Source organism: Festucalex cinctus, chromosome 9 (genome assembly GCF_051991245.1).
Source record: "Festucalex cinctus isolate MCC-2025b chromosome 9, RoL_Fcin_1.0, whole genome shotgun sequence".
Lineage (NCBI taxonomy): Eukaryota > Metazoa > Chordata > Actinopteri > Syngnathiformes > Syngnathidae > Festucalex > Festucalex cinctus.
In genome coordinates this window covers 20650380-20938737 of record NC_135419.1, presented here as the reverse complement: position 1 = coordinate 20938737, position 288358 = coordinate 20650380, and the positions used below count along the sequence as shown (strand labels likewise).

Here is a 288358-nt window from a genome sequence, read left to right as displayed (position 1 = left end):
CCGACTCACGCATGACAATGGAACACTCCTGAACTTCCCAGTGACCACCACGCCCCCCCCCCCCCCCCCCCCCCCCCCCCACGACACACACATGACCGAAAGGTGTTTGTCGGAGGCCGGCGAGCGTGCCACAGAAGAAGACGACGAGGCGCTCGAAAAGGAAAATAGAGTTGTGTATTGCTTTTTCTTTCTTTGTTCGGGGGGGTGTTGAATGACTGTGAAGTGATGTGAGTCACTCTCACCATCGGGGCCTGGAGCTTTTCCAGCCGCTAGATGAAGCGAGTCACAACAATAAAATGTAACCCCCCAGTAGCCCCCCCCCCCCCAATCCCCACCATTACACGCCGCCCACACCGGCACAGATCGAGCGAGGAGAAGAAGACAAGAGAAGCCGAGTGGTGTTGATGCCGCAACAACAAGCAAGAAACCATGCTTGGATTTCACGCCCAATTTATTCCGCCGGACATTTGCGCGCACCTTTTTGCCGTGTAAAAACGCAAATGTTGTTTTTCAGGGATGGCTCCAAAACAGACACCGACGATTAGTAGCCAAGGAGGCCGATAACCGATATTTATTTGGAGCCGATATTCAATTGCAGTAACAAGGAAAATGTTGGAATTGACATTTTGAATCCCAACACGTACGTTTGTTAAAATACCTTGAAAGGTATTTTCTTCCTCTTGGACAATTGTCATCTTTGTTTGAAACGAAACGATGATTGCATGTTTCAATTACCAGCGCCAATAACCAGCCTGGCTGAGAATTAGCGTCATTATCTGTCATGTGCTGGAGGTTGGATCCCAAAGCGCAGACACAAATCAGGTTCAAACTATTTATACACATCTAGAGGCGTAGAACAAACTTGACTAAACGAGAAACAAAGAGAGTTGCACAGAGGGAAAGAAAGCAATAATCCGGCAAACACACACACTTCTCAGACTGCTACTACTGATAGTGAATCGATCTGATTGGTTGTGGCTAAGTAAAGGACTAAAGATCGACATCACATAGGTCCTACATCACCAAATTGTCACATGGCAAAAAAACAGTTGAAACTTGATGCTGTTACATCAGTTCAAAACAGACACTTGACCTCACGGTCATGAACCCAACTTAACAGGTCATGAACTCAAACTTAACCCTGGCGTGACCCCAGACATGACATTATCGGATTGATTAAAATCAATTTACCTAACATTACGCATATCATATTTGTATTTTACGGAAAATGTCTCAATCTGCCTTCAGTGCCAAAATCATCCAAGATGGCACAAAACCTCTCGAGTTGTGTTCGCAAGGTGGTGCATGTTGACATTTTCGTGAATGTTTCAGGCTAAATCGCTTCAAAATGATCGCTAATTAATTAGCATGCCAATGGCTTTTTCCATATGAAATAGCATCATGCTAATTGTGACAGATTTTTAGACAGAACTAGAATGCAGTGGCAATTATTTGAACTATGTCGTCATTTCCTAATCTGTGGATCATCCATTCAATTAAAAAAATAAAATAAAATTTAATACAAAAAATGAATGTATTTTTTTTTTTTCAATTAAACAGTCCTGTTTAATATTGAATTAGTGTTATTATTAAATATTAAACTCAAACATAGTCTGTGGTCTATTTTTAATTTATTTTTATTTTAGTTCCAATTTTAATAATGAGAATTTGTGTTAGCAAAATAGTCTGTCAATTTTTCATTGTCAGTTGCCAATTACAAACACAAAAAAATGAACAATTTGTCATATTTGCCTGAACATTTTCGATTCATTTTTTTCAGCTAACAACTTCAATTAGCTACATGTGGAAAATGGAACCTTGACCTAATGAAACCTTTTTATGTTGAGCAGAAAAAAAAAGACAGTTGATGGGATTCCTCAAGAATGTATTGTAACCGTGGAAACCACGGTGCCTTTTCTTCTCTGTCAAAAGTAATTTTTTTTTTTTTACAGGAAAGTATGCTTTTTAATTCATTCAGCAGGATTAATAGGTTGGTAACTGAAGTCTGCTGACTCGGCACTTTTTTTTTTTTTTTTTTACTAGGTTGTTAAAATGTATGATAGCCCTTTAAGGCAGCTTGGTTCTTCTTCATGTCCTATTTGTCCATTGCATAAATTTTGACATCAGAGATTATTTTTTTACATTTATTTTCACATTATCCACATTTCTTACCTTGTTTTCTTGATATTTACAATACACCAATTGCTGTTATTTGTGTTTTGGGTGGGGGTGGTTAAGCCTGTGATATTTACGAAAAAGCCTTGCCTGATATAGAAGTAATGCTTTGGCGCTAGCATGGAGCATCATGGTGCCAAGGAGCTACTTAAAACTAAAATTTTGGTTTTTGGGGTGGGGCAGCAAAAAATATTTCTGTGGAAATTGATGCAATTCAACTCACTCAAATCAAAGGTCCCCGTAATGCCGGCATCTTTCAAACATTTGGACTGATCATTCCAGACCAACAAACATGCAAAAAAAGTAGACTCTATTCATTCAGCAGAACAAAAAAGTTTGACTCAAGCTTTTCCATTTTTTCTTTAGCTCTTTGAAGACCTTTAACGGGAATTCCCGCAAACAAAAATTCGAGTACGTTACCATTTCTTAGTAATCTGCCCGAGTTAGATTTGATTTCACCAAAAACACGCGTTTTGGACACTACTAATTTTAATTTTGGGACACCTCAAAATAGGCAAATTAGGCAAATTAGACTTCATCAATGACAGATTGCGAAACACTTTTTTTTTCAACCTTCCGTGACATTTAATGTTCATGCCGCTCATATACATCCTGTGTTGTAGTGTAAGGCTCCTAAACTTGTAGACTGTCCCCGTGTTGGCATTTCTCTTTCTCATAATTCCCGGAACCACTCAAGAGTCAGCGTCGAGTACAACACTGCCATCTACAGGGATCCGTTTGTCATTAGAGGTGGAAACCTGTGGGTACCTCACGATAGGATATGTAATAAATCCATGATAATCTATGAAATAACTAATCATAAAATAATAATAATAATCAATACATAAAAATACAATAAACAACAACAACAATAATAATAATAATAATAATAATAATAATAAATAGATACAAATTAAAAAAAAATAATTTAAAAAACAGAACATATTAAAAATAATAAGAATATAATATATATAAAAATATATTAAATACATATATTATATATAATTATAAATAAAATAATAAAAATAAATATAATAATAATACTAAATAATAAACAAAAATAAAAATAAATACTAATAAAAATAATAATAAAAATACAAAAATAATTTTAAAAATCATCATATAATATATATATATATATATATATTTAATACATATATAATTATAAATAAAATAATAATAATAATAATAATAATAATAATAATTGCCTGAAGACTTCCATCCATTTCCCCGCCACACTTATGAGCTCCCCCTAATGGTCCACCAAGTAATAGCTTAATAAGTAATGAACGATGGAGCCGTTATAGTGGCTGTATAGTAAAGGTGTGTTCAAGGATCTTTTGTTGCTGCGTCTTCCGGGTGCATCATCATAACAATTGGTTCTCGATTCTGTCAATCAATCTGCCTGAACGACGTCGTGCATACTCGTTCCTAGTTGCGCATGCCCACTTGGAGTGTTTTTGTAGCATGTAGCCGACGTATACCATCTGACGAGCAGGAGAGCTGGTAAGATAGTCCTTTAAGTGGTAATCGGACGTTTGGCTTCAACTTTTCAAGAAGATCCTTGAATACACCTTTAATGACAAATATTGAGATACTTGCGTAGGCCTCTTGATAACCTATAGGGAGACAAAGATTCACGATTTATCGCAATATCGATATAATTCGCACACTCCTATTAGTCAGTTAGTGCAGTGCTTCACAAAACTATATTTCACAGACATAGAAACATCAGTGAATGAAAGATTGCCGGAGGGGGTAAAAAAAAAAAAAAAAAAAAGCTTTGAAGGAAACTAAAGCAAAGCCAAAAAAGAGGAAAACAAATTTATTTTGAATAATGTCAATGTAATTTAAAGACCACATTGCCCAGGCCGACTTGGGTACAATTTTCAACTCAAGTATATGCAGCGGATGACACGATCCATCATCAAGTGTGTCATCGTTTCACAATAACATTCACTCATTGATTGGCGATCGTCGGGCGTCGCCATGGCGTGATGTCATCCGTCTTCGACGCTCGGGCCGCCGCACTCGCCCTCGCCGGGATCTTTTTTTATTCCACCGGATTCATCAAAAGTCGGAATGATTTAGCTCTTTGGTGCTTTTAATTAAATAAGTGTGTCACAAAGTGTTTTATAGCGCAATAAAGGACAAAAAGCGCCGCCATTAAGGAGAAAGTGTGAGCGTGTGCGTGTGTGTATTTTGCGATTGTAAAGATGTCCCGTCTTCTCGTGCTACTTAAAAGATTCTTAGTCATTTTTTTCCTGTCACTGCCGGACAGATTTATTAATTTCCTCGAAAGAAGCGGCGAGGGGAGGGAAAAAAAAAAGCAAATCTTCTCAGTGCTTCGAATGCACTCCAGGCCATAAGCAGTTTTTTTTCCTTTTCCACTTTTGCTACCTTGCGGGACCTTTGATAATCTAATCTAGTGTGATTTATCTTCATGTCTTCTTGTTAATGTGTATTAAAAATATATTTCTTGCAATGGCAAAGTATTGAGTAAGTCAAGTTTTTTCCCCCGTTTTGGCCATCACACAGTACACACTTTAGCGACGATACAGATGATTTTCACCTTGAGTAACTGTAAAAAAAAAAAAAAAAACTTGTACAACTAAAATACACTACTCATTAAACTGATGATGCCATTCCAAAAAAAAAAAAAAAAAAAAACCTTGAGCAACTTTATAGGGAATATTTTAAGTAGGGTGTCAAAGTTAGTGCGTAAATTACGAGTTAATTTAAAGTTCCTTTAATGCCACTAATGTTTTTAACGCGGGATTAATGGCCGCCCCTTACTGGGAAAGCCTTTCATGGGGGAGTTTCGCAACGCACCAGATATGTCCATGTCAAAATTTAGCAGTAATACATTTAATAATGATGCACATATTTGTGTAGACTAGAGTCAAATTGTATTTTACAATTTTAAACAATGTGCAGGCAAAGAAAAACGCACTGAGCTGTCACCAACGTCTTTCAAATGCAATGATGTCATCTAGTGGCAGAAAAATGCCCAACACAAATCAATATCACACTAATTTTTTTGACAGTACAGTCCATCTTTTTCATTTTAACTCAGTTTTATGAATTATTATGAAATTACTGCATCCATGACTAAAAGATGCAGCAATATTTCTATTAGTCTAAAATTTTTTTCCCCACTTTTATGTTTACAAGAGTATGAAAACCATTATATTATTATATATTATTATAAAATATTGATAAGATATTATTATTATTATTATTATTATTAATAATAATAATAATAATAATAACAATATTTGATTTTACATTTAGGACTGATATAAAAATTTGTGATTAATCGTGAGTTAACTATTGCAGTCATGTGAATCATTATGATTAAAAATTTTAATCCCCTGACACACCTAGTTTTAAGCCATTTTTGCCCAGGTGGATTGGCCACACCCATCCTCCGCTGCACAGCAGTAGCAGGTACAGAAGACATGTATTAAGCTTTAAATCAGAGAAGGTGCCAGGAAAGACCTGTTACAAACAGAAGCCAGGTCGCAACTGAAAACGAGCATTTTCAACGTACCCATGACCAGGACTGGACCGGCCATCTGGCATAGAGGGCAGATGTCCGGTGGGCCGGCCTCTTTTAATCATAATTTGATTTGATTATTTTGTGCTAGTCCAGCCCCGCCTGGGTCACCTCCAGGAGCGCCGACGCTGCGCTTTGCCCCCGCTCATCCGTCTTGCCGCCGCGCACGATGGAAGCCACACATCTCACATGTCCGCCGGTTGAGCACGCCGAGGCGTCACGACCTCCCATCATCACCAGCGGCGGGTTTTTACGCCTGGTCACAAATAAGAGGCCCAACCCTGACAAGGACGAACATGTTTATTTTTACATACGCAGCATGTATGTTCCGCATCTCATTAATTAAAAGTACTGCCAAGGACGTGGCTCCGAGTGCTACTCAACTTCTCGCCGGTAATTAAGTGATGATTACGTTTCTGCCTTCAAGCAGAAACGGCAAACCACCTTCATAGTTCCTTGACTTAAAAGTTTATTAATGAATTCCTTCCATGAGCACTTTATTTGTTTATCAAGTCAATGCACTCCATTAAAATGAATGGAAAGGCCATGAATCCATTTATGACCCCAAAATATTTTGCCCACATAATTTTGTGCCCCCCCCAAAAAAAACAAATGTTATTTTTTTTTGCATTTTTATTGAAGGAAAGTAGCACTTTCTTTCATTCAAACATAATCACAGCGAAAATCCACAGGTAACAGATGCCCCCCTTCAAAAGGATTGGAATTACCTGCTACAAGATTGCGGCAAAGCACTACTTTCAGTGAATAATGACGAATGAATACAATCCCATTCAAAATCTGCAAATTTGTGAATGCCCAATTATGAGGTTAAAAAAGAATGTAAAGAGAAAAAATATTTCATAAAGTGCATTTAGAGTATGCACTGTAGTAGCTGTGTGTTTGAATGTATGCCTTCAAGGGGCGTGGCCTAGTAGGTGACGTCAGGAGCGGGAGTCCGGTTGGCTGGTTAGTTCAGTGTTGTCATTTCGTATTTGTTGGTCCCGTTGAATAAACGGCGACCGTGGCTCTCCTTGCCCACATGCCGAGTCTATGTAGCACTGTACGCACAAAAACGTTGAGTTGAAGTTAGCAGCAACTTGTTAAAAGTGGGCGGAAATCACTGCTGCTGTCTTTCCAGGAGACGGAGCCAGTGCAGTAATAATTACCTTCGCCCAGGTCGCCTCACCTGCATCATTGGCGTGCTCGTGTGACTGTCAGCAGCATAATGGAAACTTCAAGGCAAGCATGCGTAGCAGCCTGACAAACAACTGCTTTGAAAACTCAGCCCCGGAAGCCACTTTGAATTGCCCAGATGAAATTTGGGAGGCACGTCTATCAAGACCACAAAAAAACAACAACAACAACAACAACAAAAAGTCTCAAAAAGTTGTGTGAATATTCACGGGATTGCCGGTGTAATGGTTTGTAGCAAACGTTTTTGGGCTCATTTGGTCATTTATATTAGCAAACTTTGAAAATTCATTCCAGGTCTACTGACAACTTGAAATATGGTAGGCATGTCACTCACAGTGGTGAGCACATCCGTCTCCCAGTACTGACGAGGCAAGATCGAGTCCAGGCTTCGGCCTTCCTGGGTGGAGTTTGCATGTTCTCCCCGTGCCCGCGTGGGTCTTCTCCGGGTACTCCGGTCTCCTCCCACATCCCAAAGACATGCATGGCAGGTTAATTGGGCGCTCCGCATTGTCCCTAGGTGAGCTTGTGAGTGTGGATGGTTGTTCGTCTCTGTGTGCCCTGCGATTGGCTGGCAACCAGTTCAGGGTCTACCCCGCCTACTGCCCAAAGCCAGCTGGGATAGGCTCCAGCACCCCTGCAACCTTTGTGAGGAAGAAGCGGTTAAGAAAATGGATGGATGGATGTCACTCAAAAAAAAAAAAAAAGTCTCAAGGAATCATGGCCAAAAAGAAACAGACACCATTTTGGTTTCAGCCGTTTGAGCTCATTCTTTCCAAAACACAAATACGTCTGTTGAAGAATTTTCAAACTTCACACCCCAAAGCCAGTTTCACTTGGCAACATGAAATTTGGTAACCTGGCAATAGCCAGATGGACATGCGCTTCACTTAAGTGAGTTCTCCGCAATATCCATCTGGTACTTCTCCACGGTAATTTGGTCGGGAAAGGTGGGACATTCTGTACAATAATTTGAGCTGATTGGACAATGCGGCATTCTACATGTTTGTTTTAACCATTTATGGCCACGGGTGAAAAGTTCATGTTCGTTCTTGCCGAAAGGGGGAAAAGCACGAACAACTTACTAATGCACGAAGCGCCTCTCGCTGTTCAACATTCAACAAGGAAACAGTGAGTAAATCTGCGAGTACAGAATTCATTGCAGCGTCCATTCGTCCATGTTAGGTTTATTTGTTAGGCCCGGAGTCTGCGCTGGCTTCCTGGTTTCATCACAGTTGCATATCCCGCCCCCAAACACAATGTCGCTCTGTGATTGGTCCAAACCACCAGTGATTCGGCTCTGCGGAAATCAACGGGAGCGGTACAAGATGTATTCTCCAGAGTTTGTGAATTTGAAAATACCGCGAGAATTCATCTTGCAAGAGCAAAGTTAGAAATTTGGCAGGCATGACTAAAAATGAGTAGACTCACGAGAAAGTCTAAGAACCAAAAAAAGATACCGAAAAAGACACAGTCATCCGTTTTGGTCTGAAGTAGCCATTTTACGGAAAAGTTGGTCATTTCATGAGCAAACTTTGAAATTTGGACTATCGTCACTCGATGCACAAAAAGTCTCAAGAAGCACACCCAAAATGACACAGTAAGTCAGACATTTTTGTTTGAAGCCTCATTTTGTCCAAAAACCTGAAAAAGCTGCGGAAGTCGGTTTCATTTCACAACATGAAAGCTGGTGGGTAAGTTTTCCATGAGTAGACAGACCCACAACAAAAGTCTCAAGAGGTCAAATGCTACCATGTTGGTTTGAAGTTACCATTTTCAGTGGTCCTTCAAAGGCCAACTCCTTGTCTCAGAGATTTGATCAGATTTCTAGCAAATTTGAACCACTTTTATTGGGACTGGACAGATGGGTGATGCTGAAAATCAAATACGTATATAATAGCTGTATGGAGGGGACGTTTGATGACTCTTCGCAAAACAGCAGTAGGCCTTACGAGATTCTGTGCGTCGACTGGCGGAGATGCAAAAGCTCCCATCCTGGTGCTTTGATTTCCTTCAAACTCTTTTCTTGCATCGAGTCCTCCCAAAGGGCCCAATCATCGGCGCTCGCCGCTTTAATTTAGTTTTGTATTAGCTTCACTGTGTTGTTTCTAAACACCAGTGTTGTGTTTTGCTGGGATAAGCCTTTGCATCCAGACACACTCTGTAATTCCTCAACTTTCCACAAGCTTTGTGAAATTACTTGTCCTTAATCTTGCTCAAGCATCAAAAAGAAAAAAAAAAAAAAAGGGAAAACATACAAGTTCCCCCGGGGAGGATGCAAACGGGGTGGGGGTGGGGGTGTAAGGAGGTGGTGGTGGTGGTGATGATATGTGGGTTAGAGTTCTGTTCTGCTGTAGTCAGCATTGGCCTGAATTCCAACAATATCCTCCTGAAGGATGAAACACACCAGCTGGTGGAGCAAGTACCCCCTTCCCCACCCACCCCCCTCACTATAAAGCTCAAGACCCCCTCCTTCAATGTATGATAATGCACATCAGGAGACAAGTCATCAGGCTCAACCCACCCCAAAGTGCACCTGTACTCCATTTCTCATGCGGACCCAGCGGAGCGCTGTAAGCCTTGTTTGCTCTGCTGCTAATCCTCGCTAGGAAACAGCTTTCACAGGATTAGCATCCACCAGTGTGTGTGTGTTTGCGTGTGTGTTTTGAGTCTCCGTGGAGGGCTAGTTCTAGTAGATGTGGGGGAGTTAAAGCAGTTGACTGAGGAAGCTTCTCTTCTACATCCTCTTCGGGATGTTTGGATTTGACTTTGACCCTCATTCTTGACGGCGTGCCCCCTGGTGGTGTCCATGATAGTGGAGCTCCCCGCTGACGTTGGGCTAAATGTCCTCCACCGTGCTTAGCGTCCTTCTTCATGGTGTAATCACATTACAAACTGAGCACTGAAGGTCAGAAGAAAACATAAGTGTCCCGAGTTTCTGTTTTAGGGTTCAAGTAAATCTCAAGTCTTTATGCTTGAGCTCAAATCATGTGGTTAGTTGTTTTGATTCAGTCAAAGCTGAGTCTTTATGCTTGAATTCAAGTACAGTTCCAACTGTTCTTCCCTGAGTTTGAAGTCTTGTCTCAAAGTATCTGTTCTTGAGCCTAACGCAAGACTCAAGTCGTTTTGCTTGAGTCAGAGTTAACCCTTAGATTAATCTTAGAAGTAAATTGACTCTTGTAGGTGTCTGGAGAAGTTTCACCTTTATTCCAAAAGGATCCTTTAGCTTCTCTTTTAGGTATGGAATTTTTTTGGACTTTAGAATTGAAGTCTATCCTGAAGTCACTCTTTTCGAGTCCAACTCCAGTCTTAAGTTTGTGTGCTTGAGCTCTAGGCACATCCTCAGTTGCTATGCTTTGAGTGGCATGTCTAGTCTGAAATGTTTGTTCTCGAGTTCAACTCAAGTCTCAAGTGTTTGTATTTGAATTAAGTTAGTTGTCTTAATGTTTGAATTCAATTGCAAGTTGGATCTTAGAGTTGAGGCTCATCTCTGTAGTCTAAGGTCCTTGAGTGTGCAATTGTGCATCTAAATCAAGTGTCGGAATCAAAACCTAGACTCAAGTGAGTGTGCTTGAAACCTAGTCAAGTCTCAAGTCTTTGTAGCTGGGCTAAGACTAAGTCTGGTCTACAGCATATGAGTTTGAGTCCACATCATCATGGCCAAGGCTCAATTCTTTACTGAAATCTCAGTCAAGTCCGAAGTGTTTGTTCTTGTCTTCAAGTCTTGTCTAAAGTATTTTTGCATGAGACTGACTCTTCTCTCGAGTCGTTCTTTGAATTCAACTCAAAGTTCTAGTTTGTGTTTGTCTGTCACCTGTTGCGTCTGTAAAATACGTCCATGTCTGGTCTTTGGGGCAGAGTCCAAGTCTAGTGTTTGAACCAGAATTAAATCGTAAGGCTTTGCATTTTCATGCCCTGCGATTGGCTGGCAACCAGTCCAGGGTGTCCCCCGCCTACTGCCCAGAGCCAGCTGAGATGGGTGCCAGCACCCCCCGCGACCCTTGTGAGGAATAAGCGGTCAAGAAAATGGATGGCTGGATGGCTTTGCACTTTCATCCAAATCTATCCTTTCAATGTCGTTTCACAGATGACGCCAGTTCATCACCAGACTAAGATGCTCTTTTAAGCGTGTTCAACTCAAAGGGACTTTCACAAACATCTTTAAACAAATGTTTGAATTGAAGCGCTTTCTCAGGTTTTGCCTTTCTAGACTAGTCTCAGTTGTTTTTTTCCTTCTTGAGTCTGAGGCTACATTCATACGAGAACAGCGCATTGAAATTGTTGAGTACCTTTCAAAAATGCCTGAAGACACTCTTATTTGCATACCAACTCATGCTCTCTTTTCCGAAAGCACATTTGTAATATTCTACTCAACATAATATTTGTGTTGAGAATGTGAGTTATGAGAGTTATACTTTTCTGCTGGTCACAATCAATCGTTTTGAAGGTTGAATTTCCCTACCTCAAAACGACGCAATTTGTATCAATTATGAACAAATTAATCTCCTATTTGGGAGCGGTGTGATTTGCGGGGCTACATTACATTAATGCATTCACACATTTTTGATGTTAACTTTATCCTGGGGTGAATTTGTGTAATCCCCGCCAAAACACATTCAGTAACACCTCTTAGAGTAAATTACCTCAACACCAGCTTCACTGGAAATTGGACAAGTCTATCATGACAGGATTCATTAAAAGGCCCCAAGAACCCCATGGCTAAAACTAGTCAGGAAGTCAGTCATGTTAGTTTGAAACAGACATTTTGTGCAAATTCAGTTCGAAATTGTGGGAATTTTTGGTCTGTACTATACTGTATATATATATATATATATATATATATATATATATATATATATATATATATATATATATATATATATATTGTCTATACTCCATCCATCCATTTTCTTAATCGCTTTTCCTCACTAGGGTCATGGGGGTGCTGGAGCCTATCCCAGCTGACTTCGGGCAGTAGGCGGGGTACACCCGGAACTGGTTGCCAGCCAATTGCAGGGCACACAGAGACAAACAACCACACACACTCACAAGCACACCTATGGACAATTCGGAGCGCCCAATTAACCTGCCATTCATGTCTTTGGAATGTGGGAGGAGACCGGAGTACCCGGAGAAGACCCACGCGGGCACGGGGAGAACATGCAAACTCTACCCGGGAAGGCCGGACCCTGGACTCGATCTTGCGTCCTCAGTACTGGGAGGCGGATGTGCTAACCAGTCATCCACCTTGCCGCCTACTGTCTATACTGTTTTTAAAATTCAGAAAAAAACATCAGCCCCTGAACAATTTCACCAATTGACGGGAAAGTGAGATGGACGTGTATCATAACAGGACACAGGGGAAAGTCTCAGGGACCTATGCCTAAAATGGAAATCCATTTTGTATTTTTGTAACTCCAAAGCAGCATGTACAGTTAGTGATGTGGTGGTTGTCTTGTCAGTAAATGTGCAATCATGTGCCCGGTCACCACAAGGCTGTAGCTTCAAACATCAAACTTTGTCAAACTTTTTCTCGCTCGCATAGTTTTCGCCATTCACCATCGTCTAATCGCCGTCTTTGATTCGTCTTCTCGCTCCACAAACAGCGGCGGGTCGTCGTGTTAACAGCGCCGACGGAGATGAAAGCCTCCGAGCAGAGATCCGGGAAAAAGAAAACCGGTAATTCCCCTCAGCTTCCAAATTTCGCGTGCTTGTAAATAGCCGAGATAAAAGCAGCCGCCGCCTGCTTGTACTTAATATTCCCATTAGACTTCTAACAATGGCGGCTTTTGTACGCCCGCATGTAGCGAGGTGAATACAAACTCCTTTTGCCTCCAGTACTTTGCCGAGCACAGTTCAATCAGAGAATTTCGCTCCACAAAAGTGCGAGAAGAAAACATGGCAGGAACAAAAGGGGAGGCGCAGTTGGGGAATTTGTGGCAGGTGAGTGCTGGAGGAGGATGAATGGCGCTGAGATGGCGGGAACTGCAGGAGCCTTATTAGAGTCAACAAGCGGCATTGGATACTGCTGACAGTTGCTCACGTGACTGTCACACGGACGATCGGACAGAGACGCACAAAAATAACATCCAAACTTCTAGGTGCTTTGTGCACAATCATTTGAAATGTCATAGTTGCTTTTTTTTCTTGTTTCCAACCAACCATGTTGGTGCTTTAGTTTCACACTTCCTATCAAAGCCACAGAAAGGGATGGATGAAGTTGAACTGCAAATTTCTAGACTTCAGGTGCAACACAGGGTATGTCGAACTCGAAAACCAACAAAATAATCAACCCACCAACTTACACAATGACTGACCAACTAAATGACAAATTAATTGACTGATTGCCTGTCTCACTAACTAACTAACTAACTAACTAACTAACTAACTAACTAACTAACCGGTAAATCGCAACCAACTAACCAACAAACTAACTTACTAACAAAGCAACCAACTCACCGGTCAACCGCAACCAACCCCCTAACTTACACAATGACTAACTAACTAACTAACTAACTAACTAACTAACTAACTAACTAACTAACTAACCGGTCAACCGCAACCAACCAAACCACCAACTTACACAATGACTGACCAACTAAATGACAAATTAATTGACTGATTGCCTCTCTCTCTCACTAACTAACTAACTAACTAACTAACTAACTGGTAAATCGCAACCAACTAACCAACTAACTAACTAACTTACTAACAAAGCAACCAACTCACCGGTCAACCGCAACCAACCAACCAACCAACCAACCAATCCCCCAACTTACACATGACTAACTAACTAACCAACCAGTCAACCTCAACCAACTAACTAACTAACTTACTAACAAAGCAACGAACTCACCGGTCAACCGCAACCAACCAACTTACACAATGACTAACTAACTAACTAACTAACTAACTAACTAACTAACTAACTAACTAACTAACTAACTAGTAAACCAACAAAGCAACCAACTCACCGGTCAACCGCAAGCAAGCAAGCAACCAACCAACTAACACAATGACCATCTAACTAACTAACTCACTAACTAACTAACTAAAAAATTAGCAAATTAGTAAACCAACAAAGCAACCAACTCGCCGGTCAACTGCAATCAACCAACTGACCGATTACTTACTAATGTCTATCTATCTATCTATCTATCTATCTATCTATCTATTGATGAACCTTCAAGTTTTTGTCCAGATTGGTCCTTGCAACCAGAAGGTGACATGAACATGAGCTCTTACTTGACCCGGGGGCTCAATGAGCATTTGCGACATCATGTCATCATCAATCCTTTTTTTTATCCAGCTTGAGGCATCACTGTGGCAACAACACTTACAATCCTTGGAAAGCTGTTCAGGAACAGAAGTCCAGACCAGGACCAAAACCAGAGCATCACCTTCACTCGATCTGCTATGTCCAAAGCGAGGACCGGAACGTCACCTGAAACATTTGGGTTGCTGTTAGGGACACTTTTATTTTGGTGGAGGATCAATCAGCCTTCCTGCTTCCCTGGAGGAGGATGGATGACGGCCTTGTGTGCCAAATACATTTTTCATTAACAGGATTACTGTCCAGCAGTACAAACACACTCCAGAATGTGTGTGTGTGTGGGTGTGTGTGTGTGTGTGTGTGTGTGTTCAGGCTGCCAATGGATTTAATCACTTATCATTTCCGCCTCTTTTCTCCCGCTGCGCCGCCAACCAGCCAGAGCCAATCAGCCTACACCAATCCCAACAACATGCCGGCTTCCAGGACCACTGACAACCTCAACGGATCAGCCCGGCAGCCTCAGCGGACAAACCCAGATTCTTCTTCTTCTTTTTTTTTTTTTAGCCAACAGAGAAGCATCAGATTTGTTCATTTCGTTGATTTTCCACAGTCCAGGAACATAACGGGCCAGAAAACGGACAGAATTTGAGGCCCACAACGACAAACTTTTTCAGAAAAGTTCTCATGGTGTGGATATTTTTATTTTAATTACATATTAGCTGGTACTGACGGAACCAGATAGGATTTTGACTTGGATCCACATAAGACTGAAGCCATATACATTTTGGACTGAAACCGGATGGGATTTGAAACTGCATAGTGTTTGAGCCGAGAACTACATAGGATTTGGACCTGGAACCAGAGACAACAAGGACCTTGTATCACGTTAAATCTGGAGCGTACATCACCTACAGTACTATCTGGACCTGCAGCCACGTAGCATTTGAACCTGACAACTACAGTACATACAATTCAGATCCTGAACCACATAGGATTTGGGCCTGGAACCAATCCAGCGTTTTGACTTGGAACTGCATCCAGTTTGAATCTGGAAACAATTTTGACCCAGAACCCGATACAATTAGGACCTGAAACCACATATGATTGGAACACAGAACCACACTCAATTGAGACCTTGAAACACACCGGATTTAGACCTGGAACAACAAGACATTTAGACCTCGAACCACTTTAGAGTTTGTCCCGAGTCACACTGGATTTTGATCCAGAATGACAAGGCATTAGGACCTGGAACAACATTGGCTTCAGACCCCAGAACCACATTCATTTGGGAACTGGAGCAACATACGATTGTGACCCAGTATCACATAGTTTTTGCCCAAGAAACCAAGACAGTAGCATTTGGACCTGGAATCACTTGCTTTATACAAAAGCAGTTAGCATAAGGCTAACTTAAAAAGGAAATCTTCAGTGATGCGTTGCCGTGAATAACACCTTGAATCCTTTGATCCTCCAATATTTGAGCACACGATATGACCAATTTCACAAACTTTGACATGTAAACACCGCCGCACGTGTAGGGGTGCGCACGCGCATGTGTGCACTCTGAGTAGACTTTGCGTAGTGTTTAAAGAGTTAAAAGTGTCTGCCATGTGAAGAAGTCTAATTAGAACATGAAAGGTGGCACCGTAATTAGCGGAGGAAAAGGCCTCACAGGAAAGATAAGAAGAAATTTCCAGAAAGAAAAAGAACTGCTTCAGTAAAGAGAACACACAAGCAGGAGGAACACAAATGCGCACGCACACGCACGCTTGTCTTTTTCCCTCTCCAGAGTTGCATTGTCAGCAAGGAAACATCCCGCCCCAAGCAGAAATTGAAACTTTACATGTAAATTCTTATATCAAAAAAAAGAAATCAACATTTTTCATGGCTTTGATTGACAGATCCATTTTTGTTGATCCCGGGCATAAGCGTCAGGAGGATTGCTTCCCTTTAGTCGCCGTGTCATCGGGATGAGCCGTCATCGGATCATGAAAACACGTAACTTGTTTCCCCATGATGATTTTCACGTGCCTTTGACGGCGCTTGATTGACGAGCCGCTTGGTGGCTGGAATTGCAAAAGAACCGTGGCGACCTCTTGATGTCTCTCACATCCTCGTTTTGTTTGCTATCCTACCTGGAATGCCCTAATTAAGCATTTTCCAAACCTGTTTTCAGCATGTTCCATGCAGGTTTCAAGTCGGTTTGAAGTATTTTCCATGCAAGTGTTTTGAAAGTGTATTTTAAGAATGTGCTTAGGGTTTCCATATATATTCCCAAATGGGTTCCAAAGATGGTCCTAAAGCACCGCTAGTATATTCCCAGTGTATCCTTGTAAGCAATTACTAGACCCATTCCCAACAAGTTCCAGGAAGGTTTGATGGCTTTTTAGGTATTTTCCATTTGTGAATCCAAAGCATATTTGTGGGAATGTTGAAAGCATCCCACATATATTATTCAGATTTTTATTCTCCTCACTTTTTTACCGAGAAATAACTCCCACATAATACTTCCGATTTATACCGTTCAAATTTCAACTTGCTTCAAACATTCTCACCTTCCGAGGTATATATCGGCTGATTCCGCATTACTTACAGTACTCACACAATTTAACTTTTCCCCATTCATTTTCAATGCGATTGACATTGAACTTTTTCTATATCCCACTTTCCAAGCCCACTTCCATACATACAACTGATCATCATTACCAGCTCTCTGTTACTGCTCAGTGGCGCACTTGGTTAAGTAAACAGGAGGCGAGGATTTGAATCCAACCTTCACCAGATTCCAGTTCAAGTTTTCTTTTTATTCATTTGTCATTCAACTCCAAGTTACTACTTAAAAATTATTAGTAATATTACTACTACTTCTACTACTGCTATTACTACTACTTAATAGTAGTAATTAATAGTTAATTACATTGTAATTTTCACAAAATGTATCTTTCAATTTCCTTCATAAGCATTCAGCTTAGCTTCCAACTTTCATCAGCATTCCCACACAATTTATGCAGAAATTGCATTTAGTCTGGTCCAATTTGTTGTTCGTTTTACATTCCAAACGAATTATACCTTTCCTGGTTTTGGGCCGCACCTCCAACTTGGAGCATAAAAATAGTTAAGATTCCACACCAAAACGGCAGGCGCTCAGATGAGAGGAACGTCTTCTAAGATAAGCACAACAGTCCACTTGCGATCGATTCAATGCCTGGAGAAATCAAATGACCTGCATGAAAGAGAATATTCTCAGGCATGCTTCAAAGTACTCTAGTATATTCCAAGCTCATTCCCAGCAGGTTCCAAGTACATTCTGGGTTGTTCCAAAGTGTTTAGCAAAATATATTTCAAGTGGCTTCAAACAAGTTCCATCAAGCAAATTCCCAGTGACGCCCAAGTGGGTTCAAGGTTGTCTCAGGCATGTCACAGCTCGTGGTTTGAAAGCATATTCCACAAACATTGTCAAATATATTCCAAATGGCTTCCAAAGACGTTTCCAAAGTATCGTAGGCATATTGCCGGTTTCTTCTAGTTCAGTTTAAATCCTGGTGACACGTTTACATGCGTGAGTGGACACAGGATTCGGGTCAAGGCTTCGTTCAAAGGAGCTCACCATCCAATATGACCAAATATTCGGGTAACCCAGGGCTCTTATTCTGGTTTTTAAAAACTCCACTCAGAGCATATTCAAGTTTTTGTGTGAGTTTACATGGCTTTTCAAAACCCGAATATTGTCAAAATTGGTTTTGAAAGGGTTATTGACTGCATATAAGCGCAATCAATGTTTTGTAAGCATTTTCCAAGAATGCTCCAAGCTTATTGCAAGAATGATCTAAAAACTTTCCAAGAGGGTTCCAAAGAAGCTGTTAAAAGTCTTGCTTGTATTTTGACAGTGTATTGCACCAAACATGGTTCAAGGTTGCAGTCACGACTCTACTTCCATGTGTATGGGATTTGTCATTATAGATATCTACAATTGGGTTGCAGAGATCTACCAGTGCTTTACAGATATATGAAGCTGAATTTGGGATATCCGTAACTCCACTTGAGATACCAACAATCTCGACGAATCCAGTTCCACACAACTGCAGTTGAAACTTCATTCACGACGTCTGAAAAGACATGCTAGATTTCTGATTCATAATTGCGGGGTTATCTGTACTGGAAAAAACCCTTTATAGGTATCATGAATGGCAAGTGACATCAATTGTCCAAAGCGAAATGACGTTGCAGATATGCAGAATATAGTTGTGATATAGCGTTTTTGTTGGCAACACCAATGTTTTCAAATTTTTCAAACTTTGACACTCCCAAAGTGTGGGAATACCTTTCCGGGTGTATCCCAAATGTTTCCCAATGTCTTCCACTTGGCATCATTCCCGGTGATGATATCATTGATACGTGAAGGAAATCCAGGAAATCCGTTTCTGCTTGAAAGTCCTTTCCCAGGAAGTGTTGAAGGTGTCAGACGTGCCCCCAAATAAGACGTCGACCTCAAAGTGACAAAGCGAAATGTTTGTTTGGTCCGCACAAATCTCGGCGCGGTCCTGGAAAATAAGACGGCTCGACGGCTCATTTCCAGCCATGATGTTTTATTCATGGGCGGGCCGCTCGCTGTCGCCTTGACGCCGCCGCCTTGACGCCGTCTCGGTCACGACGCCCCTGACAAGGACGAAGCGGGAGGGTGAATGTGGGGAGGCGCGCGCCTTAGCGCCCCGGCTGATAAGGTTGCGCGGGAAGGTTTAAGCGACGGCGACAGGTGTCGGCCTCCGCACTTCACTTTGCATCAGCGCGTCGGCTCGTCACCGTTAGCCGCCTCTTGCTCCACCTCGTCACGATGCCGCTTCATTCGGCGCCGTCTGTCATTTAGACGCTGTGCCGAGTTCCCGACGGGCTGATGCCAATGTTTTTCTTCTCACCTCTTTTTATTTCTTTATCCCCCACAAAAAAAAAAAAAAAAAAAAAAAAAAAAAAATCACTTTTGAGGGCTTAATGTTTCTTGTTTTTTTAAGGGGATCAGGGTTTTGACAGGTTTCCAATTTGGTTTTTGACATATTTTGTCTCGGTTTTTGACTGTTTTCTGACATCGTTTTTGACTTTTGTTTTCTGCCTCTTTACAGGATTTCATTTGTTTGTTTGTTTTTTGTTTGGTTCCGCATATGGTTTTCAGGGTTGAGGAATCCAAGTCCAAAGAGAACAAACCCTGAAACACTTTGACTTTAGCCACAGGTGCTTCTACTCAACAGGTGCATCTACGAGCTTGTTTACCTGCCAGTTAAGTAGAAGCACCTGTGGCTAAAGTCAATCTGTGGCAGGGTTTTTGCTTTCTGTACCTGGATTCCCCAAACCTGATGGCTTTTGACTGGTTTCGGACTGTTTTTGTTTTGTTTGTTTTTTTAACTTGAATGTTGATGTGGTTTAAAAGTTTTTCCAGACATGATAGATTTCTGACTGGGTCTTTGTTGTTGTTATTGTTCTTTTTTTTTTTTTTTTTTTTTTTTTTAACTTGGATCTTGTATGGATTTTAATGGGTCTTGTCTATTCTTTGATAGATGTTGACTTGTCTTTTGACTATTTATTTGGCTTGTTTTTAGTTTGCTGGTTTTTGACTTGGTTGTAGATGTGGTAGTTTAGCAGTTATTAGCTCCATTATGGAATTCTCCTTGTGTGGAATTTTACTGTTTTTTCAAAGTAATTGTTTTGGTCTTATTTTGAATGTGTGAGAGTGTTTGTTTTGTGGATCATTTTTTACTTGATTCTTGACTGTTTCCTCACTGTTTATAATTTGCTTTTTGAGTGGTTTATAGACTTGGTTGTGAATTTGTTTTTTCGACATGATCACTGAAGTGGATCTAAATGTTTTTATTTAATTTTTTTACTTAGTTCATCATCATCCTCACTCTGGCTCCCCAATACTGTAAGACCTCGCGCCATCTTCCAGGCCGAAAGAAGGGCCTTTCAGTAGCGCCGATCTGAAAGCGTCCACGAGGGATGCGGTGGCTTCCTCAGCACCATCTGCTGCACCATTTCATTAATTAGCGGTGTTAGCACTGCTGCTATGGGATGCCATTGCTCAGCGGGTGGGTTGAAACAGCAACCCTAAAATACTAAGAGGTTCATGATAGAATTTGCAAGTTGATGCCCAAATGTGGGTATCACATCTTTAAACAGCTGATTCACCACGCTAACCTTTAAGCCCCCTAAAAGTTTTAGCTTGGTCTCATGCTGCCTTCATGCGGTATCGAAATTATGGTAAATACCACATCTCGAGTAGAAAATTGCCCGTGAATGCCTCCTCATGTTGTATTTTCCACTGCACAACTGGGAATTTATTTTGATACCCGAGTTTCCGAGCTGAGAGAACTTTGTAATTGTTCGGTTTCACGAGCAAAAAAGATGTCAGCTGCCCTGTGTATTTTGTTGCTACAACAACAAAAGCACATCAACAGAACTTTGTCGTAATTGACCTTACCGTGGCACACCCCTACCTGCCCACAAAATTTGCCATTTACCAGTCGAGATGAGCTGAAATGCACTCACAATAAATGGCAAAGTTGTCAAATCTTCCTTGTGATTTCTCTGGCATGTATTTTCAGGACGCCAATAATTCTATTCGAAGCAAGCAGAGGTGGCTTTAAATGTTTTAGTGAGGGGTATCTTCACTCCCTCACCATGCAATTTTGCCCAAAATTAAAAGGAAATACACATTGCTGTCAGCTGCCATAGAAGTCATAAAAAGACGAGTCGCCTCACTCACTCTGACCGATTCTCGGCAAAACCGAAGTTTTTGGACATTGTTCCTGTCAAGCAGGGTAAGAATTAATTTATATTACCTCATAGTTTCAATGTTTTGTTGGCATATATAGTAACTAGTAAGTCAACAAACGCGTGGACGGTTAGCTACCCAGAGCTATCGTTAGCCTTTGGCTAAAAAAAACAATGGAGAACATTATCTTAGTGCAGACGTAGTGGTTTCTGGTCATTTTGGAGGGATTCAATTGGTCGTGTGTGCAAAGTTTGTTCTGTTGGCATTTATAGTAATTAGTCAGTCAACAAACGTCTGGATGGTTAGCTACCCGGAGCTATCGTTAGCTTTTGCTAAAAACAACAATGGAGAACATTAGTGTAGACGTCGTAGTTTCTGGTCATTTTGGAGGGATTCGACTGGCCGTGTGTGTGGTCTTCCACAGTTTGATCCAGCGCAGATATTTTTCAGAGTTGTTTGAGGGTTGAGGGAATAGAATAAACCGGACACCTCCTTTCAGTTGGTCGGGATAACTGCTCTCTCTCTTACAGAAGCCGTGACTACAGCAGGATGCCGGTTAGTCGATCGGGATAACAGTTATCACTCTTACACAAGCCGTGTAACCATGTACAGCGTTTAACCATTTTTATTGATTTTTCTTTTCTTGCCTTTGGCTAACCACGCAATGCAACACCGGGAGCAGAATTGCTTTGTTTGTCCACAGCAAAACGCACGTGCCGTTGCAGACATGCCGTCTTGTGTCTTGATTAGTTTACTAGGTCATGCAGGCGTGGTTTAAGGTAAGGTCAATTAGGAGTGTCCAAGTGGTAAGGTCCGTCTTTCCCATAGCACGTGAAGGGTGAGACTTTGTTCTTTTGATTGACTTAATTTTGTTCTTCACAAGGTTTTTGAACAGTTTAAGCCATTGACGTTCAACTCGAGCCGTTGTCGCTCACGCCGTGTTTCTTACTTTTATATCCATAAATAAAAGATTAGTGCCATCAAAGGCCCCTTCTCAGTCTTGCATTTGTTGTTTTATAGTTTAAGTTGTCACAAAATGAAAGATACAAGCATGAAAGTCACAGGTTTCTTTTCGCACAAAGCTCTTTTTCTCTGCTCTTTGGTCGGAAATGAGTGTTGTTTGTGTTCTACTGCAAGTTTTTAAGAATGAGAAAAGCTGGAAACAAACTTTTTATTTGTGGTGTAATACAAGAGTCTATTCTTTCATTTCATAGGTGTGGTGCTTATCTTCTGCAATACTCGGCGGGTCTCTGAGCGATCAGCCCAAATGCTGTAAAACGGCTGGCGGTCAATGAGTTAAATGTGCCATAGAAATGAATTGGGATTGTATCAGATGATGACCGTAATCTTATTAGATGATGTGAGCTGCAACGTTTTCAACTCTCAGGCGGTCTGACATGCTGCTCACAAGCTGAGTGGAACTAAAAAAAATAAAAAATACCTGATGAGCTCCACAAATGAAAAACCATTATCCTTTATTTCTCCGTTGTTTGCTCTTTATTACTCGCGCGGCTCAGGAGGGCTCGGGATTAAAGTTTGGGAGAAAACCTTTTGGATTTATGGCGGGAAAAAAAAGAAGAAGCAATATGGAGGCCAGGCACTGTAATCTTATGAGTGGCCGGGGAGCCGGCAGATAAAAGTAAATCTACTTGGCACGTTCCCACATTCCCTCCTCGTATTTGTTTGCCGTGACACCACCACAGAGAAGTAAAAAAGAAAACGAAACCAAACAAGCGAGGCACCGGGAGGTAGATTAGGAATGTGGCCATCGCCATAATGGCGGAATGATGGCGGAATCAATTGTTTTTCCCGCGGCAGAGTCGGCGCTTATTTTCCTGGCGGGAAGCTCCTCTACCTGATTAGCCAGCACGAGACCTGCTGGGAAGATCACGGGACAGCGCACACGCACGTGCACACGCATGCAGGAAATTTGTGACATCAGCCAGCCGGCGCTTCCATTCTGCATGTACAGTCGGGCCTCACTTTCTTTTTTATCATACACATTTCACAGATTGATTATGGATTTTTTTTTTCTTTTTTTTTTTCTGTTACTACAGAGTCCCAGCCCAGAATGAGTGAGTAAAAAAAAAAAAAAGAGGTTGGGATCATTTCACACTTTATAAAAGAAGCTGCTCCAAGTCTCAAAACACGATCGCACTTTTCTATTGCAGTACTTTGGCATATTTGCGGCACTCAATTGCTAAATGTGCAGTGTGACTTGCCAAGTATTTTATTTTTTTTTCGAGACGGACCCTTCCAACCAGGTTAAACTGGACCGTGCAGTGGGTCTCAGTTGGTTCTTGACTATTTTGGACTTGACTCTTGACGTGGTTGTAACTTGAGTCTTCTGGTTTTTGGCAACATGTTTTCACGGGTTGGCCGTTCGTTGACAATCATGCAATGGTTTTATTGTTTAATAAAAGTGACATAGTAAAATGTGCACTGTAAGAGGAGCCTCAAAAGACAGGATTACAGCTTTACTTTGTTTGTTTGTTTGTTTGTTTGTTTGTTTGAGACAGTCCCTTCCAATCAGGTTAAACTGCACCGTGCAGTGGGTCTCAGTGTGTTCTTGACTGTTTTGGACTTGACTCTTGACGTGGTTGTAACTTGAGTCTTCTGGTTTTTGGCAACTTGTTTTCACAGGTGGCTGTTCCTTGACAATCACGCAATGGTTTTATGGTTTAATGAAAATGACAAAGTAAAATGTGCACTGTATGTGGAGCCTCAAAAGACAGGATTACAGTTTTACTTTGTTTGTTAGTTTGTTTGTTTGTTTGTTTTAGACGGTCCCTTCCAACCAGGTTAAACTGCGCCATGCAGTGGACCTCAGTTGGTTCTTGACTATTTTGAACTTGGCTCTTGATGTGGTTGTAACTTGAGTCTTCTGTTTTTTTGAACAATTTGATTCTTGACTCTTTTTTGACATAAGAACCTCCCACAAACTGTCTCTTACATTCTTTCTGATTGTGTTACCAAATCGTTCGCCATCTCTAAAAACCGCAATCATGTATTGAACCTGATTGTTTCCGTATCACTTGTATGAATAATAATAAAGAACATCAGTAACCAACTGTAAATATCATTGTTCAATTTATATTAAGGGATTTGTTCAAAAGAAAACGGCTTGTAATACCTGTCAGAAAAGGGGGGGGGAGAAGTTGTAATTTCTCCTGCTAACATCAAAAGAACAAATCCATTTATCAAAGGGCATGAAGTCGACACGCTTGATTTGCTTTGGTTGTGCCACACATGGTGTAATGATGCCCCCGGGCCTCCACTTTGCCACCTTTTATAGATATTGGTGTTAGTGAAGCGCTGACACCATCTCCGTGTGAAAGTAGCGATTGCCTCATCTGCATATCTCATCACCACTTCGGCGTCGGTCGTCTGGCCGGGGTGCGGCGAGGCTTTTAGCGAGCGGTGGGGTCGAGTGAGCGGAGCGCCGATCGTCGCCGGCGCGCACCGTAAATCTGCCGGTCGATCAATGGCGATCTGCGAGTGATGAATGAGAGCCCGATTGGCTCCATCGTGAGAGGCTTATCAGCCAGCCAGCGATAGGTCGGCGCGATAAAACACGGCTTCTCCATCGCGTCCCCCGCGTCAAAGTCATGTGACACTTAAGCAGTGGCGGGAAGGGTGGCAGGGAGATGATGAAAAACTGATGTCCGGTCCTTGGTGAAAGGACTCCTTGTTTCTAGGTTGTAAGCCATAGTCGGTTCTCGTGTGATGTAGGTTCTAAAAGGTGTCGCTGGTATATGCCTGAAGTTTTACTTGGTTCTAGAACTACCCTAGTAAGCCTAGATTCATCAGTGTCATCAGGTGTCAAGTATCTGTCACTGGTCCTAGAATTTGTGTGAGGTTGGTTCTAACGCCATTCGCACATGGTGTCACTTTTAATACGTCCTAAGATTTAAAATGTTGCTGACCCTTGGTAGGTTCCTGGGTGTTCTTGGTGCACCATGTTAGGTGCCATTGGAACTAGTATCTAAGATTGACTCTGAGATGTAATGTGTCATTGATACTCCGGCATGATGTGTTATGGGTCCTAGGATAATATGATTTGTTGGCATTAGGGTATTGGGTGTCATTGGGCCTTATCTAGTGGGGAAATTGTTGTTAATTCGATGGTTTGGTTTTCTTCTTTGGTTCTCAGTGTGGATGAGCTCCTCCTGGGCGCCTGTCCTCACAGGGTTCTTCTGTGCCCCGCCATATTCTGGTTTACGTGTGCGTTTTTGGGTACGATCATGGGGATATGTGGGGGAGGGGTGTTTTTTTTTTCCTTTTCATTGTATTATGGATGTTTTAATTGTTCAGCACCTTGAGCTGGATTTGGATGTATGAAAGGTGCTATATAAATAAAGTTTGATTTGAGTTAAAGTGTCGGTGTTGGTAGGTTGTAAGATGTAGGATGTAACGTGTCGCTTGGGATTAGGTATCCAATGTCAATGGTCCTACTGTGTGAGGTTGGTTCTAAGGTGAAGTTGGTGTATGGTCTAACTTTTAAAAAGTCCTAGGCTTTAAGGTGTCATCAATCCTTGGTTGCAAGGTCTAGTCGGTTCTATGGTGCCGTCAGGTGTTCTCTATCATTGGAGCTAGGGTGGAAATTTGGCTCTGACTTCTAAGATGTCATTGGTCCTCCAGGATGAGGGGTCTCGGATTTTGTTGGTTGTAGGGTGTAAGGAGCCACGAGGTCTAAAGAGTCATTGGCATATGGTGTAAAGTTTTAGTCGGAGTCTAGAGTTTGTCAAGTCTAGAAGGTTCTGGGGTGTTGTGTGTCCGAAGACCATTGTCATTGGTACTAGTGTGTAGATTTGGGTTCTAAGTTGTAGGTTGTCATTCGTTCTCAACTATGATGTGTCATAGAACGATGTAGGGTGTTGGGATGTCTATGGTGTTCGTTCGAGAACGGAAGGTTGGTTCAAAGGTGTAAAACATACTTGGTCATAGGATGCAAGCTCAGTTCAAAGGTGTTTTAAGGCGTAAGGTTTATTCTAAATAGGTAGTGTTGGATTCTAAAGTGTGAGTTGTTTTATATTCTAAACTCAGATCCAAAGGTTTGGTTAAATGGCATAAGAAGGGAGGCTTGCAATTTGTCATTTTTTCACTGGTGCTTTCTTGGTGCTCGAAAAGAAAGTGAGAGAGCAGCAATTTAACAGAAAAAAAAATATCTGTTTTCCAAAACAATGACCAACTTAACAACCACTAAAAAAACATGTTAATATTTTGAGATTACGACAAAAGTTGTTTAATGTAAAAAGACTTTCATAACTTGATGTTTTGTTTGGTCAACATGTTTGGGGCTACTGTGTCATACACCTAAAAAAAAATTATTTTGTCCTCAAATGATATACGAAATGTGTGTCAAAGGTTGTTTTTGCTCATCGTCACCAGCATGCAGGCTCTATAGCGACATAGTGACTATGTTTAGTCTATTTCAAATATTGCTGATACGTGTAGAGAAAAAAAAACACAAAAAAGGTGTCTGTACTCCCACTTCCTTGTCTGCGAGGCCTCCTGACTCCCGCTGGCATTTTCCCGCCGTCACGCTGCTCTTTGTTCGCCGTTGACTCACCTCGGGCTGCTCCATCCTCGACAGCTCAGCTCAGCTCGCTTCCTCGCCGGCTGGCTGCGTTCGAGCCGACTCCTCGTCCGACCTCCCGTCATGGCGGGCGTGCACACGTTTTTTTAGGGAAACGGGAGGCAAGCGCTACGCCGCCAACTTGGGCGTGACGTTGATTTGTTCACCTGTTAAAATGAGCATGTGATATTTTTACTGGAAGACTTCCTGCCAACTTGCCACTGCATTTTCCATGTTCTATCTGCAAGTGTATAAATATGACTGCACATTGCTGAGTCGTCATACTGCTAATTTTGCACACACGGGCGTTGCTCAACACTGACGGTGTGAATAGACCTACTTCATTATTTCCTCTTTTTGCTGGTAGCTGGTGCCAGTTTTGGTTCAGAGTAGGAGTCAACATTAACATCGGCTCTTTGATCTATTTTTAAGCACAAAAAGTACAAACTTGAAACTGATGCCAGACTAGCGGTGCAAAACTGCTAGTTGCTTCACAGGAAAAGAACCAGTTCAAGAACCAAGCTTGAAAACAAGTTAAAAGTAAAGTCAGAGTAAAAAACAAACAAACTACAGTATAGTTGAGAACAGATAAAAAGCAGTAAAAACAAAAATAATCTGGTTCTTGACTGGTTCAGTACTTGGTTCAAGCTTTCTTTTTACTTTTTATGTTTTTAAAATGTTTTTGTCTTTTAGGTTGGTTTGAAGACTTTCTTTGACTAGTTCTTGACTTGATTTTGCATCATGTCGCTTGCACACGAGTTGTCTAATGAGCCACATGCTAACCTAGCAGCCTGGTCTGTTAAATTAATGTGTATATGTGTAGTATGTCTTACTTCACTGGTTGTTTCCTGCTGGGAAAAAATAAGAGACAGTTAAATGGGAATTATTTGTATTAGATTTTTTTTTTTTTAAAGATGGTCAAGTCACAGAAATGATTAGCCTAGCTTAGCATTCTTGATATTGTTTTTCCAGTTTGGTTTCTGGCATGTTTCTTGACTGTTTTTTTGTTGAGTTTTTGCATTGGTTTCAACTTACTTGTGACTAGTTAACAAAAATAGAGTACTTTTGAGAGCTATGGAAGTGATTAGCTTACCTTAGCTTAGCTTATGGAAATGAATCTATTTTAGCTTCCTAACTGGATGGCTTTGTGACATTTTGTAACGGAGCTGATTGTTTAGCATCATGTAGCTTGCACATGAGTTTTCTAATGAGCCACATGCTAACGTAGCAGCCCGCTCTGTTAAATGTGTATATGTGTAGTATGACTTACTTCACTGCTGGGAAAAACAAGAGACAGTAAATGGGAATAAAAAAAAAAAATAAATAAAAATGTTCCATGATGTGCTCAGACAACAGATAGCGGACAGGCAGGCGGGATGAGCGGCAGCGCGGAGGTAAACTTTTATCCGTGGGTCTTTTGTGTCCGGGACAATGCGGGAGGCGAACGGCGCAAAAGTCGGAGAAGCGAGATTAGCGGCGGCGGCGAGCGAACATCTGGCGGCGACAGATATGCTGCCTCAGACCTCAGCGCAACCCTCGGCGGGTAAACAAACCCTCCGCACTTCCTTTTTGATTTATGGCCGGATGCACACCCATTATTGGCGAAAACGTGCACGCGCTTCTTTTGTCAGCTCGCTTCTGCGGCGCGACAGGCGCGCGCAAACGCGGCCTCTGTAAATCAGGGGCCGGCGAGGAGATGACGGCCTGGACGTGTGTCTGCGAGCAGACATTCATCATCGCACGTGTCTGTATGGCAGCGCTTTCGCACAGCCTTTAAATGTTAGCGCACCAGCTCGGCCTTTTAATGATGTCACATTTTTGTACGGGTGCATCCAACACAGAAGTGCAAGTTTGTGGCTTCGTTATATTTAGGCTACTAAGTTAATTTTTCATCTTTCCAATGTACCGATATCCAAATTCACTGGTCTAAGTGGTAGAGTGCCTACTCTCAGACTCGGAAGTTGTGGGTTCAATCCTGGCCTGGCTCATACCAAAGACAATTCAAAAAGTGACCTGTTACTTCCCTGCTTGACACTCAGGCAATGTTATCCAAGAGTAAAAAAAATACAAATGTATTTTAAGAAAATAGTTCTATTTATTACAGCTGGGAAAAAGTAAAAAAAAGTAACTTTTTTTTGTACAAAAAAAGTATTTTCAAGGCCGCTGTGGTTGATATAGGAATAATAATAATTCATTTGTGGAGACTGGGGTGAAGTTGTGTTTTACAATTTTAAAAATGTGCAGAATTTCACAAGTTATTTCATGTTAAAGATGAAAAGAAAAATGCACCGAGCTGTCATCAATGTCTTACAAATGCAATTATGCCATCCAGCAGCAGAAAAAATAAAAAAAAAAAAAATAAATAAAAGACTTCAACACAAATCAATATCACGTTCAGGGCTATATTCACTAAGAATGCGCTGCATCCGGTCATAGTGCAAAAATGTTGCACCACAACTGCACCCGCAGTCTGCGCCCAGTTACCCACCTATTCACAAAGGATATTGCTCTAATCATATACCGGCGCAAACACCCCCACAAAACTGACAGCTTGGAGCAAATTTGCACCTGATTTACCACACATGGCAATAGATTTGCGCCAAGAACATTGTAGTATAGTAACAGTTGCGAGAAAGATGACATTATCAATGACATTATCAGAAAGCGAGGTTGGAGCGCCATTAAGCTGTACAGAGCAGAGAGGACAACAACGTCATTCATTCATAAAGTACAAATTATTGGTGAGATTGTTTAAAAAAAATATTTTCAGCGATTGGCGTGGGTGTACAGTATGCATCTGGCATGTAAAAATTATCAGAAATGCCTCCCAGCCATTGCCGATCAGCCGGGTTACGTTGTGTCGTAAACCAACACAGAAATCTCTCTCTCTCTCTCTCTCTCTCTCGCTCTCTCTCTCTCTCTCTCTCTCTCTCTCTCTCTCTCTCTCTCTCTGCGTGATCAACCAGTGAGAAACGCGCACCATGCGTCTCGATGCACTGCTGTCATGATCCCGGGATGGAGGTTGCGGCAGGTTTATACATGCTTTCCAAAAACTTTATTTGCGTCACGCAAACTCCGTGTGGCTATTAGCGCTGGCGTTAGTGAATTAGACGCAGCATATCAATGAGTCTCATTTGCATTGGGGTGGGCATATTTTGCGTCGACTATATGCAAATTACTTAATTTACATATGCGCAAATAACACCGGCGCACCGTGGCACAATCTGGTTGGCAGCGCACTTAGTGACGGATTTCCCCATCTGCACGTGTTTAGTGAATTAGGTGCTCCCTGTTTGCTACATTTTTAACGGTTAGCGCCGTGCAAAGGCGACGCAAACCTTTAGTGAATATGCCCCTTAGTTTTTTACAGTAGAGGACATCTTTTAAACTTTAACTAAATATTTTTTTTATTATTATTATGAAATTACTGTATCAATGACTAAAATACACATCCATATTTCTATTAGTTTAACACTTTTTTCTACTTTTATGTTAACAAAAATATGTAAACAGAAAAAAATTGTACATTTTATTGTACATTTAGAAAAGATCTCAATTTTGCGATTAATCGTGAGTCATGAGATTATTTACGATTAAAAATTAATTGCATGAATAGTGCATTTGTGGAGACTGGGATCAATTTGTGTTTTGGAATTTTAATAAATGTGCAGAAATTATTTCACGTTAAAGATTAGCAAGCTCTTAATAAGAAAAGAAAAAATGCACTGTGGTTGATATGGGAATAGCATTGTTTTGTTATTTTTCTACATCTTACAGGTAAATTTAAGTAAACTTTTCTTGTTTTGTTGGCAGATAATTTTGCTTATTTGAAGTTGTAATCTTCTTATGTTAATATATTATTTTCTTAAATTTTCTACTGTCTATTTTGCAGTGGGTTTTTAAGCTCAAGCGGGACCCGGCCGGCTGACGCAAAGCCAGACGAATACACTTCGTACAATATATATGTATTGTATCTTCAACTTAATTGCGTTTATAATTTTAGAAGGCAATTAAGCGGTGGAGTCTCTGGCAATGTACGTAGCCCGTGAACAGTCAGAGGATGGGGGCGAGAGAGTTACTCAAAAAACAAAACACTCTCCTTTTATTTTTATTCCGGCCCACTTTATCTCTTTGTGGCAACTTGCTTCTTCCTTTTAACTATCATGCTCTCTTTTTGTGGTTCAAGAGCCAAGTTATAAGCCAGCCAAGACTCACAAAATAAATTGAAGTCAAGAATCAAGTGGAAAACCATGTCAAAGGCTTAAAAAGGGTGGGGTTGGGGGGTGATCCGCAACAAACCCAAAGAAAACAAGTGTAAGAACTAGGTCAACATCCACGTAAAAATCAGCAGTAAACCACGAAGAAAAATATCAGGGACCACATGAAACCACACAAAAACAAAGCCAAGAACTAGTGTAGAAGAAGTACATCAAGATCTGAGTCAAGAACGAGTCGAAAACCAAGTCAAGACCGACAAAGCAAATGCAAGAACCAAATCACGGTCCACATTAAAAAAGAAAATCAATTCGTTTGCTCCCAAAAACGTATAAATATGTTCTATTTTAAATGTTTTAAGTGTCCCAAAGATCTATTTATACATTGTTTTTTAGAGCATACAGAAGGCTTTGATGCAGCCTCTCAAATCCAAAGAACGGTTGAAAAAAAAAAAGAAGTAGTTATTACACAAACGGCCAGCAGGGATCAGCCAGGGTCATGATGCAACAAGCTTTTTTTGCCAGTGTTTTTGACCAGGAATGTGACCAGGAATGATGAAACTTAGCTATATTCTAATGCTAATTGCTGCAAAATGGAAACAGATAGAAAATGTACTTTTTTTCCTGATGAAATAAGAGACATTAATCTTTCTTTTGGTAGGTTCCATGTTTTTATAGCAATAGAACACAATATTCTGTGGTGGCTTGCAAAATCAGTCAAAATTCAATAAAACAGCCAGGAGTGAAGGGGATTGCTTCTGAGTAAATGGCTGCTGAATGAGTAATAATAATAATAATAATAATAATAATGATGATAATAATAATAATAATAATAATAATAATAATAATAATAATAATAATAATAATAATAATAATAAAGTCTAGGGGCGGCACGGTAGTCGAGTGGTTAGCACGTCCGCTTCCCAGTTCTGAGGTCTCCGGTTCGAGTCCAGGCTCGGACCTTCCTGGGTGGAGTTTGCATGTTCTCCCCGTGCTCGCGTGGGTCTTCTCCGGGTACTCCGGTCTCCTCCCACATTCCAAAGACATGCATGGCAGGTTAATTGGGCGCTCCGAATTGTCCCTAGGTGTGCGTGTGAGTGTGGATGGTTGTTCGTCTCTGTGTGCCCTGCGATTGGTTGGCAACCAGTCCAGGGTGTCCCCCGCCTACTGCCCAGAGCCAGCTGAGATAGGCGCCAGCAGCCCCCGCGACCCTTGTGAGGAATAAGCGGTCTAGAAAATGGATGGATGGATGGATGGATAAAGTCTAGATCTGGTCAAGAAACACTGTAAGAATGACATCAAACACCAATCCAAGAACCATGCCAAAATCCAAGTTGAGAACTAATTCCAAAATCAAGTCAACAACCAAAATATGCGCATTAAAAATAAAACACGCAGTCAAAAAGTACATCAATAGCTTTTTGAGAAAGCCAAGCAAGCTAAGTCCAGAACCAGCGTCAAGGAGCAAGTCAAAAACCATGTCAGAACCAAGTTAAGAATTATATCAAGATCTGAATCAGGAACCAGTCAACAAACAAATGTAGCACCAAAAAAAAAAAAAAAAAAAAAGTGTCAAGAAATGTGGAATATGGTGGAAGGACCTCAACTCGACAAAGATGGTGATGGACATGACGGGACGCAACGTGAACAGACTGAGCATGATGTGGACAGACTTGGCATGACGTGGATAGACTTGGATGGATGTGGACAGACTTGGGTTGACGTGGACAGACTTGTGGACAGACTTGAGTTGACGTGGAGACTCTCGACTAGACGTAAACAATGCTAGCATAGCACACCTCAACAGAACAAGATAATGCGACCACGACGCGTGAACAAACCCCACTGACTACAACACTAACAAGACACACCTGGGACACACAGCAGGCAGAGGGCACTAATTATGTCACACATACTAGGGAAGACACACGCAGGTGGACAAGGTTAACGATAACGAGACACAGGGAGAACTCAGGACAAACACTACAAACACCTAAAACCAAACAAAACCTAACCCCATGGAACCAAAACATGACAAAAAGAGCTCATACTAAAAAAAACACACACACAATATTGTTCTTTTTTACATAACACTTATTTTATGCACACACACATTAATCACGTACACATAAAAAACTAAATCAGGAAGCACATCAAAATGTACGTTTAAAAACATCCAAGAACTATTTAACAAGCCCTTGCAAAAGCAATTCATGTAAAAAAAAGATGGTTTGGTCTTGAAATTGGTTTCCAGATGAGCACATTTGCCTCTTTTTAATAAAAAATCTTTTTTGCGGCGCAGACGGGGTCCGCAGTGGCCGCTATTATTTCACAGCTCACAAGTTTTCTGCTCTTCTTCCCGCCGCCCACTCGTCCCCGGGGTCCTCCAGGGCCTCCTCCTCTGCCTCCTCCCCCAGCAGGCCATCTCCGAGGACTCCCGGCGGATCGGCCAATTAGCCCCGGACCCCCCCGACCTTGGGAGAAGTGGAGCGCGGCGGGCGGGCAGATCCGGTCGTGACGTCCCCCCGCCGCCACCGACGCGCTGAGGAGAGGATAATGCGTGACCCCCTTTAATACGTGACCCCCCCGCCCCTCTTTAATAGATGACCCCCTTTTTGCCTGTAGCGCTTGGAATCAATTGTGGCCAAGAGCCGACGCCCACGTGCGGCCAAGCAGCCAAATGCTGCTTCACCTCATCGCAAGACAAAGGCTATCGACTGCAAACGAGAGATCCCGATACTTTCGTGACTTGGATATTTTGTAGAGCTGCTGGAATGTGTCATATATTGTATATACTAGGGGTGTGAATTGCCTAGTACCTGACGATTCGATTCGTATCACGATTCACAGGTCACGATTCGATTCGATACCGATTAATCCCGATACGAATGGTCACGATTCGATACCGATTAATCCCGATACGAATTTATAAGTCGATTGTTGCGATTTTTTTTCATTCATATTTAGAAAATACTAATCAGTAAGCTTGTAGAGTGTAAGATTTATATGAAAATGTATTATTTATTTATCTGAAATTTCAGTCTTATAGAGGTTGTAATCTGTTTCATGTTTGAACAGCATTAAAATAAAAATATTAAGGCTTAATGTGCCGTTCATATAACATTCTTCCATGCTCAAGGTGTGAATCCTAAAAAAAAAAAAAAAAAAAAATCAAAAAAAAAAAAAATCAAAAAAAAAAAATCGATTCTGCCGATTATTGAATCGATTCGAGAATCGCGCGATGTAGTATCGCGATATATCGCCGAATCGATTTTTTTTTTAACACCCCTAGTTCACACCAAAATTCTAGTACATTATGGTGACTTTAGCTTTCTTTCTTGCCTTTCATTTACCGTCCAAATTGTTTTGGTTTGATGTTCGCCAACACGTGCTGCTTATTAATACGCAGATGAGTTGCTTTCCATTGCCTAATATGGGGTGAAATTGGCGGATTTGGGGCGGGCAACAGCGTGGAATCTGCTGCGCACACCGGTTGGGATCGTGTGGCATTTATAAAGGGAACTTGCGTGCAGATTTGCGTATGTGTGTATACGCATGGTTTTATAAATCTAAATTTTTTTCTGCGTACGTGAGTTTTGAGTTTCGTTCGTACGTACTTTTCCGCGCAGGTTTTCAAGCACAGTTTTATAAATGAGGCCCCAGAACTGACCTCATGGTCAGATTAAGCTTGTCAAAATGTTAACTACTGTATGTTATGTCAATTGCGAGACCTGAGACCAATATTGTTTGAAATAATATCTTAGTTTCTAGTTTCTTAGTTTCGACCTAATTTGTTTAAAATATAAAGTCTTTTACCCTCCCAGATACATCACATTATCCAGATCAGAAGATTAGCTACAGCCGCCACTCTTGAAGATATTTCTGGACTACTATTACTTTGGAGTGACAAGAGGAGGGCTTTCAATAAGATTTGGTACACACTCTGTTTGGCTCTGTTGTATTGGTGAAACAAAAACTGTTACTCTTGTTACTGTTGGAAAAAAAACAAAAGTAAGCAACTTCAATGTCACACGGAGCACTGTATGATTTCATTTTGAAGGGCTTGGGCAAGCGCCGCATTAATAGCTTATTAAGACCGCATGACACTGATTTTATATATATATATATATATATATATATATATATATATATTAGGGGTGTGAATTGCCTAGTACCTGACGATTCGATTCGTATCACGATTCACAGGTCACGATTCGATTCGAAACCGATTAATCCCGATACGAATTTATAAGTCGATTGTTGCGATTTTTTTTCATTCAAATTTAGAAAATACTAATCAGTAAGCTTGTAGAGTGTAAGATTTATATGAAAATGTATTTATTTATCTGAAATTTCAGTCTTATAGAGGTTGTAATCTGTTTCATGTTTGAACAGCATTAAAATAAAATATTAAGGCTTAATGTTCCGTTCATATAACATTCTTCCATGCTCAAGGTGTGAATCCTAACCCGAAGTCAGACGTTTTGTTTGAATATTTTTCCATTAAAAATGGAACTTTAAAAATCGATTCACACATCCAAAAAAAAAAAAAAAAAAGGCAATGATGATAAGACGTTGAATCGGTAAGACTACCGAATGAACAATTCTGAGCTCTTTAGAAAAAAAAAAAAAAGCGATTTTTTTTTAATTGAATCGATTCGAGAATCGCGCGATGTAGTATCGCGATATATCGCCGAATCGATTTTTTTTAACACCCCTAGTATATACGTATACATATTGCATCTGTGCATGTACATATATATATATATATATATATATATATATATATATATATATATATATATATATATATATATATATATATATATACAGTGATACCTCGGCTGACGAACGCTTTAGCTCACGAACGTTTCGCATCACGAACATTAAATTCGCGAGAATTTAGTCTCTGCTGACGAACTACTTTTCGGCGGACGAACCAAACCACGCGGTCGAACAGCACCACGGTGGCGGCCACGAGAAGCTGACGCACGCTCACGGCGTCCCAGTTCGTCACCCCCTTTCTTTTAGTGCGGACGCGGTTTGTGTTTGATAGACATTTTGAGTGTACTTTTGCTATTATGGGACCGAAAAAGACCCCACCACAGGCTAGTGTTAAGCCTAATGCTTATCAGCGAGGGACGGCGATTCGGCGGCGCGTTTGCATTGTAGTCAATGGAGTTCGCGCCAATAAAAAAAGCGAAAGTGCCATCACGTACCTCAAAAAAGGAGAAAATGGTGCCACGGCTGTTTAGTCCCAGGAAAGAGGTAAAAGTAGTTGGCGGTGCTCACTTTTTGTTGACTCGCTAAAGTGCTCCACTTCCTTGTTCACCAAGGGACACGCCTCCTCCGCTCCGGTGAGCACGAAAGTGCGAATGAGCGGCAACCGTTCCATAAACACTCTACGCGGTGAAACGCTCGCGAATGAAGTAAGTCTACCATTGCTACCATCCTTAAGAACTACCATCAAAAAGGTATATAAAACGACTTTATTATACAGTACAGTTTATTTCTTTAATTACAATACAATAGCACATTTATTATACATAAAATAAGGTATATTTTTGTGTAGTTTTAAGGCTTATTTAGTAGAAAATTATGTTTTATAGGAACCTGGGAACGGATTATTCTCATTTTAATGGTTTCTTATGGGAAATAAATGTTCGGAAGAAGAACTTTTCGGTTTACACACACTCTCTGGGAACCAATTAAGTTCGTGAGCCGAGGTATCACTGTATATATATATATATATATACACACACACAAAACTAGTGCGTTAATTTTGAGTTAACTTAAAGTTCCTTTAACACCACTAATTCTTTGAACGTGCGATTAATGACCACCCCTTATTAAATGTAATAATAATAATGCATTTGTGGAGAGTGGGGTGAAGTTGTGTTTTATAATTTAAAAAATGTGCAGAATTATTATTTCATGTTAATTATGAAAAGAAATAATGCACCGAGCTGTCACCAATGTCTTACAAATGCAATTATGCCATCTACTAGCAGCAAAATGACAACACAAATCAATATCACGTTCGTTTTTTTTTTCTTTTTTTTCAGTACAATATGTTTTTAATTTTAACTCAATTTTATGAATTATTATGAAATTGCTGTATCAATGACTAAAAGATGCAGCCATATTAGTTTAACACTTTTTTCTACTTTTATGTTAAATAAAGAGTATATATATATATATATATATATATATATATATATATATATATATATATATATATATATATATATATATATATATATATATATTAGGGGTGTCACGATTCGCCAACTCCACGATTCGATTTAAATTTCGATTTTGGGGTCACGATTCGATTTTTTTTTCGATTTTTTTTTTTTTTTTTTTTCCGCTCCCCCACTTTATAACACAGAGGCATATGCTTCTGTAGGCTAAGGCTAGTCTATGATCATTGGTTCTATTCATTGTACAGTAAATCTTATTTCAAAAGATCGGCTACATATAGGTGATGCAATTTCCATATTATTTTTGTGTAAATTTATGTAATATATGATAATTGACATTAGGCAGGAATGATCAAATTCAAAGAATTTATTTACAATATAAAGTTAACCGTCTTGTTCTTACTGAAGTGTAAAATAAAAAATAAAAAAACAAAAACAAAAAGTCACAGTGGGTGCCTGCCATCTATTGACTGTTTTTGGTTACAACAGTGTGCTGTGCGTTCCTCTTAAAATAATGTGCAATGTGCAACAACAACAAAAAATATATTGTATCCAAAGTCATGGAACAAATACAGCCTGAACAAACTATATCCCAACATTTACAGTTGCTGGGCATACTGTAGCGTGGTTCAAGTACACTAATTAAATGTTTGAATCCAGCGTTTTCCAAGGCTGCAGGTCTGCTGCTATAAATAGACCTATGGATCTGGCGTTTCGCGCGAGCTGAAGTGTGTGGAAGTTTCACTGTAAATGAGGATGAAATAGTTGGTTGGACCGTTGTTTTCCCACTTCTAGTTGAATTTGATAAATCTAAATCTTTGTGATGCCTGCGTAAATGTCCCGTCATGTTTGTCGTGTTTCCCGTTGTTACGGCTGGCGGCTCGGGCCCGCCGCCGGCTCCGCTCCCCTAGTATGTATGTGTGTGTTTGTGTCGGCTGGTGCCCGTATAATGGTACTTCAGTTTGAATGCGCCAGCGCGACACTCTGATTGGAGGACTGTGCCAGCGCGACACTCCGATTGGACGACTGTGCCAGCGCGACACTCCGATTGGACGACTGTGCCAGCGCGACGCTATTGTGTATCCGTGTATTATACCCCTATTGGTTATTGTTGTTTCTCCTCCGTTCTGTCAGTTCTGTCAAATGCGGTTATTATTTGTTCACCTTCCACTTTCACTCCCTTGTCAAACCCCTGCCTGAAATTTCAATTAAAACTACTCAGATGTTAAAGTCGACCCGTGTTTATCTACTCTATATTTTCTGTTATTGTGTTACTTCCCTTCCCCTTGACGAGCCGGGCGTAACACCGTGGCCGAGTACAGTACGCGCACATAGCATATCTTGCAACTGTGGTCTTTTTATCGACAACGTGAACGTTGTCGACATAACTCACCGGGAACGCAAAATGTTTCCAAACTGGTGACGAGAGAAGCGGGAGCGGCTTGAAGCACCATTGCTGTGTCTGTCCGCGCTTGCCATCATGACTGCAGGAGAAGTCAGCTAACAAGTGCCGTTAGCTAGTAGCTGAATGGCTGCGTCTCATTTGCTTTCCTGGGAGGTGGCGGTGGCGGCGGTGGCGGCGGGCGCGGGGGGGGGGGGGGCATCGAATCGTGTGTCCTCTCTTCTATTTCGATGCTCGAAATCGTGACGTAATTTCGATCGATTTCGATAAAAAATCGAAATCGTGACACCCTTAATATATATATATATATATATATATATATATATATATATATATATATATATATATATATATATATATAATATTGTACATTGTATTGTACATTTAGAAAAGATCTAAAATTTGCGATTAATCGTGAGTCATGAGATCATTTACAATAAAGATTAATTGCATTAATAATGCATTTGTGGAGACTGGGGTCAAGTTTTGTTTTTCAATTTAAAAAATGTGCAGAATTTATTTCATGTTCAAGATTAGCTGGCTCTTAATATGAAAATAAAAATGCACTGAGCTGTCACCAATGTCTGACAAATGCAATTATGCCATCTAGTGGCAGAAAAATGACCTCAACACAAATCAATATCACATTATTATTTTTTTACAGTACAGTACATCTTTTTAATTTTAACTCAATTTTATGAATTATTATATTACCGTATCAATGACTAAAATACGCAGCCATATTTCTTAGTTTAACACTTGTTTCTACTTTTATGTTAAGAGTATGAAAACTCAGGAAAAAAAACTTTTTATTGTACATTATGAAGAGATATAAAATTTGGGATTAATCGTGAGTTAAATTGAAGTCATGCAATGAATTATAATTAAAAATTTGAATCGCATGACACCCCAAATATAAGAGAGAATCACTTTTGAATCCAAACACAGCCGTCGTGTTTTATACATGATGTATTTTCCTCGATTTACTCGTCGGGTGAACTCTTGTGGTCGCGCGAGTTTGGGGGGTCCTAAGGTTAATACGGCGTCCGCTTGTCTGGTGACGGCGGCGATTGGCGACTCTTTTGTCCCGCCGTGGCGACTGACAGGAAGTCGCGATCGGCCGCTGTTAGCTGCCACAACGCGTTGACGCGCTTACAAAAGGACGCGCGCCACATGAACATCGGCGACTGGCCGCCCGCCCGCGTTATCTGATGGACAGGTGGGAGTGAAAAAGGGGGCGGGCCCGGGTGGAGCAAGCCATCTCAAAATGTCAACCTTGGCTAAAGCGCAACACGCCTGAGGCGTTGTGATAACGGCCACATGTCGATTGAAACCGTGACAATGGTTTTTGTTTTGTTGCCTTTTTGGCACTATTATACTTAGCTTGATTGACAGCTTCACTTTGAACTCCACCTCAAACATCCCAGTCACTCAAGTCACTATATAATAATACTATAATTAATAATAAATAAATATAAATAAACAGTATAAATAAATTAATAATTAAAATAATTATTCTGTCTTCACTAGTGTTTAAGAACTAGCTCTACAGATAGCGAACAGCTTTTCCAATAAACACCAGGAAGCCTCTTGCTGTTTTGGCAATTTACTGGATGAAACTGTAAAACTACAACATACAAAAAATAAAGATACATTACAATCACGTTATATAAAGTTTTAAACAATATAAATTCACATCATTTACTAAATATAGCTGCAATTCCTACAAAACGAGATCGTTAATAGCTGTTAGCATAATGCTACTTTACATGGGTGCTACCATCGAAATGCTACGCTAACTAGCGCCTAGTAACTATGCCACATTGAAACTTAAAAGAAACAATTTAAACGTCCGACTCACTAACACATTACAGGCAAACACTTCTCAGAATAATATACTTACAGACAGATATTTATGGAGCCAAATTAAACTCTCTAAGCCTCAACACTGGATTCGTTGTGTAGCCGTGTAGGACCTTTGCTTGTAGTAGAATGCACTACGGCAGCACTCGAGGGTCAAAACACACAAAGGCGCATCACTTTCTCCACCAGAGGGCAGTACAAGCACTATCACTATTCAAAATCAATGATTACGTCTGTATCATAAATGTGCATCACATGTCGTCGAACTAACTATTAATATCAATCAACATTTTCACCAGAAGGCAGTACAATAATAAAAATTATATATATATATATATATATATATATATATATATATATATATATATATATATATATATATATATATATATATATATATATATATATATATATAAAGTCTCACTATATCACTCACTCATGAAGGTATACTTACAAACTGAGTAATTCACTGACTAGCTAACTAAACTACATAATTTAATAATCTGATTTACTAATTAATTATTTCAAAAATGTAATGCATGAATTATCCATTTATCAAACTACTATTACTACTACTAACTAACTAACTAAGCAGTAAAATAATTATTTTACTGCGATTAAATACCTCATGAAGGCTTTCAATCTTATCAACTAAGCAGCAGGTAATTATATGATAAATTAATGAAAATATATAACTTAACTAACGTAGCTGATAACTGAAATGTTACAATGTAGTAATAAATAAAGCAAGTCATAAAGTATATGTTTATGTATTTAAGTACAGTATGTATTTTTTAATTATGTTTTATTTTATTTTTATTTTTAATTTTTTAATTTATGTATTTTTTTAAGTATATGTTTCAGTATTAAACCAGCCTAGCAACTATGTTTTTATTATTTTTTATTTTATTTTATGACGTTTTTTAACTCATTCACTGCCAGTCATTATAGAAAATTTTTACATTTCCAATACTCACGCGATATTACATTCAATAATTATATATAAACCGAATCTACCAAATAACAGAATAGTCCCGTCCCGTTCTTTTATAATTGACAGCAGAAAAATGTAGGTTTGCCAAAATACAGCCATTTCTCCCATGGACTCTGAAACTGTGTTTATTTCCTATAAAATGGGGCAATGATGTCATCTACCGGTGGTTGGGCATCAGTAAAGTTGTTTCCAAGTTTGATATTTACAGTGGAGCATGCTCAGATTCGCCCCCATTTAGCACCGCTCTAAAAAATACAATTGACAAGTATACTTGTCAAAGGCAGTGAATGAGAATGTATATATTTATTTAAGTATGTTTCAGTATCAAATCAGCCTAGCAACTAACTATGTTTTTATTATTATTTTTATTTTTTTATTGTATTGTATTTTATTTTATTTTTTTTAATGTATGTATTTATTTAAGTATATGTTTCAGTATCAAACCAGCCTAGCAACTAACCAAACTATGAATGAAGAAATGGACCGACTAAACAAGTGACTCATTGACCAACAGACTAACTAATCAGCTAATCATCTTATATACTTAATAATGGCAAGTGGTAAAATGCTCTTACAAGTATGAAACAGATGATCTAACTTAATGAGCAGAAAACTGACCGGGTGTGAAACTAACTCACCAGTCTAGTAATTCTCAAACTAAACAATACATTTAACCTATTAAACTAAACCAACAAAATAACGTAATTAGTTTTCCCAATTTACACACATTATGCCAGTATTTGTTGCTCATAGCAATATCTCGTTGTTTATAACCACGTTATTTGCACAATGACAAATATATAAATATTGATGTTGAATTTCAAAGTAGCTAACAAATAAACAAATGAACGGACTTCACGTAACTAATTAACATATTAACAATCAAGCAATTCTTCCATACCAACAAAATCAAACTAATGTAGCAAGCAACCAACTCACTAAACTGTATTTAACGAACGAACAAATGAATGAATCAATGAATGAATGAATGAATGAATCAAGTAGCAGTAATTTTCTTTTGAATGATCTTACAAACTCACAAAGTCACTAATTAATCAACTAAATGGAAGTTAGGCGTTTGCCAACCAGGGTTATAATAGTTTTGGAATTTTTCATTTTATTTAGTTTTGATTTTGTTTTGAGTTTATTTTTTTTTAAATTGAGTTAGTTTTAATTAGTTTTCAGGGTGGTTTTGTTAGTTTTTATTAGTTTTTGTTATTTAATAAATGCTTAGTTTTAGTTAGTTTCAGTAAAAAAAAGTGTATTGTGTGCAATATTTCAAAAACAGCATGGGAGCGACATCATTTTTTTTCTTTTCTATTGGCTGCTGCTAGATGATGTCACTTCTGTGTGACACATTTTCAATCGTCCATATTCCGGCAGTTAATATAAAAATACATCGACCGTACTTAAAATTGCATTTAAAATCATCCTCAAAGGGCTCATGTATTAAATTAATTACCAAAGACTAAAACCAAGGACATTTTTACTAGGAGTGTAACGATTTATCGATAGCGTGATAAATCGTGATACTTTATTTCCCGATAGATTATCGATACATCTATGCAAGTATGGTGATATTTGTAGTGAATATCCAGCAACTCAAATGGCTCCATTGTTCATGACTTATTGAGCAATTACCTGGCGGGCCATTCGGGGGAGCGCCTCATAAGAGTGGCGGGAAAATGGACGCAAGTCCTCAGGCGAAGAAAAAGACTCATCAGCTTAGTTTATTATTATTATTATTATTATTACCATTATTATTATTATTATTATTATTTATATTTTATATATATATATATATATATATATATAATGCATTAATATTACATTTATATTTATTTATTTTATTATTTTATTATTTATATTATTATTATTATTATTATTATTATTATTATTTTCTGATTAGTTTTATCATTGATTATCGTGGATTTATTACCTGAGCAATACACCGATAATCGCAGTATCGTCATATAGTGAGATCATCATTATCGTGAGCCTTGAATCACATATCGTATTGTATCGAATCGTGAGCAACACACAGGTTCCCACCCCTAATTTTTCCTATAATTAGAGTTAGTTTTAGTTAGTTTTGTCAACATAAAATGTAGTTTCAGTAAATTTTTGTTTTTTTAAAAAAGCATTTTTGTTTTTATTTTATTTCGAAATTGATTTTTTGAATTTTCGTTTTAGTTTTTTCCTTAGTTTTGGTTCACTAAAATAAACCTTATTTGCCAACTTTCCAGGTGAAGCAAACGAAAATGAATTTGATGCGTTTTCCAATTGCTTGACCGGCTTCGAGTTGTGCGTCAACGACGCTTGTGCCAGATGAAAACGGAAGCAATGCAGCACTGTCAGAAGAGAAGAAGAAAGGAGATTGTCTTCTTTTTTTATTTTTATTTGGGGTGTAGCTGCAGGCCTCCTCTCATCTCCCTCCCCCACATGGACGCCCCCCCCTCCCCACCTACTCTTTTTTTTTTTTTTTTTTTTTCCTTTTGGTTGGCGGGCCCACTCAACACACTCGACGTACTTCACACTGATGTCGCTACATTAAAAATTGAAAGTGCACTTTTTGTGTCAGACAGCACACACACATTGGACTCAGAAGATGTTTAAGAGATACTCGTATGACACGATTGCGCTTCAGCATTCCCACCATAAATAAATTAACCAAAGAGATCAAAACTACAAGAAGCATCTCACCTGTTAACTGTCTGTCTAGCCGGATAGAGCAGACACATCTAGTGAGGACAGAACAAATATGGTTTAAAAATGTTAAACTTGACGATATAATCCACTTTTTTTTTTTTTACAGAAATGTATGCAAAAGTGAGTCATTTGCTGGACAGATAAATGTCTTCCACAAGTCAAAGTAAGCTGATGAGTCTTCTTTGCCTGAAGACTTGCGTCCATTTCCCCGCCACTATTATGAGGCGCGCCCCCCAGTGGCACGCCAAATAATTGCTCAATAAGTCATCAACAATGGAGCTGTTATAGTGGCTGTATATTAAATACAAATATCGCCATACATGCGTAGGCATATCGATAATCTATCTGGAGACAATGTATCACAATTTATTGCAATATCGATATATTGTCACGCTCCTATTTGAAACCCTAATCCTTGTTGGAAATCTTAACAAGAAGTTTGAACCCAAAATTTGAAGCACCTTTTGTATTAAAAATGTGCTGTATAAAAAAAAGTTTGCATTGTCCAGTTTGAAAGCTTAACCCAAGTGGATCCCGTTTTCACCCAACGGACTCTTGAGGAGGTCATGAATCGCAAGGAGACGTTTATTTTGTGGAACATTTGCAAAGTTGAAAAAGAGAAGCACGGGAAAATTCATCAGGCTCCTCTTTTCGCTCTGCCGGCAATGCTGCACGGCATCTAAAAATACACATCGAGTCTTTGTCAGCACAGCCAAGAAGATACAAAGACATAAAAATATCAGCAAAAGTTGGTTTAGAAAAAAAAAAGAAAAAAAAAAAAAGCAACAAACCAAAACAAAGCTGATTACCTGTTACTTGAAAATAGAAGCAAAAGAGTTGTTGCTTTCAGATCAAAAAGAAACTTTGGTGATAAAGTTTGATCTCAGCAAACTTCCTGAAGGACTCTAAATAATCCACAAAGTAAAAATGTTTGGTCACTCAAACGCATGTTTTCATATTATTAATGCAATGCAAACCCCTCCGGCAAGTTATTCATGTTGTCCACTTACTTGTACAATAGAAATATATATACAATCAACAGAATTAATATACAACGTTAAATTAATGAATAAATAAAACTGTCCATGTCAAATTTGTTCAGGCACATGCATGTATATGTCATATAATTTATGCAGTCTTTAACCATTTATCCATACTAACTGCCACCTTGCACAATAGAAATAAACACACAAATTAGAAACAATGTACAAAATAATAATAATAAAAAGCCCATGTCAATCTTGGTCAGGCAAATAAATCTGCATGTATAATATACTCCATATTTTGACAATAATCCATGACAACTGCCACGTTACACAATCGAAATATAGAGAATGACTTGAAATAATCCACAAAGTAAAATGAAAAAAAATTCAACATTATGTAGCCATCTGGTTCCTCCTCTTGCCAGTTACCCATTTAAAGACTTAATAGAAATAAACCACAATGTAGTACTTTCCCCCAAATTGTGGATGTTTTTTGTTGTTGTTTTTTTTTTTAATCAACCCTTACAAATCACAGACTAAAGCGAAACATAACGATGATGAAAAAGCCCCCCCGACCCCCGCAAATCGATACCTGCACGTTTTTTTTTTTTAAAACATTTTAGTCACCTGGTTCCTCTTCTTGCCAGTTAACCATTTGCATAATAGAAATAAAAAAAAACGTGATTAGAAATAATCCACAAAGCAATACATTAATTTTTTTTGCCCCACAAATCAATAGCTGCACTTTTTTTTATTTTTTTTAAACACATCATGAACCAATACAAAGTGTGGAGTGGCAGTTTGCACAATGAAAATAAAACTTGAATCCATCCATCCATCCATCCATCCATCCATCCATCCATCCATCCATCCATCCATCCATCCATCCATCCATCCTGAACTGACAGTTACCCAGTTTAAGACCTTGCATAATAGAAATGAAAAAACGTAATTAGAAATAATCTACAAAGTAGTACATTAGTTTTCCCCCATAAATCGATACCTGCACATCTCTCCCTTTTTTTTTTTTTTCACACATCAAAGTGTGGAGTGCCAGTTTGCACAATGGAAATAAAGTTTGAAATAATCCACAAAGTCAAATGAAAAAAATCTCAACATTATGTAGTCATCTGGTTGCTTCTTTTTCCAGTTACCCATTGTAAGACTTTGCATAATAGAAATAAAAAAAAGTGATTTTTTTACACATTATTAACCAATACAAAGTGTGAAGTGGCAGTTTGCACGTGATTAGAAATAATCCACAAAGTAGTACGTTAGTTTCCCCCCCACACAAATCGATACCTGCAAATCTTTTTTTATTTTTTATTATTATTATTATTACACATCATTAACCAAAGCAAAGTGTGGAGTACCAGTTTGCACAATGGAAATAAAGCTTGAAATAATCCACAAAGTGATGAGAGAGAACTGCAGTAATGCCGCGCCGGCTAATGAAGCGGCGGCTGGCGCACTTCGAGTCCATCGAACCTCCTTCGCTGTATCCGTCGGGCGGCGTTGCCATGGCGACCCCATCCGGGAGCAAAAGGACGGAGGCGAGAGCAAAGTTGAGCTTGGGATGGCGCCGTCGGATGGCGCGGAAACCCGCCGGGTTCCCGTGGCAACCACATCCCCCTCGTCCCCTCCCTAATTGGGCCAGAGGAACCATCGGCACGGATCGCCGCCGGGTTTCGGCGAGCTCGCTCTTAAAAGCCACAAAGAGGCCTCGGGAGGGGCCGTCTCATTGGCTGGGAGTGGTCAGGTGACGCCGGCATGCTGTCCGAGGGCTCGATCGGTTACGACCGCGCGTGTTCACGGCCGCAGATGTTGAGGCGAGTTTCAAAGTAGGGTGTCGAGATATGCTGAGGCTTTCAAGTACGACCTCCAGCACCTGCTTGGGGGGGTTTCAAAAACAGTTTGGCTTTTCCGGACATGGTTGGACTTTCAAATTAACCGTTTCAAGACTCTCTCTGAAGATTTCTAAGAGGCCTTCTCAAATGGATTTGTTTCTTTGTTGTTGTTAGGCCAAGTCACAATCTTTCAAAGTGGGGTTTCGAGACATGGTTAGGGTTGTAAATGAGGGTTTCAAGCTCGTAACAAGGATTCAACGTAGGGTGCCAAGCAGGGTTATTATAATTTTGAAGTTATGTTATTATTATTATTATTATTATTATTATTATTATTATTATTATTATTTCTTGTTGTTATTATTATTTATATTATTATTACTATTATTATTATTATTTATATTATTATTCTTATTATTATTATTCTTATTATTATTATTATAGTTTTGTAATTTTTATTTTATTTTAATTTTATTATTACAGTTTTGCTAGTTATATATAATAGTTAATAGTTATATATTAGTGTTATATATTATTATTGTATTATTTATATTATTTATTTATGTTATTATTATTATTTTTATTATTATTATTATTATTATTATAGTTTTGAATTTATTTATCATTTGCAATAGTTTTTATCATTTTAGTTTTAGTTTTTCTTTCATTTTGAGTTTTGTTTAATACATTTAGTTAGTTTTAATTAGTTCTCAGGGTGGTTCTGTTATTTTTTATTAGTTTTTTTATTTAACAAATGCTTAGTTTTGTTTTAGTTTTAGTTCATAGTTTTAGTTTTTTGTTTTGTTTTGTTATTTTAAATGCGTATCTGTCAGTTCGAGGTTCCAACCTACGTTGGACTCAATATAGTAAAAAAATGACAGTTGGAAGAGACATAACGTGAACAAAGCAGGGTTTTTATAGTTTTGTAATTTTTCATTTTAGTTAGTTTTGAGGGTTTTTTTTTAAATTAGTTAGTTGTAATTAGTTTTCAGGGTGGTTTGTTTTTATTAATTTTAGTTCTTAAATAAATGCTTAGTTTTAGTTTAGTTTTAGTTAGTAGTGAGTTTCGGTATTAGTTTTAGATTTTTTTTTTAAATGTGTATTACTTGTGCGCAATATTTAAAATCACCATGCTTTTCTCTTGGCTGCTGCTAGATGACGCCACTTCTGTGTGACACACTTTCAAACGTCCTTATTTTGGCGGTTAATATAAAAATAAATCTACCGTACTTAAAATCGCATTTAAAATGATCCCCAAATGCTCATGCATTCAATTAATTACCAAAGACAAAAACGAAGGACATTTTTGCTATAATAATAGTTAGTTTTGTAAACATAAAATGTAGTTTAAGTTATTTTCGTTTTTCAAAAAGCATTTTCGTTTTTATTTTATTTCGTTAACGAAATAATTTTTGAATTTTAGTTTTAGTTTTTTCATTAGTTTTAGTTAACTAAAATAACCTTGGTGCCAAGGAACTCTTCAAATCACTCTGGAATTGTTGTGTTTCTGAAGCCACGCCGGAGTTCGGGTTTCAAGGCAAGTTCGGGATCTTAGGTTACGGTGTAGAGCCAATGTTGGGGTTAAGGTTTTTATGAGAGGGTTAGGGTTTCAAATAAGAAGTTCAAAGCAGTATTAGCGTTTCAAAATAGGGTGCCAAAGACCTGTTATCATTATTGTCTTTGGCCAAAAACAGGGTTAGGCTTTCAAGATTGGGTATCAAGATAATTAGGGTTTCAAATTAGAGCGGTAACCATTGGATACTGGAGGCCTCGGGACTGTCAACGTTGCGATTTTTTGTGTGTTTTTTTTTACATTCCTGGGTGCGCTCCGGAATCTTACTCTCTTGATCTCCATTCCGGATGCTTCCACTTCTTCCTCGGCCCAAATGCAAATTCAGGCGTGGGGGAGATGGGAGAAAGATTAACCCGACTGACCCGGCGGCTTGCAAATCTATAAAGTGTTTGATGAGACGCCGGTTGGCACGCCGATGACCATGCTCGGGCAAAACGCGCACTGAATGTAAACACGTTCGAATGTGCAAACGCCTGCAAATCTTTTGATAGAACAGAGGGAAAACCCTCATTTGAAACCATAAGCCCTAAATTTAAAACCTTACTCAAGCTTGAAACCGTCACCCTGCCTAGAAACTTTCATTTGAAACCCTAAACCCTGATGTGACCACCCAACCTTGGTTCAAAACCCTTAGCCTGGCTGGAAAAATCTCAATTCAAAGCCTTTCTCAAGCTTGAAACCCTGATGTAAAACCTTAGCCATGTCTTAAAACCTAGTAATTAATGCCTAAATTTGGCTTGAAACCCTCAAACAGGCTCGTAACTTGAAACCCTTAATTGCACAAGTTTGAAACCCTGATTTGACTTACGAACTTGTAAAAGAATCAAACACATTTGGAACCCTAACATTCTTCTGAAAACCTTACCTTGTGTAGAAATTCTCATTTGAAACCCTAAACCTGGCTTCAAATTCTAATTCAAAAACCTTAGTCAAGCTTTAGCGCTTGATTAGAAACTGTCAACCTGTCTAGAAACTTTCATTTGAAACCCTAACCCTGATGTGACCACCCAGTCTTCGCTCAAAACCCTTACTCTGACTGGAAAATCTCATTTCAAAACTTATTCAAGCTTGAAACCCTGATCAAATCTAAAAAACTTCTTTAATCCCTGAATTTGGCTTGAAACCCTAAAACAAGCTAGTAACTCTGAATTGAAACCCTGCCTTTAATATTAATTGCTTTCGCTAGGAAACCCGATATGAAACCCTAACTCTAGCTTTAAGCTCTACCATATCTCAAGCTTGAAACCCTGATATGACACACAAACCCGTAAAAGAATAAAACACATTTGAAACCCCAACCTTCATTTGAAAACCTAACCCTGTCTATAAACTCCATATTGAAACCCTAACTCCACCTTTCAACCCTGAATCGAAACTCGAACCCAGGCTTGAAATCGTACAGCGAAAGCCTGACTCCGACTTGTAAGTGTAGCTTGATTTTGCAAGCTAACCCTCGGTTGATGCGCCGACGTTTGCGCTTGCGCCGCTCTTCGGGGGTTCAAGCGCTAGTGACGGTTCGCTGGATGTTACGTGCTTTGGCTCGGCACACGGATCATTTATTTCCATCCGAAGCATCTCGCCTCCGGCAAGCCAGCGTCTTGGCAGCGCTTCCTCGCTTCTCGCCTTCGCCGCTGCCAAAAAATGTTGATGCACTCCTTACAAAAGCAGCGATCAGCCATCAGGATGACGGACAAACCGGCAGCCTGTCTTTCATCACGAAGGTCCCTGGAGCTGGAACGCCTTCGAATGTTGCTGACCTTTTTCATCATCGTTATGTTTCGCTTTAGTCTGTGATTTGTAAGGGTTGATTTAAAAAAACAACAACAAAAAACATCCACGATTTGCTCATAAATCAGGTTTGGTCATGAAGTGTGCTCATAAATTTAAGTGGGGTTATAAATTGGGGGCTGGTCATAGAATGTCAAAAATTGCTGGTGGTCGTGAGTTATGTGCGGCGTTAAATTAAGTGTGATAATGTGTTGAAGGTGGTCATGAATTTGGGGTGGTCATAAATGCTCATACCGTCCAGGAAGTGGCGGAAATTTGGGGTGATCACAAGTGAATCGATGGTAATAAACGGCTGTTGTCATAAATTTCAATTGGTCCCAGTGGATGTTCATTAGTGGGGTATAACCCTAACCCTATTGAAAAAATTGGATTGGAATAAATTAGGTGTGCTTCGAATATTGTGTGTTCATAAAATATATAAATATCATAAATTCGGTAGGTGATGAATTAAGTATGGTCATAAATTGTTTTCTTCATAAAGTGTGTGTGTTCACAAACACAAGACAACATGATCGTAACTTGAGGTGGTCATGAATCATTGGTTGACATAAAACATAATCTGTCATAAATATGGTGTGGTCATAATAGATTGGGTATGGCCATAATTCGGGTGTGGTCATACATTTGGTTGGTTGATTGATTGATTGATTGATTGATTGATTGATTGATTGGGATTATTGAACATATAAACACATCACAAGTATAAAATACAAGTTGTAGTTAAAAAATAAAACTTGTATTTTATACATGTGATGTGTTTATATCTTCAATAAAATGTATTAATAAGTGTGGTCTTGAAGCATGTGTTCATAAACACATTGTAGTCAAATATGGAACTTCGACAAATAGGGCAGTTCATATATTAAGTGGGGTTGTAAAATTTGGGTGTTATCAATCATCAATTTCAGAGGCCTTGAAGTGAGTGGCCATAAATTAAATAGTCATAAACCAACTGTGGTCATAAATTGGGCAAGGTCATAAATTGAATGTGTCACTCTGCTTTTTTGGGTGGTCATAAATGAGCTGTGGTCATAAATTACACTTGTTCACAAAAACGGGTTATTTAGCATCAGATTTAAGTCCGTGAGCGTCTGGATTCATTAGTTTGAAAAAAACAAAAAACAAAAAAAACGTTAACGACACCTACAGGATTTGAGTTGAACAGCGACCACTGCAAGCTTTCACCATGTTTAGCTTTGACTTCCCGTCAGTGAAGGAACACAGGAAGAACTCCGAGGATGGATGCCTTGCTGAGCTGGCGCTTTCCACTCAAGCACCAGGATGCAACGCGCTTGTTAGAACACAGCCAACACCGGCGGGGGGAAACGCAGCCTAAAAACAGCTTTGTCATTACCGCACTTACACTCGCGCACAACAAAAAAACAAAAAGAAACAAGTGCTTTTCATCACGGAGCGATGGCGGATGTGTAAGTAAGAAGAAGCAATTAAAATATGTGGGTCAGTGCTTCCACAAAGACAAACGGGCGCAGCTATTCATCACAGCGGGAGAAGGATGAAGATGAGGATGAGGAGGATGTATGGATTGTATGTGTGCGTGTGTGTAAGTGTGTCTGTGTGGTTAGCTTAGCTTAGCCCTTGACAGTTGCACGCCTGTGAAGACCTCCAAATGTCGCCTGCTCAGATCTTTGTTGGTTTACGAATCAGCAGAAAAAAAATGACATTTCTACCACATTTCGCACGAGATTCAAAACCGACTCTCCAACTGTTTTTGGGGATGTATTTTCAAAAAAATGCTACACATTTTAGCTTTGACAGACTTTTCAAACTTAAGGATACATTTCTGATACAATTTAATTTCAATCAATATTCATTTGAATTTGACAAACTGAGTTGAGAGTCAGCTCCTCAGCATTCAACCGCAATTTCTTGCAGAATTTACTACCTTTCTCATAAAAAATTCTCCCGGATTTAGGACTAACATTAGTGTTGTTGTTATCGTCAGTCGATCGCCTCAAAGACGAGCAAACTGGGTCAACAAAATGGGTCCGTCCTCGAGCAGCTGATGGTGATGCAATTAAATAATTCAAAACCGACTCCAAACTGTTTTTGGGGATGTATTTTCAAAAAATGCTATACATGTTAGCTGTGACAGAGTTTTCAAACTTAAGGATACATTTCTAACACAATTTAATTTCAATGAATGTTCATTTGTATTTGACAAACTGAGTTAAGTGTCAGCTCCTCGGCATTTACACGCAATTTCCTGTAGAATTTGCTACATTTCTTTTCAAAATCTACGGATTTAGGACCAACATTAGCATTGTCGTTAACGTCAGTCGATCGCCTCAAAGACGAGCAAACCGTCCTCGAGCAGCCTATTGCGATCCGTTTAAAAGTTGATTGATCGTGATCGTCCGGATTTGCGCAAGGCGTCGCTCGGTGTCCCACCGCTAATCGAAGACTTCATGAAGTGAAGAGGAAGAGCGGCGAGACGAGCCAAAGTCATCACGGATGCGTCCGCGCTTGTCACTTTCGATTCCAAACTGGGCTGCTTGCTATCGATCTGATAGTGTGTTTTGTTTATCTTGGGTTAGGTGACGATTGCTGGGGCTCGTTTATATTTGATCTTGTTTGTTTGATTGTTACTGTTTTGAGCACATACCTGCATCATCTCCCATGCATTTGTGTCCACACACTAAACCTGACCAGTGGGCGTGTCCTAAACCTTGGAATGGACGCTTCGGCGCTCGCACAGTTCAGATGAACCCGCCCGACTTACGTCTGAATTGATTGATTCCCATTGTGTGAGGCAGGCTAAGTGAGCCCGGCACTGTACGGGGCAAGGACATTCTGGAATCTGGAATGGAAAAGCAGCATAAGCCAATCTGGTCTGTCCCAATGGAACTTTTGTGGAAACAGCAGCAACATATTTCATAGCTGAATAAAAAGCCGTTACATAACCAACAATATTGGATGATGGAAAATGGATAGACGGATTGGGTGATGATATTTTCACACAAAAATATAGTGACCGTGATTGGCTGGCATCCGGTTCAGGGTGCACCCCACATACCACCCGAAGATAGCTGGGATAGGCTCCAGCGCCCACCGCGACCAATCAGGAGGATAATTGTGACAGGAAATGGATGGATGGATGTGGAGTGAGCAAGTTTCTCATGTTTGGAATTGGAAGACTGCATTCTTTTCAAATCAAAAGTACAACTTCTTCCACATCGTCGTCACCTTTCACTCGAACGTTTTTTTTTGTTTTGTTTTGTTTGTTGCTTTTCTGACAGCAAGCATTCGCGTTAGTGAGAACCATAAACAGATGCCAGCCTCCCACCCACTGACACGCACGCAAACAGTCCAACTGCTCCTCAAACTCTTCAACTTTATCAAACGCCCACCGCTAACAACCCGGCGGGGTGTGGTTAGCTGCACACAGAACCCTGCATTAAGGACTTTATTGCGAACAGTAGAGGTTCCTAAAAATTTATGCGGTTAAAAAAAAAAAAAACCTTTATGAAGTAAAGAATAAGAAAATAATTCTGAATGCAGTTGCTGCATCTTCGTTTACTCTTTTTCCTACTCACTTATCACTTTGTAGCAAAGGTGGGGGTAACTCAAGTCAACTCAATTCATCTATAACTAGACTAGACTCAGGCTATAAACAGGCTACAACTCGATTACGAGTCTAGTAGCACCTCATAACCAGACTGGCAGTGCATTATATCATCAATCTACCACCAAAGTCAAGTTCCAATGGAGACACAGACGCTGTTGCCAAATTTATTTTCGATTTTCGATGCGGCGTCCTGGAAGGTTTTGGGTTCAATCTCTTGCCTAAACCGCGCGTCGCTCCGTCTTGAGAGCCGCGTGCGCCGTTGTTGTTGTCACACCTTATTCCCGCGGGAGCGCCGCTTGATGTATTGATCATGTGACAAGCTGCCGGCGCCGCCGCCGCCGTCACCGCTTCTGCATTTCAAAGGCGGGAGATGAGACGCGCTAAAAATTGGACGACACGTGTTGTCTCTGCGGCGGATGCTGATGATTAAAGGATTCGTCTACACCAACACCACGCAGAGGAATAAAAAAAAAAAAGATTCTCGTCTGGTCGCGGTTGGTAGGGGGCGCTGGTGAGAAGCAAGCATGATGCGTGACTGACAGCGGAGGCAGCAGAAGTGGCAAAAACTTGCTGATGTACCAAAGAAACAAATTGTAAAAGTGCTATTTTGCGCGTGTACAATTGCTGCATACTATGCTAAATTCACTGTTACATTAGCTTAGCAAGTATGTCCAGAAGTAGTGCTGCTGTTGTGTTGTGTGTGTCTGATAAGTAAAACAAAGTAACTTGTAATATAACTCCGTTATTTTATTGATTTCATTGATTTCGTTTGCGTCTCGTCTGCTTCCAGTCTGGTAATAATTTAAAACTAACCTGGTTATATTCTGGTATTAGGCTTGCACTAGTTTGGTTCTAGTCTCATGCTTGTCTGGTTGGAGACTGGTTCCGGTTTATGAGTCTGTTACTAGTCTGGTTTTAGCCTCGTACTAGTCTTGCTGAATTTTGGGATTACTTCATGATAGTCTGATAGTTATTTGTCCACTATTACTCAAGAGAAAACTGTTTCTAATCTGGTAGGTTCTAATCTGGTTGTAGTCTGGCTACTAGTAGTAGTAGGCCTATATTGTTTTACTACTATAATAGATTGGTTTTAGTCTAATTTCATACTGGGTCAAATCTTTGTAAGAGTCTAGTGTTGGTTTGGAACTAGAACTGGTAGGGGTCAATTACACGTTTGGGTCTAGTCTCGTATTTGTCTTGTAATTGTTTGTTCCTAATCTAGTGCTAGTCTGGTTCCAGACTCGTTTGGGTTTTTTCTGAGTTTGTTGCAATTGTAGGTTTAGTCTCGTGCTTGTCTCCTCTTAGTCTGCTACTAGTTTCCTTCGAATTTGTGCATAGTCTTTTTACAGTTTCAATATAGACCTCGGTCTATATAGTTGAACTAACTTAGTGGTTTGATTTTAGTCTAGTGTCATTTCAAGCAGTTTTTGCTCTTATGTGATGCTATTCAGTGACGGAATGGGAGCAAAATTAAGCATGCACCGAATCCTAGTACTAGTCTGGTCGTACTACCCGGCCTAGTCTGATGCTAATCTGGTACAAGTCCAGCTATATTGTTGTACTAAACATAGTTGGTAGTTTGGTACTAGTGTGGTTGTCTGTGGACGAGTTGCGCAGCGAGTGCGCTAAGGAGAGCAAGTGTAGCTTTGTGTCGTCCTTCCGCCCACGCTCCACTCTTTGCCGCTCTCGCTCCTTTCCATCTCTTTTTCTACCTCTCTCACTCGCTTTCTCCCTGCCTCCCTCCCTCCTTCCCTCTCTTCCTCGCTCTGTGCCGGGCTTGCGCTGGGCTTCCGCCGGTCGACTTGGGCGTGTAAGTGACAGGCCGCAGTCACGGGGTGAGCAGCGTGGCAGCCATTTTGCGAGCATCAACTCCCACCTGGCGCCAATTAGAGCTGCTGGCGGCGCTATTAAAAGAGATGTCGGGGGCGCCTCTGACAGATGGCTTCACGCCGCCTATGTCCCTCCCTGCACAGTACGCCCGCCATCACGCCCTCACCTCACACCGACGCTTATAGCACATAAGATGAAGTCCGCCCTAGTGGATGTGTTCCAGGGCACCTATTACAGAGCATTTGATTAGAAGCTTCATGTTCAGCGTCTGTTTTGGTGACCGCCTGAACTGGAAGCTTTTCCCATCTGGACCTCACAAAATATAAAACAAACATACATCTCAGCAGAAGATGTCCTGTCAGTCTTCAATTACTGATTGTAGTGTAGTTCCATACTGGTCCTCGTTGGGTACTAGCTTGGTGCTAGTCTGGCTTGATTGCTATTATGTACAGTACTTTGTTGCAGATGGATTTGTTCCCCAAAGTGCTTGATAAAAATAAGTTGAAGTATTCTTCTAACTGATCTGTTCCGGTTGTCATAGCTTCTAGTCTTTGTAAGAGCCTAGGTACTGGTATGGAACTGGCCTGGTACCAGTCGGGTCCTGAACAGCATTCACACTTATGTTGTTTCTAACCTTTATCATTGTGGGATTGCTGAAGTGTTCCCAGATATGTTGTTGTGATTTTTATTCTCCACACTTTTTTGCCGTGTAATAGCTCCCTTATCATACTTCCAATTTACATTGTTCAAATTTCAACTAGCTTAAAAAATTCATGCCTCCCGGGGTATATATCGTCCGATTCCACATTACTTACAGTATTTGTACAATATAACATTCAATATCAACTTTTACCCATTCATTTTCAAAGGGACAGACATTGAACTTTTTCTAAGTATCACTTTCCACGCCCACTTCCATACTTATAACTTATCATCATTAACAGGTGTCTGATACTGCTCAGTAGCACAGGTTATAATTTCATAATTTATCTCTCCATTTACTTCATAAGCATTCCACGTGCATCCAGATTGTAGCATTCAGGTTTCAGCATTCCCGCACAATTTCTCCAGAAATTGCACTTAGTCTAGTTTCAGGTACTTTTTATTCCCCACATTTCTTTGCCGTGTAACAACTCCCACATAATACTTCCGATTTACACCGTTCAAATTTAAACTTGCTTCAAAAATTCACGCCTCCCATGGTATATATCTGATTCCACATTACTTACAGTATGCGCACAATTTCACGTTGAATATAAACTTTTCCCCATTCATTTTAAAAGGGACAGACGTGAAAGTCCCACTTTCCGCGCCCACTTCCATACATACGACTTATCATCACTACCAGCTGTCAGATACTGCTCAGTGGAGCAGTTGGTAAAGTGCATTGTCCAATAACCAGGATGTCGCGGGTTTGAATACCATCTCTGACTGTACATTGCAAATACATCAATGGACATTATGTGAAGTGATATACAGTGTACATGTATACCAGCATATCAGGAAATTATAATTTTACTGAAATGATTAAATGCATGTGTTAGCTTGCAGCATCAGATGACTATTTTCAATATAAATACGCCATTATGATTTCGGACAAGTCACGTTAGCTCAGTGGTTAGACCAATTGGCTGATACCACAGAGAACCTGGGTTCAAAACCCGCTTGGACAACATTTTAGTGCATTTGATGGTTCGATACCAACTGACTATCATATCAGGAAATGGATTAGAATTTTACTGAAATTATTTAAGAACATGCATTCAATTTAGCATTCAGCGAACAGTATTCAACTTTTCAGCATTCCCGTGCAATTTCTGCAGAAATTGCACTTTGTGTAGTTTGATACAAGTCTGGCTCAACGCTGATTTACTTATTTGCTGATTACTTATCGCTTGGTTCTCCTCTGGTTCTAATTGGTACTAGTTTGATACAGTTGGGTTCTAGCCTTCATTCATTTCCATCTGATACTACTGTGGTACTACGCTGGTCTCGCCATGTACTAGTTTCAAAGTTGGATCTCAGAAAATTGCAGCCTTGTGCCTCCTGATGATGCCAACTCCCGTGGTGGCGTTTTCTCAAACTTGGTGAGAGGAAGTTGAGCAAACTTTTGGTTTGTGTGTGTGTAGGTGTGTGTGACGGCAGTTCGCAGGAAGTTGAAGTGTATTTAAGCGTCTGCGTTCCACACCACAGAACCTTTTCTTCCCTGCGGAGTTTGGGACGGCCGTAGCGCCGCCCTGGAGAGCAACCCGGGCCCTGCGCCTTATCTCCGCCAGGCACATGTCCCCCACCCTGGCCCCCCCTCACACCCCGAGGGAAATCACGCCGTCTCCACCTTGGGCGGCACACAGGTGAGGAGAAGTCTTTGTGCGCTCGCCGCCAATCAGCCCGGCGCAGTCGCAAGTCACCAGAGAAGCCTCTCGCTACTTTTGCCCAAACCTCACACAGCTATCGAACTCAGTTCTTTTCACACATGCACACAACTTTGTACTGTTTTGTTTTATCAACTCTGATTGTACTTTATTGCTCGTATCCTCGTCTGTACTACTTTGGTTTATGTGTGGTCAAACGTCTTGCCGTATACTAGCTAGCTGTAATAATAAAAATAAGTTGAGACTAGTTATATCAGAAACTAGTCCATTGAATCTAATGCTACTATTCTGGTTTTTGTAAGTTCCTGTTTTTGTTCTAGTCAGGCCTTGTTTTAGTTTGTTCGTTGTGTCTGTTGGGTACTAGTCTGGTTGTACTCTGTTTCCAGTCTGGTGTTACCCTAATTTTAACAGTGAATTTGTCCTAGTCGTGAACCAGTTATGGGGCTAGTCTAGTTCTGCTTCCAATCTTACTTTTGCCTGCTGCTAGTGTTTATCTTTTCTGGGTCTAGTCAGCCTATCATCTGGTTCTTTTCCCACCTAGTCAGATCTCATGGAGTCTGGAATGATACAAACTCTACACTAGTCTGTTTTATCTGCATTTGATTCTAGTTTGATACTCCTCTGGTACTAGTATAACTATGGTCTAGTCTAGTCTGGTTGAAGTCTGATAGCAGTCTGGTTAAGTGCCGTACAAGTCTAGTACTAATCACATTCTAGCACTCTAGTCTGGTACTTTTCTGATTTTCTAGTATCGGTGAGGTGCTAGTGTTAGTTTGGTTGACCCCAGACCCCAGAATTGTTTTGAGCTGGTTCTGGACCGCTTCTACTAGAGTTTTTCTCTGGTCCAGTCTGATTCTAGCCTGATTCTAGATGTGAACCAGTCAGGATCTAGATTTATACTCGTCTGGTAGCAATCTGGTTCCAATGAGTTTCTAACCTCAAACTGGTACTAGACTGGATCTAGTCAGTTTCTCATTTCGTCTTTTAATTCCAGTCTGATTCTAGTTCAGTACTAGATTGATAATATATACTGTAGTATATACCAGTCTCATTTACTTTGAGTTCAGTCTGGTTGTCTCCGTGGACTTTCATTGTTGTAGTGTGGTTCTACCCTGTTTGTTGATCTTTGAGGATCTAGTTTGTTTCACATCTGATTTAAGGCTAATTCTAATCTGGCACTTGTCTGGTACTGGTTCGGTTCCAGGCTTAGTTTCATTATAGTCCGTTTCAGTCGAAAATGAAGTCAAAAGTTATTGAAATAAAATATATGAAAATGTTAGGAAATTAATTGAAAAAATAACATTTGATGGATATTTGTCTGTGCTCTGGCACTGAGGCGGTTGGTTCGGTGGCCAGGCGGGTGCTGGTGGTGGTCGGACGGGGTATTAACCAGCAGGAAGGCCGTTGCCGCGGTAACAAAGAATAATAACAACAAAGCGCACTCATGAATAATTGAAGCCGCTTGCTTTATTGGAGTTGTTCAAAGATGCGCGCGCACACACACACACGGCATACAAATAGGACAAACATCAATTATGCAGCACCGCCCCCTCACCCGGACCCCCGCAGCCCCCGCCGGTCCACTCAAAGTATTCTTCCTTCACTTTAATTGGACTGGCGGTCTGGAGCATGAGTCTGGGAGGGGGGCGTGGGGTTGTATAATCTACCGGGGGGAGTATTGATACAGGGGGAGCTATTGATCGCCTGTCTATGTGGAGCCATCCAGAGAGACATGCTGGGTACATACATATACACACGGATGTTTATCTTTGTATCATCGTGGGGACTTCTCATTGACATAATGCCTTTCCCTAAACCTTTTCCTAACCTCAACCTCAAAAATGATTGCCTACTCAAAGGAAAAAAAAAAAAAAAAAAGATTGCCTACCCCCATCCCTTACCCTAAACTCAACCATAACCTAATTCAAACCTAAACTCAAAAACCATGGCCCTCAAAAAGAGGTCTGAACTTGTGTGGACCACCAAAATGCCTCCACAATTTCAAGTCGGTCCCCAAAACATAAACTTGTGGCATTTTGTCTGTCTGCCTAATGTACAAGGTTCAAATTTGGTCACAACCACACAACATTTCAACGACAAATATATTTTTCAAGTGGCCAACCAGACACTAAAATGGCTCCTTCAAAACAAAAATGGCGGACTTCCTACACCGATGTGCAACACACATGTCCATCTGTCTCCCTGCACCTCAACCAAATTCACCGAAATCGCCACAACTTAGACCCGTTGCAAGCTGGTCTAAGGAGTAGTCTACTTTCACTCACCAAATTGTCAGGTGCATCGGGGCGTATATTAAAGAAAATGTCCAGGGAACAGAATACCCAGTGAGGCCTAGCGTGGTCTGAAAAAATTCCAAAAACTAGACTTCAAGACGTACCAGGTTTTCATGCGCTCGTCCTGGGTCTCCGTACCTAATGGGGAGGGTCCATTGAGAGTATACTTAAATACTTAAACTAAACTAAGTTTGCGTCGAGACTGCAGGGATATTGGATTCCAGGCAGATTCCTCCTCTAGTCCGAGTTCAGTTCAGACTGGGACAGATTATTTTGACCCATCTGACAAGTTACTAAAGCAACAATGTCAGAACGGAGGCGTCATCTAGCATGTTTTTTTATTTATTTATTATTATTATTATTATTTTTTACCGCTGCACCCTTCGATTGGCGATCTCTGGTCTGCGTCATTGGGTCTTGTGTCGCGTATGTGCCTTCACAGACAGTCAACACCGGATCGGTGTGTTTGGACCTGTTCATATCGAAGGGCATCATGTCGAAATCGGCTATGAAACAACCTCCAGAATGTGGTTTCAATCGAATTTCAGGTGCTTTGTGACTGTTCAGACTACAAAAGAACCGTCCAGTTTCAATCTGGCGGTCTTCACAAGGCCTGATTGCGTAATATGTTATTTTTTTGTTTGTTTTTTTCCCAAGCTCTCTAAGGAAATGGTAAGAAATGCAGATGTTCATATTTCATAGTACATTTTGGTCTAGTTTGTTAATCTAAAACACATTTGACCTGCCGGACCCCCCGGCTGCCGGTCTCTCGGCGGCGAGATGGGAAGCCGGGAGCTCAAAGTGCAACTCGTTAGCTGACTCGGAGTTTCCGAGGCGCATTCATATTCATGTTTTCGTCTTGCGCAAATCAATAGGCCACGGCGAAACTTGATGATATTAAAACATAACAATATTAGCGCGTGGGCGAGAGCGCTTTCAATGCCGCCCGCCGCCGCCTCCTCTTCTTCTTCTTCCTCCTCTTCCTCCTCCTCTTCCTCCTCCTCCTCTTCTTTCTCTTCCAATGCACGGCGAGATCACATTTCAGCACCTTTGCCATCCGGCGGGAATGCTTCTTTGCTTTTGGGAGCAGATAAGCCCGGATGATCCGCAACAATAAATAGATCAGTGAAACCCCTGCGCCCCCCTCCCCCCCAATCCAATCCTTCTCCCAATCCACCCCCCCATCCTCTAATCTGTACAATTTGCCGAGGATGATCAAATTTTCATGAGCTCCGAGCACAACGGGATTATCCGGACAAAAATGGACGAACCACGCTTACATTTTTTTTTTCAGCAACTTTTCTTTTGTTTTCGCATTTGGATTCAGAGTTGGACAAGAATGACTCTACAATTACAACTACAAGAATTTACACTAAAACTGTTTTTGTTCTAATATGCGAAAGATGTCAGATGATTTTGGATGATGTCTGATTGTTTCATCGTTACCAAGAAAAACATGTTTGTTAGATCTGTTCAAGTAGTCTTTTTAGTTTCCAAGCACACTCAAGTTATTTAATTAATCATAAAAATATATGTTCAACTCTAAGTTGACATTGTTCTTTACACCAACTCATCTTGAATAAAAACAAAACAGAAACAAAAATAAGTAAGTTTTGTTCATTGGGGACTAAATTGTCTTTTGTGGAAAAATTCATGTCGGCTCCGTCAAAGTTGTTTAAAAAAAACACACGTGATACAATATTATGTATTCAAACAAGGTTTGATGAAAACTATTAGCTTTGATTTTTATAGAAAAAAATCGTCATATCTTTGAGGGCTCATCTTATCAATTGCATTTGACAAAACAAGTCAATTAAGTCAATTCAATTTCCATCCATCCATCCATTTTCTTGACCGCTTATTCCTCACAAGGGTCACGGGGGCTGCTGGCGCCTATCTCAGCTGGCTCTGGGCAGTAGGCGGGGGACACCCTGGACTGGTTGCCAACCAATCGCAGGGCACACAGAGACGAACAACCATCCACACTCACACGCACACCTAGGGACAATTCGGAGCGCCCAATTAACCTGCCATGCATGTCTTTGGAATGTGGGAGAAGACCGGAGTACCCGGAGAAGACCCACGCGGGCACGGGGAGAACATGCAAACTCCACCCAGGAAGGTCCGAGCCTGGACTCGAACCGGAGACCTCAGAACTGGGAAGCGGACGTGCTAACCACTCGACTACCGTGCCGCCTCAATTTTATTTCATTCTTTAAAAAAAAGAGAAATGAAAAGTGACAGAAAGAAGTCAAACTTATGTTATATGCCCCTGATCAACAACAACAAAATAATCAACACAAAATAAATGACAGCGAACGGTCAAGACAATTTCAATGTAACAATCCTACAAAATAATTCAGCGGCATGTCCATGTGCTATATGTATTTGTCCAGTAATTGAGCTTTGGTCAAGTTTTTAAAGATACAGCTAGACTAAGATGATTTTGTTTTACAATCCAGATTGTTCCATAAAATGACACCCTGAGTTGAAATACGTCGTTCTTTTTGTTTTGTTCTATATTTTGTTTTGGAGATAATATCTGTTCCTCTCCATTTATACTCATGTTCCCCTTTTTAAAATTTAATTTAACTGGTAAAATTTCATGCTGGGCTGTAAACATTATTTTGAGATGGTTAAATGTCATCAATTCATTCGATTTTTAAGTTTTTAGTTGTATAAATAATGGATTAGTGTGGTCTCCGTATCTGCAAACAACACGAATAGTCTCACCGAAGACTTTGATACTTGAAATAAAATCATAGATTTGTTGAAGACTAAATTGTAGGGATAGACCGATTATCGACCGGGCTGATTATCTTTTGGCATTTTGCCAAATATCGGCATCGGCCTTTTTACGAATCTTAAAGCCGATAAAGCTGGAATCTCATTGAGCGGTGAATGCTTGCGAACTTATCAAATTTTGTGTGTCGACAGTTTTTACTTGTTGCAAAGACATTGTGAACATATTCAGAAATTTTTCACTGTCTGCGAAGATCTTTTGAAACATTTTATGAACCCTGCCGAAAACCCAAAATTAGATCAATTTAATTTTGCGTACATTTGTTACTTAAGTGAGATACAGGGAACTTTTTATTTATGCAATTTGTCGATTTCCAATTTATAAAAGAGGATGCTGACACTGGGAAGTCCCACCACTTTTTAATTTATAAAAAAACTAATAATAATAAAAAAAAAAACTAAATTAAGCAATTATGTTGACATTTTTGAAAACTTTATTTACAGTAGAAAACTTTAGAAAACTATTTATTTACTTGCTTAGTTTTTAATTTAGCTTAACACTTTTCTTTTTCTATAATATTTCTATAATTTCTGTTAAAATTTTTAAACAAAGCTGTCTATTCTTTATATGTTTAAAATTAAAAGTAAAAGTATTTTACATATATATATTTTCATGCTATTATTTTCTCTTTTATTGCAAATGAATATCGGTTAGAAATATCGGTTATCGGCCTCCTTGAATATTAATAATCGGTATCAGCACTGGCCCTGAAAAAAAAAAAACATATCGGTCTATCGCTACTAAATTGTCGACAAAGTTTACAAAAAACGTCATTTAGATTCATCGAAGACTAAAATGACTTTGATGTTTCCAAAAAGATATGTTCGGCTTGTCAAAGATTCTAAGACGTCATTGTTTATGAAAATGTGTACGTTCGCTTTATCAGACACTCGAGAACATTGTCAAAACGGATGAGAACGTTTCAATGGGAACCACATTATTTTTAATGTTACTAAAGTACGGCTTGTCCAACTCTTCTCAAAGCAACTTGTTGATCTTTCCCAACACGAGAGCAAAAACGCCCCGTCAGCATCCTCCCACGTTGCCGTGACAACCGTGTGTAAGTAAGCGCAAAAAAAAAAAAAAAAAGAGAGAAGTGACTCCCGCGACGGCCGTTACTACGCGGCTGTGAGATTGATCGTGCCGGCGTAACGCGGCGCGAGACAGAAAACACCGGGCGACAATTTAGGCGTCCCTTCACGCCGCCTGTCAGTCCGTTAATTCACCTGTCATCATCTCCCGCCGCTCCCGCTTACAATCGGGCTGACAGCGCCCCCGCGCTATCAGTCACTCGGCATTACTTTCCCGCTGCCTTCCATTAACGCCACATTGCCGACCATGCAGGAGCACTATTTTTTGTTTTGTTTTGTTTTTAATTTGGAAAAGCAGCAGTTAAGCTTGTTCGACTTGAACACCACACAGTGTTGCCGGAGAAAGAATTAAAACTGATATTTCATAAATTCAACCACATTGATTTTTATTTATGGATGATTTATGACCAAAGTGGCAAATTTTAACTCCAACGTCCGGTTTTATACTTTCAAAATAAACAAATACTTCAGGGAAATGTTCTTTTTCTTTTTTTTTTTCTTTTTTTTTGTTCATCTCGAAAATCCTCAAAACTTTCTCAATTTTCTGTCATAATTGTTTGATATACGTATAGAATTCATCTACCTGGTAAATTAAAAGTTAAGACTCAAAAATAATTCTTATTTTGCCATCTATCTGGAATGGCCCGGGATCTTCACTGTCTGCTCACCATACATACCACCACCCACACCCAAAGTGTGTTGTTTAGGCTTGATATTGATATTGTGATGAGATGATCAAATTGAAACTTAAAATGGCTGCTTAAAACCAAAATGGCCGACTTGCACGTGCTGATAGTTTGGAGCCGAGACTTTTCGTGGGTCCACTTCCGATAGACGTATCCATCCAACATCAGATCGACCAACAGAATTTTTTTATTTATTTTTTTTAAGGCCGATTCGCTCATCGGAAGAAGCGATCTGATTGGCTCAAACACAATGTCCGTTTTATTTATGTTTTATGTGTTGAATATTTTTTGAGTGTTTTTCCCTAATTAGGAAGAAAAATGTTGGAATGAAAATCTAAACTATGACATGATTAAGGCGTAAAGAACGTGACATTGAATGTGATTGGATAAGACAGGAAATACTTTTTTTTTTTTAATTAAAGATCTGATATTTTATGAATCGTCAAATGCAGGCTGTGGACATGTGATCATCCAACCAGGACGCCGGCAATATATTCACATTTCACTCTCAAAATTCCATTTCATGAAGATGTTTGCAGACTGCCAAAGTCATCGCCAACCAAGTTGACGCTCCACTCCAGATAAAGTCATTTTTAATAAGTGGACATCAAGTCACTTTTAATGACGTTGGAGTGGAGATGTTTGCCTTTCGCCGTCCGTCCTCCCCGTCTCCTCTTCCCGGAGTCGCGTGTTTGCTCGACTTGGATGACGAGCTCCTGACAAGCCCAGCCGAGCGTTACCGGCCTTCACCTGGACAGTCTGGGGATTCTGGTCTCTGGGGAGGGAGGGTGAGAGTTCCTCTCTGGGGTGCGATTGGTGGTCTCCGGGGCTTCTTCTTCTTCGCTTCGTATTCTTCCTCCTCCGTCAAGTCGCTGAATGTTCTTGGTCTTCTGCTTGATGTGGGGAAAAAAACAAACAAACAAAAACGCTAAATTGTCGTTTTAATTTTCATCTTTATGTCATGTTTTATGTCCTTGTTTTCGCACGTTTTGGAACCGGTGATAATTTCGTCATAATTCTCGTCCCGAAATTTTTTTTTCAGACGAAAATTAAACGAAAACTAAAATAGAAGCCATTCGTTGAGACTAAAGCGATAACTAAAATTGACGGACAATTTCGCCAATTTACTAAAACGAAAATGAAAACAACACAGTGACGAAAATTCACAGAATTAAATCAGAAGGAATGAAACGCCGGTTCAGTGTTCACTGCACTTTATTTAACGTAATCTCATTTTATTTTATTTATTCCAGTGTGTCTGTAAAATTAATCTCAAGCAATTTTGCACTTTTTTTTATTTAGGTGAAAACTAAGCGATATTATTGTCAGTTCAACATGTTTCATTGAAACATTTAATAAAGACACTGTTGTATGAAATGAGTCTTGCGTCTTAAACTAGTTACAAATAGTCGGTTACAAACATAATTTTCCGTATAAAAGTTGAAATGTATGCTGAAGGAAAATATCGATTAAACTGTCAATTTAGTTGATGCAATTTGCAAATTTTCGCTGACTAAAATTGCGCTTCATTTTCGTTGACTAAAATTGGATTCAAACTAAAATACAATCAGATGACTAAATTATGACTAAAACTTTGAATTAATTTTAGTCAAACGACTATAAGTAAAACTAAATTAAAATTTTGTGTCAAAATTAACAGTGTTTTGGAAAAAGAGAAGGATTAGTTAATTGGTTGCTGACAGAAAACTAGTTGAGTGGCAGTGGTATAGGGAGTTTTAACCAAACTGTTTCATCCCTCGTACAACCTGACAGAATGCGAGAAATGCGATGGAACCGATCGCATTGCGTCGCGTTGGCGGTATGAGCATCCGTGGTAAACCAAACCCTCGTGTGCTTTTCAGCATTCTGGGACGTACAAAATGTTTATTTCACCAATTTTTACATACGTTGTTTAACGACTGTAAATTGTCTTCAATGTATAAAAAAATAAAATATGGATGAGAAATTTGTTCAAAACTCAAAAATTGTTAAAAAAAATTCAAGTGAGTAGTCGGAAGCCATCTGGACCGGGCGCTTAGAGACAATTAACTCCTAATTGTTGAAGGAACAATCTGCATTGTAAAACAAAATCAACTCAGTCTATCTGACTCTTTAAAAACTTGACAAAAGCTCAATTACTGGAAAAATACAAGGACATGCTGTTTAATTATTACAGAGAATTGTTGTATGGAAAACATTTTGACCGCTCGCTGCCATTTACTTTGTGTTGGTTATTTTTTGTTGTTGTTGATTAGGGGCATCTAACATAAGTTTTACTTCTTTCTGTCCCCTTTCATGTCTCTCTCTCTTTTTTTTTTTTTTTATAAATCATTCACTCCCAGCCATTTTCACTGAAGCAACCACTTTCACTTTTTCTTTTGTTTTTGTTTTTACTGGATTTTTTTTTACTGATTTTGCAAAGCCCAGAGAATATTGTGTTCTTTTGCTATAAAAACATGGAACCTACCAAAAGAAAGATGAGAGTCTCTTCTTTCATCAGGAAAAAAAGTAGATTACTATCCGTTTCTGTTTCGCAGCAATTAGCATTAGAATATAGCTAAGTTTCATCATTATTCACATCTGTTTAAAAGTGTGGGGAAAACAGCTTTGCTGCAAAATGGTTGATCTCTTATACTCTGCTGCCACCTGCTGGCCGTTTTTGTAATAACTGCCATTGGCATTACCATGCTTTTTAGTTCAGAGGCTGCCTCAAAGCCTTCTGTATGATCTAGCATTAAAAAAATAAATAAATAAATAATATATATATATATTAATATGTGTGTATATGTCTTTGGGAGCATGGTAATATTTGCAATAGAACGTATTTATATGTTTATGGAAGCAAATGAGTTCAGGAATGAATTGAATTGAATTGAATTGAATTGAAGGTTTAAAAAAAAACATGTTTGAGGTTCTTTGGGGACTACATTTTTTGATATTTCGATATTAAAATTGTTTACAAACGACACACGAAAAGCGTATGCTGGATTGATTCAAGACTTTAAGTTGTCTTTTAACTCATTCCAATCCAAAAACGTGTAAATACGTTTTTAATACTTTGTCCTTCACTCGGGGCGGCACGGTGGCCGAATGGTTAGCACGTCCGCCTCCCAGTTCTGAGGACTCGGGTTTGAGTCCAGGCTCCGGCCTTCCTGGGTGGAGTGTGTATGTTCTCCCCATGCCCGCGTGGGTCTTCTCCGGGTACTCCGGTCTCCTCCCACATTCCAAAGACATGCGTGGCAGGTTAATTGGGAGCTCCAAAATTGTCCCGAGGTGTGCTTGTGAGTGTGGATGGTTGTTCGTCTCTGTGTGCCCTGCGATTGGTTGGCAACCGGTCCAGGGTGTCCCCCGCCTACTGCCCAGAGCCACCTGCGATAGGCTCCAGCACCCCCTCCACCCTTGTGAGGAATAAGTGGTCAAGAAAATGGATGAATGGATGGATGTCGTTCACTCCCAAAATACGTTTTTGGGTTGGAATGAGTTAATGTTCACCAAAACTTGTCTGTTAAACGTTAATAAAAACTCAATTGTTATTAAATAAAAAAAAAAAATGTAAACAATAAGATGTAAACAATAGTTAGTCTATTGACGACTATAAATTGTCAAAGGTGTTCAGAAGAGTTTGTAAAAACGAGATTGTTTTTTTTGTCCGTAGTGCAGGTGTTGTTGTGGTTCTTGTTTTAGGCTTTGTTCCGAACTGTTACTTGGCAGAAGGCTTTTTTTTTTGTTTTTTTATCACTGACATTGCTCACAGTTGAAAACTTATGAGGACTGAATGAAAGCGGTCCACGTTTGGTGGCCATGCTGAACTCCTTTCAGAAAGTTGCCTTGGAGTCAAGTGTTTTCCTTCATGCGGCCAGGCGTTAATAAGTGCGCTAATTGTGCACGAGGGTGACAAAAAAAGACAAAAGGTGACAGCATCTGAAGGCTGCTCGACGACATCTTGCCGATGGCAAGCCGGGCTGACAATGACACTTCTTTTTCTTCTTCGCTCGGTGAGGAAATTAAATGTCAAGCGCTCGCCGCTTTGATTGGGGCTAAATTGGGAGTTAATTGTGTCCAAGCGCCCGGTCCAGACGGCGTCCGACTCCAGCGATAAAAGAGCACGTTTGTCGGCGAAGACGCTTTTCATCCTCCTCTTCCTCCCCGGCTGCTTTATGGCCGTGTGTCGCCATGGAGGCGGAAAACAAAGAGTGGGTCAGCAAGGACAGTCAATAATTTCTTTCTTCATAAAAAAAAAAAAAAAAAAAAAAAAAAGTGACTCATGTTCATATTACCCGTGATGATGTTATGATGATGTGATGTTTTCCGACTTGGGAAAGCAAATCTAACCTGGTCTCATGGAAACTAACTAAACGTCAGAAAAACAATAATTTGATGAAACCTAACCTAAGCTAACGCAAGCTAGCATGACTGTGTCATGTTTCGTGTTTTTATTGTTTAGATTCTGTTTAGTTTCATTTCATTTTTTGCCTATTTTTCATGTACTTGGCTCATCCTGTTCGTTAAGGTTTTTGATTCCACCTGTTCTCGTCAGCCCTGTCCCTTGTCTCCACCAATCAGCACGCTCGTTGCTTGTGTCTTGTCCAGGTGTGCCTCATTGTATTTAGTCGCCTGCTTTCTTACCGTCTGTTGTTGTTCTGTCATGTTTTGTCTTTCTGGGGTGTTTTGCTTGCTTGACCTTTTTGTTTTTGAAGGTAAATGTTCATGGGTCAGTGTGACCTGTTCTAATGTTTAATCATCAAAAATATCAAATAACAGTGCAATGTTTTTTCAATATTTAAAAAAACGAAGGTTGAGTGAATACCAGCAAAGTTGAATCTAAGTTGTTGATTTTATATTTAAGGTTTTCCAAACGGGTCATTAGGTTAACCTAACCTAATGTAACCTAATATAAACTATCATAACAGTATAACCTAATCTAACGCAAACCAACAATCTAAATTAGCATAAACTGATATTGCTTAAGATAACGTGACATTGCTTATCGTATTTTAGTGTAACAAAATAATATAACCAAATGTGATCAGCGTATTAAGCTTCTCCTCCAGGCAGACATTTTTGGGTGTCCAAGAGAAGTGTCATTTCCTTTCAAACTTAAAACGCATGTGTTTGCATCTCATCGTCCTCTTGACCAATCACAAGCTCACATTCATCCGTTTGCCCCCTGGCGTGGGAGCGGGTCCAAGTTAGTCTCGTTGCCGGCGATTATTTAGGCCGGATCCTCTGATGTATGCAAGAATTAGCGTCACTTTTGCCAAATGGTGACGTTTGAGGCCCGAGTGGTCACTGGCGGGGGGCACACGCACGAAATCCAGATTAGTTATCGCCGCTCCGGCAACCTCTCGGCCACGCTAATCTGAACGGACGCAGGTTGCCGTTTCGGGATTTGCGGCGGCTTTGATAACCAAGGAGTGCCAAAGTTTGTGCGTGATGATATTGTTTCCTGCCGGATGACGCGTCCCGCTGGGAGATGAGAAACTCGCAAGAGCTGATGGCTAAAACGATGGTGAGCGCACAAGCTAATGGCATCCTGGGGAAGCGATCGAGTGCAGTTTTTTGACAAAGGGTTGATCTGAATAGAAAAAGCGAAAAAACGTTTAAATATTAATGTCCCAAAGACATATTTCTACTTTTTTTTTTTTACTTTTTTAATGCAAGAGCATACAGAAGGCTTTGTTGCAGCCTCTCAACTGAAGAGAACGGTTGAAGTAATGGTAGTTATTACAAAAACGGCCAGCAGGTGGCAACAGAGTATAAGAGATCAAGCAGGGCCATGTTGCAACAAGCTCTTTTTCCCAGTGTTTTCAACAGGTTTCTAAATAATGATGAAACTTAACTACACTGTAATGCTAATAGCTTCAAAACGAAAACAGATAGAAATATCTTTTTTTTTCTGATGAAAGAGACTCTGGTCTTTCTTGTGGTAGGTTCCATGTTTTTTATAGCAATATAACACAATATCCTCTGGGCCTTGCAAAATATGTCCAAATCCAGTAAAACAGACGGGAGCAAAGGGGGGTTGCTTCACTCAAAATGGCTGCCAGTCAGTGAGTTAAAGATGCGTCAACAGGCTGTTAAATATGAAAATATGATGAGCTCTGTTTTGAAAACGAAGTCAAGCACATTTCAGAGTAGACCCAGTATCGGTACGACAGTCAAAGTATATGTAGTTCTACGTAAGTAAAGTTTGTGAATACTTTTGTCGTCTCTGGTGTTTTAGCAAGCCAAGCTAGCCAAGTGACAATGAGGGAAGACGACAGCGAGACTGAAAAACACAAACATGACATCAACTGTCTTGCGACTTTGTGGTCAAAGCTGGATGTTCTTCATTATCATGACGAGAATTAGGAACTAGTGCTCCAGGTCACTTCCTGTCGTGATTAACGTTGATGTCAGCGTAACCCTCTTTGTCAACAATTAGCATCCGAGCACCACTTCCTGTATTTGTGGACATGTAGAGAGCGGCGAGAAGATGCGTCCATTAGCGCACATGCTAAAATCAATCGATGGCAGATTCATGGTCGCCTAATTAGATCCTTCCTGCGCAGGAGAGACCACCAACACTTCTCTCGCTCTTCTTCTCTTACCTTTTGATCATCATTTGACTCAGATGAGTTTCCTGTTTGTGAGTGGTGTAATATCATGTCACTTAGGTCCGGGCTTGAATTTTTAACAGTTCCTGGATGGACTAGTGAGTTCTTTTGTTTGTTTGTTTTCATAATTCTAGGGCTTCTTTAAACCGCAATTTGTCGATTGGGGCATGGCTTCTTGAGACTTTTTTTTAGTGGGTATACTCATGATAGACACGTCAGACAAAGTTCATGATGGAAAGTCAAACTAGCTTCAGAGGCTGAATTTTCAAAATTAAGCGTGGTGCTATTGATTTTCCGCCTTAATTGTACCGATGCAAAAATGATCCAAAAATGGTCAACTGCAGTCTTTTGAGCATGAATTTTGTGACTTTTTTTTTTTGTGGGTCTCTTCATGATGGACATGTCTGACAAATTTCATGTCAATCAGTTCAATCAGTCAAACTTTTTTTTTTTTTTTTTTTTTATTTCAGGGGATGCTAGCAAGCTAATTCTGCTACCAAAACGACCATAAAATCTTTCAGGCAATTCTTCTTGAAACTTTTTTTGTGGGTCTGCTATTATTTCATGTTGCTAACAGTGTCACAGATAAAGGTGCGGAGTGAATGTGGTGGATGGACCCAATGGCAGAGACACGTGATGGGAAGAGAAATGAGAATAGGTTTATTGATAATAAACAAGTAAAAGGCAGGATGGAACATGAGAGGACAGGGCACCAAGAGCTGACTGAGGAAGGGGAAGCTGGTTGACATGACTGGGCATGACGTGGACAGACTTGGCAGAATGTGGACAGACTTGGCAGGACAGACTTGGCAGGACGTGGACAGACTTGGCAGAGCGTGGACAACTTAGCAGAACAGACTTGGCAGGACGTGGACAGAGTTGGCAGAGCGTGGACAACTTGGCAGAACAGACTTGGCAGGACGTGGACAGACTTGGCAGAAGATGGACAGACTTGGCAGGACATGGGTAGACTTGGCAGGACACGGGCAGACTTGGCAGGACGTGGACAGACTTGGCACGACAGACTTGGCAGGATGTGGCAGAACGTGGACAGATTTGGCAGAACAGACTTGGCAGGACGTGGACAGACTTGGCAGAGCGTGGACAACTTGGCAGAACAGACTTGGCAGGATGTGGACAGACTTGGCAGAGCGTGGACAACTTGGCAGAACAGACTTGGCAGGACGTGGACAGACTTGGCAGGACATGGATAGACTTGGCAGGACACGGACAGACTTGGCAGGACGTGGACAGACTTGGCACGACAGACTTGGCAGGATGTGGCAGAACGTGGACAGACTTGGCAGAACAGACTTGGCAGGACATGGACAGACTTGGCCGGACGTGGACAGACGTGCTAACATCACGTAAGCCACATGGTCGTCTCCCAGGCGGAGAAGTGAACCCACGCCAACCGGCATTGAAGGCAAGTGACGGGTTCAAATCCTCCACCTGTAGCCAAAAATTATAACATCTTAGTCCATCCATCCATCCATCCATTTTCTTGACCGCTTATTCCTCACAAGGGTTATAACATCTTAGTCAAGCATAAAATTAGTGGTGACATCACAAGTGTCAGCGCTATTGTGATTGATAATCCCTTTCGTCCAATCATACGTCAGTCACTCCAAAGCCGGCCAATGACGTGACACTTTTCTTTGTGTTTTTTTTGTGATGTGTCACTTCTAACATTAGAAGCGACTTTAAACTAAGATGACTGCGACTAACTGTAAAGAACACACATGCGCGCGCGCGCACACACACGGGGACGCAGAGGGCTCGTTATCTGCGAAATTAATGGCGGCAATAAGCGACGGCGAGGAGACGCTGGGTGATTAGCAAAAGCAATCGGCCTCTTTATTAGATTTAGGGGAACAAAGACGCAATCGAGGCGGGCGCTCCGGAAGACGAATGGTCGCCGCGTCCTTTGCGTTTCGGGGGTGAAGGAGAAGGCGCGCCAGAACGAGACGCACAAAGTTTGGAAATCGTTTGAATTGTCACCATGCTTGCATCTTAAATCATCTTTATCAATTCCAATGAAAGGAAATCTTCAAAAACAAACTACTTCCTTCATTCATACAATAATTGAATGAAAGAGTTTCTTTATCGGGATTTAATGCTTCGTCACTTCTGATGCGCCCACTTTGGCCACTGGGAGGCAGTCTCATTCAGTCAGGATGTCAAACTCATATTGGAACCAAACAAATATATATATACAACTGTGGATCTAAAACAACCAATGTTACCTTGATGATGACTCGCAAGTGTAATGCTAACAAATAATTAGAATCACCAATCACATGACTGGATAGCCAATAGCCCATACGCGCCAGTGCAAGGCGTTGAAGTCACAGGGCGGCCATCTTGCTACTCCCACCTTGCAAGCAGACCACTGCATAAGTTATACGGTATACCTACCAATGAGACATATACAGCGTTGGGGTGGGGGGGGGGGGGGGGGGGCTTGTTAACGAGTAGTGGATGGTATGTACTGCTTACAGTTAAATTTCTTTAATAAAAAAAACAAACAAACAAACAAACAAAAAACAATATAGAAGTTTCCTTCTGTACTGAACTGGGTGCCTTTCCTCACAGGGTTCTTCTGTGCCCCGCCATGTCGTGGTTTGCGTGTGTGTCTGTTAGTACGATAATGGGGATATGGGGGTGGGGGTGGGGGTGGGGGGGGGGTTTCTTTTTATTGTATTATGGATGTTTTAATTGTTTAGCACTTTGAGTTGCATTTGAATGTATGAAAGATGCTATATAGATAAAGTTTGATTGATTGATTGATTGATTGAAACATCATTAAGCATATAATTTATTCATGTAAGGCAAGTTGTAAAATGTCTAAAGTCCTCTTGTTTATGTTTAATAAATTTAAAACAGCATAAAATATTGCTGTTTCTACTAATTACTGTACTAAGTACGAGGATCGGATGTCGAGAAACGTTTCTTGAGAGGAGCAAACATGGTGGCCTCGCGGCCTCAAAAGTCCTGGCCTATCGGCTAGCCAGTCATATATATATATATATATATATATATATATATATATATATATATTAGTGCCATCACAAACGGTTAGCATAGCAAAACTGCAGTTTTAGAGCCCTTTCAAGAATGGATTTAAAAAAAAAAAAAAATGGCCATATGACAACTCGTGTCTTGAAACACTCTAGTCTATTCACGTTTGGTCTTACACAGGTCTTGTTTCAAACCTTGAAAGCAAACCACGTCGGCCGTCTTTTTACTGAGTCCATATCGCAACTTTTATTGTTGGCCAGCGCTGATAAGATTCTGCAGCCACTTCATTAACAAGCCGGCGTGCGTGCGTGGGCGCGTGTGTGCGTGCACGCACGTGGCCTTCTGCCTCAGACTGTCTGTTGTACAAATTGTCCGCACGTAATTGGCCAGTTTCAATTAGCATGTGTCAGATGTGAGCAGGAGACTTTTAATGATGTGAACATGTTTTCGCTGATGCGCGTGCGTGTGCGCGCGCGCGTGGGTTTGTGTGTGTTTCAGTGAAGAGACCTAATTTGCATTTTTTTTTTTTGTAAAGAGTCAATTGACTGCTTTGACTCGAACAACAAAATTAATGACTGGACTTTTTTCCCCCCTCCCCCACTGTCACATCAAGTGTTTGTGCTGCAGTTGGAACTGGGAGTGCGAGATACAGCGAAGCCCCCTCGAACCCGCGTTTATCCAGATGAGTGGGGAACCTTCTCTGCCTCTTCTTCTTTTTTTTTTTTTTTTTTTTTTTTGAACTGCGAGCAGACTAAAGCTAACTTAGAGTATTGTTTATTTGCGTCTGTCTTCTCCTGTTGACTTGTTAAGATGTGTTGGCCATGTGGATTTCGCTCTCGTACGTAAACAAGAAAATGGAATACAAGGGTGCCTTGAGTTAAGAGTGACTGGACTTGCAAGCACTGTGTATGCTGCCAGTGAAACGATTCACTTAACAAAAACAAGCAGCAGTTTGGTGTAAGCAAGTACGAATGGTTTCCATATGTTTCCAAAACATGACAATTTTCTGGACTACTTTAAAACTCTTTTACTGCCACACGTTATCAAAAAAATAAATAAATAATGAAAGATCGTGCATGTTCTCCCTGTGCCTGTGTGGGTCTTCTCCGGGTACTCTGGTCTCCTCCCACATTCCAAAGACATGCATGGCAGGTTAATTGGGCGCTCCGAATTGTCCCTAGGTGTGCTTGCGCATGTGGATGGTTGTTCGTCTCTGTGTGCCCTGCGATTGGCTGGCAACCAGTTCGGGGTGAACCCCGCCTACTGCCCGAAGCCAGCTGGGATAGGCTCCAGCACCCCGCAACCCTTGTGAGGAGCAAGCGGTTCAGGAAATGGATGGATGAAAGATCACATTCTATTCTTTCTATTAGAAAAAGAAAGTATGTTTTTACCTTTTCCCATTCTTTAGTAAACAATTGAAAATAGGTCATTTGAGTGTTTTGATTCCACAATCCATTGACCTGTCAGCGCTCCACGCTCACGTTGCATTTCCCATTGATTAAAAAAAAACAAAAAACGTAGTTGACATCATTTACTATTTATGGCGGCATACATCATGATTTTACTAATCGTTATTAAACGCCTTTGGCGGTCAAAGAGTTTAAATTTTAAAAAGTTAAGACGCTATATAATATACAATAAATTTCAAATTTCATTGCTAGTCAATCTTCGGTGGGTGCGAAAGACGATCACTAATACTAAATGCTATCTTGGTTGACTGTTCAACAACGCGAAGCAAGTCCAAGTCATCATGCTCCCCTTTATCCAACATTTTTGCTCGGCCCTAACAGCAATTCGGTGACGCATTTTGACATTGGAAATTTACTGCGAGAAAACTCAGCTTGCATTGTCTGACGGGCGACTGGTGACTGCAGTCGGTAGTTGGACTACATTTCCCATGATTCTTAGATGCTAAAGCAGGAAGTAGTTCTAGTTCTGGTCACCGTCTTGCTATATAAGTCCGTCCTGCTGCCGATTAAATGCAAATGCAAATGTGAATTTGGAAGTGAAAGGTAAAGAATTTAACTGTTAAAGCGATACAAGACTTATAACTCACTTTACAGCATTGGATTCAGCATTGTGTATTCCCTGAATTTTCTTTGAAACCGATTAAGTATCAAAATACGAACATACCGTGGTGAACGCCATTCTCCTGGTCACATGATGACGCATCGAGTGCATAAAACGAAAGCCGCCTTTGCTCATTTCAATGGGAGTTTGCTGACATAATGGGAAAGAAAAAGACCATCTTCGATCCCAAATACTGCGCAATTCTGTTCAGAGTCAAACCCACAGCGCGTCCGGTTTCATGTCATTCCGTGTTGGGGTGGGGCGTTGGGGGGTGGCCGCTCCTGATGTGGGCTAAAGCGTGCTTAGCACACGACATGCCTAGCAGAGTAAGAGTCACCTGGAAGTTTACCGTTCACTTTGACTCGCCGACGAATGGATCTGCCAGTTTCATCCGGCTTTCGGTTGGAAACAAATCTTTGACGAGTCCTCGGTGGTTGTCCTGCTTTTGAAGAAGTGCGATAAGGCATATTTCCGCCTTTGATGTCTGCCGTGGGACGCGATAATTCCTCATTCCATGTCATTTGATGTATATTTTAAGCACGCGATACGTCACGATGATCATGTGACTGTCCAAAATGGCCGATACGGTACTTAACACAAAAATATTCATAAAAAGTGTTAGAAAATCATACTCGCTAAACATAAATTGACAATTTTTTCAGGGAAAAGTTGAAATTAACCATTACACAGAAGAGCTGGTTAGTTATTCATAAGTCTTGTGTTCCTTTAAATTCTCTTTTAATGGGTTTATCGTATGAATTGCTGTGACAACTGTGTGCCTAAAATGCGTGATAGCATGACAAAACAATCAGGTTGGTGAAATCCGCCGGGAAATGTGACTCGAGGCTCAAAAACAGGACTATCCCGACATCTGGTCCCCTTACCTTAACAGGTGTTGTAATTCCTGCTGTTGATAGTCAGTAGGAGGCGCTGTAAAAAACTTGTCCTGAAATCTAAAACAACCGCTTGAATATTTCACCATGGCACTGTTGCTTTTGCGCCCCCTGGAAATGTGTTTGTGTTTGTCTTATGTTTCCACATGATAAGAAGCATCTTTTAGGATTTTATGCTAATGTAGCTGCTAGCATGCTAACTGTCGGAGATGCTAGACGAGTAGTAGGTTTTTGGACTCTTCTTTTGTTGAGTTGTTTATTGCAGCGCTCAAGAAGCTCGTTATGATGTTGTCGGGTGACAAAGAAAAGGAAGAGCTTTTGAAAAGCAAAAAACAAAAAACGGACTCTAAACACATTCAGCCCCAATTAGCCGCGACGGACGCACCAGGACTTTGACATTTGCGAGGCGCTCTGGTGATTAGCGCTTTATAATTTTAGTGTCTTAAAGCTTGAGAGTCGACAAACACGTTTCATCTGCGGACTTGACGGTTTAAAAACAGAAAGCTGGAGGAGGACGGAAGTGGACATGAAAAGAAAAGATATTATAAAAGGAGAGAGTGATAGACGCTTAATTCATCAAGGCGGCATTCATCCTGTCAAGCCTTTTTTTCTGTTTTTTTGTTTTTTGTTTTTTGTTTCAGGACGGCGCCAGCAGCCTGTGATTACTCGCCATCATTCCCAGGCAAAAAGAGACAAAAGCCCGTCGGGCAATTTGACTGTGAGATGACGACGAGGTAAATGGCAGCTCAGCCAGCCCGGACGGACGCGATGTCAGCTGTCACGTTCACGCTGACAGATGACATCACTGCCATCAGGCGTAAGTCTGTCTTCAACGTCTTCAACAGTTGCTCCATTACCAATTGTTGTTTTGTGACTTTTGGATTGTCCCCTCAGCTGTACTGTTATAAAAACGACTTCTTCATTCCATCTGTGATTGTTTTGGTTGGGTTTTGGTTAGTTTTCTATTTTACTTTTGTCATGGTTCAGGTTTAGTTTGGGTTTTGTCTTTATCCTAATGTTTCTTTAAGTTTCAACCATGATCTATGTTTTGTTTTGTTGTCCTTGTGTGCATCCCGAGTCTTGTCAAGCATTATGTCCACCTGTGTTCTGTACTTAGGCACTTGTCTCCCCTCTGCTGCGTCGATCCATTGTTGTTTTTCTAATGTCATGCTGCCCGTTTTTGCCCTGAAGTTCCCCCACATTTTGCCTTGCTTGTTTTTTGGATGTTGTTGTTTTTTCAGTCAGATCATTGTTTACCTCGTTTTGACTTTTTTGACTGCACCTCTCCCTCCTTGCCCTGTTTCCCTGCACCTGGGTCCTCTACCCTCGACATCGTAACATCATCAAAGTACAGTCATGGCTGACTTCCTGTTCAATTTTGGACATGTGTCCTTGAGACTATTCCGTGGTTTTTGTTATGATAGACGTGTCCACGCAATGGAGCTTACCGTGGCCCGGCCATCCCCACCCACAAAATACGACAAGCAACGCCTTTGGACATTTACCAGTCGAAATGAACTGAAGCGCATTCACAGTAATAGCGTCAATGGTCGTCAAAATTTCCTTGTAATTTCTCGGTCAGGTATTTTTCAGCACGCCGATATTTTCTCTTCCGAGCAAGCTTTAAATTTTTAGTGAAGGGTATCTTCACTCCCTCACCATGCAATTTTGCCCAAAAACAAAGGAAATACACATCAGAAGACATAAAAAGACCGAGTTGCCTCACTCAGTTCGACCAATTGTCTGCAAAACCGAAGTTTTTGGACATTATTTTTGTCAAGCGAGGGTAATAATGAATTTATATTACCTTATCGTTTCAATGTTTGGTTGGCATTTATAGTAAATAGTAAGTCGACAAACGCGTGGACGGTTAGCTACCCGGAGCTATGGTTAGCCTTTGGCTAAAAAGAACAATAGAGAACATTACCCGAGAGCAGGTGTTGTGGTTTCTGCTCATTTTGGAGGGATTCAACTGGTAGTGTGTGCAAAGTTTGTTCTGTTGGCATTTATAGTAAATAGTATGTCGACAAACACGTGGATGGTTAGCTACCCGCAGCTAGCGTTAGCGTTTGGCTAAAAACAACAGTGGACAACATGACCTTAGTGCCAACGTAGTGGTTTCTGGTCATTTTGGAGGGATTCGACTGGTCGTGTGTGCAAAGTTTGATCCAGTGCTGACATTTTTCGTAGTTAACTAATTTGCTCCTAAAAACGTGTAAATACGTTCTATTTTAAATGTTTTAAGTGTCCCAAAGATGTATTTATACGTTTTTTGTATTTTTTTCATGCTACAGCATACAGAAGGCTTTGATGCAGCCTCTGAACTGCAGAGAACGGGTGAAGCAATGATAGTTATTACAAAAACGGCCAGCAGGTGGCAGTAGAGTATAAGAGATCAACCAGGGCCATGTTGAAAACAAGCTAAGCACTTCTAAGCAGATTTGTCAATAATGATGACGCTTAAGCCATATTCTAATGCTAATTGCTGCAAAACAGAAACAGATAGAAATATACTTATTTTTCCTGATGAAAGACAAGACTCTAATCTTCCTTTTGGTTGGTTCCATGATTTTATAGCAATAGAACACAATATTCTGTGGGCTTGCAAAATCAGTTCAAATCCAGTAAAACAGCCGGATCGAAGTTACTTGTTTCAGTGAAAATGGCTGCCAGTCAATGAGTTAAAGGTTTAGGGAAGGGAAAAAACACCTTCTTCCAGTCGAAGTCAACGGTTATCTGTCTTACACAAGCCTGATTATTAACAATTGTTGATTTTTTATTTTTTTTTTTCCTTGCCTTTGGATAACCATGCAATGCAACACCGGGAGCTGGATTGCTTTGTTTGTCCATAGCAAAACTGATGTGCCGGTGCAAACATGACGTAAGGTCAATTTTGTGTGCGTCAGTGCAACTGGTGTCAGGGAATTATTTTATTTTTTTTATTTTTTATTTTCTTAATTAACCTTCTACTCTGGCCCTTGAGAACTGTTTTGTGCATGTTGCTTTGATGGCGAACCTGGTGTCAGGGGCAAGGCAACGAGTTTTGGATCAATCAACTTCTTTTTTATCTGTTATTGCCAAAGAAACCCGAAGTTGAAATGTGTGTTTTTGGGGGAAAAAAGACCAAAGTTGTGCGGAGAGCGAAGCCTGCTTGGATGCCCGCCTGCCTTCTGTGATTGGTCCCCGGGGCCTGCCAATCACAGCGGGGGAAGTCAGGTGTGACCGGCCTTGTGGCTCCGTGATTGACAGCAGCTCCTGCCAATTAGACGGCCAGCGCTCGCTCACACACCCACACAGTTGTCAATGTTGCTGTCTGGCTGTAAAAGTCATCTGGCTGCTATGGACATGTTTAATGTCCCCTATTGTCTTTAACCATGTCCCATCAATTGCAATTACTTTCCATCGTTTTCCATAGTGTCCTCATTATTACCCATTTTTCACATAATGTCGCATTTTGACCACAATGTCGCCTATCATGTTCCTTAATGTCACATATTGTCCTCTATAATGTCCCATTGTGTTCATTGTATCCCACCACAACAGTCCCATAATAGCGCTTATGTCCCTTTGTGCCCTGTTTTGGCTCATCGTGTAGCCTTTAATGTCCCATTTGTTACGTTGGGGGTATGGAAAAAGCGGAGGAAACAGGCCGGAAAACAAACTGGAAGGATGATGTAAGGAACTTTATTAACTGAGGGTGAAGGACTCAGGCGTGGAAGACTGAGCAGACTCAGGCGTGGAAGACTGAGCAGACTCAGGCGTGGAAGACTGAGCAGACTCAGGCGTGGAAGACTGAGCAGACTCAGGCGTGGAAGACTGAGCAGACTCAGGCGTGGAAGACTGAGCAGACTCAGGCGTGGAAGACTGAGCAGACTCAGGCGTGGAAGACTTGGTAGACTTGGTAGACTTGGTAGACTTGGTAGACTTGGTAGACTTGGTAGACTTGGTAGACTTGGTAGACTTGGTAGACTTGGTAGACTTGGTAGACTTGGTAGACTTGGTAGACTTGGTAGACTTGGTAGACTTGGTAGACTTGGTAGACTTGGTAGACTTGGTAGACTTGGTAGAAAGACACCACTGTGACACAACATGCATACACGCAACCTGCAGACATTCAAACAATGCTCCCACACCCGCATGAGACAAACACCACTCCCTTATACCAACACTAATGACAATAACAGGACACACCTGGGAGACACAGCAGGGAGGGGGAACCAATCAGCAATACACACCTGGAAAGGAAGACACAAGCAGGTGGACAAGGTTAACCATAATGAGACTGGGGAAGAAGACAGGAACACCAGACAACCAACACTCACCAAAATAAAACAAAAACCCAAACAAACTGAAACGTGACACCATTATGTAATATAAATCTCTCTTTTCTCACGCTGCCCCATAAATATCAAATTCGATCAATAATTATTGTCCCATTATTTGTTCTATTGTGTCCTGTTCTGTCCCATAACATCACTAATGGTCCTCTCCATTATGCCCGCTAGAGGCCCAAAGTGTCCCATCTTGTTCCACGATGTCTCAGATTCCATAATATTTGATTAGTATTGATGAAGTAGAATGGAAAGGCTCCTATTGCCCTCGAGCGATACCTGTTACATCATCAGATTATTTGTTACCGTCCGAATTCAAATAGCAGACAATTGTCGTCCACAAAGCTGTAATGTTGGTTGAGGAAAAACAGCTGGGTTTTTTTCCCTCTTAGTTAGCATCAGGGCTAAAGTGGCTCCGCTAACAAACACTAACACAAACATCTAACTTGGCAACCTTTCGCATTTGTCTTTTTTCCATTCAATCATCTTTTGAATAAACCAAATGCTGCTGTTAATTCTCAACAAAAGTGCATTTACATCCGGATTTAGTGGCACATTATCCTTAATAAAACGCCTTTTAAGCAGATTGGGCGTATTAATTTCCATATTTCCCATTAACGACTTTAAATGTAAACCATAGATTTACACTTTGGATCCACATGTTTGGAGCAGCGGGAGGTGTGCAGACCCTTTTGAAATCCTTGATGATGATGATGATGATGATGATTATTATTATTATCATTATTTTTATTCTTATCATTATGATTATCATTATTTTTATTTTCATCATTATTATTATTATTATTATCATAATTTTTATTCTTATCATGATTATCATTATCAATTATGATCTATTATAACAATTATTATCATTATTATTATTATTATTATTATTATTATTATTATTATTATCATCATATTTATCATTATCATCAACATTATTATTATTATTTTATCATAATTGTTATATCATTATCATCATCAATTATTATTATTATTATTATTATTATTATTATTATTATTATTATCATCATCATCATTATTATCATTATCATCATGTTTTATTATTATTATTATTATTATTATTATTATTATTATTATTATTATTATTATTATTATTATTATTATCATCTTCATTATCATTATTATTATTAACATTATTATTATTATTATTCCAACCTTTCGCTGGCCTCAAATTTGGTGGGTATGCAAATGTATGCTGTATAGTTTAGAGTACCCAATCTAGACTCTGAAAAAAAAATGTACCCTTGACACCAGATTCATGAATCGACATGAAATTAGCTGGACGACATATTTATCAAAACATGACACTCAAAAAAGGAGCCATGCTAAAAACTGAAAAGAAAGTCGCCCATTTTAGCTTGAAGAAGCATTTTAGGGGTTAAGTTACCATAGCTAGGAAATTGTGAATGAAGAGTAAAGTCTAGACTGGCTGACGTCACATCCAGCTATCACAGCCTTTCCTTTTTCTTTATTAAAACCAAATAACACGATAAATATGAATTAAAAAAAAAAATACATAGATGGTGGGGGTAGAATGGATTCATGGCATTTCATTTCTTTTCAATGGATAAAGTGTATTTGATTTGGCAGCGTGGCTCAGTGGTAGAGTGGTCTTCTCCCAACCCAGAGTTTGTGAGTTCGATCCCATGATGTTGAAGTATCGTTGAGCAAGCTACTGAACTTCCAACTGTGTCATCAGCAGGTGAATGAGTAGTCGAATGTAAAGTACATTGAGGGCCTTATGAGGTGGAAAAAGCACTACAGAAATGAAGTACCATTCACCATTGTGGTGGGCGGATCGATCCAAATATCGATACCAAGTCAGTATCGATATTGGATTGAAACTTTGTTTAAAAAAGAAACACAAAAACACTTAAAGTTTTAAATTTGATTGTGAATAAGCAATTCAATCATACAGCTACGTCGACATGCGATATAGTTGCTGAGTATAGCGATATCGATATTAGTGCGATATTTAACATGTACTAAAATAAATCCATCCATCCATTTTCTGAACCGCTTGCTCCTCACAGCCCTTTGTATGTTTGACCCATTATATTTATGATAGATTTGTTTTTGCACAAATGGACATATGCGTATGTTCAAAGCTTTATTACTTAAGCGGTGACATCTGGAGAATTAGCGTTGTTTTAATCCTAAATGAGCGGACAATCTGCAGTTTATTTGCGCATTGAAATGGTCGGAAACAATAGAGATGAAAAAAAACGGAGGATGAAGGCACGAGATGATTGCGTGCTTTTCCTCGCCGAGGCGTCCTCATCGTCTTCCACAAGTCTACGGGGACGAGAAGTGTTCAATCTAATATGAACGACACACACGCATGCGCGTCATCTGCCGCGTGTGTGTGTGTGTGAGATTTTAATTACTTGCCACTATTTTTAGAAGCCGTCCCCGCGGGTTTTTAGCTCGACGTGGCGTGTTGCGCTCGTCGCGTCGTTGTCGTCGTCTTTGAGCTGTCGTGCTTCCCTCGCAGTCAAAGGAGCTTTACGTCAAATGACAACAAACGCGAAATTTACACAACTTTACAAGCCGGCCGGCTCTGATCGCACGACAACGCTTACAAGCTAGACATCGTCACCAAAAAAAAAAAAAAATCACGTGACGAAGGTTATTTTAGTTAACTAAAACTAATGGGGAAAAAAACTAACACTAAAATTCAAAAAACAATTTTGTTAACAAAATAAAATAAAAACGAAAATGTTTTTTTTTAAACTAACAAAAATAAAACTCAAAATGAAATAAAAATGAACTAAAATGAAAAATTCCAAAACGATAATAATAAATGATCATGTCCTCTTCCAAATGTTATTTTTTATTATATTGAATCCAACGTAGGTTAAAACTTCAAACTCATTGTGCGCGTGTGGGAGGCTTTATGTTCTGGAAAAACAACTGCACAAAATAAAAAAAGGAAGAAGATAGCATCAATTATTAATTTATATATTTACTGTTTACCTTCATTCCTTGTGTTGTACATTGCACAAAAGTTCACACTTTTTTTGTAATATAAATTTATGTGTATTAGTTATACTTCAGTAATTGTAAAATGTTGTACATTTTTTTTTTTTTTACTATTCCTCTCTGGCTCATTTGTTTTAAATTTTACATTTTTTTGTTATTTGTCAAGGTTTATATATTGAAGAGTAATTGTTAAATTGATTAGCATTTTTTACTGTTAAATAAACAATGATGAACATTTATTACATCCAAATAAATAAATAAAATGGGGGGAGAGTACAAAAGTACTGAAAATTGGTACCGTTGAGTACCGGTATCGAATCCCAGGTACCTGGGTTTCGGTTCAAATGTGAGAGGTACGCATCCCTAGTTTTTAATTTACTGTTTTGACTGTATGTAATGTTGAGTTGTGTTGTAGTATGCCTCTTGACAAGGACTCCTCTCAACGGGATTTTCCTGGTTACATAACTCATTTGCTCCCAAAAACGTATAAATATGTTCTATTTTAAATATTACCATGCCAAAGACGTATTTATACGTTTTTTTGGTTGTTGTTTTTTATGCTCGTGCATACTGAAGGCTTTGATGCAGCCTTTGAACTGAAGAGAATGGTAATGGAAATGGTAGTTATTACAAAAGTGGCCAGCAGGTGGCAGCAGAGTATAAGAGAGCAACCAGAGGCATGTTAGAACAAGCTATTTTTGTCTTTTCACCAGGAATGTGAATAATGATGAACGGTAGCTATATTCTAATGTTAATTGCTGCAAAACGGAAACAGATAGAAATATTTTTTTTCCCGATGAAAGAAGAGACTGTAATCTTTCTTTTGGTAGGTTCCATGTTTTTATAGCAATAGAACACAATATTATGTGGGCCTTGCGAAATCAGTCCAAATCCAGGAAAACAGCCTGGTGAGAGGGTGTTGCGTCAGTCAAAATGGCTGGGAGTGAATGAGATAATGGTTACATTAAATAAAAATAAAAATATGCCTGCCCGAGGGTGTACCTAATGCATTGTCCCCTTCCTTTCCATTCGCCATCATTTCTTCCATTTTGCAACTTCCTGTGATCCGTCACGCAGCACCGTAGTTGTGAGAAACGTCGTTAAGGATGACGGTGATGATGATGATCACTTCGGCAACCATCAGGCAACCATCAGGCAAACTGGCATCCGCCGGCGTATGCAAATTCCTCCATTTGCATGCATCATAAACTCCAGCGGGAGCACCGCCACTTCCTGCCTGCCGCCTCCCGCCACTTCCTGCTTCCTTCCATCCACGGCCGGCAGGAAGTCAATCGGCGTCCCGGCCCGCTCAGCCAGAATTTCATTTTGACTTTTCGGCAGTCGAGCACTTTTGATGGGCGGAAGAAGAAGAAGAAGAGCGTCTGATTATGATTATTATTATGATGATGACGGTGCCCCTATAAATAATATATGATCAGCCCGCAAGGAGATGCAGGAAATATTACAAAGTGCTTCGCACCGGCGTGATACGTCCGCGCAAATTATCTTCGTAATTGGATTGCTTTCTTGATACTGAGAGGACATCGTTCACGCACACACACACACACACACACACACACACACACAATATACAAAAGCTAGAGTATATGATTCTACATAAAATAAGTTTACACAATACACGCACATAATATATATATATATATATATATATATATATATATATATATATATATAGAGAGAGAGAGAGAGAGAGAGAGATACTGTATGTATATATGTATGTATATATATATATATATATATATATATATATATGTATATATATATTATATATATATTGCAAAAAGAGCAGAAATGTCCACACCAAAATTTAGCAATAATAAATTGAATGAAATTGCATGTATTTGTACAGAATGGGTTCAAATTGTATTTTACAATTTTAAAAATGTGCAGAATTTCACAAGTTACGCAGCGTTAAAGGTTAGATAGCTTTTAATATGAAAAAAATATATTTAAAAAAAAGCAAAAAAAAATAATCCCTGAGCTTTCACCAACATCTTAAAAAATGCAATTAATGCCATCTAGTGGCAGAAAAATGACCTCAAAACAAGTAAATATCACAGTCGGGTTTTTTTGGGTTTTTTTTTACAGTACAGTACAATACATCTTTGTAATCTTAACTAATTTTTATGAATTATTCTGAAATTACTGTATCAGTGACTAAAAGATGCAGTCATATTTCAAAAAATTTTCCCCACTTTTATGTTAAGTATGAAAACTTGGCAAAAAAAAATATTTTATTGTACATTTTATTGTACATTTAGATAAAAAAATAAAAGATTAATTACGATTAAAAAATGTATATAATCACATGACACCCCTAATATATATCCTGCATACATGAAACACATGTTTCATGATTCTCCAATTTTGAACCTTTTTTTTTTACAGCTCTAAAGATTATTAGTTCACATAGTTTCAACGCTAATGTGGTAAGAAGATGCTGAAATACTTCATCCGCTAATTGGAATGTTCTCCAGTTACACTCCCATTCTTCCCATTTTTCATCATCATCATCATCTGGCAAGCCAGTGGTGGTCCGGGGCCCCCAGCGCCAAACACCCGGCTCCTTGTCCGAGTCCGGCAGACGTCCTCCTGGCCCGAGGCGGGGCCGCCGAAAGGACAAAGCGACAGATGTCCCGCACAAGGCTGAAGGAAAGCAGAAAGATGGACGGCGCACAATCGGCGACATTCAAGAAGGCGCCAGCGCGCATTCTTTGTCATCAACCGGCAGCCGACGCGCGGACAACGTCCATCTCTCCGCGCTCAATTCCCACTGCAGCGCATACAGTCGAATGAACTTTGAGCATGTTAGCATTTGGGACCCTTTTCATATCATGGATCAATAACAGTGTTCATTTTGACAAGAAATTTGAATTTAGTTTTAGTTATAGTCTTTTGACTAAAATTAATGAAAGTTTTAGTCAACATTTGGTCATCTGATTGTATTGTAGTTTTAATCCAATTTTAGTCGACGAAAATAAAGAGCAATTTTAGTCAGCTAAATTGACAGTTCAGTCAATATCATCGACATTTTCCTTCAGCATACATTTCAACTTTTATACAGAAAATTACAACACGCCTATTTGTAACCGTAGCTGCACAATGAATGCGTTTGATTTCTTCTGATTGGATTGTGTGAATTTTCGTGTCTGTGTTGTATTAGTCATTGACGAAATTGTCAGACAATTTTAGTTATCGTTATCGTCTCAATGAATGGCTTCTATTTGAGTGTTCGTTTAATTTTCGTCTGAAATTTTTTTTTTCGTGACGAAAAATATGATGAAAATTTTTCATCGACAAAATTATCACTGATCAATAAACATAAAAACATTTTGAAAATCAATTAATTGTAATGATGAGTATTTGAGTTCTGGGCAGTTGATAACTGTCTCTAAGAAAGAAAAGTGTTCCAAAGTATTATTTTTCACACATTAAATGTCATGTCTTCAACGTTACGTCTCCTAAATAAAAAAATAAATAAATAAATAAAATGATTTGTCACATACAACATTATTTTTCTCCAATTTTCCGATACACCTTTTCCATGAAAACAGATACAAATGCAACTTAATTCAGCAGCAATGTGAAAAATCAACTTTTTGGCGCTTTTAGCCATGTTAAAAAGCCCTTAAAATTCGGATGGTCTCGGCAGGCAAACATTCTTAAAAAAATTATATAAACTATGCCGATACTCTAAATGGTTCAGGAACAGCTTCAAACTTACTTTGAATGCAACATTTTTTTAAAGCATTTTCGGCAAAAATGCTTGTATGATAAGGGGTTTAAAATGCTCATTCCTCAACAAAAATATGATGGAAGTGGTGTTTTCCTCCATTCACCCCTTTCTGATGAATTCTCAGGCATTCTGGTCTCCAAGCACCAGCCCCTCCCAACCTGAGAAAACGGTCGAGTGCTCACTTTATGACGTCATGAGGTGCGGACATGCCATCTTCACATTGGCAATGCCAAAGTGTAATGACTATTGGCTTAAAATCCCACAAAGGTTCTGGCTGACACTTGTGTAAACTACAAGTAAATTTTTTGCACTACTTACTCTGTAAGCAGCACGTCACTGGTTCAAGACCAGCTTGTTTTTTTTTTCCTTCTGCTTTCCTCTCCCTTCTTCCCTCTCCTCTCCTCCACGATTTCTTGAGGCAAAGAGCCGTTTTGAATTGATGGTTTGCATTCAGTGCTCAAACACACAGTTCGAACAGTCGACTGCAGTCGGCTCACTGGGGGCGCGGCAATCACACGGGGAGAGGCGGGGTTTTACTGAGCAGGGCGTTTTACTTCCACTTTAGAAAACTAACCAGCAAAACACCTAATATTTCATTTAAAAAAATTACATCGCCACTGTGTCAAAGGTAAGATTTAATCATTTTAAGACTATAGTTCATTTTTGGAAGGGCTTAAAATACCGTGTTTTTTTTTTTTTTATGCCTGCTCTTTTAGAGAGTTGCAATCCACCAGAAGGATCTGAGATCTGAAGTGCCAGGATGTGGTGGCTGTTTTATTATTATTATTTATGAGTTTATAAAAATTGCCAGGTCTTTACCGTTACTATGATTGTATAAATAGCAGAGAGAAACGGGCTCAATGAGTAGTTCAGTTTGTGTCATGATGATCTTGATTGTCTTTACCGTCATAAATCATCAATAACGTTTTAAAAATAGGACTTCAAGCAGGTTGGGGAAAATTTGCTCTTTCATTACCAAATGACGAGAAAACGAGTCAAGAAAAATACAGATGATAAAAAAAAATAACGAAACAATGTCTTTACAGTTATTAATCAAATTATATGAAAACAGCCTTTATGCTAACAATTTTTTAAGCACATAATGTTAGCACCAATATTAAATCTTGCTGTGATTGGCTGAGAGTCATCTAAGTCATTGTGCTGTGTGTGTGCGTGCGCATATGTGTGTGTGTTGAGACAAAGACGAGTGTCGACAAGACGGTCCCGGAGCACTGGTGGGCGTAACCTTTAACACACACCGCTAACTTAGCGTCTTCAAGTCTGCAAATTTGAACAAATAAATCACAAAACCATGTGAACGTAAAACCTAATTCCATTTTCTTATCATGCGTATTAAATTAAAGCTCACGTGATGGCTCGAAAGTTGAATCAATTAAAAAGACTGGCTGTATTAAAACGGTCTGACATTAAAGGAGCGCCGGCGTCCCCGTTGCGCTTTTCCCAACTCGCATTAGCGCAACGGGCGGGGGTTCACGTCAGAGCGGGTTAGCCTCTGCCGCTAGCGGCACCACTGCGCCGCGGGAGGCCCTGAATCATTCACGCCGTACCGTATCCCATATTGATGCCGGTACATACGTACGTGATGGTGAAGAAGAAGAAGAAGAAGAAGAAGAAGAAGAAGGCGGAGTCAAGAAGAAGCAATTCGGGCACAAATAAAATTTTAACTAATTATTCACATTGAGAGGCGTGGAACAAACTTGACTAGACGAGAATCAAAGAGAGTTGCACAGAGAGACAGTGGTAATAATCCGACAAACACACACATTTCTCAGACCACTACTAGAGACAGTGAATCGATCTGATTGGTTGTGACTAAGTAAAGGATTAAAGATTGACATCACAAAGCTGATGACATCACATATCATAAAACCAGTTGAAACTAGATGCTAGTTACATCAGTTCAAAACAGACACTTGTTACATCAGTACATAACAGACACTTGACCTCACGGTCATGAACCCAAACTTAACCCTGGCGTGACCCTAGACGTGACACGGGTCTGATAATGATGTATATAAAACTACTGAACAGGGATGTAACGACATCTCTCTTGTTTTGTATTCTTCTGTCTTAAGGTTCGTTCTTGATCTCATCTGGACCTGGACCTTTGGGACTCGGACTTGACTTGGATTCGATAAAGGTGGACTTAACTATAGCCCTGCTCCTGAAATATGATGCAAGGAGAACCATGACACAGGTGGAACACCAAACTGGTGACATGTGACGTAGGTCTGCCGAATATGATGTTTGTGGATCCCAAAATTTACTGCAACAATAGTTGGAAGAAAGTTATGGCACAGGTTGAACATGATACAGATGAAACAAAATGTGGCGGAGTATGACACAGGTGGAATCAAACATGGTGGCACTTGTGGAACGAACAGTGGAATATGACATCATACGGATAAAAAGAAAACATGGCGGAATACGACGGACGATACAGGTGGAACAAAACATGGCGACTTTCGACACAGGTGGAACAGATGAAACAAAGTATGCAGGAACATGACAAAAATTGAACAAATCATGGTGAAATTTTACACAGGTAGAACAAAATATTGATGCAAATGGACTCAAATATGATTGAACAAAAACAGCGGGACTGATGGAACAAATCATGCTGGAATCTGGAACAAAAGAAAAGTGGACACGGGTAGAACGTGAGCCAGGTAGATCACAGCACTGGTTGTCAGTTTGGGACCCTTCGATTGGATCTCGGTTTTTGTAGCTTGCGCATGAAAACAAGTTGTGACGGCGACGAGGAGAATTCATTTTGTCGGCGAGCGTGACTGCTTGTTTGCCGCCTTCAGACAGACGAGCACTTGTTCTTTTTTTGGAATCTCTCTTTTGTCCAAGTCCCAAAAAGCCTCGGGCCAGGACTTCCCTTCCCGCCTTCCCGCCCGCTAATCCCGTTCCCAACAGACGGGAAGTCGGCAAATTGTTTTGGCTGCTGGCGGGAACAACGCGGCCGTTCCGTATCCGCTAACGAGAGCCGATGAAGCGTCCATGAAGGCGCCCGTCCTGGGACCGTTGTCATGACACCGCGCCATTATGGGATGTCGTTGTCTCCTTTTGCTTTTATTTCATTTAGTTCGTCCGCTTGACTGCGTCCGAGTCAGATCGGAAGCGCCTGAAGGCAACGCGGTGCCTTCAGGTCCCGGCTGACACCAAAACTACTTTGGGGAGAAGCTTCCCAACCAATCAGGGTTGAATCTTACTGACGAGACGTCTCCGCTTGGTTTGCATAATCAAATATAATCCAAATATCATCAATAAGGAGACTTGAGGGCTTTTGTCATGCTTTGACTTGATAATTTCTTTTGGAAAAACATCCTTGGGCTCTACAAAAAAAATTATCATATTTTTTATATTTATTTGGGTACGGCAAGTTCAGAAGGTCAACATTCATATGAATTGAAAGTTAGCAAAATAGCAACTCTTCATGTATTTTTTTTATTTCTACATTCAACATTTTACAATCATTTAACAACAAAACTAACTTTATTTTTTATTTTATTTTTATTTTTTTAATGTTTAATCCTACCTGGGCTATGTTTTTCATTATCTCCTAATTTAATTCTTGTATTATATGTATTACTTTAAATTCTTGATGATGTTTACATTAGATGTTTAATATAATACATATAAGCAACAAAGCTGGTTAAAAAAAATAATCAGCATTATTTCAATAACTAGACTTAAGTTCAATTTCTGGAAAAATTGTGTGGGAATGCTGAAAGCTGAATGCTAAGATTTGAATGCATGCGGAATGCTTATGAAGTAAATTGAGAGATAAATTATGAAATTATAACCTCCTTGAAATTTGAACAATGTAATTTGGAAGTATTATGTGGGAGGAGTTAGGTGGCAAAAAAGTGTGGAGAATAAAAATCACAATAACTTAATTCCCACAATAAAAAAAAATTAACTCAAATAATTCAAATGTTCAAGTTAAAGTGAATTACTTTGGTTTCAGTTTCATGTCATCCCCCCTTGTTCCTTGTGCCGACCAATCAGATCCGTCCTCCAGCCACGCGCGTCTTGTTTCCAGGTGTGCCTCGTTGTCTCATCAGCTTGCTTGTATTTAGTGCGTGGCTTTCATTCTGTATGTGTGGCGTCGCTTGCATATTTTTCATTCTTAGATGAAATGTAAAGATTAAGTTTGTATTAATTGACCCAATTTTTTGTGTGTGTGTGTGTGTGTGTATGATGAAATGATATTCCGTGTGTCTGACTTGCACCGGGCGGACTCAAGTGGAAGCGAGTTGCAAGTGTGGATTTAAGAAGTGTAAAACAAAGCAGACTGTTGTTGCTTTTGATTACAGCGGCAGACTTTAATGATCCCACTGTGACAATAAATGTCAGAGAAACACAATTAGCAAGATATGTTCAACTACACAACACACGCACGCACACTTGCTGTCACATGAGTGCTTAGCTGGCAAATGCATCGAGTCTCAAGACCTCCAAAGTCAAACTCTCTAAAAGGGGACCAACTTGAGGTTCAACCAAACTGTCGTCGAAAGAAAAGAAGGCTTCTGAAAGTCGACATTTGTGGGTGTGGCATCTGCCTGTTGATGCGCCCCCTGGTGGTGGTTACAGGTTGTTATTGTTGTTGTGGCTGGTGAATCACAACAAACAAGCCAATGAAACATTCTTTGGAAATGCCGCCAACATTGAAACTGATGTTTCAAACTCTTTTGACAAACCCCAATGCTTACATGAAACCCTAACCCAGGCTTGAAACCCTAATATGAAACTTTAAATCCAGGCCAGTCTCGTAAACCCAACTCATGAGAGACATTTTAGAAATATTCAATTAAAAAGCAAAACCCTGACTTCAAATATAAAAATGTCTCGCAGCCACCATTTGAAACCCTAATTCTTGTTAGAAACCCGAACTTTAAAATCCCAACAGAGTTCTGAAACGCTTCATTCTACCATGAAACCCAAATTCTTTCTTGAAATCCTCATTTGAATCCCCAACCCTGACTTGCAACTGTCTTGAACCATCATTTGAAACCTTACACGATCTTAAAATCCTAATCGGAAACACAAATCTTTGCTCACAACCCTACCTTGAAAGCCGAATTCTTGTTTGAAACCATGACACTTCCTTGAAACATTTTCATTTGAGACATCAATTTGAGCTTGAAACCTTAATTTGAAACACTCAACATGTCTATAAAACCTAATTTGAAACTCTAATTCATTCATTGTTTGAAACCCTAACCCAGGCTTGAACCCTAATTTGAAATCTCATTGTCGTCTTGACTCTGTCAAGAGCAGGGTTATTACAGTTTTGGAATTTTTCATTTTAGTTAGTTTTTATTTGGTTTTGTGTTTTTGTTTTTTTGTTTTTTTAATGTAGCTTGTTTTAATTCGTTTTCAGGGTGGTTCTGTTAGTTTTTATTAGTTTTAGTTCTTTAATAAATGCTTAACTTTAGTTTCAGTATTAGTGTTAGTTTTAAAAAAAATGTGGATTACTTTTTTTAACGACGCTTCTCGCAACGGGAAGGATGACAGGAAGTCGCAAGATGGGGAGGAAGTGGACAATGCATTAGGTACACCCTCGGGCAGGAATATTTTTAGTGCACTTTTTAGTCTTAAAATGGTGATGAGGAAAGTCTTTTTGGGACGGCGTCAACAGATTATTGTTATTTCAAGTGAGCCACTCTGAACAAGACTGGCTTAACTCCACGTGACATTTTCAGGGGAGAATCGGAGGGTTTTAGATCTTTATATGTTAAAGGGACAGCAACATGAAAATCAACTTTTTGGAGCGTTTAGCCATGTTAAAATGCTAATTCCTACCCAAAAACATGACGGAAATGGTGTTTTCCTCTAGGTCATTCTGCTCTCCAAGAACCAGCCCCTCTCACCCTGAGAAAACGAGCGCGTGCTCACTTTATGACATCATAAAGTGCGGACCCACCCCCGTACCGCCTCTGCGGACTAAACGCACGCCCAATTTCTCTGAGACCTCCAGCGGATAGTGACAAAAGTAGCCGTCATCAGTAAACATTCTGTCCAAATGAAATGAAAGCAATCAATTATCTTTCACATTTGCAATTTGAAAAGAAATTTTCATTTTAGTTTTGATTTCGTTTTGAGTTTTGTTTTTTAAATTGAGTTAGTTTTAATTGGTTTTCTGGGTGGTGCTGTTCATTTTTATTAGTTTTAGTTATTGAATAAATGTTTTGTTTTACTTTAGTTTTAGTTAGTTTCAGTATTATTTTTAGTTTAAAAAAGTGCATATTACTTGTGCGCAGTATTTTAAAAAACAGCATGGGAGCGATGTCATCTTTTGGTGCTTTTCTATTGGCTGCTGCGAGATGACGTCACTTCTGTGTGACACACTTTCAAACATCCTTATTCTGGTGAATATAAAAATAAATCAACTTAAAATCACATTTAAAATAATCCCCAAAGGCTCATGCATTAAATTAATAACCAAAGACTAAAATACTATAATTATAGTGAGTTTTAGTTAGATTTGTAAACATAAAATGCAGTTTTTAAGTTGTTTTTTTTAATCAGTTTCGTTTTTATTTTATTTCGTCAAAGAGATTTTTTATTTGAATTTTAGTTTTAGTTTTTTCATTAGTTTTAGTTAACTAAAATAACCTTGGTCATGAGAGACAAATTACAAACCCTTCTAAACATGTTTTAAAACCTTATTTTAAAACCGTACCAACTAGAAAAAGTGTTTTTCAAATGCATGATGTCATGTAAAGCCGTCAAATGAGGTGCATCTAATGAAGTGTAGCGCCCATCATGCTTTTTGGCGGGCGAGGATTGTCTCGCCTCCCTCGCCTGAGACATTAAAACGTCGTTATATTAAAAAAAAAAAGCAAATATTTAACAAATGTGACACGACGTGACATCATCCCACACCATCAACACAAATTATGATTTGTTGTTGTCGTCTGGGCGCTGAACGTGCGTAACGTTTTCGTCAATATGTCCTCTGGCTGAACAATGTTTTGATCACCACGGAGAACCCTGACGCTAAATATCGACCGAGCCGGCTCGGCCCAATAATCAGCAAACGTTGCGAGGTCGTGGCGATGGGAAGAGGAAGTGAGGAAAAAAAAGGGAGATTTAATGAAGCGTAATTGAAGCTGACGCTTCCTAACGTGGTTCAATGTTTTCGTGTCCTCATTACGTCAAGGCCGTTAGCGTGTTAGCGTAGCGACCACCCAAGGAACCACTTCCTGGTGGGGATGGGGCCACGCCCGCTGGCCTTTTCCATTGACAGGCTGAAAGCGTTGATAAGCATGACATAAAAATGGATATAGTCAAAATTGTGTCATTCATTTTGAGACTACATTTTAGAAAAACGTGCTAGGCTTGAAATCCTACTTGAAGACCATAACCCTAGTTTGAAACCTGAACCATTTCTTCAAACCCGACTTTTTACAAATCTCATGTGAAACCATAACCTAAGCTTGAAACCCTACTTGAAGACCTTAATTTGAAACCCTAACCTTTTCTTCAAACCTTACTTGCTATCACTAATCCTGCTTTGATATGCTAACCTATCTTGAAAACTTCCAACAGTGGTTAAAATCCTACTCAAATTCTATTGCTGGTGTGAAAAACTGACCCAAGTTTGAAACCCTAATTTGGATGTCGATCATAAAAATCATATCCTGACTTTAAAACCTAACTTGAAACAATAAGCCTGTCTTCAAACTTTGTGATAGTTTTGTAAACCTTACAACTTTCTTGTGAATACCGAACCCCTTTAAAAAAAAACTGCTACAAACCCATTCCCATGTATTGAAAACCCTAAAAAAAAAAAACATCAATTTGAATCTGTCTTGAAACCTGACTGAAACCGAAACCAATTTGATATCCAAGACTGTTTTGAAGCCAAAATTTGTAACCTGGCCTGAAAACTCCATTTCAATCGCTAGCATTCAAACTAACCTAAACGTCTTGAAATTGGTGTTTTATTTTCATGCTTTTATTTTGAAGGCCTGACTTTTGACAAGATCTTACACCGATGTTGCTTTCACTTCCTGGAGTGCCGGGAGGCTTGTAATGAATCGCCTTGCGTTGTTTAAAAAAATGTTCATTTAACCGTGTTATTTTTCATTCGCATTTATTTGTTTATTTGTTTTGTATGTCATTTCTTCACATTGTAATGCATCATTTGGTTGTCAAACGGACGCAATCGAGATTCAAAGACATTTAAAAAGCTTTACGCAAAAACCGTATTTTAATACTTGGTTTTGTTTGCAAACTGATCGCTTGCCAGGCAAAACAAGCTGGATCTGGATCGAATCCAGATCGTGCATCTGTCGTGTGCACGGAGATCAAACTTCACCTTGCGCGTCACATTCCGACCTGCGATCGGGGAACATCTGCGGACCGTTACTGACAGTCGGCCGCAAGGATAAAGCGGCCGGCGCGAGCGTCCGTGGACTGTCTGGACGTGGCACGAGAACACAGGCCGGCCCCGCTCATGAATATGGACGACCACCAGGCGGCTCTTTGTGGCGGGGCCACCCTTCGCAATCATTAATAAACATACTCAGATGCCACCAACATTTTCATTTCTTTGGAAGTCAGCGCTTCACTTTTTACACGTCGACGTCTACATGTCCAATAGTGGTGTGTGATACTGCAAATTTTGGTATCGATCCAATACCAAGTAAATACCCAGTATCGCCGATATCGATAAATACGTTTGGAAACGTATGGTATATAATAAGGGTGTTAAAAAAATCGATTTGGCAATATATCACGATATTACATCGCTCAATTCTCAAATCGATTCAATAGTCGGCCGGTATCACACCCATTTTTGATGGAAAAATATTAAACAAAACTACTTTGGGTTATTGTTCACACCTAAACGTATGGAAGAATGTTTTATTAATGGAACATTAATATTTTTATCTCAGTGCCGTTCAAACATGAAACAGATTACAAACGGTTTGCTAAATGCAGTGGCTCAGTTATAAAACTGAAGTTTCTGATAAATAAATAATATATTTTCATACAAATCTTACAGTGTACATGTCCAAGTTAACTGATTAGTATTTTCTAAATTTGATTTAAAAAAAAAATGCAATAATCGACATGAAGATTCGTATCAGGATTAATCGATATCGGATTAGTATTTTGTAAAAAAAAAAAATCACAACAATCGACTTGCAAATTCGTATCGGGATTAGTCGGTATCGAATCGTGACCTATGAATAGTTATATGAATGAAGTTGTCAGGTACTAGGCAATTTACACCCCTAGTGTATATATATATATATATATATATATATATATATATATATATATATATATATATATATATATATACATATATAGTTTTAGGACAAAGTTGATTGATAAATAGAAAATATTTTATCAATGTTTCCCCCAGACACATTCCAACCATAACAAAATATTTTTTGAATGTTCTTAAACAAAGTGATCATAGGAAACGAAATGTAAACAAATACTTTATCTTATACTATTCATAAACTACAAATACAAAAATAACTAAAAATTCTGCCTTCATCACTTCGTTTTCAACCTAAATAAAGATGTTTAAGATTATCCTACAACAAATATAAAACATGAAACAACATGCCAAAAATTAATATTTTTAAAGTACAATACTGTTTGTGTTCATGCAATCTACTACAAAGATGAGATACGTAATCATGTGATGGCACACGATCGAAACTCATGCCTGCGATATGTTTGGCCAAACTGCAGCAGTGCATAAAATGAGCCAAACTGAAACTAAACAAGATTGATATTTTAGCGCCAGTATTGATCCAATATCCATACTGACTTGGTATCGATAATATCGATATGTGGATCAATCCACCCACCACTAATGTCCAACTTTTATTGTTTTTGGACTTTGCTCGAATGAAATCGCACTAAAGCAGCATCCAGCTAGCTAATTGGACAAATTATTGGTTCAAAACAGTAGCGCACGAGATTTGACAATTCTAGTGGGCTCGAACATGACCCCTCCCCTGTGGAGGACCAAAACTGCCAAAATTCAAAATAAATAAATAAATAAATTAAAAATGAAAATAAAAATGGATATTAAAAAAAAAAAATAAATTAAATTATATAAAAATATATATAAATGAAAAGAGCAAAAAAACATATACATACATAATTAAATACATTTGTATTTAATTTTTGAATTATATATATTTTTTATATCCGTTTTTATTTTCACTTTTAGTCATTTAGTTATTTATTTATTTTGAATTTTGGCAGTTTTGGTCTTCCATACTCCCCCCTCCAGTGTGGCTCTAAGTTTATGTGCAGGGGTGTGTTTGACTGTGTGTATAAGATGTCGCGTGTGTACTTTGGAGTGAGTAAATATGACGACGTCCTAATATGCCGGCAGCGGAGCGACAGCAAATAAAAAAATAAAAAATCCATGAGATGGATGAAGCGCGCGTCTGCAGCTGTCACTCAATTTGATTGATGGAGCTGCCGGCCAGTGGAGTTCAGGTGCGGGGGGGGCGGGGCCGGCTCATCGATTGGCTGTCGGGGGACGTGTGCGAGACCTTCCATCTTGTGTTGTTTAGCGCTCGGCTTTGAGGCTCACCGGGAATCACCCCGCTACTTTCCGCTTTTGCCACTTATTCAGATTTAAACTTGCATACTTTCATTCATTTCGCCATATTAAGAAAAAAAGACAGAACAGACATGAAACTTCATGTGTGCAATTTGATGTTTGAAGATCGATTACGGCAGCAGCAGTTTAAAGTTTTACAACCGTCACCGTCACTTTTCAAGCTTCTTTTTGTCGAAACTTTGCGGCAGTTTTGGTGCACGCACCCGTTTTTTTTTTTAAACACTGGTGCGACTCATTTGCGTGACTCGAGCTTGCGAACGTGCCGTCACAACGCATCGCAACATGGACGCGTCAGATATTTTCACAGTCGGATGTTGATTAATTTCATGTTTTGTCAGCCACAATGAAATATATTGTAAACTTCTTCACATGAGCGCACGTCACCGGTTTTCACCATGTTTTTGTTTATAAATGTCATGTCTGGGGTCACGCCAGGGTTAAGTTTCAGTTCATGACCTGTTAAGTTTGGGTTCATGACCGTGAGGTCAAGTGTCTGTTATGTACTGATGTAACTAGTATCTAGTTTCAACTGGTTTTAGGCTATGTGATGTTATGTGATGTCAAGAATCTTTAATCCCTTTACCTGGTCAATAGCCAATCAAATAATTCCATGTCCGTCCTGTTACCCACATGTAGCCACAACCAATCAGATCGATCCCTTGTCTATATAAGCCTTCTAAGAAATGTGTGTCTTTGTCGGATTATTACTTCTGTTACCTCTGTCTCTCTGTGCAACTCTCTTTGTTTCTTGTATAGTCAAGTTTGTTCCATTCCTCTTAATGTAAATAAATAGTTAAAATCTTATTTGTGTCTGCGCTTTGGGATCCAACCTTCAGCTCATGACAATAATGTCATGTTGCTGGGCTCTCAGTGTGTTTTTTCCTTGTCTCACAGTGCCTGATTAATGAGAGGGGCGTGTCCCCTGCACCACACCTGCAGTGCATCACCTATTAGGCCTTCATAAGGACTGGGACTCCTTGCAGCCACTGTCGGGTCGTTGCTCCGTCTGCTCACAGCCATCGTCTAGTGTTTCTACTGTTTTTCGCCTTCGCTAATTATTATTATAGTCCAAGATTCTCGATTTTCATCTACGTAAGTTTTGCTACGTCTCTTTTTGTTCCCACTTTTATGTGGTGTGTTTCATAACTATAGTAAGTTGTTGCTTTCTTGTGTTTGCGGTTTGTAGCCTTCGGGTCTTTTTGTGTTGTGTTAATTTCCCTCCTTGCAATTTGCAAGCACCTTTTGTTCACCTTTTTCCTGGCTGTGTCCAGCGCTTTATGTTCATATTCACGTGTTTTGGTGAATAAAACCTCTCGCTTACTCCTCTGTGTTCTGTGATTCTGGGATCCACTCTCCGGTCGCACCAGAACCTTAACAAATAAATTCCGTTACTTTTAGTTTTTAGAAAAATGCTTCGTTTTAGTTTTGTTATTAGTTATAGTATTTTTTATTTTTTTACCTACTGTATATGGAGTATTTGTCTAGTGCAATTAAAAAGTCAATATTGTGTAATAAAGTCCTCTTCTGAAAAGATGTACAGCAGGGGTGTCCAAACTTTTTCCTCTGAGGGCCACATACAGAAAAATAGAAAGCTGCAAGGGCCACTTTGAAATTTATTTATTTTTTTAAAGTTATTTATTAAACATGGTAAAAATCAATGAAGCAATTATAAATTGTTAATGTTACTTATTGAAAACTGCTAACAGTCACAATGCAAATAGTGACCCCTATGTGCCACTAAAATAGATACGCCTCTCCACTGAGCAGCAGCTGAATCCCAGCTTGACATTCTGAACCACAACAAGAACAATCGGTAGTAAACAGACCACACTTAAGAACCATTAATTTAATGTGATGTTTTCACAAATTGGACCTTGACACTAAGCAATAAGTGGATGAAACTATTTTTATTTCTGAAACTGAATTATCTGCAAATTTGTGTCTTTGCGTAGCTAGAAACGTTTAATCCACTTTTTTTTTTTTTTTTTAAAACGGCATTAAAAAATTATTTTTAGTATTTGCTACAGGCCGGTAAAAATGTATGGCGGGCCGCAAATGGCTCCCGGGCCGTAGTGTGGACATCACTGATGTACAGCAAAAGCAAAAGAAATTTGTTTCAAATTATCGGAAAATCTTATAAGATATTCATTGAAATTAGGCAAAAATATTTTTTCAATGTTTTTACAATAATTATAGTTAGTTTAATTCAGTTGTATAAATGTGTGATGTGGTTTTCGTGAGTTTTCATAATTTTCAAAAAATGTTTTGTTTTAGTTTTATTTCATTATTAGTACTAGTATTAGTTTTTGTGCCTACAGCAAATAGAGTATTTGTAAAGTGCGATTAAAAAAAGTCACTTAATATTGTGTAATAAAGTCCACTTTTGAAAAGATGTACAGCAAAAGAGAAATAAATTAGTTTCAAATGAACATCACAAGATCTTATAAGATATTCATTGACAAAGGCAAAAACATTAGTCAATGTTTTTATGATAATTAGTTTAATTTAGTTGTATAAATGTGCTGTTTTTTTTTTAGCATTATTTTCAATAAATATTCTTTTTTTTTTTTCCCCTAATCCCATGCTTCTATAGAGTTTTTTTTTTTTTTTTTTTTTTTTTTTTTTTTTTTTTTTTTTACGGCAATAGGAAGGAGCATATTTGCAAAATTGTTGCAATTTGTGCTTGCACTGTGTCCCTCTTCCGAATAAATAATACAATTGAATTTGAATAAGTTTCTATTTGTTGAAAAGACGAGGTTTCCAATTTTTTCTTAGGGTGTCTTGATTTCGCAGCTTTCCAGCTATTACGGACAGCGTCCGGCACGGACCCAACGCTAAACGTTCTTCGCCGACGATAGAATTTGTAACGCTAATTGCGCTGGAATGCAGTCGAGGAAAGTCCGAGAAATGTGCCAAAAACAAGACCCCCCTCCATGTGTCCTATTGCGTGCTAACGAGAGGACAGGCGGAGCAATTTAGCAAACGCGGTGCCGAAGGTTGTAACGCGAGCGTTCCTGCCGCAGATGCTTGGGCACCCTCCCAGCATTCCGCAACGCTAATTGGCTTGAAAAGCGTCGCTCTTCACTTCCCCCGTCTGCCGTCACTAAAGATTCTGCCCATTCGAATCTGAATCCCGGCGGGATTCCGGGAAATGCTGCGGCTTTACGGTGTGATAATCATGATCATCATCATAACAATAAGAAGGATGATAATAAGACCGACACTTTTTGTTGCTTGTTTTTATTCTCGGAATATGTCTCACATCATTTTCAAGTTTGCCTCAGAAAACTTGCGTGTGTTTTTGTTTTGCTTTCAAAGTCGACATTTATTGGCTTCCACCTTTCACATATTGATGCATGAGCACTTTTCTGGCTAAATTTAGCAACTTTTGGATAATACCCTGGCAAATATTTTGCCAAAAAAAGCACCTGGCAACAAATGTAGCTGTTTCCTCTTTTGATATTTTCCTCGTTACTTTCCACACACCAAAGTACAGAAGAGGATTAGGGCCAGTGAAGAGCGACAAAAAAAAAAAAGTTGGGCAGGATTCTCACTTTACTCTCGAAACTCTCACTTTAAATTCAGAATTTTGACTTTAAAGTGAGAATTTATCTCAGAATTTTGACTTTAAAGTGGGAATTCCGGCTTTATTCTCAGAATTGTCACTTTAAAGTGAGAATAATAGTCGCACTAATAAATTCAGAATTCTGAGAATAAAGTGATAATTCTGATTTTTAAGTGAGAAATCTGACTTTAAAGTGAGAAATCTGACTTTAAAGTCAGAATTCTCACTTTATTCTCACTTTAAAGTCAGAATTCTGAGATTAGTTCTCACTTTAAAGCCTGAATTCTGAGATTAATTATTAGTAGCACTAATAGAACCACAATTCTAAGAATAGTCAGAATTCTGACTTTAAAGTGAGAAATCTGACTTTAAAGTTAGAATTCTAACTTTATTCTCACTTTAAAGTCAGATTTCTAACTAAAGTCAGTATTCTGACTTTATTCTCAGAATTCTCACTTTAAAGTCAGAATTCTGACTTTAAAGGTATACTTGACTCATTGAACAATTTTCAGCAGTAAAAAGTTAATATTTTGACCAATCATGGCTCAGTTTACTAACCAAACCCAGAAAACAGGTGAGCCATGATTGGCCTCAGCACAGCTGACGTGATCATCAGTCGACAGCAAGTAGAAAACGTACTTTTTAAAGGTACTAATTCAGTGGTGTCCCAACTACGGCCCGGGGGCCATTTGCGGCCCGCCGTCCATTTTTCAGTGGCCCGCGACATATGCTAAAAATGGCATTTGACTCAGTTCAAATAAAATAAACAAAACAAAAATGTTTGGAGATGGTCAAAGTAAGAAGGGAATCGAAAAACAGGTGCCATTAAAGGTTATTTCAGTTCATTTAAACTAATGAAAAAACTCAAACTGAAATTCAAAAAACAATATTGTTACCGAAAAAAAAAAAAAAAAAACGAGAACTAACTGAAACTACATTTTATGTTTACAAAACGTACTAAAACTAACTATAATTATAGCAAACATGTTCTTTGTTTTAGTCTTTGGTAATTAATTTAATGCATGAGCCTTTGGGGATGATTTTAAATGTGATTTTTAGTAGATCAATTTTGATATAAACCGGAATAATAACGTTTGAAAGTATGTCACACAGAAGTGATGTCATCTAGCAGCAGCCAATAGAAAAGCACCAAAAGATGATGTTGCTCCCAAGCTGTTTTTGAAATATTATAGTAATACACATAAAAAAACAAAACTAAAACTAATACTGAAACTAACAAACTAAACTAAAACTAAGCATTTTTATAGAACTAAATTAATAAAAACTAACAGAACCACCTTGAAAACTAATAAAAACTAACTAGAATGAAAAGTTCCAAAACTATAATAACCCTACTGCCATATTACAAATAAATTGGTTTATATACTGTAGAATTTTCTTAATATGGAAAAGCACAAATAAATTATTTGTACAATTTTTCGGACTAAACACAATTTCTCCTCATAACATTATGTGGCCCTTGCGTCATTCTGATTTTCTGTACGTGGCCCTCAAATGAAAAAGTTTGGACGCCTATTAATTATACATGAAAAATTATGAAGTTGCCACATTAATTATAGACAAAATATTAACTTTTTACTGCTAAAAATGGCTCGATGAGTCAAGTATCCCTTTAAAGTGAGAATTCTGAGAATAAAGTGAGAATCCCGCAAAACATTTTTTTTCTCTGTTTACTGGCCCGAATCCTCTTCCGTCCCAAAGAAACGAGTGTCAGGTGTTAATTTTGCTTTCTGGCGCACTTGTTGCCGTTCAGTTAGTGTGGCGTAGGAATCGTTTTTTACGAGTCACAAGCGTGATTAAAGTGCACGTTCATCTTCGGCGAGCGGCGGGCGTCGTCCCGACGCGCTTTCAAGTCTTTTTTTCCCAGGATGCAACTCTGGTTAGCTCGTCTTTCCATGGACGCTTTTTTTTTTTTTTTTTTATTCCGAGGTTTTGATTCTTTTAACGGCTGTCGGGACCTTGTCGGCGATCACACGCTCGGCGCCGTTATTGTTTGACGCCATTTGATGTGAAAGATGTGATTTCCTTTCGCACCGCTCTCGAACATGCCTTTCATTCCTTTTTTTTTTTTTTTCTTCTCCCTGTCAAGATGCCGGAGTCGACGTGACTGCCAGCGTGCTGCGTGCAGTGTCAGGCCGGCTAAAAGCGCCGGAGGAAGAGAAAAGTCGACGCGTCTGCCGTCGGCTAATCCTGATCACCGTCACCAAACATTTGGCTTCAGCGTCGTCTTGCTCACAAATCCAACATCTTCAACTTCTTCTGTGCATTATAAACAAAAAAAAATAAAATCTTCTTCAAGAAATCGGAAATCTTCTTTATCATCTAAAAATCGTATCAAAAATAAATCTTCCTCTAAATCAAGGATCATCATCCTTATCAAATTCAGACCTTTGAAAATATGCTCTACTTTTCTTTTTTCTAATTTTCACAAATGTTCTACAAATAAAAAATAACATGAACATTTTTATCATCCATTCAGTAGCCTTCTCGAGTCAAAATACACACGTGTTTTTCCAGGTTTAACTACCATTGTGGGGACGACTTGAAATTGTGGGGACATCATTGTGGCTCCCCCCAAGTTCAGACCTCTTTTTAAGGACAAAACTTGGTTTTAGAGTTTAGGTTTGAATTGGGTTGTGGTTGAGGTTAGGGTAACCCCGGGTTTACACCGGTTGCGTGTGCGGTGCGGCTGCGGTGCGGTGCGTCTTGACTGCATGCTCCGGACGCGTCAATTTTTTGGCCAATCCACACCGGCTCCGCACAGCTGCGGTCCGGCAGCTCCGTCGCCGACCACTTCCCGCCGTGTCTCGCATGACCGCGCGCGATCATGTGGCATTAAAAACAACGACAAACACACAGAAAGTCTGTGCTCAACAGAGAAGCAGAAAGAGAGGTGGACTTTTATTATTTTGTGGCTTTCTACCTCCAATATAAACCTCTCCTCGTCCATGTTCGCTGGTGTCTAAACCGTGAATGAGCACCTCGCACGTTGACTCCAGGCCCGTCTACGCCCACATCACATTTTGCTAACATGCTTGCGAAATAGGAGCTGGCGAGTGTTTTAGTTTGAAAGGTAACCGGAAATTTATTTTGAAACTGCGTCGGTCTTCCTGTCCCGCTCGATGTGTTTTGTGCTAGCTAGCCATTTGCCGGAGGCCTACCGCTGCGGCGTCCGGCAAAAATAGAAAATAGGCTATCCTTGCGGAAGGACTGCGGCACGCCGGAGCTGAGACGCAGTTGACACGCAACGCACACGTAAGAAGTGTAAACTGCACCATTCGAATGAATCGAATCTAATTGCTTGCGTCGCCGGAACGCACCGCAACCGCACCGCAACCGCATCCGGTGTAAACCCGGGGTAAGGGTAAGGGTTAGGCAATCATTTTTGATGGTTGAGGTGAGGGAAAGGCATTATGCCAATAATAAGTCCCCACAATGATACAAAGAAAAACAGCTGTGTGTCTGAGTGTGAGTTTGTGCTCTTTAAGTTACCTGAAACAGGTTATAAATCCAAGACTCTTCACCTTAACCACATACTACAGAGTTCCGTTGTCATGGGACCAGAGGAAAGATCAAAGGAAGGAAAGATGAAGCAAAGTGAGATCCAACACCAACCTCTCCACCCACAGTTACAAATCCCGAATCTTTCACCAACCCAAGATACATCTGAGTTCCAACAGGATTAGGGAGACATCAAGAGACCAGAGGGAAGACTAAAAAGGAAGGAAGGAATTATGCTCTGTTCAGGGGTTGGATCCCAAAAGCGCAGACACAAGAGTTTTAACACTTTATTCGCATAACATCAAGAGGCGTGGAACTAACTTGACTTGACCAGAAACAAGGTGGCCAGCTGGACAGAAAAATAATCCGACAAAACACACGTTTCTCCGACAGCTCATATAAACAGCGAATCCATCTGATTGGTTGTGGCTAGACATGTGGGTAACAGGACTGACATGGAATTATCCGATTGGCTGTTGACTAGATAAAGAGATTAAAGATTCTTGACATCACATAGCTCCTGACATCACATAGCTTAAGACCAGTTGAAACTAGATGCCGGTTACATCAGTTCAAAACAGACACTTGACCTCACGGCCATGACCCAAACATAACCCTTGCATGACCCAAACATAACCCTGTCATGCCCTGGCATGACCCAGTCATGACAGAATTTTTGTCCTCCACAAAATTAGACAGTAGGCAGACAATCACAATTATATCAAACAAAAAGTGTAAAATATATACATGTAACAGATGCATATATGTACAGGTATGCGTGTGTAACTTTTTCAATGTGAACTTTGAAGCGTCCGCCTCACAGCGTAGGTGAAAAGTTGCCATTAGCAGTAAACATCGGTGCAAATATTTCCACCTTGTTGGCGTTTGGGCGGCGCTCCTCCTCCTCCTCGCTCATTAGCGGTCGCTGTCATTCACGTAAAACGGACGCCACGAACCGCCATGCTCATTACGGAGACGTCGACGTATATATGCCAGCGCAGAAGAAGAAGGCTCGTTAACGTGCTAACGATCGTCATGACCCCCAAAGGCTCCAAAGGCTTTCGTGCCTCTGCCCGGCCCACCACTGGCAACTTTTTTTTGACCCTTTGAACATATGAATTCTGACTTTGCTGATCATTCTTTTCAGTTTTTGGCTTTTATTTTCTTTCCTTCACTTTTATTTTATCCTTTGTATTGCATGCCTGCTGTTCAATCAATAAACCAAACCAAACATTGAAAAGCCCTCAAAATAGTAAAACAAAAAACAAAAAAGCAATTACGTACTTGCATTTATAATGTATTATTACTTCATGTTCTTCATATTATGTATTATATTTTGAACATTTACATACAAGCTTAGAACAAGAAAGTAAAAAGTATAGCACAAAAGTTAAAATAGTTAAAAAAAAAAAAAAAAGGCAAGAAATCAAAGACTCATTTTTAATATATATATAACAGTGTGACCTCTACTTCCGAAATTAATTGGTTCTGGAAGAAGTTCTTAAGTAGAAAATTTTGTAAATTTTGAGACGCATTTTCCATGTAAATGCCCTAATCCGTTCCAAGCCTCCCAAAATTCAGAAACAAATGTTTTATAAGCATAAAAATGCATCAAAACATGTAACAAATACATGTTCCAATTAGGTTATTGCACGATAAATAGGGTTGTGCATAATGTAAAAAACAAAGAATAGAGTAAAGAATAAAAATGGTCATTTACCTTTTTAACTGATGTCATTTTTTGCCCTCTTTGGTTCATGTTCTCTCTCAGAAGTGTTTTTTTTTTTTGCCTGGTGTTTTGTAACGTGATCCAAGGATGTTTGCTTTTTTTTTTCTTCTCAATCCTTTGAAAATGTCCAAGGCAAGCATCATCTTAGTGATCGATGGCCCGACTGGTGAACACTTTATCTGGGTGATTCTTTTCAACAAATTCCGAAACTTGATGGAAACTTCAGGTACGGCGAGGCATCTTTTTCCAAAAAAGGCCCGTCTCATCACAATTAAAAACTTACTGTACCTTCATCAATCACCAATTGTTTGAATTTTTGTACAAATTCGTCGGAACACCTCATGGCACAAGGGATGAATGACGAGGACGCTGCATAGACACCGATCTATTATCTATCTATTATCTACGCTCATTGATACATACGGTAGAGGTTCCTCTTAGCCAATGGGATGCTAGAAAGATGCTAGGTAATAGTCATAGCTGAAAGTATGTTGCGTTCGGTACTCTATTTTTACCTTTTGAAATTTCTTTCATAACAAGAGGCAATATTTTCCTGCTGAGGCGTTTCGTAACTTGAAAATTTCGTATGAAGGGATGTTCGTAAGTAGAGGTACCACTGTGTATATATATATATATATATATATGAAATAGTATATATAATATGATATATATAATGTATAATATACATATGCCCTGCGAAACCTTTTTTAATGACATAAAAAATGAGTAAAAAAGTCAAGTAAAAGTAGTAAGAAAGTAATGAGTGAACATATTAAACACAAAATAAATTAAGTAAATAAAAAGAGTAACTAAGAAGTAAGGAGTAAATTAGAGTAACTAGATTACCCATTACTGCAAGCAAAACGCTAACAGTTATTTTTAGCGTCGTTCTTCCCCAACATTGCCAGAAAAACCAAACAAGCAGACAAGTACAAAAAAAGTCAAAGGTCAAGAGCTCTTTCAAATGGAAAGAGTCTGCATTAAAGCACTCGATGATGATGCTCGTCTCCTTTTCATGACAAGTGCTGTCAAAAGGTCAACGTCTTAAGCAACACGTAAAACGAACGGATAGAAAAAGAAACGTGTCCAACAAAAAAAAAAAATGATTAAAATCAAAACGTCTTCAACGGAATAGAAGCGTTCTCATAAACACGATGTCGTGCCGTACGTGATGTCACGACGCAGGCGAGGAATCGAGGACTTGGCTCGCAACTTTTGGAGTGCAATCATGCGCTAATCAAAGCTTTTACCCTCTCAAGAAGGAGTCAATTAAAGTGCATCTTGACCCGCACTCACGGCGCACAATTAAAATCAGTGCACACGCGCACGCACGCACAAGCACTTGGCTGTGAAGGATTACGGCGATGTGGTTGTAATTAGTTGTGGCATAATCAACATTTGGCCCCGTGGACAAGAATAATGAAGCGGCACTTTTATGGCGATCGGCCTCAATTAATAAAAAAAATAATAAATAAATAAAATATTCCACACGATGCACCTACAACACACGCACACACACAAATTTACACCACTGAATAAAAAGAAAGGCAAATGAATATAAGATCAATCTTTGGTGATTATGAATAATAGTAAAATGCATTTTAGTTGTTTTTGTATGGTAATAATTGGTTCTTGAAAGCACATTTAAGAAAATGAGAATGAAACAGTCAAATATCTAATTTCATTTGGCTGAATTTGTTTTTATTTTAGTCAGGCAATTTGTGGGCACCCAAACTTCCTGATTGTGAGGGAATTTTAGGGCTTCAAACGTTTGCTTGACTTCCTCGTGTGTCAACCTATCAGAACCCTCTGCAAACTGGGTCTTGTTGCCCAGCTGTGTCTCGTTGTGTCAATTAGTGTGTGTGTCTATTTAGTCTCTTGTCTCCTCTCTGTCAGTGTAGATTCATTGTTGTTTACCTCCCGTCTTGCTGCCATTTTTTTTTTGCCCCATGTTGTGCTACGTTTGTCTTTTAGAGTTTGTATTTGTTTTGTTTAATTAAACTTCCTTTTTTTTTTTTTTTTTTTTTTTTTTTTACCTATCCTGCTTCCCTGCGTTTGGGTCCACAACTACACCTTGTTCACGGCACTGCCAAGGGAACAGTAGTCCACATAAAATTCCAAAAATCAAACAAAACCATGTTTCCAAACAATTGTAAATTATATACATTAAAAAAAACTAATAAATATACTACTACTAATAATAATAATAATAATAATAATAATAATAAGAAGAAGAAGAAGAACAAAAATAATAATAATTAAATGACATTACAGAAATGAAATAAGGACATACTCAACTCAACACGAGGTGATTTCTTCAGAATATTTGTATTTTTGGTCTTGTAATCTTTTGTAAAGACTTAATAAATATGATAAAAGGGAATTGGGAATTTCTATATTCTTTTTATTTTTTTTATTTATTTAACTCGGTGTGTACTTTCCATGCACAATGATACTCATAACAACTCCAGATGTACTTCTTAGAGATATGCTGTAGTTTGATGATACAATTAAGTAGACTGTCGGTTTTGTTTTAATCATGCGGAATCTCAAAAGTTTTGGAAAATGAACTTGAATTAAACTCAACGTTTACTTTCACATGGGATAATGATGATAATCATGACACACTTGTCAAACACATAATGTCAGAAGATGAAACCAATTGTGTTATTTTTTTTCTTCCAAATTGTTCCTTTTTGCTGTCGTTTTTTGTGTCAGGCATCTCTGAGGACAGCCAAAAGTAATAATGGAGCTATTGTGCGTTCACCCTTCCCGCCATCCATCCATCACGGGTTTGAAACGAAAATTTCAGTAGTTAACTAAGTCAGTTGAACCAGGATGAAGTTGTTTTTGTTTCTCACAGTCAACAAATTCAAATTGACGTGACCGTCGTGATTATTTCCAACTTTTAGCAGTCAATTATGTTGACGAGATTAAAAGTCAATCTTCAGCCGGCAGGAGGCCTTCTCGAGAATTAGACAGAAAATGATTTGCTTTTATCTCGGGTTTAAGTCTTTTTCTCTTTTCTTTTTTTTCCCTTTATGTCCACAGTAAAGGTGTCACCAAGTTAGGCTCGGTCATTAGCGGCTGAAGCGAGGTGAGGAAAATGGCGGTGCTTTTTTTTTTTTTTTTTTTGTGGGTAAGTGGCTTATCTTTTCTCATTACGTCGGGATTCCCGCGCAGCCGGCAGACGCTTCTCGCCGTAATTACACATTCCGCATTCTTCATCTTGGCTGCGGCCGGTGGAGGAGTGATGAGATGGTTGGAAGGTTTGCACGAAGCTTTCGTTCCTTGTGCACAAAACGCGCCTCCCGCCCGAAGGCCTTCTCGGCCGCTGCGCTTGGAATGTCAATGTGGACACTCGATGAATAAATCAACACGCAATAAGTTTCGGGGGAATGTAAGAAAACATTCCTGATCTTATTGGGATTCAACTTTGATATCAGAAAATGACATTTCTTACGCTCATTTTCGTTTTTTAAGACAAGTTGAATTGATGCCACAAATTGGTGATTTCTAGCCAGGCATCTTTGTGGTATTTCCTAAATGGTGATTTCTAGTCAGGCATCTTTGTGGTGTTTCCTAAATGGTGATTTCTAGTCGAGCATCTTTGTGGTGTTTCCCAAATGGTGATTTCTAGTCGGGCATCTTTGTGGTGTTTCCTAAATGGTGATTTCTAGTCGGGCATCTTTGTGGTGTTTCCTAAATGGTGATTTCTAGTCAGGCATCTTTGTGGTATTTCCTAAATGGTGATTTCTAGTCAGGCATCTTTGTGGTGTTTCCTAAATGGTGATTTCTAGTCAGGCATCTTTGTGGTGTTTCCCAAATGGTGATTTCTAGTCAGGTATCTTTGTGGTGTTTCCTAAATGGTGATTTCTAGTCAGGCATCTTTGTGGTGTCTCCTAAATGGTGATTTCTAGTCAGGCATCTTTGTGGTGTCTCCTAAATGGTGATTTCTAGTCAGGCATCTTTGTGGTGTCTCCTAAATGGTGATTTCTAGTCAGGCATCTTTGTGGTGTCTCCTAAATGTGATTTCTAGTCAGGCATCTTTGTGGTGTCTCCTAAATGGTGATTTCTAGTCAGGCATCTTTGTGGTGTCTCCTAAATGGTGATTTCTAGTCAGGCATCTTTGTGGTGTTTCCTAAATGGTGATTTCTAGTCGGGCATCTTTGTGGTGTTTCCTGCATGGTGATTTCTAGTCGGGCATCTTTGTGGTGTTTCCTACATGGTGATTTCTAGTCGGGCATCTTTGTGGTGTTTCCTAAATGGTGATTTCTAGTCGGGCATCTTTGAGGAAATGTTGCGTATCATTGCTGAATAGGGGTAAATACGCTGCAATCTATCGTGCTAACTTTATCCTAACCCTGTGCTTTGACTGCGCTATTTTCAAATGCGACCCACTTGACTGGCAGCTTTTTTTTAGCTAACTGATTAGCTGTCTTGTTTTGATCTCATGTATATATTGATGAACGTTTACGCTAGCGTGCACGCATGCACTTTCTATCATATGCTAATGGCATGTGAATTTTTTTCGCTGTTGTTAGAGTAGTAGCCTAGTATTTGTTTAATTAACATTCAGACCTCGACCAAATGTCAACTTGAGATTTTGTCTAGTGCTGTCACTGTCAAATATTTTTAGAATCGGATACTCTTGCGATTATTCAATCGATTAATGGACGAATCAAATTCATTTTTGTCCCCTCAAGCTCACATTCAACATGAAATGGACGACTACCACCATACCAAAATGCTACACTTCTCTTCATTATCACGTGGGTCGTTGAGACTATTTTATGGGTCCTGTCCTGATAGACATCGCTGCCAAATTTCATGTTGATAGATGAAGCTGGGCAGCACGGTGAATGAGTGGTTAGCACGTCCGCCTCCCCTTACTGAGGACGCAAGATGGAGTCCAGGCTTCGGCCTTCCTGGGTGGAGTTTGCATGTTCTCCAAGTGCCTGCGTGGGTCTTCTCCGTGTACTCCGGTCTCCTCCAACATTCCAGGTTGATTGGGCGCTCCGAAATGTTCCTGGGTGTGCTTGTGAGTGTGAGTGCGTGTTCGCCCCTGTGTGCCCAGCGATTGGCTGGCGACCAGTTCAGGGTGTACCCCGCCTACTGCCCGAAGTCAGCTGGGATAGGCTCCAGCACCCACCGCGACCCTTGTGAGGAGCAAGCGGGTTAAGAAAATGGATGGATGAATAGATGAAGCTGGTGATGTGTTTTGTTTTGTTTTTTGTCATGTTTCAGTTTGGTTTGGGTTTTATTTTTGGTGAGAGTGTTGGTTGTCTGGTGTTCTTGTGTTTTTCCCCAGTCTCGTTATCATTAACCCTGTCCACCTGTGTGTGTTGCTGATTGGTTCCCCCTGCCTGCTGTGTCTCCCAGGTGTGTCCTGTAACCCCGGGTTTTCACTGGATGCGGTTGCGGTGCGGTTGCGGTGCGGTGCGTCTTGACTGCGTGCTCCGGACGGGTCAATTTTTTTGTCAATCCACACCGGCTCCGCACAGCTGCGGTCCGGCAGCTCCGTCGCCGCCCACTTCCCAACGTGTCTCGCGGGACCGCGCGCGCGCGATCATGTGGCATTTCACAACGAGAGGTGGACTTCTTTTGATTTAACCTTTTCTTCTTCTTCTGCTATGAGATTCCATGCAGCATCCTTTTTTTGGTTGTCCTTGTAAAGTATATTAATAACGAGAGTCGGGTCAGTGCGGGTCCACTCTTTATTTCTGTCTTCCCCGTCCGGCTGCCGCTCAGTACGGCAAGCGAGACGGGCACAACAAGCAATCGCGAACATCAAACTCACAATACATTACAGTCCTTATAAAAAGGATGTGCCGTGTCATATATTATTTTGTGGTTTTCCACCTCCAATATAAACCTCTCCTCGTCCATGTTCGCTGGTGTCTAAAACGTGAATGAGCACATGGCCCGGCGACGCCCACGTCACGTTTTGCTGAAAAACTTGCGAAATAGGAGCTGGCGAGTGTTTTATTCTGAAAGGTAACCGGAAATTTATTTTGAAACTGCCTCAGTCTTCCTGTCCCGCTCGATGTGTTTTGTGCTAGCTTGCCATTTGCCGGAGGCCTACCGCTGCGGCGTCCGGCAAAAATAGAAAATAGGTCTATCCTTGCGGAAGGCTTGCGGCACGCCGCAGGCCTTCCGCAGTCGACACGCAACGCACCCGCAAGCGGTGTAAACTGCACCATTCGAATGAATGGAATCTAATTGCTTGCGTCGCCGGACCGCACCGCAACCGCACCGCAACCGCAACCCGGGGTTAGTGTTGGTATAAGGGAGTGGTGTTTGTTTCACGCGGATGTGGGAGTATTGTTGTTTGTACCTTACCTTACCTTACCTTACCTTACCTTACCTTACCTTACCTTACCTTACCTTACCTTACCTAGTCAAAGTAATCTACATCTAGTGAAGTTAATTAAGTTGTCTAAGTCTAGTCTAGTTTTTCCAGGTTTAGTTAAGTCTCTTCACGTCAGCTCTAAGTCTCCTTCCCCGCCAAGTCTGTCCACAGTCTTCACGTCACGTCTGGTCTCCATGCCACGCCAAGCCTTCACGCCCTGTCCAGTCTTCCCGTCATGCCACTTCAGTCCACGTACAGTCTGGTCATTAAAGCTGTCATTCCTGTCATTCCTCTTCCTGTCACGTTTCTCCGCCTTTGGGTCCCACCACAACCACTGCATGACATTTTTGACAATCTCAAAACAAAATGGTGGACTTCAAATTCATTTTCAGACATTGGTTAATTATATTATATTTTATTATTATTATTATTATTATTATAAATTATTATTTTATTATCGTTTATTATTACTTATTATAATTACTATTTTTTTTTATTTAAGGCTTATTGATGAAGCTTTTGTTGGAGAAGGGGGACATTTTGGTATCCCCCCATTAGATTCCACTTCAAACCAAAAAATAGTTGACCACCTTCCAAACAAAATGGCTGATAACCTGTTTGATTTTGTGTAAATCGCCAGATTTGGTGTAAATCCGATTTTTAAATGATAATGATGACTGCTAATGTTTTCTAACTCTCTGATTTGTCCCTCTGGAGATGGCCAGTGTTTTTTTTTTTTGTTTGTTTGTTTTTGTTTTTTGTTTTTTTGCAGCACGTTAACGCCCCCACAAGAGGCTTAATAGTCATAAGAAACAAAGCAGCTCCGTCCTCGGCCATAAAGAGGAAATAAGACGAGCTTGTTGGCGTATGAAATATAAATGGCACGCAAGTTGTTGTCTCGAGTGAGCAGCGCTAGCGAGCTAGCCCGCACATGGCCGCGGGCGTCGTGTCCTTGGCGATCCGCCGGCCCGAACCCGACTCCCCCACCTTGCCCCCCCCGCCCCGCGGCACATTCTTTGTAGCGGCCGTGCAGTGGCCTCGGGGGTTTTTACCCACAATCCTCCTCGGGGCTGGCTGGCCGCTATCGCTCGGTGCGGCGCGCAAGGTCAGCCGCCCGCCGGCCATGAGCGTGCCCCCCCCCATCCCCCAAAAAATCTTCAACTGAAACGCTGGCGCCGCTCAAAAGTTGTCGGTGTTCTTCGCCTCACTGGAATAAAAAGTCATAGAAAATGTATTTTTTTCTTTTTTTCAAAGTTTTATAAAAAGTTATCGCGCCGAAAAAAACTTACTTAAGATTAATATGGATATTTTTACAGTCTATCATCTTATTTTCAATTCTAGTTTTTCGTATTTTTACTTTTTTTTTTAATGATAATGTACCACATGACATTACTTGAACATAGTAATCGAACAATTTAGCCTGTTTGGAATTTACTCTGCACGTCTATTATGCATTAAACGATAAGCCAACCAAAAAAAAAAAGTAAAAAAAAATAATAAAAAAATAGCCAAAACTAAAAAGACTTAGAAAGTCTTCCATTTTGCCATTTTTTGACTCACTGGGTTGCACCCAACTACACTAAAATGATAAAATACTGCCTCTCATTTATTAACGAGAAATTTCCTAAAAATGTTTTGGATGCAATTTCTGGCTACCTGCCACTGCTTATACAGTGTTCAGCATATATGAGTACATCCTCTTCGGAAAAATTAGAAGTTTTTATTCAATATGTTCAGAATTTCGAAAATTTTGACAAAATGTTTTCTGTCAAATATGCGCTTATTTCACAACATGAAAGGTAAGATATGAGATTACAAAATCTTCAGTTTAATCAAATTAACTAATGCAAAAAAAATAAAAAATGAATTGACATCAAATATTATGGATAACCTCCATGACTGTTATGGATAGCAACATGTCAGCTAGGCCTGGAATTAACAAGTCTTTTTCTCTGGGTCTACTTATTTGTGCAAAATATACTTTAATACAATTAATTTAAACACTACTTTTTTTGTGGGTACTATTAACACATCTTGTTTGCAATCAATGTGAGTATTTTGTAGTATAATATCCCATAGAAAATCTTAATTCTGAAAGTTGCTCTTACAAACCTGCTGGGGTGTACTCATTTATGCTGAGCACTAGAGGTGTTAAAAAAAAAAAAAAATCGATTCGGCAATATATCGCGATATTACAGAGCACAATTCTCTAATCGATTCAACAGGCAGCCAAATTGATTTTGAAACATCCATTTTTGATAGCAAAATATTCAACAAAACGTCTTACTTCGGGTTAGGGTTCAAACCTTCAAAGCATGGAAGACTGTTATATTAATGGAACATTCAGCCTTCATATTTGATTTCAATGCTGTTCAAACATGAAACAGATTAAATGCAGTGGCTCACAGTTATGACTGAAGTTTCAGACCAAAATATCATACATTTTCTTACAGTGTACATGTACAAGTTTTTACTGACATTCGACTTGTAAATTTGTATCGGGATTAATCGGAGGATTGATCCAAATATCTATATTATCAATACCAAGTCAGTATCGATATTGGATCGATACTGGCACTATAATATCTATCTGGTAGTTTAGTTTTAGTTGAGCTGTTTTATGTTTTATATTTTTTATTTATTTAAAATTGATTGTGATTAAGCAATTTGATGATACAGATACCGTTATTACAAAAAAAAAAAATTATACACCATAATTTTCAAAAAGTATCAATATGGGTATAGGTATTGGCGATCCTGGCCCTGTATTTACTTGGTATTTGCGGTATCGCACACCACTAGTGTATAGAATTCCCTACGTCAGCAGCTTCTCTGGAAATTTAAATTAGTTCCTGAAGTTAACACTTCTTTTTTAAATGGATCTATAATCGGCCATATGATTCTTCAAAATGGCTGATGCCAAACAACTGCGCCGATAATCGGCCCGATTGATAATCGGTCCATCCCTAGTTTTGATATGTGTAGTATATACACAGATGTTGTCAGTGTTGTGTAATCTCACGGGGTTCTTTGCGTCCATAATTATTTAAAAAAATATCATCAACTGTTGTTGCTTTCATTCTTCATCGTTTAAAAGCTTGAATTATTATAATTATTCTATTAAAATCCAAATTTCAAAAGTCACGTAGCGCACGCGTCTCAAAGCAAGAAATGAACTTTTGACACGTAAAACATGAAAACGATGACAGAAGGAAAGAGAAATTAAAAAAAAAAAGTTTTCCTGTCTGCCGTTGTCTCGGCAACGGCGGCGGCCCGCTGTCACACCTGCGTGCTAATTAGCCATCACACGTGATCGCTTTGGCATGCTAACAACACGCCAAACAACTTGGACTCATTATAGTCAAAGTTGACTTTTGTATTTTGTCACATAAGTTCATAAAAATCACGCCTGCGTTGCGCGGGAATGTCGCCTTTCCTTTCTGCAGGTGACGTTTCAAAGTCGTTTTATGGATTGCCGCCCGTCAATGCGTGTCACCCATTGCACGCGTGTGGCCTGTTCGCCGGCAAATAGACGGAACCATCAATCAGACTGCCCGTGTTTAATCAACACGTATTGATTATCTATGTGGTCACATGCCTGAGTGTGCTTATTTGATTTGTTGACCTTCACCCCCTTTTGCATCTCAGGAAGTCACTGATACTGGAAATGATCGTGCACAGGGAAAAGAAACACAACCGATTCAAATGAACGGCTAAATGAAAATAAAAATAACAATAATTAAAAAAATATATATATACAATTAAAAAAAACAAGCAAAAACAAAAAATGAAAATGTCAGACTTTCTGCGTCTTTACGAGCATGGCTTCTTTCATGTACAATTAAGACCTTTAAAAAGTTGTTTTGTTTTTGTTTTTCACCAACACACTTCTCTGTCAGACTTATATAGACAGCGAATTGATCTGATTGGCTGTGGCCAGACATGTGGCTAACAGGACTGACATGGAATTATATGATTGGCTGTTGACCAGATAAAGAGATTAACAGAGATTGACATCACATAGCTTCTGACATCACATAGCTTCTGACCAGTTGAAACTAGCTGCTCCGTTCAAATAAAAGAAAACACTGTAGTTACATGCCGATTGCATCTTGCATCAGTTCAAATAAAGTCAAATAAAACAAAACATCAGACATTTGCCACAAACAAAACACAGTCATGACAGGAAGTAGGTAATGACCAATCATGGCTCACCTGTTTTCTGGGGTTGGTCAGCAAACTGAGACATGATTGGTCATTACGTACTTCCTCAGCACAGGTGATATCATTAGTCGATAGCAAGTTGAAAAATTTTAATTGTACATGAAGAACAGTGACGTTACCACATTAATTATAGCCAAAATATGAACTTTTTACTGCTGAAAATGGCTCAATGAGTCTGAGTATCGCTTTAAGAGCTGAATTTTCCAAAAATCACGAGTTCTGTCAGCAGGAGGATTTTGTCTTTGAACCGGAAGAGGGCCAAAATGGCCCCCAAAATGACAGATTTCCTGATAGTTTTGCAAGATTCTCTTGGGGGACGAGTAATGACATAGATGCAAAAAAAACAAAAAAACTCACATGAAATTAGTAGGATTTGGAGGACACCTGGGTAAAACTTGCAGACTTCCTGTTTGTTTTACACCATGAGTTCTTGAGGCTTTTTTTTTGTTTTTGTTTTTGTGGGTGTGCTTATGAGAAAGATGCCTACCGAATTTCATGACGTTCAATGAAACTGTTTTCAAGGTCTTTGAAGGCGTCCTGGAAATTGCCAAAATGGTTCTTCCCTGCATCTTTCAGGCATGGGTTTTGATTAATTAATTAATTAATGAATTTATTTATTTATTTATTTATGTATTTATTTTTAATGGAGTATCCAAAAAAACTATAGCTTCAGGACTAAATGGGGGGGGGGAAATAAAAATCATAGGCAATCTCTAGTCGGAGTTGATTTTTGAAGGATTCCATCGCTAAAATGACTCCAATGAAGAATGCTTCTTGAGACTTTTTTTTGGTGTGTTTACTCCTGACTAACATGCCCACCAAAATTTCATGTTGCTACATCAAAGGGGTTGAAATTTCAAACTCAACTTGATAAACTTTGGAGATTAACGTCAAGTCATCAAACTTGCCAGCTATGTTCGACCAAACACGGGATGATGAAAACTAAGAGTCTTTCATGATTTAGCCTTATTGTTCTGCAATATTTTTTGGGGGGCATTCTGACAAAATCTCGAGGAAGTACCAGGAAATGCCCATGTAATTATGCTGCAATCCAGGATAGTCAGAAGTGGGACTTTTCCGAGTTCAAACCAGGAAGTGTGTACGGGAACGCAAACCAGGAAGTGTGTACGGGAACGCCCCCTTGAACTCGGAAATTTCCACTTGCGAAGTTGGAAAATAAAAAGGACTTCACCGACAGACTACAATGTGACGTCACTCTAAAATGGTGACGACAGACTGTGAATGGTAAAACACAATTTACTCGCATATAACACTAGATGGCTTTCTTCATTCATGAATATTCAACATAACTTCACGTAACACAACGTACGTGACTATGCCACTATCTCCCTACATGAAATTATACTATTTCATTGTATGGAATGCTTATGAAATAAGATAAATACAATAAATGAAGCAAAATTGCGAGAAAGTAAGTCAAAATGAGTTTTGAGGACCAAAATAAAGAACAATTTACCACTATCCACCATTTTGGTTGTTTACTTTCACCTCAAACGCGTTCAGGTCGGAACTGGGAAAAAAATAACTTGGATATGTCCGACTTCCGACCATCCTCGAATGCAGCTTTAAAGTCAGACTTTGTTGGCTTCATCCATCAGACGACACCTCTGATTGGCCCAAATTTCCCTACCAATCACTTGACACCTGGCTTCGGCCTCCACTGCCAGCTCCAACCCCCTCTTCCCCCATCTGTGTCCATTTTGCAGCGGTGATGAGGGCGCGGCTCGCTCATTTCAGGCTCCCAAATCAAACGCGGCTGGCTGGTAATATAAGCCGTTAACTGGAATCCCTTTTCATCGGCGCCCCTTAATCTTCGCACGCCGCCATGAGACCGTCACACAGCATCCCAAAGCCTTTCAAAAACCTTAATTCAATCTGCAGCCGCGCTTCAAAGTGCATGTCACATTAACGCGCACACATTTCAAATTGTGTGTGTGTGCGAAATGCTCCCGTCTAGTTGAAACATTTTTACAAGCTCGAATGTTGGGAATGTGACGCGTCCTCCTTATTATCAGCGTCCATATTCTTTGATGCATTAGCATCTTTAGATCATTCTTGACATCGGCTATACAATTTGTGTGGTATCTAGCACACTGGCAGGGTAGGGAAAGTCTGAAGATGGTTCAACTGTGATGTCACACATAACGTTTGACGTTATGCTACGCTAAAATGTCACAGCATGTTGTTAAGCTACGATGTTAGCTACAAGGTTAAACTATGATGTTAAGCTATGTTGTCATACTGCGATGTTAATATATGTTAGCTTAGTTAGCTTAGCTACCATATACCGAGGTTGCGCTACGATGTTGCATCGTATTGTTTTGATACGATGTCACGTTATGTCAGTCACACTAACGCCTTCATATTCGATGTTAATATATAATTTTTGCTTAGTTAGCTTAGCCACCATGTTACGCTATGATGTTGCATCATATTGTTTTGATATGATGTCACGTTAAGCTACAATGTTAGGTACAAGGTTACACTATGATGTAAGCCTATGTTGTCACGCTGCGATGTTAATATATATTAGCTTAGCTACCATGTACCGATGTTGCGCTACAATGTCATATCGTATTGTTTTGATACGATGTCAGGTTATGATAAAATCTCACAGTCACGCTCACGCCCTTGTATTCGATGTTAATATATAATGATAGCTTAGTTAGCATAGCTACCATATGGCGATGTTGCGCTACTATGCCACATCATATTGATACGATGATACGATGTTACGTTAAGCTACGATGTTAGCTACACGGTTAAACTCTGATGTAAGACTATGTTGTCACATTGTGATGTTAATTGGTCAAAATCAGACTAAAGTATATAATCCAATATTCACTTTTTGCGTGTTTTTGGAAATTACATATTGCATGAGTCATTCGTGCGACAAGATTTTTTCCATATTTTGTGCAATGTCTTGCGTATGAAAAATTAATTTCAACATCAACATTCAAAAAGAAATCGAGTCACCTGGTCAACTTTGGCGCAGTCTGTGACAAATGTTTCTTCATCAGGCCTTGCTTCAGTCGAAACCTGGTGCAGATTAATCGACAAATACAAATAAAAATCAATTCTTAGTAATAGATTTGACTGCATCCGTTACTGCATTAACACAGTTACAGTACATACAATAGGTAAAAGAAAAAAAAAATCCGTCAACACTATAGGTTTGTGTAAATTGGTGACATCTACTTTTACCAAATCATGTTATTGCTAATTAATCAACCACATGCAATAATCATTGCAGTGTGGTAAAGTAGATGCGATAACTAGTTCGACTTGTGCTTATAGTTAGTCTCTGATTATCATGACCTAATAAACAGTTTGGTACTGGGGATATAATTGACAGCATTGATGTGATGATTATACAGTATAACGTCACAATGAACAGAAAATACGCATTACTCAGAGAGTCCATACCTGACCCGAGTATGAACTGTCAGGACTGTATGTGTAACTTCAAGCCCTGAAAACGTATTTTTCCCTGACAGTGTATGAATACAGTGTCCTCAGAGTGGCAGTAATTGACCACTACTACATTGTGGGGACTGTGTATCTGTGAGGACTGCATAGTATTGATTGATTAAAGTCAGGAGTAAAGTATACAATCTAATGTTGATTTGTTGTGCGTCTTTTCAATCCACATGCATAAGCCATTCATGCGACAAGATTTTTTGCATATATTGTGCAGCCCTATTCGCTTTACCCTCCACTACTAATGTCTTGCTTCTGAAAAATTAATTTCAACATCAACATTTAAAAAAAAAATCTAGTCACCTGGTCAGCTTTGGTGCGTTGGTGTGACAACTGTTTCTTCATCAGGTTGTGCTTCAGTTGAAACCTGGTGCAGATGTGTATCTGCAAGGACTGCACAGAATTGGAAAAACATGTGACATGGGTGTTTTATACTGTCATAGAGATTATTGCGACATTGAACATGGACCTAAATAAACAAACAAAAAAATCTTTATAATATAATGAAAGAAATACACTTTCACGTGGGAAAATAAGCATTCCTCTTGTGGTCTAGTCTTATCCAATTTAGTTCTTTATTGTTAGTAATGCCTCTCGATATTTTCTTGTATGGCGATGCGCAATTAAGGTTGTCTTTAATATGTTAGCTTAGTTAGCTTAGCTACCATGTACCGATGTTGCGCTACGATATCGCATCATATTGTTTGAATACAATGTCACATTCAGCTGCGATATTAGCTGCAAGATAACTATGATGTTCAGCTATGTCACACTGAGATGTTAATAATATATGTTAGCTGAGTTAGCTTAGCTACCATATACAGATGTTGCACTACGATGTTAGCTACAAGGTTAAACTATGATGTAAGGCAATGTCAGACTGCGATGTTAATATATAATGTTATTTTAGTTAGCTTAGCCACCATGTTGCGCTACGATGTCGCATCATATTGTTTTGATACAATGTCACATTATGATAAAATGTCACAGCCACGCTAACGCCCTTGTATCCAATGTTGCTACGTTACGCTATGCTACGGTGTCATGCCCCAATGTTTTGCTACATTCGAGGAAGGTGGGAAGTCAGATTTCACTCGGATTGTCCCTGTTCCGAACTCAAATTTTTACGATTCGATACAATAAATTGTTTGTTGTGCTGGTTAATTTGTTTTTGTTTTCGGCATCTTAAACAGGGAGAAGCCCCGTTAAGAAGCTTTTGTCATCCAAGTGGACAATTAAAAAAAAAAAAAAAAAGCGTGGTCGTAAACGTGTCGTTTCTTGGGCCTAAACGAGGGATTAAGTGTCGAGTTTATCAGGGATTAAACGCGACGCGCCAGCCGCTATCTGCCTGTACGTCCACCTTGTTTTAATTGTGTTCGCCGCTTTTTGTCCTAGCTGGGATTACGCCTCGCCTCATCTCCTCCCCTCCCCCGCATGCAAAACACTTTAACCACATTTCTGCTTTTCTTCTTCCTGCCGTTTTACCGTGGCGGGAAAGTGTCTTAGCACTCTCACTTCTTAATCTGCGGCCAAAAAGGCGATCGGGCGAGCGCGGATTACGGCGGATTAGCATCCGGTCGGCATGCCGCCCGTCTGATTAAACCGCCGCTTTGTTGTGTCGGAGGTGAAGGGTTAACCAGCGTGGGGTCGGGGGTGACCCACATCTAAGAGGCTAATGTGGTTTAAACAGGGAATCAATAAATAACATGTGCAAACACGTGGCGTAATCCCCTTTTATGGTTTATATGGATGACGTCGACTTATTTATTTCACATAGACCATGTATTTTTTTTTAAAGAATGACCACATGTATAGTAAGGCATTTTTTAAATTGACTATGTATATTAAGGCGTTTTTTTGTTTGTTTGTTTTTTTTAAATATTTTTTTTTTTAAAACAACCATGTATAGGCAAGGCAAGTTTATTTGTATAGCACATTTCATACACAAGGCAACTCAATGTGGTTTCCACAAGGAAAGAAACACATAAGCATAAAAAAAAAAAAAGTATAGTAGAAGGTGGGTTTAAAAAAAAAAACGATCATGTATAGTAACGTTTTTTTTTAATGTATAATAAGATATATTTTTTTCAATTAAAAAAGACCATTAACATTTAGTTTAGTAAGGCATTTTTTAAACAATCGTAAGGCGTTTAAAAAAATAAAAAGATGACCATGTAATTCTTGAAAAAAAATAATAAAGAAAACAACCATGTATAGTAAGACTTTTTTTTTTCAAATAAAAAAACGACCATATATCGTAAACCATTTTTTATGACAATGTATAGTAAGAATTTTGTTAAATAAAAAACAACCACATATAGTAAAGCATTTTTTTAAAATAATAATATATAGTAAGACTTTTTTTTAAATAAAAAAACGACCATGTAAAGTAAGACTTTTTTTTTTAAACAACCATGTATAGTAAGGCGTTTATTTATTATTATTATTTTTATTATTTTTTTAAGAACGACCCCATGTATAATAAGGCATTTTTTAAATGACTATCGATAGTAAGGCGTTTTTTTATTTTTATTTAAAAACAAAACATGTAACGGCGTTTTTTTCTTTTAACAGCCATGTTTAGTTAGGCAATTTTTTTTAAAAAACGACCCCATGTATAATAACGCATTTTTTTAAATGACTATATATATTGTAAGGCATTTTTTAATAAAAAAAAAAAAAAAAAAAGACCATGTAACCCCGTTTTTTTGTGTTTTTGTGTGTTTGTTTTTTTAACGACTATAGTAAGGCTTTTTTTTTTTTTTTTTTTTTTTCAGTCTTTGACAACATCCACAAAATCAGATGGATACAATTTACTTTTTTGTTTCTTCATTTGAGTCATTTTGAACAGTAAACATCCAAAAAGTACAAAATAGAAGTAGTATTGCGTTTGTTGATTTTGTTTTGATTTGCCAGTGTAATCATAGTTTTAAATAAAATTAATAATTTTTTAGAACATTGCGATATCATTGAAAGCAATGTTGCTTAACTCATTTGCCCACAAAAATGTATAAATCTGTTCTATTTTACATATTATCCTGCTCCCAAAGATGTATTTATATGTTTTTTTGTTGTTGTTGTTATTGTTTGTTTGTTTGTTTTTATGCTCATGCATACAGAAGGCTTTGATGCAGCCTTTGAACTGAAGAGAATGGTAATGGCAATGGTAGTTATTACAAAAGCAGTCAGCAGGTGGCAACAGAGTATAAGAGAGCAACCCACCCCATGTTGCAACAAGCTCTTTTTGTCAGTCTTTTCACCAGAAATGTGAATAATGATGAAATTTAGCTATATTCTAATGCTAATTGCTGCAAAACGGAAACAGATAGATATATACTTTTTTTCCTGATGGAAAAAAAAAAGACTCATCTTTCTTTTGGTAGGTTCCATGATTTTATTGCAAGAGAACACACTATTCTGTGGGCCTTGCAAAATCAGTCCAAATCCAATAAAACAGTCAGGAAGCGAAAGGGGGTTGCTTCAATAAAAATGGCTGCCAGTCATTGAGTTAAATAGTAAAACATTTTCAACATTTTCATTTTCATTCCTTAATGGCTTTAATTTGATGCATAACTTGATATGGTTTGTTGCAAATATGTTTTTGATGTTTTTGACCTTGTCACTGATTGAATTTGATCAAGGTCAATCAAACCTAAAACGTAAATCAATTATAGGTGAGCAACATTCTTTGGGATCACAGAGTTCGGAGACAATCGGATAAAAAATTTGCGGGAAAATTGCATTTGTGTTTTGCTTATTCAACCTTAATATGACCTTTTGAAATGTAATCGACACGTTCTTGCCGTGGCTTGTTTGCCGCTCACAAATCAAAGCAACAACACAGTAGATGCGACCATGTTTGGATGGTAACTGAGAAACTTCCAGGATTTGGAACTGGACACTAAGAAACTGATTTGGAGCACTTAAAGTGTGCGACAAAAACGCACGGCAAACACGATCTTGTGTTGCTCCTTCATCCTTAAATGCTCGTCTTCCGGCTCCAGTCCATCTCGACGCCGACCACTCAATCACACAAATCAGATTAGCTGACATATGCTCCGCCCGCCGCCATTAAGACCTTAGCGGAGCTCTGACGGGAAGCTGCGGCCGGGTGGAGAATCTCAATCAGAAAACAAAAAAAAGAAGAAAGTCTCAGTCGGCACGGAGATATGGTTTTCTTTTTACACCCCCCCCGCTAAGTGACGTTTCCCCCTTCTGCTGTTATTCCAGTGTGAGTTCCTCTTGAGCGCACTGATGCCAATTAACACGCTTGTTACTCGATGTTTTTTTTTTTAAATCATTATTCATGTAGGCACCTTTGACGCCATCTTCACACGTTCAGATCTAGGAATAACCTGCACCGGTTCCTTCTCAACAACATCACCAGATCGTTGATGTGAAAGTGCTGGGAAAAACTTCTGTTTATGCATCCTTGTGAGAAAGTTGCATTGGGCACAAGGTCAGACAAACTGGGAAACTGCTGCCCCACGAGAAACTTGTATGCACTGTTAACCTGAATGTTATCCATCCATCCATTATCTTGACCGTTTATTCTTCACAAGGGCCGCGTGGGGTGCTGGCTTTGGGCAGTAGGCGGGGTACACCGCGAACTGGTTGCCAGCCAATCGCAGGGCACACAGAGACAAACAACCATCCACACTCACAAGCACACCTAGGGACAATTCAGAGCACCCAATTAACCTGCCATGCATGTCTTTGTAATTTGGGAGGAGACCGGAGTACCGGAGAAGACCCACGCGGGCACGGGGAGAACATGCAAACTCCACCCAGGAAGGCCGGAACCTGGATTTGAATCTGAGTCCTCAGAAATGGGAGGCGGACTGAATAAGTTAGTAAAACCAAAAAAAAAAGTAAGTGAGGTAATCGGTTGCCTCAATTTCTTTGAGTTGTTGCCTCACTTTTTTTTTTCGGAGTTGATTAACTCAAAAGTTAGTTTTGCATAACTTGAATGCTTTGATTACACTCGACTTCATTTTTTTGATACATGAAGCTTTCAGTTACAGCAACTCATTTATTCTCAGTTACTAACTGATAAATACAAGATTTAAATCATGAAATAACTAATACTTGTTAATGATTTTAAGTACGGTAGATTTATTTTGATATTAACGGCTGGAATACGGACGGAAGTGACATCATCCGGGCAGAAGGTAATAGAAAACACCAAAACATTTTGTTGCTCCCATGGTCGTTTTTTAATATTGCACACAAGTAAGACACGTTTTTGCTTTTTTGTTGTTGTTTTTTTTAACTAAAACTAATACTTGGTCATGATTTTAAGTACGGTAGCTTTATTTTGGTTTTAACCGCCAGAATAATGACGTTTGAAAGTGTGTCACACAGAAGTGATGTCATCTCACAGCAGCCAAGAGAAAAGCACCTTCAGATGACGTCGCTCCCATACTCTTTTTTTTTTTTTTTTTTTTTTTTTTTTTTTTTTTTTTATATTGCGCACAATACATTTTGTTAAAACTAAAACTAATACTGAAACTAAAACTAAACTAAAATTAAGCATTTATTAAATAACTAAAACTAATAAAAAATTAACACAACACTGAAAACTAATTAAAACTAAGTTTAAAAAAAATAAAAATAAAAAAGAAATAAAAAATAACTAAATAAAATACAAATTCCAAAACTATAATAACTAGGGATGTAACAATATCCAAACATCACGATACGATATTATCACAATATGGAGGCCACGATACGATAATTATAATGATATTGTGGGGAGGTTGTTGACAAAAAAGGGTCAAATTATTGTAAAAAAGAAAACAAGCTCATACTAAAAAAAAAAAAAAATGGTACTGTTGTACATTACAGCAGTGCATATAAACAATCTACAATCTCTAATAACGCTTAATATCGAGACACTTTCTTGCTAATATGCACACATTGGAGTTCCTCCACATATTGACTCGGTTCACACGCATATTATGTTCCCCTTCATCTGACCATTGGCGTGGATTTGAAACATTGAAGGGCCAAAACATGCCTTATGAAAATTCAACTGCACTAAAAAACTAGCCACCAGAGGGTGCTAGAACTGCACAAATGGAAATCAACCCGACTTTTTGAACAAATGTGCTGCTTTTAATATCGTGACATGACGACGACGATATATTGTTGCAGTTTTAATATCGCAATATCACACGATATTGCCGTTATCGTTATGTCCCTAATAATAACCCTGGATGGCAGGAAGAAGAGCATGAGGGTGAGGGGAAGTGGGGGAGGAGGAACATTTAAAGAGAAGAGGAAATAGATGATGATGATGATGAACATGAGCACAAGGAGGAGTTGCGGAGGAAAAAAGAGGGGGAACACGGAAGGATGTGGGAAAGAGAGATACAAGTGTAAAAAAAAATGAGGTGAGAAGGGGAGGAGATGGACAAGAAGGAGGAGGAGGAAAAAAGAGAAAGAGGAGGAGGTGGAAAAGAGAGGAATATAAACAATGGAGGAGGAAAAGGAGTTGTAAATGAAGTAAAAGTAGAAAAACTGAAATTTCTGAGCGCCCTTAAAGGCACCACCCATCATCTTCCTGTTTCATTATGGCACAAAATGTTGTCATCATTTCTCTTCTTTTGATTTCTCCAAGATGGCTACCTTAACACCTCCATCATCATCATCATCATCATCATCATCATCATCATCATCATCATCACCTCCACCTCTCCACCCCCCCCACCTCCTCATGTTGGTAATGAAACATCACGGATGTGTTCATCAAAAAAAAAAAAAAAAAAGAAATAGTTCTCCCGGTGTTCTGCTGAGGGGGTCAAAGGTGAAACGCTGCAAATGGTAGCGAGGTGTTCAGGGGCACCGTTAATTCGCCCGCCCGCCCGCACTCATTACATCAGCGCAACAAACACGCCGTCGGTGGGCTAAAGGTTAGCAACGGCGCTAACTCCTCACGCAAGCATCATTTTTCGAAAAGCTGGTAGGATGATTTTTTTTTTTTTTTACTCAAAATTGAGCCCCCAAATCCAGATTGACTTGGCAACATGACATTTTGCTGTCTTGTGTGGACCCACAAAAAAAGTCACAAAATTCACAGGAAGTCAGCCATTTTGGTTTCAAGCCGCCATTTTGGGTTTCCTTTGGCCATTTGAGTGAAATCAAAATTCATCCTTGATATTTGGTAGGCATGTCTAACATGACGTGATGCACACACACACACACACACACACACACACCCCACACACACACACACACACACACACACACACCCACCCACACACACACACACACACACAAAAACTTCAAGAAGCCACGTCAGGAAAGACAACGGAAATCTTCTTATTGGATTTCAAGCGGACATTTTAGGCACATTTTGCCATTCAGGCAAACTGGATTCAAAACTTGAGCGCACAAGCTGAAGTTTGGCAGGCTCGTCTGTGATTAGTAGACCCACATAAGTTCTAAGAAGCAATTCCTGAAAAACACCATCAATTTTTTGGTTCAAATTACACAAAGCTAATATAAGCCCTCGTTTACCGCCAAACATTCTCATAAGCTAAAAGAATACAAAACAGGCGACAAGCGGGCAAAACTCTGATGGTGACGTTGATTGATGATGATTGATGATCATGATGTTGATGATGATTGATGACGATGATGTTGATTGATGATGATGATGATATTGATTGATGATGATGATGATGATTGTTGATGATGTTGATTGATGATGATTTATTCTAATGATGGATGATGATGATTGATGATGTTGATGATGATTGATGATGATGAAGATTGATGATGATGAAGATGATGGTGATCATTGATGATGATAAAGATGATGATTATTGATGATGATGATGATGTTGATGATGATTGATGATGATGAAGATGATGGTGTTGATTGATGATGACGACGATGATGATGATGATGATGATGATGATGATTGATGATGACTGATGATGATGATGATAATAATTAATGATGATGATGATGATGATTATGTTGATGATTGATGATGATGATGAAGATGATTGATGATGATGATAATTGATGATGATGATTGATGTTGTTTGATGATAATGATTGATTATGATAATGATGATTGATGATGACGATGATGATGATGATTATGTTGATGATTGATGATGATTAATTATGTTGATAATGATTGATGATGATGATGATGATTAATTATGTTGATAATGATTGATAATGGATGATGATGATGATGATGTCACAACCGAGGTCATTAAAAATATGCAATCATATCAAGACTTGAATTAAAACAGGGTGCAATTACCGCAACGCTGGAGAGCGTTCGGCCATGTTGTCTCTCACCAGAAACTCTGAGCTTAGCTTATTTTAGGACGCGGTCCCTCTCAGGGGGGATTATGCGGATTACAGCGCTGTTGTTATGACCATCCATATTAGCGTTCTTACACTAAGACACTTGTTAACCTACATTTTCGACATATTTGACACCAACCCCACCAAATTTGACAGTTTTAGCCCAGTGGGACTGACTTTACATTTAGAACCGACGCGAGTGAAAAAAACACCACACGTCCACCATTTTGTTTGAAAGATGACGTTTTTGGTTCATTTTAGCCATTTGCACAGAAACAAAGACTCAGCCACCAAAGCTAGTTTACTTAACAGCATGGAATTTGGCAGAAATGCTGATCATGAGTAAACCCACAAAAATTTTTTTGAAGACAAGACAAAATGGAAGTCTAAAATCTTGGCTTGTAGCAGCAATTGTAGGGCCATTTTGGACATTTTCAGAAATGTAAATAAATAAATAAATAAGATTTAGAAATATGAAATTTGGGTACCAAATCTATTATGAATAGCTCTACAAAAACGAAAATCTCAAGAAGCTATGCCCCAAAAGACACCGAAAGTCTGCCATTTTGGTTTGAAGCAGCCATTTTAAGCTAATTTTGGCCATTTGTGCGTAATCCAAAACCCGTTTCATTTAGCTAGCGGTGTAGCTGCCATTAGAATCAGCTTTCAAAATTAAATACATTTAGCTTAATTACAACATAAATATAAAGATTTGTTTTATGCATTTGTAAGAATTTTGTTGTTTTAAGGCTTTGTTTTTATAGTGGAGCCAATGCGCGTTATGTGCGTGTTGTATATGGGGGACGCTAACGACTGACGCATCGCTACGTCGTTCCTGGTAAGACGATGGAAAGCCACCCTACGTTACTCATTTCCTCTGTCTGATCAGTCTCCTCACATTTGGGTCCACATCTCTCACTCCACCTCAATCGTAACACAATTCGGCCATTCACGCAAATTTAGCAAACATGAAATTTGGTAGACGTGTTTATCATGCGTAGACCCTCAAAAAAGTCTCAAGAAGCCATGCTTGAAAAGACACATAAAAACTACTTTATGCCTAATTTTATTATTATTATTATTATTATTATTATTATTATTATTATTATTATTATTATTATTATTATTATATTAATTAATATAATTATAAGAATTATATTATATTAATATATTATAATTTTTATTTATATTTTCATGAATTATTATTATTATTAAGTTTAGGTCCAATTTCTCCAATGGTCCTTCAAAATCAACAATGTGTGGATATAAAGAAAGACAAAGCTGTCATATTTTTTGCATGAAATGTCGAAGTTTATTTAAATGTACGATGAAGACTTTCCTCCAGGATGAAGGAACAAAAAAAAAATAAAAAAAAAAATGGTTGTAATAATTTGATTTCTCGCTGACCTCCCTGGCAGCAGCGATGCGTTTGAGGCGTGCGGGCGTGTGGGCGGGACCTGCGGGGGCAGCGGGGCAGCGTCTCATTGGCTGCCGGCAGGTGCGCTTCCTGAACGCCGCCCCACCCCCGTAATGAGCGCCCGTGGGAGTCGAAGCGGGTCGCGGGGGGGGGGCCGCCTCCGTCACCCGTCACGGCCGCCGCTCACCTCGCGCCGCCGCGGCTCGGAACGTGACGCGTTCCGAGCAGCTGGGAGATGATTGGCTCCAGTTGGACAAGAACCGACCCGGGACTGGCAGGCAGGCAAAAAAATACCCAATATTGTTTTGTTGGCTTTGATGACCCGCAGTGTGTATATTTTATCATAATTAGCAAAATGTACAATAATTATTCATAAACAAAGCATAGTTTGAAGCATCTTATATAGAGAATTTAGTTTTCGTTATGATTGTCATTTTATGGTGACTTTGTATAGTTATTTAAACAGTTTTAATGACTAATTATTGATATAAAATATAATATAAAATAATAAATATATATGTAATATAAAATATAAAAATACTAATCAAAAATAAAATAAATATATTAATTAATTTTATAAATAAATCAAATAATAATAAATAATAAATAAAATAACAGTTTGATATTAAAAAATAAAATAAATGTTAAAAACTGCAGAACATTTTTTTTTTAGAAAAATATATATGATTATTATGCAAAAGAATAATAAAAAGAATAAATAACTTAAAAACAGTTTGATGGATAGTTTGGATTTTTTTTTTTTAACATTTCTCAAACATCTCAACATTTTCTTGAGATATGAACATTTGAGATATGAGTATGAATTATTGTGGAGACTTTATGGTGACTTTATTTATTAAAACAGTTTGACTGATTAATCATTGACGATTGAAAAAATATAAGTATATCAATAAATACTAATAAAAATAAAAAATAAAAAATATATTAATTAATTTTAAAAATTAATAAAATAAATACAACAATAATAAATAAAATAATAGTTTAATATTAAAAAAAAATTAAAACTAGAACATTTTTTTAAGAACAACATATATAATTATAATTATGCAAAATAAATAATAAAAACAATAAATAACAAAAAAAACAGTTTGACGGGTATTTTTTTTTTTTAAACATTTCTCAAATATCAAACTCGATTTTTTTTTCGAAATAGAAATTCTTGAGAAGTTATTTGTCTTGAGATATGAGCATTTGAGATATGAGTACTTTACAATTTTTTTGTGTTTGATTGGACTTTTATATGATTTCTGATGACCATGACGCGTGCATGTAGGTTCACTGATTTATTTTTTATATTTTTTATTTTTTTACGGGTGTGAGATGAAAGAACAGCCAAGTAGCCATGTACGCCACAATTGATCCTGAATATTATTGCTAACATGCTAACACCTGCAGGGGAGGTTAGCGCCTCACCATCGCCATGGCAACCATCCACCCTGCCTCCATCTTTGACATCGATAGTATTGAGCGAGCAGCCAACCAGCTTGAGCTTGTGTTAGTTTCAGTGCTACTTTTGGCCTCACAGCTGATGTTGTTGTTAGCATTTAATAGCATCCCTTATAACAATTAAATAGCTTAAGTGCCATAAAAGCTTTATTTTTCAACATGAAACATTACAATTTTTTTGTAATAGTCAAAAAATAAATAAATAATGCATGATATTTTATATTTAATACAGAGAGGAATTCTAACCAGGAACAAATGATGAGACAGAGTTGACCAAAAATCTTGACTCATGAATTGCTGCTGTTTTGGTTTGCAACAGATCTAAAAAAAAAACAAAAAAAAAAACGTTTTTTTTTATGTGAGCTGATGTATTTACATTTTTAAATTGACACAACTTTGAATGATGCTGAAGAATGATTTTTATGTATCACATTTTGAGGGATAGATTGTGACATTGCACGCTGCTGTTTTGGTTAGCAACAGCATTTGAATGGGTTTAAGTATCAACTGTCATAATTGAAGTTACTTTCATTGGCCTTTTGGCAACAATTGAGACGAATGGAAGGAAACATATCTCAGAGTAATTCTCAACGGCCAAACTTTGTGCAGTGAAGTCATTTCTCTTCATTTTTCAACAGTGTGTGCGCGCGCACGCATGTGCAATTAACGAGTCGCTTGATGTAACAAATGTTTCATTAATTGTGACAACTTTTGGTCTTGTCGTTGCTTTTGTTTTGCTACTCAAAGCTTTGATTGCTATTTACTCTCTCGGCTCCTCTTTTGTCTACAGTGTGTGTTGTATCTTTTGTACGTGTACGTGTGTCACACTCGTGCCCTCAAGGACGGATCTTATCGAAAGATGTTTACCGTTTGCCTCTAATTAATTTGCATGGTTAGTGACAGGTATAGCATTAGGGGCATAGCACATTGCAGTCCAATACCATTTTAAAAAATAATAATAACTCCAAAATTAACCAAAAAAAAAATAAATACTATAAAAATAATGGGGAAAATAAATTAATACAATGGAGGCCTGTTATTGGCAAGGTGATAGAGACTGGGCCGGCTCATGAATAGTAAAAGTAAAAAAATATAAATTTTAAAAAAAGAAAGAAAAAAATCTAAATGTAATTAAACAATTGGGAAAAAAAATCAGCAAATAGTTGCGGGTACCGGGTCCATCATTGTCATCATCATTATTACTACCATAATCAGCAGCAACATCATCAGCATCATCTTGAATAATGAAAAAAACGTTTGAAAATCCAACTTTATTTAAAAAATTGGCAGCATTTTATTGAACAACTAGAAACATTTCTGCGGAAATTTTGGATGTGATTGCTGACTGACTCTTGCAAGGTGGAAAGCCACATGCACTGAACAGTTTGACAAATCCTGTTGAAATCAAGTCACTTCCTGTTGAAATCAGGGCATTTCCTGTTGAAATCAGGTCAGTTCTGGGTCACTTCTTATTGAAACAGGTCACTTCCTGTTGATTTTAGGCCACTTCGGGTCACTTCCTGTTGAAATCAGGGCACTTCTGGGTCACTTCCTGTTGAAATCAGGTCACTTCCGGGACACTTACTGTTGAAATCAAGTCACTTCCTGTTGAAATCAGGTCACTTCCGGGTCACTTCCTGTTGAAATCAGGTCACTTCTGGGTCACTTCCTGTTGAAATCAATCCCTAAGTGCTTGATTTGTGGATCTTTTCCCCCCTTCTCCATTCATTCTTATGGGACTTTTTGGCGGAGGGGTTTGGGAATTGCATCACCATGGTAACGGAATTAAAAATAATAATAATTCCCCGCCGAGTCAGATCGAGCCGCATCTTTTGATACCTCATTTGTGCCGGTACATTCAACGATTAGGGCGTTATCTAGGATAGTAATATGTGCCTGCTTTGCTAATAATAATAATAATAATAATAATAATAATAATAATATAGAGAAAGAACGAGACTGAACGAGTGTGAACTATGGTGGCCCTAAAGGGTCAAAACATTGCACAAACAAAACTGTGATTGTTTTTTTTTTTTTTTTTTTTAATTGAAATGCTCATATAAGGACATCAAGCTCCTCCAGCTGAGGCTAACGTGGTTAGCTTAGCATTTGAAAAGACCATGCTCTTGGCTGGATGAACAAAAAAAGCTGCTGCTTATAAAGCTATAACCATAACTTATTTCTAGTCTTTCTTTTGTCATTTTCATTATTATTAGTAGTATTAGTATTAGTATTAGTATAATTTACTTTATCAAATCAAGGACGTTTTTGAAAAGCTTTTGCAAAAGTTGTTTGCATGTTTGTGAGCTGTGGTAAGGTGAACGTCCGGGGAATATTGATGAGGATATTAAAGGCGACCTGCTTGGTATCGCGCGGGCCGCAGGGGTTAATGATAGCAAAGGATGCCGGGAAGCGAGCGGTGATGGCGGGGGGCTGCGAGACCACTGAGCAAAATCTTCTTGTCGTCCTCGGGAAGGAAAACGAACGAGAACAAACAAACAAGAAAATGGCCTCTGCTCGTTTGATTTAACCCTCGCTACGTGCCAGGCAGGCGGGGCTTGTAGCCATGACATGCTAATGTAATATTTTGTAATAATAAAGTTTTAATACCTAAAACCTAATAATTGTTATAAATGTTTTTATTTTTTTTTAGATAATTTCTTATTGTAATATTTAATTGTTTATTAATTATTATTTATTAATTTTGGATAGTATATTTTGATAAAGTTAAATTAATGTTTTCAGTCAAGCTTTTGTTTGTATGTTTTTCATATTCTTTCTGTTTTTTTTCCCCAGTTCTTAATGACAGTTTTATTTTTGTTTGCTTTTGATTATGTTTTTAATAATGTGATTTTAATCATGTTTTGTTTTTGTTTTTTTTAATAAAGCTTCTAATGATGTTTTTGGCTTGTGTGGAACAGATGCTGAACAAGATAATCCACACACGCTTTGTAAGCTGCTTTTACTTTTCACACATGCGCGCGCACGTCCACACACATACACACTCTAGTCCACATAAAGAAAATGATCCTGATTCCACCACAGTTGATTCTTCATCTTTTGTCTCCCGCAAAACACCAAAAAAAAAAAAAAAAGTGTAGACAGATACGTTACTCGCAGGCACATATTCTTTATCCCCTGTGTCGAATGTTCCATAAGCTGACACCTTGAGTTGAAATATATCGTTCTTTTTGTTTTGTTCTATATTTTGTTTTGGAGAAAATATCTGTTCCTCTTAATTTATACGCTTTCCCTTTTTTTTTTTTTTTTTTTTTTTTTAAATTTAATTTATATGTCAACTGGTAAACTTTCATAATGGGCTTTAAACATTAATTTGAAACGGTTAAACTCCATCAATTCATTACATTTGAAGGTTTTTAGTTGTATAAATAATGGATGAGTGTGGTCTCTGTATCCACAGCCGCAAACGACACGAATTGCACGTTTCTGTAAAAGAAAGATGGAATCGGTGTGGGCTTGGCTGCACTAGGTCAGGTATGAAACAATCAATGAATTATATAACAATAACAAAGCATTCTTGTTCAATGATTCTTTAGCCTTGTGTAAAACTGGTACAGTTTGTGATACCTTGGATGTGATTTCCATGTTAAGTGTTCATCAATAATAATAATACCTAAAAACTTTATTTCATTAGTCCTTTCTATTGCTGTACCTTGAGTGTTGCTTTAGCATTAATATTCCTACAGCTAAAAATCATAAATTTGGTTTCACTAATGTTTATAGACAGTCTGCTGGCATTGAACCACTTCATAATTTTCTGAAACTCTTTCTTTATTACTTGTAATACATTATGTATATTTTTCCCAACATAAAACAAAGTGGTGTCATCTGCAAATAAAATACATTTCAACACACACCCACGCACCCCCCACACGCATATATATATATATATATATATATATACACACACACACACACACACTGTATATATGGTTTATCAATAACAGTGCCTCAGCAGCCATAATGCTCCCTTGTCCTTCCTGTAGGGGGCGCTCAGAGCCCGGCAGATGACGCCTGCTTGGACCAAAGCAAGACACACAAAGATACACGTACACACACGCTCACTCACACAGTGCCACTCGAGAATGGTCAGAGCAAAAGAAAGAAGATAAAGATTTTTATTTACTGTAGTCGGAAAGGAATGTATGAAATATCACAAGTGGAAGTTGTGGGCAGTTGTGTGGGTGCCATGATGTCGGCAGGTGGATATGTCACGTGATCCTTGCATGTCGCTTGACAAGCAAATTAATTCCAAAAGCCTTCAAAGCGCGATCAAAAACAGTCGGAATATGTTTTTATTTGGAATAAAAGTGGTGTAAAATAGAGAGAGTTCCAGGCAGAGTGACACCCCCCCCTCCCCTCCCGGACTCCCCCCCCCCCCTCCTCCTCCTCCCGTCCCCGTGGTGGAGAGACACTCACTCGCTCGCTCACTCACTCACAGCATGAGCGAGCGAGTAGTTGCAAGCTTGGCGGTGCTTCAGTTTGTCACAGGCGGGCGCCAGCGCAGCAGCAAGCGAGCAAGCAAGCAGAAAACGAACCCAGCCGGACCAGGAGAGCAACGGACGGCGCCGCGAATAGGACGCAGTGCATCAAAGAGGAGCTTTTTCTTTTATCTTCTTTTTAGCCCACCCCCTCCCTCCCCCCCGCCATTTTTTGGGTAACTTCCCAACATCTTTTCTTTCTTTTTCTTTTCTTGTTTTAACGTCCAGCGTCCACTTCTTCTTACTCCAAAGAATCGGAACATCTCCCTCGCCACCTCCCTAGCATAACCTAGGACGTGATGCGGACAGCCGAACCGAACTAAAACCGAACCGAACCGGCACGATATTCGCAAAAAAAAAGTGGACTTCATTGTGAGAGGAATATTCTTTTGGCTTTCGTTTGGATTTCAAAGTGCTTTTCATTCGTCTCCCGAGTGGATTTTTATCACGTTTTCCTTATTTTTTTTTATTTTTTTATCCAAGCCTCCGTAACCCAGAGTTGGACCCCGACGACAAGCGGAGCCTTGTAAGCCGGGTTGGAGCGCTCCAAACTGGGCTACCGCGCGGCACCGCCTCTCACCCGTTCCAGGTAAGGACATGATGAAGCAGCTTCCACCTGCTCTCTCCTCCGTCACATTTGGCGCTCATGTTTTTTTCCCCTCCGCACCACATTGGCAGACGTTTGAAATGAGTTTCACCAAAGCAAAGCAAAGTGGAGACACTTGTTGTCCAGTTGGCTCATGTGCAGGTGGAATCCAATCGTGTTTGTTTTTTGCCTTCATTGCACTCATAGCAGCATCGATCCATATCGAGCGCAGTCCAGCAGAATCCAATAGAACCTGCCTGACACCAGTGGCGGTGCTGGTTGGGTTCCGCTGGGCTCCATTTTGGGGTCTTGGCCACCATGTCCAAAAACTGTTGAAAGAAAGTCTTTGCGGTAACAAGTTTGTGAGCGACAGGATGTGGTCAGTTTTGACAAGCTTCAGTCGACCGGACCCCCCAGCCGAGGTCCGCACATCCGCTCCCAGTTTCAGTGTGGGTGTGAGCCGAGATAAATGAATCCCAGAAGACAGAGGGTTCTGCTTGGACCCCCTCACTACCCATTAAAAAAAAAAAAAAAAAAAGAGAACCCAAACATTTCTGTGCGTCCTGTCACGAAGAACACGGGTACCAAATTTCATGTCCGTCAGACGCACTGGTGGCGGGTGCTGATGTTGGGAACAATGTTAGAAAATAGAAATCATACAAATTAAAGCAGTCACTCCCTGCTCGTCTATCTCGAGACGTGAAAAGCATCTTCGTTTGTATCGTCGGCAATATTGAGTATGCAATAATTCTGTGCATACTGTCACTATGAACACGCGAGCCCGATTTCGTATCAATTGGAGGTGCCGGTGGCAAGCGCGGATGATTTCAAATTTTCTGAGGGGGGGTGCTAGTGAGGGGAAGTTTTTCACAATGAGGGGGGTTGTTGGGGGCAGGGGGTGGTGGGGTTGGGGCTGTATCTGGCACCCCTTAAGTCTATGTGTTCACTGGGTTGCGTAAAAAAAATAAAAAAATAAAAAAATAAGAGCATATTCGAGCCTCCACAAAATCGCCGCTTCGTAGAAATGAGAAGAATGAAAGCACTCGAGTCGGATTGGAAAGTCAACGCTCGAAACATACGCACAAAACTCTGGGGCGGGGGCTTCACCTGCCCTGGTAAACGTTTATGAGTGGGTTAAAGCCTCGGAGAAGGATGTTAAAAATCATACAAATTAAAGCAGTCACTCCCTGCTCGTCTATCTCGCGACGTGAAACGCGTCTTCGTTTGCATCGGCGGCAATGTTGAGTATGCGTGAATTGCGTGCGTCCTGTCGAGATGAACACGCAAGCCAATTTCGTATCAATTGGAGATGCCTGTGGGAAGCGCGGTTAAGTTCTAATTTTCCGAGGGGGTGCTAGTGAGTTGGTTTTCAAAGCGAGAGGGGCTGGTGTTGGGGGGGGTTAACTGACACCCCTTAAGTCTGTATGTGTACACTAGGATACATCAACATTAAGGGTTTTTTTTTTTTTTTTTAGAGCATATTTGAGCGTCCGCTAACGCCGTTTCATAGAAATGATAAGAATGAAAGCACTCGAGTTGGATTGGAAAGTCAATGCTCGAAACATACGCACAAAATTTGGGGGAGGGGCTGTCTACTGGGCGGAGCTTCACCTCCTCTGGTAAACGTTTATGCGTGTGTTGAAGCCTCCGAGAAGGATGTTAGAAATAATACAAATTAAAGTGCGTTCATCAGGGACCCCCTAAAATGGGAACATTTTCCACCAAATTACATGCAGAAGAGAAAAAAATGGTGCATTTTGGAGTATCCTCGAGCCTCTAAAAACACAGTTTAATAGCAAGAGTAATATTAGAAATGATAAGAATTAAAGCCTTGGATATTCATGCATCAAAACATATGGTTGGGGCTGAAACCGACAACACTGAGTTTGTTGTGTGTTGAAGCTTCCAAAAATGTGATTTAGTTGCAACAATAATGCGTAAAATGATAAATTAAGAAAGAAATAAGAAAATGATGAAGTAAAGCCATTCAATTTATGACTAAGCAGTTTTGTGTGTGTGTGTGTGTGTGTGTGAGTGGGAGGGTGTGGGTGTGGGTGTGGGTGTGTGTGTGTGTATAATAGGAATCCTTAAATGTACATTTCCTCCAGAAAGCATTAGTTAGCAAAATGTTGCCTAATTTTGAGGATAAGAATGAGACGTAGAACTGTTGTTGCAGGGACGAAATATTAGAAATGATTAGAAAGCAACAAAAGTTTACAATTTATTTATTTATTTATTTATTTTCGAGGGTGAGACTGCATCTGGGAAACTTTGCATTTGAACATTTCCAGCAGGATTCACATGTTGGGAAACTTTTTTTTTTTTTTTTTTTGAGTATCTCAGGTGCCTCGTAAAATCACATTGTTATGTGAATGAGATGAAAGAAATCATAAGAATTAAAGTAATTTCAATTTACTGCTGAGATTTTTTTTTACTGTATGTTCTTACTAGGATACATGTTTCTGATTCATTTCAAGCCTCTCAATTAGCAGAAATATTTTTTTTTTTAAATGATAAGAATTAAAGACAATTTGGTCCCTTTTGTTATGCTTTATGATCTGTCCTTGAAAGACACTGTAACTCTCCCATAAGTGTGTTGGGAGTTTCAGTGTGCGTGTGCTTGCGTGTGTGCTCGTGTGTGTGTCAGAGGCGGGGAATCCGGTCGCTCCGGTTCTGCCGGGAGGAGCGAGGATGCGCCTGAATGAAGGAGGGTTTGGCTTTGGGACTATTTTACATGCACAGCGCACGTTTCCCCGTCCTACTCAACTTTGACCTGCTTCCCTACTTCCTGCCGTGGAGGCCGTCAACCCCCTGGCACACAATTGCACGCACGCACACACGTACGTGTCCGTCTGGAGGATATCTCCCCCACCCCCCACCCCCCGACACCTGTCAATGCAACGTGTAGGCTATCTCCCAGACAGATTGTGACTCAAACGCGTCCAGGAAGTAGACACGTCCATTCCATTCATTTTCAATGGCAAATCAATGGCACACATCCCAAATGAATGGACACCTTTTTTGTCTGCATGTCGTCACCCTCTTAAATAATTGCCTACGTCTTTTTTTTTTTTTTTTACCTAAATCATCTCCTTGTGATGCAAAAGGTTCAATGTTTTTGTGTTTACTGAAAAATCTGGAACAAAATTACTTTGGCGATAACTTTAAGAAGGTGTTGATGTACAAGTTTGCCAGGCCCAGTAGTGCTAATTTTGTCTGCCATTTTTGTTAGTTTATATCACAGTTAGTCAACCTCGTCCCGTTTTTATTTAGTCCATTTTTAGTTGACTATAAATTAGGGGGCGGCACGGTAGTCGAGTGGTTAGCACGTCCGCTTCCCAGTTCTGAGGTCTCCGGTTCGAGTCCAGGCTCGGACCTTCCTGGGTGGAGTTTGCATGTTCTCCCCGTGCCCGCGTGGGTCTTCTCCGGGTACTCCGGTCTCCTCCCACATTCCAAAGACATGCATGGCAGGTTAATTGGGCGCTCCGAATTGTCCCTAGGTGTGCTTGTGAGTGTGGATGGTTGTTTGTCTCTGTGTGCCCTGCGATTGGTTGGCAACCAGTCCAGGGTGTCCCCCGCCTACTGCCCAGAGCCAGCTGAGATAGGCGCCAGCAGCCCCCGCGACCCTTGTGAGGAATAAGCGGTCAAGAAAATGGATGGATGGATGGATGGATATAAATTAGGGATGTAATAACGATACCGGCAATATCGTGATATCGGCTTGAAATATCGGTTATCGTCCTCCTTTGACGGCTAATAATCTGTATCAATATCGGCCTTCAAAAATCCATATCGGTCTATCACTCATTTTTTACTCAAAGTGCACTTCGACATGATGCAGTTGCACGAGATTGCTGCTAATACAATCGAGTTGAAAAGCTTTTAGTGGACAAATTGTCTCCAGATGACGGAATATCTTGACACAAATCAATTGAAGAAATCAATTACGCCGCTGCGCTTTGGAAGAGTTTTTTTTTTTTTTTTTCTTCAAAATATTCATTCGTATGAAACATTTCATGTGCAGAACTGGAGCACTTAACAAAGTATTCATGTTGCACACGTAAGTGTGTTTGCGTGCATGCAAACACCTGCCACCAATGTTTATTGTTTTGTTTTGTTTTTTGTTCATGATGCGTTCAAGAGCTGCGCTGAGAGTGGGAATTATTTTTATTTTTTTTGTCAACCCCACAAATGTGAGTCGTCTTCTTTTTGGTTTTGATTTAAACCCCAAAAAGTCACATGACTTTGAATTGATTTTGACTTCAGTTTAAAAAAAATGCATTTTATTGTTTTCTTTATTATTATCTGACATAAAAGGACATTACGCTGCCTGCTGTCGACTGCTACATGTCAATAGACCGTGTTGGTGTGGGGGTGCGTGTGTGTGTGTGCGCGTATGTTAATCTGCATGAAACAATAGCATGTGAATGGCGTTATTAGCGTAATCCCCTTTTGTCGTGCGCCCTGGCTGGACCACACGCACGCACGCACGCACCCACACATCAACATGGTGAAAACATGAAAGCACTTTTTGTGCAGGGGTGTTCTTGTTTGTGTGTGTGAACTGGAGGCGCTTGACTGTCAGGTTTCTCACACGCACGTACTTGCACACACGCACACACCAACTGTAGTGTCCCGAACCGGTTTGGAAAGCCTGTTGAAGAATCAGAGTGATGATTAGGGAAACGTTTAAAATTCAAAGTAAAAGTTGTTTGGCAATTTAAAGGGACAGAACACTTTAACTCATTCACTCCCCATTTTACTGGATTTGAACTGATTTTGCAAGGCCCACAGAATATTGTGTTCTGTTGCTATAAAAACATGTAATCAACCAAAAGAAAGATTAAAGTCTCTTCTTTCATCAGGAAAAGAAAAGTACATTTCTATCTGTTTCCGTTTTGCAGCAATTAGCATTAGAATATAGCTAAGTTTCATCATTATTGACAAATCTGCTTAGAACTGTGGGGAAATCAGCTCATTTTAACATGGCCCTGCTCTTATACTCTGCTGCCACCTGCTGGCCGTTGTTGTAATTACTACCATTGCTTCACCAGTTCTTTGCAGTTTTGAGGCTGCATCAAAGCCTTCTATATGCTCTCGCACAGTGGTGTCCAAACTATGGCCCGGGGGCCATTTGTGGCCTGCCAACCATTTTTCAGTGGCCAGCGTAATATGATAAAAAAAAAAACTCTATTTGTACAGTTGGTAGAGACTACCACTACTACTATTTAATTAATTTTCGATTTTCTCTAAAAAGATACAGTTGAACTATATACAAGAAAAATGGGAACGTTTATCTTCCTAACACTGAAGTGAATAATTGGGAATACATTTTTAGAAGCAAAAATTGTTTTTTCCGAATTGTGACCCTATTACATCGATTAATTATGAACTGGTTTAAAAATAGTCAGATTACTGCAGATTGCTCTTGTTTTTGTTCTGTCTATAAAGATGGAATTTGGCTGCTGTTTAATACAGGAGTGACTAATGGGGTAAAAGGCCAGGCCACCCTAAAATTTTGATTTAAAAAAAACTTAATTGTTTACCTCACCTAATTTTACAGTATATGTTTTCAAAGTAACTAATATATAAACAGACAATTGCTTGACTGATTATAGCGCAATTTAATGAACTAAAGTTGAGAACTTTTTTTAAGAGGCCCTTGCTTCCTTCGATTTTTCTGGATGTGGCCCTCAGAGAAAAAAGTTTGGACATATCTGCTCTAGCATTAAAAAAAAAAAAAAAAACACTTAAGAGGGGACACTTAAGACATTTAAATTAACATATTTATACATTTTTGGGAGCAAATGAGTGAATTGACACATGCAGATTGTCATGATGTCGGACGATTAAAAATACTTTTTTTTTAATTAAAAGTTTGATTGGACACACATTTATCATGGTTTTGTATGTTTGTAATAATTTTTTTGGTATGAAAACCCTAAAAAAAACAATTTAAAAAGTAGCAGTTTTCTTTGCCATTGAGTGTTTGTGACCCCCAAACCCACCAAAGACTACTAGGACCAAAACAAAAGTGCATTTTTAGCCAATCCTAGAGATAATTAGTGTGAGTAGAAAAATAAATGTCAATGTTGACAGGAAAAGATTGATAGTCGCATTTCATATAGGGGCAGGGCACGTTTCAAGTATTTTTAATTTTTTTTATGAGCTGTGGTTAAAAAATGTAAACAAACTGGACTTAAAATTTTGCTTTTGGAAAAGGCCCCCGAAAAAAACAACAAAGTATCGCACTATGGACAAACAAAACATTTCAAAACACAAAACATTTGAGAACGTAAACATTATTATTAAAACAAAAAAGAAATTGAAGGTGCAATTATTTGAAATTACAAACATTTCCATCTGCAAACATTTTGAGTATGTATTTATTTGTATGAGTATGTATTTTTAACCACATTGGTTCGTGGATGGAGTGGAGTTCATAGTTCAATACCTTTGCTCCGAATCGAGGCGTCACTTGACCTGCAATGCTTTTTGATGACGTCATCAAACTACGCTAGGTTGTTGCTGTTGCCGACACACACGCGCGCACGCACGCACACTTAACGGTGGGTGGTAACAGCTGCTTTGTCATGCACGCACACACGCTGTAGTGTGTCTTTTGTGCATGGCAGACACACACTTAGCAGGAGAGCGCACTTAGCGTCTTGACTCCTTACACATGGAAATGTTGACACCCGCATAGCGGCAGATGGACTTTTACACAACACCGCGTGTCGCTTTTGTTTTGTGTTGTGAACATGACAACAAAGTAGTGTTGTCACAAAACCAAAATGGTGACTAAAGTACGGTAATAACATAGCAAAAACTTCAAACTGAATGTCAAGTAAAGAAGTCAAACATTACAGTCAGAAAATCCTTTTGAAGCTAGCTTTTGGGAAACATTTCAAAATGCAAACATTTGGAAAAACTTTTTTTTTTTTAATTTAAAACAAGCATTAAAACTAGCGTTGACTCAATTTTTGTGTTGTGTAACTTTGTGACACCCGCGCATGCTGAGAGACATTTGTGTGACTTTTGTCTTTTGGGGTCGTGAGAAGTTTGTTTTGGCTGTCGAGAGATTTCACAAAATTCCTGCTGTGGCGTTCACATGCTCCCGGCTGACATGCTAATGCTAGTATGCGTGTTTATGTGCGTGTGTTCACATGTACTCTGTACGTGTGTGTGGGGGGGGGTATGTGCGTGTCGTTCACGTTCCCATGCTGTAGTTTCTTCAGGATGCATCAAAACAAAAAATAAAATAAAGCTTGAGAAAGACTGTTACCTCGTTGCTAATAGTAGCATTGCTTACTTCACATGGCTAAATAAGATCAAATACTTTTTATTTGTCCCACAATTGAGAAATTCCACTTTTATATACTGGAAACAAAGTTGTCAGCAGCAGGAATAGTCAGCAAAGTTGTAGGTAAAAAAAGTATGTGTATATCAACAAATACTTATATGTAAACTGTATAAAATCATTTGGCTGGCAACCAGTTCAGGATGTCCCCCGCCTACTGCCCAGAGCCGGATGAGATAGGCTCCAGCACCCCCCGCGACCCTTGTGAGGAGTAAGCAGTCAAGAAAATGAATGAATGAATGAATGCAAGTATAAAATCAATCAGAAAAGTATGTTACGCGTATGACGTTGGCAGACAAAAAGGAGCAGGAATAGTTAGCCACAAATCCCGACTAGAAATATTCCAAACAATGGAATATCGGCTGTAGGTTCGACAACCATCACTTGCATAAAAATGGACCAAGCGGGCAAAAAAACAGCAGGGATAGTCAATAGTGTTGTTTGCGACGACAAAACGTGAAAGAATAACTGTGTAACTGCTGACATCCCATAATAATCGTAATAACACAGCAGATGACATGGTGACACACGATAGTGATTGCAGCGTTTCCACGGTGACGAGAGAGCGCAAAATGCCTTGGCCATCACTCGACTATTTGGCGGCTCTCGGAGAAGTGCACACACATTCACAGCCAAATGGAAGTGCGCTTGCGTGTGTGTGTGCGTGCGTCACGGTGGGGAGTCAGCATGCGTGTCCACCAGCAACAGGCTGAACATTTGCTGCTCTTTTACAGACTTGAAATCTAAGAAAGAGCACACTTGGCACTCCCAATAACCTGACTTGTAGAGATCACGCATACACGTGGTCCATGTATGTTACGTGTTCACAAACAAAAACACAACAGTACGCGAACAGACGCTAACAAGAAGTTGAGTTCTTCTGTGGTTGAATGTGGAAGTTTACAGTGCAAAATACACTGGAGCTATCTCGTGCCAAGTCCCTAACTGACTGACATACTGTAACTAGTACATACCTACTGTACCTAACAAACTACCTTGAACCTAACTAGAACCAACCAACTGACCTACCTACCAAGGAAATACCCACTACCTACTGACTGACATACCTAGTAGCCTACATAACCAACCTATTTATTAGGGGTGTTAAAAAAAAACAATTCGGCAATATATCGCGATACTACAGCACGCAATTCTCGAATCGATTTAATAGGCAGCCGAATCGCTTTTTTAACATCCATTTTTGATGGAAAAATATTCAACAAAACGTCTAACTTTCACACTTTAAGCACGGAAGAATGTTATATTAATGGAACATTAAGCCTGACTATTTTATTTCAATTCCTGTTTGTTAAATACAGTGGCTCACAGGTATAACTGAAGTTTCAGATCAATAAATAATACAATTTCATACAAATCTTACAGGGTACATGTACAAGTTTACTGAAACGTATTTTCTAAATTGAGTTAAAAAAAAAAAATCGCAACAATCGACTTGTAAATTCATATCGGGATTAATCGGTATTGAATCGAATCGTGACCTATGCATCGTGATACGGATCGAATCGTCAGGTACGAGGCAATTCACACCCCTACTATTTACTCACCTATCCAGTATCTAGTACCTACTGACACACATACCTCGTCCCACTGTACCTATCTACCTACCTGCCTATCTTTCTTGGAACTGCCTAGTAACTACTGGTTGAGATACCTAGTACAGACCTCATACCAATCGAGTAACTGACTGACCTAACTGCTTACGTACCAAGGAACTACGAAGTACCTACTTACTGACTGACATTCCATGTAACCAAACCTACATACCCAACCTATGTACTTACTAGGGGTGTTCAAAAAAATCGATTCGGCAATATATCGTGATATTACAGGACGCAATTCTCGAATCGATTCAATAGGTGGCAGAATCGATTTTTAAATATCCATTTTTGATGGGAAAATATTCAACAAAACGTCTTACTTATGGTTAGAGTTCACACCTTAAGCATAGAAAAATGTTATAGTAATGGGACATTAAGCCTTAATATTTTATTTCAATGCTGTTCAAACATCCATCCATCCATTTTCTTGACCGCTTATTCCTCACAAGGGTCGCGGGGGGTGCTGGCACCTATCTCAGCTGGCTCTGGGCAGTAGGCGGGGGACACCCTGGACTGGTTGCCAGCCAATCGCAGGGCACACAGAGACGAACAACCATCCACACTCACAAGCACACCTAGGGACAATTCTGAGTGCCCAATTAACCTGCCATGCATGTCTTTGGAATGTGGGAGGAGACCGGAGTACCCGGAGAAGACCCACGCGGGCACGGGGAGAACATGCAAACTCCACCCAGGAAGGCCGGAGCCTGGACTCGAACCGGAGTCCTCAGAACTGGGAGGTGGACGTGCTAACCACTCGACCACCGTGCCGCCCCTGTTCAAACATGAAACTGTCTATTAAATACAGTGGCTCACAGTTATAAGGCTGACGTTTCAGATAAATAATAAATTTTCATACAAATTTAGCAGTGTACAAGATTACTGATTAGTATTTTCTAAATTTGAGTAAAAAAAAAAAATCGCAACAATCGGCGTATGAATCCGTATCGGGATTAATCGCTATTGAATCGAATCGTGACCTATGAATCGTGATACGAATCGAATCGTCAGGTACTAGGCAATTCACACCCCTAGTACTTACCTATCCGGGGTTTCCCCCAGTGCTTTATAGACCTGGCAGCCGGACCAACCAACCAACCAACCAACCAACCAACCACCAATCACAGAATATTAATCGCCACATGCTGCCGTAAACGAATGATAAATATTTTCCCGTGCCAAATATTCGGTCCCAGTCCGTCCCTAATCAACAAGCTTTGCAGCTTTTCTGGGGAGGAAACCGCACCTCGTACCTACTGACACACGTAATGTACCTAGTTTATACCTAGTCCCTACATATCTATCTACCTACCTGCCTTGGAACTACCTAGTACCGACTGATTGACATATGTAAATGTCTGTAATGTGACAATAAATTGACATTTTCATATCATTGTTGTATTGATTGTGGTAGTTACGTATAACGATGAGGGTCTCGGGTCTAAAAGCGTCCTCCCCTTGTTGTCTTCCAGAGTGATGGCGGCATCGAGGTGGTGCTTCCTGCTCTGCCTGACGGCAACTTTGCTGTCGTGGTGCGACGCCACCCCCTCTGACATCCTCTACCGGGCCCCTGAGGAGCAGCCGCCCAACACCCTGGTGGCCAGCCTGGCGGCGGACCGTGGGCTGCCAGACAGCGGGCACCTGTACAAGTTGGAGGTGGGCTCGCCCTACCTCCGCGTGGACGGCAAGACGGGCGACATCTACACCACCGAGATCCCCATCGACCGTGAGACCCTCAGGGACTGTCGCAACCTCTTTGAGGACGACAAGTGCTACCTGGAGTTCGAGGTGTCGATCACGGACATGGTGAAAGGCATCGGATCGGGACCTCGCCTCATCGAGGGCCGCATCGAAGTTCTGGACATCAACGACAACACGCCCCAGTTCTCCTCGCCCATCCTCACCTTGGCTATTCCGGAGAACACCCACGTGGGCGCCCTGTTCTCCATCCCCATGGCCACCGATCGCGACGCCGGAAACAACGGCGTGGCTGACTACTTCCTGAGCCCGGGAACCGACGGAGAGCAGCTCTTCGGACTGCAGGTAGCGGTGGACGCAGATGAGAAGCTGCCGCAGCTGATGGTCTTGGGGAACCTGGACCGCGAGAAGAAGGACTCGTACGACCTCAGCGTCCGTGTGACGGATGGCGGGAAGCCGTCCAGGAGTAGCAGCGCCCTGCTCAGGGTTGTCGTCACCGACCAGAACGACAACGTGCCAAAGTTTGAGAGGAGTCAATACGAGGCTGAGTTGGCGGAGAACAGCCCACTGGGACACTCCGTGCTACAGGTCAGTAGAACCTACTAAGTCCAGATTAGTAGGCCCAAAAAGTCGTGTACCGTGAGATTCTTCCCATGTCTTTTGTCTCTATCCAAGTCCTGCTTAATTTTGTCACAGTCTCACTGTGCTGTGAGGGGCCGTAGGAGGACAGGACTGCTAAGTCCCCAAAGGCCGAAAGCTGCACTACGGTCCAGCTTGCGGTTTAGCACGGATGCAGTCTGTTCCCTCCTGGCACCGCATGTTCTGATGGGTCCCTCATGTTTCTCACGCTCTTCTAAAACTCAACCACGGGTGAAACATGGACGCCGGGAAGCTGTGGAGGATGATGGTGGCCCAGAAAGAACCTAATCCAGCTCCCTGCCGATTCCGCCTCCAGAGTCAGCTTCACATACTGCTGCTCCAAAAATGTTTGGTTATACATGGGAACCTCGGTTTTGGAATGACCCAGTTTGTTAACAATTCGTTTTATGAAACGTGTTTTGCTGTGACACCCTATCTTCGGTTTACAAACGTAACGTGTTGTGAGTAAGACACGTGACGCAGCTCATTTGCTTCGGTATCTCTGAGAAACAACGTGAAAAGCTGAATTATAAGCTGACAGAACTAACCTAGGACACTATAAATATCCTATAATTTATAAGGTCTCCGTTTTTACCTAAGCTTGAGGCCCGGAAGAACAACATAATTGTTGTGAGACTGTTACACACGTGACAGGAGAGAATGGAATGAATGGGCAGGAGGATATCTTGGTAGTTTTGAGTACTTGAGTTTTGGTAGCTGAATAAATACTAAAACATCAAAAGTTTGACTGGCAGTGTGAAGGGGGCTGTAGATTCTGCAAAATTGCTTCCTTTTACACCTTTAAACATACTTTTCTTTTCTGCCAAATTTCTGTACACCTCCCACTAGTTGTACTGAGGAAAGTCTCGACTACATTGCACATTTTGATGAATCCTATGTGGGGAATTGGTGGCGAGCGGTCCCCGCTTTACAAGTTGGACTTTTGCCACTCGTCTTAGCAGGCTTATCTTTCATGCTGTCACAGAATTGCGACAGCCAGGATTTGCCAAGGTGATAAATTCCATGTGAGTCGGCCTTGTTAGCATGTGACGTAACGTGTTTGCCGCTATGTCAACCGAACAGCAGTCACACATTAACCGCGGATTGTGGGAAGCGCTTTTTGACTTGTGTCTGGCTGACTCGGTGACAAACGCGCCTCCTCGCTTCCCCCGCTGCGACCAGTCATCAGTCAGTCAGGAGATTCTCCATGCGGCTTTTTTGCTATTATAGCCGGGCACGCTTTTCACTTAACGCCTTTGAGGAGGGACAAAAGCTTCCTGTTGCTTTCAACCTGTGACGACGCTTTCTGTTTAATGCCTCAAAATCATTCCATCCATTGTTAGACTGATCTTAAATATCAAGTTAATTAACTCATTCACTCGCCGCCATTTTCACTGAAGCAATCCCCTTCACTCCCGGCTGTTTTACTGGATTTTGACTGATTTTGCAAGGACCACAAAATATTGTGTTCTATTGCTATAAAAATATGGAACGAACTAAAAGAAAGATTAAAGTCTCTTCTTTTTTCAGGAAAAAAACAGTATATTTCTATCCGTTTCCGTTTTGCACCAATTAGCATTAGAATATAGCTAAGTTTAATCATTATTCACAAATCTGCTTAGAATTGTGGGCAAACAGCATTCATCATGGTCCTGGTTGATTTCTTATACTCTGCTGCCACCTGCTGGCCTGTTTTTCATTACTACCATTTTTTCTCACATTCTCTGTAGTTGAGAAGCTGCATCAAAGCCTTCTTTATGCTCTAGCATTAAAAAAAAAAAAAAAAAACATTAAAAAAACGTATAAATACGTCTTTGGGATACTTGATCCATTTAAAATAGAATGTATTTATATGTTTTTGGGAGCAAATGAGTTAATAATGCCCCAAATATGATTTGCGTCAAAAGTAACTTTTCTAGCAATCTTCATCCCAAAAATGTGATTTTTGGAACAATGTGACACCAGATGTTTTCATTATATGTGTTCCACTGGCATGATGAAATGAATGTGAATTTCCTGAAAAGTAATTTGTCAGACTATTTGTCATTCTTTGGAAATGACGTGACACGAGCCGAAGGTCAACTTTCTCCTCTAGAGTTTTCATCTTGACCTGCAGTTTGCTGATGATGGACATGAATAGATGAGTAGGATTATTAGTTATCGGTGTGTCTTTTAATCTAAAACATACTGTGACTTTTTGGGCCTTTCAACAAATGTAAGAACCTTGAAAAGGAATCCAATGGGCTGACATTTTCTGATCCTTAGTTGTCCTTTTCAACTGCATATCTTGTGGAATTCGTTTGAAATACGGGAGGATGTTTTTAGATCAGGTTGGCTGCATCTTTTCTTTGACAATCAATACAAGACGGACGACTCGCAATGTGTAAATCCCGGCAACAGGACGTTGAATGGCGTACGTGAAAAGTCAAGTCGCCTTATTAGTGCTGAAGCAAAGACAATCGACTTGGAAAAAAAAAGAAATGCGAGCTAAAGCGCCAGAGCGGGTCAGCGCTGGTTAATTGTTAACGCGGAAGACAAACGGCGCTTCTGTCGGCCGTTTGCTCGTCCGCTCGATAGGCAATCCTGCCCCGAGCCGTCCATAATTTACGGGCCGCTCGGAGAAGCGCAGCACTCCGTAAAGCTTTCCCGCCCGGAAAGCAAATCAATGGGCGGGAGAAATGATCTTGGGGGCTTTTCTTCAGCGCTAACCGCTAGCAACTGGAATCAGCAACTTCCGCCTGTCGGCTGTCACCCGGCGAGCGAGCGGCAAAGAAGATTTTGATTAGGAGGTCGGATGAACTCCCCAGTCTGCTCTGGCAAATCCCTCGAGGATTCTGCGGAGGGAAGCAACCTTTCGCGCCCTGACGTTGCTCTAAAAAGAGATCACGGCTGCTGAATTCATCTTTTTATATTAAGACGAAATAGAAAAGAGAAGACACGCAAATGTCTTCCCGTTTGAGCTCCAAAGGCAAAGTTGAAGGGAACTCGTGTACTGATAAGGACCTTTGGACATTCAAACAAGCCTGTTTGGATGAAACTTTCTTTGTTTGAGAAGCCGTACGAAGGGGGCGGATTAGCAGTTAGGGTTAAGGTTAGTGGTTAATGGTTTACGGCAGTGGTGTCAAAGTCCGGTCATCAAGGGCCTGAGTCCTGCATGTTTTTGAGGTTTCTCGCGTGCAACACAGCTGATTCATATTTAAACTCAACAGCAAGCTATGCAGGACCCTGATAATTATCCTGATTGAATCAGGTGTGTTGGTGAAACCTCGTTAGAGAAACCTCGAAAACATGCAAGACTCGGGCCCTCGAGGACCGGATCTTGACACATGTGGTTTAACAGAGTAAGATCAGGAAGGTTCAGAGGTTAAGCTTTAGGGGTAGGGGTTCGGGTTAGTTAGCTAATGACTTGGATGTAGGGTTGGGGTTAGGTTTCATGAGTCAGCCTCAGTGGTTTGGTGAAGGTCAAGACAATATGTATCCATTCGTTCACTCCCCAAATATGATTTGTGATGCCATCATTTGGCTACATACCGTTTGTTCCAACATATCCTTTTGCGAGCAATCCTATTTGAGGATGGAAGACATAAAAATGAAGAAAAGGGACACTCTGTTGCCAACATATGAGAGTGTCACTTGCCAAGGTGAATTTCTGAGCATGTCTCTGTAAAAAGAGTCAAAGTCACATTGCTTTCCAGTAAATATTCACTGAGTTATGTTTTTGGTTTGTGTGAAATTCACATTTTATTGCTTTTGTTCTTCCACAAGCGTACTTTAGAGTGCTACTGATGCGTGGTTCAGATTGTGCATCTGGAAATCTGGAAAGAAAAATCTAATTTTATTTTCCCAATTACGAAGTGTTACGTGGGTGCACATTTGGTGGGTCAGTAACTCCAACACGGTTAAGAGCCACTGTATTAGAGGTCAAGGTCAGTATGTTTAGTTTTAGGTGTTAGGAGTTAGTAGTTAGGGGCGAAGGTTAGTGCATGCTCGTTAGGGTTTAGTGGATGGGCTTTGGGTTGTGGTTACAACAAAAAAAAAATGTTTAGATTAGGGCTGCGCAATTAATCGAAATTCAATTACGATTTCGATTATTACCCTCTACGATTACAAAATAGGCATAATCGTACAAAAACGATTAACAATAGTAGAGCTGAAACGACATTTCTGCCTTGGATAGCCACTGAGATAGTCGTAATCAAGCTAACGGCAGTATGCATGACAGTACACGGGGCTGTGAGAAACCAAATTTCAAAATAAAACTTCCTTGACCAAGTAGTATATGTAGATCAATGCACTGAAGCACTTTTATTTTGAAATTGTTACCGGAAGCGTCTCAACGGGGCTTACCGCGAGCTAACCGCAGTGTTCGCCGTCATGTGTAACCTTAAACCGGACGCGAGTTTGTTCGCCTTTTCATCCGCGTTGAGTTGATTAATGATGAACGAATCAAGTCATTTGAATGGCTCTTCAATGTGAACGATGGGAATCGAGTCTTTATTGACACGTTCAACGACAACGACAAGCCGCCCCCCGCCACCCCTTTCCCACTATAGTGCGCCGAGCATTCGCTTTCGGAGGGAGCGTCGTCTTAGCACATTACCGTCAATCAAACAATTAACTTGTAAGTGGCTTGTTAAAGTCTGAAACACGAAAAAAAAAAAAAAACACTGCTCGCTGCGCGTGTCATGCATGGCAGAAGTGAAGAACACAACAACTACGGTGACAGGATCGGCCTGCAAAAAACAGCAACACCAGTGCGGTGAGCCGGGGAGAGGAAAAGTTCGACACCAAGTAGAAGTGAGTAACTACAGAGTAGATTTGATAAATGACAGCTAGACAGTCAAAACACGCTCGCTGGTGCAGTGTACATACCAATGTATGTGTGTTGTACATACACATTTATATCTTCCTGTGTTCTATAAAATTATGAAACCTTACTGAATGTTATTTTTTTAAGACTATTCCAAATGTCAAAATGAAACAATGAACGGCACAACCTGTCAAGCATCACTAGTCCTCCAGAAGTGTACCGTAGATTGTGGTGTGAAAGTGGACAGGGAGATTTTTCATGACTCACCCAAAGCTAAAGGGATGACCTGCTGCTTAGTGGTTTAAAAGCATGGTACTAAATAAATAGTCGAAAAGAAGTTTGAAGTTGAGTTTTTAGTGATATTTTTTATCAATTAGTTACACAAACATGATCCATAAACCATGCAAAACTTTATTGTTGATGAAAATACACCTCGAGTCTGATGTACAGTGTTCCCTCGTTTTCCACTGGGGTTAGGTTCCAAAAAATACCCCAAATTCGTGAAGCTGTTAGCTTTATGTTTTAAATTTATTATACGTGTTTTAAGGCTCTAAAACCCCGCACCACACAGATTATACACTTTTCTCGAGGCATTTACATTTTCTCAAATTCTCTCTTGTTTAAACATTCTCAATGTTCAAACTTTCATAAATGTTATAAAATGGGTATATTACTGTGTAAAAAAAAAAAAAAAAAATCTTAAAAACAGCAAAGCCATGAAAAGTGAACCGCGTTATAGCGAGGGAACACTTTTTTTTTTTTCAAAACATGTCCTCTTTGATGCTGACAGCATGACCAATTTGCCGTTCCTACTGATCACTTATTAACAAACCAGGGTTACTCAAATGTGCTATTTATTTAGCTGACAAAAATTGCTATTGTGGGTCTGATGTCACTTTAGTTCCATTGAATAAAATCTATGGGAAGAGATTTGTCTAAAATCTCACTGTTTCAGAGGAAAATATTTTGCTGACAAGCTTGTTGTTTAGCTATCCAAAAATGAAAATCAGTTGGTTGTTAATTACATGCAAATGTGTTTTTTGTCTTCTTTTTGACTGACCTATACGACTATATGACTATATGATGTTTTGTTGACATTCCCTTTAGCACAGCACCATCTAATGGATGCATAACGTAATCCCAGCCTCTACTGTAGCGCCTTACATATGGAAAAATTTGTAAAATATGTCATTCATTGAAGGTGCGCCTTATAATGCGGTGCGCCTTATAGTGCGGTGCGCCTTATATATGGAAACAGTTTGAAAGTATGTCATACATTGAAGGTGCGCCTTATAATGAGGTGCACCTTATAGTGCGGAAAATGCGGTACCCGATTATTCGCGAGAATTTTCAGCAGGATATCCGAATACCAAAATATTTGATAGCTGCAACCCTAATAATATTAATTTTGAGTTGTTTTGAGGCACGCCCACACAAGTTATTTCACCAACCACTCCTGTCAAAACTAGATTGCACCCCACAAGTCATATTGCACATGCGGCACCCCAACTTCAAATTTTTGCTAACATGAATAATAATTTATTCTAAAGTCTGTTTGGTTCAAAATGAGCTTACATATATATATATACAGTGATACCTCAGCTCACGAACATAATTGGTTCCCAGAAAGGGTTTGTAAGGCGAAAAGTTTGTCTTCCGAACATTTATTTCCCATAAGAAACCATTAAAATGAGAATAATCCGTTCCCAGGTCCCCATAAAACATAATTTTCTACTAAATAAGCCTTAAAACTACACAAAAATATACCTTATTTTATGTATAATAAATGTGCTATTGTATTGTAATTAAAGAAATAAACTGTACTGTATAATAGTCGTTTTATTTACCTTTGCGATGGTAGTTCTTAAGGATGGTAGCAATGGTAGACTTACTTCATTCGCGAGCGTTTCACCGCGTAGAGTGTTTATGGAACGGTTGCCGCTCATTCGCACTTTCATGCTCACCGGAGCGGAGGAGGTGTGTCCCTTGGTGAACAAGGAAGTGGAGCACTTTAGCGAGTCAACAAAAAGTGAGCACCGCCAACTACTTTCACCTCTTTCCTGGGACTAAACTGCCGTGGCACTATTTTCTCCTATTTTGAGGTATGTGACAGCACTTTCGCTTTTTTTAGTGGCGCGAACTCCATTGACTACAATGCAAACGCGCCGCCGTCCCTCGCTTTTGGTGAGAACATAGCATTAGGCTTAACACTAGCCTGTGGTGGGGTCTTTTTCGGTCCCATAATAGCAAAAGTACACTCAATATGGTCCAAAATGTCTATCAAACACAAACCGCGCCCGCATTAAAAGAAAGGGGGTGACGAACTGGGACGCCGTGAGCGTGCGTCAGCTTCTCGTGGCCGCCACCGTGGTGCTGTTCGACAGCGTGGTTTGGTTCGTCCGCCGAAAAGTAGTTCGTCAGCAGAGACTATATCCTCGCGAATTTAATGTTCGTGAGCCGAAAAGTTCGTGAGCTTCAGCGTTCGTCAGCCGAGGTATCACTGTATATATATATATATATATATATATATATATATATATATATATATATATATATATATATATATATATATATTAGGGCTGCACGATATTGGAAAAACATGCGATATGCGATATACTTGCTGAACATAGAGATATCGATATTATTGCGATATTTAACATGTACCTAAAGAAATTACATTTTTATAACCTAAGGAAACAAAAACATTTTTCATGTGGCAAAATAAGCAACCTTAATGTAATCTTAGTTAATTAATTGTAATTATGTCTTGATAATTTTCAACTATTGAATGGCGATGCACATTTTAGTGAGCATCTGACTGGTCAAATTCATATAAAAAGCATCAAATTCCATATAAAACTAATTGCATGCCTTTGCGATATGCATATTGCAAGGGCCAATATCGTGATATCGATATTTTTTCGATATATTGTGCAGCCCTAATATATATATATATATATATACACATATATATATATATTCATATATATATATATATATATATATATATATATATATATATATATATATATATATATATATATATATATATATATATATATATATATATATATATATATATATATATATATATATATATATATATACACACACACATATATATATATGTATATATATATATTAGGGGTGTCACGATTCGCCAACTCCACGATTCGATTTAAATTTCGATTTTGGGGTCACGATTCGATTTTTTTTTCGATTTTTTTTTTTTTTTTTTTTTTCGCTCCCCCACTTTATAACACAGAGGCATATGCTTCTGTAGGCTAAGGCTAGTCTATGATCATTGGTTCTATTCATTGTACAGTAAATCTTATTTCAAAAGATCGGCTACATATAGGTGATGCAATTTCCATATTATTTTTGTGTAAATTTATGTAATATATGATAATTGACATTAGGCAGGAATGATCAAATTCAAAGAATTTATTTACAATATAAAGTTAACCGTCTTGTTCTTACTGAAGTGTAAAATAAAAAATAAAAAAACAAAAACAAAAAGTCACAGTGGGTGCCTGCCATCTATTGACTGTTTTTGGTTACAACAGTGTGCTGTGCGTTCCTCTTAAAATAATGTGCAATGTGCAACAACAACAAAAAATATATTGTATCCAAAGTCATGGAACAAATACAGCCTGAACAAACTATATCCCAACATTTACAGTTGCTGGGCATACTGTAGCGTGGTTCAAGTACACTAATTAAATGTTTGAATCCAGCGTTTTCCAAGGCTGCAGGTCTGCTGCTATAAATAGACCTATGGATCTGGCGTTTCGCGCGAGCTGAAGTGTGTGGAAGTTTCACTGTAAATGAGGATGAAATAGTTGGTTGGACCGTTGTTTTCCCACTTCTAGTTGAATTTGATAAATCTAAATCTTTGTGATGCCTGCGTAAATGTCCCGTCATGTTTGTCGTGTTTCCCGTTGTTATAGGCTGGCGGCTCGGGCCCGCCGCCGGCTCCGCTCCCCTAGTATGTATGTGTGTGTTTGTGTCGGCTGGTGCCCGTATAATGGTACTTCAGTTTGAATGCGCCAGCGCGACACTCTGATTGGAGGACTGTGCCAGCGCGACACTCCGATTGGACGACTGTGCCAGCGCGACACTCCGATTGGACGACTGTGCCAGCGCGACGCTATTGTGTATCCGTGTATTATACCCCTATTGGTTATTGTTGTTTCTCCTCCGTTCTGTCAGTTCTGTCAAATGCGGTTATTATTTGTTCACCTTCCACTTTCACTCCCTTGTCAAACCCCTGCCTGAAATTTCAATTAAAACTACTCAGATGTTAAAGTCGACCCGTGTTTATCTACTCTATATTTTCTGTTATTGTGTTACTTCCCTTCCCCTTGACGAGCCGGGCGTAACACCGTGGCCGAGTACAGTACGCGCACATAGCATATCTTGCAACTGTGGTCTTTTTATCGACAACGTGAACGTTGTCGACATAACTCACCGGGAACGCAAAATGTTTCCAAACTGGTGACGAGAGAAGCGGGAGCGGCTTGAAGCACCATTGCTGTGTCTGTCCGCGCTTGCCATCATGACTGCAGGAGAAGTCAGCTAACAAGTGCCGTTAGCTAGTAGCTGAATGGCTGCGTCTCATTTGCTTTCCTGGGAGGTGGCGGTGGCGGCGGTGGCGGCGGGCGCGGGGGGGGGGGGGGGGGGGGGGGGGCATCGAATCGTGTGTCCTCTCTTCTATTTCGATGCTCGAAATCGTGACGTAATTTCGATCGATTTCGATAAAAAATCGAAATCGTGACACCCTTAATATATATATATATATATATATATATATATATATATATATATATATATATATATATATATGTTAGAGGTGTTAAAAAAATCGATTCGGCAATATATCGCGATATTACAGGACACAATTCTCGAATCGATTCAATAGGTGGCAGAATCGATTTTTAAATATCCGTTTTTGATGGAAAGATATTCAACAAAACGTCTTACTTATGGTTAGAGTTCACACCTTAATCATGGAAAAATGTTAATGTTATAAATTTGAGAAAAAAAAATCAAACAATCGACGTATAAATCCGTATCGGGATTAATCGGTATCGAATCGAATCGTGACCTATGAATCGTGATACGAATCGAATCGTCAGGTACTAGGCAATTCACACCCCTAATATATATATATATATATATATATATATATATATATATATATATATATATATATATATATATATATTATTATTTTTTTTTATTTCTCTTAATATTTTCAAATGTTTAAAAAACATTTTTTTGCTTTGAACAAAAAAATAAATAATCATTTTGAATAATCGTGATTTCAATTATTACCACAATAATCGTGATTATTATTTTTTCCATAATCCAGCAGCCCTAGTTTAGATGGTGAACTTTTAAAGGGAACAACTCCCCTCATAACTCCTCATCATTCCATGAATTGGGGTGGGTGTCCTTCAATATGCTGATTTTGTATTTAAAAAAAAATAATTATAATTAAATAAGGCCTATGTTGAGTAAAGATCAGATCGTTCTTTGTAACTGCCTATGTTGGTGTCTTTTTGAGCCATTTCCTTATCTACGGCAGGTTTTGGTTATTTTGTTCATATAATAATCTGAACATTTACGTCATGTGCCTAGCTGCTAAATAATTCTTTTTCATTCAAATCTCATGAAAAGCACAATTCTCCTCGTGGTTTCCAAAGTCCAAGATAAATTGACGTTACGTAGCAGGACGTTTGGCCATTCGGAGCAGCTGTTTTGATTGGATTTTCCTAATCAAACTCGCTTGATTTGGCCGAGTGAACGCGGATTACAAGCGGCTGTGATGTGTCCTCCCTCGTCCACTAATGTTCCCTGGAGGAGTGCCGTGCTTTCATCCTAATAAGAAGAAGAACATTAACATTCACTCGTGGCCGTTAAAGGCCAGTGAGCCGCCGCCTGTCTCAATGATTCCTGCTCCTGCCCGGCCAAACGGGAGGGAAATGTTTGGAGCGGTAGCCTCTCTTTGTGACTCCTTCCGAGGCCGCAAGATCAAAAATAATCCGACTAATGCGTCTGGTGTCATGAAAGTCTGCATTAAATTTGACTCTATATTTTGACAAACAATTCCAGTGGAAGGTTATGTTGAAAATGGCTTTGTTTAGGGTAAATGTTTGTTAAGGTTATATTTGTGGGGGTAAGGGGTTTAAGGTTGGTGGGTTAGGGTTAAGATTGTTTTAGGTGTAGTGGTAGTAAATTGGGGGTGAGACTTAGAGTTGGATTAAAGTTAGTAGGTGAGTGTTTAGGTTTGGGCTAAAGGGCTAGCGGATTAGGGTTTCAAGCAAGTGCTAGTGGGTGGTTAAGTTAGATTAGGTTCGTTAGTAAGGGTAAGAATAGGGCTTGTAAGGATTAATGGGTTAGGGTTAAAATTTGTTTATGCATAGGGTGCCATAGTGTCCATTAGTATTATTTTTTTCCCTTGCTAATTTATTTTAGAGGTCGAAGCAAGGATTATAGTTACGGTTATTTGTAGGGTCAGTTGTTGAAGTTAGTGGGTTAGGATTTCAAGTAAGGATGGGGTTAGGGAAGGTTAGGCTTAGGATATGGCAAAGGCCCATAATTCAGCATTAAGGTTTATGGGTAGAGTAAACGGAGTTAAATTTTGTGGGTTTAGGTTTAGGTTAGTTGATTAATTAAGGATTACGATTTGTGGGTCAGGGGCTATAAAATCCATTTTCATGAATATTCCTTCAGTTATGTTTGTCAGCCTGGTAATGTCTTCAAATATTTTCATTTTCCTGCCACGACTGGGACTGAAGTGGTATGAGACTTGAAAGAGTAAACGCATGCTGTCTTGTCTTTTCAGGTCCGTGCCAACGACGCTGACATGGGCACCAATGGCGAGATCGACTACAGCCTGTACCAGACGTCCGAGACAGTCCAGAGACTTCTGCGCATCGACCGTTCCACGGGAATCATCTACGTCAAAGGCATGGTGGACCGCGAGGAGGAGAACGTCCTCAGGTTCTTCGTTGTGGCCAAAGACCGCGGGCCAAACTCCAAGAGCTCCAAAGTCCCGGTGACCGTCACCATCCGGGACCAGAATGACAACGCTCCCACCATCGAGATCCGCGGCATCGGCCTCGTAACGCACCAGGATGGAATCGCCAACATCTCCGAGGACATGCCGGTGGGCACCGCCGTGGCGTTGGTCCAGGTGTCAGACCGCGACGAGGGGGAGAACGCGGTGGTGACGTGCGTTGTGGCCGGCGACGTCCCGTTCCAGCTGCAACCTTTGAGCGAGTCTAGCAACGACCGTAAAAGGAAGTACTTCCTGCAGACTACCACGCTGCTGGATTACGAGCGAGTGAAGGATTACAGGATTGAGATTGTGGCGGTGGATTCCGGCAACCCCGCTTTGTCTAGCACCAACTCCCTAAAAGTGCACGTCACCGACATGAACGACAACACGCCTGCCTTCTCTCCGGCCATTCTGGAAGTGGACTTCGCCGAGGGGAACCACCCGGGCGACAAGGTGCTCCAGGTGGTGGCTGCCGACGCTGACAGCGGCAGCAACGCTGAGCTGGTCTACAGTATCGTGGAGCGCTCGGCCACCGCGCTCTTCGAAATCGACAGTGGCAGCGGCGAGGTTCGAGTCAAGAATCTGCTGGACCGCGAGGAGACGGAGCGCTACGAATTCCGCGTGGCGGCGGCCGACAAAGGCGTCCCGAGCAAAACCGGCACAGCGACAGTGGTGATTAACGTCCTGGACCGCAACGACAACGACCCCAAGTTCATGTTGAGTGGCTACAGCTTCTCTGTCATTGAGAACATGCCACCGCTCAACCCCGTCGGCGTGGTCACCGTCACGGATGTGGACAAAGGCGACAACGCCCGAGTCAGACTGTTTGTCGAGCCCGACAATGGCAAGTTTGTCATCCAGAATGGCACCGGAAACATCTTGTCCAGCATCTCCTTCGACCGGGAGAAGGAAAGCACCTACACCTTCCGGCTCAAGGCGGTGGACGCCGGTGACCCTCCTCGATCCTCCTACGTGGGCGTCACCATCAACGTCCTGGACGAGAACGACAACGCCCCCTATGTCACCAGACCCGCCAACTCGTCCTACAAGTACCTGAGCCCCGTCACCCCACCAGAGACCCGCGTGGAAGTGGTGGTCGCAGAGGACATTGATTCCGGACCCAATGCCGAGCTGGACTACAGCATCACTGGGGGGAACCCGTATGGACTGTTCCAAATTTCGCCCACCACGGGGGAGATCACCCTGGCGCAGGAATTCACCGGGAAGCACAACGGGCTGCACCGGCTGGTGGTGCAGGTTCGGGACAAGGGCAAGCCACACCGCTACACCACCGCGTTGGTGCACGTCTTTGTCAATGACACTAAGGCCAACGTGTCACTGATTGAGGCTCTGGTGGGGCACAGTCTGTACACCCCGCTGGACCGGGACATCGCGGGGGACCCCAACTACGCCATGGCACAGCGCAGTAACATCCTGTACGGAAGCCTGGCCGGTATCGCCGGCGTCATCTTGGTCATCGTGGCCGTGGTGGTCATCCGGCACAGGCTCCAGAAGGACACCAAGAGTGGCTACCAGGCGGGTAAGAAAGAGAGCAAAGACCTGTACGCGCCCAAGCAGGGACCCAAAAACTCCAAGGGCAAAAAGAGCAAGAAGAGCAAGGCTCCCAAACCGGCCAAACCTCTGGAAGAGGACGAGGAGGCCGGCCTCCAGAAGGGCCTCAAGTTCAACCTCATCAACGAAGCCGTCAGCGACAGCCCCCGGATACACTTGCCCCTCAACTATCCACCAGGGAGCCCCGACTTGGGGCGCCACTACCGCTCCAACTCGCCACTGCCGTCCATCCAGCTGCAGCCGCAGTCGCCCTCGGCCTCCAAGAAGCACCAGGCGGTGCAGGACCTCCCCGCCACCAACACCTTCGTGGGCACGGGTGACAACAACTCCACGGGCTCCGACCAATATTCGGATTACAGCTACAAGGCCAACGCGCCCAAATACAGCAGCAAACAGGTAGGACACTACGCAAACGCGCCCATGTACCGGCCGGACATCTATTGGACCGACGGGGTGTGGTAGTTTGGCCCCCGGGGGACGTAGACCAAATCCTGAGAGAACCAGCACGTTCATCTTTATTTCTCCTTTTCTTTTTTTTTTCCTTTTTTTCCCCCTCCGTTTGCTTGAGTTTCTTTCACCGCATTTTTATTTATTTTTTTCTTTTGTTCACCACCCACCACCACCATGAAGGTTGCGGGATAGACCACACGGGGGGGTTCACACGGAGACATTTTGTTGCTTAAACCACAAAAGGGGGCATTTGAAACCTGCCATGGGTCGAGCCTTACTTGACTTTTTTGTTTATTTTCACTTGTGCGTTCAATGAAGGAGCTTTTGCCAGCGTGTTGACTTTTCACGACGATGACGTCTCTGAGTCTTTTTGACAAACCACTACTGTGAAATCCTCACTTTAATTTTCTGTTGTTGTTATTTTGTTTTGTTTTTTTTCTCCATTTTCTGCTCCCGTCTTTTGTATGGTTGAAAGACTTTTATTTGCTTGTTTTGAAATGAAAAGTGAGGAATGGTCGTGGCAATCAGACCAGTTTTCAAAAAAAGTCAAACAGTTTGCACAGACTCTCGGTGGGTGATGTTGGCCTTTGTTTATTACCCACAGTGCCTTGTTCTATTTCATGTCCTCAGCGTGTGATGAATGTGTGCGTGTGTGAGAGAGAAGTTGTTCTTGGCTTCTGGTCAGGCTGTCAAAAGTACAACAAGAACAAGGACGGACAATCAAATCAAGACCACGTAGGATAATAAAGACACGAGACTGCTTCAATTTTTTGTTGTTTTTTTCGCAATGTTGGCTGATATTTATGGTTGATCATAAAATGCACTGCAACCTTTATTTTGACCTACTTTTATTTGACGTATATGCCTTATAAGCAAAAGCCGGAAAATGTGAAAAAAAAAAAAAGACAATATTTTGCGTAATCGTTGCCAGATGTGCCACAAGACTCACAGAAGCTCGTTAGCATTTAGTCAGTCTCGTTTCTTTATTGTCACACCCTGTAAATACACTACATGATATATAGTCATGATTGTGTGTGCGTGATTCACTGTATGATCTTCACACGCATTGACAAACCAAAGGCACACACACACACACACACACACACACACGCTTTGCACTCATTTCCCAGTGTTGTTGATGTTCCTCTTCTTGTTCACTGCTTGAACTTCATGTACATGGATGTTTGTATCCTTTATTATTATTATTATTTGTTGTTGTTTTACCAAAGCATATTTCATTTCAATAAACATGCTTCAATGTGATTGCTTGTGGCGCTCGTCTGTGTGCTTTCACTCATTTTGCTTGATGAGGAAGATGATGGTGAGGGTGATGAAGCTGACGCTGGTGACGGTGCAGGTGACGTTTTCATTTCCATCTTTCACATGTTGGAGATCAAATGTTTTGTTTTTTTAACATTTCAGCATCGCAAAGCAGTAATTAGATGAGATTAGATTAATTGGATTTTTTTTTATATGTATTCATGCTTGTTTTAAATGAGATTTTGTCAAATTATTAATTTCTTCAAATAAGGAAATTAATCCTCATTTGGCTTCTTCACAAGTCTTAAAATTCAATTTTGCACTTCAAAGGAAAAAAAAATAACTGGAGTCGCTGTTTGATTTTGTGGCCTGTTGATAAGGTCCATTCATGTGCATGAGCTAACACTTGCAGAATATATATATATATATATATATATATATATACATATATATATATATATATATATATATATATATATATATATATATATATATATATATATATATATATATATATATATATATATATGTATACAGTTTTATGCCAATTGACCCCCCAAAGAGTTTTTTAATTTTTATTTTTTTTATGGAGGTATACATGCTGCGATTGGCTGGCAACCAGTTCAGGGTGTACCCCACCTACTGCCCATAGCCAGCTGGGATAGGCTCCAGCGGCCCCTGCGACCCTTGTGAGAAGCAAGCGGGCCAGAAAATGGATGGCTGGATGGAGTTATACAGGTCCAAGTTCAAATGGCGAGAGAAGTTTTAAAAAGATTTATCCTTAGGAATGTGATGATATATCGATATTGTGATAAATCGTGATACTTTGTCTCCCAATAGTTTATCGATACGTCTACGCAAGTACCGCAATATTTGTAGTTAATATATAGCCACTATAACTGCTCCATTGTTCATGACTTGTTAAGCAATTACTTGGGGGTCACTTGTGGGAGCGCCTCATAAGAGTGGCATGGAAATGGACGCCAGTCTTCAGGCGAAGAAGACTCATTAGCTTAGTTTTATTACGATGATTATTATTATTATATAATTTATTATTCCATCCATCCATTTTCTTGACCGCTTAATCCTCACAAGGGTCGCGGGGGGTGCTGGAGCCTATCTCAGCTGGCTTTGGGCAGGAGGCGGGGTACACCCTGGACTGGTTGCCAGCCAATCGCAGTAATTTATTAATTTTTTTATATATATTTATATATTATATTATGTATTTATATTATATTTACATTTATTTATATTATTTTTATTATAATATGAATTATTTTTTATTATTATTGTTTTTTATTATTATTTATTTATTTTTATTTAATGATACTTATTTTATTATTTTATTTATTATTTATATTATTAATATCATTATTATTATTATTTTAGGATTAGTTTTATCATAGATTAGTCAGCCTTGTATCGCAGATCGTGAGGACAAGGTTCCCACAGGTTCCCAACCCTATTTAGCTTTTTTTTTTTTTTTTTTTGTCAAAAACCTAGTATTTTAACAGGGGTGTGTAGACTTTTTCACACGATAAAAAGAACACATTTGCCACAACAAAAGCTACAATTAATTGTTTTTATTATTACTCATATTGATCATTTATGGGGTAAAGTAGAGACACTAATTACTAAAAGCGCAAAACATTTTATCTCCATAAGTGTCACGCTTTCATGTCGTCATAACACAAACACACAATCAACGACACAAACACGTCGATAACACACAAACGGACTCCACATTAGCAGTCCGTTCTGATGGAGCAATTAACCGTCGCCATGGCAACACGCTGACCTGCGCGTGCATGCGTTTGTGTTGACTCACAAACACACGCATGCAGACACGTGACAGCATGGCGGCGTGTCGTTTTCGAGTTCATGTGAAGTCACTCGACAAAATGTGCTCGAGACCCCTTAGTCGCTATCTTTACAAAAGAAAAAACAAACCTTAGAACACTTTGCCGATTCTGAGATGCTCGAAACCGTTGTAAACCCAAGAACCAAATTTAACCGGAAAGATACACTTGCTTCACTTCACACAGTGGATGCCGCTTGAAACGCACATGATGACGTTGGATGAAACGTAAACATAAACAAATCCTTGTTGTCCTTTTTTTTTCTGCTAGCGTCCTTATAGAGCTGATGCGTTCAGCTTGACGCGGTCAGAAGCGTTTGGAGTCAAGAGAGGCACTAGCGGGGAACTTGTTAGCATGTCACTAGTCAAGTGTCGTTAGACTTCATGTTGGAACACATTAGATTGACAGCCGGTGGGGCTGAGCTGGGCTATATATGTGCGTGTGGTCGTCCACAATGGCGTTTTTGTGCGACTCGCTTCCTCTTCCAACCATGACAAAACAAACACAAGTTTGCCACGTGGGAACCGAGCGTTCCTGAACACACCGTCATCATCATGAGTCAAGATGGAAGTCAAGTATCACTGCACTATCAAACCAAAATAAGGTAAATAATAATAATAATAATATTAAATAATACCCAGTGTGTGACATATTACTAGTTTTAATTAGTTTTCAGGGTGGTTCTGTTAGTTTTAATGAGTTTTAGTTCTTTAATAAATGCTTAGTTTCAGGATTAGTTGTCGTTTTTTGTTTATTATTATTATTATTATTATTATTATTATTATTATTATTATTATAAATGTGTATTACTTGTGCGCAATATTTAAAAAACAGCATGGGAGCGATGTCATCTGAAGGTGTTTTTCTATTGGCTGTTGCTAGACGACGTCACTTCTGTGTGACACACTTTCAAATGTCCTTATGGGGTATATGCCACGGAAGAGGCGGGACTGTTTTAGCACATCAGTTTGTTTCCGATTCGGTTTGCCACGTGTGGGCTGCGTCAAAAATACTTGTGCTTCCGACTTTGTGCCCCTCGGTTGCGCGTTCGCAACCCGGACCGGAAACAAACTGTTGTGCAAAATCACGTCCCGCCTCTCCCGTGGCATATACTCCATTCCAACGGTTAATATAAAAATAAATCAACTTAAAATTATATTTAAAATCATCCCCAAAGGCTCATGCATTCAATTAATTACCAAAGACTAAAACCAAGGACATTTTTGCTATAATTATACTTTTGTAAACATAAAATGTAGTTAGTTTTCGTTTTAACTTTTTTTTGACCACCAAAAACGTTTAATAACGATTCGTAAAATCATGATGTATGCCGCCATAAGGTAGAAACATACTTTTTTTTTTCTCTAATGAAAGAATGGAATGCGATCTTTCATATGGTACTTTTCATATGTAGTAAAAGCACACAATATTCTGTTTGCCTTGAAAGATGAGTTAAAATGCTCAAAATCGGTTGGCACTGGGAGTTAGTTTTTTTTTTTTTTTTTTTTTTTTTTTTTTTTTTTTTGATAACGTGTGGCAGTAAAAGAGTTAAAAAGCATTTTCGTTTTTATTGTATTTCGTTAACAAATAGTTTTTCCGTTAGTTTTAGTTCACTCAAGTAACCTTGCATACTACAGACCTTACAGTCAAGAAACAACACTTTCATACTCCCTAGGACCAACTTTACACCCGAGAATCTACCACTGAAGTCTAGTTTACAGCCTACAACCAACAACATACCAACAAAACTATCCAGCCAAGAACCAGCAACTTTACAGCCAAACACAAACCCAACTCCGACCACGTCTTCGCACTGTACCCTAAAACTAACTTTTCATCCAAAATATCACTTTACGCCCTCACCAAGTGACACCTTACATTTCAAAAAGTGCATGTGGGTCTGTGTGTGTGTTTTTGCGTGTGTCTGTGTGGGTCCAGAAACGACACAAAATAACAAACATCATTTTGTCAGCATGTGCATGTTGCATGTGCGGTGCCACCTGCTCCAAACAAAACAAGCGAAGTGGAACGGAAACCCGCCTGAGGCGTACGCACGCACACACATACAGATTTGATTCGTTTACGATTTCACGATGTCACTTGTCAATCTTTAACACGGTTTCCATGCCAATTGATTAGCAACATGCTAACATTTTGCATATATTTGCTTGAACTTGTGAACATAATATGCTAGCTAACATTAGCTTTGGATGATACACATGCCAGTGTTAAGTTAGCGAGCTAACATGCTACTCTACCTTGAGGGTAGCAAACAAGTAAAACATACAGATTATATACATATATTTTTTTACGATTTCACAATGTCACCTGTCTGTTTAACACGGTTTTCATTCTGACTGATTAGCAACATGCTAACGTGGTGTTTCCACATTTTGCATATATTTGCTTGAACTCGCGACCATAATATGCTAGCTAATGTTAGCTTTGGATGCTACACATACCAGTGTTAAGTTAGCGAGCTAACATGCTACTCTACCTTGAGGGTAGCAAACAAGTTAGGGTGGAATGGAAAAACCGCATGAGGCGCACGCGCACACATACAGATTTGATTATTTTTTTATGATTTCACGATGTCACCTGTCAATCTTTAACACGGTTTTCATGCTGATTGATTAGCAACATGCTAACGTGGTGTTTCCACATTAGCATGTATCTGCTTGAACTCGCGACCATAATATCCTAGCTAACGTTAGCTTTGGATGCTACACATGCCACTGTTAAGTTAGCGAGCTAACACGCTACTCATCATGATGAAAAAAAAACAGCAAGATTAAATGTGATTTAAGTCTTAAAAGCTGTTAAAAACAGTGATGTGAAAACTAGTGGATCACAAAGTACAGGGAAAAAACAAAACAAGTTAGTGTTAGTCAATGTCAGAAGTAAGGAAAAGTATCGGCTCCCCTCGAGGGCAGCAAAACAAGTTAGCGTGCGTGCAGGTGTCGGTGTTAGCAGGTGTTGTTCGTCTGCAGAGGCGGAGGTCAGTGCACCGGCGTACCTGTAGGTGGGGTTAAAGGTCAGAAGCGGTCCAGCTGCTGCTCCGTGTGTGGGAGAACACGCAAGCAGCGGCCACATGCTGCAACACATGAGGAAAAATAACAAGAAAAAAATGGTTAGTTTGTGTGTCACATGGAGGATATTTCCATGTCTTAAGTTTTGCTTTGTTTGCCAGATGCTAACACGCGGCAGCGACAATTGCTTGCTAGCACACATGCTAATCTTGATTTCGTCTTCAGGTATATTTTTGAAGAAAAACTCAGGCTTTTGGAAAAAAAAATTGCCAACTTCTGAGATTACATTTTATTTTTTAGGATTTTTTATTTTTTTTATTCTGTAAGGAATTTTTTTTTAAAGAAAACAATCACAATCATAATCATAATTTTCAAGACATAATTTTGTGAGGTCAAAATGATCAACTCTGAGAATGCTAGGTGTGAGACGATATATCGATATTGCGATAAATCGTGAGACCCGTTAGATTATCGATACGCCGACGCAAGTATCGCAATATTTGTAGTTAATATACAGCCACTAGAACGGCTACATTGTTCATGACTTGTTGAGCAATTACTTGGCGGACCACTAGGGGGAGCGCCTTGTAAGAGTGGCAGGGAAATGGACGCAAGTCTTCAGGTGAAGAAGACTCATCAGCTTAGTTTTATTATTATTATATATATATATATTATTTATTTTTATTTTTTATACATGTTTTATTTTTTACTTTTGATTATAATTTATATATTAATATATTATATTATCTATTTATGTTATAGTTACATTTATTTATGTTATTTTTATTATAATATGAATTCTTATTTTTTATTTATTTTTATGGTTATTTATTTATTATTTATTGTGTTTTTAATTTATATTTTTTATATATAATATATATTTAGATATTATATTATCTATTTATGTTATATTTACATTTATTTATATTATAATATAATTTTTTTTTTTTTTTTTATGTATGTATGTATGCATTATTATTATTATTATTATTATTTTCTTCTTAGTTTTATTGTAGCTTATAGTGGATTTATTACCTGAGCAATCTATCGCTTAATGGTGGTATCGTCATATTGTGAGATAATCGTTATCGTCAGCCTTGTATGGCATATTGTATCGTTTCGTGAGGTGCCCCCCGGTTCCCACCTCAAGAGAATACCCGTTAAAAAAACAGCTGAATCTTATCAAAAGTGCCCTATTTTTAAAAAATTTTTTTTTGAGAGAGAGAAAAGAAGACTTTTCCTGTCGTTTAGCAGTGAAAGAGTTCTTTGATGCTCTCACATGGCCACCCACAAATTTGCGCTGCTTTTATTTTTTGTCACGACGACACACTCGTGGTTTTGTTTTGCTCATGCGGCCTCGTGCTAAAAGTCATTTTATCTGCAGGCGATAAAGAAGTAGATTGACCCCAACCGAGCGAGCGAGCGAACGACTGAGCGGCTCCAGCAGCAACAAATTTGGCAGCAGCTGCGGTCACGCTAACATGCTAACGGGCTAATGACACACTCAAAATAAGCTGCTTCCGCACTTCCATCCTTTCTCTGAGGATGGAAAATGTCAAACAAGTTTCATATTAAAATAAATTAGCTTTTTTCTTTGCAGGAAAAAACATGTTTGTTTGTTTTTTTGTAAAAGTGAATGGATGGAGTTCAATCATATCAGTTTTTTTTTTTTTTTTTTTTTTACAAAAAATACATCAGATGTTTCCTGGATAAAATTTGGAATCCTAAAAGAATAAAGTTGCATTCCTACCGATTAAAGCAGAATTTTATTTTATTCAATTAACAGAAGTGTCATCTAAGGAGAATAAAGTTATATATATATATATATATATATATATATATGTATATATATATATATATATATATATATATATATATATATATATATATATATCAAGTTTGTAATTTTTCAATTAAAAAAAAAATCCTCTTATGAGAGTAAAGTTACTTTTGGGAAAAAATGGCAAATTATAAAATTTGGAATCATAATACAATACAATAATATACAATAATACAATACAAGTAAAAGTAACTTATAAAAAAAAATGTACCTGTAGAAAAAAGTATAAATTTGTATCTGTAAAAGTTGTGATTTGTATCTGTAAAAAAAAAATGTACCGATAAAAAAAAATGTGTACAAAAAAATACGTAAAAAAATTGATGTAAAAAAAATCTATACATAAAAAAAAATTGTACGCAAAAAAAATTGGACGTAAAAAAAAAAATGTACATAAAAAAAAAACTTGTACGTAAAAAAATACAATAAAAATGTACCTGGAGAAAGAAGTGTAAATTAGTTTCTGTAAAAGTCCTGATTTGTACCTGTAGAAATGACAACTTGTAGTCAAAGAAGTCGCCACTAGGAGTCCCAAGTAGTTTTACTGCTGCTGTCCAGTCACATGACTTTTGCTAGCGTCTTATACACAAAAAACATTTGTCAAATTTAAAGATTTAAAAAAAATCAGCTTCTGTCTTTTTTTATTTGCACATCTTGCTCATGTGAATGTTTACAATGTGCAATAACTTCAATAGTGTGATGCCCGTATTTTTGTGTACATTATAGAATGAATACATTTTAAAATGGAGTTACATTTCCTGTTTGCCAGCAGGTTACGCGCGAGATTAGTTAACTGCAGCATTTAAGGAGCACTTTAGCCCGGCTCTTAACGTTTGCGCGTGTGTCGACATCTGTTGGGCGCTAATCCCGCATTTGACCTCGCATCTTCATCCTTTCATTTCCTTTTTTTTTTTTTTTTGGTTCTCCTTGTCATGATTTGAATTTGGAAATGATTTGAGGAGCTTCCGCTGGTCGAGTGAAGAAGAAGATACACCGCTCGAAATCCAAAATGCTTAAGCAAGAAAAAAAGCAAGGAAGGGAAGATGGGAACCAAAATGTGGGGAAATGTCGGGATTAGCATCTGGCTACGCGTAATCTGGCAGGAGGTTAGCGCGGGATTGAGGTCGCCCTATTAACTCGCACGTTCGTATCACTCATATAACTTTTTACACTCGTACATCTTATGCAATTAAATCAGACGGATATTTTACAAACTCAGTTGTAATCTTACAGTATAAGGATGAAGTTGTCAGTTTCCAGGGAAGAGAGTAATTTGTGCGAAAATAAGGTCACAGTTTTCATAAAAAGGGAGAATTTTTTTTTTCTAGGAAAAGTTAAATTTTTTGATGACATTTTTTTATTTGTATTTAAAATTATTATTGTATTTAGAAAAACAAACATTTGTTTTTAAATAATTTTATATGTCATGCAAATTTGTATATTTTTGTTTATATATATATATATATATATATATATATATATATATATATATATATATATATATATATATATATATATATATATATATATAATTTGTATTATAATATTAAGTATTTTTATTATGTATATTATTATTTATTGATATGTATTTATTTTTTGATTATTTTATTTATTATTATTATTATTATTATTATTATTGTATGATTAGTTTTATCGTAGTTTATCGTGGATTTATTTTCTGAGCAATATATCGATAATTGTGGTATCGTCATATCGTGAGATAATCGTTATCGTTAGCCTTGTATTGCATATCGTATCGTATCGTGAGGTAGCCAGAGGTTCCCACCCTTATTATAATCCAATGCGGGATTTTTTATTTTTTTTTTATTTTTTTTTTTTTTTTCTAACAGTATTTTTTCTAATTAAAAAAAAATCCCAATTTATTAATGTTTTGGTGACATTTTCCAAGAAAGATATATTATGGATAAAAAGTTGCAAACTAACAATAAAGGATTTTTTTTTTTTTTTTTAGAAAAGAAAAAAAAAACATTTTATGGGGAAATTGATCACTTTTTTAGTTTTTTAAAAAAGAAATGGAAGTTGTTTTTTCAATTTGTACAATTTTAACTTGAAGTCTGGCATCCAAACAAGACCAAAATAAGGAAGGAAGGAAAGAAGACATTGCAAAAAGTCTGGGATTAGTGTCTGAGCGTAATCTGGCCCAAAGTTAGTGGAGGATTGAGGTCGCATTTTCCTGTCACATTTCTTCTGCTTTTTCTTCTTCTTCTTCTTCTTCTTCTTCTTCTTCTTCTTCTTCTTCTTCTTCTTCTTCTTCTTCTTCTTCTTTGTTTTCCTTCTTACTCGTTTGTTGACTGTTGTGATTTGCCCCCAAAGGTTTCGTGTGGAATTGCACATTAAATCCTCCACGCAAACCGCCAAACACGAGTCAACAAAAGTCTTGAGTCTCGCTTGTTTGCAGTGCGTGTGTAGTTTGTGCGTGTGTGTGTGTGTCCGTGTTGTGTATTCAAACAGCAACATGATTATCAAAAAATTACTTGGAGTGGAACAGCAGCTAGAAAAAAAGAAAAACAGGAAGTGCGTCTACGCTTCATTGTGGGAATGCTGAAAAAGCATTCACACGTTATTCAGCTTTTTATTCACCACACTTTTTTTGCCGTGTAATAACTCTAACATAATACTTCCGATTTACACCATTCATATTTCAACTTGCTTCAAAAATTCATGCCAATTTGGGAATATATCGTCTGATTTCACAGTACTTACAGTTTTCGCACAATTTAATGTTAAACATCAACTTTTCCCCATTCATTTTCAATGGGAATGACATTGAACTTTTTCTGTCCCACTTTCCACGCCCCCTTCCATACATACAACTTCTCATCATTACCAGCTCTGTGATACTGCTCAGTGGCGCACTTGGTAAAATGCATTGTCCAGTAACCAGGAGATCACGGGTTTGAATCCCATCTCCGATTGTACATTGCAAATGTATGCATGGTAATTATGCTGTGATTACATGTATACCAACTAACTTAGTTCCACATTTCCATCTAAATGAATGGCAGGTACTGCATGCCAAGGTGGCGCTATTGCGTGAATTTTATTTTTCCATCTAAATGAATGGAGGGTACTTTCAGATAACATTTTTACATATAAAACAGCCATTAGCCGTGATTTTCAACAAGCCAAGTTGGCTCACATGTTAAATTTTGCCTGGCATAACGGAGACATGTAAGTGTCTTGGTTCCAATCTCGTTTGGGAAATATTTTATTCGCATTTAGCTTCCAGCATTTCCATGAAATTTCTGCAGAAATTTCACTTTGTCTAGTTGTGGAAATGTTGAAGCATTCCTACATGTTATTGTGATTTTTATTCTCCACACTTTTTTTTTGCCGCATAACAACTCCCACATAATACTTCCAATTTGCATTGTTCCATTTTCAACTAGCTTCGAAAAATTCATGCCTCCCTGGTATATATCATCTGATTCCACAGTACTTACAGTATTTGCACAATTTAACATGTAATATCAACTTTTCTCCATTCATTTTCAATGGGACAGACATTTAACATTTAGTATCACTTTCCACCTCTATTTCCATACACACAGTATAACTTATCATCATTACCAGGTGTCTAATACTGCTCGGTGGCACAGTTGGTAAAGCGCTTTGTCAGTAACCAGGAGGTCATAATTTCAAAATTTATCCCTCAATTTACTTCATCAGCATTCCACATGCATTCAAATCTTAGCATTCAGCTATTAGCATTCAGCATTCCCACGCAATTTCTCCGGAAATTGCACTTAGTCTAGTTTCTAAAGAATTTTTAAGACAATATTCTTTTTACAATGTATTTTTATTTTTAAATATTTCTTATGTTTTGAGAAAATCTCACGAAAGTATTTTTCAAGCTATTATATTTAACAGTTGTATTCTACAAGGAAAACTTAGCAGGAAAAAAAAATCAAATTATGTAAAGGTAGCTTTATTTTGATGAAATTTGACGGGGAAAATAATCATTTTTTTACGAAGTAGTTTTAAATATCATGGTGTTAAAACAAATTTTCTAGTAAAATGCCTTTTTTTAAGTAATATAACTCTCATGACTTTTAAGAATAAAAACACATTTTTCAGGAAAAAATATGGATTTTTCAAAGATGTAATATTTTGCTGACAGTCTCTTGGCTTTCCAGAAAATAAGTTGAAATCGTATGAGAATTTCTTTGCGTTTTTATCAGATTATATTTATTTATTTATTTATTTATTTATTTTTAGTAATTAGGGTGACCATATTTTCATTTCCGAAAAAAAAAAAAAACACGGCACTCTGCCCGACCTCAAGATCAATCAAATGTAAAGGAAAAAGTAGAACGATTGGTCACCCGTCTTGTAGTCTTCCGAGTCAAAAAACAGTAAAATCTCAGATAGCTGTATGTGTTTCCAAAAATGTATTTTGTGATTTTGATTAATATAGCATAGTATACATATTGATACCAACTTATCCCCCCCCCCCCAAAAAAAAAAAATTAGAGCCAAAAAAATAATAATCTGAAACTAAGATTGAACTAGTCTGTGGGATCACTACGCAAAGTTGTGAGTAGTCACTCAAAAGTTTCTCATTTCCATTTTTCGTGTGAAAAGTTTATCACACCACTTCTTCACTTTTGCCACTTTTTATACTTTTTTTAAAAAAATTTTTTATGGCCGCTAAAGTAAAAGGTGATGACGGGAACACTGACAAGCTGACAACTGAAACGCTTTTGTCCGTTGCAGCCGTTACCGTGGCAACACTAAAAGGGAGGGCGTGTCCTCGCTGACACAAATGCACACACACACACGCGCGTTATGCTAGCATACATCCCGAGGCGACTACGTGTCGCCGTGACGACAGCTTAAAAGCTTCCTTCACGCCTCCCTGCTCGGCGAGGCGATGTGTTTGCCGCAAGGCATTCTGGGTCGTTTGGTGGGGAAAGATAAGCTTGTTGTTGGGACGTTTTGGGTTTGAGGAATGTGAATATTTACCTAGTGCGGCAGTTAGCGTCAGATGGATATCTCATGCTTTGTGTCATCTTGGGCTAAATCATTGACTAGCAGGCCGCGTCATGTTAGTTGGACAATAAAAATAAAAAGGGCGTATTTTCTTGATGCGAGTAACAGGTTAGCATCTATCTCGGGCGATTGGCCTGATTGGCAGAATAAAGTAATATGGCTAAATTAGCAACAATAGCACAGTCACTTAGCGTAAAAGATGCTTACCTAGGCTAAATTAGAAACTCGAAAATTATGATGAGTGGAAGATGGCTGTCTACAAATGTATATTAGTTTAGCAGAAAATCTATGTGGAAGGGGCTAGGTCACCCCTCCCCCCCAACACCCGCCAATGCCACCACTCGCCCTCCCCACTTGTATCAATCAATGGCCATGTTTGCTGAGCTCACACTCAACTGACTGACTGATTGACTGACCTAATTGACCGAGCGTGCTTGCTAGTGCTCATTTTTTGTGCCGCTTAAATGCTAACTGATTCAACAGCACCATCCTTGTCGCTGCCAAATGCTAAATACGTGTTTTTCACATTGTTTTGACGCAATATTAGCTCGACGCGTGATCGTACACCAAGACTGAAAAATCTTTTGAATGTTCACAAAAAAATGTTTAACGTTCCACCTGGAAACAATTTTGCTTGGAAGTGTGACTGCCTTTTAACTGCGGTGACCAAGGTAACACTCTCAGGCCCATTATAGCTCATTTTGGTCACTTAGTGTCAGTCACGCTAATGCCGTGAAGCTAACTCTGACCTCGGTACTTTTTGTTTTTCTGCCACCAGAACAAATCATGACACAAAAATGATCAATATTTAGTCAGTTGCCACATCCATGACAGCACAAAAAGCAATCATTGGATCTCATTTGAGATCATTTAGAGTCAGTCTATGCTACCGGCGTAAACAGAACATTTTTTTAAACTGCAGTAGCTTTTATTTTGAAAATTCAGCCAACTCAGCCAATTTTACTCAGGAACATGAAATTTGGTAAAAATGTCCATCATGAGTAGACCCACAAAAAATGCTCAAGAAGCCATGTCTGAAAGGACACTCAAGAAGCCATGTCTGAAAGGACACAGGAAGTCAGCCATTTTGGTTTGAACTGGCCATTTTTAGGGTTATTTCGAGTGATTTTTGCACCCTAAAATAGTTTTGAAAATCCAGCCCCCGAAGCTACATTGACTTAGCAACATCAAACTTGGTAGGCATGTCCATCATGAGTAGACCCACAAAAAAGTCTCAAGAAGCCATGGCTGAAAAGACAGCCATTTTGGTTTGAACTGGCCATTTTTAGGGTTATGTCCAGTGATTTTTGCACCCTAAAATAGTTTCGAAAATCTAGCCCCCGAAGCTACATTGACTTAGCAACATCAAACTTGGTAGGCATGTCCATCATGAGTAGACCCACAAAAACGTCTCAAGAAGCTATGTCTGAAAAGACACAGGAAGTCAGCCATTTTGATTTGAACAGTCCATGTTAGGGTTATGTCCAGGGTCCTTAAACCCTAAAATAATTTTTGAAAATCCAGCCCCCGAAGCTAGTTTGACTTAGCAACATCAAACTTGGAAGGAACGTCCATCATGAGTAGACCCACAAAAAAGTCTCAAGAAGCCATGTTTGAAAAGACACAGGAAGTCAGCCATTTTGGTTTGAACTGGTCATCCAGGGATCTTTGAATGGTTTTGAAGCTAGTTTGGGTTTGTAACATGAAATTTGGTAGACATGTTCCTCACAAGTGGACCCACAAAAAACAAAAGACACATGAAAGCCATTTGCTTTGAATTGGAGAATTTTGGCTCAGTTGTGCCCTACCATATGTTCAAATGTATGATTGTGTCCCCAGCTTTTGTCTGATTTCTGCTAAAATTTGAAGCACACATACCGGACAGATGGACAACGCTGAATCGCAAATAATTTGACTTTCGATCATTGCATGTAGGCGAAGTTTGATGACTGGCCACAAAATAGCAATCTGTGCAGATCGCAGCTTTAATTGCTTTCAGTTTGATTTTTTTTTGTTCTTCTTCTTCTTCTTGACGCTCTGAGAGAGATTCAAGCGTCAAGGCCGCTCACTCGCTCGCCCACATTCATCTGCATCTCTTTCACTTGGACGCAAAGTAAAGCCACTAACAAGCGCTTTTCATTTGCATTCTGTTGCTGGCGCTCGCATTTGCACGTTCAAACGCCGCACGGCAACGACAACAAGCCGAAAACATTTACAGGGCTTGACTTCACCCTAAACTCAAAATCCTGCTTTGACCTTCTTTTGCTGGCATGCGTGTGCGCGCGTGTGCGCACGTGTGTTGATGCGTGCGTGTGTGTCTGTTGTCTCTCCTGACTCCTTTGTTTTACTGCGGCGGTATGCGGTGTCATCACTTAGTGACTGACAGGCAGACGACTGACAATTGACAGGATGTGGAACCGCGCGTGTGTGTGCGCGCGTTTGTGAGTTTATTCAGGCTGGTCTCACTGCCTGGGATGCACTTTAAGGACAAAAAAACAAACAAACAAGCAAATTACAATTTTTTTTTTCTTTTGGTACATTTCCCAGGATGCCTTTCAAGTGTAACGTCATTTGGCTGCTTGCTTGTATTTATTTAATTTGTTGCCGCCCAAGAGATGCCAAAAGTTCCCCGCATAAAGTCAGATTTTAGAGCAGATGTGATTTGTTGGGAGAGCACGCTTTAAAGTAACAGCTGAAAAAACTTAAAACAGAATTATAATATACGTCCATCACGTTTTGATGTAAGCAATCAACAATTACACAAAAGACACAAAGAAAATATTGACAGATGACTATTTAAAATGATGTGGGATGCATTTTTGGGTAAAAAGTTGTCATAAAAGTGTTTTGTGACCAAAACAGTTAAAGATATGGAACACCCTTATCAAGACCTTTAATTTGATACGTGACTCGATGTGGTTTGTTATATGTCTATTTTCAGGGCTGGACTGGCCATCTGGCATAGAGGGAAAATGCCCAGTGGGCCGGCTGATTTTGGGGCCAATGCAGTGTTTTGTTTTGTTTTTTTTTTGTTTTTTTTTAATGATTACTTTCCTAAATTTTACCCCAAGACACTGGCCCACAATTTAGAGGTGATAGTCCAGTAATCCAGTTCAAATATAGATCGCAAACTGAAACATCATCAGTAAATATCAGTGGCAGAGCTACGTGTTAGGTAAAGGTCAACTGATTGGAAATCTTCAAGGTTGAAATTGATCCCTGCCAAAAATGTGTCAGCCATGCAATTTACAATTAACAATGAGCCCACCAAGTATGGAGGCAACTGGATAAAAACTTGTTGGGGAATGAGTATGAGATTCACATTTCTGGGTACAAAATCGGATTATAAAAGTATATTGTGACCCAAACAGTTAAAGATATGGAAATCACTCATCGAGATCTTTAATTTGACACATGACTCAATATGGTTTGTTGTATGTCCTTTTTTTTTTTAATTTTTTTTTTAACCTTGTTCCTGGTAAATGTCGACTTAACGGAAATCTTTATGGTTGAAGCTAATCCCAGCCAAGAAAATGTGTCAGCCGTGCAGTTTGCGATAAACAATGAGTCCACCAAGTAGGGAGACAATTGGATGACAAAAATTGTTGGAGAATGAAGAATTTTTTTCGTGTGACATTTGACCTTGCTGTGACCTTGAACGTTCTTCTTTGGTGTGTCCAAAGCTTTGACCCCAAAGAAGCCACGTGGTGAATATCAGCCATTTTGGTGCACATTTGTGAGCGTGAGAGGACAACGTAACTCAAATAGAAAGTAATAGATTACATTTTGTAGGAGTAACTCGGCCAGCAATGTTGACAAGCGGGTTAAGAGGACAAACATGGCCGACTCGGCTTCCTGGGTTACTTTGGAAGCATCGCTCACGCGTGTCCTGACACTTGCTGCGAGAGTGTTTGCAGCCTCCGGGGGGCAATCGGGGTATTGATCGCTACGTGTGTGTGTTCAACAGCAGAGTGTGTTGTTGGAAGCTGATTACACACACACGCAAAGTGCAGGTCAGAGTGTGTGTTTGAGCGGTTGTCGATGGCGCCGGCGGCAGTGGCGTCGACTCGCATGCACGCACACACACAAGCAAGCGCACTGTCACCGATAAATGATCGGCCCGCAGCGTGTTGGCAGAAAATTCCATTCGTTCTATTTTGCACTTGCGAACAATCGTTCGCTTCAATGTTGGCGTGCGGACCACAAAAGTGGATTTCCTTGCAGCTTTTTTTTCTACTCTTCCAAAAAGAATTTAAAATATTTATATCAGTTATGTATTTCTGAAATCACATCATTTTGTTAGTGCATTTTATTGTATTTATTTATTTTTAAATTAAAGATTATATTATCTCTGTAGTTTTCTTCTTTGTTATTTTTTTTAATCGCCTAATTTAATCCCATAGTTTTAGGTTGATGGATTAAAGAAAAAAAAATAGTGGTGGTCCAATCAGTCGGCCAATTTTTTTTTTAAATTTATTTTAATTTTACAAGGCAGTTTGTGCTGACTCATTGGACCATTTTCATCAGTAAAAAGTTAATATTTTGTCTATAATTAATGTGGTAACTTTATTATTTTTCATGTACAATTAATACCTTTAAAAAATAATTTTTCTATTTGCTGTTAACTGATGATGGACATCACCTGTGCTGAGGAAGTAGGTCAGAACCAATCACGGCTCAGATTGCTGACCAACCCCATAAAACAGGTGAGCCATGATTGGTCGTTACCTACTTCCACAGCGCAGGTGATGTCATCATCAGTCGACAGCAAGTAGAAAAATTACTTTTTAAAGGTATTAATTGTACATGAAAAATAATGAAGTTATCAAATTCATTCTGGACAAAAATATTAACTTTTCACTACTGAAAATTGTTCAATGAGTCAAGGATCCCTTTAACCGGATACTTCAGATTCCCGCCGGAGTCACTAAGTTGTCAAGAGACCAGAGGAAGGATGAAAGGAAGGAAGGAAGGAAAGATGGAACAAAGTGAAATCCAACACCAGACACCACCTACCACCCACAGAGTTACAAAACCAAAATTTTTCACCAACCCCAGAAATGTCTAAATTCCCAACAGATTAGGTAGACCCGAAGAGACCAGAGGAAAAACTAAAGAAAGGAAGGAAGGATAGATGGAGCAGAGTGAGATCCACAAACAGCGACCTCCACTTATTCAGCGACCAGTGAGAGTAAAAAAAAACAGACTCTTTCACCAACCCCAGAAACCTCTAAATTCCAACAGATTAGGGAGAACTCAAAAGACCAGAGGAAAGACGAAAGAAAGGAATGAAGTATAGATGAGCAGAGTGAGATCCACGAACACAAACCTCCACTGATTCAGCGACCAGTGGGAGTTACAAAAAACAGACTCCAGAAACGTCTAAATTCCAACAGATGAGGGAAACCTCAAGAGACCAGAGGAAAGACTAAAGAAAGGAATGAAGGATAGATGGAGCAGAGTGAGATCCACGAACACAAACCTCCACTGATTCAGCGACCAGTGGGAGTTACAAAAAACAGATCCAGAAACGTCTAAATTCCAACAGATGAGGGAAACCTCAAGAGACCAGAGGAAAGACTAAAGAAAGGAATGAAGGATAGATGGAGCAGAGTGAGATCCACGAACACAAACCTCCACTGATTCAGCGACCAGTGGGAGTTACAAAAAACAGATCCAGAAACGTCTAAATTCCAACAGATGAGGGAAACCTCAAGAGACCAGAGGAAAGACTAAAGGAAGCAAGTCAGGATAGATGAAGCAGAGTGAGATCCACAAACACCGACCTCCACTGATTCAGCGACCAGTGGGAGAGAGAAGCAAAATCTTTTTGAGTTTCAGTCCAAGCTGTTGTGGTGGATCTGGCATGCGTGAAACCCTGATCCGAACACCCCTAAAAAAAAAAAAAAAAAAAAAGTTCCTGTTGTTGACGAGCTTTCCCTTTGAAAGTGCAATCGGATCTGCCGGCGAGTTGAAAGCGTGCACAGCAAGTTTTGAAAAACGCAGCAGCAAATTGAATCAAAGTCTTCCTGCCAGGGGTCAAAGGTGAGCCGCACACACACGTGGTGCTGGTTATCTCCCGGTTACCGCGGCGACCAGGTGCAGGCTGATTGATGAGGCTCTTTTTATCCCGTTAATGGACAGGAAGTGACCACCACGCGCAACCTCTCAATTGCGAACGCACTCGACCACCCGACACGCACACACGCCGGAACCGTTTCAATGTGTCGACAGTTTGTCGGGAGCCGTCGTGTGATTGGACCACTTTGCTTCTTTTCTATTGTATGAATCCAACATTGGTTAAGGCTGTATTGGTTTGTATTTTGCTGATGGAGTTTGGGCGGGTTGTCGGAGGGGGGGGGGGGGGGGGTACTAATATGCAACAACAACAGATAACTATATAAAAATGTGGCTACTATGCAGGGTTAGAATGGTTTTTAATTTTTAAATTATTAGTTTAGTTTAGTTTTTTGTTTTAAAATTTTTAGTATTTGTTTTTTTTTAATATATATATTAAAATATGGGTTTAGGGTTAGGGTTAGGGTTATATATATATATATATATATATATATATATATATATATATATATATATATAGGTATAAGTTGCCACATTTTTTGGAATTGTTTTTTTTTTTTTTTTTTTTTTACTACATGGAGTATTTGTTGAGTGCAAGATTAAAACAAAGGTCATTAAAAAGGTCTCTTAGTTTTTATTAGTTTTATTTATTTATTTTATTTACATTTAATTTTTATTGTACATTTGTTAGTTTGTATTTGATTTTTTTTTTGGGGGGGGGATGCTTTGTCTTGAGGTTTTATTTGTTTTAGTGTTGTTTTAGTTTTTTGAAAATGATAATAAATGATAATAAAATTTGGTGCTCAGTTGGAGAGAAGACTTTTTGTCGCCGAGTCGTCCGACGAAGAAGTGGAGCGTAATTGAAACAATAAATGAAATGTAAAAAAAAGTGAAGAAAATGTCAATAACGAAGCTCAGGTAAATTGGCGAGCTCAACTGCCGGCTAATTTTCTCCTTTCAACTCGAAACTGCAAAAGCGTGCAAATAAATGAGCGTCATTGTGGCCGCCGTTCGTTCGTGTGTGCGTGCGTCACGTTTGACTGATTACCTAATTAGCCGAAAAGCACAATTGGATCAAACGAAAAGACTTTATGAATCCCAAGTGTGAAGGAAAACAAAAAAGAAATACGGGACACGACTCTGGGTAAATTGAAGGAGACAATATTATGATGATTATTTTGCATATTAATGAGGCAAATTGTCCTTTCAATGGTTGGTGCTTGTTCTTGAACACGCGCGCTGGCTCTAATGAGGCAGCGTAAAGATGGTGGGGGGGGCAAAGGTCACACTTTTGTGGATTCCTGTCTGCAGCCTAGGGGTGAAAGGTTGGCAGGCGGAGCACAGATGAGACACAGACACATTTGTCCGAGTAGTTTTTTTTGCTTCTTTCTTCTTTTCATGACACATTTGGATTTGCAAATCTTATTTTTTTCTTTTAAATAAATGAAAGGTCGTTGACCTATTGTCAGTAGGTGCGCTGGTAAACTCTGTCCGGATGCAACCAGTTGCTGTTTGCATGACGTGGGACGGAACAAAGCCACTTCCGACCGAGCGTCGCCATGTTTTTCGGTGGCAGTCGGCTCCGCCCCCCAAGCCCTCGCCGGCGCGACCAACAAGGTCACGTAAACAGGAAAGTGCAAGCGCTCACCACACTCATTTACTTACCAATACCACACTCGCTTGTATTGACCTCACTGACTTCCTCTTCATTTAGCTAGCTAGCTAGCTCGCTGGTTCACTTCCCTGCCCGGGAGACCATGTTTGTGTGAGAGTGTGAAAAATACAAAAAAAATAAAATAAATAAAGCTAGCTAGCTTGCTAGCATATGGCAATTTATAAGCAAGTAAATGCCAATGTGCTATATTTGTTTACACAAGGAAATCATACTACCAATTTTGTTAGGTCCAAAAGAAATTTACATACAGTTTTTCAAATAATTATATTTTGTCTTCATATTTTTTACGTTTAAATATTTGCTTGTTTTGTACCAAAAATAAATAATGGTTTGAATAATCGTGATTTCAATTGTTAAGAAAACAATCATGATGAATATTTTTTTTTCACAACAATGGTTTCAGCCAAAGCTCCACACAAGTTGTCAGTCACAATGGCAACACAAGATGGCTGCCCTCTGACTTCAACCACCAGGGCCTATCGATAGTCCATTTTAACATTTATATTTAAGTCTGTGTACTAAATGCATTCATAAACTAAAAAATAAAAGTGTTGTAATATTTTTCAAGACTATCAGACAAAAACATGTGTTTATTTATTTTTATTTAATTTTCTTTCCAAGTCATATTTAATCTTTACTTCTATGGGCTTGGCGCAGTCCACCAAAACAGCTTGTGATTGGCCAAAAGAGGGAATCAAGATAACTGCCCCAGTGACACGCAGCAGGACAAGTTGCTTTGATTTGAAAAGAAGAAGTGAAGATGCTCATTTGGCCATTTTTCTTCGACGAATATCTGTAAAGAACACTAAAATCCGTCGTCGTGGATGAAAAATTGCCCAGGAAGATTTATTTTCTGGACGTCGTGTTGCAAAGTTTGAAAGTAAGTAAGCAAGCAAGCAATCAGTAGGAAAAATGTTTGCGTCTGGCAGACGAGTGGCTGCGGCCGCGGGAGGTCAGAAAAAAAGAAAAAGAAAAAAAAAAGGTTGACTGTTATAGCACCGACATGGAAAAGTCCACTCTCATACAGCAAATGGCTCCTTTTGTGCTCGGCTATTTGTTTCTCAACGGGAGACCGACCTCCCCCGTCTCTCCTCCCCCTCCAACAATCATCCATTTTCAAACTAATAGCAGCTCTGTAACGTGAATGTATACATGACAATGTGTGCATGCAGATGTATTGAATAGTTGCTGCCTTTCAATGAAAGAGGTGAAGCAGCGGGAGAGCGCTTGACGACCTCGTCTTCGTCATCCTCTTCCTCCCCAGCAGGGGGGACAGACAAAAAAAAAAAAAGAAAGGAAAAAAAAGGTAGCTTTCCGGGCTTGCACTTTCAGAGGGAGGAAGAGAGCTTCATTTGAAAAAAATAATTTGTAGTGTAGTGTTTGGACTTCAGTCATCGCAAATGTGAATTATACAAAACATCCATATTGTGTAAAAAAAAAGAAAACAAAGTACAGAAAATCCAATTTGTTTTTATCAGACCTGATACCGATTATTAGTAGCAATAACCGATATTTGGAGCAGATGTTCATTTTCAGCAAAATGGAAAATGTTAGTGTCTAAATTACTTAAAAAAAAAAAAAAAAAAAAAAGGTATGTCTTAAAAGGTTAAATGAAAACTTACATAAGTAAATGCTGTAACTCCCTCTAGTTTTCAACAGTAAATATTATTTTTATTATTTTTATTAATTATTTTATGGACACATGGTCATTTTCTCGTCTTCCCTTTTTTGACAATTTAATGGCTATTTTTTTTAGATTTTTTTTCTGCATTTTTTTGCTCGCATTTTTTTGGGTAATTTTCTCTGCATTTTATGGTAATTTTCATGATTTCTTATTTTGTTTTTGGACTTTTTTTGTTTGAACCTTTTTTCTACCCTTTTTTATTTATTTATTTTTTATTATTAATACATTTTTTTTTTAAACATTTTTGGAGAATTCCAAAAATCTTTTATGGTAATTTTCTTCCTTTCTTTTGTTTTTGGATATTTTAGGTTCATTTTTTTTTTTTCTGCCTTTTTCATTCAATTCTCTGAGATTTTTGGTAAGTTTGTCAACATTTCATGATTATTTTTGGGATTTCTTCTTTTGTTTTTGGACATTTTATAGTTTTAGAATTTTTTTCTGCCTTTTTTTTTCCATTATTAATACATTTTTTGACTTTTTTAGGGAGTTCCAAAAATCTTTCATGGTAATTTTCTGCCTTTCTTTTGTTTATGGGCATTTGATGTTACTTTTTGAAGAATTTATTTTCTGCCCTTTTTATTAAATTCTCTACATTTTTGGCAATTTCATGGACATTTTATAGTCAATTTTTGCTTTTCCCCTTCCTTTTTGGACATTTTTTGGTAATTTTTAAAAACTTGTTCACCTTTTTCTGAAAGCCCCCCAAAAAAATTGCAATTCTAAAAAAAAAAAAAAAAAAGTTCAGGTAGCTGCTGGGGTCATGAGTATGTTTTTAAAAGGTTAAATGAAAACTTACGTAATTAAATGCCGTAGCTCCCTCTAGTTTTTGACAGTAAATACTTTGCCCAAAATTTAAAAATAACTCAAATGTTAAATTTCCACATCTTTGTTTGAATTTCAAACTAAAGCAAAAGGTGCACATTTCCTAAGATCAGAAGCAATTCCTAGAAAGTTAATTAACTGACAATTGAACAAAATTATTCCCATGGTTACAACACTTTTAAATTAAAAAATTTAAAATAAATTTTAAAAATCTTTTATCAACTGTCAGATTTAAAAATAAATACCAATACCGATATTCCTCAAAATTGGCACCAATAGTCAGCCCGATACAGGCAGCCTTGTGCATCATTCCGAATGTGTAATATCACGAAAATGCAAATAAAACCATACTTATGAGTAGATGTAAAAAAATATTCATGCGGGCAGATGGTGAGAGAAATGTTTTACGCGCCCTGTGAGGACAAATTTGCGACGTTGTAGTTGAAATTTGATGGAACAAAGATTCCAATTTAGCTCGAAATATTTGACAGTGCTTCTGATGATGTTTAGCGTGTGCGTGCGTACGTGCGTGTGAGAGACATTCCTCATTTGACTGTAAACGAAGGCAGATGTAAAGCTTGTCAACAAAGTGAAAAGATCTGTGCGGGCATTAGCCGTGATGCTAGCATACATGCTAACGCATAAATACCACAAAGCCTCCAAAGTCAAAAGCAAACCAGCAGACGTGTTGATGACCAATCGTTTGTCCCACTTTGGTTTTACACTTTTACACTTTTTGATTTGACACTTTTTTTGTGTGTTCTTGTTTGCAGGATAAGTCTGTTTCAGAAAGTCTGACAAAAATCAAATTCTGTGAAAACCAAAGCAATATTTCCCACAGGAAAATGTGTCAATGCACTTCATCAGTTTCCCAGACTGAAAAATAGGAACATTTATTTAGTTATTTCATTATTTCATTATTTATTTATTTATTTCATTATTTTTTTATTTTATTTATATTTTTCATTATTCTGAGTCTGGCGCATATTTGAATGAAAACCGACCAACTGTACGGAAAAGTGGGCCAAATTTAACCTGGGGGGAAAAAAAATTTAAAATGTAATTTTGTAAAGTTTTATTTATTTATTTATTTATTTTATTTATTATTTATTGTTCTGAGTATGGTGCATATTTGAATGAAAACCGACCAAATGTGCGGAAAAGTGGGCCAAATTTACAATGGAAAAAAAAAAAAGTTATGTAATTTTGTGAAGTTTTATTTATTTATTCTATTTATTATTATTTATTATTCTGAGTCTGGCGCATATTTGAATGAAAACCGACCAACTGTACAGAAAAGTGGACCAAATTTAACATGGAAAAAAAATAGCTGAAAACGTAATTTTGTAAGGTGTATTTTTTTTTAATCTTATTTATTATTATTTATTTTTTTTATAATTTATTAATTATTATTCTGAGTCTGGCAGATATTGAATGAAAACTAACCAAATGTACGGAAAAGTGGGCCAAATTTACAATGTAAAAAAAAAATCATTGAAACTGTAATTTTGTAAAGTTTATTAACTATTTTTTTGTTTGTTTTTGTTTGCAGGATAAGTCTGTTTCAGAAAGTCTGACAAAAATCAATTTCTGTGAAAACCAAAGCAATATTTCCCACAGGAAAATGTGTCAATGCACTTCATCAGTTTCCCAGACTGAAAAATAGGAACATTTATTTATTTATTTATTTAGTTATTTATTTATTTATTTATTTATTTATTTATTTATTTTTTTTATTTATTTATATTTTTCATTATTCTGAGTCTGGCGCATATTTGAATGAAAACCGACCAACTGTACAGAAAAGTGGGCCAAATTTAGCCTGGGGGAAAAAAAATTGAAAATGTAATTTTGTAAAGATTTATTTATTTATTTATTTATTTTATTTATTATTTATTGTTCTGAGTATGGTGCATATTTGAATGAAAACCGACCAAATGTACGGAAAAGTGGGCCAAATTTACAATGGAAAAAAAAAAAAGTTATGTAATTTTGTGAAGTTTTATTTATTTATTCTATTTATTATTATTTATTATTCTGAGTCTGGCGCATATTTGAATGAAAACCGACCAACTGTACAGAAAAGTGGACCAAATTTAACATGGGAAAAAAATAGCTGAAAACGTAATTTTGTAAGGTGTATTTTTTTTAATCTTATTTATTATTATTATTATTTTTTTTTATAATTTATTAATTATTATTCTGAGTCTGGCAGATATTTGAATGAAAACTAACCAAATGTACGGAAAAGTGGGCCAAATTTACAATGGAAAAAAAAAATCATTGAAACTGTAATTTTGTAAAGTTTATTAACTATTTTTTTGTTTGTTTGTTTGTTTTGTCGATTTTGGCCCTCCATAAACGCAAATGTGTGTATATGAAATCCGAGGTTCCGCTGTTTGCCCGAAATACCCCTCCCGGCTGCGTAACGTTTATTCCAAAAATATCTTCCCCAGCCACTATTTGTGGAAATATGTGAAAATAAAGTATAAAATAAAGCGGAATGCATAAAGAAGCAAACTTAAAAATGCGAAGTGTTTGATCCTGGTTTGATGTCACGCGTCGTGCATGTGATGTTTGCCTCACACTTCAAAGTTTTTCTTCTCGCTCACAAACACGCACACGCGTGCGTGCGTATAAAAAAGCGCACACACAAACGAACCCTGGCGTCTAATTTTAGACCGGCGTTCGATCCTCCGGTAGCCCTTCGGACATCTCGTCGGAATTTGATTCCCGCATCCTCCGCTGGGCCGCAACACTTCCTCCTCTTCATCCTCCTCCTCTTCCTCTTCATCAGTTTCTTCTTCTTCCTGTTCCTGAGATGAGAACGACTCTCAGCTTGAACAGCCGGGAGTTTTTTTTTTGTTTTTTTTTATACGATTGTACATTTGAGTGCAAATATCCGCAAATAGCTCAAGGTCTTCCAAATATGTTTCTTTTGTTTTTTGTTCACTCTCTGTTTGCGTTCACTTTTGTACAATTTCAATGTTGTAATATTCAGATGAAATTCATATTTCAAGTTTTTTTCAGACACTTTGAGAGTTCATTGTTGCTTCTGACAAACTACCATAAGATGAGCCGTAGTTAACTCATTTGCTTCCAAAGATGTAATTATATGGTTTTTTTGGGCTTTTTTTTAAATGTTATTTTATGATAGAGCATACAGAAGGCTTTGATGCAGTGGTAGTTATTACAAAACCGGCCATCAGGTGGAGTATAAGAGATCAACGAGGCATGTTGCAAAATAGCTCTTTTCCCCTCTGTTTGAAACAGATTTGTGAATAATGATGAAACTTAGCTTATATTCTAATGCTAATTGCTGCAAAATGGAAACAGATAGAAATATACTTTTTTTCCTGACTGTAATATTTCTTTTGGTAGGTTCCATGTTTTTATAGCAATAGAACACAATAGTCTGTGGGCCTTGCAAAATCTGTCAAAGTTCAGTAAAACAGCCGGGGGCGAAGGGGGTTGGGAGTGAATGAGTTCACCGGCCATCTGATTTATTTTTTTTCTACTTGGCCAATATATATATATATATATATATATATATATATATATATATATATATATATATATATATATATATATATATATATATATATATATATATATATATATATATATATATATATATATATATATAAGAGCTTATAAGCAACTTTTGATACATCAAACTTCAACTTCAACTCCAACTACTGGCAAGCAGGACATACTCCAAGTATCGTGGCTGATATCGGCAGCCTTCGCGAGTACCCGATAGCTTGAAACGAAGACTCTGTCCGTCCGTCAAGAATTTGAGCCAACTTCGTCACTCGCGACCAACATTTTCATCACCGTTTGTGACCTGTACATCATTTTGTGGATTCTTTTGGGGAAAAAACAAAAACAAAAAACGGACTGCTGCGGGGTTCTTATAGTTCTGGAATTTTTCATTTTAGTTAGTTTTTATTTTGTTTTTTAAATTTAGTTAGTTTTAATTAGTTTTCTGGGTGGTTCTGTTAGTTTTTTTTTTTTTTTTTAATCAGTTTTGATTCTTTAATAAATGCTTAGTTTTAGTTAGTTTCAGTATTAGTTTTAGTTAAATGTGTACTGTGCGGAATATTTAAAAACCCGGCATGGGAGCGACGTCATCTTTTGGTGCTTTTCTATTGGCTGCTGCTAGATGATGTCACTTCTGTGTGACACACTTTCAAACGTCCTTATTCCACTTAATATCAAAATAAATCGACTTATAATCACTTTAAAAATCAGCCCCAGAGGCTCATGCATTACATTCATTACCAAAGACTAAAACAAAGGACATTTTTGCTATAACTATAGTTAGTTTTAGCTAGTTTTGTAAACATAAAATGTAGTTTGTTAGTGAGCATTTTCGTTTTTATTTTATTTCGTTAACAAAATCGTTTTTTTTAATTTGAGTTTTTTCATTAGTTTTAGTTAACTAAACTAAACTAACTAAACTTAACGTAACTAAAATAACCTTGGTCTGCTGCCATCAACGCACAACAATACTTTGTTGTTTTTTACACTTTATTGTGTCTTTGCACACGCACACACACTAACATATAGCGCCCATTTTATACATGCATCCTTTTATCTGTCAGCGAGGAGTGAAGCAGAACAGTTTTCTTGTGCTTGCGTGTGCGGTATCACTTCTTCTAAACACACACACACACAAAATTAATTTTCAACATGGTTGCTTTTTTTTTTGGGTGCACGCGAGCCGCCGTCAATACTAATTTGGTGCGGGAGAAAACAAATGTATTTAATCCCTGCTTGTCTTGTCCCGTTTCCCTCTTTACTCGCTCGCTTGCTCGCTCGCTGCCTCCCACTGTTTGCCTTCTTCCTCACCCCTCGTCTCCCCCAGCAGCCTCCCCCTCCCACCCCCACCCCGGCGGCAGGATGGTAGCCATTAGCGCTGCAAAGGGAATTTTAATGCGACGCCGGCCTCGGCGCAAGAGGAGCGAGCGTTTTTAAAACACACTGACGCTTGCAAAGGGGACGGAGATGTTTCCTTGACATGCATGCGTGAACATACGCACACACACAAAAGGAAGGAGTCTTTTTTTTTTTTTTTTTTTGATAAACTAAAGGTTAGAAAGTAGTTATTTGTTTTGGGGTCAAAGTAACACATCAGATAAATGAATACTCAAGTACAGTTACCTGGAAAATGTACTAAGTGCAGTGTGAAAGTACTCCTTAACTCTATTGAAATTAGAGCTGTACGATATTGGAAAAACAGGCAATATAGTTTCTGAATATAGCGATATCGATATTATTGCGATGTTTAACATTAGGAGTGTGACGATATAATTTGTCTCCCGATAGATTATCGATTACGCCGACGCAAGTATGGCGATATTTGTAGTTAATATACAGACACTAGAACGGCTCCATTGTTTATTACTTATTGAGCAATTATTTGGCGGGCCTCATACGAGTGGCGGGGAAATGGACGCTAGTCTTCAGGCGAAGAAGACTCGTGAGCTTAGTTTTTTTTAATTATTATATGTATTTATTTTTATTTTATATTTATTTTTACATATTTACATATTATATTTATATTATTATAATATTATGATTTATTTATTTATTTATTTATTTATTTATTTATTTATTATTATTATTCTTATTATTATTATTATTATTTTGTGCTTAGTTTTATCATAGATCATCGTGGATTTATTACCTGAGCAATATATGGAAAATTGCTGTATCATCACATCGTGAGATAATCGTTATCATGAGCCTTGTATCGCATATTGTATAAAGTGAAGTAGTAGAGGTTCCCACTCCTATTGAACATGTACCTAAAGAAATGTCATTTTTATTATCTCATGAAAGAATGACATTTTTTTCATGTGACAAAATTAGCAAAGTCACTGCATTCTTAATTAATTAATTACAATTACCTCTTGATAATGTTCAACTATTGGACAGCGGAGCGCATTTTAGTTAGCGTCTGACTGGTCCAATTCAGATAAAAGATAATATTCTATATGAAACTTTTTGCATGTCTTTGTGATATGCATATTGCATGGCTCGATATCGCGATGTATATATATATATATATATATATATATATATATATATTGTGCAGCCCTAATTGAAATGAAATCGTGAAAGTTTAACATTTCAGTTATTTTGACATTTTAGAGAAATGTTTTGGATTTTTATATTTACTTGTTTAAGTTTTCATTTTCCCTAAACTTTTTTGTTAGAATTGCAAAAAATCTATTGTCCCAGAGTAAAGTAATAATAATAATAATAATAATAATAATAATAATAATAATAATAATAATAATAATAATAATAATAATACCATTTTGGGTTTTGTTTGTTTGTTTTTAATTTTGACATCAATACTTTTCCCTTTTTACAGAAAATGAATATCAGTTATAAATATTACTTATTAGCCTCCTTGACAACTAATAATCGGTATTGGTCCTGGAAAACCATATCGTTCTATCGCTTGTCTTGGCAACTAATATTACGTTAGCGTGTTGAAAAAGCTAAAACACTCGCTAACAAAATCCCCATTTCACGGTCTTTGTTGCCGTGTTCTATAAACGACAGTCCGAATCTGTCCCAAAATCCATCCAAATCCGGGTCATGGCACCAATTGAAAAGTTACAGGACACTTTCACCTGCCTTTGATATTTTTTTTCTCTTATACTAACTAGCAGAAGACTGCATATTCTCACTTGAGTTATTGTACGGATGCCAGAAAGTTTGACACACAATCCGCTAGATGCAGAAGAAGGTCTAATCTGTCCAAAATGCTTTCTACTCCTTTACCTTCAGCTGGCCTTCAACACAGCATCTCTTTCCGTCCGTTCCCACGGGGAAGCCGTCAACCTTCGAAGCGGGTTTGTCCACATTGCGACCCCACCGAGTCTCGCATCGATTTTCAGGGTGTTAGCTTAGCTTTAGCGTCACCTGTTGACTCATCGCTCGGGGAATGCAAGCAGACCGGAATGAAAGCTCGCAGTTTCGCCCTGACTCACGCGCGTGGTCATCGGATTCCCGCTCAGCCAGGTGATGGGGTTGTATTGCGAGCGCTTCCTGCGCAGCGGACGTTTCAGCTGAAATCTCATCGGCGCTCTCGGGTTTCATAGCGCGCCGGCGCGTCGTGATACTTGAGCACATTTTGGACTCTGAATGATTTCTTCCTCTCGACAGTCGTACGTCCGTACGCGCGCACGTATGCTTTGTTTTGCTTGACTGATTGATTGGATTGGCTTGACCTAAATTTAGCTCAAACCCTCTTCCAGCCTCTAATCCTAACCCCGAGTCAAAACTCTCACCCCTGAAATGGACCTGCATGGTCCCAGACCCAAATTCTGATCCTAGCCCAAAAACCCTGACACTCTATTCCAGGGGTCAGTAAGAATTCCTGTCATTAGTGAGTCCTTTTAGACCAAATAATTAACAAAAATAAATAAATAAATTTCAAAACATTTGATGATTGTGATGAAGGAAGAGTGTGTTAGTGTTGGTCTAATGTACTCAAATTAAGGCCTAATTAGAGCTGCACCATAACACAAAATTATGCACCACATTCATTTTCTTCTACCTTTTGTTGTTCGCTTTATTTTTTTATTTTTGTAAATTTTCATACTTTGTGTTTCATACTTTTTTTTTTTACATTTTTTTTTTTTTTTTTTTTTTTAGTTTTTTCAGCCTTCCTGTTAAATTTTTAACCTTTTTGGCAATTTTATGGACACGTGGCTTTTCCTGCTTCCCTTCTTCCCTTTTTGACATTTAATGGCTATTTTTTGGAATTTTTTTTCTGCCTTTTTTGCGCGCAATTTTCTGACATTTTTGGTAATTTTCTCAGCATTTTATAGTAATTTTCGGTATTTCTTCTTTTGGTTTTGGACATTTTATAGTTTTTGATTTTTTTTCTTTTTTTTTTTTTTAAATCATTATTACTATAATTTTCTGACTTTTTTGGTAATTCAGAAAATCTTTTATGGTAATTTTCTGCCTTTCTTTTGTTTTTGGACATTTTAGGTTACTTTTTGAATGTTTTTTTTCTGCCTTTTTCATTCAATTCTCTGAAATGTTTGGTAAGTTTCTTGACATTTCATGGTTATTTTTGGGGGATTTCTTGTTTTGTTTTTGGACATTTTATAGTTTTATAACTTTTTTTCCCCCCTGCAATTTTTTTTATCATTATTGATACATTTTCTGACTTTTTTTTTTTTGGCAATTCTAAATATCTTTTATGGTAAATTTCTGACTTTTGTTTTAGGGCATTTTAGGTTATTTTTTGAACAATTTATTTTATGCTCTTCTCTGACATTTTTGTGGCAATTTCATGGTCATTTTATGGTAAATGTGTGCTTTTCCTCTTCCTTTTTGAACATTTTATGGTCACTTTTTTAGACATTTTTAGTTTAGGTTTTTTTTGTTTTTGTTTTGTTTTAACTTTTTCTGACAACAACAAAAAATTGGACTCTAACATTTTTAAAGTCATATTATGTAAAGTTTTAGCATTAATTAATTTGAAGACTTATTTAAAATACAAATAAATATGGAGAAAAAAATATTTCTACTATTTTTTTATTATTAATATTAAAGAGATCCACAGGAGAGCAACTAAAGAGCCACATGTGGCTCCAGAGCCGCAGGTTGCAGACCCCTTCTCTAAACCAACATGGCAACCTGCAAGCCTGTTCTAAAAATAGCTCACCAGCTAAGTTAGTTCCCACGATCGTAACAATGATGAAGTAATTGCTGCTAATTATCGTGTGTGTGTCTTGACACAGGCAAATGTTACGAATTGTTACTCTTCTATTAGGAGCGAATGGAATAATTTGAGAAGTGCGTCTGTATCAAGCTTCGAAAAGATTGCTGACCCCTGACCCCTGGCCTGGGGTCATGTCACTTCTAGGATGAGAACACTCGCAATCTGCTTTTCTTTTCTTTTTTCTGCCTCTTGCATCACCGTCATGCCTCGAACCTTCGTCTTTTCTCTGCTGCAGATTTTATTTATTTATTTAGCATTAAATTGTATTTATTTATTTATTAAGTATTAAATTTTATTTTAATTTAGTTTATTTATTTTGAGCATCAAATTTTTATTTCTTTATTTATTTAGCAAATTTATTTATTTATTTATTTATTTATATTTAGCATTAAATGTGATTTTATTTTTGTTTATTTATTTATTTATTTTTTAAGTATCAATTTTTATTTATTTATTTTTGAGCGTTAAATTTTACTTATTTATTTTTTTAGCATTAAATTTTATTTTATTTGAGTTTATTTATTTTTGAGCATCAAATTTTATTTTATTTTTTTATTTTTTTAGCATTACATTTTATATATTTATTTATTTATTCATGTTTTGAGCATTAAGTTTTATTTCATTTATTTTGTTTTAGCATAAAATTTGATTTTATTTATTTAGTTTTTGAGCATTACATTTTATTTATTTATTTTTTGAGCAATACATTTGATTTTATTTAATTTTTTTAGCATCAAATTTGATTTTATTTATTTTTTTAGCATTAAATTTGATTTATTTATTTGTTTTTATTTTTTGAGCCTTAAATTTGTTTTGATTTTAGTTTATTTATTTATTTTTTTTAGGATCAAATTTGATTTGATTTGATTTATTTATTTTATTTATTCATTTTTACTTTTGAAATTTTGTGGAATGTGAGGGGGAGCATTGGATTCAAGATGAATTTCTTGAAACAGACAAAGTTTTATCCTTCCATGTGGCACACACACACACCGGGTCAAGTGACGCCACGGCGTGTCAGCAAGTGGAAATCTTGCGTTGAAAGAAGCCAAACGTGTCCTTGAATGTGATAAAAATGCCACTTTTGCACTTTCCGCCGTGACACTTGAAACATTTCTTGACAGCAGCGACGAGTCAGCGAATCGGCGCCAGCCGCGCGTGTTCACTCACATCCACCCAAAATGCCACTTGTGACTCAACTGCATTTGTGCGCATGTGTGTGTGTGATTGAATGATGGGCAGCGATTTGATTGGATGACATCAGGATTTGGCATTTGGTGTGCCGGATTTGACACATTTGACATCATTTTGTTCTCAAGTGACGTCATTGTCATATCGGCGTGAAACCAAAAAAAAAAAAAGAAAGCTGTGAATCGGGCCTCTTTGGAATGTGGATGAAAATCAGATCGAATCTCAATTTGAGTGCGGCAGAAAAGTGGTCGAACGTGAAATGTAAAGATGTTAATATTGGAGGAGGTTGAAATGTGATGATGAATATGCGACGATGGTTGTGTGGAGAAAAAATGAGAAATAAAAAAGTTTGTTTCCAGCTTTTTCTGTTTTTTTAGCCATCAGCAGTAGAAGATGGGCAGGTTTCACCAAAAATGCACATTTGGGACCAAAAAGGGGAAAATACAAGATTGAAAAAAAAAAATTCTTTCCAGATTTCACCATGCACACGATTTGTATTTGTTTTGTTTTTTAAAGATCATTGATTGATCTGATTAAAAAGAATGGAAATAATGTCTCACATTATAAACAAATAATAAAAACTATATTATAAATAAACAAATACATAAATAATACAAATGATAATAATAATGATAAAATAATAAAACAATGTTGGGTATAATAAAATATTGGCTATAACAAAACAATGTCAGGTCAACAATGTCCACTTTCGTAATAATAATATAATAAATAGAAAAATACAAAAAAAAAAAGTCAAATAACTAATAAATAAATAAATACAAATAATAGAAACAAAAGACATAATGTCTCACAATTGTCTTGTGAAATTTTTGGCGAAACCAACCCAGGCTCAACTCCTGATTACTCAAGAATGGAAATAATGTCTCACATTATAAACAAATAATAAAAACTATATAATAAAAACAAATAAATAAATAACAATATGAAAATGTATAATAATATTATAATAAAACAATGTCGGGTATAATAAAATGTCGGGTATAATAAAACAATGTAGGGTCAACAATGTCCGTTTTCGTAATAATAATATAATAAATAATACAAAAAATATGGGAAAATGTCAAATAACTAAGAATAAATACAAATAAATGACAATACGAAACATGATAATAATCATAATATAATTAAACATTGTCAGGTCAACAATGTCTGCTTTCGTAATAATAATATAGTAAATAAAACGAAAAATACAGAAAAAATGTCAAATAACAAATAAATCCAAAACAAAAGAACTAATGTCTCAAAATCATCTGGTGAATTTTTTGGTGAACCCAACCCAGACTCTACTTCTGATTACTCAAGAATGGAAATACATTTTGCCCATTTAAAAAAAAAATTTTTTTTGTATGTTGGGCTACAACTAACCATTATTTTAATCATTGATGATCTCAACTCAACTCAACTTTATTTATAAAGCGCTTTAAGAACAGGCGTTGCTGTATACAACTGATGATTTTTCAGTGAAAAAACCCCAAAACAAAACCTTTTGGAAATTTCCATTCCTTTCTTGAAAACCAGTGCATCAAATTTCAAATTGTCAGTGCAGATAAATAAATTCAGATTCACGTTACTGGTTTGGTTGACGATATGCGTCAGAAAATTGTCCAATATGTCGATCATCGTTTTCCAAAGTAAAAGCCGATGTCTTATTTTAAAAAACATCAAAACAATCCAACTAACAATCTCTCGTCGGTGGTGCGTGTGTGAGTGTCGGTCGCGGTTGCGAGCACAAACATGGCCGCCGTTTGTTCGCGTTTGCCGCTTTGACGTCGCGGCGGCGGCCCGCCGTCGTCCTTCGCGCCGTGTCGGGCAGGCGGCTGAGCGGCGAGCGGAATTTCAAAGAGGCGGCGCGCACAAATTGACTGTCAGCGAGCTGTGAATGACACCTTCATCAACAGACACACGCACATGCACACGCACGTGCCCGCACCACCCCACCACCCCACTCCCTGCCCGCCGCGGCCATGTTTGTCTCCCAGCAGGTATATGTTGTGGAGTCAAAGGTCAGTGTGTGCAAACAGAGCTAATATTGACACAAGGCGGGCGGGAAGCACACACATGCACACACCGGATTTGTCGACCAATCAGAAGCCTCCCTGCTTGTTCGTGGCCTCAGAGGGCAATGACTGGCAAGTGGTTGATTTTTTTCCCCCCAATTGTCAGGTCAAAAATAACCCAATTTGGGTTCAATTTGACCCAACTTTCTGGGTCCATTTTGGAGGGGGTAGGACAAGATAAGCTTTGACTTCCTTCTTTCTGCCCCTTTTCAAACCAATCACTTTGTATAACCTTTTTTTGTTTATTTATTTTTTTGTATGTGTATTTGTTTGAGATAAATAAAGATCAAAGCAAATTTTGTTGAAAACAACCCATTTTGTGCCCTGCGATTGGTTGGCAACCAGTCCAGGGTGTCCCCTGCCTACTGCCCAGAGCCAGCTGAGATAGGCGCCAGCAGCCCCCGCGACCCTTGTGAGGAATAAGCGGTCAAGAAAATGGATGGATGGATGGACAACCCATTTTGGTTCAATTTTGTCCACACAATATGTGTAGTGTTGCAGTTTATATATGGAATTTTATATTTTGATCTGAATATGACCAGTCAGCCGCGAACTGAAATGTGCACGACCATCCAATAGTTGACCATTATCGAGAGGTAATTACAATTAATGAACTAAGATTAAATTGAGTTTACTTATTTTGCTGCATGAAAAATGTAATTCTTTTATTAGATAATAAAAATCTAATTTCTTTAGATACATGCTAAATATTGCAATAATATCAATACCACTATATTCAGCAACCTTATCGCATATCGCATGATTTTCCAATATCGTGCCATATTTATATATATATGTTAGGGGTGTTGTGCATTGCCTTGTATCTGCCGATTCGATTGGTATCATGAGTCATAGGTCACGATTCGATTAATATGATACTAATCTGTATGTCGTTTATTGCGGGGGGGGTTTTAACTCAAATTTAGAAAACACTAATCAGTAAACTTGTACATGCACACTGTAAGATTTGTATGAAAATGTATTGAACTGAAACTTCAACACTGTATTTAACAAACAGGTTTCAATCTGTTTCATGTTTGAACAGCATTCAAAATATTAACACTTAATGTTTCATTAATATATTTTTCCATGCTTAAAGTGTGAACCCTAGCCCTAAGTAAGACTTTTTGTTGAATATTTCCATCAAAAATTGATGTTTAAATATCGATTCAGCCCTCATGTTGAATCGATACAAGAATTGCACGCTGTGATATCGTGATATATTGCCAAATATACAAGTGGTTATACTTTTGTCTTTTTGGTCTTTTTAAAACAAATATCAAGTGAAGCAAAAATGAAGGCAACCTAATGCCCCGGCACGTGGGCAAGGAGAGCCTCAGTTGCAGCCTATGCCCTTTTTTTGAGCAGAACAAGCAGACAAACAGAGAAAAAAAAAAGCACTCACAAACCCTGCCACTCTGGCGAACAGTTATTTGTTTGTCCCCATGTGGCCTGACATTGACTGTCCCAAATAAAAAACGCTATTAATAATCGAAGACTCCAAATTGGTGCGAATGCCAGCGTGATTGGCCGTTTGGCGCCCATTCCGGGTTGTACACCCGCATCCTTGACCCGAATGAGGACAAGGGCCATCGAAAACCGACGATTGTTTTTTCAATGGCAGGATGCGTCGACGTCCTGGAGCGTCTCGTCCCGTCCCTTTAAGGACATACAGGCAGGATGTGATGTCAACACTTCCTGTGCTTTGATGTGGGCTGACGGGGGACGCTTTCAGGAAGTGCGTGGGCCACATGCTGCGACCGCTAGAGGCCCTCCCCCAGGGAAAACACACACATATTGTAAGGCAGGAAGGAACGAGTCAACAATGGATGTGCAACAAAAGCCAGACAGGAGGAGAAAAACAAGCGCTCCTTCCTGTCTCCTCGCCTTAGGGGGAATCCCTTGGAAATCGCGATGACCTTACACACATACATGGAAATGTTCCTCCTCATGACAAGCGTCAAGTCAACTTGTTTTTCGCAGCGCACATCCACAGTCTTCTCGCGACGGACGGACGTTCCCGCTTGGGGATGGAATCAATCTGATGGGACGTTTGGCTGGCGGCAAATTTCCCTGCGCCAACTTTTTTAATGTATTTATTTATTCAGGTTATTGTTGAGCGCGGCCGTCGCTATCCGCATCGGTCACTTGCCGGTCCGTCGTCCTTCTTATTGATGAGCCGCCGGCGATGCAGCCAGCTGGCAGCTAGCGCACGACGTCATAAATGTAATCTATTCTAAAAAAGAAGAAGAAGAAAAAAAAAAAGCAGCACGCAGTGGCGGACGCCGCCCACCCGCTCCGCGCGTATTCAAAGTGTCATTTGATGCGGCGGTTATGACTTTGATTAGAGAAATGTGCTGCTGCTCCTTCCCTCAAAACAGAACTCGCACGTCAAAAAACAGAGCTGATTCCTAAAAAAGTTTTTTGGTTTGGACCTTAACATAACCCTGTGCTTGAATATGGGAACATGAAGAACTGTATGCTACTTAAATAATTAATAGTGAAAATGTCATGCATGTAATAAAAAAAAACAACAACAAAAAACCCGAATATTCGCTAATGCTAATAATTATGTGGTATGCGTACAAGAGGAAGCACACAGTGCGCTAAACAGTCTTGCAGCTAGCATGTTAGTTAGCTGCAACAACAAGATGGCGCATTGGTAACCTCCGTTTTTTTTTTTTTTTTACAATGTCGCCAGTGTGACATCCAGGGTTATTATTGTTTTGGAATTTTTCATTTTTTATTTCATTGTGAGTTTTGTTTTTTAAATGTAGTTAGTTTTAATTGGTTTTCAGTGTTGTTCTATTAGTTTTTAATTAGTTTGAGTTATTTAATAAATGCTTTTTTCGTTAGTTTTAGTTCACTAAAATAACCTTGGTGTGTAGAAGTCAAGAGGAAGCCCACGTACTGCTCTAAACATTCTTGCAGCTAGCCTACTAATTAGCCGCTAACAACAAGACGGCACAATGGTAACCTCCATTTTGTTTTTTACAATGTCGCCAGTGTGACATGACAATATGGCTATAACTAACAACAATTCTCATAATTAAGTGGTCGATTAGTTTTTCATTTTATTGCAATATCTTATTTTGATTCAACCCAAACATAATCCGACTGCTTTAATGGCGGATGAGAGAAATCTGAGAATATATTTATTACCCTTGAGTGCCTAAAATAGTTCAAAAATCGGAAGTTGAAAATCAAACTGATTAATTCTCAATCAATTGACCTACAAAGTAGGTCCACATGTGCATCCGTCCGTGTGTTAGCCTGTAAATGTGCCATGTCACGCGTGTTGTAACATGCACACGCGCGCGTTCATCCGTCAGCGGCGTGTTTGTGCGGAGCGGGCGTGTTTGATTTATGTGGCTGCGCTGAGGTCGGCAGGAGAATCCTAATTCTTCACTCAAAGAGCTGCTGTTCATTCCCACTCTAGTGTCCTTGCCTCCTTTCCTTCCTTCTTTCCTTCCTTCCTTCCTTCCTTCCTTCATTCCTACCTCTCACATGCTGCCATCTCGGCTCATAATCTGAATTATTGATGGATGTCGTGTCATCATCCACAAGTGATCACGCTCACACGTTAAAGTACTGGAAGTTGTGGGAAGGATGAGCCGTTTCCCGTGGGCGCTTCCTTGTGGGCGGGGCCATCAACACGGGCTGTTACGATCAATAATTCATCAATGAATATTGATAATTTGCTAGATGGGGATTTTCTATGGTCAACAAAATAAGCGCTCCTTCACTGACGTCGTAAATGTGTGAGAAAAAAAAAACAGCATCTCTTCAGAAATACCTGAAGGTAAGAAAAACAAGTGCTCCCTCCTCAGTGAGAAAAAAACAAACGCTCCCACAGTTTTCTTCTGGTAAACAAAACAAATATTGTCTTAAGAAGTTCTCCCTCAGTGATGTCTTAACAGGAGCAAAACAAGCGCACCCTTAATGACATTTTAAGGCGATGACCCAGCAGTGACGTCATTAGGTGCGCCAAAACAAGTGCTCACTCGTTGATGGCTCCAGAGGAGCAAAACAAGCGCTCACTTAATGACGCTTCCTCAGCCAGGTGGGCAAAAGAAACGCTTCCCCCACTGACGTCATCAGACGGACAAATAAGTGTTTCTGTGTGACAAAACGAGCGCTCACCCGGTGACGTCAAGTGCTCCTTCAGTGTGTGTTTAGGTGAGCTAATGTCCCCCATTTTGTGACAAAGGGACACGGTTATACATTGTCGCAATGCTAACGCTAACAACTGCACTCTGCCAATGGCAGTCTGGATTGACTTCTCAGGATTAATTAAGCACACGCACAGCAAGTGTGTACGCGTTTCCGTGGTTACATCCCCATAACCAGCTTCTCAAGGGCTCCCTCGCCATTCGCTTGCGTCCGCGCATACGCATGTGCGGCACGCACAGTAGGGTACGATTATCGGCCGGCTAACGAAAAGTATATCAAAATACTTTGTAGCATGCTAAGCCACCATACACAAGATGAATGAAAATAGTTTGAATGAATTATATTCACTCCACTGTATATTTTGTAATTAGCATTAGCATCTGTCCTAAGCAGTAAGACTTTCAAAGCGTTTTTTTTTTTTTTTTTGTCAGATTCCCAAATTTGTCGCTACATTGTGTATTTTGTTTTAGCATTAGCAAAACTGTTTGTGATTTTGTCAGAAAATCGATAAAAATGTTGAGGATTCATCAATTAAAGAAAAAAAAAGAGCAAATTTTTTTAAATAATTGATTTTGTCTGCCAGTGTGGCAGAAAATCGATAAAAATGTTGAGGATTCATCAATTAAAGAAAAAAAAAAGAGATCAATTTTTAAAATAATTGTTACTGGACAGCTCTAAAATTGAAATGTGCAAGCTAATGTCAATGTATTTATTTTTTTATGTGTTTCTTACTTGTTAATTTTATTTCACTTCATTAATTTATTTTATCCTGATTTTATACCCTACTCCTCACTGTCTTCCGCCTTGTTTAGAATCACTGGCGGCAGCCGAAAGATCTCATCTCTCTTTGAGCCATTAGAGCCTTGGTCGGCCACGCATGAGCCATAGCGTTCGTCGCTGATTTATCAACTGTTTGACCTATTTTCTAGGTCACGCTGTTTCCTAATTCACTCGCATTGACACCCTGCCGTCCACCACAAGGGGCGCACTTCAACGTGACGTCACACTAGAAGGGTCTATGTGGCAGCAAGACAAGGAAAGCGTCACTCAAGTACTTATTTTGTTTTTTGTTTTTATAAAGATTTACGTTACGCATATTCAAGGAACATAAAAAGAAAGCTTCATAGGCTAATGTGGCTATCTCACAGAAACCAGATAGCATCAACATGCTAATAAAGCTACTCAATAACAATCAGATAGCAGTCATAGGCTAATGTGGCTAGCCCACAGAAACCAGATAGCATAACATGCTAATAAAGCTACTCAATAGCAATCAGATAGCATTCATAGGCTAATGTGACTAGCTCACAGAAACCAGATAGCATCAACATGCTAATAAAGCTATTCAATAGCAATCAGTTAGCATTCATAGGCTAATGTGGCTAGCCCACAAAAAACAGATAGCATGAACATGCTAATAAAGCTACTCATTAGCAATCAGATAGCGTTCATAGGCTAATGTGGCTAACCCACAAAAACCAGATAGCATCAACATGCTAATAAAGCTACTCAATACCCATCAGATAGCATTCATAGGCTAATGTGGCTAGCCCACAGAAACCAGATAGCATCAACATGCTAATAAAACTACTCAATAGCAATCAGATAGCATTCATAGGTTAATGTGGCTAGTCCACAGAAACCAGATAGCATCAACATGCTAACGTGCTGCAGCAGGCCACTAGCAAGCAGTTAGAGTGTGAGGTCATGTGACACGCTAGGTGGAAATGAAGCTTAGCAACAAAGTGACGTGAGGCTTGTGTTTAAGCCGCGTGGGGTCAAAGGTGAGCGTGACAATGAGAACACGTAACAATCACACACGTGTGCGACGGGATATAATAACAAGGCTGATCCTGTTTGATAGCCTCAAGGTTCAAAGGTTAAATTCCTGATGATAGCGTGTTGTGTTTTACGTCCATAGGAGGAGGAGAAACTTTTTGGAACGCTCGTGCTTTGAAAAGTCTTAATCCACCTTGTCACATGAATTCATCACCTCAACACGAAGACTAACAAATACAAAAGCTATCAATGTTGCGCTTTCCTAAAAGAAAAAATGTTTACTCTTATTTTAATATTTTATTGGTTTAACAATCTTTTTGTCAGCTGGGTTATTGATTTCCAAAAAAGAAAATATTGTTGAAAGTTTGATCACAAATATGATTTTATGTACCGTATTCCATACCCTTAATTTTACATCATTATTTTGTTTTTTTGATATTTAATTGTCTTTTCTGAAAGGATGGAAGATGTTATATTTTTAATATGTATTTTCATTCCCCTTAATATTATTTTGTTTTTTTTGAGACTTTAGGTTATCTTTTTCTTTCAGTTTCACAACTTTGCTCCTGTTAACACGAAACAAAAATAACTTTTGTTGCATTTAAAAAAAAATATACTTATGAATAGCAGTTATAGCACTAAAACTTTTTATGCAATACAAATAAAATCTCTATCTTACATGCAGAACAGTCAAACCTTCCTTCAAATTGTAAAATGTTAACTGTAAAATATACAACATTTAAAATTTGCCATGGAAAATCATGTGAATTAACTGGAATTTTATGTATTTATTTTAAACTGACAATTGAGGGTTCATTCCAATAAGTTGTAATAGAAAGTTTCTCTTTTGAAAAATTCCTCAATTTTTTTTACTTCTCTTTTTAATAATATGTAAATCTTTTTTTTTTTTTTTTTTTTTTAGGTGTCCGGAAGATGGAATGTATGTCATTTGAATTCATTCCATTGAGAAAATTTATTTGAGGTGGAGGTCAAAGGTCAACTCCCAAGTGAAGAAACATGCGCATGTTCCCTCCACGTTTATCACTTTGCGGACAACATTTGCCCTCTGGCCTACTAAAATGAATATGTGATATGTTTGTTGTTTTTGTTTTGAAATGTGCGCTGGCGTGTTTATTATTTGCATACGGATGACTGGAATCAATCACGTTTGCTGTTTGCCAAGCGGCTTTAGCAGGTCGGCGCTAATCAAAGCAAGCGGCCGCTTAATCACCTTGAACGGACGACGACGGTTGATGTTTGCCCGTTCAAGCGTGGAAATGGGATTTTTTTTTTTTTTTGTAACTTTTTTTTCAGGGCGGGGGAGCAGGTGCACCAAGTCTGTTGGACCCTAAAAAAAAGGGGGGGGGGTGCATTTGGGAGAAGCGGCTATACGCTCGCTCTATAAATCACGCAAGCTCGCCGCACGTGTGCACGCAGGTGTGCGTTAACACGCTTGGATAAAAATAGCTGTGGGGAGGGGGGTTGCGCTCGCAGGAGGTCGGGTCGATTGTGTGGAAACAATAGAGGACGGGAAAAAAGCAGACAGTTGGAAAGTGGTTGCAAATTCAAAGACGAGAAAGATGATGAAAACGTGCAAGAAGACTGACGTCCTATTCGTCTTTGTCACTGAGTGGCGACCGATCCATTGTTTGACTATATGCACCCTGACATGCCCTGACGAGCAGTCCAGGGATGTGCTGCCTCTGGCCCCAAAAGGCATGAAACTAGACAAACGGGCAGACATTTTTGGATTATTTTGGGTAATTTATTGAGGCTAATTCACGCAACTTTTGGACCCAAATCTCGTGAGATCTTGCAGCTAGCGGCAGTGAGATGAACCAGCCAATTAGCCAGCGGGCTTCATCACGACCACGACGACCACGACGCGCGGCCGATGCCAGCCGGCGTTCATTAGCGTTCCGGGCAGGATTAGCCGCCGCGCGCCTGCCAAAAATGGCCGCGGCCGGCCAACAAGAGTCACCCGCGGGGAGGCTAATGCTAACGCTAAGCCTAATTGTAACATGGCTGCCGAAATAGCCTCGAGTGGGTCACAACATACATACTGTTAGGGATGTTTCCGTCAGTGAAAGACCAGCACGGTTGCGAGTGTGAAACTGCTTTTTGCACCCACAAAAAGTACGAGGATATGCTCAGATCATTTGATATCAGGTACTTTTTCTCTTTTTCACACACAGTGGGTCATAACATTAACCTCTGATTGTAAATTAGAGGCAGACGTGATGAATGTTTCATATTATCTTTAATGAAACAATCATTCCTACTTTTTTTTTTGCATAAGTATGCAAGAAATTTTGAACAAAAAGTTAACGATTTAACACGATTATCACAATTAACACTAACTCAGGCTTGATCTCTGCTGAGGAATGTGTTGTAAATGTGCGGTCTGTTTGTTAGCAGCTCGCAAGCTAAGATAGCTTGAAGACTTCCATATACAGCAAGACGAGTATATCTGGACACAAACGAATGCATGAATGACAATTTACACCATGAAAGTAGTGAGGGGTGTACTGTTTCAACCAAAAACAACATACCTTAAGCTTCCACTTCCACTTTGCCCTCCAACAAACTCAATTTTTTTTGTAGCGAGCGGCTTGAAATGGCTGGTTTCAATGAGTCGCAGTAATGTAGTGTGATACTCAGGACGTTTTTTTTTTTTTTTTTGTGACACTTGTCTTGACATATCTTTTTTCCCCTACCTTTTAACGAAAACGCTCGCTGAAAATGAAGCTTTCTACATTCATTTGTTATGAGATGTTTGCTCTCCAGGAGGTGCAGTGGGAGCTAAACAGTGACATCAAATGGAAGGGTGAAATCAAATTCAGACATCGATGAATTACATTTTCGCTATCATTAGTTGCATAGAATGTGGTTTCAGTTAGTTATCAATTAAAAAAATAACGTTATGTTGTATTTCAATTAAAAAGTTTTTTTCAACGTTTCGTTTTCGTCATTTTGTTGGTTCTCATTAAGTGTAATAAAATTGTTGCGCGCTAGCTACATTTGCCTGCAGACGCTGATGGCTAGCAGTGTTAGCATGCAGACGCAAGGTTTTGGTTTTAGTTGTCAATTAAAAAAAACCCAACAACCTTGTATTTCAATTAAAGTTTTATTTCTTCAACATTTAGTTTTCATCATTTTATTGGTTCTTGTTAAAAGTAATAATATTTTTGGGCGCTAGCTCCATTAGCCTGTGGATGTTGATTGCTAGCAGTGTTAGCATGCAGATGCATGGATTTGGTTTTAGTTGGTTATCAATTAAAAAAAAAACTTTATTGTTGTATTTCAATTAAAATGTTTTTTGAACGTTTTGTTTTTGTCATTTTGTTGGTTTTCGTTAAGTGTAATAAATTTGTTGTGCGCTAGCTACATTAGCCTGCGGATGCTGATTGCTAGCAGTGTTAGCTTGCAGACGCACAGATTTGGTTTTAGTTAGTTATCAATTTAAAAAACAAACAAACTTGTATTTCAATTAAAAAGTTTTTTCAACATTTAGTTTTCATCATTTTGTTGGTTCTCGTTAAAAGTAATAATATTTTTGGGTGCTAGCTACATTACCCTGTGAATGTTGATTGCTAGCAGCATTAGCATGCAGACGCATGGATTTGGTTTTAGTTATCAATTTAAAAAAAATACTTTATTGTTGTATTTCAATTAAAAAGTTTTTTCAACGTTTAGTTTTCGTCATTTTGTTGGTTCTCGATAAGTGTAATAAAATTGTTGTTAGCCTGTGGACGCTGATTGCTACCAGTGTTAGCATGTAGATGCATGGACTTTGTTGCCAGTGGAAAAACATTGTTAGCGTGTTGTGATAGCCGTTTTGCTAATCCACAAAGCACGCATGGACCCCCACCCCCTCCCCCCACTGTTCTCTGTCACTCTTGTGGATTAAACAGTAAGCACAAAGAAACATGACTGTTGCATATATTTAATTAAACGCCGTACCTGCAGTGCTGCTTTGGACTGATAGCGTAGCTTTAAGCGGCTTTTTCGTTTGTGTGCGCGTGTGCGTTTACGCGGGTGTGTGTGCGCAGAAGAAGATGCACAAAAGGAGGCCTGTGATGTTTGATTGACAGCGGCGAAGCGTCAGCAGCTCTCCAACGCGCACATTCACACAAAAAAAGCGTCGAGTCGCCATTCGTCCCCTTTTTTTTTGCAGAGCTTTTTTTTTTTTTTTTTTTTTTTCGTCAGCCCCGGTCGGTGCTGCGTTCGGGTTCTGTCCGGACGTTTGAGCGTCGGCCCGGAGAGCAGCCAGGCAGCAAATTGAAAAATAGCAGCGGAGAAAAGAGATTTACGCCTTTTTTCCCCTCCCCTCTCACTTGTGTGTGTATGTGTGTCGCTTGTGAGTTCATCGGATTGCCGCGTCAAGTGTCAGTGTCAACACACGCGCGCACACACCTGCGGGGCAGACAAATGTTGGCGTTCAACTGAACTCTGGAAGCAGATGATGGACTCCGCTGACCTGTTTTGTGTGAGTGCGTGTGCGGAAAATGTCACTCTCAACGAACACACGCACACACAATTGAATGCAGATGACAGACTCAGCTGCTGTCAAAGCACACACACACACACACTTCACGTATACGCACACGCATAGATCACGGTTCATCAGCTAATCCAAATAATTGCTAAACTTCCACTCGGATGGTTTGAATGTTTTTCCCGTGTTGGCCTGATTAGCTCGCAGGATTTTCTTGGGCCCGTCTCAGGTTTCCCCCCGACTTTGAATTTGCGTCTGAAGAAGAAGAAGGAAAAGACAAAGAATAAGACGGCGACGACGAAGAAGATGAAAAAGACGATGAAGAAGAAGATGACAAAGAAGAAGAAGAAGAAGACAAAGAAGACGATGAAGAAGAAGAAGACGACAAAGAAGACAACGAAGAAGAAGAAGATGAAGAAGAAGACGAAGAAGAAGACGACGACAGAGAAGACGATGAAGACGAAGATGATGACGAAGAAGACGACGACGACGAAGAAGAATGGCCAACATGGAAGCAGCTAATGCTAACGCTAGCGCCTCAAAAGTCCGCAACCGACCAAAGTTATTTTAGTTAACTAAAACTAACGGAAAAAACAACAACAACCTGAAACTAAAATTCAAAAAACAATTTCATTAACGAAATAAAATAAAAACAAAAATGCTTTAAAAAAAAAAAAAAAAAAAAAAGCCAATAGAAAAAGTACCTTCAGATGATCTCGCTTCCATGCTGTTTTTTTTTGTGTTTTTTTTGTTTTTTGTTTTTTTTAATATTAAGCACAAGTAATACACATTAAAAAAGAAAAAAAAACACATACAATTTTTTATACTTTAACTAAAACTAAACTAAAACTAAGCATTTATTAAATAACTAAAAGTAATAAAAACTAGGAGATATTTTGATATGAAGCGGAATAAGGACGTTTGAAAGTGTGTCACACAGAAGTGACGTCATCTCGCAGCAGCCAATAGAAAAGCACCTTCAGATGATGTCAGTCCCATGGTGCTTTTGAAATATGGCGCACAAGTCATACACTTGAAGAAAAAACAAAACTGAAACTAACTAAAACTAAACTAAAACTAAGCGTTTATTAAATAACTAAAACTAATAAAAATGAACAGAACCATCCTCAAAACTAATTAAAACTACATTTAAAAAACAAAACTCAAAACGCACTAAAATGAAAATTACAAAACTACAATAACCAGCTGACCCCGAGCAAGTCGTCATCCAAGACATTCACGTCTGACGAGTGCCGGTCCGACAAATTGCCTTTGATGTTCGAGCCGCTTTCCCGCCAGGCTGCGCTCACATGATAAGCTCATGTGACTAAACGGGTAGCAATGGAGGGGGTCGGCATGTTATAAAGTATGTTTGTGGATCGGGTCGTTAACGGGGTGAACTGATTGGACAATTCCTCATCTTGTACATCATCAATCAGCACGTCACTGCTGGTTTCCAACCCATTTAGTCGCTATTAGTAAAGAGTTTAAGAGGCAAAATATTGTTTGTTGTCAGTCTTTCAATCATATATTGATTTCATTTTTTGCAACAATTAGCATTTCAGGCCCGACTAGTCATTTTTCACCGTTAGTTTGCAACCCGTTTAGCTGCAATTAATAAAGATGGAAACAAGCGTAATATTGTTTGTTGACAGTCTTTCACTTGTGTATCAATCTGTCAATTCCCAATACTTTCCATCTTCGTAGCAGAAACCAGTACTTCAGGCCCAAATTGTCAATTCCAGTGCTAGTTGGCAACCCGTTTAGCCGCTATTAGTAAAGAGTGAAAGAGGCGTAATCTTGTTGATAGTCTTTTCGTTGTGTATCAATCTGTCAATTCCCAATAGTTTACATCTTTGTAGCAACGACCAGCACTTCAGGCCCAAATGGTCAATTCCAGTGCTAGTTGGCAACCCGTTTAGCCGCTATTAGTAAAGAGTGAAAGAGGCGTAATCTTGTTGATAGTCTTTTCGTTGTGTATCAATCTGTCAATTCCCAATAGTTTACATCTTTGTAGCAACGACCAGCACTTCAGGCCCAAATTGTCAATTTCAGTGCTAGTTGGCAACCCGTTTAGCCGCTATTAGTAAAGAGTGAAAGAGGCGTAATCTTGTTGATAGTCTTTTCGCTGTGTATCATTCTGTCAATTCCCAATAGTTTACATCTTTGTAGCAACGACCAGCACTTCAGGCCCAACTTGTCATTTTCGGTACTAGTTGGCAACCCGTTTAGCTATTAGTAAAGCCCGACTATTGATTTTTCACTGCTGATTTGCAACCCGTTTAGATGCTATTAGTAAAAAGTGAAAGAGGCAAACTCTTGTTTGTTGACAGTCTTTCAATCATATACTGATTTCGTCTTTCGCAGCAGTTAGCACTTCAGGCCCGACTAGTCATTTTTCACCACTGGTTTGCAACCCGTTTAGCTGATATTAATAAAGAGGGAAACAAGCATAATCTTGTTTGTTGACAGTGTTTCCATTATGTATCAATCTGTCAATTCCCAATAGTTTACAACTTTGTAGCAGCAACCAGCACTTCAAGTCCAACTTGTCAATTTCAGTGCTAGTTGGCAACCCGTTTAGCTGCTATTAGTAAAGAGGGAAAGTGGTGCAATCGTGTTTGTTGACAGTCTTTCAAATGTGTTGATTGATCAGTTTCTGACTCTTTTTTTTTTTTTTTTTTTTTTTTTTTTTACCTTGAACAGCAAGCAGCGCTTCAGGCCCGCCTTGTGTGCTCCTTAAACAGGTTGCTGTTATTAAATCAGGGGAGAGTCGTAATCTTCTGCGTTTGTCAGTCTTTGCATTGTGTATCAATTCTTGATCTTGTCCATCATTAAAAAATCCACACCTGGCTAGTGTGCTGCCTAAACGGGCTGCTGTTGTTGGAAATGGGAAGGATTTGTCAACGTATTATTTTTTTTGTTTGAGGGCGTCGATATGATTCACGATTCTTCGATCGTTAGCAGGTGCAGTCACGTCAGGCCTGACTAGTTTGCTGCCAAAACGGGCTGGGAGGGAGTCTCAAGTTAGGTTGACACGCCCATCAAAAGTCTCTAGAAGCCACGCCTGCAAGTCGGCCATTTTGATTCAAAGCGGCCAGTTTTGGTTCATTTCACCTACGCATCACAATTTTCTCTGATTGTTCCCAAATTGGAATTTTTGTATGCGAGACAAACTGCTGGCGCCCCCTATTGGCATCAACATGCGCGGCGGTCCTTTGCACATTCTTCATTTTGTGTTTCCTCACTCATCGTACACTCGGAGCGCTTCCGTGCGGAATTATGGGATGTCGCCGCTCTCGACGTTTGGCCGTCTGTGTAAGCGTGTGTGCTTGCATACTTGATAAGCACACACTTTTTATAAGCATGCACAATGCAGCCTCACACACTCTTATCTCCCACACAGGGAGGTAATGAGGAGCTCACGCACACGCGCGCGCACGCACACACAGGCGCGGTGTGTTATCTCCCGCTTTGTGTCTCGGCTGACAAACAGCCGGCGAGGCGTCGTCGGTTTCTCCTCTCGTGGTTGCTTTTTAATCATCAGCGGGCCTCCTCCTCCTCTTCCTCCTCCTCCTCATCTTCCTCCCCCGCTACTTCCTCTTCCTTCCTCCTCGTGTCTTCAATGGGTCATTTCAGCTGCGCCTGTTTTCAAATGTTAGGCCCTCAAAATGGAGGAGGCGTCCACCGTTTCCTTGCGCTTTCACAAAAATTCAATCCCCCGTCTTCATCGATTTGATTTCCCCTTTCATTATAGAAAAAGAAAATTAAACTTTTTTTTTCCCGCCTTCTGGGATTTGCTTTACGTCTGCCGATACCCAAAAAAGTTTTTTTTTGTTTTTTTTTCTTGTGAAAATCCACACCTCCCTTTTTAAGTCGCCCTAGTTAATTAGTTAAATGACTGCTGTTGGTGAACTAGTTTCTTTACTTATATATATATATATGTTTGGTTTTTATTATATGTAAGAAATTATGGATGGAAAGTCAATTGTGAAAGGTTCAGACATTCAGCTATTGCTGAAGGCAGCCACCAGAGGGCGCGACTGACAAACAAGGCCTTGATGTAGCTTCCGCTATGCTAAAATAAACTAAGCTAAGCTAAGCTGTTGCTGTGTCCTAGTCTGGCTTTTCCTCCTCATCCAGCCCCTGTGCACCGCAGAAATGGAAATCTGAGTCTGTCACTCACTCGTGAATCTTCGTGAATGACCAATCAGAAGCCAGCGTCAGACGAGGGGAGGGACTTCGTGTTCTTCCTGCTAGCTAGCCTGAGATAAGCTAAGCTTCAAGTTCATTCAAATATTTTACAAACAGTACTTAAATAAAATTACAGTAGTTTGATTTATTTTTTGTTCTTTATTTAAATCAACTCACCATTTATTTTTTAAATGAATTACTGAAAATTATAACAACATAAAATGTGAATGCAAATGATACTTGATTATTAAAAAAAAAAAAAAAAAAAAAAAAAAAAAAAGATTAAATGCAAAATACAACCGAACTGCACTTCTTTTGTGTACCACTAGAGGGAAGCAGTAGCACTACCACACTTTAGCAAATAACTGTTTAAGTAAATTCAGCAACCATTGCTAGCTGGTAGCAGCTAGCACATGCGAGATGGCAGACCAGCCATGGAGGTGCGTGTGGGCGTCCTGCAAAAACGGCGCTGTCGCCGAATCTGAAGGCTTCCCGGGGTGACTGTGAGGTTGTGGTGTTCCATCTTTTTTTCTTCTTTTTTTTAATGTAGTTTCTCGACTGTGATGTGTTCGGCGCTGAGATGGCGGAGACGACAACTTCTATTTACGGAAAACAAACATACACCGGCGAACAAGTACAAAAGGGACAAAAACAAACAAGGATTTGTCACAGCGTGCGGGTGAAAACGTATGCACACTCTGTACATAAGTAAAAGTACAGATACTTAAAAAAAAAAAAAAAAAAAAGACAAAGACTCCAGGAAAAATTGGAATGTCCTCATACGCCCGCTTTGATATTTCACAGACGTGCGAGGAATCCTGATCATTTGCGCGTCTGTTGCTTTCCGTCTGGCTGTTTATAACCAAGCGCCGATTTCTATCCCGCAGCAGGAAACAGGAAGCAGGAAAGCGTTTATTAATAACACGCTCCGACACATCCTGATCTGCCGCTAACCCACGTGTGCGTGTGTGCGTATGTCGGCGCGCCGAATGGCCGCCACAGGGGTTAGCGTTTGCTTCCTGGTGTGAAGATGTTGAAGGCGACGAGAGCAACGTCAGACTGTGACTCGAAATTTGTTACTTGATTTTATACTCAACGGTTGCCACGGAACAACAGTTGCTACAAACGGAACTCATTTGTTATTTGTGAAAATCAACATTTTGAACTAAACATCTGGCGCTACTGTTCGTTGAATTTTGTTACACAACAATTTGTTAATGAACTACTACTTGACATTTGTTACTATTGTTGCGAAACGTTTGTTACGTGATTTTATTTTGACAATTGTTAGCAAATTTCTTTACTCGACACCTCCGTAACTCCAATCAGAAGTATCTTTTGTTACTTGATTTTTGTTTGTGAAAATCTGTTACAATCTGACATTTTTAGCTATAAACATTCATTGCTGATGTTACTCGATCTTTGTTATTAGGGCTGGGTATCGATTCAGATTTCCAAAATCGATTCAATTCACACTGATTTTTGATTAAGTTCAGGATTTCATGCAGTACCAATTTTACTTTTATATGGAAGACATTCCCAGAAGTACTAATGCTGCAAAATATTAGAAACTTCTTTCTCTTCTTAATTGGTGCATTAGTAAAAATGTGAATATTTACATTTATAATTTAATGTAAAACAGTTACATCAATCATGTATCATGCACGTTTTATTGAACAGCACCTGATCAAAACCAAAAAAAATCGCGACATTTACATTCCCGTGACAGATTTTATACGAAGGTTCCAGTTGTTAATAAATAAAAACAAATGGACCTGTATTGTAAGGAACACAGCCATAGTACATAATTATGCATCCATATTTTGTGTGTTTATGTCCAATTCTTACCTTACTTCTTTTGGGGGGTATTTGGCACATTCATTTACAGGTAGCTGTATTAAAAGTATCGATTCATGTTTTTATGAATTGGGCTATGAAAAGCAATATAACAATAACAATAATTTGAGAGCGATATATCGATATTTTAGACCCAGCCCTATTTGTTACTCAACATATGTTAGTGAGGTAGAACTCGGCATTTGTTGCGCAACGTTTATTGCTCAACTCTTGTTTACCGACATTTGCTACTTTATGACTAGCCACTTGGGTTAGCGATTTTTGCTAGTTAGCATTTCTTACGCAATGCTTGTTAGCCTGCGTATGTTAGCGAACGTTTCTCCACTTTTGATCGGCATTTTTTTCTGTCGTTTGCTACTGGATGTTCTGGCCAATTTTGGCATTATTTCAAGATATCAGGTATCATATCAGAGGTTACTCATGAGTGAATACTCGTACTGGTATCTGTTTGAAAAGAAGCGGTGTTTTTTGTGAACTTTTGTTACTGTATGTTTTTAGTAGTTGTTTGTTCGTCAAAGTTTATGAAAACAAAACAAAACTGTAATAAAAATCACATGTGTTTGTCCACATTTTTTGTGATTTTTGCTGCCATTTGAAATCATCCTCGCTCAGTGGGATCCTGAGAGGTGTCGCAATTAATTGGCCAGCGCTTGCGTTGCCGCCGGTTTTCCCACAGAGGCAACGGACGGTGGACGCTCGCCATTTGGACAAAAAAACACAAAGTCTTTTCTTTTTTTTGGTGCCGATTGAAGCGGTTCGGGGTCCTGACTGGGATGACACCAGTTTCCATGGTAACCGAGTATCGGGCCAGCCGGGGATGTGCTGTTTATCTGTCTGGCCCAGTTCAGGTGCGTGTGTGTGCGAGTGTGTGTGTCTGGCTCAGTGCGCGCGCGTGTCCTGCAGCGCTACATGGACAGCTAATTGTATTTTAATTATAAAAGCATCAAGTCAGACGGCTTCCTCCTCCTCCTCCTCCTCCTCCAAGACAAAGTCAATGAAGCGTCAAAGTTTGTTTTCAGCCTGCTGCTCTTCTGCAAACTAACTGGTCGCTTTCACATGACATTTCCACTCCAAATGAAGCCGCCGTGCCAACTGGAACGTGGCGGGAAAAAGACGTGGCATGACCGCGTTACATTTCGCCTCGTTTTAAGTCGACTCACGAGTCTGTGATTGATAACTGGGCGGACAAAATGGCTCCCGTCAGGCATCTGCTCGGACGCCTATTGGTCACCAAATATTTTCAATGGCCCCCAAGTCAAGTGCCTAAAGTTTGTGCAATTGTCTTTTTTGATGTTGTTGCTGAATGGAGTAAATAATCTGATGGGATTTTGTGTGATTTGTGACGTTATTATGCGTATGTGGAAAAAAAATTTTTTTTGTTATTGCATCAACATTCAAGTGCATATCGACAAAATTATTACAGATGTGGAAAGCTTTCGTCACTGGCTTTGATTTGATGTATGACTTGATGTGGTTTGCTGTTTTTTGATTTTTGAGTTTCTGACATTCATTTTTTTTTTTTTTTGTGTCAACATAGTAGGATATATTGCCAAAAAATACTAGCAAATCTATTAAACCTCTGTAACTGGATTTAATTTGACATGCAACTTGATGTGGTGTAATGTTTGAAGATTTTTTTTTTTTTTAACCTTTTTACTTAATCGCATTACATTATTATTGATATTGATGTTTTCACGTAATGGATTTTTTTTTTAAGTCATTTTCTCATCATACAAGGGCATATTGTCAAACCAACCATAGATCCCGAAAGCCTTCACCACAGCCTTTAATTTGATATATGACTCGATGTGGTTTGTAGTTATTCGATTTTTACCTTGTGATTGTATATCGACATTTTGTAGTCTGTTTATTCAAATCAATTCAAACTTTATTCATCTTCCATACATTAAAATGCAACTCAAGGTACTGAACAATTAAAACATGCATAATACAATGAAAAGAAAAAAACATCCCCATGATCGTACCCACAAACACACACACGCAAACCACAAGATGGCGGGGCACAGAAGAACCCCGTAAGGAAAGGCACCCAGGAGGAGCTCATCCATACCGAGAGGGTTAGTTAATGCATCATTATATGAGGGCTTATTTCCAAAAATAACCGGAGATCCCGAAAGCCTTGTGACTCGATGTGTTTTGTCACATTTCAAATGTTTTGTCACATGTCAATAAGACAAATACAATGAATGCCGTAAATAACATAGCAAATGTCGCCTGTGCTTGGCAGCTGCCGCACCGCCGGGTGACCTTCTCCACGGCTAACCAGGCGCAGGACCTGCAGGACACGTCCCAGCACAGCTACTACGACAGCGGGCTGGACGAGTCGGAGACTCCCAGCTCCAAGTCCTCGTCCGGGCCTCGGATCGGCCCGCTGGCGCTGCCCGAGGACCACTACGAGCGCACCACGCCCGACGGCAGCATCGGCGAGATGGAGCACCCCGAGAACGGTGAGTTTCCCTCCCCTCCTCGCCCGCCTTGCTCGGAGCGCGTTGACGAGATGTAGATGGCGGGAATCCCGCCGTCTAATCGGATTGCCGCCATTCCCCGCGCGGTGCAATCAATATGCAACATAATCGAGTCCCCCGGCTCGCCGCATTAACATCACAATTATGCAAATGGCGGCCGGTCCAACCTTCCATCAGCTCCACTTAAGGATCCACAAAAAGGGGGGGGGGGGATGGTCGGGGAAACTGGAATTGGGTTGGCGCTCGTTAACGTTTTTTTTGTCAGCCCGACGACGAAGCGTCGGCTCGCTTTGTCTGCTGTTTAATTGTCGGATAAAAGACATACATGTTTTTTGATCGCCGCGTCAAAATGCAAGCGTGAATTGGCGAGCTAATTGCAACTCTAGACTGCTTTCGTCACGGGCTTTAATTTGATATGTGACTCAAAAAGGTTTGTTGGTTGTTCAATTTTGACCTCGTATCTATTGCGCAACTGGTGACATACTAAACTAGTAATATATCCATATTTTGTCATAAATGTGTCATCATACAAGGACATCATGTAAAATTAACTGCAGCTCGAGATTGCAATCGTCACAGGCTTTGATGTGACATGCGATTCAGTGCGTTTTTTTTAATTTATTTTATTTTATTTTTTTTACTTACGCTGCATTCGATGACGGTGGGAAGTCTGACTGATTTCAAACCAGGAAGTGTGTACGGGAACTTGTACTCAGAAATACAAGTGATGTCACTCGACAATGGCGACCACGGACCGTGAATGGCAAAACACAATTTATTCGATTTATTAAACTAGATAGCTTTCTTCATTCATAAATATTTGACAGAACTTTACGTAACGCAACATACGTGACAATATGCCGCTATCTCATGGGATGAAATTATACGGTGAACTACTTAACGGTATGGAATGCTTATGAAATACGATTTAAAACAATAAATGAAGCAAAGTTGCGAAAAGGTAAGTTTGGTGGAGGTCAAAATGCCGCCATTTTGGTTGTTTACTTTCTCCTCGAACGCTTTCAGTTCGGAACTGGGAAAACCAACTCGGATATATCTGACTTCCGACCATCCTCAAATGCAACATTATATTCTGTATTGTGTGATTGGTGACAGATTCAAACACAAAACATGTTTTCTTATCATTTCATAACAATGCAAAGGAATATTGCCAAAAATAATTGCAGATCAAGAAAGTATTCGTTATTGGCCTTCATTTGACACGTGACTCAGTGTGGTTTGCTGGTTGTACATTTTTGAACTTATTACAAAAATTTTTTATGGTCATGTCTTTTTGGGGTCATTGCATCATCATGCACTCTTGTAAAAACAATTTCACTGTCTACAAAATATTAGTTGCAGACTTTACACGTCAATATGTTTTGTTTGTCGAGTCTTCTTTTTCGGACCTCGTTACTGAACCTTTTTATTGTGTAATTAGTGAAGTATTGAAGCATAAAACGTGTTTCTTTGTTCATTGTTGAGCATGCAATTGGGCGCGTTGCAAATCGAATGGCAGCGTTGGAAAGCTTTCGTTGCGGCCTTTGATTTGATATTTAACTTGATGGGCTTTGTTTGTGCAATTTTTTGGACCCAAGTCTATTTATTGTGTGACTGGGATTGGGAAACACATTAACATATCGTTCATCCAATTTTCGGACGACTTGAATTAAGAGCTGCTAACTGTGATGCTAACAAGTCCTTTAACGGTTAACTTCATTAATCGGCTGAATTATGACTTACATTATATATTATGCACTTATATTTAATGAAATACTTTTAAAGAGGTCGTTTTGCCTTCAAAGGTCGTCATCTAGAAGGGGTCAAAGTTGATTAAAGCAAATGAATGCACTGAAAGTAGAAATGTTGCCTAGGAAGACAAGTCCGTTGATTTAATTGTACTTTTTGTGTGTGCGTGTGCGTGCGAGAGCAGAAATAATCAATGCAAATGGACTCAATAATAAACGTTGCCTCAGCGGACAATTAAATGTTGTTTTAAGTGCCCGGCTCGTATGCAAATGAGCTGCTGATGTACATGCGTTACTTTTATTGACTATGCACACGCACACACACACGCCACAGCTTGGATAGGCGCTGCTGTCTTAACAATTGAATGGAAAATCAGTTGCATCAAATAAAAATGCATTTGGATAACGAGGAAAAAAACAAAACAAACAAAAAATACCAGGAACATGCAAACAAGAAACATCCCTCCATCTTTCTTTCTTTTTTTTTTTTTTTTTGTGCCCGAGCGTTAAGAAGCGCGCTCAGATGCGACCGGAGATCCGCGGATGATAATCCAGATTATCAGGCCCTGTCACCGTAATCCGACCACGAGCATGAAGAGCGACCGCTGGCGTGCCCCCCGGAGAGGAAGTGCGTCCATCTGCCGAGGCGCTGCGCACGCTTTAGCCACATGCTATGTGTACAACTATGGAAAGGGGAGAGAGGGAGAGGGAGAGAGGAGGGGGAGAGGAAAAGGGTAAGTGAGAGGAAGAGTGTGAGTGAGTGAAAGTGAGAGGAAGAGTGTGAGTGAGAGGAAGAGTGTGAGTCAGTGAGAGTGAGAGGAATAGTGAGAGTGAGTGAGAGGAATAGTGAGAGTGTGAGGAAGAGTGAGTGAGAGAAGGATTGAGTCAGAGAGGAAGCGTGAGATGAGAGAGGAAGAGTGAGAGGAAGAGTGTGAATTAGTGAGAGTGACAGGAAGAGTGTGAGCGATGAGTGAGAGGAATAGTGAGAGTGAGAGGAATAGTGAGTGACTGAGTGAGTGAGAGGAATAGTGAGAGTGTGAGGAAGAGTGAGAGTGAGAGGATTGAGTCAGAGAGGAAGCGTGAGATGAGAGAGAGGAAGAGTGAGAGGAAGAGTGTGAATGAGTGAGAGTGAAAGGAAGAGTGTGAGTGAGTGAGTGAGTGAGTGAGTGAATGAGTGAGTGAGTGAGTGAGTGAGAGGAATAGTGAGAGTGAGAGGAATAGTGAGAATGAGGGAGAGGAATAGTGAGAGTGTGAGGAAGAGTGAGAGTGAGAGAAAGAGTGAGAGTCAGAGAGGAAGCGTGAAATGAGAGAGAGGAAGAGTGAGTGAGAAAGGAAGAGAGATTAAGTGAGAGAGGAAGAGTGAGAGAGGAAGAGAGATTAAGTAAGAGGGGAAGGGAGAGAGAGAGCGAGCGTGTGATAGGAAGAGAGATAGAGAGCGGTTGTGTGAGAGGAAGACAGAGAGAGAGAGGAAGAGTGAGTGAGGAAGAAGGAGAGTTCAAGAGAGTGTGACATGAGAGCAAGAAAATGTGCGTGATAGCGAGAGTGCACGTGAGAGCGAGACTGTGTGTGTGATTGTGAGAGAGTGGGGGTGTGCTTGTGAGTGTGGCGTGTTTGTGACTGGGAGAGAGTGTGTGAGTGTGAGATGTGAGTGTGTGTGGAGCGAGAGAGTGAGTGAGAGAGCTTGAGTGTATGATACTGTGATAAAGAGAGAGTGGTAAGAGAGCGAGAGTGTGTGATATTGTGATAAAGGGAGAGTGTGTGAGAGTATGTGTGAGACAAAGAGAGAATGCATATGAGTGTGTGTGCATATCAGGTTGTGTACATGTAGTGTATGTGTTCCAGTGAGAGAGTTTTGTCGTGTATGTGTGAGAGTGTGTTTGTGTACGAGTGTGCGCTTTGATGTGCAGAGGATAGGAACAAAGTGAGGATGATGAAGATGAAGAGTGCAGATAGAAAATCTCACTCCGACTGATGCGGGCGGCAGATAAAAGTATACATGCACGCACGCACGCAACATCATCCCTCCATTTTGTGGCTGATGTCACTGGCTCAACTCTCAGCAGACCCCCACCATCTTCATCATCATCATCGTCATCATCCCAATGCTCTCTCCCGCCACACGCACTCGCCCCCGACAGGAAGTGGACACATTAGCGGCGCGGAGCGGGTTCGAGCCGCCGGCAGCATTAGCGTCCATTAACGAGAGCTTTTAGCGTGCGGGGAGACGAGTTCGTCTTCTTGTTGGAGCGCAAGCCCACGTTAGAGGCGGCGCCACCGACGGCGACTGTCGTCACGACGACAGTAGGCGCAGCGAAAAGTCTTTTTGCGATTTAGCCGCAAGTCGCTTCTGTATGTCGGAAAAAAAAAAAGAAAAAAAACTTCACGGTGATGTCGCAGGTTGATGATGTCACGCAATGGTATCAAAGGTTGGTTTGGTCGCAGGTTGATTGGGGTCAAAGGTCACTGACAGATGGATTATGTCACGTGCTGATGATGTCACATGTTGATGATGTCACAGGTTAATGTGATCATTGGTTGACAACTTGGTTGGTTGGGTAGTTATTAAGGTTAATTGTTTGGTTAATTATTATTAATTAATTATAAATTAATTATTATTTGTTATTATTATCATTATAATATTCTGTTATACTAAAACAAGATAGGAACATCGACGTAAAATGGGATCGACTTTTCAACCATTTACAGTTGATCCTGAAAAAGAGTAAGCCATTTTCAAAACTTTAGATTGGTCAGTTATTTGGAAAAATAACAGTATAGATTTTTTTTAAAATGGGAATTTTAACAAATCGTAACTTATGAGGTTTCAGGCCGACGGCAGCGATGTACAGTATATGCAGTAAACATATTTTTATGGTAAGTCGGGACGAGCAAGTACGGATATCCAGCCAATATCCAACCTTATTTCAAGTTATCGGTACTTGTGACTGCAGTCAATGTGGCCATATTAAGAGCAGGAACTACAACTTAAGAGTCTTACATGAATAGACCGACAGAACCATTGAAAAGAGATACAATGCTACCATCTGCTGGCCATAATTAGCGGGTGGTTTTGATTCCACAACCCATTGACCAGGCAGCGCTGCATGCACTTAGACGTTGCACTGCTCATTTATTAAAAAAACAAAACAAACAAACAAACAAACACAAAAACAAAACATAGTTAACGTCATTTAATGTTTATGGCGGCACACATCGTGATTTTACTAATCATTATTAAAACGTTTTCGGAAGTCAAAGAGTTAATTTCATGCAATTTTTTAGGGAAAATACTATATGCGATGTATGATTTTCTTTCAAATATGTCATTTTTATTTGGGGATATTTGATGAACCAAAAGTATCAGTGCTTGGTATTGGTAGTCACTCAAGAGTTGAGGAGTGCAAAAGAACTTGTTCGGGAACATCCCTAATAGCAAGTGGAAGTACAGTTGGCCCGTTTCCCTGCGCTCGAGGATCTCAGCGTGCTTCCTGACTAGCATCAGGCTAACATATATTTCCTCTCCTGGCAGCTGCTTACTTTGCAAAAAAAAAAAAAAAATCACTTATACTGACTAATAATGGCTCGCGCGCGCATGCACGCAGTCATTAGAGGCGGCGAATTCGAGCGCGTTCAAAGGCTGAAGAAGGAACGCGCGTGCGTGTACTGGCGGTGTTGCGTAACCATGAAAGCGGACGTCCACGCTTTTGGAAGTGGGACACTCGCTGAGAGAGAGAAAGAGAGCGAGTTGGGCTGACGAAAGTGGCGTCCTCACCAACACTCTTTGCCTGCCTGCCTGCGTGTGATGATGCGCTGATGCTCATTAGCCGGCAGATAAAAGCGCCGCTGATAGCGGAGAGGTGATTCCTCCCCGCGGAAGCACCTTCCTTTCCTCTCCGGTTCGGTGTTGTGCTATTTGTGTGGCAAGAGTGATCGCTCGCTGTGATGTGGAGGAGCTTTTGCGGGGGAGCTCTTGCGATGGCCCCAAACCGCCCCTGGAGGCAGAGAGCGAGAGAGAAGGGATGATTTATTCTTTCCTGGTCTGTTGTTTACTTCAGTTTATCCGCGCCGGACGTTTTGTTTTGCACACGCGCAGATGCAGGGACGAGCTTAAAAGCCAGTTTAACGCAGAGTCGCAAAGCAAAATAATGGCCAAACGCCACATCTGCTGTTTATCTGCTGTGGCCTTTTGCACTGAACACAGCAAAAGGAGGGGATTGATGCCACATGAGTGTTTTCACACAGTGGCAAAGGGGTGGGAACCTCTGGGTAAACAAATACAAATGTCTTAATTCTGTCAACAAATTTGTGTCTTTCATATTACACACTATTGTCATGCAACTTGTCAGTTATTCACATAGTCAGCGGCTTCATTTTAGAAACTGACAATTTTTTTTCTGGAACATTGCAAAAGTAAATAAATACATAAATAAAATGACTTAAATATTAAATCAATATTAATATTCCTCATAAATTGTGTGCTTCAAAAAGTCAAAACATAAAATGTTTTAAAATGGAAGCTATAATACACGTTTTTCATAGAAACGTATGCAAAAGTGAGTAAGTAAATGTCTTCCACAAGTCAGTGCGCTGACGAGTCTTCTTCGCCTGAAGACTTGCGTCCATTTCCCCGCCACTCTTATGAGGCACTCCCCCTAGAGGCCCGCCAAGTAATTGCTCAATCAGTCATGAAAAATGAAGCCATTCTAGTGGCTGTATATTAACTACAAATATTGCGATACTTGCATAGGCGTATTGATAATCTTTCGGGAGACAAAGTATCACGATCTATCGTAATATCGATATATCGTCACACTGCTACTACTAGGGTATCAAGACAGGGTAGTAGGGATGTTAAGAAAATCAATCTGGTAATATATCGCGCTATTACAGCACGCAATTCTTGTATTGATTCAATATGCGGCCTGTTTGTTAAATACAGTGTTGAAGTTTCAGTTGAATACATTATTATACAAATCTTATAGTGTACATGTATAAGGTGACTGCTTAGTATTTTCTCAATTTTAGTCAAAAAAAAAAAAGTCAATTGATTTCCAGATTCGTATCGGGATTAATCAGTATCAAAACGTGACCTATGAATCGTGATACGGATCCAATGACCAGATACTACTACGAGGCAATTCACACCAATACAGGGGAGGGTTTGAAAATATTCCAAGCCTGGTTAGGGTTTCTTTTTTTTATTTATTTATTTATTTTTGTTATTATTATTCTTTTTTTTTTAAAGGTAGTTTTCCAATTAAGCTTTCAGACTTGAGTGGGTCTTTTTTTTTTTTTTTTTTAATGTATATAAAGATGAAAATGAGCAAACAAGTGTATACAATCGAGTGGGCCATTTGAAAGTTTTCAAGTCAGGATGCCGTGCTTTCAAATTAGTTGCAAGTTAATATTCCATTACGAAATGGTGTAAAGGTGTCAAGTACAGCTTTCAATCCATTGTTAGGGTTTTCCCAGTATGGTTTTGGGTCAGGGTTTTAAAGTATGATTAAGGTTTCCAGTTAGTTGGAAACTAGGTCTAGGGTTTAAAATTGGGGTTTGAAATTTGGGTGCCATGGCAGTGGTTTACAATTAGGTTTTCAAGTCAAGGATGGGGTTTCAAATTTGGGCTTCAAGACAGGCTTTGGGTTCAAAGTAGGGTTTCATGTCAATGTAGGGATGGGGTTTCAATAAAGGATGGAGGGAGCATCTCAAGTTAGGGCGTCGAGCCAGGGGTGGAGTTTCAAATTCGGGTTTCAAGACTGGGTTGGGGTTGCAAAGTTGGGAGGGTTTTAGATAGTGTGTCAAGCCAGGGATGGGGTTTCAAATTGGGGTTTCAAAATGGGGTCTCAACTTCGTTGTCAAGGTTCAAACCAGGGTTAGTATGAAAAATGAGGGTTTTGAGCCAGGAATGGGTTTCAAATTGGGGTCTCAAAATGGGGTTTCAACTTCATTGTCAGGGTTTTAAAGCAGGGTTAGTATGAAAAATTGGGGTTTCGAGCCAGGGATGGGTTTCAAATTGGGGTCTCAAAATGGGGTTTCAACTTCATTGTCAGGGTTTTAAAGCAGGGTTAGTAATGAAAAATTGGGGTTTCGAGCCAGGGATGGGTTTCAAATTGGGGTCTCAAAATGGGGTTTCAACTTCATTGTCAGGGTTTTAAAGCAGGGTTAGTATGAAAAATTGGGGTTTCGAGCCAGGGATGGGTTTCAAATTGTGGTCTCAAAATGGGGTTTCAACTTCATTGTCAGGGTTTTAAAGCAGGGTTAGTAATGAAAAATTGGGGTTTCGAGCCAGGGATGGGTTTCAAATTGGGGTCTCAAAATGGGGTTTCAACTTCATTGTCAGGGTTTTAAAGCAGGGTTAGTATGAAAAATTGGGGTTTCGAGCCAGGGATGGGTTTCAAATTGTGGTCTCAAAATGGGGTTTCAACTTCATTGTCAGGGTTTCAAAGCAGGGTTAGTATGAAAAATTAGGGTTCCAAGCCAGGGATGGGTTTCAAATTGGGGTTTCAAAATGAGGTCTCAAGTCGTTGTCAAGGTTTCAAACCAAGGTTAGTATGAAAAATTTGAGTTTCGAGCCAGATGCGTTTGAAATTGGGGTTTCAAGACAGGGTTTGTGTTTCAGAGTCTCAGATTAGGGTTTCAAATACAGGTTTCTAGACAGGGTTGCGGTTCCAAATTATGGTTTTATGACAGATGTAGGTTTTCAAGATGTCAAAGTAGGATTCTCAAGTTAGAGAGTTTCAAGCCAGGATTACGGTTTTGAAATGTGGGTTTTAAGACAGGGATGGAATTTCAAATTAGAGTTTCAAAGTAAGTTTTCAAGTTAGGGTTTGAAAAGAATTTCTCAAGATTCAGGTTATGATTCAAAATTAGGGTTTGCTGTGACTGTGCTAACTGACAAGGGATTTTGAATAATATAATAATAATCACAACAACATTTATTTTATTTTATTTTTTTACTTTTAACTTTGTGTTTATATAATTATACGTGTATATGTGCATATGTTCAATAAACTTCAAACTTCAAACTTCAAAACAACAGTCATGAAGTATATTGCCATGTGACATGCTGGAGGTTCGCACCGTGTGTCGTCGCGATCTAAAAGCGTGTTGTCTAAAGCCGCCACCCGCCGGTCCCTGGCACGGGTCCTGGCCCGCCAGCTGTTCCCGGTGAGTTCTGACGATGTCCATGCCGCAGATGGTCCAGCAACCGGCGTGGGGGGTGGGGGTGGGCGGGGGGGGGGGGGGGGGGGTCTGGACACCTGGGAAACCGTCCAATGAGAGCAGCGGACGAAGCGGGGGGAGTTAGCCACGGAAGTCTAGTCGCTAGGTTAGCGCGGCATCATGGGAGCTAATGAACGCAGGCGGGCAGTGTGTGCGTGATGTCAGCGGGGGATGTAAACAGGTGTGCATGCGTGTGCGTGTGTGTGTCCCCGGTGTGTCAAACTTTGTTTTGGTGCTGACCTGTCGCAGTCCTCACAGGAGACGTGTCGCCATGGAAACAAGAAGACACCCACGGGTGGTGGTGGTGTTTTGATGATGGGGTTAATCATCTGTGGAAAGTCACTTGATGTGCGCGCGCACACGCATTCTCACATAAGAGTTAGATTTCAGAAAGAAAATGGAGTATGCTTAGTGGCGCCAACATGGAATGTTAAACAGTTTCCTCTGTAATATGCTACAGAAAGCGCCTAAACTTAAAAAAAAATAAAAACAATAAAAATACAATTAAAAGGCTTAGGTTAGTGTTCGGGATTAGTACGCAATAAGTAAGCAATAGTGTTACTTTTCCTGTTAGCATTACAGTTAGCATTAGTATTACAGTTTAGGGTTAGCATTTATTAGGCCATAACGTTTTGTTAGTGTGTGCAGTAGGAGTTAGGGTTACAACAGTTAGCATGTGGGATAGAGGCGGGGTCAGCAATAGCATTTGGATTAAGGGTTAGCCTAAGGGATTGTCGTTAGCAATACGGGTAACTGTTAGCATTAGTGGTTGGTGTAGTATTTGCATTATGGGTTATTAGTGTTTAGGGTTAGAAATAGGAGTTAGCATTACACTTAGCATGAAAAGGTTGGTTTGCGTTAGAGTAGGAGTGTTGGTTGTTTGGATTGTGGTTAGGGTTGCAACGAAAACACAATTTTATTGCCTCCCAATAAGTACTCGAGCAGCAGAAACACTTTCGTAAGGACCAATCTAGGACACATAGACCCCATGCTTGCACCTCAACTTCCTGTGTCAAAATAAAAGCTTTCCCCAGCTGCGTCTCCTCCGCTTCTATTAAAATGTCGGTGGCAATGGAAATATGCGGCGGCTGATGGATTAGCGGCGGATTAAAGGTACGCACCGGTCACATAGCGCCAATTAAACGCCACGCTCGCTAATTAATGAGCAGCTCACAGTGGACGTGCTCTCTTAAGCCAATATTTGGGAAAAAGGAAAAAAAAAAAAAAACTACTTGAGCGTTTCCTGTCGCTCAACGTGATGCTGATGACGGCGACTGCTCGTTTGGGATTAGCAAACATTAGCGCTAATGGGGCTAAGCTCCTCATGAACTCCGCAAAACAAATATTAGACTTTAATGCTGTAGCCTGCTCGCTTGAATGTCTGATTGACATCAAATCTGCCATGCGTTTTCATCTTGACAGGACGCACAGAAATCAAAATTAAATGCAAAGGGGGTCGGCCATTTTGGATTAAAGGTGCTGTATGTCAGGAATTTTGGCCCTCCCGATACGTCTGTGAAAATCCGCCACCAGTGTACTTGATCAACACGAAATCCAGCATTTGTGTTCTTTATGACAGGTCCTGCAAAAATCAAAGTATAACCTAAGCTGTGAAACACACAAGGAGTCAGCCATTTTGTTTTAAAGCTTCCATTTTTCAGTCATATTGGCCAAACTGATAAACCTTAAGTAGTGTTTGAAAATATCAGCATCCGGCACCAGTGGATTTGATTGACACAAATCTGGTGCATATCTTTATCATGACATGACGCACAAAAATCAAAACGTAACCTGTAGGTACTGTGAAACACACAGGTAGGTTTTGGTTTGAATGTGGCATTTTTAGGGGATTTTGGCCATTTCCTGGCATCTTATCTGAACCCAATCTCGCTCGGGATCAAATGGGACTTCAAAAATGCTTTAAAAGTCATCATTCAAAGCCAGTTGCGTTATTCTTACAAAAATGAGTGACCGCAATCACCTGCAATGCACCTGTTGCTTACGAACAGCTGCCACCTTTGGCACCTTCTCAAACCAGCAGGCATTTATTCCTTTTTCCTTTTTTTTCTGTATGTGAAGTAGAGCAAATGATAGCTGGTCACGCTGCCTTCTCGTGGGCACGCTGCGAAGACTCCCGCCAGGTCCTCGGGAGCGCACACCCGCCCGCCAATTATCCGCCCCGCCGGCGTCCCTTCAGCCGAGGCAAAGCGGCGATGAAAGCGGGGGCCACGTTTGAGCGGACGCCTTGGCATTCATCCGCCGGGCGACCCCTCTAACCCGCCGGCACCGGCCGGCCAATTAGGACAGGCGGCGTGAATGGAAAGATGGGAAAGGGGGGTGGGGGGTGCGTGCGGGGCGGTTGTCACGGCAACACGCGCTTTTGATGCTCAGTGTTTTATGTGGGCGAGCAGACAGCGCGTGGAGGAGGGCGGCGGTCCAAAGCCAGGAGGTAATCGTACGCCAAGCAGGGTTCTTCCTGCCTCAAATTGAGGCCGAGTTGGCTCAAAAAAAATTTCGAGGAAGTAAGAATGTAGCATTTCATTTTCTTTTTTATAAACCATACACTACAATACAAAATTAAAAATGCAGGCGATACAGTGGCAGCCATTTTTTTAGACTTAGACTTAGACTTAGACTTGACTTTATTGATCCCTTTGGGATGGCTCCCTCTGGGAAATTTACATGTCCAGCAGCAATGAGAACAGATAATAAAATAACAAATAATTCAATCAATCAATAAATAAGGTTATTACACCAGAGATTGAATTAATAATAATGATAATAATAATAATAATAATAATAATAATAATAATAATAATAATAATAATAATAATAATAAATAAAATGAAAAATAAAAAATTCTGGTTATACTCAACACTTTTTCTTTTTTAAAAACATAACCCCAAAAATAAATTTTTGAGGGGACTGGTACAGATCAATAGTGTTTGAATTCATTTCAATGGAGACATTTGATTTGACATACAAACTCAGGGAAGATTAGGAAAAAGTGAAGTTTTAATAACTGCAAGTTGGCGGACCGTAATTTCTAGGGGTGTGCCAAAAAAATGATTCATAAAAGAATCGAGATTCTCATTTATTAATCGAATCGAATCGATATTAATATCCAAAAATCAATTTGTATTTAAATCAGAAATGAAGAAGATGGGGAAAAGGCAGTTGTAGCCCACATACTGTTTTTGTGGAAAGAGGCACTTAAAATACAAAATTAATAAATGTTTAAAAAAAAAAAAAAAAAAGACACTTTAATGTCTCTATTTGTCATTTTGTCTTGCAAAGCAGACTGGAGTAGATCATGACAATGTTGTGCATATCTGTAAATTGAAGCAGAAATCATTTGTCAATCAAATAATTTTGAATCGAAAATCGTTTGAACCGAGAATCGAAAATCGATTCTGAATCGAATCATAGACCCAAAAATCGTAATTGAATCGAATCGTGAGACAGTCAAAGATTCCCGGCCCTAGTAATTTCATTGGGGTTCAAAGGACAACCAAAAACACTTCAAAATAAAATGACGAAAATTGGTGTGTGATCATACTTGCACGACACTGGTGCCTTGACTTACAAATTTTGCGAGCTGTCGCCGGGATGATTGTTTTTGGTCTGCGACGCACAAAAAAAAATTAAGATACGAACATTTGCTAGATGGCAGAAGCACACTTGACAACATCTGGCCATCAACAAGTCACATTCGTTTCCTCGCAGTTGAAGGACAATATCAGATGGTGAGCTCGTTTGCCAACTGTTTGTAGGAACCACAGAAGAACAATAACGAGGAAGGACTATACATTAGGTACATTTGTGTGATTTAATGGACCCACGAACAATGAACCCTGGATTTTACGGACATAAAATAGTGTCCAGTCCACTTCCAAAAAAACAACAACAAAAAAAACCTTTGTACAAAAGCAAGCCAAGTCAGTTTGTTCCAGAAGTGGCAATAAACTCCTTCCATTTTCCTTTTCAAATGACTTCCATGTGATATACTGCACCTGAAAAATGTGCTGGCCAGCCAAGAAACAAAAAGCGGGTCCGGGGCAACGGGGGATCCCCGTTTGGCCGCCAGCCTTTTGCTTGACAGGATTTCCAGCAGATTACGAGGAGAGGTTTTTGGGGAGGGGAGACGTCGGCATGGAACAAAAAAAGACGGCGGCTAATCCACAGTGACCCTCCGCTAATCCACTTATTTGCCACGTATTAGCGCAACGATCCCTCCCGAGTTAATCAGGTTTTCCGCCCAAAGGGTTTCCGACACAGCGGGAGGAAGCGCTCGTCCAAACAAAAACGTCTGCTCTCACGTTGGACCCAGTTTATTATCTCATGCTCGCGTGCTCACGACACGACACGACATTCTGGAAACATTTCCAGCTTTGGATCCTTTGGATGTCTTCTGTTAAGATTTTGCAAATTTGAAAGTCTTCATTTTCCGTACAACTGACAACAAATCTGTCTGAAAAACAACAGTGATATATATTTCTTCAATACATTTACAATTAATTGGAAATATTTTAGACTTTAGTTGATTGGTTGGTTGGTTGGGTAAGTGGTTTTGGATTGGTGTTAGAGTTAGAAGATTATTTTAGGTTGAGAGGTTGGTTGATTATAATTGTTTTGTTTAGGGCCTCGAGGTAGTTAGTGTCTGCGATTGGCTGGTAACCATTTCAGGGTGCACCCCGCCCACTTCCCGCTGCCAGCTGGGATTCGCTCCAACATCCCCGCGACCCTTGTGAGCGGTTAAGAAATGGATGGATGGATGGGTAGTTAGGGTTATTGGATTAGTGATTAAATTCAGTGTAGTGAGTGGTTGGAGGAAGTGAGTTAGGTTAGTGATGGGATTTCAATGGAGAGCAGCTCTGGCTCAGTTAGGGTTGTGTGTAGGGTTAGTAGGTTGAGGTTAGTCATTTATAGTCAGTATAGATAGTGTCAGGGTAAGTAAGTGTGTTAGTTAAGGTTAATGGGTAACGATTCAGGGTAGGAATTGGTGTTAGTGGGTTACAAATTAGGATTAGGAATTAGGGATAGTTCTTAGGGCTCAGGGTTGGTTAAGATTAGCTGGGGTAGGATAAGTGGGATAGTTATAGAAACACAATATCAATGAATCAGACTCCAGTGGCTTAGGTTAGGGTTTAATTGGGTGTTTGGGTTACTTTAGTTTAGGGTGACTTGTGTTAGTTAATGTGAGTGGGTTTGATTAGTTTAACTCATTCACTGCCAGCCCAGTTAAAAATGGATCTTTGACGTGTATAGTCGTCAATGGCACTGAATGAGTTAAGTGAGTTAGTGAAGGTAGTGGGGATTAATGTTGGGCTAAACCTAAAGGCAATGTTAATCTAGGGTTGGTGTTTTGGGGTTTGTGGGTTAGGTTTGGATTAAGGTCAAAAGGTTAGGTTTAGTTCGGGTAGGGGTTAGCTTTTTGGTCTGGATGGTTTAGGGTTAGGCCAGCATTTGAAAGTTCCTCACATCACTTTTCCAAAATATTTCAACCAGCTCAAATACCACACAGATGATAGATACTAGTCAAGTTTATGTGAGGTAAAAGATCATCTGAACCGCGTCCACGCGTGTAAACATTATGCAAACATTATGTAAACAAGAAAATGTTGGCGGTGCAAATGTTTTGATGCTCGAGCTTGCGTGACTGTGCGAGGGAGGACGAGCGTCGAGGAAGAGGAACGAGGAAGTGTAGGCAGATGATCCCCGGGATTAGGCGCAGACGGGCAGGTAATCCCGGTCCGGGAGCTCGTTAGTCCGCATGTGGCTAATTACAATGAGATTTGTACTGCAAGCCGCTTACTGGGAGGCAAGACGAGATCAAGTCCACAGATGGATGGATGGATACTTCTTGGTATGAATGGACAGATGTTCGCTTACATTGTGTCGACCAGAATTTTTCTTTGGGACCGTCATTACTAGCACTGGCACTCCACCAAACATGCTACCTAGCTGTTATCTTAGCAGTAGACAAAGCTCAGATTGCCGTTGTTTTGAATCATCTGATTCAAATCATTCATTTACGAAAACGCTCAACAATTGAGATTTTTATCAAGCCCAACAAAAAGGAGTGAACCCCAAAGCGGGAATCTCTCGCTTGTCGAGTGAAAGCTGACACAACAATGACGACGGCGACTACAAGCACAACATGCCCCAAATGGCCGACTCCAAATAAAAGCGAGTGTAAAGATCAAGCGTTCAGACTCCATCACATGGCGCCGCCTCTTCCTCACGTTCTTACTCTGCCGTTTCCTCCTCCCCCTCCTCCTCCTCGCTTTTCAAGCGCATGGATATTGGATTGTGAACTGTATGTGTGCCATCGATTCTCCCGCTTCACTCGCTGCCTCGGCCTTTAAGTGTTTTCATAAAAAGTATCACGTACTGATGTCGTTTTGTTTTTTGACTTTCAAGAAAACGTTCCCATTCCCAAGCAAAACGCCTTGAAGAGCTTCGGCTTATTAGCGTAGCGACTGCTTGTCCTCGCTCCCTGTGCCAAATCTTTCATGGTCTACTCGTACTTTGTTTGTGGTAAGAACTGGATGTATGCAGTACTGTCGTGTACACTCTTGTCAAGCGACTTATCTTTAGCGGGTTGATCTAAAATCAACAATGACATTCATGAATGGTTGCGCAGAGCCATCCATTTTAGAAAAGATACGTATTTCACACAGTTTCCAGAGGAGCCTGTTTTTTGTATTTTCACACTTTCTACTTTATATGTAGAAAGACATATTTATGTCAGTTGTAAATTGCCGCACTATGTTTGTTTACCTCTGCTTGAGTATGTCCGATGGATTGCGTACCAAAATCATCGACTTGTATGTCCGTGTCCGGACGCACTGTGGCATTTTTGCCATACGGACAGAAAATAATGTGAAAATCAATGCATTCAAGTGAGGCTGGTTTAGCAAGTGTGACAGCACATACAAAGACCAAGATTTCTTGCGAATAGAAATAACTGATGAAGAAGAAGAAGAAGAACCGTTCAATCGAGTTATTCGGAATATTTTTATATGAACAAGACTTCCAGTGAAAGGGGTAACTAATCAGAGCATATTTAGGTTTTTGTGTGTGTTTAGGTGGCCTTTCAAAACCTGAATATTAGACGTTTTTCCACCAACAAGCCCAGGAACTTTAAGTTCTGAGTAAAGGGAGTTTTTGGTTGTAAAAGTTCAGCAGGGACTTTAGAATTGTGTTTCCACAGCATCTTCGAGTTCTCAGTAATTAATTCAAATGAGTTTGATTGAGTCCAGCCATGTAAAAACAACGCCCCCAAATTTGACCAATCAGCCGTGGCCATTGCAGCCCTCCCCCTCAAAGGTCCTGCCTGGCTCAGCAAGACCCTGCTGCTGAGATAGTACTTGGATGCCCCCTGGGGAATTTAATTACTCTGGTAATTGTTGGTGGAAAAACGCCCAAACTGAATTTTACCAAGGTAAACTGAAAAGTTCTCCAAAAGTTCCAGCGGTGTAAAAACGCCTATTGTTAATAGAAGGAGTCTTCGAGTTAAGGCGCACTCGACCTAAGGTGTTTTGACTTTACAACGGTTATGCCTGGTCCACCATTTTGTCTCTTCGTCCGCCATATAGCCCGCAGTGTTTTCCCCTCGTCCACTATTTAGCCCTTAGCTAGTGCTAGCGGTGTGCCCTTGTGGGAGTATCTTTGGCTTTTTCGCCCTCTTATTTCCACATCATAGCCCCAAAGAAGAAGAAAGTGATGTCTTTTATCAACGTCTGTCCAGCCAAAAGAAAAGCAGTTACCATGGAAACTAAGCTAGATGAAGAAATTCGACTTAAATCGAAATTTGGATTAGATCGCTAGCGTAGGAACGTAACTCCAACGTACGGGGACTCCCTGTATTCGGTTTTCAAAGTTTTTTTTTTTTTACTTAATGTAAACCTACTCAATGTTACAAGGATGCATTAATTAATACTATATGCTGATGATGTAAAAGTGACAAAACGGCAACAAGAATAGTTGGCAGCGTTGTGTGTGCTTGTCAAAAGCATGCTGTTGGGTTTTGGACAGGATCTGCATAAAATCCAGAAGCTTCATTTTCAGGCCTTCTGTTTTATTTGATCTGTACCTTCCAAGATGTCCGCGCTTTGTTCTGTTTTGTTCACAATCAGAAACATGTGCCCACCCAAACTACATCAAAGCACCGAAACGGCATCTTGAACATGTTCCGTGATGACCTTGTGTGGCAGGAAAAGACCCCCGCAAACCAAGTGTAAAAGTTCAGCTGACTTAAATAATAACTGTGAGACCATCACTTGGCTGGTCCAAATCTTTTTTGCCGACCCGCAACCAATCAGAAGCCAACGAGATCCAGGTGCTCCCCGGCCACGATAACGCCGAGCCCGTGATCCGCCCGTCATGATTGGATTATCCTGCCGGCCGGTCGGGCCGCTCGGCTGATCTTTAAGCAGATTTGACAGACAATAGCATTAAATGGCATTACGCCCGCACCGCATGGCTTACATTAACGCCGGGCAGCACCACGCCAGAGAGGGGGCGGGGGGCAGTCAGCGCGGCAGGTATGAATGAGCGGGATATGAAGCCTGTTTTGTCTCTCTACGTCCTCCTGATGGATTCAAATGCAACTTTAGGGGTGTGTCCAAACTGCAGCCGGAAAATTCACAATTGACAGCGCGTCGAGTTGCCTGAAATTATGTATTGCAGTCATCTATTTGTTTTATTTATTTATTTATTTATTTATTTATTTATTTATTTATTTATTTATTTACTTAGTTATTTATTTATTTATTTATTTATAATCAGGCTTAGTCAAATAAATCTTACCTAACTATTACTACTGATTCGCTATAAAACGTCCAGACTTTGACAAATTAGAGTGAGGGAAGAGGCGGAATTTTTACCACACTTGTTTATTGCTTTTATTTAGCATGTGACAAATATCAAGAGTGTATCCGTTGATTTTTCTGTTTGCGGCCATTAGAAGAAAAAGTTTAGTATTAAAAAAACAAAACAACAAAACAAAACAAAACAAAAAAACAAGCAAAGTCAATTCCAATTAATGGATTAATGGGCAGCGTCATACGAACCACTTGGCTTCCTCAGCGTGCAATCTCCCAGCATGCACTTGGGGTGAGAGGTCACCATGGCTGTGGACGCAATCTGTCACATCTACAAAATCAAACTGGCCTACTTTTTTTTTCTTGAGTGGGGGATCAGGAAATATGTGTAGACCCCTAAATTGGCTCATCAAGCCCTTCCCAGAATGTTGGGGGAAATTTAGCCCCCAACGCCAATTTGACTTGGTGGCACATCCGTTACCGTCATGTAGACCCACAAAAAAGTCTCAGTAATCAGGAAGGCCACCATTTTGAGTAGAACTCACCATTTGACACCCCCGCCGGCCGTCACCCACCCCCCAATGTATTTGAATTTATGACTATAGTAGAGTTTGAAAGTTTGAAAATTCAAGCCCCTGAAGACAGTTTCATTGAGCAACATGAATTTTGGTAGACTTGGTATGTCTATCATGACTAGACCCACAAAAAAGTCTGACACAGGAAATCTTCTGTTTTGGTTTGAAGCAGCCATTTTACGATCATTTTACCCTTTAATGCAACTTTTGAAAACTGAGCGCGTTTCATTGTGCAACATGAAATTTGCTAGGTATGTTTGTCATGATGCGACCCACAAAAAAAAAGCCACAAAAACACATGTCCAAATAGACACAGGATGTCTTCTGTTTTGGTTTGAAGCAGCCATTTTACGATCATTTTAGCCATGAATGCAAATTTTGAAAATTCAGCCCCCAAAGCCAGTTTGATTGATCAAATTGAAATTTGTTGGCCATGTCTATCACGAGGAGACCCACAAAAAGTCTGAAGAATCCACACCCCAAAAGACACAGAAAGTTGTAACAGTTTACTTTTGAGCAGCCGTTTTGTTCATTTCCAATTTTCGATGATAGTAGATTTTGAAAATTCTGCCCCCATAGCCAGTTTGATTTATCAAATTGAAATTTGATGGCCATGTATATCACAAGTATACCCACAAAAAAAGTCTCAAGAAGCCATGCTTGAAAAGACACAGGAAGTCAGCCATTTTGCTTTAAATATGAGATCTTCAAAATGTGGCAAACCTAAACTTAAGTCTTCAAAACATAAATACACACACATTAGTGCACAAATAGTGTTAATTTTGTAAATTTAGTGAGTTTTAGTCCAATTTCAGTCGCGCTTGTTAGTTTTTAATCAGAGTCAACCAACCTCATCCCATTTTTATTTAGTCAATTTTTAGTCGATTATAAATCTAGCGTTTTAGTCTTTATTTTAGTCAAAGAAAACGTAATTGTAATCGTCTAGTTTTAGTCAACAAAAACTTATTAGTGTGTTTTAGACTAGTTTTAGTCAGGACAACCATTTTACCCCTGTATATTTGTCTTGTCAGCAGATTATATTGAACCTTTTCGGTCTAAAACTATTTCACATAAAATCTCATCTTTTTTGATGAAAAACAACTTCACACATGATTGGCTACTATGGCTCCATGCTATGAGCTAGTAAGTTAGCCAGCATCAGTTAGCAGTCGCATTAACATTGTTGGAACGTTATAGCTGTTGGATTGTTAAATTATGACTCTGATTTTTTTTTTTTTTTAATCTTTCACCATGAATCCACCTCCTTAGATTAGCAGAAACAAGATTTTACAAAATCATATAATTTTTGTCTAATTTTTGTTCATGAACTCAAATTTCCCTAGATTTAAGTCCAGTTTTTATTCAGTGAAGGACATTTTTGTCTCATCGTCATTAGTTGGCGAAAATGCATACTCATTTAGTCCCAGTTATTGTTTTTTAATGAGGGTTTTAGTCTAGTCTAGTCTAGTCTGGTTTTAGTCCGGTGAAAAATGTGTTGACGGAATTATTTTGGTTTAGTTTTTGTTGACGAAAATTAACGCGAACATACACACGTGCAAACGCAGCATGTCAGTGTTGTTGAGCAGCAGGAACATCCGTCATGTAGCATCACCGAGGGCCACAGATCAGAGTTCGCATGGAGGGGGGCAAGGACGGAGCCTGGGGGCCACACGCGCACCCTCCAATGTATGGTGACACACATACAGGGCGTCCCGGATGACGAGGGGTGGGGGGGGGTCACCTCCCCCGCAGCACAGCAACATTTTTCTTCTCCCACAGGACGGCAAAGTCAGAACGTAGCAACCTGCTCGTCCTCTTGTTCCGTTTTCTGGGACGCTGCGTCCTCTAGCAGGCCAGCGGTGCGAGCGTCATCATCACCTTCATCGTCATCCATTTTTATCATCTTTAGCACAGAGAAGGCAAGCAGCCAGATGTGCCGGCAGATGTTTGCCGGCTGACAGGTTCCCGACTGGGTGACGGGTGTCTGATCCCGCCTCACGTCACTTAAGGACAACGTAACAAAAATGAACAACAACAAAATGGAAAAATTTTTCCTTGTTCTACACTAGTGTTAATTCGTCAAGGAAAACTAAACAAAAATCATTTCGTCAACACACATTCTTCACCGTACTAAAACTAGACTAAACTATACTAAAACCCAAATTAATAAACAATAACTGGGACTAAATCAGTATGCATTTTCGTCGACTAAGACGAGACGAGACGAAAAAAACTGGACTAAAATCTGTGTACATTTTAGTTCATGAACAAAAACGAGATGGAACTGTTATGATTTTGTAAAAAAAAAAAAAAAAAAAGAATACAGCCAACGGCTACAAACTTTCCAAAAATAATGTTAACTAATGGTTGCTAACTTACTAGCTCATAGCATGGCGCCATAGTAGCTACTTGTTGATATACTGTGATTGTCTGTCGTTATTTTTCATCAAAAAGATGAGAGAAAATTTGTATAGTTTTAGATCTGAAATTTTAAACATAATCTGCTAACAATATACATATATATATATATATATATATATATATATATATATATATATATATATATATATATATATATATATATATACTGTATACACAGGTAAAATTGTCATGACTAAAAATAGACTAAAACATTGACAGTTTTTGTTGACTAAAACGAGACGAATAAAATGATGTTTGCTTGGACTAAAATAAAGACTAAAATGCTAAAAATGGACAAAATAAAAACATGAGGAGTTTGACAAACTGTGATAAAAACTAACAAGCGTGATTGAAACTGGATTAAAACTGAGACTAAATTTAAATGGCGGATAAAATGAACACTATTCTACACACCTAAACCGGGTTAAGCCTAAGACAAAAAGTAACTCGTAAAAAAAAAAAAAAATTGTACCTGTAGAAATAAGTATACATTTGTTTCTGTAAAAGGCATGATTTGTACCTGTAAAAAAAAAAAAAAAAAAAAAAAAAATTACCTGGAAAAAAAAAATGTTCGTAAAAAAAAAAGAAGAAAATTGGACCTGTAAAAAAAATTGTGCCCGTAAAATAGAAAAATCTGTACATAAAAAAAAAATGTGCGTTAAAAAAAGAAAAAAATGTACGTGAGGAAAAAACATTTGTGCGTAAAAAATAATTTGTACGTAAAAAAAATAATAAAAAAAATGTATGTATTTGAAAAAATTTGTACGTATAAAAAAAACAAAAATGTGTACCTGTAGAAAGGTGTAAATTTGTATCAGTAAAAAATCGTGATTTGTACCTGTAGAAATGACAACTTGTAGTCTGAGAAGTGGCCACTAGGAGTCACAAGTGTTTTTTTCTGCTGCTGTCAAGTCACGTGACTTTTGCTACAAATCTGGCGCAACAGATGTAGCAGAATTTTCACACCTGCGACATCCTCTTCTTCCAAAATGAGGCATATGCTGGTGTCGCTACGCTGTTTGTTTGGGATTTCGGACCTCGTGCATTCTAATGAGAATAACGTCACCTCTTTTGAGATCAACCCACTGTCGTTCGCTGAAACAATATATTATGTGTTATATATATTGTATTATGATGAGTATATTATGCAAATATTGCGATTTTTTTTCTCCTAAGAATACCAATTCATTTTTTCTAATGTAAAAAGATGACTTTATTCTTTTTAAAAAAATGACTGAATAAAAATAGACATGTATGAGAAAAAAAAGTTTTGTTTTCTTGAAACAACATGAATTTATGGTAGAAAAAAATAGTGAGAGTTTTCCCACATATTACAAAAGTTCCCCTCAAAATGCACACTTTTTTGTTGTTGTTGCAGTTCTTTGTTGGGGAAAAATGCAACTCGATCCTCATAATGAACTTTTTAATTGTCAAAATTAAACGTGGTTCATGTTATTCTCCTCCCATCTTGACATTTTTCTTGAAAATAAATTCAACTCGGATCATAGTACTCTTGCAATATACATTTTTTTCCTGGGGGGAAATTTTTTTTAAAAATGTATTTGAATAACATTGCCACTTTTTAAAAATAAATAAATAAATATAATACAACACTTTCTGATCATATTTTTTAGCGTAAAACGTTGAAATGTTTTCAAGTTGAAAACTAAATATTTCTTATACAAAAAAAAAATCAGTCTCATCAACGAGCAGATCAATGAGAGACTTTATTTTACTTTCCAACTGTCTTTTTCTCAGATGGATGGAAAATACAACTTTGTTCCAGCCACATCCCGACTTTTTAATCCTGGTAGAAATACAAGAACAACCTTTTTGTTGGGAAAAATACAACTTTAATTGTAATATGTCATCATTATGCTTGAAAAAGACACCACTTCACTCCTGTAAAGTGGAATGTCTTTTGTCGGGGAAAGAAATTGGACTGCTTTAAAAAAAAAAAAAAGATTGCCCTTTTCCCTTTTCATATTGTAAATCTGTTTTTGCAGGAACAACACCTCTGATTCAAAGTGTGTAACCTTCCTGTGTGTATTTTCACAAGTTTGTGTTGGCACACTGAGAGGAAGTCATGAGTCACGTCACAAAAAAATACAACTGTGCGTTTGTGTGCGTGTAAAAATATATAGTCATCAGTGTGCGGCAGCACGTAAGCGCTGAGATTCATGTTCCGCCCCCGCTTGTGTGTACCTGTTGTGTAGCGTTGTGTGTGTGTGTGTGTGTGTGTTGTTTTGTGGCGCATATCTCACACTTCTGACAGGAAGTCAATTTCCTATTTGCAGTTTGTTGTGGTGGCGATTGGTCCGGTCGGAGTTGATTTGTCTTGCCGACGACCAATCGGATCGCTCGCTTGTACCCCCCCCATCACCCCCCCTCCCAAGTTAACTTTGGATTTCGTGTAGCGACACTTTGACATCATCTTTCATGTTCTGTACACCTCCAATGTAGCATCTTTCTAATATTTCATGTCTATACATGTTATGTCTATATCATACGTCACATATTTTGCATCATATTTAATGTTCTGCACATGTGTAATTTATCATACTGAGTTTAAGGATATTTGATGCCACTTTTTAGATCAATAGACCAAGTACTGATACTACTGAAAGTTGTAGTCCAGTCCACTAGTACCCAATGGTGGATAATAGGGGTGGGAATCTCTGACATTAGGCCGATTCGATATGTATCTCGATACACAGGTTGCGATTCGATTGAAAAACGATTATCTTTCAGAACAGAACGGTTCGATTAAGTTTGGGAACGATACAATTTTCGATTCGATACGATTCATTTCAATATTCAAAACTTATAGTGACATTTGTTGCTTGTAAACATTAATCTTAAAACACCACAAATTTTTTACAGTATCTACAAATGCGTTAAAAAAGAACAACAAAAATGTCTTCTATATTTTTATATATTGGATCAATTATTTAAATAGACCGCAACAAACGGGCTGGGCGATATGACTGAAAAATGTATCAGTTTAAATATTTATTCGTCGTTATTGACAGTTATAATTGTTTTTTTTTGTTTTTTTTTCTTCAAAATAAGGATCAGGAAAACAAAAGGCTGATAATTTAATGTGAAATATAAATATTTAACCTTCAGACAGACACTAACACAATTAAACAGAATATGTGCACATTGTGAAGTATTTCAGAAACATAAATTTAAGACATGAAATAAACCTACCGTCCAGCCAAAAGAAATATGAAGCCACCTTATGGAACAATAAATCTATCAAACACATTTTAACCACTTAATATATGCAACAAATATTTCCAAGAGTGCATTTCCCTTTTCATTAACAATTTTTGTTTTTAACAATTTTTGTTTTTCTTTTGCCATCACATTCATTTTTGGTTAATGTATGACATCTTTTTTGTTTTTTTAATCTGAGACACGATGATGACCACGGAATCACTACTGTTTATGTTTTGTTTTTTGGGCTGTCAGTCATTTTGCGTTTGATGACGTAATCGCGGGCACGTCTCAGTTCTCCTATCTGCTGCTCATATCATGCTAGTTGTAGACATTGACAGGGAGCCACAAACTGAGAAATGAGATACTTGCAGTGTGCTTTTAGCTTAGCTGGTGTGTTGGCTGTGGGACATACCTGTGTCGTTTGAATCCATGCATTGGATCGTCACGGGAGTTATTCTTTTTGGCTCGCGCGCAGTACCAACGCCGGCCCGGGACATACAAGTGCACCGAGAGGACTCGATAGCAATGGGAAATACCGAGATGTACGGCACCGGCTTCTGCTAACTGTCTCCTGTTGCATGTTGTCACTCGTTGTGCGCGCGCGCGCCGTGTCGCGAGCACGGCGTTGACGGTAGGCTCCCCCCAAAAAAGGTGCGTAACGTCTTTGCATTATGTTTACAACATCCGGTGAATGAAGCGTCTCTGAGCGCTACTTTGCTAGATCTCTGTAAACACGGAAGTAGCTTGAATAGTGATGCTACTGAAATGTAAACAAAACAAGTAGAGCACGGCGCAGAATGAAAACCATAAAGCCTCACTCGCAACCGATTCAAAGCCACGCGATATCCGGTCCACAGCTTTACAAGCAATGTATCTAAGGATTCCCGGCGGATTTTGTATCGGTTGACAAGTCTCCTACCGATACGGTCGTTTAGCTCCCCTTGATGAACGATGATTCGGTCAAATAGTTTTTTTGTCCCACCCCTAGTGGATAATTGTAAACACTAGGGGTGTGCCATATCATACCTTCTATGATATTACCGGGGTATTTTTTATGGGTGATGAAAATTTCAAATATCGCGAAATTGAGGTGATGACGTAATGCGTAACATTGGTGTCAATTTGGACGTACACGCGCCGTTCGCTGCTGCATAAAAAACAATGCCGGAGCGTGTGAGGCTGCAAGAGCTGCAGCCAGTTCTGTCGCGTCTTCGGCAAAGTGGGAGTGAGCTTCGTCGTGTGGAGGCTGTTTGGTTACAAGAGGTCGCGGTCGCGTATTGTTTGGCCAAGATAAACAATCCGCGGTGTTTATTTTACCGTGACCGGTAACTCGCCATCTAGTTGATGTGAGTGTGTGATGCTAACCGGCCAGTAAGCTAACGTGCTCTCGACAAAACGGCGTATGCGTTGCTGTTGAGGCGCACCAATGCCCGGTTACCCGCTAGTAATGTCCACAAGCAATCACAGAATTTTTCGCTGCTCTGATTAACCAATCAGAGACATTCACGGCAAAATAACGCTCGCAGGAGGGTTGCCGGTTGCGGCAAAAAATAACCAATTTGCAAGGTAAACACTACCTGGCCTGTTTTTATTTCCATTTTATTCTATCACAGTTGTTACATTTGCACTTTGTTTACATTTCAATTGTGGGGGGGGGGGGGGGGGGGGGGAGGGTGGCTTTAATATTGTTGCTGTCAATAAAAGTGCTATTATTCCGAAGTGACAATCACAAATCTATTGTTCAGTAATTATTACCAATATCGTCAAAAATATCGTCACCGCAGATTTCTTTGAAATATCGTGATATAATTTTTAGGCGATATTACACAACCTTAGTAAACACACAACGGTTTTTGCTTTGTGGTCCCGGTGACGAATTCACAAGTACGAGTACCCTAAAGTCATCTCATCTCAAGTTCGATATTTACTTTGTGTTTGTTTGCATCTCGAATATATCACATCCGTATTATATTATTTCCAATTTAGCACATTTACATCACACTTAATGAAACACATTTGCATCGTATTAAATGACGGCAGCCCTAATGTAGCATGTTTACATGATACTTTATATTCAAGATGCTTATTTTTTCATATGCACCATTAAAACATTGTGGTCTCACTCAGCAATGAAATTCTTTCTTTATTGGGCTTTGTTCCACTCTTACGGCAAATATAAAATATTAAAAGAGAGCAGGGCAGGCAGTGTACTTAACAACTTAAAAACAATGACACTTTTTTTTCCCCAAGGACAGTACTACAAAGTATAATTTAGTTGAGAATGTCTATAAAGAAGCACACATTTTGGACTCTTCAAGTATCGCAGGCTGCAGAGATATTGCACAGTGTAAACGTTGGAGTGAGCAGGATGAAACAAATAAATAAATAAAAATCCAAATCTTGCAGAGTGTGTTTGACAGATTGTGATGTCAGAGGTTCGGGAGTCTTGACGGCGTGCGGCGAGCAGCTGTTTTTTACTTTTATTGGTCTGGCTGTGAGGCTCCCGTCGTGACTGCCAGATTTCATCTGCAGTACGTAGTACCTCAAAAGCCGTCAACTTTACATCCCATTTACAAGTCGCGTATTTAAATCACATTTCATATCAAAGTTGCTTAACATATGTCATATTCAGGATATACTCACCTCGAATGTAACACATTCCTATCATGTCAACTCTTTACCTGTAATATAGCGCATGACATCATATTTAATAGTTATGCTAGTGATAGACCAATATGTTTTTTTTTTTTCTTCAAGGCCAATACCAATTATTTGTAGTCAAGGAGATCGGTAACCGATATTTTAAGCCGATATTCATTTGCAGTAATAGAGAAAAGATTAGCGTCAGAGTAAAAACAACAAAAACAACAACTCTTTTCCTTATATATACATATAAAGAATTGACAGTTTTGTTTAAAAATTATAACAAAAATTGCAGGGAGTTTCCATAGTCATCAGCATGTGTTAAGTTAAATTAAAATCTAAGTAACTCACTAATTCCGTAAAGTTTTCTACTTTAGCTGTCTAAAAATTTCAACACAATTTCTTAATTTAATTTCATTTTTTAATTTTAAAAAATAAAAAGTATAGAGTTCCCAGTGTCAGCATCATCTTTTTTTATACAGTGTAAATTTAAATAAATGCATGAATGAAAAAATCCCTTTATCTCACTGAGCGACAAATAATGCTAATTTGGGGTTATCGTCAGGGTTCCTAAAAGTTTCAAAAGATGTTTGCAGACAGTGGAAAAATTGTCTGAATGTGTTTGAAAAGTCTGCAACAATAAAAACAGTCGGTGAACATCACACAAATCCTGATGAAAACCCCAAATTTGCTACGTTCGCAAGCATTCACCATTCAGTGAGATACCAGCTTATTTGTCAAAATGCCAAATATTGGCAACCGATAATTGGCCCGGCCGATCATCAGTGTATCCCTAATCTATGCACCTTCAATGTTTCATGAAAAGTCACTTTTTCAGCTGATCAAATCACTTTTCAGTCCTGCGCACGCTTTTCAGTGTGCGTGTACTTCAAGGGTCAGGAACAAAATGAACGCTTGTTAAAGCCAGCGAGATGCGGGCGCCCCAGGGCTTTTTTTTTTTTTTTTTTTTTTTTTTTAGGAAGTCAAGATGGAGACAGCGAGGACATAAAAAAAAACAAAACCTTCTTTTAAGGCGGGCGGGTGGTGGTGGGGGGAGGTTTGGAGGAGCGTCGCTTCAGCCGGCACCTTCATTGTGCACCACACAAAAGAGCAAATGAAAAGGCGGCCGAGTGTGTGAATGTGGCGTGAAAAGGCAGAAATTCAAAAGGCCCGACGGATTATCTACTGAAGCTACACCGACGTTCGGGGCCAAGGACGAGAGTGGACCTCGCGCTTGCTAACATGCTAATGCTGATATGAAAATGCATTTTTTTTTTTTTTTAATCATTCATCCTCTTTTTCCATGCGCACGTGTTGAAAAGCTTCACACCTACAACGGGGAGGTTTGTCTTGTGACGCATCTAAGTCCAAGTGCTCCCTTCACTTACCTGTTATATTCAATTTTAATTTGCATTTTTTTGTGGAATCCACACATTCACTGCCAACGACGAATATATCCGGCCAGTCCATATGAGGGTCTCGCCCAGCTTGTCTGTGAAATTCAGCTTTGTAAACCATTGCAATGGCAAACCGACGCCAATCGATGGTGCCCTTGCATCGCTTCGGATTTTAGATCAGCACAGAAGATCAATTGACTGTCATGTCCGTCATGAGGAAGAGTAATGCCAACACGCTGGGAAAAAATATTAAGACATGTCAGCGGTAGGGAGAGAGAGAGAGAGAGAGAGAGAGGGGGGGGGGAGAGGAGGGAAAGGGGGAGGGAGGGAGGGAGAGAGAGGGGGCGAGCAAAAGAGGGTGAGAGAGGGAGTAAAATGGAGGGAACGAGGGAGAGTGAGAGGAGAGAGAAAAAGAGGGAGAGTGAAAGAGAAGGGGAGAAAAAGGGTGAGATAGGGCAAGGGAGGAAAAGGGAGAGAGGGGAGGAGAGTGGGAGAAAGAGAGGGGGAGAGAAAAAAGACTAGAGAGAGGTGGAAAGAGAGAGAACGGAGAGAGGGGGAGAGAGGCGGGAGAAAAGGGGTGAGAGAGGGGGAAGAGGGTGTGAGAGAGAGAGAGAGAGAGAGAGAGAGAGAGAGAGAGAGCGGGGGAGAGAGAGAGAGAGAGAGAGAGAGAGAGAGAGAGAGAGAGAGAGAGAGAGAGAGAGAGAGAGAGAAAAGGGGGGCGAGAAAAAGAGGGTGAGAGAGGGACAGGGAGGAAAATGGAGAGAGAAAGCGGGAGAGTGAGGGAAGGGAAGGGGGAGAAAAAGGGAGAGGGAAGTAAAGGGAGCGAGGGAGGGAGAGAAAGAGGCGGAGAGAAAAAAAGAGGAGAGGAGGGAAGAGAGAGAAAGGAGAAGGGGGGAAAGAGGGGGAGGGGGAAGAGAGAGAGAGGGGGGGAGGCTGGAAAAAAGACAGTGGGGGGGGGAGGGGGGAGAAAAAGTGTAGGAGAGGGTGAGGGAGGAAAAACGACAGGATAGGGAGGAAAAGGTAGAGAGAGAGAGAAAGAGGGAGTGAGTAAGAGGGAGGGAGAGAGAAGCAGGAGGAGGGGGAAGAAAAGTACAATGATAACGAGTGGGAGGAAGAAGGTGAGAACCAAGAGAAGTAGAAAGGGAGGATGAGGAAGAGGAGCCAGCAGAAGGACACAATGAGGAGGAAGATGAGGAGTAGATGAGGAAAAGGAGAAGAACGCAAAAGGAGGAAGACAGGGAACAATAGTTGAGGCGGGGAAGATGAGGAGTTCAACGAGTAGGAAGATGAAGAAAATGATGAAGAGAACAGAAGGAAAATGAGAAACGAGTATCCGGAGAGGATGAGGAGGAAGATGAGGAGAAAGACGAGTACAAAATGGAAGAAAATGGGGAAAAGGGAGGAACAGGAAGAGAAGGAGCCCGAGGAGGACGTGGAGAAGAGAAAACGAAGAGTAGGAAGATAACGACCATCATCTGACAGCGAGACTCCATTTTGTCTTCTTCAATTAGTTAAATGCTGAACACGCACACACTTCTTCATCTGTGTTTTTTTTTTTGTGTTTGTTGTTGAAGGTGCGACCCGCATGTCCTTCTTCGTCTGGAGTGTTTTTCTCTCTTTGCCGCGCTTGTCCTCTCCATGCCTCCTCATCTCCTCTCATCTCATCTCATCTCATCTGGTCCGGCCTTTTCTCGTCTTTGCGTTTTGATTCCTTTTCAACGCCTTTTGCTCACTTTCCTTTTTCCCACTTGCCTTTGACGGGGGGGGGAAGAAAACCTTGACTGTGCAGCCAGTCAAGTATGAGCCACATTGCTGGAATCCTTTTCATGCGTGAGCCAACGCAAGACGCGCTTCCCATCGAAATCTTCACTCTGACTGCCGCTAATCATGTCTGAATGCACATCCGCAAAGGGAAACGCAAGACAAACGCATTCACTTTTTTGCACCGAGACCGGCGACCAGTCATCCCTTTCCTCACGGATAGAAATCCAGAGTTCCTCGACTATTTGGCAGTTTCACTCGATCGCACGTTTTCCGTTTTTTTCGTCTTCTTACTAAGTCAGACAAGTAAAAAAAATCCGTTCGGCTTTACATGATAAGGATTTTTCAGCCGATCATTGGTCAGTAAGTTTGAAGAAAACGATAACCAATCACTGATACAATCAGAAGATGGAGCAATATCTCTTTAAAAAAAAAAAAAAAAAAAAACTTTTCTATTTACAGTCGACCGCTGCCATTCAGACAGAGATTGGCCCGGCCCAGGAATAACAAAAGCTCAACGTATAACCCATGACAATTACAATGCATGGGGAGCCGATCAATGACATCATCGATTGATCTGGCAAATGAACTAAGACATTACAGCCAATCAGATTTTGCATAAAATGCAAAATATTGTCAAATCCCGATCCAGCCAATCAGATTGGTGTAAAGTATCTGTTTGTTTGTTTGTTTGTTTGTTTGTTTGTTTATTTAGTGAGGGGAAACTCATTTTCCATAAACTGAAACCATGGACATGTTCAAATGTGCCGTTCAGTTTTCTAGAGTGTCCCAAAAATCCAAGTCCAGTGTGGGGAAATTCAACCGTTGCATACTTTCTAAGTTTTTCTTTTTATCTTAAATGGCTTCCCTTAGCCAGAATGTTGTGTCGCATTGTAGCCAAATGTTCAATCGTGGTGCATTCATGCACCTTTTAAAATCTATGTGGAAATAGGACACAAGTTGCCATGATGACAATCGATTATAGTTGACCAACAGAACACCCAGAACATATCAAAAGGGGAAATCTTGTGGAAACACTTGATCTGTTCAAACAAAATTACAACGTTTGGCATCTCCGATCAACCAGTCAACTCTGACATCGACTAGTGATGTCTTAATTTTTGATGTTACAAATGAATGTTTGTCTTTGGTCATGGCGTCATTAACCGACGAAGCACGTCGAGTATGCGTTAACGCCGCCCATGTTAACGACAACATGGCGCCCGGGTGAAGATCGCGATCCCCATTAAAGATTCATTTCCATGCGCATTCAAGGTGAGTGGCGGCCATTAGCGCGTTTTCGCATCTTGAAGGAGCTTGCGACCATCTTGTGAAAACGTCCGGCGGCTCGCAGGACTCCTTCGCCGACTTGGCTTGTTTGCTTGGAGGCAATCTGCTTGCGACACGCGCGCCGCTCATTAGCATAAAGCAAATATTTGCTGTATTTCCTCAGCGGAGTCGAAGTGACTGCAGTCAGAAGAGAGCGTTTGTAATGAGGAACACGTCAAACAAGCATCATTTTTATTTCATACTTCAATCACACTTTATTAGCGCTGGTAAATATACACAATCCGTGGATCTCTCCACGGACTAAAACGGCCACTTCTCTTCGAGTTGCGGTGTATTTTTGGTCAAAACGTTTTTGTGGGTCTACTCATGATGGACATGCTTACCAAATTTCAACGTTGGCGGTTGTTAGTGTAGCTGAGCCAGTACTCTTGGGTGTGACAACTTTTGTTGTGGATCTACTCATGTTGGACATTCATTCATTCATTCATTCTCTGAACTGTTTTTTGTTTTTGTTTTGGGTTTTTTTATACCAAATTTTGCATTGCTCAGTGAAACTGGTTTTGGTGAAAGTGTGTGGGGCTGACATTTTTATTTAACTCTAGTTTGATGCAAAGGAGACAATTCAGCCTAAAATGGCCGCTTTAGCCCAAAGCAGTCAACTTCATGTGTCTTTTTCTGACATGGATTCGAAAGACTTTTTTGTGGGTCTACTCATGATGGGCACATTGACCAAATTTAATTTTGTTAACTGTAACTGACTTCAGGGGCAGAAATGTTTATTTAAATCTAGTTTGGCTGCAAATGAGCCTAAAATGACTTCCTGTGTCTTTTTGAGTATGGCTATTTGAGGTTTTTTTGCGGGTCTACTCATGATGGGCACGTTTACCAAATTTCATTTTGTTAACTGTAACTGCCTTCGGGGGCTGAAATGTTTATTTAAATCTAGTTTGCTGCCAATTGGGGCTAAAAGGACTTCCTGTCTCTTTTTGGGCATGGCTACTTGAGACATTTTTTGTGGGTCTTCTCATCATAAATATGTCTACCAAATTTCATGTTACTACATAAGTGAAACAGGATTTGTGGGCTGTTTGTTGTTGTTTATTTAATGTAATAGGTGGCCTCAACTGAGGCACTTGAGCCTAAAATGGCTGTTTCAAAGCAAAATGGCAGACTTCCTGCTGCAATTCAGGCATTGTTTCTTCTTCAGACTTTTTTGGTGGCTCTACCCATGACAGACATGCTAATTAAATTTGATGTTTACAAGTTTACAGTAACTGCTGTTGGGAGATGAATTCTTAATCATTTTCAAAAGAATTATCAGGGAACCCGAACAAAAAAAAAAATTAACGCCTAACACCAGTTGCACTGATCAATGTAAAATTTGGTTGATATGTCTAATGGGATGCACAAAAAAGTCCGAAGGATGCCTGCCTTGCATTGGACAGGAAGTTGACCATTTTGGGCGAAATCCAAGGGTTTTGAAGAACTCCTCATTTAAAATGATCTTCATGGCCGTGGTTTAACCTTTCCCTCCTCTCACCTTTAAATGTTAACACCTTTTAAATGACACCTGGAAGCTGCTTTCATTGACCCACTTCCCACTTTGGTAAACGACATTTGTAGCATGAAAGAGGGGAAGTGGAGGAGAAGGAAGATCGCCTACAGTGCCGTACATGCGAGGGAAGGGAAGCAACAGATGGCAAATTTAGGGAAGTTGTGACATATTAGAACAGGGTGCGTTGGTATTTCTGTTTAGTTGCCTCCCTTGAAGAACCACATAAATTAAGCTTTTTTTTTTTTCTTAAAATGTTTTATCAAATAAACATTTCAGTGTGAAATTATGCCATGTAAAGTACACAATAAGTACATAATATAAGTAGGCCTATATAAAGTATAGCTAACACTTTCATAAAAAAAAAAAAAATGCAGATCATGCTGCTCAGAAATTTAGAAATGTGTCAGAAAATGCTGGGGAAATCTCCAAATCCTCACCTTTTGGATTAGTGGAAGCATGTGACCTGGTCCATGGCAAAAAAACAAGACAAAAAAAATCGAAACAATATCATAACTTTTAATGCTAACCTGCTAAATATGCATTTAAAAAAATAAAAAATAAATAAGTAAATGAGGAAAAATTAGCAAGCTGGCTGCTTTAATTCCGATGCTAACAATAGCTATCCGTGCTGTTTAGGAAATGTTTTACACATTTCACTTAACATTTTCCTAACCAAATACCCCAACTTCATCAAATCGTTGCTTTTGCATCATTTTTTTTTTTCATTTACTCGCCGAGTTCACACAATCTCTTAGCTAGGTTTGGCTAGCCCATTGTTATGGATGACAAGAAGTCCAAGCAAGTCAAATGGAAATAAAAAAACAACTTCTGAATGTCTCGATTTTAAAATGTGATGCTAACTTGATCAACAAATAAGCTGCTCGTCAGGCCATTGTAACACTAACCATGGCTAACTATGCTGTCTGTTTCTTTATTTTATATAAAAACAAAATGTCCTCATGTTTTTAGGTGATGTTTAATACGCATATTATTTGCATATTTAGCATTTTGTGTTATATTCTTTTTTTATGTAAATGATGAGAAATTTACTTTATATATATATATATATATATATATATATATATATATATATATATATATATATATATATATATATATAAACTCTCCTCCACGAATTAAGTTTGCTTTACTGCGCTGGTATATTTTTTCAAGCCACTTCTACTTTGAAATCCCATACCCCTATTTTTTGATTTTTTTTTTTTTTTTTTGTTGTTGCATGGATTGTGCTCTTGTGCCTGGCGTGTGCCGTGAGGTGAACTGAGGTGTAAGACGTTGCGTGTCTATCCTCTTGTAGGTGCAGCGTCGTCCAGCAGCCAGCCGGAGAGGGCGGCCGGACTAAAAAGACTTCCTTAAGACAAAAAAGTCCCAAAGAACAAACACTTTTTTTTTTGTCTTCTTCTTCTTCTTTTTCTTCTTCCTGGTCCATTTTAAACACTATTGTGCTTCTTTTGCTGCGCTTGTAAGGATTTTTCTTTTTTCTTTTTACACACTTGAATGACTTTTTGTGCTTTCTTGGAACAAGAAGAAAATCTCTTCAACAAGACAGAAATAAAATTTTTGGGACTTCGTGGACTCACTGGATTATCTGCTTCTTTTTTTTCCTTTTTTTTTTTTTTAATCATTGTTTTTCCTCGAGTGACAAGCAAACTCCCACTTCAGGGTTACCTTTTTTTTTTCTTTCTTTTTTTTAAATACTTTTTCTGTGCTTATTTCGGAGGTCAGGGTGAATATTCCGATGGCTCTCACTGGACAGAATTCCTGCCAGAAAAGTGAGAATTTTGTTTTTTGTTTAACTGGTCCTGAAGAATTTCACTGTTTGTGTACTGAAATATTTTTTAAAAGACTGTAAACCTGCTGGCCTAAAAACACCAGAGCTTTTTGCTTTTTATTCTTTGAGCACATTTGTAACATGTGATGTAAGAGGAAGTCCAGTCATAGTTTAAACAGGGTGTCCATGTAACCTCAATTATCCTTAACACAACCCCCAACCGTCTAATACTTATCCGTCCATAACTCCCTAACCGGATCACTAATTGTTAAATCTAGTTCCGTAAATTGAACAAACTTTAAGTCTCATAACCACTAACTCTAACCTCACTCGAATTAATCCTAAACAATTTACGTAGTAAGCCAGAGGTGGAGAATTCAGGTTCGGAATGTAAAAACCCCGCTAACAGTTTGGTAAATGAGCCCCAGGGAGCGGGTTGAGTAGGAACACCTGTGGCTAAAGCTACACAATAGCGGAGTTTTTACTTTATGGATCTGGATTTGCCATCTCCATAATAAACAAACCAACAACTTGAGACCCTAAACACAAATCTATCCCCTAATGAGATCTCGGGGTAGCCACTCAACCCCGAACTCACTAACTCTAACTGATCCTAACCCACTAACCCTAACCTTAAACTAAACTAACCACAGCCCCCTAACCCTAATCCGATACAAACCAAAAAACCCTGGCTGTCACCTTTGAATAACCTAAATCTAATACCTTAATTCAACCTGAACCCTAAGACTGTAACACTGACCCCATTCGGACCATTTAACTATAAACTTCTTTAGCCTAATTAATCCAACTAACTAACCCAAATCCTAATTGTAACCTATCCAAACTGCACTCGAGGGATCGCCACTAAGATAACGCTAACCATCCCTGAACCTCTAGTCTAGGATTCAACAACTTTTATTGAAATATTTTGAGAGCTCCTTCTGGAGTATTTATTATTGCAAAGAATTACCCGTTTGATACACACTTTTGAGAGGATGAATTTGCTCAAATTACCAATACACTAACCCTAATCCTGAGCGAATCCAACCCCAATAACCCTGATTAACCAAAGCCCCATCTGTAGCCAAAACCCTACCCCACTAACACGAACGCTACTGCCAACTACAAAAAGTTAAACTCTAACCACCTACACAAATTCTGCTCACCCGAACACAGTAGTCTGCCAAAGCCTAACCGGAACCTTTAAATATAATCTTAAGCCTAATAATAATAATTAAAAAAAAAGACACTGAATCCCTACATCCGCCGTTCAAGAATTCCACTGACACGATAAACTTTGACATACTTTGTTTGTGCTTTGTAAAAATCACTTCAAAAATGTGTCCACAAAAATTAACGCACAAAAAAAATTGGTATTACAGATTTGGTCTCCTCCTAATGGTCCCATTGGCAAATTCGTCGTGGCTTCCTGAAAGCTGCGGATGCCCTGTTCAAACATTTGACAACAAAACCACAAGACGTGTTCGTGTGATGTGTTCAAATAATGACAGCGACCTCATGATGGTTTTCTTAGCGCTTTAGCATTATCAGCATTTGCGTTCGCTGATATCAAAAACAAAATACCCTTCTCCCCAAAATCAACTTTTCCATTTGTTTGCTTGTTGAAGTCTATGATCTCAGCCGTTTCTCTGCTAGTTGCTAGGCTAGGTGGCCAGGCTAGCTTACTAGGCTATGTGGCTAGGGTAGAGCACTAGGCGAGGCTAGGTATGAGCTAGCTTCAGATAAGTGCAAGTGTTCTGAATTAAAACAACAACAAAACTGCCGTGTTGTTCTGGCGTGCTGTGACGGATTGATGGAATTCGTTTCCATCCAGGAAAATTCATTTGATATTCATGTAAATGAAGCTGCGAGCCTCGTAAGTCAAGCTTTCACTGTATTTGGAATGTTGTGGTGGGTTAAAGTGATAATAAGCGCTAACTGACAGTCCGTACAATACAAATGTATTGACACGTTTTCCTTCTATTAAGCTAATGAAACCATGAACTCATCGGGTTGGTTTGTTTGTTTAACAAATACTTTACAACAGAGTAATTAAACATACTCGTTTTCAAATAAGTCATGACTTGACTTGGCGCGTTAATTAACTGCTTGTTAACTTTTTTGTAAGCAAACTGCAAAGTGTTACTATGTAACGTCCCCAAAACATTGGCTCGGTTCATCATCTTAAGTCCCGCCCTCCACGCAAGCTGTCAATCAAGCCTCCTTCTCGTCAATGCCTAATAGTTGAATGAATATTTATTGCGTGTCTGTAACAGTAGTTTGTGTGTGCGTGCGTGCGTATTATGGGATGTAGTCTTGGGGGGTGTAGGAGGAGGTTTTTCCTGTGAATGTATTTATGATGATGATGATGATTAGGATTTGTTTTTATGACAATAAAGTCGTGCTGAGCTTATCTAGCGTGTTGATTCATGAAATTTGGCAGACATGTCGATCATGACCAGATCCACAAAAAAAAAAAAAAGTCTCAAGAAGCAATTTACAAAATGGCACTGGAACTCTGCCGTTTTGGTTTGTAGCAGACATTTTAAGTTCATTTTGGACATTCACACCAATGACATAATTCAGCCCCTTTTTAATCTCAGTAGGCTGGGCGGTATGAAATTTGGCAGACGTGTCTGTCAATAGAAGATGCACAAAAAAAAAAAGTCTCAAGATGCCATGCCTGAAAAGACACAGGAAGTCTGCCATTTTTGTTTGAAACAGACATTTTAACCTCATTTTGGCCATTCACACAAATGTAAAAATCAGACCCCAAATCTAGTTTGACTTGGCATTATGAAATTTGGCAAACATGCCTACCATGAGCAGATACAAAAAAAAAAAAAAAAAAAAAAAAAAAGTCAAAAGAAGCCATGCCTGAAAGGATAAAGCAAGTCTGCCATTCTTGGTCTTGGACGAAGTTTTGACACCTTGCCACTAGGGGTGGGAACCTCTGGCTACCTCACGATACGATACGATATGTGATTATTACAAGGCTGACGATAATGATTATCTCATGATATAACGATACTGTGATTATCGATATATTGGTCAGGTCATAAATACACGATTTATCTATGATAAAACTACTCAAGATATAAACTGATGTTTTTTTTTTTCAAGAAGAAAAGAGTTTCTTTTTGTACCATCAGTGAAACACAAAATGAGTACTTTAGCGTATATTTTTTTAAACAAATACAAATGGCTTTTGAACAGAGACCACTTTGTCAACAAATTTGGTCTTTCTTAAACACTATTGTCATGCAACATGTCAGTCGTTTCATTTTATAAACTGTGACACATTTTTTTATGTAACATTGCAAAAGTCAATTAATAAAATTACTTATTAAATCAATATTAATTAATATTCCTCAGTAATTGTATGCTTAAAAAAAATATGTTTTAAAATGTTAAAATTGAACATATAATCCGCATTTTTCATAGAAAGGTATGCAAGAGTGAGTCAGTTGCTGGACAGACAAATGTCTTCCACAAGTCAAAGAGCGCTCATGATTCTTCTTCAACTTGCGCCCATTTTCCTCGCCACTCTTATGAGGGGCTCCCCCTAGCAGCCTGCCAAGTAATTGCTCAATAAGTAATGAACAATGGAGCCGTTATAGTGGCTGTATATTAACTACAAATATTGTGATACTTGCATAGGCGTATCGATAATCTATCGGGAGACAAAATATCACGATATATCGTGATATCGATAAATCATCACAGTCCTACTTGCCACACAACGGAATGTTTTATTTTACCAAGTGCATTAAATTATCAAACAAAACACAAATATGACATTCCACGTATCTATCTTGACATTTTTGTTAAGAGCCTTGGTGGATGTCTTCACTAGAGTCAAAAAATCTCGTTCCGTATTTTTGTGGTTTTAAAATGATTGATCTTGGTCTCATTTTTTTTTTTTTTTTTTTTTTTTTTTTTATACAGCAGAAATCTGGCATCTGAACAGTGGTGTGTAGACTTTGGTGATTCTTGGGTGTCATTGGAATCATCCATCCATCCATCCATCCATCCATCCATCCATCCACTTACATCAACAAAAATGGTCACAACTGCTAAATCAATTTGTCATATTTGTGTTTTTGTTTATTTCATTGATTGAATTCATGAAACAGCAGCCTCGCTATAAATCCTGCTAAGCGTGTCCTATTAAGCCAGTGGCGTCCCAAGACTTTTGCCCACGGCTGTGCATTTTTATACATCGCGAGCCATTTGTATTTTAATTGAGGTTTCGCTAATAATTAACATTCCCATGCTCACATTTTTAATCTCATTTGGTTTCGGGCCCTTTTTTGGGATCATGAACGTCGTCGGATGGTGCCGCTTCCTATCGCAATTTATGTTGCGTTATCTTTGCTGGCAAATAGCCAGCTAAGAATGTATCGTGTGTGTGTGTGTGTGTGCGTGTTCATACTTCGTGCTGCTGTTATATTTTAATTAAAGTTGAACAGCGGGCTTAATTACAGCCATGATAAACAACATCTTTCTCGTTCGCGCTCGCTCGTCTTCAAAGCTCGGCCAAATGCACGCGCGCTCGCACACACGCGTGTGCGGTGATGTAGCACATGTGAGTTTATGGCTCTTAATGAAAACTGAGGCCACAGTCCCAGAATCCCAACACTAATCACCATCCCACTCTCTGGACGCCGCACATGCACACACGCACCAACACTGATACTGTGTGCGTGTGTCGTTTTGTGTATGCGCGCATGTGTGTGTAGTCATCCATCTCCGCACGAGAAGGCAGTGTGCGTGTGTGTGTGTGTCACAAGTCAAGCGTGCAACACAGCGGCTGGATTTTTCCTTTTAAGTCAAATAAATAAATAAATAGGTCAAAAGACCCCTTATGATGATGGTTACAAATGGATCACGTTTTTCCCTGCCCGGACGCGGGTCACCGGCGCCCCCCTCTGGAGCTAGGCCTGGAGGTGGGGCTCAAAGGCGAGCGTCTGGTGGCCGGGCCTTTGCCCATGGGGTCCTTTTCCTATGGGCTCACCACCTGTGGGAGGGGCCAAAGGGGTCGGTGCGTAGAGAGCTGGGTGGCGGCCAAAGGACCTTGCCGGTCTGATCCCCGGCTACAGAAGCTAGCTCTTCGGACACGGAATGTCACCTCTCCGGCGGGAAAGGAGCCCAAACTGGTGTGCGAGGCAGAGAAATTACGACTAGATATAGTCGGACCCCCCTCCACACACGGCATGGACTCTGGTACCAATCCTCTCAAGAGGGGTTGGACTCTCTTCCACTCTGGAGTTGCCCATGGTGAGAGGCGCAGAGCAGGTGTGGGGATAGTTATTGCCCCCCGGCTTGGCGCCTGTACATTGGGGTTCACCCCGGTAGACAAGAGGGTAACCTCCCTCCGTCTTTGTCAGGAGCTAGGAAGTGTGGTGGTGGACCCAAATGCAGGAGGCGGACGAGTCAGGGAGGCAGAGGTGCTCAAAAGGAGTAAATTTAATTAAACAAAAAACTAAAGTGGCAAACAGGCTTGGTGACAAGGAATAACAAAATACAGACGAGAAAAAACTATACAGGAGCAGACTAAACTATGACAACATGAACGTGGGGAAACAAGAATAATGAACCGACAAGAACTGAAGCGAAAACCGAAAACTAAGTACACACACTAATTACACACGACGAGACACAGCTGGGCAAGACACAAGTGGAAGGGGGTGCTGATTGGTTGGCACATGAGGAAGGGCAGGCAAACACAGGTGGACATGGAAAGGCTTAACGAGACTAGGGAAAATCAGGAAATCAGAACATAAACATGACAAACTAAAAACCCAACAAAAACAAAGCAAAACCCACCCTAAACAGAACCAAAACATGACAGTCTTCTTTTCTGACTCAGAATACCCACCCTTTTTGGAGTCCTTGGAGGGTGTCCTGGAGAACGCTCCCCCTGGGGAGTCCCTCATTTTGTTGGGGCACTTCAACTCTCAACTGGGCAATGAGAGTGAGACCTTGAGGGGCATGATTGGGAGGAACGGCCCCCCCGAACAGAAGCCGAGCAGTGTTCTGTTATTGGACTTCTGTGGACTGTCCATGACAAACACCATGTTCAAACATAAGGGTGTCCATATGTGCACTTGGCACGAGGACACCCTAGGCCGCAGTTCGATGATCGACTTTGTAGTCGTGTCATCCATTTGCGGACGCATGTTTTGGACACTCGGGTGAAGAGAGGGGCGGAGCTGTCAACTGATCACCACCTGGTGGTGTGTTGGATTCGATGGTGGGGGGAAATGCCAGTCAGACCTGGCAGACCCAAACGCATTGTAAGGGTTTGCTGGGAACGTCTGTGGTGAAGAAGGAGCTGAGTCAAAAGGCGAAGCTCTTGATCAGTCAATCTACGTTCCTACCCTCACCTATGGTCACGAGCTGTGGGTCGTGACCGAAAGAACAAGATCAAGCGGCCAAAATGAGTTTCCTCCGCAGAGTCTCCGGGCTCTCCCTTAGAGATAGGGTGAGAAGCTCGGTCATCCGGGAGGGACTCAGAGTCGAGCCGCTGCTCCTCCACATTGAGAGGAGCCAGCTGAGGTGGCTCGGGCATCTGGTTCGAATGCCTCCTGGGCGCCTCCCTGGAGAGGTGTTCCGGGCATGTCCGACTGGCAGAAGGCCCCGGGGATGACCCAGGACACACTGGAGAGACTATGTCTCTCGGCTGGCCTGGGAGCGCCTTGGGATCCCTCAGGATGAGCTGGTTGAAGTGGTTGGGGAGAGGGAAGTCTGGGCTTCCCTCCTAAAGCTACTGCCCCCGCGACCCGACCCCGGATAAGCGGTAGTAAATGGATGGATGGATGGATGGATGGATGGATGGATGGATGGATGGATGGATGGATGGATGGATGGATGGATAAATAAAAAAATAAATAAATACATAAATAAAATATAAGCCCCTGCAGCCAATTTTACTCAACATGAAATCTTAAGAATTCGGCCATTTTGTTTTGAAGTTGCCACTTTAGGATGATTTATATAGCTTCATTATTCTTTCAAATGAAGCCCAAATGAGTTTTAAGTACCATGAGGCTTAAAACCAGCATTTTTCCAATTTCCACATTTTAAGATGACAACTAACCAACATCAAACTGAACTGGGGTTTCAAAAGATGAATTTTCGTATTTTAAGATTTTGCACAATCTAGAAATAAGATAAATGGAAAAAGTATGAAAACAGAAGTGCGTTTCATTATACTTATACTTATACTTATACTTACTAAGCTCATTTTTAATCTTTCCAATATTCTGATATCCAAATTCAGTGGTTTAGCGGGTAGAGTGCCGACCCTCAGACCCTCAGAGGTTGTGGGTTCAATCCTGGCCTCAGACAATAAAAATGTGACCTGTTACTTCCCTGCTTGACACTCAGGCAAAGTTATCCAAGAGTACAAAAAATACACATGTATTTTAAGAAAATAGTTCTATTTATTACAGCTTGGAAAAAGTCAAATTAACCTGTTTTTTGTATAAAAATACTTTTTACAGGTAAATTTAAGTACATTTTTCCTGTTCTGTTGGCAGATAATTTTGCTTAATTAAAGTGATAATTTTCTTATTTTACTATATTTTTTCCTTCAATTTTCCACTGTCCTTTTTGCAGTATATTGTTTTACGTTTGCTTTTGTTGCGCAAGTTCTCTCTTTTTTTTTTTTTTTAACAAGAAAATACTTAGCAGCTACTTGCTATCTTTTCTTCGCTGTCTAACATTGCGTAGCAGCTTCCCTCGGGAGGCAAAAAAACCCGTTGAAAAGGAGAGGAAACGTTGATTTTTAACCGCAGCCAAATGAAGGCCGGCGTGAGTACTAATAAAAGCACTGCGGCGCGCGCGTTAACGACGGCAGATAAAGCTAACCAAGTGTTTAGCGGTCCGCGCGTCACAAATTAACAGCGTCGGGAGCGGTGCCGGCGTGTTTTTTTTTTTTTGGCGCCGTGAATCAGAGAATAATGAGAGTTTATTAAGCGCTCGCCCCACTCAAAGTGGCAGTGCGAAATGGACGTTAAAAAGCTCGGCGCTAATTTAATTTTCTTTTTTTTTTCTTTTCTTTTTTTTTTCTTTTCTATTTTTTACGAGCTGCACACTGTCTGCATCTGCAAGCGCTAAAGGGGTCGTATTCGCACATCGGATGCGCGTATGGGAAGAAATGTGACAGTAAATCATAGCGATCCGCCCACAGAGAATTTCATTAGCCCCTTTCTCGCTTCCCATCAAAGCCGACTTGCGTGAAATGAGCTAACACGGGGAACAGAAGCGAAGGAGAGCTGTTAATTTCCTGGCTTTGGAGGTGGTATTAAAGGTTGAACAGAGGTGAACTGGTGGCTGTGTGAAAGGGTATAGCAGGGACAGGGATGTGAGGTTTATGACATTTATGACTTTCTTGTCAAGCCCTCTTGTGCTGTAAGGAATTGTTGCTCTTGATGGCTTCCACCAGACGCTAATGACGTCACACACATCAAAACATTTTCTCGCTGTTGGGTGCAAATTGACACAAAATATGGAAAACGAAGAACATCTGCTAATTTTGATGGCTTTTGAGGTAGTAGCAGGTGGTTGTGTGAAAGGGTATAATGTGGAAATCTTATCATGTTGTGTTGAATGTGTTTGTCATTTTATACCCTGCGTTACTGTTCTGTGTGAAATGTTCTGAACTGGGGGACGAAAGTGGTCTGTGAATTTTCCGGCATTTGAGGTATTATCAGTGGCCAAACAGTACTTTTTTCTGTGTCGTAATATAGAGTAGTTTCCTGTCGTACAATAACTTCACATATCGTCCTAGACACCGGCGCTGACTTTATTACATCTTTAAACCCCCTTTTTACACTGCCCATCAAAATCTGCTCTTTCCTACCTGGCTACTCAGTGTGTGTGAAATATAACAAACACAGAGTGTAGAAGACGAAGATCTGTTAATTTCCTGGTGACTGAGGTTGTATTAAAAGTGTAACAGAGAAGAAACAGCAGTTGTGTGCGGAAAGCTGGGACCGACCGGGATGCGTAACATTTTTAACACCTATAAACTGATTTCTGTTGTGTTAAAAAGCAATTGTCAATGTCGGACAACCGTTTCAAAGATGTTTGTGAACAAATGCAATTGCTAGCGAGGTACCTTTTTTCATCTCCCTTTAAATTGAGACGGAAGCTCTGATTTCCGAACTTCCCTGAAGGCACCTGACTGGATTTGATCGATGGACGGATGGACTTGAGTTACTGTGTGAGAGGGGCTTTCAGACTGTCCCCGAAGGGCAAAAACGCAAGCGAGCGCAATAGATGAATCGACATCATACAGGTAGATAGATCGTTTGCCGTATTTGGAACAATCTCTCACACCGGAAAACTCTGATTTCAGAGTGTCCCTGAAGGGGACACCCGACACAGATAGATGGAGGAACGTCAAATACACTTCAAACCCACAAATGTTGACCACCAACGACAGACAAAAAAAAAAAAAAAAATGGTTGCCACCATTTTGAAATATTATCTAACTCACTGAGTTGCCATTAGGGCTGCACAATATATCGAAAAAATACCGATATCACGATATTGGCTTATGCAATATGCATATCACAAAGACATGCAATAAGTCAGGTTTACCTGTTTAATATTTATTAAAAATGACAAAAAAGGAGAGAAGACACTCAGTTCAAAGCTCGCGAGGAGGGAGGAGAGGAACTGACTGAAACAATTCACTACTGCACTCTCTGAAAAAAAATCCCCTCTTTCACCCTCTCTTTTTATTTGGTTTCCACGTCCCTAGTTCCATGGGTGTTCCAACCCTAATAATACACATACAAAACATAGTACAAAACAGTGTACTTAACGAAAATGTGTATTGCCGTCCAATAGTTGAACATTATCAAGAGGTAATTACAATTAAGATTACATTGAGTTTGATTATTTGCCGCATGAAAAAAAATTAATTATTTCGTTGGCTAATAAAAATGTCATTTCTTTAGGTACATGTTAAATATCGCAATAATATCGATATCACTATATTCATCAACTATATCCCCTATAGCATTTTTTTTTCCAATATCGTGCAGCCCTAGTTGCCATTTTTAAATCAGGCGAGAAGAAACATTAGCACAAAGTAGCTTCAAGAAAGTCTTTTAAAAAGTATTTTCAAACCTGCAGCCACCCTGTAAAAAGTCTGAGTGTGTGTGTGCGTATGGTTGCGTGTGTGTGTCTTTGTGAGTGTCCTGACTGTCCTCCTTAATGAGGAAACACAGAGTCGACTAGTTTGTAGAAAGAACCTTCCAACCTCCATTACTGCAATAGTTACAGTGTGTGCTTCAAGTGCGTGCGCGTGTGTGCATTTTGTGTGTCCCAGCCTGTCCCCAGTAAACAGCGACGTCTCATTAAAGCTTTCTGCTCGGCTGCCGGCGACTCCTGCAGACCACCACGATAATCCACTTCCCTGAACACGCACTACTACACGCACACGATGGACACGTGTGCGCACACACACACATGCACGCACACTGGCAGTACCTTGGCGGTCACCTGTGGAGAAGATGAGAGAACAGAGAGATGAGAGTGTGATGGAGGAGGAGGAGGAAGGGGGACATGAGTAAATATGATGTTTGACTTGGTTGTACCCGAGGAGGAAAATGGGGCGGGGCAATGCGAGGGGGTGGTTGTTCTGGAGAAGAGACAAAAGGATCTAGATGTGGAAAGAGGACAGTTGTGATTGAAGATGACAACGGGAAATGGAGGAGAGCCGAGAGAAGATCTAAAGGAGCGCCAGGGGAGATTTGATGTACACATGATAGACGAGATCGAGGAGAGCGGAGGGGAGATCTAAAGTAGAAGCGGGATCTTGAATAGAAAAAAAAAATGTACAAAAGAACTGAGGGGATCAAGAGCGGAGGGAAGATCAAGAGCAGGAGAGAGAAGATCTAGACGAGACGATTTAAAGAAGGAAGATCAAGAGAAAGGAGAACCAGAGGTGGGAGGAATATCAACAAAACAGGAGCTTGAGAGAGACAGGGAGAAGAGGGAAAGTGGGAGAAAGCAGATCTAGAAGATAGAGAGGTGACCTAGAGGGGAAGAGAGGAAGCAAGTCGTCGAGTATGAGGGCTGTTGCGGAGGAGTGGAAGAAGAGCGTTCGACTTTAAAAATGGAGGAGAGATGGGATGTAAATAAGATGGGACGAGATCTAGAGGAGAGATGAAAGATCTAGAGATAGAAGCGATCAAGAGAGAGCAAAGAGACAAGCTGGTGAGTAGATCTGGAAAAGAGTGTAGAAAAGTCGAGAAGAAATATCAAGAGAACGATCGAGGAGCAGAAGAGGTAAGAGAGAATAAAAAGTGGGATCTAGAGGAGCTAGAAGCTGTCCTAGCGAGCAGAGTAGAGATATGTGTCCTAGAGTAGAAGAGAAGTGTTCCAGATTAGGTCAAGACTGGAGACTTAGAAGAGAAGGAAAGTCGAAGCGATCTTGAGAAGGAGAGAGGGCAAACTAGATACTGGAGTCATCTAGAGGAGAGTGATAAGGTCTAGAGTAGAAGAGTGGAGCTCTAGCGATTGAGCGGGTGGAAAAGGAGAGAGGAGATCTTGGAAAAGAGAGAAGATCTGAGACCTCGAGGAGAGAGTAAAATTCTAGACGACAAGACAGGAGGTCTGGAGGAGAAAAGAGAATGAGGGGCGGTCGAGAGTATGTGAAGAGATGAGATCTAGAGTAGGAGAAAATGGGAGATCAAGAAGACAGGAGATTAGATCAAGAGGGGAAAAGAGATCTCGAGGAGACATGAAGAAATCTCAGATGTAGACAAGAGTAGAATATGAGGGGTCTAGAGGAGAAAGGGGAGCTAGCGGCAGGCTACAGGAAGTGAGTTTAGAGCAGCGGTGTCCAAACTACGGCCCGGGGCCCATTTGCGGCCCGCCGTCCATCTTTCAGTGGCCCGCAACATATGCTAAAAATGGCATTTGACTCAGTTCAAATAAAATAAACAAAACAAAAATGTTTGGAGATGGTCAAACTAAGACAGGAAGGTATTGAAAAACAGGTGCCATTAAAGGTTATTTTAGTTAACTAAAACTAATGAAAAAACTCAAATTCAGAAAAACAATATTGTTACCGAAATAAAATAAAAACGAAAATACTTTTTAAAAACCTAAAAGTAACTAAAACTATATTTTATGTTTACAAAACTAACTAAAACTAACTGGCAAAAATGTCATTTGTTTTAGTCTTTGGTAATTAATTTAATGCATGAGCCTTTGGGGATGATTTTAAATGCGATTTTTAGTAGATTTATTTGGATATAAACCGGAATAATGACGTTTGAAAGTATGTCACACAAAAGTGACGCCGTCTAGCCAAAAGAAAAGCACCTTCAGATGACGTTGCTCCCGTGGTGTTTTTTAAATGTTGTGCACAAGTAATAACGTTTTTAAAAATAACTAATACTAATACTGAAATTAACTAAAACTAAACTAAAACTAAACATTTATTAAAGAACTAAAACTGATTAAAAACTAACAGAACCACCCTAAAAACTAATAAAAACTAACAAATGAAAAATTCCAAAACTACAATAAACTTCCTGCCATATTACAAATAAATTATATATTATATAAATATATACATTATATACTGTAGCATTTTTTTAAATATGCCAAATCACAAATAATTTGTACAATTTTGCGTCCTTCTGATTGTCTGTATGTGGCCCTCAACTGAAAAAGTTTGGACAGACCTGGTTTAGAGCTAGAGTATGTCACGCCGCCACCAGAGTGGCGGTTCACCACCAAACCCCTTCCCCGGACCATTCAGGCCAGAGCTCTGAATGGCAAGGAACTCTTTTGTATCACCCACATCACCGAACCCCTGAAGGTTCAAATTGGACAACACATCGAGAATCTCCGTTTCCATGTAATCCAAGCTTCGTCACCCACTTTGGTTCTGGGACACCCTTGGCTACGTCTACACAACCCCAGAATCGACTGGAACTCCGGAAACGTACTGGAATGGGGAATGGACTGTATGGATCACGTTTCGGAACAGTCATCAACCAGTGCATCCTCAGCCGCAGTCAACCAGGTGACTCTTGAACCTCTCGCTCCTGAACCTCGCCAGTCACCGCCTCAAGCCCCCGAGTCTCGCCGGGCGCATCTCCAAGACCCTGAGCCACACCAAGTCTCTGCATCATGTCACGCCAAGTCTCTGCATCAAGTCACGCCAGGTCTCTGCATCACGCCGACCAAGCCAAAGCCGACCAAGCCAAAGCCGACCAAGCCAAAGCCGACCAAGCCAAAGCCGTCCACGCCAGAGCCGTCCACGCCAAAGCCGTCCACGCCAGAGCCGTCCACGCCAGAGCCGTCCACGCCAGAGCCGTCCACGCCAGAGCCGTCCACGCCAAAGTCTACCACACCACGCCAGGTCGGCCAAGCCTGCCACGCCTTGCCAAGCCTGCCACGCCTCGTCAAGTCTGCCAAGCCTGCCACGCCAAGTCTGCCAAGCCTGCCACGCCTCGTCAAATCTGCCAAGCCTGCCTTGCCAAGTCTGCCAAGTCTGCCAGGTCTACCAAGTCAAAACTATCCACGGGATCCCCTTGGTACTTTCCAAACCTGATCCTGCGCTAGGAAAAGGTCTTCAGAACGGTCCCGACGGGACTCTCGTCTGGCGTCATGGACGCCCTCCTGAACTGCCTTTTTGTCTGGGACGGAGGGGTGGGTCGTGTTCCCACCTCCGTGCCCCCTTCCACCCTTGTTTTTGGACTCCTTGCTGAAAGGCCGTCAAGGGCCGCCATTGAGGGGGGGGGGGGGGGGGGGGGGGGTACTGTACTGTCACGCCGCCACCAGAGTGGCGGTTCATGCTTTTGTTTTTACAGTCATGTTCCTGTTTTATTTTGATACCCCTGACTCCACTCTCACCCCAGGTCACTTACCCTTCCTGCAGCTCAATGATTACCGGTCCACGCCCATGATCAGCACCACCTGTTCACAATCAACCTGGACATAAAAGCCACCTGATTCCTCCCCTCTGTGCCGAAGTGTCACATATCTCAGTGCATGGAAGCGTCCTCTCAGTCCTCGTACCACAGTCCTTGTTTGATGTCTAGCCTTGCCTTGTCTTGCGCCTTTAGTTTGCCCTGGTTTTCCTCCCTTGTGGAGCGCCTTTTGTTGTCCCTGTTTTTGAGTGCCCTTTTTTGTATCTCCCGTGTGGAGCTCTTTTTGTTCAGCCTTTTTTCCCTCCTTGAGAGGCGATTTGAGTTTCGTGCGATTAAAGCTGCAGCCTTGTTGGCCAACTTACACTCTGCGTCTGAGTCCTACCTCCTCTCGCCGTGTCAGAGTAGGAGAAAATAGGAGATCTCAAGGAGGCTATTAACAGGAGAGAGATGAGATGAAAAGGGGATCTAGAGAAGTAAAGTAGAGTAGAATATGAGAGAAGAGGTCTAGAGGAGAAAAGGGAGTTAGAGGCAGTCTAGAGTGAGTTTAGAGCTAGAGCAGGAGAAAATAGGGGAGAGAGATGAGATCAAGAGGGGATCTCGAGGATAAGTGAAGAAGAAATCACAAATATCTAGAGGAGAGTGGGGAGGTCTAGAATATGAGAGAGGACATCTAGAGGATAAAAAGGATGAAATAGTGAGAGCAAATACAGTGGTACCTCTACTTACAAAATTAATTGGTTCTGGAAGAAAGTTCTTAAGTAGAAAATTTTGTAAGTAGAGACGCATTTTCCATGTAAATGCCCTAATCCGTTCCAAGCCTCCCAAAATTCAGACATAAATGTTTTATAAAGCATAAAAATGCATCAAAACATGTAACAAATACATGTTGCAATTAGATTATTGCACAATAAATGAGAGTTGTGCATAATGTAAAAAACAAAGAATAGAGTAAAGAATAAAAATGATTCTCATTTACCTTTTTAACTGCTGTCATCATCGTTTTTTGCCCTCTGGTTCATGTTTTCCTCGCTCAGAAGTATTTTATTTTTTATTTTTTTTGCCTGGTGTTTTATAAAGAACTGATCCATGGATGTTTTTTTTTTTCGGAAATGTCCAAGGCAAACATCATCTTAGTGAGCAAACGCCCGACTGGTGAACACTTTTTCTGGGCGATTCTTTTAAACAAATTCTGAAACTTCATGGAAACTTCTGGTATGGCGAGGCATCTTTTTCAAAAAAAGGCCCGTCTCGTCACAATTCAAAACTTACTGTGCCTTCATCAATCACCAATTGTTTGAATTTTTGCACAAATTCGTTGGCCGTTAGTTCATACATTTACGAAAAACTATCGGAACACCTTATGGGCCGCGGGATGAATGATGAGGACGCTGTATAGGCACCGATCTAGTATACGCTCATACCTATGGTCGAAGGTTCTGCCAATGGGATGCCAGAACGATGCACAAACACCGATCTAGTATTTACGCTCACAGGTACCTATGGTAGGAAATAGCCATAGCCGAAAGTATGTTGCGTTCGGTAATGTATTTTTACCTTTCGTATCTAGAAATTTATTTCGTAACAAGAGGCAATATTTTCCCGTTGAGGCGTTTCGTAACTCGAAAATTTCATATGAAGAGACGTTCGTAAGTAGAGGTTCCACTGTAGATGTAAATGTGCACAATCGTAACCAATATCCTGCCTTTGCTGGCTCCCGTCTTGGAAGCAAAGAGAAACATGTCGGATCTCCTGTTACAGCTGTCATTCGATGTCTGGGCGTCTCGAAAACCCACTCACACAATCCAAATGATCTGATCACGGAGAATCGTGTTGCTGTATGGATGTACACCACAAAATTGTGGGTGCTGCGTGAAAGGCACACATTACAAAATTGCAGACTCTACCATTATGCATGTCATGCAAGTGAAAGTGCATCGGAGGCAGAGGAAATTAAATTGCCTTTGCCCCCATTCCGTGACGGTGCCTTTCACGCGGCGCACGACACGCGGGGGGAAAGTCAAGTGGTGTCAAAGCGTGTCGGCAGAGGGGCTAGCGCGAGGATGAGTTAGTGCTGCCTCTCCTCCCTGCTTAATCCTCACATATTAACGCCTCCTCTGCGTGAAAGGATTAGCCTCTCCTCGGAGCTCCAGCAGTGGGGCTCGCACTTGGCCTCGCTCGGCCCAGCCACGAGCGCTCCTAGGCGGGCAAGCGTGGAACGCAGAGCCCCCCCCCACCATCCGCCGCCCGCCCTCACGGAGCTCTTCGGCCGCTTGTTTGCTCACGAGCGTGCAGCTGAATATCCAATGAGGGGACGGCGGCAGTGGCGGGTGCGTGCGCGTCTCCCCGGGCAACACTTAAAACACCTCCCCTCAATTAACCTCACACACGTGCGCGCGGACGGCGATAACATGCACATTGATATGCACGACACAAAGTCATACAGCACGGACACGCATCAGGGTCACGGGGAGGGCTGATGCTCATAATTCATATCGCACACACACAAAACAGTCACGCGCAGCTTGGTGCAGGATGCTGTATTTACAATTCGGGTCACACAAGCGCAGATAAAAACACACCGAGGCCAACACGGGTCACTGGTGCCACTGACTGTAGCACGTACACACACAAACAAACGCGCACACACAAGGTGCGAGGGCAAAGAATCACTTACATTGTTTGTAATGCTGAACACGGCCACAGTTTAACATTGTGTGCACGCACGCGCACTCTCTCTCTTTTTCGCTCTCTCACCACGCACATTTGTGTTTGTATCAATGTGGGGACTTCTCATTGACATAATGCCTTTCCCTAACCTCAACCATGAAAAATGATTGCCTACCCCTAATCCTTACCCTCACCTCAACCATAACACAATTCAAACCTAAACTCTAAAACAGTGGTGTCCAGACTACGGCCCGGGGGCCATTTGCGGCCCGCCGTCCATTTTTCAGTGGCCCGCGACATATGTTAAAAATGGCATTTGACTCAGTTCAAATAAAATAAACAAAACAAAAATGTTTGGAGATGGTCAAAGTAAGAAGGGAGGGTATCGAAAAAACAGGTGCCATTAAAGGTTATTTTAGTTAACTAAAACTAATGAAAAAACTAAAACTAAAATTCAAAAAACAATATTGTTACCGATATAAAATAAAAACAAAAATGCTTTTTAAAAAATGAAAACTAACTGAAACTACATTTTATGTTTACAAAGCTAACTAAAACTAAATATAATTATAGCAAACATGTCCTTCGTTTTAGTCTTTGGAAAGGAATTTAATGCATGAGCCTTTGGGGATGATTTTAAATGTGATTTTGAGTTATTTATTTTGATATAAACCGGAATAATGATGTTTGAAAGTATGTCATACAGAAGTGACGTCATCGAGCAGCAGCCAATAGAAAAGCACCAAAAGATGACATCGCTCCCATGGTGTTTTTTAAATGTTGTGCACAAGTAATACACATTTTTAACTAAAACTAATACTGAAACTAACAAACTAAACTAAAACTAAACATTTTTTAAATAACTAAATGAATAAAAACGAACAGAACCACCCTGAAAACTAATAAAAACTAACTAAAATGAAAAATTATAATAACCCCACTACCATATTACAAATAAATTTGTTTTATACTGTAGCATTTTTCTAAATATGCAAACGAAATATAATTTCTCTTCATAACATTATGTGGCCCTTGCGTCCTTCTGATTTTCTGGATGAAAAAGTTGGGCCACCCCTGCTCTAAAACCAAGTCTTGACCCTCAAAAAGAAGTCTGAAGTTGTGGGGACCACCAAAATGTCCCCACAATTTCAAGTCGGTCCCCACAGAAGTAGTTAAACCTGGAAAAACACGCTGTATGGACCCCACAATGTAGCAAAGACAAAGGCACGCACACACACAGCAGTGTAATGCACACAAACACACAACAATTAAAACACATAATGTACTCAAACACAAAAATGTTCAAACATTAATGGACACACTTGAAATGAAAACACATACTCGTGATGTGGAGACAAATGACGCACACACACACAAACACGCACAACTCGCACAAACACACATACACTTCTTTGGGGAAGTGTAGAAATGAGATCTTTTCGACCTTCGCTTTGCCGTCCGACTTTCCAGTCACTAAACTCTTTCATAGCCGCCGGCGTCCGATTGGCCCAGCCACCGCCGGGAGGGGGCGGGGCCAAAGCCTCCCAGGCTCGTTGGCTGCAAATGGACGCGTCGGACGTCGCGTCACATCACTCACATTTGCTGGCTTCGGGGACGTGATGATGTGTGTGCGTGCGCGTGCACATATTTGTGTGTGCGTGTGTGTGCGTGCGGGTGCACATGTTTGTGTGTGCGTCTGTCCAGAGGGTCCATGTTGTTCTGCTCCAGTTGTGTCGTTCTCTTAGACACCAGCCCCGTCCTCCACGGTCCACTTCCTGTCCATTTCCTGGTGGCCTTTGACCCCTGCTGGCTGACTTGAGACTTCCCGGGGGTCCGAGTGTGTGCGTGCGTGTGTGTGAGTGTGTAATGAAGCGCAACGAGTCACTTGGATGATTTTGCCTCTCCTCCAAATCCGAACATGCGCACGTCTTTCTGCTGTACTTGACTCGAATCGGTGACAAATTGCAGGGGGCGCTATTACGCACGAATACACGATGGACGATCACAATGACGAAGGTCAGCCTTACATTAGGATATTGATCGAATCTCCAATCTGCATTAAAGGTAGACACAGCATAAGACGACATCTATTTGGTGATTCCAGAGGTGTTAGTGCCATCTTTGTGTGAAAAGGGGCTACTTTCTACCTAAAGGCCTTGAGTTGTTTTGCGTGAAAGGTACACTCTGAATGTGGCGGTTGAAATCGTCATCCTCGTTTCTTGATAGTATAGGAGGTTGAAGTGTCTGTGTGTGAAAAGGGGCTTCTTTCTCACTGACCCTCAAAGGCTGCTGTTCTGTGTGAAAGGTAGAATCCGAATGGATGGTTGAAATACACCCACAAATTTGTCAATTCTGTGATGCTGACAGAGGCAGGACTGTGTTTGTGAAAAGGGGCTACTCTCATTCTGCCCCTCAAAGCTGACCTTTCCCAAAGTTATTGAACTGCGTGAAAGGGAGACTCAAAAATATCCAAAGTTCTAAGACAGTATCAGATGCAGGACTGTTTTGTGTGAAAAGGGGCCACTTACCTACAGACCCTCAAAGTTGAAAGTAGCGTGAAAGGAAGACAGAGAACGGGGGGTTGAAGTTGACCAAGTTCAGCGGCGGAATACCATCTGTGTGAAAGGAAATAAGTGTGATGAAGTGAGTGTCAGGGTGAAACTTCAATACCTCCTATTTTGTGCTCTCTTGTTTTCACACCTGCATCTCAAGTTTCTACATGAATCGGGAAAAGTAGGAAAACTGGGACGACCATGTGAAGTTTAACGCCGTTGTCCAATAAGGTACTGGCATGTGAGACAAGGCAGGGGGGTTGAAGTCAAAGTCGGGTGTGTGAAGTTCAAGTTCTCTTCTCCTGCCCTGTTGTGCTGTAAAGCCAAAACCTAAAAACCGGGAACTTATCCACCTTTGCCTTTCTCACAGGCGCAAAAAAGACGGTTATAAAGGGGGTTCAACCAAGCTATTAATTTGTCTGTTGGCAATGTATCAAAAGAAAAAGCGGGATAAATTGTTGAGGTGGGGTCGTGCGGTCATCGTGGTGGGTTTCGACACGGCGCCGCTGTTCCCCGCATTTGCGTGAAAGGGGGCCACTCAATATTTAACGCAAGCTGCAGGAAATGTGTGCGGCGCGGGCGGGAGCGTTTGATTCATTATTCAGCCGCCCAGCGCATTTTCTCCCGCTCGCTCTCGTGCTGTGTGAACGAGATAACAGCTCGGCTTCACGCCGTAATTTTTTTGCATCACAGATTAGGCGGCAAAAAGAACAAAAAAAATAAAAAAAATATCCGCTGAACAGGCAGGAGCTCATTTTTTTGTTGTTGTTTTATCTTCAACATTTAACGCGGGAAGATTTACCCGGCAGGATGAAAAAGACGGGATGACCGTAACCTTCCTCTTCCTCCTCCCCCGCCATCGTCGCGCGAATCAACGGCAAAGAAATTTCCCGCCGGCTTCCTGGACGGCCGTCAAAACCGCCGCGGGGAAGAGAAAAACATCCCCAAACCTGACGCTTACAAATCCTTTTCCCCTCCCCCTTCTTCCTCCCACCCGTTCACCTCGTTCCGTATGCAAATGAAGTGTTCCTCCGCCTCCCGTCCGAGCGCCTCGTTGCGCGCCGGGACGGGATCCCTTACAAAGGAGAGACTATGAGAGCGGGGGTGCGAGGGAGCCGGGGAGATCGGGCTGGGAGTTGCGCCAGAAGAGAATGATGAAGATGAGGAAGGTGATGATTATGATTAAGATTTTTGTACGGCGTGAAAGGTACCTGATGCTCTCTCGTTGCACAAAGGTGGAGGTACATGTGAGGGGTGAAGGCCACAAAATTTCACACCTTGGTGTGGTACTCCTGCTCTCACACGAAAACACGCACCCGATCATGCACTCTTGTAAAACTCACACTTAATCATTCTCATAATTAGGCAAATGAACTCACGCTCTCATACATAGGCACACACACGTTCTAGAAACACAGTCTTTCTCACACGCACATTATTCACACACTCATATAGTCACTCCCTCTCACACATTCATTCTCACGTGTGCACACTGTCACAGATACTGTTTCCAACACACATATTGTACACTCATAACATGTCATATACATATACATGTCACACTCACTCACTCACTCACTCACTCACTCACTCACTCACTCACTCACTCACTCACTCACTCACTCACTCACTCACTCACATGGAGGTAAATGCGAGGCGAGAAGGGACAAAATGTCACACATTGGTGTGGTACTCGTGCTCTCACACAAAACACGCACACAATCATGCACATTATTCACACACTCATAGGGTCACTCCCTCTCACACATTCATTCTCACGCATGTACACTATCACCCACTCTTTCCAACACACTAAACTCTCATACACTCTCATACATGTCATATACACTCACTCACTCACTCACTCACTCACTCACTCACTCACTCACTCATTCACTCACTCACTCACTCACTCACTCACTCACTCACTCACAAACGTGGAGGCTTGAAGGCCACAAAATTTCACACCTCAGTGTGGTATTCGTGCTCTCACACTAAAACACGCACACAATCATGTACATGCTTGTAAAACTCACACTTAATCACTCTCATAAATAGGCACAAACTCACACTCACACACACACACCCCCACACGCTCTGGAAACACACAGTGTCTTTGTCACACGCATATACATTGTTCAAACACTCATATAGTCAATCCCTCTCATTCATTCATTCTCATGCATTCTCACATGACCAAAAATGATCGTTGTTGCTCTCTCACAAACTCCTAGTCAGATGCTGCATTCCTGACGTTACGCTAGTCCTCACTTGAGCTGGCGAACGCAACGCGGGCCCCGCAGCGGCTATGCGGCGCCACATAGCATTGTGGGCAAAGCGGGGCCCCGGGGCTCCGCCGTCACATTTAGCGCCGCTTCGCCATTTTGTGCTTCATTTCACGCCGAGAAGACGAGAGAACAACACGGCCGCGGCCGCAGCAGCTGACGAGGCCCAGATAACAACTTCCTCTTTTATCTCCTCTCAGATAAGCACACAAAGACGCAATGAAACGGCCAACCTTGGACTGCTCGTCCGTGCGTGCGTGTGATTGCTCGTGTGAGATTCATGTCCTCATTTTGTGGTCAAAATTTGCGTTGTAGTCTCACCGTGACACGAAAAATCCAATACACACTAGCGCAGAAGCAAGTTGTGTAAAGTTCCTCCTCTGTTGTCGTCGTTTGTGCTTCTCCAGGAAGTTTCAAACTCGCCTTCCACCCGGGAAACTTTTTTATTTTTTGACCGAATTTTACTGGAACGCTTCCAAGAAAACCTAGATGTTCATGATGTATGCGAGTCGCCACATTGATGTCGCGTGTGCATGTGTGTGTTAATCAGCGCGTTGTACGACGTAAACGTCTGCAGTGGCGCTGCAAGTTGTGAGAAAGAAACTCACTCATAATTTAACATTTTGCGTCAGAAGACGACCAAATATTTTTTTCTTTTTCTTCTCTGTCTACTTGTCGTGTGGGAAACGTTTTTGTTGCTAGCTGGCCCCGATCCTTTCCCTCTTATTTCCGTGTTGCGAAATACACTTCCTGCTTCCTTCTTTATCAAATATTCTGACTGTCATACGCAAACATGTATTAAATGCTTCAATGCATATAGATATGCTTATTGCGCAAACAACCTGTGCTACCTTTAACTTAAACATCCGCTGTTAGCTAAAGGATCAAAATGAATGCATTCATACATGATTAATGCGATCATTTTTTTGTGATGAATCAATGAGTTAACATTTGGACACGAATATTCACAGCCTTTCACTTCCTGTCGCATGCAGTGCATCAGGTTGGAAATTATTTTGTTTTTGTAGAGAATTTCCGCCGACCTGTATCCAAGACTGGATAGCCGATAACCCATATGCGCCAGTCCAAGCCGTTGAGGTCACAGGGCGGCCATCTTGTTACTCCCACCTCGCAACCAGATTACTGTATAAACTATACGCTAAACGTACAGATGAGACATATACAGCTTGTAGGCAGTTAGTATAAGGCCGGGAGGGGGCGGGGTTTGTGGCGGCGTTGTCACTAATTTTTAACACTCTTGCAAGCAAAAAAACAAAAAATTAAGTGCATGTGCTGCTTTGAAGACCCCCTTTTTCTTTTATCGCGCCGTTCCTTAGACCCCAATATTAGATTTGGCAGAGGCATCTTTTGTTGAATTAGTTATAATTCTTTCATTAAAAAAAAATCCAACTTTCCTCCTGTAAACATCATTGAGCATATAATTTATACATGTATTTAAGGCAAGTTGCAAAATGTCTGAAGTCCTTTTGTTTATGTTTAATAAATTTATAACGCCATAAATTATGCTGTTTCTACTAAGTACTGCCTCAAATATTCTCCAGTTTCATTACTGTAAATGTACGGAATGTATGTATGGTTATGAAAGGTTTCTTGGGAGAAGCAATATGGCCGCCACGCCACCTCAAAAGCCTCGGCTATCCAGTCATATATATAGATCAGTGAGAATTTCACTTCCTGCCCATCAGGAAGTTTTTTTTGTTTTTGTTTTTTAACACTTGCTGTGTGTCTTCTTTTCTTTCTGCAAAATTCCAAGATGGCGGTGGCGTCCCATTAATGAGTCCCCTTGGTCCCTGTGGCCCCTCCCCTACCCCCCGCCTGCTCCCCAGTGCATCCTGGGAGATTTTGCCGCCGCGGGCGCTGGCTCTGCAAATTTATTCACTTTTGTTGGATAATTGAATTTTCCTGTCATAGTAGGACCGGACCGCAGGGATGACAACCGCTCTTCCTCCTCCTCCTCCTCCTCCTCCTTCTTCTTCTATTAATAATCGTCGTTGTCATCGTCACCCCGCCGCTAATTCTGTATCGCGTCAGATGTGCGTTGATTTACTTTGCGGTTGATGTTATTTACGTTCAGGCGGCATCTTGACGGGGACGGGGGGTGGCGGGAATGGGCGGGGTCACTTATTTCCAGCGAGCGGGCCACTTCCTGTTTGATGTGCGCGTTAACACCAACGAGACTTTTATTCTACAAGGCGATGACAGCTCGGATGCGCTCACGACGCGTGCACGCGTCCATCACGTGCCATCAATCGGCCGCACAATATTTGGATGAGTGAAAATTGATTTCAAATGGAAATTAAAACGTGTTCACTGTTTTTTTTTTGTTTTTTTTTGATACAACATAAAACAACGTGCACACATGTCCATCATGTGCCATCTATCAGCTCTTGTCTTCTGACAGAAAACAAAACACGACGTACACAGATCCATTAATCGGCCATTTGAATGTTTTGTCTTCTCAAGTGTTAATGGGAGGAAAGTGATTCAAAACATCAGGTACTGTTGTATGACACAGTGGAAAATCATAGTTGGACGTCCTTTACAAGCCATCAATCGTCACTGCATCATGACGCCATTTTGTCCTTTGAAATGTTTCATGCTGAGAAAACGTTTCTAAAAGACAAACCATCACCATCACAAACCGTGAATATGAGAGAACATCACAACATTTGAGTAATTCTAAATGAGAGAAAACTGATTTTTAGATGAAAAACAAAAAACACACCACTCTCGGGTGATACAACAGAAAATGTGTGCGTACGTGTCCGATACGTGCCATCAATCGCCACTGCGTTCTAACGTCTGACAGGTGACCATGGCACTGTTGTGCTTTTGGAAGGTTTTCAACCAGGAAAAACGGACTTACGAAGTGAAAAACTTCTACTGGCCAATGACACAACAAAACAAAGCAGCGCTCACCATCATTCACCAAAACTTGCCATCAATCGCCTCATAAAAGATAAGCACACCATTTGAAGTGTTTCACTGAGAGAAAAGTGATAAGCTGAAACTGCTCCACTCTCGTGTGATACAACATAAAACTGTGTGTGCATGTGTCCATTACTTGCCATCACTCGCCACTGCGTTATGACGTCTGACAGGTGACCAGCATGGCACTATTGTGTCTTGTAAGGGTTTCAACCAGGCAAAAAAGATTCAAGTGAAAAACTCAAACGACTACTATGGTTTTGACACAACTGGGAAAAAAAATGCATGTTTCCATTACTCGCTATTAATCACCTTTTGAAAGATAACCACGCCGTTTGAAGTGTTTCAATGAGAAAAGTCATCGAAAAGTGACAAGCTGAAACTGCTCCACTCTCGTGTATACAACAGAAAATTATGAGTGCATGTGTCCATCAATCATCTTTTGAAAGATAAGCACATCATTTGAAGTGTTTCAACGAGAGAAAACACCTAAAAGTATATAAAAAAAAAACCTGCTCCACACTTATGCCCATACAAAAAAACATGTCCATACCAAAAAACAAAACAAAACAAAACAAAACCCACGTCCATTACTTGCCACCAATCGCCTTTTGAAAGATAAGCACATCATTTGAAGTGTTTCAATGAGAGAAAACGCCTGAAAGTATATATATATATATATATATATATATATATATATATATATATATATATATATATATATATATATATATATATATATATATATATATAAAACTGGTCCACTCTTAAGTCCATACCCAAAAAAAAAAAAAAAAAAACTAGAACAAAAAAACAACAACACAAAACCCACATCCCTTACGTGCCATCAATTGCCATTGGAAGTGAGGCGACCAGTCTATTGTTTATTTTATATGTGGTCCTCCGCTAGTCTCTTGCCAAGTCCACCCCCCCCCCCCCCCCCCAAAAAAAAATGTGCATTTTAAATGCTTGTAAGCCTAAACTGTCCATAAGTCGGAATGTGGCAGATTGGTATAGTCGATTCAAACGATTTTTTTTACTATTGACTGGCGACCAGTCCAGCGTATACGTACAGTACATACAGTAGGCGGGTATAGCAGCTGGGATCAACTCCAGCTCACCCGCAACATCTGAGGACAACGAGCACGTACTGTACGTGTCGACGCAAGTTTTCCATTCAGGTCAGTTTGTGAATTGCAAGCAAAGATAAACCTTCTTGCAGATTTAAAGACCTTTCACGCACACGTGCACGCACACACACTCTCACCGACAGTCCTGGCAGTGGTCAAATATTTATGCGCTTGGAGAAGCTGCAGCAGCGTTATTGCACTTGAAGTTGCTTCAGGCGCCTTCTGTACGATTCTTTCACAAACGTGAAAATACAAAACGCTACAAAACCCCAGCATCAAACGTGAGCGCGCACGCACACATCTCCTCGTGCAACACAATCGGAATTTCACACTGTCCGGCACAGCCAGATTTACCCCATGCTGCTGTTCTGTACAAAAGGCACCAAGGCGGGACACCGCGACAGTTTCCTATCAGAGGCATGACAGAGGCAGGCCAGTCAGTGTGTGTGTGAAAGGGGATTAGCCTAAAGAAGGAATGGGGGTGTGAAGTTAATAAATCCTCACCATATTTCACACTTTTTCCATACTGGCAACCATTCACAATGCTGATTGTTCCTCTTCAGTTCTGTGTGACTGGACTGCATGAAGGGTACCAACATAAAGGTGAAGGACAAAATCAATTTCACAGGCCTGTGTGAAAGGGGAATAGTGAAACAGAGGAAAGATGTGGAATTTGGCACCACCCTCCATTTTTCCCTAACAGTATTTTCCACCTTCAAATGTAGTACAAGTGAAGTGAAACTCATGTAAGCCCCTTCTAAACAAGCCTGTCAAAGTTGATTCTTCTTCTGTTTTTAACCAGCGAGTCACTGTTTCGTGTGAAAGGTACCAACATAACGGCAAGGGAACAAAGCAATCTGTGTTCTTGCGGTAGAATCAGAGGTGTGAAAGAGGATTAGCGAAAACGGGGAATGGGGGTCGGAAGTTGAAATGACGAGCAGCAGTTTTACCGCATAAAGTGCGCCAACACAGAATTGTGTAAGTTGCAGTCACCTAGGCAATTTTCCCCACTTCAGACGTAGTACGAGTGACGTGAAGCCCCTTTCATGCAGCCTACATAATCATACATTTCCCCATTTTTTTCTTTGGTGTGTTCCTGTCCTGTGTGAAAGGTACCGTAAAATTTTACAGCACGTGTGAAAGGAGACACTGAAAGCATGTTAGAATTACATTTCACACTGTCAACTTATCCTTGTTTCTTTTATTACCCCTGTTGCTGTTGTGCGCAAAAGCCACCAATAACGACTTGGGAATCTACCATTGTTGCTGGATCTCTGTGTGAAAGGGGCTGAAATTACCAGGTTAAAAAAACAAACAGATTTTTTATTTTTTTTTACCTGATTTTTTAGGTGGTATCAAAGACTGTTGTTGTGGAATTTTCAGAAAGTGAGACTGGTGGTGTGAAATTTTACAGCATATGTGAAAGGGGAATCGCAAAAAGACACTGAAAGCATGTTAGAATTCCATTTCACACTGTCAACTTATCCTCGTTTCTTTTGGAATATTTGACACCCTGGACGTTGTACTAATATTGTTGGATCTCTGTGTGAAAGGGGCTGAAAATACCCGGTTAAATAAAACTCAGGGAACAAAGTTTTTTTGTCCTTCACAAGTCACAGAAATTAATTTAATTGGAATGAGGGTGTTTTTGAAGAGGGTGTCAAATATTCAAATTTTTCATTCTCATATTTCATATTTAAATTTTTTTTTAAAATAATAAATTGCCGTCTCCTTCGTTTACTGCCAAAGCTGACAACGAAACTTCATTTCCTCTTCGTCCTTGTCGTCCTGCGTCCTTTAAGTAATTGCCGGCTAATTGAATTCCTGCAAAAGTCACAAGTTGTTTCTGTAAAGAAAGAGAGACAAGATGAAGTTGCAATGTGACCTGCGACACGTCGGAAAGTGCAGGGTGGGGGTGTCATTTGTGTGTGTGTTTGTTCGGTCATCTGTAAGAGATAATAACAACAAGCAGGAAGTGAAGACAAGATGAAATGATTCGGTGGAAATGACAGATATGAGAGGACTGAAGGGACGAGGGTGTTTTGCTGGTCATTTATATTCAGTATGGTTATTTTCTAACAGCAACTTACCTTACCAAAAAAAAAAAAAAAAAAAAAAGACACTTTACATTCTGAATCTATCATGCAAATACATTTTTCACATTTTTGCCCAATGAAGCAGCCGTCGAGGAAAGAACGACTCATTTTTGACTTGAAATTTCTGAGATGAAAACGGAAAACGAAGATAATTTTCTTGATATTCAAATCAAATCTGACCCTTCCTTTTTATTCTTTTTTTCTTTGGTTTGAGTTCAAAAGTGTATTGAAATGGAAATGAATGTGTCCTTAACAGCAACAACAACAACAACAACAAAATCACCATAACAAAGAAATGTTGCCCATTCACAGTTTATTTAGTCAATCCAAACTTTATTGAAAGGGACACGACGACGATGCAAATGAGGACTACAAAAATGGCGCCGTTCTGCTCCTGAACAAGTCCGAGTTGTGTGAAAGGCAACCAAATGTTTTTATTTGCCGCAATTTTCCGCACCAAGGACACGAGAAGGCAGCGAGAATGTTTTCAGCACCAGGGACAGCTCCGCCCCCATTTGCTTCCTCAGACGTCGTCAAATCAATTCACGCATTACTGCAATCTTCAACAACGTCTCCAAATGATTTATCGATCAATCAAAATAGTTGTCGATTCATTTGATCATTCATTCATTGTCCTCTATCGATGAATTGTTACACTTTTAATTTGAATCCTTATTTGTTTTTGTTTTGTTTTTGTTTGGCCTCTCAGAGGTAACAAATATTTAAGGAGCAAATCCAAAGTGTGAGAAAAAGCGAGTTGAAAGTTGTTGACTCTGCATTTTGCCGCCTTTGCACACGGAATGTGGTTGAAGCGCACATCAGGCGAGCGGCGAAAATCCAAACGCGGAGAGAAAAATGTGCGCGCGAGTCAGCTCGCCATTATGAGAGCGCTCGCTCGCCCGCCTGTAAAATGGAGGCCATGAATTTCAATTGACATCAAGCGGGCGGACGCCATTTGCTGCCTTTTCCCCACCAGGATCAAGCCCCGCGCGCACCCTCCTCTCCTCTCGGCTCGCACCCCCCCCCCCCCTCTCCCTGGAGCCGGGGGTATTAGAGAATGATCTAATGTCACGGGTGGGGAGAGAAAGGTTACTTTCTGCATACGCGCTTCACATTTGCCTTTTTTCCCCCTCAATGACCTTTTCCGCATTCTTTCTTCTTTTCCGCATTCTTTCTTCTTTTCCTCACATCCTTCCTTCTTCTTTTCTTCTTCTTCCTGTTGGGCTGCTAATTGGCTTTGTTCACGCACCCCATTTAACACACGCGGCAGTGCTGGCGCACCCCCAACCTCAACGCCACAACAACATCAAAACTAATCCTCTATTGGGTGACTTTTTAACTGATTTTTACATCACATCAATAGCCAAAACAAAACTTTTTTTTTTTTTTTTTTTTAAGCAGTGCACCCCCTTCAAAAGTGTTGGTGCACCCCTAGCCTCAGCACCACAACCCCCAACTAAACCATCTAAACAAACCCGGTTTAGTATCTATTGATTGATTTGTGTTCATTTAGACTATGGAGCTAAATGTAACAAAACTTCTAGGAGTGCACCCCCTTTTAGGATCCAGCACCACAACCCCCACAACCCCTTAAAAAAAAAAAAAAAAAAAAAAATCTAGCAAAGCTCGTTGATTGATTTTGCATCACAGAACAGCCATCACAAAACTTTGTTAAGCCGCGCATCCCCTTTAGAATATCGACAGAGTTGGCGCACCACCAAAACTTGGGTGACTTGGCATCATTTAAAATCTGAATCCATTTCCAAGTGTACAGTTACAATACGTAGATTTTCTGGCGTAACAGGCTGAAGAAAAATTTTAAGGCAGGGATCATCTGACAAGAGTTGGCGCACAGAAACACCCCCAACTGCACCCCCACACAATCATAATTCAACATCTCGAGTGCAAACATATCAATGTTTACCGCAGAGCACTTTGGCGTTTTTTTTTTTATTTTTATTTTTTTATCTTTGGCACCCCCTGGAGAGCGTCCGCTGGGGGTGCACACATTTCTATAAATATTTCCACACATTACAGTTTTAATCTCGCGCACCCCCAGAGGAACACCCCCCTTCCTTGGGAAAGCTGTCATTATTTATGAAGTTAATTAAAGTTTGTTTTCAGGTTGTTGTTGTTATGCCAACGTGACTTATGGAATGTGTGTTTGTGTTTTCTGCACCCCCCCCCCCCCCCCCCCCCCCCCCCCACCCAGACCTGAGGCCCCTCCCGGACGTGGCCATGACGGGCAACTGCACACGCGAATGCACCGAGTTCGGCCACTCAGACTCGTGCTGGATGCCCGGCCAGCCCTCGCCCAACCGCAAGGGTCCCAAAGGCGCCGCCGTCCCCGCCAAGCTGTCCACCTTCGTGCCTTACCAGGAGATGGACGCCGCCCGCGAAGCGCCGCTGCCGCCGCCGCCTCCCATGGCCAACGGCAGCCCTAAACCCGTCCCCGTGGAGGAGCACGGCGGGGGCCGGGTGGCCAACATGCGCTTCATGACGCCCTACAGCAGTGCCTACCCACTGGGGGCCGCCGGCCAGACCCCCGCCAAAGACTGCGGCCTGGAGGAGATCCCCCTCAGCCAGGCGGTGGAGTTCCACTCGGCCGCCGCCCCCACCGGCCACGCCGCCAAGAGGGAGATCTACCTGTGAGGGAGGACCGCCCGAGCCCTGCCCAACCGTCGCCCCGTTGACGCTGCTCACCTGAACACCTTGCTTCCCAAAACACCTCATTTGGCTCCCAGACACATCCCTCCCCCATCCACTACCACCCTTAACCACATCACGGTCCTCTTAAATGCCTCACCAGGTTCCAAAACATATCCCTCACATTCCCTAAACACCTCACCTCACCCCTAACCATCACAACTCGTCCTAAACACTTCAGCTGGCTCCCAAACAGGGCATTGACACACCAAACCACCTCACTGTCCCCCCAAAAAAACTCATCCAGGCTCAAAAACACCACCTTCACTGTCCCCCAAACACCTCACGCCAAACATTCACTTCATCTCCCCTTGAACACCTCAAATGGCTCCAAAACACCTCCATTACTGCCCCTGAATACCTCACCCACACCCCTAACCACCCCACTGTCCTCTTAAATGCCTCACCAGGCTCCAAAACACCTCACTCACAGTCCCCTAAACACCTCACCTCCCCCTTAACATTTCAGCTGGCTCCTAAACATGTCCCTCCCCTACCAAACATGTCACTGCCACCCCGAACCACCTCAATGGCCCCCAAAACAACTCACCAGGCTAAAAAAACACCTCCTTCACTGTCCCCTAAACACCTCACATCCACACCTCCCGTCCACTTCATCTCCCTGTGAACACCTCAGATGGCCCCTCCAAACACCTCCGTTACTGCACTTGAATACATCACCCACACCCCCAACCACATCACTGCCCTAATAAACAGCCTTTGTGTCTTACCTGAATCATCACCAACACCCCAACCACCTCATCAGCCCACTGGACCTTTAAACTCCTGCCTTATGGCCTCTAAACACCTTACACAGCCCCTGAACACCTAACCAATTACTTTCCCAAACACCCCACCTTCCCCTGAACACATCATTGGGCACCATACCACCTCACCACACCTCCAAACGCTTCTATAGCCTAAAAAACACCATCCCAAAACAGCAGCCCATCAGCACTACCCTAACTGCTCCCAAAAACATCTCTCTGCCCTACAAAATTTCTTACTGCCCCATCCAAACACCTCAGTGTCCCCAAACTCCTCACTCCATCCCCAAGCATCTCCCTGCCTGATTAAACACCTTTCTGCTTCACCCGAACACATCATCCAAACACATCTGGCCACTGTCCTAAACACCTCACAAGACCCTGTACAACAAACCTCTTACCGAGCACCTCTCCGGCCCTTAAACACCTCACCTGTGCCTGGCTGTGTTGAAGCACAGCCTCCCTTATCCCACCTCCCCTTACACCCACTGCTCTAGGCCCCGCCCACCTGGCTTTGCGCCAGCCAATCAGCTGTAAATGAGGACATGGAAGGAATGTATACAAACACTGTTTTGCGTCATCTTTTTTTCCGACCCCAACCAACCCCTTGGGTAGACTTTGTTGTAAATCCTTTTGGCAGTATTCTGTGTGAAACGATCCAGGCTGACTTTTTCTTTGGATTTTTGGGAAGTATTTCCCGCGAACCGTTCCAGAAGTCAAACAACTTGGTCTGTTTTGTGTGTGCGCGTGTTACCAGGATGTTTGCCTCGTTTACACACGGCGGGAAACTTTTTTCCCCCGCCGTTCACATGTAAATATGGCGAAGCTCACGTGACGTCACGCCGATGGACTGACGAGTTTTGCATGTACAGATGTCGCCGGCCGGGAATTGTTTTTGTTTTGTTTTTTTCTCTTTCTTCTTTCTCTTCTCTCTTGTGACGGGGGGAAACCATTGAGATGAGCGCCAGAATGGAGGCTGAAAAGTTGCAGCTCAACAGTGAAATCATCATCATCATTATGAGAGCTGTAGGTTGCATCTCTAATAGTGAAGCCAATCCAAAATATTTTCTTGATGTTTTTGGTGGTCGTCTATTAACATAATAATATTTTTTTACAAATCAGGACAAATATTCAAGTTGATGTAAATTGAAAAAAACAACAACTAAAAAAAAAAGTTTCATCCTGGGAGGAGCCAGAATGTTGACAGGAAGTATCAAAGCAGTGGCGCCCCCTGCAGTTCAATGGTGCTCACATAAATAAATTTGTTCTCATTACAATTCATTTGTTTACTAAAATCAATCACCTTTCTGGGGACTTTAATTAATAAAATATTCTGGGTGGCGGTGGGGGACGGTGCAAAATGATTTTTCTTTTGACAAGGTGTAATTATTATTATTATTATTATTATTATTATTATTATTATTATTATTATTATTATTATTATTATCCATCCATTTTCGTGACCGCTTATTCCTCACAAGTGTTAGAGGGGTGCTGGAGCCTATCCCAGCTGTCTTTGGGCAGTGGGTGGGGTACACCCTGAACTGATAGCCAGCCAATTATTATTATTATTAATTGTAGTTGGAGTGCCTTAGCAAATGCATAAATTATGAGGTCTATAATTACTATTTATTTATTATTTATTATTATGACATGATTTTGTTGTTGTTCACTATTTTTTTATCATGTTTTAATTTTTTATTTAATTCATTTGTTTTTAATTTAATTTGAATTATTATCATTTTATTCAAGCATTTTATTTTTGGAGGGTTAGCAAATGATTGGGATGGGGTGTGGGTGTAGGAAGGTGAAAGCCAGACATTTAAATTGTTTTTATTGGACTTGATCATCCACTTAAAAATTCACCAAAAATGTTTGTGGAAATATATCAAGACCCCCGGCCACGGCTGACCCCCCTCTTCCCCCTTTATAGCAGCATCCCCGGAGTAGTTGGCCATTTTGTTTTTATTTTGTCGTATTGTCATTTTCTAAGTCATGTTAATATATAACAAAAAAAGTCGCTTGTGAAGTTTTATTTCCATTTTCCTCCTCTTCCTCCTCTTCTTCATCTTTCCTCTCGCCCCGGCCGCCAGCCCAGAAATCAGGTCATTTTTATTTTTTTCTTCCCTTCCCTGGGCGCCTCCCGAGTGGGCCGGCGTGTTTTGCTGCGTGAGGTAAAAGCCGGAGGACGGAGGTTACGCTTCCTCTTTGCCACCAATTAACCTCGGCTGACCCTCAGTGGCCTTTGGCCGCCTCTGTTGGTTTGCAAGTGCGTGCGCGCACTTCATTTCTTAAACTTTAAAGGTAGCGTCACAAATTCTTTTCAAGTCTTAATTTGAGACTTTTTGACCCTGAGAAGAAAAAGAAAGAAAGAAAAAAATATTTTTCCATTGCCCGCTTTCATTTATTAGCCTGCCAGAAAACAACACCAAAAAATACTAATAATAAAAAATGGCTACAGTTGCTGACACTAACCTATAAATTTGTTATGTTTGAACATGAAATTTGGTTGGTGTGTCTATCACGAGTAGACCCACAAAAAAAAGTCTGATGAAGTCCATCCTCCATCCATTTCTTGACTGCTTATTCCTCACAATGGTTGTTTTGGGGGGGGGGCTGGAGCCTATCTCTGGGCAGTAGGCGGGGGACACCCTGGACTGGTTGCCAGCCAATCGCAGGGCACACAGAGACGAACAACCATCCACACTCACAAGCACATCAATTCGGAGCGCCCAATTAACCTGCCATGCATGTCTTTGGAATGTGGGAGGAGACCGGAGTACCCGGAGAAGACCCACACAGGCACGGGGAGAACGTGCAAACTCTACCCAGGAAGGCCGGAGCCTGGACTCTAACCGGAGTCCTCAGAACTGGGAGGCGGACGTGCTAACCACTCGAACACCGTGCCGCCCGTCTTAGGAAGTCATTCCTGAAAATAAACAAGAAGTCCGCCATCTTGGTTTGAAATTTAGATTGACTGTGGACATTTTCTGGGGTCCTTTCCAATGTTTCTAATTCAGCCCCCAAAGACAGTTTTTATGAGCAATGTGAAATTTGCTCGGCATGTCTAACATGGCTAAGATCCACGAAAAAAAAAGAAAAAAAATTCAAGAAGCCATGTCGGTAGAGACACAAGAAGTCTGCCATGGTGGTTTGAAGTTGGCTATTTTAGGCTCATTTTGTCCTTTTGCATTTGTGCTTCAAAAACAAACTCCTCCAAATTTTTTGTTCAATTGCTGCTAAATTCAAACCTTGTACACTAAACTTCTTACGGTTAAAAGAACCTTTTCGTTTCGTGATTGGTGACCGTGCGTTGGGGCTGCACGATATTGGAAAAACATACGATATGCAATATAGTTGCCGAATATAGCGATATCAATATTATTGTGATATTTAAAGGGATACTTTACTTATTTAGCCATTTTTTTGGCAGTCAAACGTTAATGTTTTGTCTATCATAAATTTGATATTTTCATTATTTTTCATGTACAATTTAGTACCTTTAAAAACACATTTTGCAACTTGCAGTCAACTGAAAATGACATCACAATGTGCTCAGGTAACCAATCACAGCTCAGCTTGTGAATGTCACATGACATAGAAACAGGGGAGCTGTGATTGGTCGTTAGCTAAGCACTGAGCATATGTGATGTCAGTTTCCGTCAACGAGTGTCACGATTGTTTTTTTAAAAGTATTAATTGTACGTGAAAAATAATGAAAGTATCAAATTAATTCTAGACAAAATATGAACTTTTTATTTCTATAATGGGCTAAATAAGTTAAGCATCCCTTTAACATGTACCCAATGAAATGACATTTTTATTATCTAATGAAAGAATGACATTTTTTCATGCGGCAAAATAATCAAACTCAATGTATTCTTAGTTAATTAATTGTAATGACCTCTCGATAATGTTCAAGTATTAGATGGCGGTGCACATTTGAGTTAATGTCTGACTGGTCAAATTCAGATAAAAGCGTAAAATTCCATATGAAACTTATTGTATGTATTTGCGATATGCATATTGCATGAGCCAATATTGCGATATCGATATTTTTTCAATATACATTTTATTGTGCAGCCCTATGTGCGTGTTTCACAGCTTCCTGATTTTCAGCAACATTGCAAATTTTTCTGGCTCCTCCAAGGTAGAAGCAGTTCGTTAGCCAAATAATGTGATTGCTAAATTGATTGATTTCTGAAAATATTTAAATATATAACACAGGCTACCAAAATTACTTTCAAAAAGTTTTATTTTTCTCCCACAAAACATTTAAATTTAACTTAGGCAACTGTGCGATTAAGCTAACAAGTTGTCAAAAGTGGTTTGTTAATTGTCCTTACATCACTTGCTAATATTTAGTCTGGAAAATCCCAAGTTTATGAATTTTTCTCTTGTATTTTTTTCCCCTCCAAAAAATAAACCTGTATACTGTCTTGTTCAAAGTTCTACAAAGTTGAATCCTTCAGCTCTCATCCAAACACGAAGGTCAAATTGTTGACAAATTCAAGCCGAGGTCATCCAAGCTCCTCCCTCTCCCGCACGCGCTACATGCTAACGCTAACACCGGGTGCCTTGTGTGGCGCGTCGAGCACAAGTGGCGAGAGTCCCAATCTTTTTCTTTCCCAAAACGGGAAGTCGAGTTTGACGAGAAAAAAAAGCAGGTTGTTCAAATGATTACATATAAAAAAAAGTCTTTCAAGTTCATGTACAAGCATTTTGTATTCCAAAGCAAAAAAGGTGCAATTTTCAATGTTTTGATTGAATCGAGTGCCAAGCGTTGGAACCGACATTTCCCACAATGCACTTGTTTTTTTTTTTTCAATTCTGTATTATAATTCTGAGCATGAAACAAGCAGACTTTATAAATATAAAAAGTTTTTTTTTGGGGGGGGGGTTGTCTCAGTTTACGAAGTCAGTCAGTCGATCGCTGCTTTCCTGTATTGAGATGTGCTCTAAGTTTTCATTCCTTTTGTTTGTTTTTCCTTTTCAAACCAAACTTTAGTGAGCGGACACTTTTTTTTTTTTTTTTTTTTTTTTTTTTAATACTTCTCAACCACCTGATCTG

The 288358-nt window shown here is 39.9% G+C and overlaps 1 protein-coding gene across 3 annotated transcripts; it reads left to right on the top strand.

Annotated features, from left to right (window-relative positions):
• Window positions 1-137670: 137670 nt before the first annotated feature.
• Window positions 137671-285883, top strand: LOC144025769 (protocadherin-1-like). Of its 3 annotated transcripts, XM_077532091.1 has the most exons (6): window positions 137671-138073; window positions 138185-138290; window positions 148739-149552; window positions 161264-163447; window positions 217535-217754; window positions 282027-285883. In XM_077532091.1, exons 3-6 carry the CDS (start codon window positions 148743-148745, stop codon window positions 282464-282466), a joined length of 3654 nt encoding a protein of 1217 aa, XP_077388217.1. In that variant the 5' UTR covers window positions 137671-138073; window positions 138185-138290; window positions 148739-148742; the 3' UTR covers window positions 282467-285883. The 3 variants fall into 3 exon arrangements, with proteins under 3 accessions (XP_077388217.1, XP_077388216.1, XP_077388218.1); XM_077532090.1 differs by having other exon boundaries at window positions 137671-138290; XM_077532092.1 differs by lacking the exon at window positions 282027-285883 and adding an exon at window positions 251752-252029 and having other exon boundaries at window positions 137671-138290.
• The last annotated feature ends 2475 nt before the right edge of the window (window positions 285884-288358 follow it).

Excerpts from the sequence above, each read along its gene's own strand:
- LOC144025769 (XM_077532091.1), top strand. The coding sequence starts at position 148,743 with ATGGCGGCATCGAGGTGGTGCTTCCTGCTCTGCCTGACGGCAACTTTG. Across the intron at positions 149,553-161,263 it reads TGGGACACTCCGTGCTACAG|GTCCGTGCCAACGACGCTGA; the intron begins GTCAGTAGAACC and ends TTGTCTTTTCAG. Across the intron at positions 217,755-282,026 it reads GATGGAGCACCCCGAGAACG|ACCTGAGGCCCCTCCCGGAC; the intron begins GTGAGTTTCCCT and ends CCCCCCACCCAG.